General features: G+C 40.9%; 3 protein-coding genes and 1 pseudogene across 27 annotated transcripts; 1 reads left to right on the forward strand and 3 right to left on the reverse strand.

Moving 5' to 3' along the window:
- Positions 1-311: 311 nt before the first annotated feature.
- RBL2 (RB transcriptional corepressor like 2) lies at positions 312-62,975 on the reverse strand. 3 transcript variants are annotated; one of them, XM_081118966.1, is made up of 23 exons: positions 62,621-62,975; positions 60,044-60,174; positions 58,104-58,304; positions 52,045-52,109; positions 48,538-48,666; positions 45,415-45,575; positions 45,267-45,331; positions 44,550-44,736; positions 40,937-41,103; positions 38,844-38,953; positions 38,069-38,172; positions 35,525-35,662; positions 34,563-34,727; positions 33,936-34,047; positions 32,775-33,044; positions 32,303-32,583; positions 32,043-32,219; positions 31,316-31,387; positions 30,601-30,706; positions 29,811-30,016; positions 29,091-29,255; positions 22,132-22,303; positions 312-612 (listed from the first exon to the last, which is right to left on the reverse strand). In XM_081118966.1, exons 1-22 carry the CDS (start codon positions 62,858-62,860, stop codon positions 22,133-22,135), a joined length of 3,423 nt encoding a protein of 1,140 aa, XP_080975092.1. In that variant the 5' UTR covers positions 62,861-62,975; the 3' UTR covers positions 312-612; position 22,132. The 3 variants fall into 3 exon arrangements, with proteins under 3 accessions (XP_080975092.1, XP_080975093.1, XP_080975094.1); XM_081118967.1 differs by lacking the exon at positions 312-612 and adding an exon at positions 20,869-21,987; XM_081118968.1 differs by lacking the exons at positions 312-612; positions 52,045-52,109; positions 58,104-58,304; positions 60,044-60,174; positions 62,621-62,975 and adding an exon at positions 49,836-50,065 and having other exon boundaries at positions 20,869-22,303.
- Positions 10,186-21,123, forward strand: AKTIP (AKT interacting protein). Of its 6 annotated transcripts, none has more exons than XM_081118972.1 (10): positions 10,186-10,365; positions 13,654-13,765; positions 15,101-15,306; positions 17,577-17,641; positions 17,730-17,830; positions 18,290-18,378; positions 18,456-18,554; positions 18,647-18,754; positions 19,803-19,863; positions 20,032-20,816. In XM_081118972.1, the coding sequence occupies exons 2-10, from the start codon at positions 13,724-13,726 to the stop codon at positions 20,140-20,142; spliced, it is 882 nt and encodes a 293-aa protein (XP_080975098.1). In that variant the 5' UTR covers positions 10,186-10,365; positions 13,654-13,723; the 3' UTR covers positions 20,143-20,816. The 6 variants fall into 6 exon arrangements, with proteins under 6 accessions (XP_080975098.1, XP_080975101.1, XP_080975099.1 ...); XM_081118975.1 differs by having other exon boundaries at positions 10,226-10,365; positions 20,035-21,123; XM_081118973.1 differs by lacking the exon at positions 10,186-10,365 and adding an exon at positions 11,003-11,171 and having other exon boundaries at positions 20,035-21,123.
- LOC308547970 (isocitrate dehydrogenase [NADP], mitochondrial pseudogene) lies at positions 46,504-47,998 on the reverse strand (annotated as a pseudogene). The gene has a single exon. The product of its transcript is annotated as an isocitrate dehydrogenase [NADP], mitochondrial pseudogene (transcript).
- Positions 62,976-66,242: 3,267 nt separating the features above from the next.
- Positions 66,243-232,171, reverse strand: CHD9 (chromodomain helicase DNA binding protein 9). 17 transcript variants are annotated; one of them, XM_081118960.1, is made up of 40 exons: positions 192,706-192,847; positions 175,343-176,965; positions 153,736-154,067; positions 141,434-141,545; positions 137,668-137,814; positions 136,319-136,387; positions 136,180-136,235; positions 135,188-135,305; positions 133,085-133,171; positions 132,745-132,882; positions 130,502-130,623; positions 127,191-127,434; positions 122,851-123,027; positions 121,409-121,552; positions 121,047-121,302; positions 119,763-119,973; positions 117,986-118,181; positions 115,738-115,905; positions 114,874-115,053; positions 107,071-107,181; positions 105,738-105,934; positions 105,085-105,284; positions 100,057-100,216; positions 99,311-99,400; positions 95,860-95,963; positions 95,261-95,378; positions 94,684-94,741; positions 89,993-90,035; positions 88,672-88,891; positions 85,947-86,149; positions 83,249-84,151; positions 82,169-82,329; positions 81,138-81,410; positions 80,260-80,428; positions 78,064-78,203; positions 77,530-77,751; positions 74,462-74,590; positions 73,093-73,197; positions 71,522-71,699; positions 66,243-67,728 (listed from the first exon to the last, which is right to left on the reverse strand). In XM_081118960.1, exons 2-40 carry the CDS (start codon positions 176,798-176,800, stop codon positions 67,676-67,678), a joined length of 8,052 nt encoding a protein of 2,683 aa, XP_080975086.1. In that variant the 5' UTR covers positions 176,801-176,965; positions 192,706-192,847; the 3' UTR covers positions 66,243-67,675. The 17 variants fall into 17 exon arrangements, with proteins under 17 accessions (XP_080975086.1, XP_080975071.1, XP_080975085.1 ...); XM_081118945.1 differs by having other exon boundaries at positions 81,186-81,410; positions 82,169-82,332; XM_081118959.1 differs by having other exon boundaries at positions 82,169-82,332.
- Between the last annotated feature and the right edge of the window lie 56,187 nt (positions 232,172-288,358).

Genomic DNA, 288,358 nt, shown 5'->3' on the forward strand with positions numbered 1-288,358 from the left:
CCAACTCTTCAGGGCTCCTGGAGGTGAGAGGTGCCAGGAAACGCATCGGGCACCATGAAAGTGGACATGGTGGAGCCATAGCAGGAGGTCAGCCTACCCATTCTGTCTGCGTGTGGGAGGCGGAGCCCTGTGCCTGGAGCCCCGCCCTGCAGTAGGTGGAGCCACAAAGTTGATTCCAGGCAGAACCGCTGGCGACCCTCGGCCTGGGCAGGTGCCCCCGGGCCCCAGGGCTAAGTCCCTCGGCCTGGGCAGGTGCCCCAGGGCTAAGTCCCTCGGCCTGGGTGCTCTGACCAGAAAACTGAGCAGGGTTTGCAGTGAAGACAGTGATTTTATTAGAATTGGCCAGTCCAGAGACGGGCGAGCTCGTGCTCTGAGACCCGGCTCCTCCATGGCGTGTGGGTTACAGATTCTGCAGGTGAAATCACAAGACAGCCTGGGTTAGGTGCTCGGGGTGTGCTGGGAGCTGATTGGTGAGGGGTGAAATAAGGGTAATAAATCATTTCTTCAGGTCTTGAGGACAACTCCGAGGTCGGTTCCTACGTCCAGGACCAGGGTCCAGCACCAGTTTCAAGGACAGGTGGCCAAGGGCTCGTCCCGCTTGGGGCTCAGGAGCTGAAACATAATTCAGATTGAGATGTTATCTTTAGCCTCCAGGGGCTCAGACCCCGCGACCCTCAGTCAGACCCGGCTACCGGCTGCTGCGCAGGGTCGACGATCCTCAAGGTGGGACACTGGGGTCAGGCTGGGGAAGTGCGCTGAGAGAGGAAGGAAGAGTGATGGTCTTAACGCCCAGGTTTAATCAAGTCAGCACACAGGGACTCTGGGTCCAGACCCAGGGCCTGCGTGATGTCGCCATCTGTTTCAGGGGGCTGCTCCTCCGACACGCGTCCCTGACATTCCCTCCACTGTGGTGTGGGAGGGGACTTCTTGGGTGTGTAGCCTGCAAAGGGGAGGGGCCGAGCGGAGGTTCCTGCTGCCACTGGAGAACCTTCACACGGTCCCCGTGGCTGTCAAACCACGAGGGGGTGACTTTCGCACTGTTGGATGGAAACCCCTCTCATGTGGCCTTTTCACAGCACCAGGCGGGTGTCTCGGGTGTGAGTAGAGACCACCCGGCCAGGGAGACACCCCGAGGCCGCGCCCCGGGCTCGCCCCGCGCCACCCCGCTCTGTTAACTCCCGCCACCAGCGGCCGGAGAGAGGCGGTAACAGGTTGTCCCCCGGGTCAGCCCCTCGCTCTTGAGCCGCTGCCCCTCGGCTTTGTGAGTTGCGCTGTGAATACCTGGCTGGCCCTGGGCTTGCAGAGCCCTCTCCCGAGTAGACGAGGGGCCCCGGGGCCTTGCGGAGCCGCCGGGCAACCGAGGACTGCGGGCGGGGGTGGTTCGTAGTGGAAGAGATGCGCTCCCCGTCCTGGCTCTCACCAGGGCAGGATTCCCACGGCAGGTCCAGGGGCCACGGTGGCCGCCCACCTCTGGCACCTCCCGCCCCTTGACAGCCCAGCCGGGCCATCCAAGGAGGGGCCCAGGCACTGGCCACGTCCTCTTGCGTCTGCCCCTCTCTCGGCCCGGATGGCCGGCTTTCTGAAGCCCAGTGCTGTACGTCCATTCATCCCTCATGTAGAGAGGACTGTTCCCTGCGTGTTTTCTCGGTTCCACCCCCCAAATACACAGCCGGGGAAATTGCCCAGAGTTGCTCATAGGCGGGCAGCCTGTGGGCAGTTCTCCGGGGGCTGCAAACCGGCAGCCTGGGGCCTTTTTGGCCGCTGTTCTTTGGCCTGTGTTGTTGGGAAGCGACATAACCAGGCAGGCGTGCGGCCTGCCCACAGCACACCAGAGTGTTGGGTCTGTTATGGGCTCGTTCATGCTGCCTCCTGGCCCATCTGCCTTGTGCCCCTGGCTCAGAGAACTCTGTCAACACGTGGTGGGCAGAGACAGGGCACAGAATCGATGGAGGCCCGTGCCCCCCACCCCCTAGGCACAGCCCGCGGGTGTGCCAGGGACTCGGCTGCTCGGCTGGGCCGTGAAGAGCTCAGTCTTGCTGAAGGTGGTGTCCAGGGCTGACACCCTCTCAGCTTAGTCACAAGTTTCTTGTTCCCAGGACTTCTGCCAGAAGCCCGAACTCCAGGGCGGAGGCTCTTTAGACTCACGTGTATCCCATGGCAGCCCTTGAACCAAAGGGGGGGTGGGGAGTGGAAAGGAATGGAAGGTTCCGATGGGAAGGCCTGGCTCTCTTGGAACTGGGTTGAGCAGTGGACCCTGGCAGGCATTATGCTAAGTGAAATAAGCCAGAACTGAAGGAGATTTACTCCCTGACACCACTTACCTGAGGAATCTAACACAGTCAAACGCATACTCAGAAGCAGATAGAATGGTGGTTGCCAGGGGCTGGAGGAGGGGAGACGGAGGTGTTGGTCGCAGGGCACAAAGCCTGTACCCAAGGGGAGTACGTCCTAAGATCTGCTGTGCAGCCGGTACCTGTAGCTAACGGTACAATATCATTTTAAGTATAAATTTGTAAACCTAAAATTTGGCTAAAAGGGTAGATCTTCTGTTAAGTGTCCTTGACTGAAAATAGCTCGGGAGGAAGCATTTGGAGGTGACGGACATGCTTGTGGCGTAGGTTGCGGTGAAGGTTTCACGGGTGTGTGCTTATCTCCAAACTCAAGTTGTGTACGTTAAATATGCACAGCTTTTATCTGTCCATCAATAGTGTAAACCATGTAACATAAAAAAAGAAATCACAGAACCACATTTACTACATATGTGTTGATGGAAATCTTACTGGTAACATACCAATTTCTAGTTCCCCAATATAATGAAATCCTACACACACACACACACACACAAATCCAGTTATTTACAATTATGTCTCAGCTAGCTAAGCATTTTATCATCTTAAAATGAAATACAGTATTGCAAAAACCTTTGTGTTTTGGCAACGGTAGTATTTTGGCATTAGCAGAACTCACGTGGGTAGATTTCTTTACAACACTTAAGAACAAAGTAAATAGCCATACTACTTTTCTTGTATCAGCACTGAAAGCCCACAGTGTAGCCAATACTATGTATTGATTGGGGGGAAAAATCGAAGTGGTGAGAGAGTGAACTGGGGGAAAAGCATTCCAGGTAGAGGGAACAGAAAGTGCAAGGGCCCTGAGGCAGGAGGATGACTGGAATGTTCCTGGAACAGCAGAGGCCATGGAGGCTAGAGTGGAGGGAGGAGTGGAGATGTGCCAGGGGATGAAGTCAGAGAGGGAGCTGGGGACAGGGGAGGGGGTGGCAGCAGCTGGATTACTGGGATCTTATTGGCCTTTATTCCGCATGAGATGGGAAACCATGGGAGGGCTCGAGCAGAGTGTGACATGGCCTGATTTGAGGTTAATGTGCTCGATCTACCCGTCATGTTAAGATCAGACTAAACGAAGGCAGGGAAGCCAGAGCCCAGCGCAGAGGCTGGTGCTGTCATTCAGGTGCGAGGTCAGAGGTGGTGGCTTGCACTAGGGTCCTCGAAGTAGAGGCACATGAGCGATTTGGGATTATCTGTTTTGCAACATAATTCCTCTCCCCCCTTCCTTTCCTGTGAGCAACCTCGAGTTACTGCTGCGTGATATTTCTGGTTGGGGGAGCAATAGTGACCCTCCCTCACCGCCAGCCCGAGTTTCCTATTGAGGGGCATCTGGCATAAGTTGCTGAGAGTGACTGTGGCTATTCCAGAAGGGGAGAGCAGGTGAGGACCCGCAGGGACATGGCAGGCAGGGCCTCCCCCAGGCCAGTGCTGTGTGTTGGGCGGCTGGTGGTTTGGGTTGCTGCTCACCTCCCACACCCTCCAGGGGATGGGTTTCCCAGCGGAGCCCCGAGCGCCTCGCCTGCGGAGCTAATCTGCTCCCTGGGAGGAGCTGGCCGGTGCAGACGGGTGCAGCCCTGGCAGCTCTGACTGGCTCTGGGCTTACAGTAAACACGTGTGCTGACAAGCTGCTCACACGGCCCCGGGTGACGGGCTAACTCTGAGGGACCTGTGCGGTACCCCCTGGTGACACCTCTGCCCCTGCATTTCTACCTAACACAAGCTTGGTCAACCTCACCTCTAGTCACACGGGCATATTTGAGGGCCCGATGACTGGGCAGTGCCACAGCCCCCCTACACGACGTGATGGTGGCACCTTGGGGAAGGGGTGCAGCCGTCGCCAGCCCTCAGCCTCTCTGTATCCCTCCCTGTCCCTCCTTCCCCCAGGCCATCTCCTCGACAGGATGGAGCCAGCACTGTGCTCTGGGCCTGCACCGGAAACTCCACCATTAGAGCTTCATCTCTTTAACTGAAGGCTTTGAGCTTAGTGTGTGTGAAGAGTTAAACTGCCACTAGTCATTTCTGTTTTAGGGAATGAAGATTCCAAGTTCTGGTTTTGATGGAGGTGGGAGGGATGTAGCTATAGTAGGTGGGAGACAGACCCCAGTGGGAGGCTTGGAGGTAAAGGCATGACTTTCTTAGGTGGGGCAGCCCTGGGGAATGGTTCTGAGATGACCCTTGCCGGGTATTTGAGTCTCCTTAGGTGAAAGGGTCAATGAAAATATTTCTCTTGAATCCATTCCTCCTCTGTGTACCCGAGCCCTGGTGGGGATGCTCCCCTGCTGGAGTCTGTTAAGCACTTTGTCTAAAGGAAATATGAAATTCTTTTAGGAGACTTTTTTCAGGAATGCAAATGGAGATCGGGATTTGTTTTAAGAGCATGGGCTTGTTTAAAATGTCCATATAATGTTCTCTGAGAAACACTTAAGAAAATTAATTTCGGCTTTGCTGCACGCATTCTTCCCACTGCCCACCAGAGGGCACTCGACCACCCACGAGGAGGCCTCCCTGACGCCCCTTGAGTTTCAATACCCAGCACCTTCCCCGGCTTGGAGCCTCCTGGGCACAGGGGGAAGGAGGGGGTTTGTCTTTTAGGCTCAATTGAAAGAGAAAGGGCCATATAATGGTGTCCGGAGAAACTGCTGCCTGTTACTGGGGAAAACACAAACATTCCCACGAACCCGATGTTAGGGCATGTTTGGTACCTTGTTCCGTCGGGAGAGAGAAGGGAACCTTCTTCACGCTGACTGTCCCTGAGCAGAGCCTGCGCCCGGCCTTGGCTGCGGTGGGCGGAGCAGCTGGAAAGGGCGAAATGCGCGAGCACCGTCCTTGGGCTCCGCCGCTTTCCACACCGACACCTGCGGCACAGCGGCCACAGCTCGCCCCCTGGTGTCCCTGAACCGCGCTCCTCTTTCAACTGGATTCGGCTTCACTCGCCCTTAAGTGCCCAGCAAGCGGCCGCGAGAGCAAGTGGCCTGGTCAGAGTCATTGACAGTAAGTCAGCCTTCAGAGTGGGAAGTAGGAATAGCCAGTTACCCCACTGAAAACTCAGATTACTGATGTTTACAGCAGCAAATATTCAGGTGACTTGTGCCGGCACAGGGCATGTTTCTGGTTTTAACTGCTCACGCACAGTCACCAGGAGCAGCAGTGCAAGGAGTCATAACAAGCTCCTTCCCGGGAAGCTCCCCTGCCAGAAATGCTGAATCCGCTCACACCTTCACTTTACAGGCCTTACAGGTTACAAGAAAGGCAGGGATAGAGAATGGAGCTAAATCCAGAATGTGAAATATCCTGGTCTGTTCAGATAGTCCATGGGGCGGGGGCTGTTCTAGAATAAATGGGTTAGAGACAACCAAACACAGTCAGTGAATCTTGATTGGATCCTGGCTTAGGAAAGGAATAACCATAAAAGCTTTTTATGATATGTGACCACTAGGACAGTTTGAGTACCTGTGGGCCCGCAGTGGGTAGGAATTAGTTTTCTCCAGTGTGGTCATGGCACTGTGGTCCCAGGGGAATGTCCTTGCCCTTAGGAGATGCACGCCGAAGTATTTAGGAGAGAAGGCGATGATGACTGCAGCTTATTTTTAAATGACTCGGGAGGGGAAAACAGGAAAAGGAAATATGGGAAAACCATTACGCATTGTTGACTCCAGGTGGTGAGTATAAGATGGCCATTGTACTTTACTTTCCCAAATGACTGAATTTCATATTGAAAAGTTGGAATGAATGAGTCAGCATGTCATCTGCTTTGCGTGGCAGACTTTCAAAATCGCTGAGACACCTTGTCTTTCACGAACCACTATTTGCCTGTTGTAAGAAGGCGTCTCCGTGTGGACAGTGCCCCGACCACAGCGAACCCCGACTGATTTATCAGTGGGTGAAGGCTGCATTTTCCCTCCCTCTCTCTGGCTCTCTCTTTGGTTTTCTTTCTCTGAATCTGCCACTCTAGCTAAAACTAACCTTAAGCCTTTATCATCTCTTAAAAGCCCTGAAACCTCAGAGTGGGGTGGTTTGGCAAAGATAACACCAATCAAAGAGACGGCTGCTCCTGTGGCTGGCGGTGCGGGTGTTGGCATGCCAAGGCAGTGGGCGGTGGCCTGCAGCGTCCTGCCACGTTCAGAGCGGTTTGATTATAAAAGGAAATCGGTTCTCTCTACGAGCTGCAGCGTTGTACACTGTTTGCTTTTCCTTGTGGCATAAATATTCACGGTTCGTCCACCCGCTACTCTTAGAACTGAAATGCCGCATTCTGTAAAATTCATCCATCATCCAAGTATCCATTCATCCACTTGCCAATTTACTCAGGGTCAGGGGGTCACAGGAACTAGAATGGGGGGAAACGTGGTGCAGCCAAAAAGGGGGAGCACATTGTGATGCTGAGTAAGAACGTGACGGTCAGTGAGGATGGAGACAGAAGCCACACATCCTCCCAACAGTGTTTCTCATCTTCGATCACTGTCAAAAGCTCGCGATTGCTGCCATGTCTGAGGACTACTATCAACTGCAGGATTATTACTTAAGATCCTCCCTTAAATCCATTCACTTAGGACAGCTTACACGCCTACAGTGGTCTCATCCTAAACATTACTGTCCATAAGGTCATGGTTTTGATATGTTATTTTTTCTGACATTAAAATAGATGCATAGCTGTATGATCACCTCACGTATCGAGAATAGGACCACACACGACCTGGGACTCTTCCTTTCACAAAAGGGTTTAGGGGCAAGTGGACTGAGGTGAACATACTGGCCTGTGTGTGCACGTATCTGAAATACATGCACATTCCACCTAACCGTTACTTTGCCCCTTCCTTCTGTGAAGGGCCCCCTATAGCAGTAAATCCGTGATCTGCTCTGTACAACTGATGTTCCAGAAACCGAAAGACAAATGGATTCAGTGACTCTTTTGGTGACTGGAACATGAGCCAGCATCCTGAGTACTCAGAGATCATGTATCTGTTACGTCCCAAAGCAAGAAGAATTAACCTTTAAACACAAATATCACACATATCACACATGCTCTGAAACTTTAGAATAATGAATGTAACATGAAGCGACTGAAAATGTTTTATAGGCAAGGCTTAGGATCAGTTGGCTTGCTTTCTTGGTACTTTATATTTTAGTCAAGGCCGCCTCCTCGCTTCCCTTTGAATTGATCACCCTCATTTTCATAATGAGCTACTTTCTTGGTGCAGAGCTAGGGGCATGCATGTTGATAGATGTTTTAAAAGTATTTTAAATTACTTTTGTCTTTCCTTTGTCAAATATTCATGATATACCTATTACATCCAGGCGTTGGGCCGGATGATGGGGAGCCACCGTGAGCAAAATGGACACGGTTCCTGCCTCATGGAGTGTACAGTGATGTGTGGGAGAAAGACATGGCTCTCTCCCAACTAAACTAAATGGCTCTGGGAAGTGGTGTTTGAGCTGAGGTGGGGAGAATGTTTCAGGCAAAGGAAACATCCAGTGCAAAGACCCCTGTAGTGGTGGGGCAGGATGGGAGAGTGTCATGCCTCCAAGGAATTAAGAGTACGAGTCGCCTGAGCCTGGGACAGGTGGGGCTAGACAGGTGTTCGCCCTGCTGTGCTGGGCCCACAGCCACGGTAAAGAGTTTGATCTTTGATCTAAGAGTGACAGGGAACCATTGAAGGGTTGGACCCCTCAACAACAACAACTACTACTACTCAAGGCTCTATCAGCAATGAAGGAGAGGTAAACGGGTGACCAGGACACAAGCAACAGCACTTACAGAAACACCCCAAACATCACCTATTCAAAACAACTAGTTCCCTTCTCCCACCCTCCCATAACCAGTATGGTTTACTGTTTGTCATCTCAGTGAATGGCATCATTCATCCAGTAACTGAAGCCAAAAATCTAGGTGTCATCCATGACATCTTACATCTAACCCATGGCCAAGTCCTGTCCACTCCACCTCTTCACTGTCTCCAGAAGTCATTCACTTCTCCACCCCCACTGTCAAATTTGTGCAGTCATCTCTTGCTGAACTATTGCAGTGGTTTCCCAAAAGCTCTCCTACTCTCGTAGCCCTACAACCTGTCCTCCATACGAAGTGGCCATTCCCAAATACAAATCTGATCGTGCCACTCCTCTGCTTAAAGTCCAGAGACCCAGGGTAAGTCTTGATTGGCCCGAGTCAATCATGGCAGACTCATTCTGCATGCCCTTGATTGATTGTGGGCAGAGGCCTTGTGACTCACTTCTGGTCACTGAAACATGCCTATTGCTTCTAGAGAGCTGCTGGGAAAGGTCCTCTTGCTCTTTGACAGTGACCATTGCGACGAAAAGGTCTTTTTGTTTTACGAGATGTTGCCAGATCTGGGTGTGCCTGGAATGGCAGGAGCCATCTTGCTACCAGCCTGGAAAAGCAGTTCCAGGGACAGCAAGTAAAGCAGTGCCCAGGGCTAGGTGTCCACCCCTGGGGCCTGTCCTACCAGTGGAGCAATCCCTCTGCCATGTAAGCTAGTCCAAGCCGTATTTTCTGGTGTGTGCAGCTGTAAGGATTCTGATTGTGTCTGAAGCATCTGGGCCAAGTGGGCTGCTGGGTCCGTGCATCTGCAGCTCAGTGGAGAGGTCTGAGGTGCAGATATACTTGTGAGTCCTCAGTGTAGCTTGGGGAAGGGACGAGATTGCCAAGAAGAGAGTAGAGAGTGAAATCAGAGAAAAGTTTGGGAGAGGATGACAAGCCTGCAAACCAGAGAAGTGCCCAGGAAGACCACCTGTGGCTAGAAGGAAGGACTTCCTGCTTGCCTTTTCACACTGAGACTAATATTAAGGGCATTACAACATTCCTAAGTGTATTAAAACTGGACAAAAGGAAGTGGCTTAGGAGTGTTTTCAGCTGAGGGGGAGCAGGGGGAATTGGACTTCAGAACCTACCCTTGGGATTAGCACTAGGGAGAGTTTGGCTGCCTGCCATTTAACAAGGCCATTTTACTAGCATTTCAAAGGCCACCAAAAATTGAACAAAAACCTAGTTAGAGAATATTCCTCCTCTTCTGAATGCAACATATTGAGTTAGATGGAGATTGGACGAGTTTCCTAAGAGAAGGCACCTTGTGAGAAAAGACTCGGAGGAGTGAACAGGCGTGGGAAATGAGACGGGAATGTGGGAATGAGGCCAACATAGGGTGTGCCTTGTAAACCTGGCTCAGTTCAGACTTTATTCAGTCTCAAATGGCTTTCTGTTCAGTGGAAAGCTTCTGAGCAGTGCTAGAGTTGGTAAAGTGTTCCAGATCAAAGTGAAGGCTTGTAGGCAAAAATAAATAAAAATGAATCAGAGGACCATGGGAGAGACTCTCAAACTTCAGTATGCGCCAGAATCACCAGAGGAACTTGTGACAAATGTAAATTCCTGGTAATCGCTGCCCCAGCCCCTTCAGTCCAAATTTTGGGTCCTTTATGTTAGTCAACCTATGGTCATAGGTGCCAGTTGAACGCCAACAGGAATCCCCAATTTGGGATGTGGTGGTGAAACAAACAGCTCCATTGTGATATTCAGCAGGACTGAGGCAACCCCGGGCAGAGGCGCCCCAGGGAACCCGGGGACCCTAATCTGCTCTGTCAAGTTCGGTCTTCTGGCTTCAGTTGGGAAGGAAAGTGGTCGCACCAACCACTTATATAGATAGAAGTTCCCGCCCCTGGTCCCTGATTGGTCTCCCCTCATGCAAATGAAGACTCCAAATCCCTGTAGTTTGATTGGTCCAAAAAGCACTGTCCTGATTGGTCAGAATGAGTGGCTTTGATTAGTGAAGACGCTGAGGCGGATATAGCTGGGCAGCTCTGATTGGGTGGGGAAAATACCCGACCTTCCGGCTGCGATGGGATCCGGGGGTTGCTCTGTGCGGCCGGCCCAGGCGGCGGGGGCGGAGGGCACCGTCCAGCGCGGGCTTCTCCCCGCGGCGGTTTGCTGAGAGGGCCCTGTTTAGTAATGGCTGCTGAGTTCTGCTTTTAAACTTGAGTCGAGTTAGCCACCAGGAGCCCTTCTGAGCAGGTATCTTCTTTCTCAGGGTCCACACAGGCGTTTCTCAAAGCTCCTCCGGCTGGCGGCGGTCCGGCTCCCGGCGCTGTCCACTTGCGCTCCGCTCTGACGCGGACGTCCCCAGCGCTGCGTAAAGCGTTCCGCCAGGCCCTCCCGGCACGACACGCTCGCCTTCCCGGCCGACAGGACAGTCAGGGCCTGGCTGCCCTGCCGGGGCCGTGGGAGTCCCAGGCGGACTCCGGGGTGGGCACGCGGCCGACCGCCCCCACGCCTCTCGTGGAGACTCCATCCCGTACCAGGCCCCGCCCTGGCCCAGGCTGGAACCGCAGGCACAGCCTTTCTGAATGGCTGCAGGGGCTACGCACAAACAGGAGGGCAGGTCTCTATGGTGACTGGCTGACGCCGGGGCCAATTATGTACAGGCGCGTGCCCATCTCCTTGGCCGACACTTCCGGAACATGACAATTCACTCAAGGTGCTGTTATGTAAGGGGAGGGTCAAGTGGTGCCTCACCCAGAGGAGTAGATTTGATTGGCAGGACGGAGTGTGGTCGGCCCAACGCTTCCGGAAGAAGGCTCTTGACAGACAGTTGTGGGAGCCACTCGCTGGCAAGAGGCTGGGCGGAAGCTTTGGGGGGGACCAGGGGCGTGGGGCAGGGGGCGGAGCCTGATGCGGAGAGTAGGGCGGGGCGGAGAGTGGAGCAAGCAGGGGCAGGGCCGGGGCTGGCGCCGCGGCCGGAGATGCTGTGGGGTCGCCACCGGGGCAGCGGGAGCGCTGCGCTGAAGGCTCTGAGGTGAGGCGCGCTGCCAGGCCGACTGGTAGGTATGCGAGGGCCGTGGAGTCCTTAGACTGCGCCGCCCGCGTCCTCGGGCCGGCATTTTTCTGCCCTGCTGGACGCGCTCGACACCGCGAGCACGAGCGACGGCAGCGGGGCTGGGCATGGGGGCAGGGCTGGGCACCTGTCCGCGTTTGCAGGCACCTGCCGCTCCGGCAGCCGGGGGGCAGCTCTGGCCTGCGCTGGGTTCTGTCTGGGAGCTGGGGAGCTGGGCCGGGCTGGCCTGAGAGTAGGCGGCGGGCCGCCCGGCTTGCCCCATCCAGGTCCCGCCCTTCCCGGCCCTGTTCCCACGCCCGCCGTCCTTGCGCCCTCGCTAGGGTGGGGGGTGGAGCGTCCCGGAGCCTCGCAGACCCTCAGCCCCCCGCTGGAGGGGCTCGCGGGCTGGGTATTTCCAGGTAGTTGGGAGGCCGGGACGTGGCCCCTGCGTTGCATCACGGCGAGACAGGTTTGTCCAGATTCTCTGCGTGTGGGGAGATGGTTTCCGCCCCGTGCCTAGGTGCCCGTGCCCGTCCTGGTTGTCCCCAGGGAGCCGGCTGAACCCAGGTTGTTTCCGTCTTTTCTCTGGGCCGTTCCGTCGCCTCTTAACATGGAATTTAAGGCTGTTCGGGGTGGTGTATTAAGGTAGTGCTTGTAGGAGGAAAGAAAGCAGCACATGTTCCTGAGTTTGGGCGCACGCTATGTATGCATATTTCGTGCGGGTCCAGGATCCTGACTTCTTCGCTGTATGATACAAAGGCAGGCAGGCATATTTTGTTTGTATGGCCTAACCAGCAGAAATTCTAAAATTGTTTCCTAATGACTAGGGTGTATCTTCTGGGTTTGTCATTCCTGCTGGAAAGTGCTATAGTGTGTCTGAGACCAGCCAGCCAATAAATGGTGTAGTTATTCCCGAAAAGTGTGCTACAGTTTCTCTAGGTGATGCTGCTGGAAACATGGGCAGTAGACAATGCAGCTCCTGCTGAAACAGGAGGAACTGGGGGCAAGTTTTACTTGATTCTTAAAGGCAAAGTCACAGCCTCATTCTGTGTGAGACTTGGAGGAGACCTTCCAGGTGACTGATCCACCCCAGTAAATTTACATGGTGGTGATCACTGTGTCCCAAGGGGATGGTCCTCTGCTAAATCATGTCTGTCCTAAAGGACAGTAGGATGCTGCACATTCCTCTGGATCTGGAAACCAATGTTGTTTTCATTTGGGCCAAACAGGTACATGACCCCTGCCCCCTACATTTTTGATGTCCCAACCATTTTCATGTGTATAATAATCATCTTTAAAGGCAGATTTGCAGAGAGCTCTCAGCACTAAGTTGCTGTTTATTGGATATAAGTCAACAGGTTTGTGGAAGAACCAGGATCCTCATTCCTTTGACTTAATTACCGGGTGGCATTATATCTTGGAAAGCAAAACAGCAATAATTGGCACTGTTGGAGTATGGGAGATCTGGTACCCTCTGTGGGTGTCTTAGGCTTGCAAAAAACACATTTTTGCTGATTAGGGACATTTGGTACATGATTCTCTAATGATTTGCTTCTTAAGAATTTAGTAACATGTTGCTAAGTTTTCACCCTTTTCGCCTTCAGCCTTCTGATTGGTGCAAATATGAATTCAGAGAAGGAGCTCTGCTCTTCCTGGGGGACATTGCCAGAGCAGAGAGGCTGCTGTTCTTACAGCTCGGCTTGCTGGTTTTCCTTTGCCTCTCACTTTGCATTTTTAGGAAATGACCCACTGACCTTGTGACCTCAGAGATACTCTTTCTTATCCACTGCTTAAAGCTTTGGTGGAAGGTTTGTGTTTGTGAAATCTTTGCACTCCTCTCTTGCATTTCTGTGTATTGGCTGGCAAATCCTTGAATGCCTAATCCTGCAGTTTCCATACTTCAGGTAGTTGAAGGATCTTCCAGACAGGACCCAGTTAGCTCTCTCTGTCTTACATGCTTTCCCTCCCCTCTGCTTTTTTCTTATTTCTTTAGCTACTAGTTTCACTGGAGAGAATAATTTTGTACTTAAGACACACTTAAATTGGCCCTTTTGGATCTTTAATTCCTCATAACCCTGAGAATAGTCTAGACTTTTTTGTGTTATGTGGGTACAGTGCATTCTGAACCTAGTGTTCCCACAGTCAAATGCCTACATATTATGCTAGTAGCAACTGTTATAGTCCGTATCTTCTGCATTTCTGGCACCAAAGCTGAGCTGTGTCACTGAATATTCTGAATCCTGGCCAAGCACTGGGCACTCAGATTCCTGTAGGCATTTAAAGGTGGGAAAGAAATTGGAGTCAAAAGACGGGGGGCGGTGTATTGAAGGAAACTATTTCTGAAAACGTTTTTTCCACTAGGTTTTTATAACTCTGTATTATGGAATGTTATATCACATTTTTATTGAGTGTCAAATTTGGTTCTTAATTATTTCAGAAGTTTTAACTTTTGGTGTTGGTATGTTTTTGTTTTCCCATCTCATTTTAAGGTAAAGTGAATTTTGGGGACGGAAGTTTGATGACGCAGACCACTGAATTTCTTTGTGTGGATTACACGTTATGAACCCTTTCTGGAGCATGTCTGCAAGCTCTGGACGCAAGGTAGGTATAGTTGATAAATTTAGTGAGGAAACATTTGCATAAGAATAGAGGCCAAAATAATTCATACTGAGGTTGCCCTGTAATCTTAACAAGATTATCTGGTTTTTCTAGTTCAGGTTTTACTTTTGAGAAATAATAATTATCATTATTTTAAATATATATTTTTACTGATTTGAGAGAGAGGAAGGGAAGGGGAGAGAGAGAGGTGAAACATCAACGATAAGAGAGAATCATGGATCGGCAGCCTCCTGCATGCCCCCTGCTGGGGGATCGAGCCCACAACCCAGGCATGTGGCCTGACCGGGAATTGAACCATGACCCCCTGGTTCATGGGTTGACTCTCAGCCACTGAGTGATACTGGCTGGGTCAGGGCATGTTTTTTGTTGTTGATTAAAGTTAGTTTCTGAGACTGAGATTGCACCTCAAATAGAAATCATTCTGGAAATCACAATTCTAAGACTTGACAGGTGATACTTACATGTGATGAAATTTGCTACAAATTTCTGTAGTAGTTTTCTACTAAACTGCAAGATTCTATGGTTAGGAAAGCCTTGGGAAAGGCCAGTCCAATGTGCTCAAGTCAGACTTGAGGGCACTGGTTTAATTTTTCTAAAAATGTCCTTTTTTAGTTGCAAAAATAACACAGTTTAGGAAAGCTGAACATATGCAAAGAGAAAATAAATATAACCCATAATTTTACCTCTGAGAGCACCACTATTAATCTTTTTCCTATGCACATGACATACTTTTTAATATAGTTAATTAAACAACCAAGATGGTAGTTGTCTTGACTCACCTAGACCTTTGTCTCTACTGTGGATGACAGTTTATGCTGGGAGAATCCAAATGTGGAAACATATCTTTGAGGGGCAGGGTCAAAATCAGAGCCATTACAAGTGAGAGAATAGCTTCTTTCCTTGTTTCTAACCCAATGCTAATGTCAGATAGGGACTAATTTCGTTCATCTCTCTTGATTTTGAGCCACTTAGCACCTGACCTTCTACCACATTGAACTGCTCAGGAACTTTTCATCTTGTACAGTTGTCTAATTGTTTAGTAACCCCTTGCCCTCTTTTGGGGGCCCCCAGGAGAAACCATTTCTTTGTTTCACTTAAATCTTGTGAACATTGGCTTTTTGTCTCTATAGGATACAGCTAACGAGTTTTCTAGTGCCTTAGTCTTGCTTCATTGCTCTGCTCTTTCTAATGGCCCCTGCACAAAGGCCTTTCAGGTCATCTTGATCATGGTGCTAGACTATCCTTGTAAAAAAGTGATTCCAGACTGAGGTCAAGGAATCATCCTAACAAATGTTCTCACCACTTCATCTTGAATAGCGATCTGATGGTGAAGAGAAGACAATAACAGGGGACGGGAAAACCAGTCCTCCCCGCACTGCTCCAAAGAAACAGCTGCCTTCTATTCCCAAAAATGCTCTGCCTATAACTAAGCCTACATCTCCTGCCCCAGCAGCACAGTCAACAAATGGCACGCATGCTTCTTATGGACCCTTCTACCTGGAATACTCTCTTCTTGCAGAATTGTAAGTTCTTAAACTATTTGGTTACATTTTGAATGACTCTTGAAGGTAAGGAATGAAATTTATTCTGATGGACTGGACTCAGCAAATGGCAGCCATTTTATCTTAAGGCTTAAAGTCATATCCCTCCAATATCAGCCTTGCTGTTTATAGAAATATGGAGGCTATTTGCTGGCAATATAATCTTCCTTAACCAAGGCCAAAGGAATTTTACATAAATATCCTCTTGTAAATGTAATGATTCTTATTCAGAGCTTGGGAAAGTAAGATTTAAAGGCAAACGTGTGCTTTAATTTCCATGTCTGTTTTGGAGAGCAAGAGGAGGGAGAGAGTAAGATTTATTAAGCACCTGTAGGTCAGGAACTTAATTTTGGTCTTCCTTCATATGACAGGAGGAATTTACGTCCTGAAGAGGTGGTACAGGATGGGACAGTGGGAGGGTAGCGCTCTGTTCTTCCCCGGGTCAGGCCCAGCTGGAGGCTCTGTGCTGCATTCTGAGGATCGCCTTCTGTGAGGCATTCTTACACACAGGTCAGAGAGCCAGGCTATAGGAGTCTAACTGAAGGAGCTGGAACTGGACCTGGGGAACACTTCGGAAGTGCGGCATACATTTGAAGGCCTGTCGCTCGGAAGGGGGTTTGATCGATTCTGTGACACACACCCCCCGCCCGAGGCTGATTCGGGCAGTTACAGGGACGTTGTGAAGATGTGGGCTCCGTGTGAGAAGGTGACTAGTCCCAAACGTCAAGATTGGACTGCAGTTGCATGGCGCCTGTGGAGTGAGGTGGTGAGCATTCTGCAGAATGCTGCTGGTGATGACACAGCACCCAGCCCATTATGGGCCCCCATAGTGACTCAGGGCAGGTGACCTTTGATTTAATGATCTGCTACAAGGGCAGAAAGTGTGGAGAATTCTTAATTTCAATTACTTAAAAATAATTGTGTGCTTTGTACACAGCACGTGATACTAATCGAGCTATCTGTAGCCTAGCCTGTGTCAAAGGCTTGTACTGTGTGGTGATGTCTGGAAGAAGTGCAATATTAAAACAAAAGCCATAAGCCATTAGGCCCAGTGTGTAGAGACACACTCTGAGTTATAACTCAGTGGACAACTGGAAAAACGTAAAATTCCCTTGTAACTGCAGTTATTTTAAAGGCACCATTGAGCGGTCTGTCCCTGCACCAATGCAGTAACAATCAGAGGGTCTGGGGCTACAGTCTAAAGGGCTGAGTGTGATATGGCAGCAGCGGTCCCCTGGGCTGTATAAGGGAGGCCTTGTGTTTGAGGCTGGGCAGTGAGTCTTCTGTCTGATCAGAACACAACACTGCCTTTCTGGCAAAGTGTACTATGGTAGCTACATCTGCCAACCACGCTGCTGTTGATGTGCTGAATGTTAGTGACTTAAACGGAATGATTAAAAGTCTGTTGGCAAATATGTAATAAAAACTATCAACTAAGGCCCACTAAGTTACTTCACAATTAAAATTCAGGACTGGTAGATTAATGTGTTTGAAGGTCCTAGGTCAACATTGTTCTTTTCAAGGTCTGTCACAGCCTGGCTTATTTGGGTTCACAGCTCAGCTGCAAGGAGCAGCGCAGCATGGCTATGGGTGGGTGACAAGGTCCCTAAAGAGTCAATGCAGCCTGTGTCCTGCACTTGGCTGCCCTGTCTCAGCACCCATGGTTTCCCACACTGGGGACCAGAGTACAGGTGCTGCACTGCAGGGTAAATTCAGGAACAGAACACTGCAAAGACCTTAAACATGGCCTCCTGCCACATGGACTGGTGGTCGAACTGAAATTGAAACCTAAGAGGGCAATGCATGGAATTTTATTATTAATTACCTAAAGTTGTATTTAAAAATGGCTTTTGAATGTGTGTGGGTGAGCTCTGCTCTCCACTCACAAAAGCAGTGACTTTACCAATACCCTCATTTGACCTCAAATTTAATGTCTAGAACTGAAATCAGGCTGAATTGTTCAGAATGACCTCCAGTTTGGTTTCCGAGATGATGTTTGGGGGAAGTGGATTTCTGGGAGGAAAACTTTGTTTTCACTGTTTGGCTTGAATCTCTTAATCTGGGGCCCTTTATGGTAAAGCCAGTAAAGGGGCAGCAGTCAGGGCCAGGAAAGGGATTGTGATGACTCCGCTTGTTGGGTTAGGGCATCAGCTGCCCCATAACGGACTCTTTCACCTCAGAATATGAATGTGGGATGGGGTGATCTGTGCATCATTGACCTCCATTCAGAGGCATTATTCTGCTTGTTTCAGTACCTTGCTTGTGAAGCAGAAGTTACCAGGTGTCTACGTGCAGCCCTCTTACCACTCTGCATTAAGTAAGGACTCCTTCTCTAACATATTTACAACATATCTGGTGCCTCTGGCATGAACTTAGGCCTTAACTGTGTTTACTTTTCCCTACAGTGTGGTTTGGAGTCATATTCATACGGCATGGACTTTATCAAGATGGTGTATTTAAGTTCACAGTTCACATCCCTGATAACTACCCAGATGGTGACTGTCCAGTAAGTAGGGGCTACATCTGGCTTCATGTGCTGGCCAGTGAGGAGGCTTAAAGGGCTTTAAAGATTTCTTGGTTCTTTTCCTTGACCGACCACTTTTATTATTTGTTTCCTAAAATGTCTGCTCTGCGGTCTTTTGGGGGGGGGGGGGGGGCTTTGTTTTGTCTTTTGCCTCGTCAGCCTCTGCCTGGAGCTTGACTTGGCGCTCTGTGCTAGGCCAGCGTGTGCCGAGGCCGCAGGCTGAACCGCAGCGCTCAGTGTGTAAGGGGATAGCGTGTTGGAGTAGAGACTTCCCCCTTCACTGCAAACTTCATTTCACAGGAAATGTTGAAAGTAGTTAAGTCTTGCTCCTCAGGCAGCTCTCTGACAACATGACTGCCTTGTCCTCTCTTTTCCCACTGTCTCTATGGGCCCAGTACCTCCACTGCTTACATTAAAAGATGTGTGTCTCTCTCCATATAGCGCTTGGAGTTTGATATTCCCGTCTTTCACCCACTAGTTGACCCCTCCTCAGGTGAACTGGATGTGAAGAGAGCATTTGCAAAGTGGAGGTTAGTAAATAAGTGTTTCCTTTAGTGACAGAGTCAGTCAGAGGAAGCCGCAGTCACGGTGCCGTATCTCCCTTTAGGCGGAACCACAATCACATCTGGCAGGTGTTAATGTACGCAAGGAGAGTGTTCTACAAGATCGACACAGCAAGCCCCCTCAACCCAGAGGCTGCAGTCCTGTAGGTTACTGTGCTTTGTTATTTAAGTTAAATTTGAAAATGCAGCCAAGTAGGTTATGTTGGTAACTTTTTGATTTAATCTTTTAACACAGATATGAAAAAGATGTCCAGCTGTTTAAAAGTAAAGTGGTTGACAGTGTTAAGGTGTGTACGGCCCGACTGTTTGATCAGCCTAAAATAAAAGACCCCTATGCCATTAGGTAAGTGGTACACTACCTAGATAAACTGTACTTTGCAGTCCTGTGTTTCGTGTTCCAGGTGGTCTTAAAATGGGGAGTAAGCCCTGGCTGGTGTGGCTCAATGGTTGGAGCATCAGCCTGTGCACCAGAGGGTCTCGGGTTTGATTCCCTGTCAGGGGCACTACCTGGCTTGCAGGTTCAATCCCCACCCCCTCACAGCAGTTGGGGTGTGTGTGGGAGGCAACCAATCATGTTTCTCTGTATCTCTTCCTTCCCCCTCACTTTAACTGCCCCTCCCCCCCTTTTGAGAGCGTGTCAAAGGGAAAGCGTATAATCTGTTAGCCTACAACCCCATTACTTGTCAACAGGATTTCTGATTCCTTAAAAAGCTTTACATCAACTGGCATGTTGTGTCAACAGCAAACTATTTCGTGACTCTGGTTTCCTAAGGATCCTTGTGACGTGCTCTTTCAAGTGTCAGGACTCTCCTTTTCAGGAGGCAGTTTAAGCGAGAGCCCTCTTAACTACCAGAGCCCTATCAACATTCAGATTTGGTGAAAGGAGGGAAGCTGCATAGTGGGAGAGTGACTAGTGGGACAGTGGTTTCCTGGGGCACTGTGATACTTGATGTTGGGGATGAGTGGTGGGAAGAGTACTGAGACCTGAAGGATTGGCATTTTAGCACTCTGCACACTAGTATTGCTGGGGAGGCAGTGTAGTGCAGTGGTAAGGGCTCGGGCTCTGCAGACAGACTGGTTGGCTTTTGCACTTACTGGCTTTGGTGATTCAGCAATTAATTTTACTGGACCTCACTTTCTTCATTTTTAAATAGTATCTCAGAGGTTGTGAAGCTTAAATGAACTAATCCAAGGAAAATGCTCTATAAAGGATAGTTATGTGAGAAAATAATTTAGATAATATCTAAAACTTATATGGTCGCAAATGATTAAAGACTACTCTTTTAAATCCTTGTTAGGTTTTGTTATGGCAACTAGCTTAAGTATAAAAATATGGGTATTACACAAATTTAGTAAGCCAAGCAGTTTTTAAATCTTTTTCTCTTGTTAAGCTTTTCTCCATGGAATCCTTCTATACATGATGAAGCCAGAGAGAAGATGCTGACTCAGAAAGTAAGTAGATAACCATTTTTGAAATAGTGAACTCGCACTTTCCTTTCTGAAATGGTCTTCACTGTACATCTGCTCATGCTGTACACACAACTTTTGGGGAAACAAGTTTGTACAGTGCTGAAATCTCCCCCTAGTCACTTTCTGATGTCTGTTTTTTATTGTGCCTAGAAGAAGCCTGAAGAACAGCACAATAAAAGTGTTCATGTTGCTGGCCTGTCATGGGTAAAGCCTGGCTCAGTACAACCTTTCAGTAAAGAAGAGAAAACAGGAACAACCTAAGAGCTGGGACTGTGGTGACTCTGGTGCACCAGGCACTTTCCTGCGGACTCAGACCTGACCAGCGGCCAGGACTGCTGCAGAGTAAACTGTGTGAACAAGGACTGATGTCAGTGGTGTCCGTGTGTGCTTAGGTTCTGACGGCAAATTCTGGAAACCTCTCTTTAAGTAACGCATTATTACTTCTGTCAGAAGTGTCTTTAGGGTGGTTATCTAGTTCAGTACTCCAAATTATTGGGGACCTTGAGGCTTAAGTATTTTTCTGAATATAATGCTAAAGGTAAGTGGCATTCATTTAAAACTAATACAGTAGACAGAGTTTAGCACTATCTAATGGTTCTTAAATCGGTGGGTTTCAGTTGTACATATGTTAGGATGTGGAGAGGAAAGGGATAGAGAAAGCAGGTTCCATAGCTTATTAGCACTTTTAGCGGAAGACCACGTGCCCCTCAGTCTTCAGCCTACTGTCTGATTTACGAACCGCTATCACTGAGGTGCATGCTAGGAGAGAGGCAGCCAGAACACTGGTTCATAGTTGTTTTTTTAAAACAAATTACTTACTGTATTTTTATGGCAGAAGGGACAAAAAGTGTTAGAACGGTTTCTAATGAAGTCAGATATTTAAGTGATGAATGACTAATGTGTTTTGTAGAGACAAAATAAACCAATAAATGATGGTTCTTTGTCATTTATGCAGGAAACTACCCTCTTAGTATAACTGAACAGATTAATTTATAAATGCTTTATTGAAAAATGCACTTATTTTCATATAAAATTACAGTAGCAGAAGGTGTCTGGAGAGGTTTATAAATACTTTTGCAGAATGCTATTCTAACTGAACAGTGCAAGTTCCATATGAAGTTACCTAGTAACTGTTCATACTGATCCAATTTACAGTTGAATATTCTCCCTAATAAGATTATTCATTCAACTTAAAAAATGCTGGAACAATACTGATTAATAAAGTTATATATAGATAATTCAATAGCTGTTAAATAACCTTTTCTAATTTGTATGAATGGTACTATGTACTCATGAAAACCTAACCTCTCTGACCTAAACTCTCTTTAAACTGCCAGGGACACACCCAAAGATATTTAAAAATGTATCACCTTAGTAGACACATGTGTTTTGGATAACTACCTCCTAAAGGAAGGGGCCATAATTTTTCATATTAATTCACTTAATTCAACTTGATTTAAAATCTTCACTTAGCCAGCTGATCCCTATTAATGGGGGGAAAAAGAAAAACTGGAAAATTTAAAATACATGCCCCAAAGGTGGCTACTGGGGCTTTAACAGTTTTTAAAAAGCACAAAAGCATCAGAGAAGATAACTGAGTGTTTAGCCTAGCAGTTTTGTACTTAATAAAGTTCACATTGTAGAAAGTGCCATCACAATATACAGCAAAACCTGGGTTATGAAGTCATGCTTTTTACAGCCCTAAAGTGCCACTTCTTACACAAGCTCACTCACACTGCACAGCAAACACTCAAGCACTTGCCACACTGCACCACACCTGACAGGGAGGGAAGGACACACACACGGACTGGGACACTCGGGTATCTGAGTTTGGGACCTCTCCCTTGTTATGTTTCAAAAATGCAGAATTCTCAGACTCCTACCAAGTGTTTTAGGATAGGATACCTAGTTTTTGTGTTGCTTTTCGGGAGAGCCAGAGCAGACCACAAACAGGAATGGATTGCAATACAGTCTTCTGCTGGAGCATGTCAGCAGAGACCTCGTACACACATTTCAGCATGCTTTGTTCTCTACAATACCTGTAAAAGCTTTGCCAAAGAGTTAAAAAATCCCAGTTTGAATTCTAAGCAGCCTTGATGGCAAGCACTGAGTGGTAGGAAAAAAGGCAGATGGGATGAGTAAAAATAAGGATATTGGAAAGATTAAAGAAAAAAAAGCCCCATAATCTAGCATGCATTAAATGATGCTGTTAAACAGTTTGTGAAAGGAGTTTCAATACAACAGACTAACCTCAGTGGGAACCTCGGTCATTAGCTACATCTTGGAGACGGCGTAATAAGGCAGAATGATTTTCTGGGCAAATTCTTTTGGCAGGTGATTCACTTCCATCTTCCAAAAGAATCCCTCTCTTTTTGGTTGGAGTTTCTCCTGTCCGTATCATACTGTTAATTTCTCTTAGCCTCTAGAGTGAGGGAAAATAAATATAAAAACGTTAAAATGCTAATACACATAATTCATTAAGGCGAAGAACCTCAAATGAGTTAAGTGGCTTACCTTGAAGAGTTTGAACATCTTAGAGAAAAGAACTACTAAATTATAAAGTCTCCCAGTGTCACCTCTCAGCTCACTGAGACTGATGACTGTGGAGTGCAGGAAGACTATTTTTTAACAAGCTCCAGAGGTGAACTGATGTACACTTTTCCAAAACGTAAGAGTTAAGAAATTTGTAATTTCCTTTTACAATATAGATCATGACATTGCTCTGCCATATTTAATCAATTCCATACAACTCTATTTCTTTTCTTTTATAAAATAGCATGATTTTATATAGTATTGTGCCTTTTTTTTTTCTCTTAGTCTGGCAGCCATTCTCAATTGGAATTTCACAAGAGAAGTAAGCCTTAATTCCCTATAGCATCCCTTGTAAGTAATTTATTAGTATGATCTAGAATGTAATATTTATTGTCCTTGGGAGAATTGAGAAAAGTTGGGCAAATTTTCTGTTAGGAATGCCTATTGGGAAAACACTGTCAGGGTGCCAGAGACTGGATCTGTTTTCAGTGCCTTTAGCGTTAAGTTTCTCCAAAGTGCCAAAAGTCATTTTATCACATTATTTTCTGGTAGGGTAGTTTTTTGGTTATAATTTTTTCCCCATGTGATGCTTCACTGTCCATGTTTTCTACTGGAAAGTATACTGAGCATATTCACATGCACTTATTAGAGGAAACTGTCTTGGATCTTCCCTTATTAGTCTACATGGATCACACATCTCTAACTGCTATACAGTATTCTACAGTATGTCTGTATCATAGTTTAATCCCCTCTTGATATATTACTTAATCCCCTCTTGATATATTACTTCCTCCCAATTATTTAGTACTATAAGCAATGTTACCATAATTTTTTTTAACAAGTTGTACTAACAAGCTGAAACTGCCCTGACAAGTGTCACTAATGATCAGTCATCTTGATATCACTTTGTATAAAAATATATCTTTATTGATTTCAGAGAGGGAGGGAGGGAGGGAGGGAGAGAGAAACATCAATGATGAGAGTCATTGATTGGCTGCCTCCTGCATGTCCTCGACTGGGGATTGAACCCACAACCTGGGCATGTGCCCTGACCAGGAATCAAACTGCCATCTCCTGGATCCTAGGTCGATGCTCAACTGCTGAGCCATACCTGGCTGGGCTGTAATATTATTCTTGATCTCAGCTATCATCTGTTAAGTCATGATGACAAATATTTCTCCAACCAACAGTCCAATACTGCTTACATGTATTAGAGAAACTCCCAATTCTGTGCTACAATTTTTTTCTGAAACCTCCCCAGGTGGTGATCATGTACAAGCAGGATTGAAAGTCACTATACTGGATGCTTAACCTAAAATTCACCCCGGTAAGTGTACAGTTCTACACATTTTGACAAATACATAGTCACGTAATCATCACAATAGAGACATAAAACAGTTCCTTCACTCCAAAAAATTCCCTCATAGTCCTAGCTAACCCACCCGAGGAAAACACTGATGTTCATTGTCCCTACAGTTTTTCCTTTTCCACAGTGTCACAGAAATGGAATCATACAGTAAGTGGCCTAATGAATCGAGTGACGTTCACTTAAGCATTAATGCCTTTGAGATTCATTTTTGTTGCTAAGTGTGTAAGTACTTTGTATTGCAAAGTAATACTCTTTGCTGGGTCTACCACAGATTTGTTTATCCATTAACCAGTTGAAGGACACTTGGGTTGTTTTCTACTTTCTGGCAATTAGGAATAAAGTCATAAACATTCATGAGCATGTTTTTGTATGAACTTAAGTTTTCATTCCACTTGGGTAAATACCTAAGAGTGAGATTACTGGTTATGATAAAGGTATGTTTAACTTTATAAGAAACCGCCAAACTATTTTCCAGGTATAATGGTTACGCTATACCATTTTGCATTCTGACCAGCAGTATAAATTCCAATTGCTCCACATCACTGCCAGCATTTGTTGTCATTTTTTAGATTTTAGCCATTCTCATAGGCATGTAATAGGTGAAGTGCGTTAAAATCTTTTGCCCACTTTTAAATGTGGTTGGTTTTCCTTCTGAGTTTTGATAATCCTTTATATATTGTAGATACAAATCCTTTATCAGCTATGACGTTTGTAAAATTTGTGGCTTGTTTTCTGTTTTTAAAGAGTAGAATTTCTTAATTTTGATAATCCAACGTATCAGTCTTTTATAGACTGTGCTTTTGATGCTGTATCTAAGAACTAACGTTCACAAAGATTTTCTCCTATGGTTTAACTTCTAAGTTTCATAGTTTTAGGTCTATGGTTCCTTTTGAGTTAATTTTTTGTAATACGGTACAGAGTCTGGGTGCAAGTTTACTACTTTTGAATATAGGTATCCAATTGTTTCAGCTATCACCTTTGTTGAAAATCAGTTGGCCACATAGAGTGGGGCAAAAGAAGTTTACAGTTCGTATGGAAAATAATACAATAATAATAACACAAGAATAAACTAGCCCTAGTCAATTTGGCTCAGTGGCTAGAGCACTGGACTGCAGACTGACGGAAGGGTCCTGGGTTCAATTCTGGCCAGGGGCATGTACCTGGGTTGCAGGCTTGATCCCCAGCCCTGGCTGGGGCATGTGCGGGAGGCAACCAATTGATGTCTCTCTCTCAGCCCCCTTCCCCTACTCTCTGAAAAGCAATGGAAAATTTCCTCAGGGTGAGGATTAAAAAAACACCAAAACTGCATACTCACAATTGTAAACCTACTTTTGCCCCACCCTGTATGTGTGGTCTATTTCTGGATTCTGTCCTGTTGATCTTATAAATTGATATTTTCACCAGTACCACTGGAGTTGATTACTGTAGCTTTATAGTAAGTCTTGAAATCAGACAGTGTGAGTGCTTCAAGTTTTTCTAAAATTTTCATTATTCTAGTTTCTTTGCATTTTCATATAAACTTTGGATCCAGTTTGTTAATATGTATAAATAATTCTGCTGAGATTTTGACAGGAATTGGGTTGAATTTATAGATCAAGTGAGAGAAAACGGAGATCTTGATATTGTTTTCCAATTCATGAACATGATATATATATATATCTCCATTTTCTCAATCTTTAATTTCTTTCACCAAGATTCTGTAGTTTTCAGGATACAAATCTTGCACATCTTTCATCAGACTTAACCGTAAGTATTTAATTTTTTAAAGCTGTTTATAGTGTTTAAAAATTCTTTTACTTCTAATTACTCATTGCTAGTATATAGAAATACATCTGATTTTTGGATATTAATTATGGGACTTTCTAATCTTATTGGTTCCAGTTACCTTTTGTAGATTTTGTGATTTTTCTATGTATAAAATTATGTGGTGAATGGAGATAGTTTTCTTTCTTTCTGTATGTCTTCTCTATCTTGCCTTATTGTACGTGCTAGGACCTGCAGTTAGTGTTGAATAGGAATGGTGAGAGCAGATATCCTTGTCTCTTCCTGATCTTGGAGGGCATTCAATCTTTCACCATTAGGTATGATGGTAGCTATAGATTTTTAAAATATATATTCTTTATCAGGTTGAGGAAGTCCCCTGAGAGTTCCATCATGAATGAATGTTGGATTCTTTGACAGTAGGGCTGTTAAGACTACTTCTTTTTGAATGTTTTGGAAGTTAGTCTTTAAAGGAATTGGTCCATTTCATCTGTATTATCACATTTATTGGCACAAAGTTGTTCTTTATCCTTCATTATACTTTTAATGTCTGTAGGGACTGTACTTTTTCATTACTCATATTGGTTAACATCTTTTCTTTTCTGCTTAGTCTATTCAGACATCAATTTTTATCTTTTCAAAAAAAACCTATTAACTTTTAATGGCCCTACCTAATTTCTCTATTTTTCATTGTTATTTCATTGATTCCTGCTCTTTTTCAAGTTGCTGAGGTCACTAATTTCTAATTTGATACCTTTCTACTAATAGAGGTATTTAGAGCTATAATTTTTCCTCTTAGCACTGCTTTTGCTGCATTGCACAAATTTTTATATGTTAGGTTTTCATTTAGTTCAGAATACTTTCCTATATTTTTGTCCTTGACTCACAGAAATACACAATTTAGTTTCCAGATATCTTTGTTAATGATTCCACTGTGGTCACAGAAATAATTCCACATTATTTGAATCCTTTACAATTTATGAGATTTGCTCTGTGGTCCAGAATGTGTCTTACCCTGGTAAATGTTCCATGTGCACTTGCTGCTGTTGGAGTGTTCTATAAACATCAATTTGGTTGATAATAATGTTCATGAACCCTTAATATCCGTTTTCTCTACTAGTTCTATCCATTATGTTGAAATCTCTGGACTATAAATTTTTTTTTCTTCTGTTTAGGATTGTATATCCTCTCCATCATTAGGAAATTACCTTCTTATCACTGATAATTCTTTGCTCTTCAGATATTAATATTGGTGATATTAATGTAACAATCCATACTTTCTTTTGATAGTGTTAGCAGAGTATAACTTTTTCCATCCTTTTACTTTTTTAAAAAACAGCTTTATTGGGATATAATTCACATACCATAAAATTCAACTCTCTGAAGTGTGTTACAGAGCCAGGCTTTTAGTATGTTCCCAGAGCTGTGCAACCATCAACCACATTCATCACTCTTTCATCACCCCAGAAACTGTACCCCTCTACTCCCTCCAACAGTAGCCAGTCTACTTTCTGCTTCTGTAAGTGTGCCCACTCTGGACACTTCATGTAAGTGGAATCATACAATATTTATCCTATGGTGACTGGCTCCTTTCACTTAGCAAGGTCCATCCATGCTGTAGCATATGTCATTACTTTTATATTGGAGTAGTACTCCATTGTATAGATATGCATTTTATTTATTCATCAGTTAATTTTGGGACATTGGGGTTATAATCCTTTAAACTATTTGTCTTTAAGTGTGTTACATATAAGCAATAAATAGTTAGGTCTTGCTTTTTCATCCAGTGTTACAATTTCTGCCTTTTAATTGGTTTTTGTTTTTTTTTAAATGTTTTTATTGATTTCAGAGAGAGAGAGTGCCATTGATTGTCTGCCTCCTGCACACACCCCTCACTGGGGATCGAGCCACAACCTGGGCATATGCTTTGACCAAGAATCGAACTCTGACCTCCTGGTTCATGGGTTAATGCTCAACTACTAAGCCACGCTGGCAGGGCTAATTGGTATTTTTAGACCATTTACATTTAATTGCTATTTTCCCATATGTTCTTCCCCTTTTTTGGCCTTCTTTTGAAATGAGTATTCTGAGGGTTTTTTTTCCCCATTTAATTCTGTAATAACCATACCACATTAATCCACTTGGAATTAGAGGAAACGTCAGAGTCATTTCATCCAACTCCAATTGCTTTTTGGGGCTATTGCCATTTTTGTTCCAAGCCTTCACAATCGTACTGTGAATATTACTGGCATTAGATTAAACCATGTAATGGTTGAAGGAAATATCTTTTTAGTATTTGGTCTTCCTATTCAGAAACATGAGTATATCTTCATTTATTCCAGTTTTTAAAAAATCTCTAATTCAAGTTAAATAATTTTCCTAAAGGGATAAATTTATTCCAAGGTATGTGATACTTTGCTGCTATTATAGAAGTTTTTCCATTATATATTCGAACAGATTTTTTTACTTGTTTTCCCAACTTTGTATTTTAAAAGACTTTCAGCTTACAGAGATGTTGGAAGACTAGTACACGGAGTACCCATTTATCGATCATCAACAGTCACCTCACTTGTTCTCGCTATATTACCTTTTTTTAGTTGAACCATTGGAAAGTAAGTTACTGACACTGGAACAGGGCACCTCTGAATACTTCAAGCATATTCTCCTACATAATCTAGTACCATCATCAATACCAAAGAAATTTAAAGGTAAAAATTAACATTGAAGTCCACATCCCCAAAGTGTTCTTTACAGCTGAGTTTTTCTGTGTGGGACCCACTACAGGTGGTTGGCATGTCTCTTTAGTTTCCTTTAGTCTAGAACAGTCCACTCCCACCACAAAAATGTTCATGACAGTAAAATGTTCATGATAGTAACATTTTTTAAGGGTCCAGACCATTTGTTTTATATGTTTCCTCCTAAGCAATCTTTATAAATACAAATATCACATCAGGCCTTTAAGATCCAGTTGCACTCCTTACCACAGCATGATTCCCAGTGATCTGCTTCCCTAACACCTTCCCTTGCACACCTCAGCAGCTTGCTAACTTTTCACCCACTAAGGCCTGACTCAAGCTTCCCTCCCTGTCACAGGTTAAGGCAGAGGGGGCTCCCACACAAATCTATGCTAATGTGATAATCACACTGCACTGTACAAAATGTCCATTTCTTCCCGAAGACAGAGACTACAGGGGATAGAGACAATGGCTGTCACAGAAACAAACAGGTACTCAGTTTGGAGCTCCAGATTTTCTTTCCCTATCAAAATCTTGGAAATTTAAAATTTTACAAATTGAATAAAAAAATACAAACCCCCAGATTTACAAAAGAATGTTAAAAATGCATAAATAGGAAATGGAAGGAATGAAAATAAATCCAAATTTCTTACTCGATTTCCAACTCTTAAAACTCTCCCCCCCAAACCTCTTGGGTTTTTGCTCCACTGGCACTTAACTGGTCAGTTTTCCCTGGCAGTTCCCATCCATCCTGTTTCTAGACCGCTAAGCGTTTTGGAATTAGTAAAAGCCAAGATATATGTTCGACTCACCTTGGAAGGACTGTTGCTGAAGTAGTAGAAAATCTTTTCTTGAGGAGAAAGCACTATTTCATTTTTATGTGGGGAAATGTAGATAGGATGATTCTGAGACAACTGTATTCGGCGAGGTGAGCCTGTTCTTACAAATGGATAGGGAGACAGTGGAGGAGCATCTGCCTAAAAAAAAAAAAAAAAAATCATTTCTAAGCTGAACAAAATTTCTAACCAGGTATTGTTTGAAAGTGGTTATTCTTACAAGAGTGAAGAGACAATAATCCATTAGCTTTATGAATGGTAAACAGTGACAGCAACAAGTAAACCTAAAGAAAACATAACAAACCTAAGTGCTTGGTTTGTGGACATTATGCCATTTAATCCTCACAACAACCTTATAAGCTAGGGACTACTCTTATTCCCATTTTATAGAGGAGGAAACGAGACAGAGAAAGCTAAATAACTTGCAAGGTCACCCTTCTGCTAAGTTTTAGACAACTGGAACCCATGCATTCTCTCCTATACTGCTATACTCTGTAGGGAATCCAGATACTGTCTTATATTCTTGTTTAACGCTACACAACAATATAAATTGTATTAGTCACATTTTTCTGTCAGGTTTCCTCCCATTTTACTGAAGAGAATTATTTGTAAAACTAGTTTACATATGGAGCAGCTCAAAGTGATGCCTCAACCCTCACAAGTGAAAAAGCATGAAATAATCCCCACCAGACTTACTGTGTTTGCTTGTGAGTACTTGAGGGCAAATGTTTTAATTTGTTTGATATAGATGTTGTTGTAGAATTGAATGAGGTCTCCCCTCTCCTCCTCTTCCATGTCACTGTTGGCACCTGTGAGACGAGTTGGTGTTGGAGGTGCACTGCTAGGCTGTGGAACAGGCAAGGTGCTGCTTGACCTCATGATAGGACTGGAGTCTCTACTGGCTGTGGCAGGTAGAGCAAAGGGTGTTAAACAGAAAGACTTCCCTTATCCTACTGAATTTTCTTTTTAAAACTACCTGCTCTACTTGTATGATGGCAGCAAATGGGCATTTAATTCTTTATGCCAGAGGGCAAAGCACAGGTTAAGACATTAAGTACTAAGGTTACCCCCAGGCCATAAATGCAGGAAGGGCACATTGAGTAGTTTTTACTAATAAGTTACACCAGGTTTTCTAGGACCTGAGCCCTGCATTAAGTGGTGCAAGCAACCAACCAGGGATGGTAGTTCCACAGCATGGTTTCAACTGACATGCCAAACTTTTCTGAACCTTGAGCCAACAAATTCCTGCCTGGTTCCCCTGGAGAAAAATGTTTTGCACAATCTGCCTCAGCTATTGGGATAAAGGACAAACAACTTTGCCACTAAATTTAGAATTGTTTCGTGTTCCAATAAATCCTTTCCCAATAAAATAGTTTCATAGTTTTCTTAGTAGTAATTTCATTTAGTAATCCTGTCTCCCAGGCCTAAAAAAGAAGAGAAGCTACTAATTTTATTTTGTATACCTGTTCATAAAGATCCCACTTACTTCTGTCTTTGTTTAGTTCTGTTGGAGAATTCTGGTGGCTTCTGCTGTCACTGCTGCCAGAATTTCTTCTTTTCCTTTTCCCTTTTATCAAAACACTTCTATACACCTTTAGAGAGACCACGAGAAGGGCACAGAAGTATTTATTGAATACATCCTAGACCATGTGACCTTGACATGTTAGTTAATTCTTGCAACAACCCTATGAAATAGTAGTAATCCTCCTCAGAGGAGGTTAATAAATGCAGCCAGGGTCATATAGCTATTAAATAACAGATCCAAGGTTGACACCAGGGCCTGTCTGGCTCGAAATTCAAGTGCTGCCTACAATACAACAGAGCAGTAATAATACCCAACCATAAAATGAAGTCATTCTAAGCCAAATACAGAGATCTCTTTAAGATAGATGAATAGTATTAAAAATAAAATGAGTTTTAAAATTTCGTTAAATGTTGTCTTGGTTAAATGTACTGTTTCCTAAACCCGACTGAAAGGTGACAAACCAAACAACTTCCTAGTTTATGGCTCCCGGTGATTAGCTGAACCAAGAAGCCTGCGGCTTCCTATCGTTAACCGCGTAGGAAAGGGGACAGACTAGAGACACCTTTGAAGTCAAGCCTCCGCTGTTCAACCTGGAGAGAAGGCCACAGAGCCAGTTCTGGGGGCTCTCTGTATTCATCAGACTCGCTTTTCCAGCCCCGAGAGGAAATGAGGTTACCTGGCTCCGGGCCTGTGGCTGAGTCCTGTAACAACGCATGATATTCTGGAAGGATCTGTCTTCTTTTGTGACCTGGAAAAGAATAAGTATTTTGTGAGAGAGACTGACTTCCAGCAAAATACTGGGTGGAGCACTATAAATTTGCTCCACAGTGAAACTGATGAAAATTATATTAAAAATCAGTCCCTTAAAGTGTCTGGAAATGGTCCTAAGAGCACACAACAAATGAAGATCTATTAAAGAAAATCTAAAATTCAGCAACAACAGAGGTAGCAAGTGTTATCTGAACCAAGACCTGGCATAAAATATACAGTAACAAATGAAAATTTCACTCGATGGACAAAACAGTATTTCGCTTACCAGGGAATCCTAATAAAATAATGGACAACTTCTCATCAGAAACTATGGAGGCAAAGAGGCAGTGGAACAACATATTCAATGTGCTCAAAGTAAAATATGTAAAGAATCCAGTATCCAACAAAGTTATCTTTCAAAAGTTAAAACGAAATGAATATAATCTTAGGTGCCCTGGCTGGTGTGGTCAATGGTTAGAGTGTCGGCCCGTGCACCAGGTCTCTGGTTCAATTCCTGGTCCCAGTCGGGGCAAGTGCTGGAGGCAACCAATGTCTCGCTCAAAAAAAAAAAAAAAAAATCAATGCAGAAAATATCCTCCAGTGAAGATTAAGGAAATAACATCTTTTTTCCTTTTATATTCTAAAGTACTCACTTTTGCCATCACATAAATGGCACACATTAACAACTGGTCCAGATGTCTGTCCATCATAAGATCAGGACACTGAATTATGGAGAATTCAAAGCAGGTCCAGATTTTTTTCCTTAGTTCATCTGAAATATCTAGTTTAGCACAAAGATCCCGAAGACGGACACCTGCTAAGTGGTAGACCTAGTAGATAAACAAAAACATTTCAAAACTTGTTTATCTAACACATTTCCCAAGCTCACAACTTAGAATGCATGAAAAATTACCTTTCTAAAGAAAAGTGATAAAGAGCTGGTCTTCCTGGGTCTAACACTGCTGCTGGTTAAAGGTGGGCCTTGTTTCTGCTGTTGTCCACCTTGGGAAATCTGTTGAATAGCCACTTGACCAGGGACTTGCAAGGTTGTTCCTGTCACCTGTTGAGAGCTCAAATTTCCAGCCAGGGCCTGAGCACTGAGGGGCTGAATGGGGCCTGTCACAGCTTGTGCCTGACCCCCAACATTGACTTGGACTGGGAAGAATGTTATCCCTCCATTTTCATTGGCAATACCTATAGTTTGTTACAAAGAAAAAAGCACAAAGGAAATGATAATACAAGGTTCTCTAGGCAGGGGTTTCCAATTCCTCCCAACTCAACACCCTTCCTAAATGCTTGTCTCGTCATCATTCCAGCCAAATCTCGGTAACTTTCCAATAAATGGCACAGAGAAAGAACTCGATATCCAACTCTGCCTTCCTTACCTTGTACAGGAATGGTCACAGTTTGCCCATTGTTGGCTGTGACAGTGGCTGTTGCCATGGTGACCAAAGTCTGTCCAGGAACTGGTGTGACAGGAACAGGCTCTCCAGATACGTTCTGCACAGGGACAGCATTGACTAGGGGCTGTGGTGGCATGCGCCCTGGTGTTCCTCTGTCGGAGGGGCTATCATTCTCAACAAATAGCCGTCTCCTGGTGGAGCTGGCTGTTGGAGAGCTGTACCTATCGTATAATGTGGTTGGAGACGTTATGCCTAGGGTAAAAAAAAAATCATTTAACTCAAGGAAACTGATATCTGACTTCCATCCAAGCTGTTATTAGTGTTCAAAAACTAATTGTTTTAAAATTATGAAGTATTTCAAACACTAAACAAAAATTACAGAGATCACATCATAGCTACATTCAAGTAATAAAAATTCAACTGAACACTATTATGAGCAAAATTTAAAGAGATTTTTCTGTATTTGTCTCCCAGCGCTCCCTTCGCTCCACCTTCTGGTAAACCAAACTAGACTTCGCCCCCCACTGCTACGAGCCTTGATGAGCAAGGGGCGACTTAGAAAATTACTTCTCCAGGATATGTCTGACCATATTCAGTTCCTACCTAACACTCATGAAAATGTGATTTTACCATGAACACACTACTTGTCAAGAGGACTTGATGGACTTGATATGCCTCCAGTACCATCTGGGAGCATCTCCCCCCTAGTTTTATGAGTCTTCATCTTTGTCCACATTTATATAATTACTAAAATTTAATAATGTCCTTCAGAAAGAATGAACATGCATGTTTTGGATTCAATTAAACTTAGTTTATTTTTTAAAAAACTTTATTGATAATTCTCATACATTACACTGATTTAAAATTATATAATGCAATGGTTTTTGGTATATCAATTTTTTAAAATTGTGGTAAAATACAGGGTGTCCCCCCAAAATGTATACATACTTTGAATAATTATAAAAGCAGTGTTTATTAAAATACATTTCATTTTCAAAATGTAATAGAATCAGCTGTTAAAGTGTGTATATATTGTTTTAGGACACCCTGTATATGCCCTCTAAACTTCACTTGCAGGTTTAGACAGAATTTAAATCCCCAGATATCAGGCCATATATCTTTGCCTTAGTATTTTAAACTTACTTCTTCCAAGTCCTCCAGTATCAGCACGAACTTCACTCACTCTTCTGGGAGTCAAAGGGGAGCCAGCAATACAAATTTCATCTGCTCTTTCCAGGTTCTGAGGTGGCATGACCTATAAAGAATTGTTTACATAGAATGCCATTATTCAAAATGCATTATAATTAAAAATACAATAATAATCTAAGGTAAAATAAAACCATCTTGGCTCATCAGTTATTCCATCTAACAGTTGTCTTTTCTACTTTCATACTAATGTTAAAATAAATTCTGGCAGGCTTAAAAATTTCCAAATCTAGTAAGTAGATATTAAATATAAATCAACAGTCCTTAGTGATTTGGAGAATTAGAGTATCAAGCATTCTAAGGTACAGAAATTTGATTAAGAAATCAAGACACAACACTGAACTCTTACTCTGTCACTAAAAACCTGGGGCAATCACAGATTATTTCTGATTCTTGTTTCCTATTAGATATAGGGATGATTGTACTGTATTAAACCCAGATGCTACCCTCCTACCCTGCATAAGGAAGACACTAAGTTTAACTGCTCCCTGTGAAAGAGGATTATGAAGACACTAGATATCGGTATACTTTTGTATAGAAAGGTGTTGAGATATTTTCACAAACCTCTTCACATGTAGGAACTCTGTTTTCATTCTCTCTGATTCTGTCCCAGAGTGGAGACTCTGGTTTCCAGGCCAAATGATCCAAGATCTGTTCTTCAATGTGATTGAGGTGTTTTACCACCTCTCTACAAAGGCCACCTTCTGCTCTAATGAATACTTCTATCACCTGAAATAAAGAAAAATGCCCTGGTTTAATAATTACTTTTACAAAATTTGTGTAAGTATAAAAATGGGTAAATTTAATTTTTTACATATTTATAGATACAACAAAGACAATTTATTAAAAATTCTAAGTTTCAAGAATAGTACTATTTTGAAACAGCTGTTCTTCCCTTCACTCTCTTTATAAATAATACTTAAACTGCTTGTATGAATCATATTAAATCTTTTTATAGTGCTGTATTTCAAAATGTTTTCAGTGAAAGAATATGTCTTATCTATTGACATTGAAAATATCTATGCCACTATAAAAATGTTTTGACTGCTGTATCTGAATTAAGTAAATTTGTACACTAAATTAATATTAAGAAGGAAACAACTACCAAATCAATGCCCTAACTCTGTGCCTCTATATAGCAAGTGAAAGAATTTGTTTCTGAAAAACAAATCCAATATTATTTAAATTCCATAAAGTAAAAAAAGATTGCTATATAACATTAGCTAGTGATATGTTTGCTATTTTTTAAAAAACCTTAAGCTCATAAAATGACAGTATCCTAAGTTTTCATGAAATAAAAGGAATCAAATGAAACTTTTACTGAGCATAGGTCTTGATTGTATAGTAAAATAATTTATATAGTTCTTAAGATTCTATTTCTTCTCTGCTCACCAAACAAAGTAGAAATTAGTAAGCATGTAATTAAAACAGAAGAAATGTACTTAGATATTAAAATGAACTAGACGGCTAACAATAGGAAGTTGGTCTCATCTATAATTTTATTAGTATCAGATTTTTATAAATACCTTATAAAAGTGATAAAGTGGCACATCAAATATTTCAGCAACAAATGGAAAATTCCCAGGAGGCTTGTAAGAAAAAGTGACAACCTCGAGGCAGCAAGCCAAGAGTGATCTGTGGAATGCATCTTGTTCCAGAATGACCTATAAAACAGTTATTAACATTTAGAAACATTAGTCAACTTTAGCAAGACATTTTATACCCAGTCAAGTCATTCTCTGGGTTAGTGAAAAAGAAGTAAGTGCTTAACAACTTTCAAAAATCTTACATATTATAAAATATAATAAAATTATATCCTGAACTAAAATGTACATATACTCTGATGCTTAGAATAATAATAATATGGAAAGATGTTACAAAACAGTATTTTACAGTAAGAGGCCACTGTTATGAAAAGATGGCTGTAAGGAGGACAGGTGACTTGGCTAGATGGTCATGGACCAAAAGTCAACATATTTATTCAGGGTAACATAATCACAGATGATTGTCACATTTACTTTTTTTTGCTTATTTATTTTCCTAAAGTGTAGATATTTTTTAATTAAAAAGTTATGTAGACACAAAAAGCATAGGCAACAAGAGGAAAAAATAGGTATATTAGACTTCATCAAAATTAAAACCTTTTGTGTATCAAAAACACTATCAATAAGGTGAAAAGACAACCCGCAGAATGGGAGAAAATATTTGTAAATCATATATCTGATACAGGACTAATGTATACCAAAAAGAATTGGAAGCACAGACTCAAAAAAATACTTGCATGCTGATGTTCATAACATGATTCACAACAGCCAAAAGGCGAAAACAAGTCTATCAACAGATGAATGGATACACAAAATGTAATATATACATATATGTGTGTGTGTGTGTATCCTTAAAAAGGAATAAAATTCTGCCCGGCTGGTGTGGCTCAGAGGTTGAGCATCAACCTATGATCCAGGAGGTCTTGGTTCAATTCCTGGTCAGGGCACTTGCCTGGGTTGGGGGCTCGATCCCCAGCAGGGGGAGAGGGTGAGTGTGTTTGCAGTAGGCAGCCGATCAATGACCCTCTCTCATCATTGATGTTTCTCTCTCTCTCTCTCGCCCTCTTCCTTCCTCTCTAAATATTAAAAGGAATAAAATCCTGATATATGCTACATGGATGAACCTTGTAAACATTATGCTAAGTGAAATAGGCCAGACAGAAAAGAACAAACACTGTATGATTATATGAGGTATCTAAAATAGGTAAATTTACAGAGAGAGAAAACAGAACAGAGGTTACCAGGGGCTACAGCAAGGAGTGAATGGGGAGTCACTACAGGTATAATCTATTGGTCTAGAACAGTAAATTCTGAATATGGCTAGTGTTAAGGGCTGCACAATACTGTGAATTAATGGGTAATGCCAGTGAATTGTGCACTTAAAAATGCTTAAGACTGTAAATTTTATATACTTTTTACTACAATAATGTTTAAAAAAAATAAATTTCTTAGGTGAGTATATAGGTATCCACTTACTATCAACCTCTAAACTACAGCTGTGTTTTATAATCCTTCTGTATGTGTTTCAGAATTTGAAAATTTGTCATAAAACAGCCTTTTAAATTCCTATAGCCATATGTATATATTTAAATATATTTTTATAGATTTTAGAGAGGAAGGGAGAGGGAAAGAAAGATAGAAACACTGATCAGCTGTCTCCTGCACACCCCCTACCACGGATCAAGCCCACAACTTGGGCATGTGCCCTCACTGGGAATTGAACCAGTGAACCCCTGAGTGCATGGGTCAATGCTCAGACACTGAGCCACACCAGCCAGGTGCCATATTTTTATATATATAAACAAGGAAATGTAAATAAATATAAAGAATTAGAACAATTATTGGTTAATTTTGTAATTTTCTTTAAAAGATTATTTAAGCCCTGCTGGGCATGGCTCAGCAGTTGAGGATTGACCTAGGATCCAGGAGATCGCAGATTGATTCCCAGTCAGGGTACATGCCCAGGTTGCAGGCTTGATCCCAGGTTGGGGGCAATCAGGAGGCAGCCCATCAATGACCCTCATCGATGTCTCTGTGTCTCTCTCCCCCTCTCCCTTCCTTTCTCTGGAATCAATAAAGATATATTTTTTTAAAAAGTTATTTACATTTCTTGACTAATAAAATCTAGGAAAAATAATTATTTTAGCCAAAGGGAAATGGCTGAATATTTGTTAAAGACCTACAGAGTCAATACTCAATTATTCTTGCTGTAGAAGGCTTAAATAAAAACCTGTTATTTAAAAACTCAGTTAAGATTAAGCCTAAATGTTTTAACCCTTGACTAGAGTTTTACTCCCCACAGAAATTATAAGTAGTAATACATGGCCTGCTGAAGTGAGACACTTAGGTGGGGGACTGGAGGTGAAAGAATTCAGAACACAAGTCTCCTTAGGTACCAATCTTATTTCCTCAAAGCCATAAATCATTTATTTTCTTTAATAATGGCCTATTTTGTTTTCTTGGTGGCTAGCGCCGACAGAAAACTACATTTTACTATGCTGATCAATACATTGGTTATTTACTCACAGATAAATCCATGTCTCCCAGTCTCTTTTGTTCCTGCTCAATAACAGATTCTAACACTTTATAGTAAAGCATCTCTGCAAAACGAAAATGTCTGCTGGCAATTTCTGCATAAATAATAAAAAAAATCACATGCAAAGAAAATAAATATTGTGAAAAATGAGGGTCCATCCCATCCCCTGCCTACAAAATAAAATTTAGAAACCAATACAACACCTCCTACAGTTCTTTTTCAATCATCCCTAAGATTCTTTAATTTTTTTCATGGTAAGACTTAAATGAAATTTTCACATAAAAAAGTGTAATAGCATTCCATTAAGATTGATCTCTTTTTTTTTTTTTCCGCCCCCCTCTTTGGTATGTTTGAACAGAGAAGCTCTATGATAAGAGGTGTACAGTTGGTTTACTTGGATTCCACTCATACTTGGCTTTAAATGATAACATCAAACAACTCCTAGCACAGGTCTGGGCATGAAAACAGCTATGTCTTCTGTTTTGTTCTTAATATTCTGAAGAATCACAATACTTCTATATTTAATATCCAAAGATTTTCCAAACAAAACTACCAGAAACTCAACATAATAAAGATAGTCTAAAATTTCTCTTACTGAGAAGGGCCCAGAAATCATTTGGTTGACAAAAAATTTAGACATCCATATTCTGGCACTCAATCTAAAAGCATAAATCTTTTCTTCACATTTCTGACTCAGTTACCAAGAAAGGATTCCACATAGTTAAACTTCAAGATGAGAACGATATAAACAATATTAAGCTTCACCTTTAGCACAATTACTGGAGTCCTCATCTGGCTGGGAATGCTGAGAATATATTTCAAACATTTCTTTCAATCTGTTGGCAATAGCCTTTGTTGGATCTCTAGAACATGTTCTAAAAAAAAAAAAAATACTGAATTTAAAGGTCTTGCCAAGTTACAAGTAATAAACTGTTTAAAACTCTGTATTTTTGCTAACCTATAAATATAAAATACTTTGAACACAAACTATATACTCCCCATACTGACCCGGAAGATCCTATACTTCCTTAACAAAAGTGTTGGTATTACTACTTTCAGTGAAAAAAATGTCTTCTGTAAAGTCGTACCTTCTACTGCAGTACGTTTAGCAACCTTAACCTGTGCCCATTTGATGTCCATGACTGGGCCCCGCACCCTACATGTCTGCAATCACTGATGAGCAACAAAACTGCCCTCAACTGTTTCCTCAACTGTCAACCAAGTGTACTGGGGGCAATACAACTTAAAACTCCTGGAAAAAAATAGAATGAAAGGGTATGTAATCGACACTATAGACTCATATAAACCATTCCTGGTATTCTACATCTTTTCCTGAAAACTAAGTTTATTTGATTTTTTTTAACTAGAAAGGCAATATATGTTCAATGCAGAAGCACAGATTATCACCATGTGGGCTTTTTTAACAACTATGTTTTTATCTTGATCATAAATATATATATTCGTTGTAAAAATATAGCAAGTTTAGAAAATTATAAAGAAAGTAAAAGCTATAATCCTACTAGAGCTAGCTACTGAATATCATATATAAACAGAATTCTTGAACATATAGACACTAGGAAGCAGTCCTCACCAGACGATGAATTTGTTTACACCTTGATCTTTCTGTTGTTCATAAGTCACCCAAGGTAACTTTTTACAAAAAGTTTTACCTAGTATCTACTGGTATTTAAATACCACGAATGGTATTTAAGATTAAAGAAGCTGCTACATCTGGTTAAAGATTGTACAAAGATTTGGAAAATACAGAGATTAAATCAGGCTTCTAAAATGTACTTATAAAATACTTATGAATTCTAGGTAAACAAGGTCCATTTTAAAAACATGACTTACGAAGAGGTCATACAGACATAGCCTATTGGGTGCTAATCACAATCAAGCTTATGAAAAAACTAGATTTCATGAAAATGTAAAGGAAAATTAGTAGCCTTGGTATTTAATGAGTCCAGCTATGAGTGGGGAATTACTCATATATGTATACTGGGCCTTCCTATATCATATCACCTGAAGTATAATGGGCCCCTAGAGGGACTATGTCATCAAATCATAAACTTTTAGGACAAACATCCTGTTCAGGCTAAGGGTGTTTTATAGAGCTTACAGAAGTTATGTGGTTTTAAATTGGTTATAAATTTAACTGTCTATGTTTTCCAATAGGACCCACCCTACAGAAATGTGCTCAGGTCCAATCCTCTTCATGAAGTCCCATGACAACTACCATCTTTACTGATTCCCCTCCCTGAGATCTTATGACAGAACAGTTGGTAACAGATACTTTGGCGCTTTAGTCTACAGGGTCTAGTGTTGTTAGTTACTCTTGTGCTGAATTAAGGAAATCTGAGTGCTATGGACTGAATGTTTGGTCTCCCCAGTGCCCAAATTCATGTTGAAACCTAATCCCCAATGTGATGCCATTTGGAGCATTTGGGAAGTGATTAGGTCATGAGGCTGGAGCCCTCCTGAATGGAATTAGTATCCTTATAAAAGATCCTAAAGGGATTCCTTGCTTCCTTCAGCCATGTGAGGACCCAGCAAAAAGACATAAGGAAGCAGTCCTCATCAGACAACGAATCTGTTGACACCTTGATCTTCCTGTTGTTCATAAGCCACCTAATGTATGTATTCTATTATAGCAGCCCAAACAGACTAAGATACTGAGGAAAAATGATCATCATCTAATCATACATCTTATATTGCTATGTCTTCTGTAGACTAACAACAGGACTGAGCATACAACTGATATAAAGTTATTAATGAGTAAATTAAGGCACTAATAGTGAGAAATTAAATTAGAAAATAGTCCAGCCAAATCTTAGAAGGCAAGAAGGGCTCATACAAACCTTAGAATCTGCTCCAGTTTCTGACTTGGTGCATTTTTGAGGCCTGTCAGCATGGTGTGAAGACGGCTCAAGCTGTGTGTAGCTGTAGACACTGGAGTCACACAAGGGCTGTTATCCTTAACGTACCTCACACCAGTAAGTGGTGTGGAGATTCTAAGTGCTCTAGACTATAGAGGGAAGAAGAACATTATTTTAGGTTGGAAAGATATTTGATTACTTCACAAATGAGAACTGAAGTCAGTCAGACTTTATCTTTAACAAATTTTAGTGATTCAAACATCACCATTCTTGGAATTTAAACATAACACCACTAAAGCATCAAGATCCATATGAAGATGTATGAAAGGATAATCTGTATTTTAGCTAACTAAGGAGTTTGCTCTTAAAAGTTAAATCTTTAAGATAAAGCATATTTCCCTATGATCCTTCCTTCAAAACTTAAGATTGAAGGCAAAAATAAGCATTAAAAAATTAAGAATATCTTTGAGAAACAGCTAGCATCTACTGCTATTTTTGTAAATACCCAAATATTGACAAAAGAAAGCTGTGAAATAAATCTGGCCCAAATGAAATCCATGACTTAACAAAAGTTCACCTGAATGATCAAATCTGCTTCAGAGAGGATAACACAAACACCGCTGGAGCAGAATGCGGACTGGTGAGAAGAGCCCTCTTGCCCCTCCTTCACCTTTATTTGCTATACCCCATCAGTTTCTCCCCGAAAGTAAACAGAGCTTCACATAAATAAGTGTTAAGTCAACATTCTTGAATACAAACATGAAAAAGAATTTAAGCATGAATGTATATGCTAATAAAACATCTTTTTCTAATTTTTCCAACAAACTCTTAAAGGTTAAGATAGCTTAAGAATGTTTTTTAATATTCAAGATAAAGTGTATTTCCCCATGTATTATATGTTCTTATTTTAGAGACAGTTGTAAAAACACCTAGCAAAAATTTCACCTGGCAACAGAACCACTCAAGCTTGAGACATAGAAAAGCACAGAAATTAACCAGAGAAATAAATCTATATGCTTTTTTTGTGACTTAAACAGTAAAGTCAAGACTTCTACTTTGTTTCAAAGAAATTAATTCTATATATTGTTTAGGCCAATAAGGTGATCTGGGTAGGTTAAATACATTCAGAAGGTTGCTCCCTGCCCCAGACAGCTTTCATTGCAGCCAGCTTCTTCCCTGTATATGAACCAATGCTGTGCTGGGAGGGCATTTACAGGAGAAGCAACAGCAGCCAGCAGCATCTCACCGCCTTGCCTAAAGGTAACAGTGCTTCCACAAAGGAAATGAGGTATGATGACCACAGACTCCTGCCTACAGTCCTCAAGGTCAGCACTGGCTTCCTGGCAGCACTGTTTAAACTCCTAGCTTAAAGCTTCTTGTGCATTCTGAGTAAGAGGAGTCTTTCTCTAACTCACGTATAAATATTAAGCTGATATTTTAAAAATATTAAGATGTTTCTTCTCTAAGTAAAGACTCTTGAATTTTGGAGCTCTGTTTTCAGACGTCTTTTATTGTCTAACAACTCAGATTACCACTAGGTAATCTCTCTTCATCCATGACCCCTAACCTCTGTGGTGAACTTCAGTCTTCCATATCTAAACTGCCCACTCAACTTCTCTACTAAGATGCCTAAAAGACATCTCAAACTTAACATGCTCTTAACCCTAACTCTTGATTTCTTTCCCCAAACTTGCTCTTCCCCCTCAGTAAATGTTAATAGTAAACATTCAAGAAATGCCTATGTGCCAAGCACTGACTACAGTACTGGTCATAGCCCTCAGGAAGCTTATATTCTAACACTGGGAGACAGATAATAAACGATCACCTCCATCTATCTACCTGCCTCTCTCTCTCTTCTCTCTCTTACTGTCAGACAAACAATTCTTTTTTTTCTACTTACCTACCATGAGACAATGATAAATAGTAAGAGGAATCATAATCACAGAGCAAGGGGAAAAAGAAGTCCTGAGGGTTGGGGAGGATGGTGGTGGTTATCACTTTATACAGCAGTATCAGAGACCTGAATGAAGTGAGGAAGTGAACTGCATGAAAACCTGGAAGAAACAGGCTCTAACAGTGGAAACAGCAGGGCAAAGGCTTTGAGTTGGGGTACATTTGGCACACCTGCAGAATGAAAGAGGAGGCTAGCTGTGGCATGAGTGGACTGGATGTGGAGGAAAATGGTAGGAGATGGATTTAGAGAGGGAGCAGGGTTAGATCCCTGAAGACCTTATGGGTATTTCTAAGGACTTAAACTTTTATACTGTTTACCCAACTGAAGTCATCACTGTTTTCTTTCTCTCATACCCTAGATCCAAACGATCAGTAGATCCTTTGGGTGCTTTCTCCAAAATACAGCTCCAATAGAATCATTTCCTTGATCCAAGCCACTGTAATCCACCACCAGAATCACTGCAATAGCTTCCTAATTCCCTGCTTTCACCCTGGCCGTCCTCCTCCCACCTTTAAAAATGCAAATGAGATTACATCAGTCACTGTTTTCCCTGTCACCTTCCAACCGCTTTCCTCTCAATCACAGCAAAAGCAAAAATTTTTACCATGGCTTCCAAAGCCTATATGGTCAGCCTGTCCCTTTTGTCCCTCACCTCCCCTTTCTTAATCACTTTCCTTCACTCACTCCATTCCTACCACACTGGCATTCTCACTGTTCCTCCAAAAAGCCGATCATGCTCCTACCTCATGGCTCTGCACTTGCTGTGCTCTTGGCTTTAAATACATTTCGCAGCTATTCACGTGACTCGCTTCCTCACTTCAGGTAATCTTTCCCAGCCACCCTACCTACCATAGCCCAAGGCCCACCCATTCTCCCTTCTCCCCAGTACTTTATACTATTACTCTATGTTTCCTCATATGTCATCATCTGATATACATATACTTACCCTGTCTACCCCCCCACTGGAATATATGGCAGGACGTTCTGGACCGTTCTGTCTGAGCATCCTGTGTGCAGGATACAATCTGGCACACAGAACACCTTTAGAGTATTGCATGAATAACCAGACCAGCCTTAAGTCTGGCCTTCCAGGTGGGCTATCCCTGGAATCATCCAGGCTGCCTCTGCAGGCACCTGGCAGAAGTGTATTTTCTGTTAAACCACACAACAGGAGGGACACTCTTAGTCTCCATCATTGTAAGCGTCTGCATGACATGACACCACATGACCCCCAAACTCAGTTTAAAATAATTTTCTTAAAGCCTACAGATTCTCAGGTTCCCTAGTCTTACATAAAGGAACCAATGTAGGTCAATCGGTATTTTCTAAATGCCTACTATTTTCAATATTTAAAGGCTGTATATTACTGGCCCATCTTTTTAAAACCAACAATCATCAACATGAAACATTCACTTAAATGTATATGAAATTCTCTTTTTCCCAGATCTAACAAAAAACTCTGAAAATTGATGTTAACAAAAATTAAATAAGTAAACAAAAATTGAGATAATTTTTCCAATTAAAGTAAATATGGTGGGAATTTTTTTCACAATTGAAGTAAAACACACACAAAAGTTACCAAAATATAAGGACCTGCATGCGTGGGCCCCTGTACTTCTACTTTGGCCTGCCTCAGCTTACCTTGTCGAAGTGCTGCTGCAAGATGTTTTTCACCTGCACCCTTTCAGCAGTCTCTGTTCCTGACCCAGTGTTCAGACACCTGGAGATCGTCCCAATTTCCTCTTCAGCATCCTCTCCAAGAAATATCCGTTCATCTAAATTCCCAACAGATAAAACATACTCCTCATAGGCCTTATTGATGGCTTTACTAAAGGAAGGAAAGAAAAAAAGACAAAATGTACACTCATAGAACTGCCATTTCATTTAATGTTTTAGTCCACTTAATTATTTCATTTTTTAATTTACTACAAGTTCTACTAACTCTGTGAAAGTTCAACTTTAGTGGGATCACTGTTAACTATAAAAGCTGAGGAGTATCTGCACTATGCTCACCCATCTACATAGCATACTTCACTGACAGTGTTTCAGGGAGGGTATACTGCACTGATCTGCCTGGTAAGTGCAGCTTCTGGTGAGAAACTTAATTATCTCTCCTCGCTGCTCTAGGCACCTTTACAGACCTCAGTACTCCCACATCATTTTTCACCTGAGTAGTTCCAAAAGAATTTATTTCAAAAATTATGAACCAAAAGCTTAACTACTAAAGCCTTCAAGAAAAGCAATACAATTTTTAATAAATTTTAAAATGTTCTTAAAGTAATAGTTAATCACTAAACTCTGAGGTTTTCTAAGCACAAATTTTAAATATTAAGATTGTTTAATAACAGAAGTACTTACAAATTCTCTCCAAAGTTCCCAGGCTCTAAAAACCCAGTAAGGTTTTCTTCTTTTCCCTTAAGGAGCTATGATGAAAGAAAAGATCCTTAAGTTATCATATAAATCAAATCTTTCCCCAGAAAATATTTTCACACTACTACTTACAAACCTTTTTTTCATAAAGTTTCCTTATGTAGGGTTTCCAGAAATGTTCCTTTATTCCCTTTGCTTCCAAAACTAGGCCGTCATGTAAGGAACAGAGTTTCTCAATGACACAAGGTGGGTCAGAGGAAGGCTTAGAATCCTTAGCATGAAAATCTTCAGATAGGCCTATGATGGATAGAATCACAGAACAGAGATAGCAGGTAGCAGTCAAGAAACCAAGTTGTAACAAACTAAAATATAAAGATGCAGAGTCTAATCAGCATCAGTTACCATATGGATAAATAGGAAATAGTGTATAAGGGCCTAATTTGACTCTAAATATACTGCTAAAATAGCAAATAGAGATCAAGTGTACCACTACTCAAAAGATTTATTCAATCATGTATCTAGAGATGGTTAATAAAAAATAATTTTATTATGCTAAAAGATCTAAAAACACAAATACCTAGCTTTGCAAATAAGCCTTACATTCAAATAAAAAATACCACTTTAAGAGATTACTGTCCAAAGTATATACTATTTACATACTTTCACTAAATTACATGTGTTTGTTTATATTAATTTACAGATAATCTTGGCCTAGTCTCAGTGGGAAAAAAATAAAAGGGGAAAAAATGAAGGGAAACAGCTATATAGAAATATAAAGCAGAGTTAGGAAGGAAAAGGAAAAGACAGAATACAAAGAACATTAAATTTACCAAACCAGGAGCAACTTATAACTCCATTAACTTTAAATATCTACTCTGAGAGTCAGACAAGCTGAAATTCTAATTGTAACCACTCCCAAACTGACAATTACTCAATCCTACCATGGCATTATTCAAATATCAGCATTATTATATACTACTAGTGCTATGAATACTTTCTAATATTTTCTTTGTAGATCATAATTTGGTCTGTTACTATATACATCATTCATAGAAACTACATACCTTAAAGCCTACTAAACACTGGCAAAATAACTATCATTTCCATAAAGCTTTTTGTGTCTGTGAAAGATTTTAGTAGCTAAATATGGCACCATGTGTTCCAAGGGGGATATAAATTACAGTATGTAAAACATACTGACAGGCTGAGGTAAAATACACTGTTCCTACCCCGTGTCACCATGAGGGGAAACATTGATACTTTTAAAAACATCTTGCTGATAAAAAGTGTCCCCTAGAAAAGCCTCCTGACAGGGCTGGGGCTCACCCTCCACCACGTGTTGAAGGATGGGTGTCCCCCACAGCAGCCAGGCAGCGCACCCCACCCCACTACAGCTGGCCTGGGCTTTGTCCAGGTTGCTCCTGATGGCATCCAAGAAGTCTGAGGTGTTCAGGAAGTGCTTGTTCAGCTTCACGTTGCTGAGACCATAAACACAACCTGTCAGGTCCTTGGTCATGGACAGTGGTTTCCACGTCTGAATGCACATCTTCTCCAGGGTCTAGAAAAACCTGATGAGGTCCTGGTTCCCATCCAGCTCCTACCAGCACTCCCAGCTATGGGTCCGGGCAAAGATGCTGGTGATGGGCTTAGTGTTAGTAGGCTGGCCTTTCTGGAGCTCCTGATAGTGGCAGGTGACCATCCCATGAGCAGCCTCAGCCTCAATGGTCTTCCCATCCAGGCAGACCAGCACAGATGTCATCAGGCCAAGGGAACCAAAGCCCTGGGCCAAAATATCCAAATGCACGTCTCTATCATAGTTCTTGCAGGCCCACACAAAACCACCTAAAGACTTGGGAACCAGAGCCACCATCTCATCACTGAGCCACTGCTCGTACCAGCTCATATTCTCACCTAATTCGGTCTTACCAGTGCTTCTCAAAGATCTCCTGGAAGATGTCCTTGAAGCACCCGTCCTAGGCTTTCAGAACGGGGTTCTTCGTAGAGTGGCCACTTCTTCTGAGTAGCATAATGGAAACAGCTGTGCACAAAACCTGAGGTGGACTAGGTGTACGTGCTTGTGCCCATGCCTCCGGCAGAGAAGCTACATACTGCCCACTCCTTAGCCCTGCTGCTGTCCTTCCGGATGACGACCATCTTAAGGTGCCAGACGGTCGGCCACTAAGTCTGTGGCCTTCTACTGGTGGCCATGGGTATGCCTGCCAATGGTGATGAGCTTGGTCCAGCCAGGAACAAGGCAGGAATCTTCTTGCAGATGACGGGCCCCCTCCTGGAAGAGAGTTCCGCCAAGGATGTTCTGAATGGTTCCACTGGGATTCTTCAATCTCTTCTTCGGCTTGAATTCTTCCACATGGGCCTTGTCAGGGGTGATGGTGGCATACTTGACAGCCACACTGTTAATTCTGGGTGGCCAATGCAGTTAGTGGGGACCTGGTCATCAGTCTGTTTGAGGTTTGGGAGCCCCAGGTCGAAATACTGGAGCTTGATGTTCATGTGGGGCAGGACGAGTGTCTCTTTGATGAACTGCCAGATACTACAGGTCTCTCATTGCTGTCAATCTCCAGCACTGGCTTAGCCCCCATGACCTTCTTGTTGGCATAGTGGTGCCATGGCTGGTCCTGCAAGCTGGGGCCTGTCACCCAAGCTGGCCCAGAGCCCAAGGCTCTGCTAAACAAGAGTACGACCTACAGGTAGCCAGCCATCCCAAACAGATGAGGCAAGGGAACGAACCAGGCAGATGAGATCCGAGCGCCAGCCGCAGGTTCAGCTGCTGGCAGTGGGATGCCCAGACCTGGCCATTTCCACATAGCTTTTACTTTAAGAACTGAAAATTTATTTTCCTTATTTTATAACCATAACTACTCCTGTGTAGAAAATATCTAAAATGTACAGTGTGCCCCAGACACAAACTTGCCAATGTAGAAAAATATCATCAGCTTTAATGCCATCTTTGCTACTCTGGATTTCTAAATTCCTTCTTCTTGTTGAGTATATATTTCAGAAACTTCTAGTGATTATCTAAGACTTTAAACTTCATGATATTTGCAATTGCTTTTTCCATAAATGTTGTTACAGAGACCTTGACTCCTAATTACAAGTACTCTGGGAAGCAATGATGATGGAGCTTTTTGAAGCACTATGTTCTCTACTGCTAAGAAACCTGCAATATGTATAAAATTCCCAAGAGTAAACACAATGTAGAAATGTGAGTTGTCCAATCATCTTTGATTTACGAACTTACCTTTAAAATTAGGGTTCACAAGTTCTTTACGATTAGAACATTGAAGGGCATTTCCATAAACTAAGTCCAAAGCACACAGGAGAAGATGATAAGAATTGACCAAATCATCACTGATCATGGGGAAATTACCTATAGGATTATAGAGAGTTAGGAAGTTAAACATGCATCCACTTTACAGTATGTTAAAAATAATTTCTTCCTTTACTTAAAAAGACATTATACAACACTGTACCAAGCAAACTCAAGAGCTACATAAAGTGCTGTGGCAAATTTACACTTTGAAATATTATAGTTTAATTCCTAAGAGTTTAATGAAAACTAAAGCTTTACTTAACATACCATTTGTCTGCTTAGTATTCATTAAGTAAGCACTGTTAGCTGACCAGAATTTTATCATCATTGGTTTTTCCTTTGACAATTCAGAACACAAACAACTTCATAAATTATCTCAAACTGTAAGAAATTGTTTTATATGAAAATATCTTTCTGTCAAGAAAATTAGTAGAAATACTTACATGTAAACAGCTGAAAAATTATTCATGTAATCATTTTTTTATGTATGTACTTTTAAAAGGCTATAACCTATAATTAGACTCCTAACAGTAACATTTTAAATAATTATCTAATATGAACACAAGCTCATACAAATTAATGCAACAGGGTCACAATGAAAGACACTTAAGATTTAGAGCTGGTATTCCACAAATTGCTGATGCTTGATAACAAAGAAAAAACCCTTAAACCTATAGAAACATGTCATTGCTGCAGTGCCGGTTTAAGTCTGACATTGAAAAAAGTTTCTTTTTTTTTTTTTAAAATATATATCTTTATTGATATCAGAGAGAGGAAGGGAGAGGGAGATAGAACATTAATGATAAGAGAGTCATTGATCAAGCCCACAACCGGGCATGTGCTCTGACCGGGAATCGAACCCCGATCGCCTGGATCCTAGGTTGACACTCAACCCCAGAGCCACGCCCGGCCAGGCTTGAAAACAGTTTCTTCAGGCAGTTAAAAAGCTTTATTATTAGTAGAAATTAAGGAATATTTCTAGTTTTATAACTTCAAGTATATCCCTTTTTTCATTAAACACTGCATATATATGCTTCATACTGATTTTATATTCTTATAACATTATATGAATTCAATTTAAATAGCTAGCATACATCTGAAATAATTATTTCTAAACCTCAACATTTTCACACTTAATGCCTACCCAAATGCATGCATACACAAACACACACTGCTTTGTGTCAGGCTTTTTTCTCTCCTTTCCACCAAAAAAACTTACCACTTACCTCAGCATATGAAGATGAGGAATTCTATGTTGTATAGATGGAGACATTCAACAAATCAACTTGAAAAAAATATTTTTCTTTTACCAAAAAGGCAAATGTTTAATAGGTTAACTAATACATTGCTATAAGCACACTAACCTGCTTGGTTCTACTATAAATATGTTTAAAAAACAGACTAAGTTCCTCAAATGTAAAACAGGAAGTGGTAGCGCCTAATGTTTTCAAGCTACAAAGCACATCACACTGACAAGCCTAAACTTGTCACTGGTACGTACTTGCCATAGAAGGAAAAACCCGCAGCCCTGTAACTTCTAACAAGAAGCTGAAATGCCCTTCAGGATTAGAATCTAGGTTAAACTCCAGGACTGTCCCAACATGACATACTCTACATTTCAAATCCCAACTTTAGAAATAAATCTCGCTGTGAGGTATTCCATCTTTCAATCAACAAAAAAAAACCTGTTTAACCTCCAGAGTTAGCTTGTTTATCAGAATGAGAAGATTTGGGTTCTCATACAAAACAGGAGTGGCATCTGTTTGTCTTTCAGGACACAAAGCCCACCATGAGGACAAGCCTAAACTTGTCCCTGGTGTGTACTTGCCACGGGAAGTTAACAAAAACAGGCAAAAGGTTGGCTTATTTATCAAGAATGAGAAAATCTGGGATGCCCCTGTAGTACAGAGAAAGTCATGAGAAAGATGGCTATGAAAGAGTACACCTCCCCCAGTAACTACATCAAGAACTGAATAAAACCGATCGAACTGCTCTATTAGAAAAGGTCCTAGAGAAGCATAGTCCTGGACTGTGAGGGAACAAAGGCTGTTCAGATCAAGCACTTACAGACTGAGTTAAAAATAAGAAAAACACTTAGTTAACTGCAGAGACAAAAAATATGCTACCCCAGTTGATCAAGTGAGATCAAAATTGACATAAGGACAATAAAATTCTTTTAAAATCATTTATATAGTACATTTACTCCCAATTACACATAAGCCATAAAAGAAATAAACAAAAATCCTGGAAGTCAGATATACCTATTCACAAGCAAATGACAAAATTAACATCATACATATAAGGCTGCCACAGCAAGCTAAAAATGGCAGCAAGGGGAGTAGCCACTATGAAAACAGTTTACATGCTCCTAAGCCTTTCTTTATTTCCTGCTGAAATCATATCACTTTTGACTCCACTAAAGAAACATGTCAGTGTGGTGGAAAGCAAAATATCTAACAACTTATTTTTGACAGAAGATTCTTTTCAATGAATCATGCAGCTCAGGGAAAGGAGGAGGATCTTTCAGCTAGTTAGCCAGAAAGGACCAGTTATAAACAGACAAATCAAACATCAAGACCAATGGAGTTACATATCCTTGCTGGAGAGCCTTCACTTGCAGCATGAAACTAAGAGCTAGGATATCTGGGTTCAAATCCTAGCTCTGTTTCTAGCAGCTACTTTTTGGGGATGTTACCTAATCTTTAAAATAAATAAGTTGGGTTAGTTGATCTCATAATGAGAATATCTTTTATTTATGAAACTCCTTGTAGCCTCTATGACTTTTTTTAACTTTGCATTTTAGTGGGCTTATCTTAATGGCAAAGGCATTCTGTACAGTCTCCAGAAAAAAGCTATGTAACTTATGTAACTGTACTCTCTTTTCTTCTTTAGATTAGTAAGAATAATTTCTACAGAGAAATACAGACAGGACAAACATAAAACAAAACAAAACATATTTCACTGAATGCAGACCTTGGGTAGGCTAAGTGACATGAGAAAAAAGGGAGAGAAAATAAATTGTATCTAAAGGCATTGATGAAGTGTAATTATCTGAACAAGATGCAGAAAGTAACCTGAACCACTGAGGATGATCAGTCCCACTCCTTTAGACTTGTCTCATGAAAAATACAGCTCAAGATATAAACAGACACACTAATGTGTTTTCAGTCCATAGTTCACAAGAATAGGTTTGGGTGGAAAAGACATTGTATAAGAAGAAAATTTTAAGCTTTTCCATTTAATAAGATAAGTTTTGGACCTTATAAAGAAATCCTAAAGACTTTTATGAAAAGGCAATACTTACAAAAAAATCTGTGAATAAAACCACTGAGTAATTTTTCAGTGAAAATCTTTTCCTGATACACATTATAGGTTGACAAAAGTAGTACCCATTTAAATAAACTAATATCTAAATAAATATTACTCTTTTCTTACCTTTTGCATATATAAAAAGCACCCAACAAAAATGGAAAACTTCAGACACGGTACAGGGCTGTCGCCTTTGGGGGAGAAAAAAGTCAGGAGATAACAAAAAAATTAGTAAAAGACATCATAGATGACTGTAAATTAGATGAGAAACAAAACCCCGTTAGAGAAAATGGGAGATTTGCTTCACAGGGAAAATACGCAAGAAGTTCTACTCCAACAACATACTGGTAAGGAATTAGCTGGGAGCCAGGGAAAGAGCTCATCTCAGAATGAAGAAAATTCCAAACTCGTTATCTTGAGGTCAAGATAAGGTAGAAAATGAAATAAGTAACAACAGTCCTTTTAGTGAGAGCAGCAAGACTAATGCTACTTTAAGACCCATGTATGCAGTCAGATATTTCCCCAATTTTTTTCCTCTGCCATAGCTGATGAAATGTAAACCCTCTGTCCCTAAAAACATTTCAGTTTATATCAAGATATAAACACAGACACACAAAGGACTTTTTTGTTTTATATTTATTGTTGGAAGTATTAGAAATGTTCCCTCTTTCCCACCACTGAATCCCTCTACCTTGCACCCCCTACCCAGGCCTTCACCACATTATTGTATGTGTCCATGGGTTATGCATATCTGAATATAAGTTCTAAGGTTAATCTCTCCCCACCCTACCCCACCCACCCCTGCCTTCCCTCTCAGATTCATCAGTCTGTTCCATGCTTCTATGTATCTGGATCTATTTTGTTCGCTGGTTTATTTTATTCATTAGATGCCAAATATGAGTAAGATCATGGGATACTTGTCTTTCCCTGACTGGCTTATTTAGTTTAGCTTAGCATAATACTCTCCAGGTCCCACCATGCTGTCTCAAAGGGTAAGGGATCCTTCTTTTTTACAGCTGCATAGTATTCCTTGGTGTAACTGTCTGAGTAGATGCTTGATATCATTTCAATCTTCTTGAACTTGTAGAGATTGTTTTGTGTCCTAACATGTGGTCTATCTTTGAGAATGGTGTGGCCCGGCTGGGCGTGGCTCAGCTGTTGAGCATTGGCCTAGGATCCAGGCGATCGGGGTTAGATTCCCGGTCAGGGCACATGCCCGGGTTGTGGGCTCGATCAATGACTCTCTCATCATTGATGTTTCTATCTCTCTCTCTCCCTCTCTTTTCCTCTCTCTGAAATAAATAAAGGTATGTTTTAAAAAAAAAAAAAAAAAAAGAGGATGTCTGGTGTGCACTTGAGGAGAATGCCTATTCTGCAGCTTTGGTGTGAAATGTTCTGTAAATGTCAATTAAATCCATCTGATCTAGTGTGTCATTTAGAGTCACTGTTTCCTTGTTGATTTTTTGTCTGGAAGAACTATCCAGTGAAGTCAGTGGGGTGTTAAAGACCCCTGCTATGACCATATTGCTGTTGCTCTCTCCCTTAAAGTCCTCCAGAAGTTTTATTTTTTTATTCAGCCTGTGTGTCTATTGTTCTGAGGTGGGTCTCTTGTAGACCACATAACTTTGGGTCTTATTTTCTCATCTATTCAGCTACCCTGTCTTCTGATTGGGGCATTTAATACATTTACATTTAAGGTTATTATTGATAGGTACTTACCTACTGCCATTTTATTTCTTTTTTAATCCTCACCTGAGGATTGCTTTTCAGAGAGGGTGGGAGAGAGAGAGAAACATCGATGTGAGACACACCGATTGGTTGCCTACCTAACTCTTTTAGCCTTATTTTGTCTGGGAAGCTATTTCACCATCTATTTTGAATCATAGCCTTGTTGGATATTCTTGGTTTCAAGTCCTTGTTTTGCATTATCTTGAGTACTTCATGCCACTCCCTTCCAGTCTGTAGAGTTTCTGATGAGAAGTCAGCTGACAGCTGTATGGGAGCTCCTTTGTAGGTAACAGCTTGCTTTTCTCTTGCTGCTTTTAAGATTCTTTGTCTTGAATTTTTGGCATTTTAATTATGATGTGTCTGGGTATGGGCCTCTTTGGGTTCTTGCTTGGGACTCATTGTGCCTCCTGAACTTGTGTGACCTTTTCCTTGACCAGGTTAGGGAAGTTTTCTGCCATTATTTCTTCAAACCAGTTCCTAACCCTTGCTTACTTTCAACCTCTCTGGTACTCCAATGATGGGAATACTGTTACATTTCATGTTGTCCCATAGCTCCCTAAACTGTCCTGTTTTTTGTTTTCTCTTTTTGGTTCTCTGATTAATTTTTCTACCGTCTTCTGATTCACTGATCTGATCCTTCACTTTCTCTAATCTGTTTATTCCTTCCAACGCTTTTTTTACTTCTATGATGTCATTCTTAATTTCCTTCATAGTTTCCATACATTTTCTGTTGAGCATCCTTACCATCACTATTCTGAACTCTTTATCTGACAGATAGCTCACCTCCATTTCATTTAGCTCTTCTTCTGGGGAATTCTTTTGTTCTTTCATTTGAGGTATTTTGTCTCCCCATTTTGGCTGCCTGTTTGGGTTTGTTTCTATGTATTAAATAGATCTGCTAGGACTCCCAGTCTTTTGGATGGTCTCTGGTGCAGGCCAATGTCAGACGCTGTTTGTGACTGGCACTGAGTACCCTTTGAAGCTTTCCTCACTCCACTCCATAGCTTGTGGCTCCCTCTGCTGGGGCTGGGTGCATTTTAGAAGGACCAAGATATGCACCAAGATCTGCTTTTCCAAGCCCTGAGTCCAGAAGCATAACAGGCAGAGACTCAAAGCACTCAGAGGCTGATTGTTATTCAGTCTCTTAATGAGCTTCAGGCTGTAGAAATTCCTCAGGGTGGGGCAACTGCTCCCCCCTCCCCCAGGCAAAAGCTGCTTGGATGGTAAATGTCTGCCTGCTAAAGATATCCTCTGCAGTATAGGAGACTGAGCACAGGAATCCAAGTGGCTACCCTCCGAGTTCTATTCCCCGAACCAGCACTCCTGGATTCTCCTCACGGCTCCAGTCCACACTCCCCTCCCTCCACCAGAGCCCAAAGTGAGTGGCTGCACACAAAATTTTGTGTGTTGGCCCCTTAAAAAGGTACCGGCATTTCCAGCCCTCTCTCCCTGGCAGACAGAAACCCCAGTGCTTTTCACAGCCAGATGTTATGTGGGCACCTTTCTCAGTTCTGGTGCTCTGGGCTGAGAAGCCCATCTTGGGGTTTAGGACCAGAGTTCTCAGTGGGAACCTTCCCTCGCCCCCCAGCTGAGATATCCCTCTAGACCTTCAGCTGCTGCCTGTGGGAACCCAGCCAGCCCTCTCAAACCTCTGCACTTCCTACCCGTCTCTATGCGGTCTCCACTGTAGGTCCTTGGTTATGAGGGTGCTCTCCAGCTTGTCTTCAGTTGATTTCAGGATGGTTTTTGTATATTTTAGTTGTAATTCATTTGGTCCTGGGAGTGTGTCAGAGTAGCTTACACTCAATCCGCTGCCATCTTGGAATCTCCACACTCTCTCACAAAGGGACCTCATAATGTAAATCTTGGCCTTCCTATCATTCCTTATACTTTTATTATTAAGAGTACCTTGTGTATTTTGCCAAATTGTCTGTTAAAGGGAGGTTCAGACATGTTTTAAGCTCGGCTTTTCTGCCAAAACCTCTGCCAGTGTGTAGATAAGACATTTGTTGCCTCCAATCCCAATAGCCTTATTCTAATAAATTGCTTTGAAGAGAAGAATCAGGAGACTGAGGTTTATTTCCCACACTGTCATTCTGGACTTAATTCATCATTCCCTGGCAAGGACTAAATGTAAATGACCTGCTTTAAAAAGCAGCTTCCTGGCCATAGGCACATGATAAATTATCTAGTTTTGATAGCTGCCAAGATAAAAGCCAAACTTTTTAGCTTAACAGTCAAGCCACTCTAAAAACTAGCTCTATAACATGAGAACTCTAGAACAAACTGCATGGAAGGCTTTATCTACATAGTAGTGCCCCCTTATCTGCACAGGATTCTTCCAAGACCTCCAGTGGATACCTGAAACTGCCACAGTATGAAACTTTATATATACTATGTTTTTTCCTATATACACATTCCTTTTCACTTAATGGAAGCATTTTATGGCTTCTCTTTGGCATATCTGAATTGCCTGAACTTCTACTCTTGTCCTTTGGGGCTATTATTACATAAAATAGGGTTAAGGTGATATAGAGACAGTCATCTGGTAACCAGAGATTGCAACTAGTAACTAAGAGTGGGAGCATAAGAAGCATGGATAGCTAGCCAAAGGGATGATTCATTTCCGGATGGGACGAGTATGATTTCATCACGCTACTTTAAATGGCATGCAGTGTAAAACTTATGATTTCTGGAATTTTCTATTTAATATTTTGACACCACAGTTCACCATGGGTAACTGAAGCCAAGGGAAGTGAAACTGTGAAAAGGGGACTACTGTATCTCCAAATTCACCTATCAAAATCCTACCCACCGTTCAAAACCTATTTCTACTTATTCCATGGAAGCTTATCTGACTGGTCCATACACAGTAGTTTATCTGTGCTTCAGAAGTCCTACATTTCTATTACCTTTTGCATTTCTGTATGCCTCCAAAGACAGTGACAGTGGATTTTTTTAAATACTTGTGTCTCACATTACACCTCACAAAGTACTTTACACAGTAAATTCTCAATAAACACTGTGGCAAACTTTCAAAGGTTGGTGTGTGTGATACACATTATAAGGTCACAGTAAAACATGGGTTTTTTGGGCAGACTATGTGACTTGCAATAACAGCTCCACACTTACTATGTGACCTTGGTCAAATTACTTAACCTTTCAAGGGCTTATTTTCCCTTGCCTATAACAACAGTATCAACCTCATAAACGTGTCATAGGGATTAACTGAAATAATATATATTTAAGTCTTAGGAGATTCCCTATTCCATAATAAATACTAACTAAATGGTATACATCATTATTACTACTAGGCAAAAGTACTACTAAAAAATATACAGGGTAATATAGATGTCAAATTTTAAAATAAAGTATCTTACAATTTTCTTAGAATTAGGTATTATATATACCCTAATAAATATCATAGGAAGTACCACCTGAAATCATTTTCTACAACACTCCAAAGAAGAAAATATTCTGTATATTTCTATAAATGATCGCATCAGCATCGCTCAGACTCAGAACAAAGTTCTATCCAAACTTTAGAATATCTGTGAATAGTCAATTCCCTAACAGTACAAGCAAACTAGATGAGCTGCTTCCAAATTATGGGGGTCAATTATATAAAAATGTACAGTTTGTTTTATTATTAAAAACAACTCACTTATTGTAAATATCCTTCACAGCTTCGGGAAATTTTTATATTGAAAGAGAAACAAACACGATTCATTTATTTATATTAATTCCTTTCCCCTGCTTTTCTTGTCAGCATTTTTCTAGTTCTATTTTAAGAACAAATTCCATTTCTACTTTATAAAAATACTTTTGTGATAAAGGTAGAGAATTTGTATCCCATAATTATCCTCATCTATCAGGAGAAAATGAAAAAGATTGGGTCAAAGTTAAGTTTTTAGACTGCAGACATGATCACTGTCCCCTCCTCCCACCCCTAATCCAGCTTCTTGACTCTTGACTGTTGTAAACATGAAAATACACAGAGAAGCCACTTCATGGGGATTATTTAGTACGTAATTTGACATGTCAAATAATAGAAATAGTTGGTATATATTATAACAGAGAAAATTATAGAAATAGTCAATATATTCAATAACAGAAAATCAGTAGTCAAATTCTAGACCCTCAGTAGCTATTTTGGTAAAAACATCTGTGTTCTGACTTTTGTATTTTTGGTAGTTTAAATGAAAAGTGAAAATTTATATGAACAGGGATTCTACACATTTTGCCATCTGAGAGAAGCCAAACTCCTCTTGGCTAACATATAACGAAAAGCAAGAAATTATTATTAAAAGAACGCTATTGGAGAAAAAAGTTACGTACAAAATCACATTCATTTTTTAAGACTAGCAAAATAAACTGTGGGACAAAAACCGAGGGATCAAAACCGTGACACAGTCAGATAAATGTGTATTCCTAACCAACAAAGATAAAAAACATACCGCTGTTTTCTTCCTCTTTGTTGACGAGGCTGCTCCTCTTGAGGGTATTTAAAAATGTCCTGAAAAATGGGTTCATATTTCTTAAAAATTACAGCTGAAACAGTGAAGTTTCTTTCTAATCTCTCAGTACGTTCTCTGAAATGTTGGGGTAGATTTGCCATCTCTTCCCATTTCTTCATCTTGTTAAAAAATTCAATTAAGCTAAAATACAAAATGAGATATTTTCTAAATTAATACAAGTATACAAATATAATTAAAAGTAAATAAAAAATAACTCATTAAATTATATTACTTTTAGAAAGTGATATAAAATAAAAACTCATGCCTCTGACTAGCTTAATTTCCTACAGACTGACTTCTCTGATCTTCCTAATCAACTCTTATTCTCACATTATCTGAGATTTTAATTAAAAAATAAATTTAAAACAAAACAATTAACCAGAGTAACACAAACAACATTCATGTATCCTACTGTCAGATTTAACAAATATTAACATAGTAAATTTTGCCATGTTTGTTTTAGATTCTACGAGAACAACCTAAATTCTCATTTGTACTCCTCCTCAATCTCTTTCCCCACTCTTCCGCCCCGAAGACAAACACTATGCTAAAGTTAGTCTGAATCTTTCCCATCCATGTTTTTATACTTACTACTTACTAGAGTTACTATATGGATACATTTGTATCCAAAAATAGTAAGTAATCTCTTTTGTATGTGTAAAATTTTATATAAATGGGGTCATATTGTAAGTAGCATTTTGCAACTTGCTTTTTCATTCAATAATGTTGCTGAGATTAATGTTGATACATGTAGATCTCATTCATTTTAATTGCTAGAAATATTCCTTCGTATGAACTACCATGATTTTTTGCATTCATTTCCCAACCAACTGAAATTGTGGCTTCTAATTTTTATTATAACCAAAAATGCTGTAAAGAATACATTCTTGTACATATAAGAGTTTATTTACCAGCTACCCTAAGAAGTAGAATTGCTGAGTCAGAGAAACGTGCATTTTCAACTTTCCTAGATACTGCCAAATTTCCCACTGAAGTGGTTTCACCAATTTATTCTCTCAGCAATGCACACCAGTAATAAAAAGAGTTTCTATTTCCCCACATAATGACCAATATTGGTATTATCAGACTTCAAATTTCCCTAATCTAATTGAACTTTAACTCTTTATGCACTGCCTCTTGTTCTGAGGTCTAAACATAACTCAAAATGGAATTCAAAGTAAGCAGACTACAGCTAAAATATTACATTTCTTGATAATTATTTTAATAGTGATTTTTTAAAACCATTAGGTCCATAAATTATGACAAGTGATATTTACCCTCCAAAATGCCAAATATCCCTTTTCCACCATTCTTTAATAAGCCATAGAAAAAATTCACCCAAAAGGCACAAATAAATGTAATCAGTTCAATTATACAACCAATAGAAAAAGCAATTTCTGCCTCTTCTTTAAAGCATTATTTGACCCTTTTTATAACTTATTATAATAGTGTTGCTTATATCCCAAACAGGAAACTTACAAATATTTACACATTCCATACATATTAAGATGCAAGTCTTACACATGTAGTTCTAAATGTAATACCATAAATATTTTATTTACCTTTTCAACCTAGAGTATTTCCTAAAGTTTCTCAATATCCTTATTTAGAATTCTTCAATATTACAGAATGAGTAGACAATCTTTATTAGTAAATGCTTCATATAAGTGCCTGATACATTAAAATTTAAATATTTTTCACTAAGTAAAATATAATGGATAGTACTTAGATGTAGTAAAGGAAAACCATGACCTAGGTTCAAAATTCAGCATTCCATAGGTACAAATGCTCAGAAAATGATAAACAAAGAGAATTCTTCCTACCACTATGACTTACTAGCTTTTATACTCACACTATTTTTCAAACTCTAACATAGTTACCTCTGCTCTGAACATCGCAGGAGTCTAGTTAAAGACACATAGTTTCCTTCAGCTGTTCCTTTGCTTATAGTTGGCACAGATTTTCTGCAAGCCACATATAAGGCACATGCTAACCAATGAAGATCATTTCCCTATAAAAAACAAAAGAAAACGGATATTTAGTTAATGAGCTATGTATATTTCAATATAAAAAATTCTTATGCTTAAACTGACAGTGATATTTATGTTTGTGGGAAATTGAATTTTCAGTGATGACCATATTCCATGTGCTCTTCCTATAACGACATTCTTCCACTGAGAGGCAGGAGTCTGTGTTCCCTCACTTTGAACTGGTTCAACCAGTAGAACCATGGAAGATACTATCTAACTTTCAAGAGCATAAAAAGCAATAGATTCCACCTGGCTCTCTGTCAGGACATAGGACATGTGCCTTGGGAGACCCAACACAGGAGTAGAATACCTCAGGCGAATTACTTAACAGTCACAGAGGCTCAATTTTCTTATCTGAGGGATGTGAGAATTGAATGAGCTACAAGTATGAAGCACAGAAAAATACAAAATATCAAAAGATAAAGCTCTGCAACCAGTATTCTGTATTATTATCACATTCTCTCTTTTTAAAAAAATATTATCTTTATTGACTTCAGAGAGGAAGGGATCAGGAGAGAGAGAAACATCAATGATGAGAGAGTCGTCATTGACCGGCTGCCTCCTGCACGCCCCTGACTGGGGATCGAGCCCACAGCCTGGGCATGTGCCCTGACCAGGAATGGAACAGCGATTTCCTGGATCCTAGGTGGAAGCTCAACCGCTGAGCCACGCCTGGTGGGGCCATTATCACATTCTCTTACAGCATACCTGACTACAAGCGCCACAGGGCAGAGGACTTAAAGTTGTGTTCACCATCTATTCCCAGCATCTACACCACCAGTGTCTGGCAGAAAATATTTGATACATGAATAAACTTTCTTTCACTTATTGGATAAACTGAGCTAAGACTCTGATCACAGTCATAAAAAAAATTAAGTAATCAAACATATTTTCAAAAATAGTTTACTAACCATCTAGTATTTGTCACTTGCTTATATAACACTGGACTTCAGAACTTAACTTCTACGAACTGAAATACCTCAATAATGCTTGTCCTATGTAATTTATAGGATTATCCTGAGGGTAAAACAAGAGCTTATTTGGAGGCACTTATCACCGAAGAGAGTCCTTCTCTTTGCCTGACCCAGGAACCACTGGGAAAGAGACAGGAACTCGGCCTGTTCAGCCAGATCACCTAAGTATATGAAAGAGCTTGGTACCCGCTACAGCACTGTCCGCACGCGTGCTCTAGGTGCTAGGAACCGCATAATACCATCTTATTCAACCTTTAGAACAGCCCTGTGCCTCAGGTACAAATATCTCAACTTTACGTATCACCAACTTGAGTTGTGGAGTGGTTCAGCATATTGTCCAAAGTCACCGAGGTCTGCCAAGTGTTAAAGCCGCTAGGGCACTAGCTTCTCTTTTTCCTTGTACATGTAACAATGGGGAGAAAGAACTGAATTAAAATCCTGTTACTGCAAAACTAACTAAAAAAAATAACCTTAGTGGCACGTAGGCAAAAACATCCTAGGATAATTAAACGCCTCACCGGGCCTTCCCTTCCGGAGCACACTAGCCCAACTCCTTCCGAAACCCGTAAAACTACTTCAGAAAATCACGTGGCTTCCCGTTTAAAAGCGACGCGCACACGCCAGGAAACAGCTGATCGACAACCCAGACTTCCGCGTCACTTCCCATTGGCCCGTAAAGGGGAGGGGCCTACACGACTCGAGCCTCACTGGCTAGAAAAGAGCATTTTTTTCTCATCCGCAGGCCCCGACCGAAGAAAGAGACGCCAGAGGGCCTAAATCACGGCGGCTGGGGGAGAGGCTTGTGCAATGTCTGCGGTGCCCAAAAGGTGTTCAAGGTCGTCGCAGTCCTGCGTTCCCGGGGACAAGGGGGAGGGGGGCGGCGGCGTCCATGTCCAGGTAGGCGGAAAGCCCGCTTCATGGGCACTGGAGGGGGCTCCTCTCGGCCACACGTACGTGAACACAGCCCGACACTGGACGCGTTTATCCAGGCAGGTGCAATGCCTGGACAAAGGCAACCTGATTCCGTAGAAAAGGAGCTGGAGGAGGAGACCAGACACCCTAAAAGCGAGCGAATCGCGGGGCGAACCCAGGCAAGCCCCTCCCCTTCTCCGTGCGGTCTCCACAGCCGCACCTGTTCCCTTTCCCAACCAGGTGGTGGTTAATTCGTAATCGGGACCCGGCACGACCTCAGCCTCGTGGTGCTGCATCAGGGCGACAGGTGTTCCCTATTCGGAACCCCAAAACGAAGAGCAGCAAGGCGGGGTTCTCCTTCAGGGACGCTAAGAGCTTTTCAAAAGCCAGGTTTCGGGGACTACGGTCCGCCGACATTCCCACCCCGGGAGCTGTCAGAGAGTCCCTGCGGGGCGCCCCGCCCGACCCGGGGGAGAAGGGGCCGATCCCCGCGGCGGGCGTGACTAGGCCCGGAAAGACCTGGCCTCCGCCCGGGGCGCACCTCCAGCGTGTAGCTCTCGCTCATGCTCCGGTAGCTGTCCCAGGCCTCGGCCCGCGCCGCCTCGTCCATGTTGAGGCGGCAGCATAGCTCGTCGAACCGCTGCTCGGTCTGAGGGGTCGGCGACCGGGTCGGCTGCGCGGCGTCCTCCGCCTCCCCGTCGTCGTCCTCCTCCTCCTCCGAGCCTGCCGCCGCCGGAGGAGGTGGCGGGGGCGGCGGCGACTGGTCGCCTCCAGATGGCATCGCGCACCCCTGGGCGGCCGGTCCTCAGGTGAGCTGCAGGCCCGGGCCCGTAGCCATTCAAACAGCGAAGCGCCCGCCCGTCCGCCGCTTTTACGGCGACTGCGCCGCGGCTAGTGGCGCGTGACCCTACGTAGGCACCCGTAGTCCCGAGCACCGCCTGCAGGGAAATGTAGTCCGAGCCGGAGGCCCACGAGGGTCAAAAATCATTTAAAAAAAAAAAATCAGCGCTCATAGTCTCACCTGGGCTGAAATAAATGCGGCTTCTCTGCATTTTAAGTACCTCCCCATCGCGAGCTCATTCAGCAGGGCTCTATTGAAAACAAAACATCCAGGAAACACTGATATGCGAAGGTTTACTGTCCAAGTCGTCTCCCGGAAGCTGACTCATCACCTCGGGGTCCTCATGGAAAACAAAATAGCAAGGGCCTGTCTGCCCAAGTTCATTTTCGGCCTCCTAACTTAGTTTTTTCCTAAGTTTAAATTGTATTTGCGTTGGATTTTTAAAAATATATCTTTATTGATTTCAGAGAGAGGAAAGGAGAGGGAGAGCGAGAGCTAGAAACATCAACGATGAGAGAGCCATTGATGGGCTGCAGCCCGCAACGCGGGCATGTGCCCTGACCAAGGATCGAACCCTCATGGCCTGGATCCCAGGTCAGCGCTTAACCGCTGAGCCACGCCCGGCCCCGCGCGTTAGATTTTTTTAAAAGCAGTAATTCCTTCACCGGCCCCCATTGGGCCAATATATGTTCACTGTGACATATTTACACTATCCTCAGTCACCCAATTGACAACTTTATTCCTTACTTTGTTTTCTCTTTTCCCATCTATAGACTAGAATCACTTTATTTCCAATCCTCTTTGGTTTATAAATGAGTTTACTGTACAACAATTTTATGCTCGAGGAGCCGGAAGGCAGTGCAAACTTTGGGAGAGAAATACTGGAACAAAAGCCGGAGTTTCAGGAAACCTGAGCTGGAGCGAGGGACAGAGGCCAGGTCGCCTGCAGGCGGGGAGGGGAACTGGAGAAGATCACAGGAGGGCCAGGAGCAGTTTGAGATAACAAATCACATTCCTAAAACCTGCAGTAAAATGCAGTCATTGGAGCTGGACTTGCTTTCTCAGCGCTGAGATAAGGCAATCAAGGGCAAGTACAGAGGTTGAATACAACTGCTTGTAAGTATTAGTAAGTTTATAAGAAATTCTACCTCTTTCCTTATGTTCAGGCTGGGGATACGAAATTTTAGAATAATGATACTGCTTATTTTGGACACCAGCAACTGTTCACTAGGACAAAAATTTGATTTGTTTAAAGGTAAAATTCTGTTTACCCTTTTTAGTAAAATTTAATGTAATTGAAGTAAAATTTATGGTAATAAACCATCAAGTATGTGTTTATAAAAATAAGCTTTGCTTGTTAATACCAGTATTTTCAAAGCCAGTGGACTCTTAGTAATCTGAAATTATCATCCGTTTTAAAAGTACATTTACAAAACTTCTCTTTATTAGAAAGTGTATAGCATTCCTATTTCTCCTTTACCGCATATTCCCATTCTGCTCTACCAACAAAATTTTATCCTAAAGGTTTGTGCTTGAAAGTCTGTTCTGGATTTTTCATATTTCCTGTCATCAAAAATGTATGTACAAGTTAATTTTTAAGTATCCTTCTGTTTATTCTTTTATATCAGATTCATTGAGGTATAATATGCATGGTGTGAAATTCACTTTTAAGTGTACAGTTCTATGAATTTTGACAAATAGTCATGTCTACCTCAATCAAGATACAGACCATTTCCATCACCCCAAGTTTCCTCCTGCCCCTTTGTCATGACCCCTCCTCACACAACCCCAGGCAACCACTGATGAGTTTTCTGTCCCCATAGTTCCCTATTTTCCAAAATGTCATGCAAATGTAATCATACATTGTGTAGCCTTTGATTGGGCTTCTCTCAGCTTAGCAGAATGGCTTTCAGATTCATCCAGGTCGTTGCTTGTGTCAGTCCTTTGTTCCTTCTTATTGCTAAGTCATACCTATTGAAGGAATGTCCCAACATTTTTTTATCCATTCACCAGTTGAAAACATCCAGATTGTTTCCAGATTTTGGTGATAATAAGAAAAGCTACTACTAACTTGCATGTGTATGTTTTGGGTGACAGAAGTTTTCATAGGATCCAGCAATTCCACTTCTGGGTTATTTAACTGGAGGAAACACAATCATTATCTTGAAAAGATGTCTGCACCTCTATGTTCATGGCACCATTATTTACAGTAACATAGACATGTAAACCTGTGTTCATCAACAGATGGATGGATAAAGAAAAAACACAATGGGATATTATTTAGCCACATAAATGGATATCCTGCCATTTGTGACATGGATGCTTGCTGAGTACATTATCTATATGTTAATTCAAACAGAGAAAGACAAATGCTGTTTGATCTCACATGAGGATCAAAATAAAAAATGGCCTGGACAGTGTGGCTCGGTTGGCTGGGCTTCCTCCGGTGCACCAAAGGGTTGAAGGTTTGATTCCTGGTGGGGGCACAACCTAGAGTTTGCAGGTTCGATCCAGGGACAGGGTGTGTGCAAGAGGCAACCCATCGATGTCTCTCTCTCTCTCCCCCTTCCTCCCTCTAAAAAAAACCAAAAACAACCATAGAAATAAAAAACAACAAACTCATAGCTACAGAGAACTGATTGGTGGTTGCCAGAGGCAGGAGATGGGGGAGTGGGGAGTTGGTGGGGGCAAAAGTCCTGGGGATGTAATGTACAGCATGGTGACTACAGTTAACAATGCTGTGTTGTATATTTTAAAGTTGCTATGAGAGTAGATCTTAAAAATTCTAATCACAAAATAAATTTTCTAACTGTGGTAATGGATGTTAACTAAACTTACGGTAATCATCTCATAGTATATACATACATGAAATCATGGTCATACGCCTAAAATTAATACAATGTCAATTACATCTCGATTAAAAAATCAATATTGGTTATTAAAAGGTTGGCTTATTGGGCTCTGATTTTTCACTCACTCACTCATTCATTCAGCCAGCCAGAGAGTCTGCCATCCATCCATTCAAGTATTCAACAAATGTTTAGTCAGTGCCTACTGTATGTCAAGTATTTTGACAAGCACTGAGGGTACAGTAGTGAATGAGACAAACATGGTCTCTGCCCTCACAGAGCTTGTGATCTCATGGGTAAAACAGGCCTAGAACAAGTAATTGTCAAGTGTAAATGTAATAACGAAATTCAGGGAGCTATGGGAGTACATCACAAGAGGCCTTAAGCCTGTGTGTGGGGGGGAGGGGGAGCTCAATAATTAGGTATTAAATAAAATGTACTGCATCTACATATGAGAATGAGAAAGTCCTTAAAAATGTTTTGGAAGATTCTTTAATGACATGGAAAGATAATCATAATATAGTAAATGAAAAAAAGGTTACAAAATGGTATGTACAGTATAATTCCATTCTTATTAAAATAATATATAATATGTATCTGCAAAGAAAAATGACCTGACAGTTAACAATTATCTGAGTGTACAGCATTATGGGGGGTTTTGTTTACTTTGTGCTTTCCCTACTTCCCTTCCCCTCCCCAGATTTTCTGTAATATGCATGTCTTCCTTTTTACAAAGAAAAAGAATTTAAAAATTCATCAAGATGTTATTTTTGCCTATTAATTTGGCAAATGTTATTTTAAAGGACAATACACAGTATTGGTAAGGATTTGGGGTAAATCAACATTCACAAAATGTACCCTGCTAATGGTAGTATAAATTGCTACTAATGGCATCATTATAAACTTGGCAAATCAAAATCCTTAAAAACACAGGAAGTATTTTCACTTCTAGGGATTAAGAAAATCATTAGGGATAGGTGCAAAAAAAATGCATATATAAACCCAAGTGTCTACTTTTAAGTACATGGTTAAATAAATTACATCAGTATGAGCCAATACTAAATTATTAAGAATATTAAAAATCACATTGCAGGATACTTATTGACATAAGTCAGTATATCAAGGGCAGAAGAGTAAATATTATGCCCATATAATACTGATTTAATATGAAAATGTATTAGTTTCCTAGGGCTACCATGACATATTACCACAAACTGGGTGGCTTAAAACAGAAATTTATTCTCTCACAGTTCTGGAGGCTAGAAGTCCAACAGTCAAGGTGCTGGCAGGGGTCGTTCCTTCTGGAGGCTCTGAAAGAGACTCTGTTCCATGCCTCTCTTCTAGCTTCTGGTGAGTGCTGGCAACCCCTGGTGTTCCTTGGCTTATAGCTGTATCACTCCAATCTCTGCCTGTTGTCTCGTAACCTTCTTCACTGTGTCTGTGTGTCCTCGCCTCTTCTTGTGAGGATACGAGTCATTGGATTTAGGGCCCACCCTAATCTAGTACGATAGCATCTTAACTAATTACATCTCAAGACTGTTTTCAAATAAGGTCACGTTCTGAGGTTCTTCATTGACATAACTTTTTGGAGGACTCTAATCAACCCACTACATGTATATAACATACATATAAAAAAGACGGGGCATTTTTATCTCAGGGTGGGTTTATGAATGATTTAAATGTTCTTGTGTTTTTCTGCACTTAAAAATAAAATAAATAGCTTATGTACTGGAGTTACATTAATGTAGGGATTAAGTTCTAAATTTATTGTATAAGGTGAAGATTACCTGTAGTCAAATATCACTCTTTTCCCTCCTACTGTTCACAATACACAACATAAGTTTATAGTGTATCTTCTCTCAAAAACATCCAACACGGCCAATTCTTCCTCCAGCATCGGAGTTGATTACTGGTCTTCTGGGTGAGCACTAGATGAAGTAGTTGGCTTGTGTTTACATGCTATATTGTATGAAAAAAGAAAAAGAGGTTTTCTAAGCATAAAAGTATACTTGAAAGTGTTCAAGTTAAATGAGTGTATAATGAGACTCCACTGTTTTACTTTAATAATAAAAGAAAAAACAAATTTTTCATGTTTACAAAAAATATTACCAACAATGGCAATGAATTGAGAGTCATAAGACCATGTAAAAAATAATTACTGATTTCCAAATGAACCCCTTTAAAAAGTTAGGTACATCTGAATCCTTCTGGATTATTTTTAAAGGTCCAGGGGAAGAAAACTTAAGGAAATAATAATATTGTGCATATAATTATTGCCAAATTCTGTCTTTTAAAAAATTTCCCCAAGTATTCTTTTCTTTTAAAGATTTAGGACTATGGTTACTTTCATAACTTTGAAGATAAATTAGCTATATAAAATTCAATCATAAAAAGTATTATCATGTACAGAGGCTGACATCATGGGTAGTCAAAGAATATGTTTAATAAAAAATAATTAAACTTCCATTTGCTCTATAGAACATCATAGAAAGTAATTTAATAAATTACAAATGACTTTTTAAGACGTTTGCTCAACTACAGAAAGCAAATTCCGACTACACAAAACACAACTGGTAAATATTGCAAATGTCCAAAAGAAAAATTGGACTAAGACTTGTATCATGAAACCTGAAACAAGGACTATAAATACAAGGCAATAACAGCTATAATTCTTTTAGTAACTACCAACACATACTTGGATATCCTTTCAACTGCAACTTTAGTATTATGTAATTCTACTGATTTTTTTTGCCTTATAACCCTTAACTTTATACAACCATATTTGCACATTGTTGTTGTTTTTTTTTAACCTGATAGCTGGATAACTTTCCCACAATCAATAATAAATAGAAGTATCTTGAAACCCAAGAGGATGTTTAAAGTTAATATCAGCCTTAATATTTTTAAAACTGCAATTGCCTTATTACATAGAAAGGGAATCACTAAGATGTTAACCAAATTCATTTGAGCATTAATTAGGAAAATACTTTATCTCATAAATTTGATATAAATTAGAATTTAGTGACAAGATCTAGGGTTTTTTCCTTTTTTTTTTTTTTAAATTGGGGAAAGAAAGGAATAAAGATCATGTGGGTAGAAGTAGAGTGAAGGAAGGGACATATGAATGGTGCTGGAATACTCCACCGGCAACCTAAGTTTACTGTGTTTGAAAAACTTTGGCTATCTCATAGGTGTATTATGGTTAAACAAAAGTGCAATACTGCAAAGGGAAGAGACTAAATATGTAATATATCATTTTCATCAAGAAAAATTCCTACCCACTTCTCCTGGATGGGCATTATACTGGCTATTGCTAAGACATTGCATAAAGAACTAGCAATTCAAAGTAGTATTTTGGAAAAATACAAAAATCAATACCATCCCAATGGAACTTACATAACTTTTGTAAATACATATAACACTGTCTCTCTAATAAGGGGTTCATTATTTTACATACAGAAACATAACTGACTGGTAAATGTTTTGTAAAATCCAATGTAATTGCTTAATTCATGACAAAACAACAGAGTTCTATCATCAAGACATACTGTTATTTTTTTCTGTGGAAGAGACGTGGAGTACTTGTTTTCCCCTAAATTTATCCCCTTGCAAATTTTATCACAACTTATTCAAGTACTAGAGATGCTAACATTTATCTCTCCTTAGGATATAAATGGTATTTTACATCCAATTCAGTTCTTTGTTTTATATGTATATGCAGATGAACCTGGACGTCTGCCTTGTCAGAATAATAGCAGCTTTAGAAGGAGAAATTGTATCACAAATCAAATATCAGACAAAATTTTATATGGTAAATAAAGGGCTGTAAGAAATTGATCAGAAGCCTTGGGCTTCATTCTGCGGTTTACAGGTATAACTCGTATATATTTTTTGAGATTATTCAAAGTGCATTTTTAAAATGGGCAACTCAGTATATTTAATATAAACTGAACACCCAACACTGATTCTGGGCAACATTTAGTCTGCTTACATCTAGAAGAAATTCAAGACAAATTTAGACTGTTTGCATATTACTTTACCACTGTTATCTGTTCATTAGGAAATATTACCATAATGTAAAACACAAAAAGAAATCTACACAAATAAAGCAAACAAACAAACTTTCTACATGAAGTATGCTGTGCTGAAAGTTCTTTTCAGTGGCATTTCATGAGTTTGCCTTTTCTGAACCCTGGAAAGCAGACATTACTCATCTGAGACATAATTATTTCTAATAGGAGGCCAGACTTTGAAAAGTTAAAACTAAGTATGTCTAGAGTGTGCCAAAGTCACATAACACAGGATTATTTTATCACTCAACTTGACAAATATCAGAGTTAAGTTCAGCAAAAAGCAAGTCATATTTCTTGCCAGATTAACATGATATAGAGGATGTGTTTAAAAAACCCCTGAAAACAAGTATAGAATTAGAAACGAATGTAAACTTCCTAAACTAACTCAGCTGAGGTAACAGGTAGCCAGTTAAATTGGCTGATTGGGAAACTTATTTCTTCTTTCAAACACACTTGTACCTGAATTGGAAACATCAGCAGTGCATCAAAACACTAGAGCATTTTCATGTAATTAAAGCAATGAATGGTGATGTAGATTCTACAGCTTTCATGACATTCATTAGCTGCCCAAATTATTGCTGAGTTTTGATCTGTAAATTATATGTGTCAAGGAGGCTGTAAAACTATATTCAAATTAAATCAGTAATATGCATAAAGTATTCTGTGTTCACTGCAAATATATTAAATATACAACTCTTATTGAGCATAATTTTCATAAAATTAACCCCAACAAAATTATAATGCCTTTTGTTGTAATTTTACACCTTTATGTATTTGATAGTACATACGAGTTCAGAAACTTATGAATCTTAAGAAATATTACATGCAAAATGTCTCTGAAAGCAGTTTGCACTTCTAAACAAATAACTGAAATGTTCGGTCAGTAAGTTATGGATGCACTCCACACTGGGGTATTTACAATTAATAATTAAAGAAAAGAATCCAAAACCAGTTCATAATTTAAGCATAGTCTGGGGATCAGTCTTCATTACTAGAATCTGAATCCTCGGATGTCGATGAGGTACTGTCAGATCCAGAGGAAGCATCGGCTTTCTCTGAACCCTCATCTGTGCTGTTTTCATTGAGAGGACTTGGTGCAGTTCCCCCTTTGTCTTCCTGATCACTAACTCTGGAATCTTCTTCCTTTACTTCCACAGACTTAGATGAGCCTAAGTCACTGCTTTTGTTTTTCTGTACATCAAAAGTATTGGACTGGGACAGAGCTGGAATATGAAGATTAAGGCCTGGAGTGAGAAGCATCCCTGGATAAAGTATATTAGATAGTAACAGTGGGTTAAGAGCTAACGAGTTGGCAGCTGCAGCTGAATTTAATGCAGCAGTAGAGGATGTTGAAGGAGAACTTGACACAGAGTTTTCTCCACCATTCTCTGAATTTTGGCTCTCTGTCCTTTCTTTTTTTCCTTCTAGCTCCTTACAGTCATTTCCCTTTTTTTCTTCTGTTCCAGATTCTGTAGGCTTTGTCAGGAGTCCTCCCATGCCCAACAGATTTGGTAATCCAGTCATTCCTGACAGCAGCATGGGGAACATGGCGGCCACGTTTTTAGCTTCTCCTCCAGAAGAAAGGCCGGCAGGCATTCCCATCAGCCCTGCGGTTACTTGCAGTGACTGCAAGTTTTGTAGGTTTTGTTGTAAGGCCTGAAGAGTTGTGAGATCCATACCTGGAAGTAATCCATTGGCTAACAAAGGATTGCCTGCAACACTGGCGGCAGTGGCAGCCGATGCTGCTGCTGTGGCCTTCGCGATTCCACTTTTAGGCCGTCTCCCTCGCCTGCTTACTTCCTCTCTCACAACAGGACCAGTGAGAATACGTTCATACATACTTTCTGGAAGAAATCCCTGGGGAAAAAATCATTAATAATAGTTATATTAAAATCAGTAGCTATTATCTTGTGATACAAGTAACCTATTAAAAGTAGGTAATTATTGATAAACTTAGTCTATATGATATAATCAACTATGCAAGAGATACCCTAATTTCATATTATTTTATGTAATGGCTTAAAACAGCTCTTCCACCTCTCATTTTATCATAAGAGAGCAGAAAGAGGCTTCTAGTTTTCCTCCCTATTGGAAGGCATTCATTTGTAGAACAGTTCTAGAAAATGCGAAGTGCAAAGGCATTTCTTCATGAGGGTTATTCCTACACCCTTACATGTTCTGGAAGACTAAAGAAGTGCCCCTCTTCTAATCTGGACGAACAGTAAGGAAAGGACAGAGGGAGGAAGGAAGAGATTAAGGTTAAAATGAGACGCTTCCTATGAATCTTTTGACTGTCACTTTGGGAATAAGAGACACAGCCAACCTGAAAAAGATACTCAACAGGGGAAAGTCACTCGGCTCAGAACTCCAGCAGCACCTGCAGACTGGGAAGCCTCAAATCTGGGACACTGGAGAACAGTCTGTCCTCCTCTCTCATCGTTCTCCTGCCATTCTCCCATGATTTTCTCAGGTGCAAAGATCCTAGGAGTTTTAGGAGTATAGTAGCTCTTGACCAGCATTGTCCAATAGAAAGATAATTAAGTCACAGAAGTAATTTTAAGTTTTCTAGTAGCAACATTTAAAGGCTAAACAGAAACAGGTGAGCCCAGTTGGGCGTGGCTCAGTGGTTGAGTGGTTGAGTGTCAGACTAGAATACAGGAGATCGAGGTTTGATTCCCGGTCAGGGCACATGCCAGTGGGGGGTGTGCAGGAGGCAGCCAATCAATGACTTCTCGTCATTGATGTTTCTATCTCTCCCTCTCCCTTCCTCTCTGAAATCAATAAAGATATATTTAAAAACAAAAAAACAGACCAGTATTTATTGATTCTGCATTCTAACTCAACAAGCATCTTAGAAATGTGTTAACATGTTCAGCAAAATAAAAATTGCTAACTAAAAAGCACTGGTACATGTTCCAAGAAAAATTCAATCTGAGATATAATTAAATAGCATCTAATTTTTAAAACGATGTCTGAGTGCTTAGCTGATATGGCTCAGTGGTTGAGCATCTACCTATGATCTAGATCTCAGTTCAATTCCCGGTGAGGGCACATGCCTGGGTCCAGGGCTTAGTCCCTCATAGGGGGCACGCAGGAGGCAGCCGATCAATGACTCTCTCATTATTGATGTTTCTCTCTCTCCCTCTCCTTTCCTCTCTCTGAAATCAATAAAGACATATTAAAAACATTAAAATTAAAAAAATAAAAATAAATAAAATGATGTCTGCGTTAGTGTTTATGAAATACTCACAGATTGCTTGACAACATCTCCCCATTCAGGAGCAACTCCATATTCTGAATTTTCTTTCAGGAATCTACATAAATCTTTCAAAGGAGGGGCAAATGCACCTCCAACCTGTAAACAAAAAGATCGTTAGACACGTAAAACACTATTAAATATGGAGACATGTCGTGCTTTTATTCGGAGTTTATACAGAGTTTATTTCTTTAAACCATGTATTATTTGAACCTTTGATAATCTTCATTATAATAAAAAGGACTACCACAGCTCATAAGGACTATTAAAATACTATTCAGGGGCTGGCAAAAGTAGGTTTACAGCTGTTTGTATGGAAAATAGTAATAATACAAGAATAAACTGTTTTGCACACTCACAACTGTAAACCTACTTTTACCCTGCCCCTCCCCCGTATAAATCTGGAAATGTAAATTTTTAATGTTTTAAGTAGAGTAACTAGAACAGTAAAATAATTAACTACCATTTATTGTGCACTCACTATGTTGGATAAGCAGTATAGTCTAGTTAAGAGTGAATTTAAGCCAATCAATTTCTCTGAGCCTCAGTTTTCATATCTATAAAAGGGATAACAACACTTCTCTCAGAGGGTTTTATGAAGATAAAATGATACAATTCAAGTGCTTTAGCATAGGGTCCCTGACACATAATAACTATATTAACTAATATTCTTACTATTATATGCCAAGCATTGTGTTAAGGATTTCCAGTATATAATTTATTTCGGTTCTCACTACATCTCACTACTTACAGTGATGAAGATATAAATCTATCAGTATATAATTTATTTCGGTTCTCACTACATCTCACTACTTACAGTGATAAAGATATAAATCTATCATGGCTAGGACGAGTGTTGTCCCATTTCATCAGGGTTTCTCAACCTCTGCACTACAGACATTTTGGAATCATGGTGTGGAGGGCTGTCCTCTGTACTGTATGAAGCTTATCAGCATCCTTGGCCTCTACCAACTAAAGGACAATAGCCTCCTTCCCTTGGCCCCCTCCCCACTGCCCCACACCTACATCCTTCCTCTAGTTTCGGCTACCAAACCGTTCCCGACATTACTGAATGCCATGGAGGGCACAACTGCCCGCTGTGGAGGACCCCGCTTTAGATGGAGTGCTCCTGCGCAGTGCCAGTGCTCAGACACAGCTATGAAAAAGGCCTTGCTTAATGCACCCAACAGGTAATCAAAGGTATGAAAATTAGACTTGGTAAAATTACATCCCATGCCTTTTCCCACAAATCTGCTAGGTTTAGCTCATTTCTAGGCCTGTTAGAAAATATAGCATAATGAATAGTGACTTAGCGCTCTCTTAAATACTGAATCCATATAAAGAACAACAAATGTATAAATACCTTTCTGGCATTTCTTCTGTTAATTAGCTGAACACGTTCTTCCCCAGTGAGACTATTAATGTCTAGTTTATTGGGGTTTCTGCAACGATGCCTTTTTTGTTTGGGCCTCCCTTCATGGAGCTGCATTCTCTAAAACAGAGATACAGAAAGAGCCTTAAAATCTTCACTTGTGCAAACAGTATAAATGAGCTGATTAATTTAATTTGGTAATAATGACAAAGATAATTCTGGATGAAAGCAGGCTCCTGACATGAGGAAATTTCTAGTTCCTTCTTTAAATGCCCTCAAAGACCACTGTATTCCTAGAGCGCTACTTAAAGAAGTTACCTAGAATGATGGGGCAGCTTCCTCTAAATTATAGAGTTCTTTACTTCTGATAAATTTTACCTGAAACATCAGATTTCTCTGGGCTCTGACTCAATTTATACATGTGGTTGTTGGACTAGTAGCTTGAATTTCTCTTCATTTCAGACTTTCTTATCTCTTCTCATGTAATACAATACTCAAAGATATTATTCATAGTTTACAAATGATACTCCAGGCTCAGAGAGTTCTCCTCCCTCAATGTCATGCAGCTTGCAAGTGACAATATGTGGAAATAAAAACTCTTTCCATCAAACCATGCTGCTTAGCTCTGTAACTGAGAACAAAGCAACACTTCCAGCCAGTCAGAACACTCCAAGAGACTAATGCTCAAACTCTTTAGCAAGGTACACCGGTCCCACGCCGGTTGGGATCTAATTCAATCTTTTCCATCCAGTTACTATTACCCCACAAATTCCCTCACAAAATGTGGAATACCAGGCCAGTCACTGTTTTATGAATATGCCTTACACTCCTATCCATGTTTAACTCTCTTCATAATGGTTTTATATGTATAAACCTGGTCAAATATCCACTAATTCATTTATGATCCATCAGTCATATGTCAACTTTATTTTCCTTCTATTCTTCCCCAGACATTTTACTCTGACTGCAGAGTAATTATTCTTTTATCTGCTTCCATGGCATTCTATACATACCTGTTACAGTATATGTACCATGTTATAATTATTTATAGATATATCACAATAGCACATGTGATCTAACAAATCATTAATGTAAAGTATCTGAGGGAAATTAAAGTAATTATTTCATTTCTTTACTGTAATAAATGCTGCTTTTAAAAATGTCATTAAAATCTTAGCAAAGTTACAAAAACATTATGATACAATGTTTATTTGCAGTGAAAAATAATAAACAGATATAAGTTTAAACAATTAATAAAGATTCCTTTGCAGCGATAAGAGAAAGGTATGAGAATCCTTTAAAATAGCAACTAGCACACAATAATTATTCAAAAAATTTACTGACTGAATAAATGAATTTTACTTTGTAATCTGTGAAGAAAGTACAGCATTAAACTAGTAATTCTCATCATTTTTTGAACTGCAATGTTCACTTTATGATTGCCCCTCCCCTCAGAACTATAAGAAGTTTATTTGGCCTTTATAATTTTTTTTAAATAAAAAGGAATTAAGTTCAAGAATGTGTATCCTTTGAGAAAACTAGGGATACGACAGGAATTCAAAAATTAAGACCAACGGTCTCATTTCATGGTGACAGCAACAGCAATGTAAATACTGAACTAAATGTGTATCACAGGCACAAATATATTAACATATATATTACAGATACAGTCCCATTCTAGGCAGTGGAGCTTTTGTATTTCTTTCTCATAAAGAAAAAAAAAAAGGTCCCAGCTGGGCGTGGCTCAGCGATTGGGCATTGACCTAGGATCCAGGAGATCTCAGTTTGATTCAGTCAGGGCACATGCCCGGGTTGCAGGCTCGATCCCCAGTCAGGCACCGTGCAGGAGGCAGACAATCAGTGACTCTCTCATCATTCACATTTCTATCTCCCTCTCCCTTCCTCTCTCTGAAATCAATAAAGATATATTTAAAGAAGAAAAAGGTATTTTTTTGCTATTAATAAAATAATCACTCTGTATTTATATAGTACTTTTTAAGACTTCAGAAAATTTTCATTTTTTAATCATTGACTCAATAAATATTTACAGGGAGCCAGATACTATTTTATGTATCAGGAATTATGTACTAAGTGCTTGGGATACAAAGGTGAACAGGACACCGCAGGTAAGCTCACAGGTAGTAGACAGCCTCATTAGGTTATCCATTTAATATCCGTAACAGAGGCAGATGGAATAGGCCTGCTAAGGTCGCTGTGTAGAGGATATGCTTTACTCTTTCACCTTATAAAGTACAGAGGAATGTCAAGGGAGATGGACACAAAATTTGGTACATCAGTATCTGATAGTAAAGTGTTGCAAAACAGATTAATAGATTTCTATGAGTGACAAAAGCCATCTGCTCAGGAGATAGTATTTCAGAGGACAAGGAAAAGGGAAATGGAACGTAACGATCTCATCTGTGATTAGCGTGACTAAATGTAACCACTTATGCACCTGTGATTAGTGTGACTAAATGTAACCACCTGTGCACCTGGAGAGACACAGAGCTGTACTCTTATAATTTGAAGAAGAGCTTAAGACTAGTACTTTAGATACGGAATTGAAGACATTAGCTATGTGGTCTTAGACGATTTACTCAACACTTCTTTATCTATGAAATAGTTATAACAATGCCATTCTGATAAAGTTGTTGTGTCAACTGAGATAATGCAAGTTAAGTGCTACGTATAATGACATATACGTATAAGGCACATAGCTAAGTCTCAATAAATGTTAATATGACCATTATTATTTTAAAATAAGCTCTTTGATGGAAAGGATTGGAAGTTTTATATCTCTTCAGCCTGCACTAGGTCTAACATAATACTCTGTATTATCAAAGGTGATTTTTCTTGTTAAACACTTATTGAATGCAGGATGGAAAAATGACACTGTACTGTATCATGGGGAAGGTCGTAATTATTTTTTTCTGCTAATTTTCCTAAGTCGTGGGCAGAATATATATTTAATATAAGTGGGTGAGAATTTAAACTTCATCATTAGAGGTTTGATAAATCATAGAAATAACATATACCAAGATTTGTAAAGGATCACCTACAGGGATAGAAGCTCCTAAATCTTCCACATAACCTGGGTGCTCCTTAAGCCATTTTTCCAAATCCTTTCTCTTCGGCGCATCATCGCCTGCAAGTCTTGTTCCATCTTTCAGGTGAATAACTGGGACTGGACTTTCTGTGTCAGGAACTCCTTGAGGTTGAGGATAGGACAGTGCTGGGTTTATCCCTGGAGTAATCTGTGTGGTGGTTAAGCCCAAAGTAACCTCGAGAAAAAAACCAAATGCAAATTTTATTTCCACACTTTATCATTCTAATTTCATTCTAATGATAGGAATTCTTTTTGAAGAACAACAACAAAAGTTGTTGTTTAAAAGTCTGCAAAATCTTTCAAATTCAAGATTTTCATGAATCTTGGACAGTGTTTAATTCTACTGAGATACAATCTAAAACTATGAAGTATACTTCTAGTTTCCTAATTATTATTCTACAAAACATTCACAAAACAGTAACATACACATTTGAACTGGCTGGATTTGCACTCAAGGATCCGTAGTCCTAAGTGCTGTTTTACTTACATGATCAGGTGGTTTACTTCTGTTAAAAAAGAGGGTATCAGCACCTTCTACATTCTTCCTCCTTCCTCGCCTTGGTCTGACCGGAGGCTGGTTGTCTAACAGAACGCCATTGGCACCAAGGGCAGATGGAATGGAAGTACCTAACCAAATTTAAAATGAAAAAAAATAAATAAATAAATCTCGTTCTTGAACATATTAAAAGCAATCACTTTTCAAAATATATGGAAGTGTTAATTCTAGTTTATATGTCCTAAATCAAGCAATTAAGACCAAAACACCACTGATTTGTCATTTAAAAACTTGGAGTATTATAATTTAGGCCTCTTTCAACTTTTGATTTATTTACTCAATTTCCCCTCAGATACTCATATATCTTCTTGTCCTTCCCCTTTTAGAGGGAGAAGCACGCCTCTCTCATGTACAACAAAAATCGTTCCCTTTTCTTTGAACCCATTTATTTCGACCTTTTCTAGAAGCTTGTTTAATAATTTTTCTTCGCTTTTTTGTGCCAAAATATCTTGTTCTGCATTAGATTCTTCTCAACTTAAAAACATAGCCTAATTCAAACGAACAAAAAGTGAACTTCTTCCGGCCTTTTTATAACTTTTAAAATGTTTAAAAGGTTCATCTCTATTGTTCTCCTCTTTATCACAATGAACTCATCCCTCAATTTCCCATAGTCCATTCTGCCCTAGCCTACTTAAGAAATTTTCTTTAAAATCATCAAATTTCTTTAGATACCAAATTAAACAGACCTTTCTCATTCCTCATTTCAGTAGGCACTTGAAAAAATAAAAAAAGTCTGAAAGACATATAAATGAAACAGTTCCATGCATTTAATCATCCCAATAACTAAATTTTTTTAAAATGTTTTTATTGATTTCAGAGAGAGGAGGGGAGAGGGAGAGAGAAACAGAAACATCAATGGTGAGAGTCATTGATTGGCTGCCTCCTGCACGTCGCCTACTGGGGATTGAGCCTGCAACCCGGGCATGTGCCCAGACCAGGAATTGAACCGTGAACTCCTGGCTCATAAGTTGACGCTCAACCACTGAGCTACGCCGGCCGGACCCAATAACTAAATATTTATCAAATAGCTACATACAAGGTACTACGATAGTTCAAAGTTGAGTAAGACACAGTTCCTTTCCTTAAAGAGTACTATACAATCTAGAGTCCTCTTATTAAAAGAAAATATTACTAAGGATGAGATTTTTGTTTAGAATGGTTCACAGCGGCAGTGCGAAACTCATTTTCAGTCATCCAAGGATAATTTTTTGAGCAAGTCCAGTGTATCCCTGAAAAAAGAATACTCTTTGGCTGGCTGTGTAACCTTATAGAAGTCACTTACCTTCCAAATCTCTGGTTCAAAAAATTGTCTAAATTCATAGGGTAAGGAATAACTAATTGCAATGATTAAAATCATTTTTGCACATAAAAGCTTTCAGTACGTCCGCACAGAAAATTTTATTATAATCAGATTAATGAATTATTATGATTTGAAAATTCTTTCTATATAGTGCCATTTTTAAAAATATTATTCTGTTTTATAAGAACTTCTCATGGCTCCCTATTCATATATGAATGAGATGTCTTACATCAATCCCCATTCCTGCATGACCAGTAACCCCAATCCAGCCCCAGCTCAGTTTCTGATATTGCCCATAATCTAGATTCAACTTTCCTAAGCAGCCTCTGATCTTACACAAGTATCTCTCCAGTAACAACCCTGTTTCTGCAAGTAATCCATGAGGATGAAAGATTGTCTTTCAGGGGTTAGTCATAAATTATTCCTGTACCTTGTGGCTACCTGAACTATACTGTCTCTAAATTCTTTCTGAAATTTCTCACTTTAACTTCTTCTACCAATCACCATTAATTTGCGATTTAGGTGTTTTTCTTTAAATTCATAAATTTGTTTTCATATTAAAATGCTATTTGAACTTTTACCTGAATAAAGCATCTTGATAAAATTATATTTTCACCCAAATATATAAGCTCCCAAAACTACACTTGAAAATGTCACATTAAAGGTTCCGATATTTACTAATATTGAAGATTATATTGATTATAGACTTAAGAGAGGCTTGAACATCAAAGGATCAATGAATTTTTGTTACAAGAGTAGATAAAAGAGGCTATGGAAATGATAGGAAATACTTCACGCCAAGGCAGCTATTACACCAGCATATTCACCTGACGCTGGAGTAGACTTTGGAACACTGGTGAGGCTGGTCTCGGATGCACCCTGGAGCTCCCGAAGCCGAGGGGGGTGCTGCTGCTGCCCCAGAGAACAGTCTTCATTGTCGGATGGTCTTTTTTGAGCAAATCCTTGCTTTTGAAATGTCAGCTTCAAACCACCTTCCTGGGAAACAATCACCATTATTAAGAAACTATTTTAAAAATCTCATTGCAGGGTATTAAGAGAACTATTTTACTTAGAAAAAAGTGAAGTAATAACCCAGAAATGTTTTCTCTATTGCTCATAAATCAATTGAAAAAATCATTAAATCAATGTCTATCTTAAGTGGGAAAAAAATCCAGGTACTATATACACTTTTATGAGCAAAACAAAGTTTTTCACCTGACCAGCACATTGTAATACTTTCAGCTTTGGATATACATCTCTATGTACATTATTCAAATGACATTTTAGAGAATATTATTACCCTTGTTAAAGACACTGAGTAATAAGTTTTGCTTCAAAAATCATATGGAAAAGTGAAAGGTTACTGAAAACAGGGCATGCTAAATGTTTAAAACAGAAAGTGCACTGACATACCATTGAAAGATTATATAGAAGAACCAAAACATTAGGAATTGTCAGTTTAAGAAAGCATCTTGATCAGCAGAAGGACTATTTTCAGAATTATAGGTAGAGAAACATATTTAATCATGATCCCTCTAGTAGAATATTCAAGTTTAATAACCTGAATATCAAAAGGAATATAATCCAAATACCAGAAAACAAGTATGTGAAGGAAGTAAGAGTAAGAGCAGGCAGCCATTTGCAGGAAAAGCATGCTGCACACCACAATTGCAATCAGGCCCTAGGGCAATAAAAATAAACATACGTCTTTGATTTTCACTGTAAACTCCTTTTCTCGTACATGCTTCTTCACCTTTGACATCTGTGCTGACTGATCATGTTCTTCTTTCACACTGGCACCTGGAGGAGTGGGCACACTGGGCTCGCTAAGCTCTGTGGCTGCGCCAGGGCTGTCCAGCAGCTTTGTGGTATAGAAAGAAGCCACCGTGTTGGCATCATAACTTCTTCTAGCTGAAGGCCACTTCCCTTTAAGAACTGTTTGGCAAATACTGTCCAACCGGTTGATCATCACACGATCCTGGAAAAGCATACCACATCAAAGTATAATTTTTATAATCAGGCCAGACCTTTGGAGGTCAAATGGCTCTTAGCCTTGATGGATCTAACCCTAACAAAACATGTGTATTTGGTTTGCATAGATACTCTCACACACATATTATGATTTTATAAAAAGTTATTCAAGTATAAGTTCCCATTGGTGAAGTTAAAAAATATTATATTACAAAGATACGTTTCTATACTTTTGTTTTTATAATAACAAAAGTAATACAGGTTCCTTATAAAAAATTCAAACAACACAGAAGTACATAAAAGAAGAGAGAGTTCTCTATTCCCCCATTTCCCAAATTCACTCCTAAAGGTAAGTAGTCTTGTACTAGTCTAGTCATATACTGGAAAAATTGTATTAATTCAGTCTGAACTCTTACCACTGAATATACATATCCTTAAATGACACCCCCCCCATGCATCACAACTTGCTATGATTAATTTCTCCAAGGAGACTCAGTTGAAAACATGTATTTCATAAAGAAGCACTTGAATATTAATTTCATTATGAACATATGCATTCAATATCCTTTACTCTAACCATTCTAAGGTTATATTGAGAAACATATACATTTAAGTTGATCTGATTTGATAGTAATAGTTGATATTTTTAATGCTGGCACCAAAATGTTATCCTACCTTTTACAGCGACTTGTTTTTCTATATAATGAAGCAATTTAGAAAAATACTCAAAAAAAGACCTATTTACACAAGAAAATATTCACTTACCTTTGGCCAATAGGAAGCTGCCAGCATATATCCACCGTGTAAGATGTAAGCAGACTCTGGTGTCCCATTGTTCATCTGGAAGCTGTCCTGGGTCTCATCCTGGGTAGTGCTCAATGATGCAACACTTTCTTCATCGTAGGCTTTTATGTGAGGGTTACCTCCTGCTAAGAACAATAATAACTGTTCAAAACAGACTGCATAAACATTTTTAAATATACCTCAAATCTCATCTAACTATTCAGATGTATTTGAAAATGAAAGTTAGAAATATGATTTTTTTTTTTAAAAATTCCCCTAGAATACTCATTATTTTAAAAAATTAGCAAAAAAGCAAAATAAATGGCATTAAGGAGTTTGAGGACAAAGGGTTAACAGAAGATCCTCTTATGCATAAAAATGTGACCCCCAGTTAACTCTCTAGCTCTGTTTCCCTGTAACAGGTGAACTTCAGAACCATAGGCTGCCTCTGGACTCAGAGAATCCTAAATACCTGATGGGAGTACCCTGACTCAAGTAAAGGACTCTATGAAGTGGGCATGTCCCATGGGGCAGCCCTGGAATTCGTGCTGATGGAGGCGTGTGGGGGATCCCGCTCCTGTGCGGTCCGGAGGCTCGAGAGCTCGACTGTGCCCTGTGCCGCCCCAAGAGGACGCCGCCCACCCGTGACAAGCCGGGGTTCCCGCCCTGCGCCTCCCGAGCAGGCGGGCGTCAGCAGGGGCTGGGACACGCTCCCTGGTGTGAGAATCCTGACGGCTGTTAGGAACATTATCTTCCTTTGATCACGACCCACTTGTTCCAGTAACCCTGTAGCACTAAATAAACCTCAGGCAGTCGCAGAGAGTTGCTGTATGAAAGCCCTCAGCTCTGCGCCGCTGCTCACCAGGCGCGTTGGCCGTGGGCGGGGCCGCAGCAGCCTCCTCCCTGGGCGCGTCCCGGGGGGGCCGTGCGTCCCGGGAGGGGGGGCGTGCGTCCCGGGAGGGCCCGGCCGGCGGCCGACCACCCGAGCGCGCCAGTCACGGACGCCAACTCCTCTTCACCTGCAACCTCGTCTCCCACAGCAACGGCGCTGCGCACGCATACCTCGCTTTGGACCTTCTTCTTCGTCACTGTCACTTTCTCCTGACGACGAGGACGACGACGAGGAGGAGGAAGAGGACGACGACGACGAGGAGGCCGAGGAGCAGGAGGAGGAGGAGGAGCTGGAGCCGGAGCGGGAGCAGGACGAGGAGGAGGAGGAGGACGACGACGACGAGGAGGACCGGGAGCAGCAGGACGAGCGCCGGGAGCCCGAGTCCGAGTCCGAGCTGCGCCCCGGCGCCCTCCTGGGGAGCCGCTGCTTGTGAGAGCAGGGGTTGGGCGCCAGGGGCTCCGTCCTGGCCGCGACCATGCGCCGGTCGGCTTCGCCCTTCCCGCCGACTCGCTGGTCTCCCGCGGCCGGCGGCGAAACGCCGCTCTTGGGGCTCGGGGGCGCGGCCTTCGCCAGAGCGCCGGCTTCCTCGGAGGACACGGAGTCCTCCCCTGAAGACCGGGGCCCCTCCTTCAGGCTGCCCCTCCTGGCCTTCGCGTCCTCCAGGGCGGCGCCCTTCGCGTCCAGGGGCCGGGGCAGGGGCGTGAGGGGCGCGGCGGGCAGCGCCGCGGGATGCTGCGGCAGGAGGGGGGCGCAGGTCCTCGCGGGCGCCGCCCTGCTCTGGCTGTAGCCGCGCTGCGCCGCCATGAAGGAGAGCTCGGGGTCGCGGAGGATGTGGTAGTCCGTGCGGCTCACGCCGTGCTTAGCGGCCCCGACGAGCAGGTCGCGGTCGTGAGGGCCACACTCCCACCACACGGGCAGGTCGGGGTTCGGGTGGCACAGCTTCAGGCGCTCGAACAACTGCGGGTGGCGCAGCGCCTGCTCCCGCACTTTGCGCAGAAGCTCGATGCGGTACAGGGTCCGGGAAGCACGCTCTTCCGTGATGGGCTGAATGAAGATACTTGGATCCACCAGTTCTACGTTGAAACAGAGCAAAAACGTTAACCTTACAAACACTTCATTACAGATTTAAAACGAATAACGCAACTTCTAAAATGTCCCTCCATTCAGCATCACTGTACAGTTCCCACAATTTCTTTTTAACAGTTTTAAATGCGGAATGTATAAGCTTTAACAGGAAGCACTATAAGTCATATAACACACATAACATACATAACATTGGATCTACACAAAGTAAGTAATTTTTGGAAGTACTGGGCAGAAATTTAATTTTAAGAAATTCCCCATGAACCATGTTTTACTATTCTGTATCTTCATCAAAGAGCAAAACTTACTTGAACTCACTTTTAATATAAATTCAACCTGTTAAATAATGCCCCATAAACAAACGCGAGTCCACATATCCCTAACTGCACTGAGGGAGCGGCACTGCAATGAACTCACCAAAGGCTGACTTACAATTCAAGGGAAGCACAGGGACACTCAGCGAATACTGCCTGAACTACTTGCCTCAGATAGTTCAGTTTAAACATGCCTCACTTATTCCTTTTGATGAGGTCATATCTTTGTGAGCAGAGATACTGGCAAACCAAGGATATATGGAAGCTCCCTGAATGGTCTTTATAACTTTCCTGAAAGCCTAAAGTAGTTCAAAATAAAAAGTTAAAAAGAAGTCATGGACTATGCAAAAATCAGTATGGAACAGCAAACAAGAGTAGGAGTATCCATTCTACTTCCAAGATTTGGGAAAAAAGTGCTCACGTTTCTAACAAGAAAAAGCTTTTTCAATCATCATTTAGTAGTTAACCCTTCCCCTTTACTTTTAAAAATGGAATCAAAACTTATGAACTTATTTACATAGCTTTATATTGCTGATGGGAATTAAGAAGATAAAAAAAGAAATGAGGACCTCTTGGCAACCATAAATAATAAGAGACACAGTATGCCTTATCCGTCTTTGAAAACCAATTTATGGTTACAACAGACCTTAACAAAGACGAAAATCTACTCTGAATTATCTGGTATTTGGGGAACTGAGTGGCTATTCTATTCAGTGGACTGACAACAAATCTGTTAGGAAACAAAACAAGGAAACAGACATGGTATTTAAGTCCTTTTATAAGACACATTTTTACTATGAAATAGGAATAGGAAGCCAATGGGCTTACCAGGCAGATATATTCAACAAAGAATGAAGATAGCTGCTCATAACAGCATTACTAAGAGGAAATGCTAACAGCTTCAAAGGCCATGAAAATTCACCCAGAACAGTTCCTTAGATGAGTATTAGCACCTGCGATTGCCTTTTTTTTTTTTTTTTTAAGGCACTGGGTGATTTTATCTTGCTAAAACCCTTTAAAATGTCTTTTGCATGAAGGCCTCATTCCCTGAGAAATCATCCATATAAATAAGCCCTCTAGCACAGTTCCTATAAGATGGACTAAAAATGAAAGTTAGTGCTGTTTACCAAAAGCTATCCTTTATCTTCCACCTCCCCCAACCATAAATCTAATAAAACATGGGTTATTTTCTCAAAACTCAATGTGTATCTTTATTCTCTTTAGATCTCATTTTAATAGGAATATGAAATAGGGGATCTTTAAGCATAGTTTATTTACAATTCTGAAAAACTGCTGACATACTGAATTAGTATCGAAAATTTCTGATTTTATTAACTATTATCACCCCAAAAAATTCAATAAAAAAAGAAAAAAAGAAAGACAATTAAAAAAAAAAATTCTGAATTTTAATGATTTTGTTTCTTTGACCAAAACAAGGAAAAAACATTTTTATTTTTATTTTTATACAAACCTTCTTTGGAAGGAAGACGGCAAACCCTCCGACACATAGACATGAATGCATACAAATATTTCTCCAAGCTTTCGTCAGTTTTCTTATGTAGCCTAGCCATAGCTCTAAATTTTGTCCAGTCAAATTGGCCTCTGTCAGGATCAAATACCACTCCAAATGTAGACACCACTCTGTAAAAGTCAGCTTCTTCTCTTCTTGTCCATCTATTTTGAATCAGATTTAAGAGAAAGCCATATTGGTTACTGAAATAACCATTTATTAATGCTAAATATAATGACTATAAGCATTTGAAACACTGCAAATGCCCAACACTTTAAAGGGTTAAGTCCAGGGTTATTGTCTTGTAAATACATTTTATAATGCTAGATGACTCACCCAACCAACCATGCTTCTTTTCTTTCAGACAATTATAGTTTTTTGTACACTTACTATGTAAGAAAATATGCACACGATGCAAGATTATATAAGACACGATGACCCTGCCTTCAGGAAAAAGATAAAACATCTCAAACATGTTTATTGTATAAGGCAGTATTTTAGAGTTTTAGGAGTTATAGAAACAAAGGATTTTAGGAGAGCACAGAAGAAGATCAGTTCAGACTTGAGTGATCAGGTAAGGCATCACAGAGTGGCATTTAAGATGGAACAGACTAAGATTAGGGAGGCCATGTTAGGAAGAGGGCACCGAATAAGCAAAGTAGAAAGAAATCTACATTTTTGGGGGGATGATAAATATTCCAGATTAACAAGAAAATGGCTCATACTGGGGACAGATTATGAAACACTCTTGATGCCTGGCTGAAAATAGTTTCTATTCAATAGTTAAAAGCTAATAAAGATATTTAAGAGGGTAATATTTACAGGACTGCTGTGTAAATTAAAGAAACATGAGAAAGTTCTTTAAAAAACATTAACAGGTGATTTTTAAAAAAATCACAATGATGCATTAAGAAGACTAATGTAATGATAATGTAAAAACTATCAGTCTGAGAAACCCATCAAGCCATACGAACCTTGCACCTGAGTGACAGAAGTAGGAATGGGGAAAAAGGGTGGAAGACTACACAGGTCACACACACAAAAGTCGCAGTGCCTACCTTCAAAGAACTTACAACTTAGGCAGACAAAGAAAGGAAAAAAATAAATGTCATTACAATACCTTATGTTATTGTGACAAATGAGTAGTTTGTTTAAATGAGTGCTATAAGAATGCAGAAAACAAAGAGTACCATAAGCTAAACTGGCTGAGAAAAAAATTCGTAAAGGTTTGAACATGTGTTGAGCTCTGAAAGATGGACTAAGTATGGAGTAAAGAGTAGGGAAATGGGCATTATTCCAAGTGACAGGAACAACATAAGCTAGGGTGTTAAGTCAATAATGAGGAGGACATTCTGGCTGAGAGAACAGGAGTGGATAAAACTAGAAATGCACAATGAGGCCTAAATTGAAGAGACTCTTGAACTGAAGCTCAAGAACTTAGACTTTATACCTATACTAAATAAGGAGTCACTGAGTATCATGATAAAATTAGTATCTCTAGGAGATTAATCCAGATACCACCGGCTGAGGGAAAATGTATGTGGTGGAGTAAAGATGGTCACAAATTCTTTCCCAGTCTTCCCATTGAGAAGTATAATCTATTTCCCTTTCCCTTAAATCTTGGTTGATCCTGTGACTTTCTTTGACCAACAGTAGGTGGCAGAAGTGATACTTTTTAACTGCTGATGCTGGCCGTTAAGAAATCTGCCTTTGCCACTAGGAAGGCTCCTTCTTAGATTTGAGCTCCCAGCTGGCAGCCAGCGCCCAATGCCAGCCAAGGGAGTGAGGCCACTTTGGACCTTCCAGCAAATACCATGGAAAGCAGAACTACCTGGTTAACTAACTTAAAAGTGAGAAATGAAAAACTGATGTTATTTCAAGTCACCATGTTTGGGGTAGGCTGTTATGCAATGATAGAGAAGGGAAATAGTTACAGAGGTATCCACTGACAGAGTTAGTATCTGAAATCACGTCTAGAATAGCTAAAATCTAAAGTTCCAGACTAAGTAAAGTCTGGTTATAATGACGTGCTGCAAATGAAAAACACACATATGCATGCACACGCACACACACGTGCGCGCGCACACACACACACACAGAGCGCTTCATCTCCCAGAGAACATCAAAGGGGGCCAGGTTATTGCTAAACATTCCTATTCTTTTCTGTCATTTTTAAGAAGAGGTTAAAGCTTTTGGGATGGGAAAAGTTTGCGTTTTCTTAACGGGGTCTCTTATATGAAGTTTTACCATTTGTTCCCCTTTGACATACTAGTTCCGAGGGTTTTTCCTGTGTACAAAGCATAAATGGACTTGTCTGTCACAGATTCTAATATTTCATAGAAGTCACAATTTAAAATAAGACAGAATGGAATTTATTTTATGTAACTGAAAAGTTTCATTATTAATTCTTGAGCTTGCTCTGTACCTTTATTTTATTCACATCAAACTCTTCAGAAACATGACAAAAGACTGATTAACTGGGAAGTATGGCTAGTAACCATAAGATGCAATAATCTTTATTAGTTTTACCATATTTGTGTATGTATTTAAAGCACTTTGTTTTGACCAACTTCTCTACCTATATACGCTTTTCATGAACTGATTAATCACACTCTAACAGCCTTCAGAATGAACAATTATATTTAGATACTATATATTGCATATTTAATGCAATTTATTGTCTTACCTTTGCTGTCTTTCTATCTTGGCTGCCATTTTAGGATTAAGAGTGGCTTCTTCATAAAGAGGCTGCATGACACTGGCAGGCACTGAGAAAGTAGGTTGGATTTGTTGGATTTGCCTGTTTTTATTAGTACGCTGATATGCAGTGATGAGACGCCTCAAACGCGTGGTTAAAGCTGATTGAGTAGGCCAATAAACTTTATCACCCTCCATCAGCTGACCATCTATATTTAAAGAAACTCATGTCAATTAAAAGAAACTAAGATACAAAATTAAACATACTGTAATGAAGTTTACTAAAGTGGCAAAATTTCCCTACTTTAAATGTTTTCATTTTTCAATCTGATTACATGAAAAGCCAAATCTCTCACCATAAACAAGTTTTAACTACAGCTCTAAAAACATTACAACAAACTTAAAGAGCAACTCCTAATAAGTAGGTCACAGTGGAATAATGAACCACATGTTACCTGTATACTCTGCTTGCACAGAAAATACAACTCTTGCATCACCAGGTCTAATACATCTTACTGCTGGTGAATACTGAAAGCGTTAACGTAAGTTAAAAGTCAAACTGAAATCCATGAGAAGATGAATACTGTAAACTCTTCTATTTGATCCCTTCTTTATTAAATTTACCTCAGTTTAACTGGAATGAAAACATTTTACAAGTCATTAGGGAGGAACTTACATTTTAAAAAATTCAATAGGACAATGCTGAACTTTTAAGCTTGTATACACCCAATACAGTGCAGGATTTCACTGTATATTTCCCGGGTGTGTTATTAAACTAATATACACCATAATCAAGTGGTAATCTATTCATGCTAAGCTAATCTCCTCTTTAGTTCCTAGTGTAACTACGGAAGAGTGAGGCACATTTCCCCTGGTTCCTAGGAGGTAATGAGTGTACTCTAGTGACAGTGCCTTCCTATCTTGCCGTCACAAAGAAGGCGAAGACCCTGCACAGAAAGGCTTTGCAGAAATTAAATGAGTAAGAATGGTCCCTAATGTGCATATGGAACTAATAACAAGCTGAATGAATTACTGAATTAACACTTTAATGATGAAATCTCACATACAAGTCTAATGATCAAGCAATAAAAAATCAGCTTCCAGTCTATAAAATCTCACTGAGTCACTATATAAAAATTTGCAAGTAAAAATATAGTTAAATTCCCAACTAGTATGTCCAATAACGATTACGACTCTCTGCAACAAAAATTTCACATATATTTGAAATATTACAAAACTTTATTAGTCTTTGATTTCATGGTACCATGAGAATGTGAATTTACAATAATAAATAATTAAATGCAATTTACCTCCATCTGCTATAACAAGATCTCCTGGTGAGGAAACATCATCCTTTTAAAAGAAAACAGAAATTGTCACAGGGCAGCTGGGTTAAAAAACAGATAGGAAGAAAAGCAAATCAAACTTCTTTAAAATAGAACTTTTTGCTATAGAACTTTTAATGATTAATATAGCAAAAATAAAAATTATAATTTGTTCTTGGTCTTCAATTTTTTTTACTTATTTTTTTCTTATTTAAAAATGTATCCTTATTGTTGAAAATATTCTACATATCCCCCTTTTCCCCATTGGCCCCTTGCACCCGGCACCCACTCCCTGCCCCAGGCCTTCACCATACTATTGTCTGCGTCCATGGGTTATGTAATTTGTTGTTCTTAATTCTCACCCCTTCATATTTCTCTGTTGCCTTTGACATTTAGACCAGTCATTACTAAAATTATTTCCCTTCCTATGATTACATTTAAGTCAGTTTCTTTTCCTCCATCCTTCCTCTAACTGTAAAAACAGCCCAGGTTTACAACTGTTTTTCCTATTGTTCTATATACCAGCTCTCACATAATTCATTCATTCTCATATTTGGTTATTAGAAAACCTTCAAATCTTTTCTTTTTAATCTTGAAGAGTTTGCTTGTGTTATATACCTAATTTTTATAAGCTAACAAAGCATCTTTTAGGTATCTCAACATTATTATAAACTTAACATATTTGTAACTGGTGATTTTATTCCAATGACTACTAGTTTGCATTATTTCAGAAAAGCCTAATTTTAGAATTCTCATCCCTTTATAGGCGGGTCTTTTTTCACTGGTTGATTTTAACACCTTCTCTTTGTTTGGTATATCTACAGTTACAGCAGGACATTTCTTAAGAGTGGATTTAATTTTACTTATCCTGACAAGATTCACGTTATTGCTTGAATCTGATGATGCATAAAGTTCAGAAAAATTCTCCACTGATCTCTCTTACAAATGGTTTTCTCCCAAGTTGAAACGGTAATCAAAAAACTCCCAGAACACAAAACCACTGGTCCAGATGGCTTCACAGGGGAGTTGTACCAAACATTCAAAGAAAAACACCAATCCTCCTCAAACTATTCCAAAAAATCCAAGAGGAAGGAACCCTTCCAAGCTCTTTATACGAGGCCAGCATTAGCCTAATTCCAAAACCAGATAAAGACACTACAAAGAAAGAGAATTACTGGCCAATCAATATCCCCAACGAGTATAGATGCTAAAATCCTCAACAAAATATTAGCAAATAGGATCTAGCAATATATTAAAAAGATAGTAAACCATGACCAAGCAGGATTCATTCCAGGGATGCAAGGCTGGTACAGTATTCGCAAATCAATAAACGTGATACATCACATAAACAAATTGAAAGACAAAAGTCACATGATCATATCAATAGATACAGAAAAAGCATTCAATAAAATCCAACACCCACTTTTTATAAAAATTCTCAGCAAAGTGGGAATAGAGGGAACATACTTCAACATAATAAAGGCTTATTGACAAACCTACAACCAGCATCACACTCAATAGGCAAAAACTAAAAGCATTCCCCCTAAGAACAGGAACAAGACAGGGGTGTCCACTTTCACCCTCTTATTCAACATAATACTGGAAGTCCTAGCCACAGCGATCAGACAAGAAGAAAACATAAAAGGTATCAAAATTGGAAAGGAGAAAGTAAAACTGTCATTATTTGCAGATGACATTGCACATAGAAAATCCTAAAGACTCCACCAAAAAACTACTAGATTTAATAAATGAATTCAGCAACACAGTAGCAAGATACAAAATTAAAACCTGAAAATCGAAGGCATTTTTATACACCAACAATGAATTCTCAGAAAGGGAAACTAATTAAAAAATCCGATTTAACACTACAACAAGAAAAATTAAGATACTTAGGAATAAACTTAACCAAGGAGGTAAAAGACCTGTACTCAGAAAACTACAAGACATTGCAAAAAGAGACAGAGGAAGATATAACTAGTGGAAGAATATACCATGTTCATGGATTAGAAGAATTAACATCATTAAAGTGTCCATACTACCGAAAGCAATCTATAAATTCAATGCAATCCCTATTAAAATACCAACAGTGTATTTCAGATCTAGAAAAAACACTTCAAAAATTTATATGGAACCAAAAAAGACCCCGAATAACCATGGCAATCTTGAGAAAGAAAGACACAGTTGGTGGGATCACAATACCAGATATCAAGTTATACTACTAAGCCACTGTAATCAAAACAGCCTGGTACTGGCACAAGGACATGGAGATCAGTGGAACAGGACAGAGAACCCTGAAATCGACCTAAGTCATTACGCTCAATATTTGACAAAGAAGGCAAGAACATACAATGGAGTAAAGACAGTCTCAACAATAAATGGTGATGGGAAAATTGGGAAGGTACATATAAAAAAATGAAACTAGACCACCAACTTACACCATATACAAGAATAAACTCAAAATGGATAAAAGATTTAAATGTAAGGCGTGAAACCATAAAAATCCTAGAAGAAAACGTAGGCTGCAAAATCTCAGACATCTCTCGTAGCAATATGTTTGCCGATACATCTCCTAGGGCAAGAGAAACAAAGGAAAAAATAAACAAATGGGACTACATCAAAATAAAAAGCTTCTGCACAGCAAAAGAAACCATCAATAAAATGAAAAGGGAGCCCACTGTATGGGAGAATATATTTGCCAATGACACATCTGATAAAAGGTTAATATCCAAGTACATAAGGAACTCATACAACTTAACAAAAGGAAGACAAACAATCCAATTAAAAAATGGGCAATGGACCTAAATAGACACTTCTCCAAAGAGAACATACAGATGGCCAAGAGACATGGGAAAATGCTCAACATCGCTAATCATCAGAGAGATGCAAATTAACACCACAATGAGGTATCATTTCACACCTGTAAGAATGGCTGCCATCAACAAATTAAAGAACTACAAGTATTGGTGAGGGTGTGGAGAAAAGGGAACCCTGGTACACTGCTGGTGGGAATGCAGACTGGTGCAGCCACTATAGAAAAGAGTATGGAGGTTCCTCAAAAAATTAAAAATTGACCTGCCATTTGACCCACTACTAGGAATATATCCTAAGGAACCCAAAACACCAATCACAAAGAACTTAAGCACCCCTATGTTCATAGCAGTGCTATTTATAATAGCTAAGATCTGGAAACAGCCCAAGTGCCCATCAGTAGATGAGTGGATAAAAAAGCTGTGGGACATTCACACCATGGAATACTATGCAGCTGTAAAAAAGAAGGATCTCTTACCCTTTGGGACAGCATGGACAGAACTGGAGAGTATTATGCTAAGCAAAATAAGCCAATCAGAGAAAGACAAGAACCACATGATCTCACTTATATGTGGAATAAACAAAATAACCTGATGAACTAAATAGATCCAGAGACACAGAAGTATGGAACAGGCTGAGTGATCTCAGAGGGAAGGCGGGGGTGGAGTGGGTGGAGAGAAATCAATTAAAGAACTTATATGCTTATATGCATAACCTATGGACACAGACATTGATATGGGGAAGACCTGAGGGTGGGATGGATGTGGGGTGCAGGGGATCAATAGGGGGAAAAAGGGGACATCTGTAATACTTTCAACAATAAAGGTTTAAAAAAAAGGGTTTCTTCCTTATGCTCTCTGATGTCTCCTTCTGGAATGCCTATTACACATACTGCAGAAACACTATCATGCTATTCTTTTTGTCTCTAAAACGTTTTTCATGTAATCTACTGTGCTGGTTATTGATTTATTGCCTCAGCTCTAAATATACTGCCTCTCTCGATGCCTTTTGCTAGCCCTAAGAAAACAGATCTGGGCTCTTTAAATAATTTTTCTTAGCCAGTCAGTGTGGTAAGTTCTGTCAGTAGTGGGAGCTTGAGAGACACTGTAGGAGGAAAGAGGTTTGACTTCCAGATTCTGGTGGGTTTCCCCACTGCTCAGCTCCCATGGCACACACAGCTTCCCCAGCACCACTTCCTCTAGTTCAGGCAGCTTCTTTAGCACCTGCTGGCTGGCAGCTCTCTCTAGAAACCTCCTCTTGGAGCCCCAAGGCTACCAAGAGCAGCAAATCCTACCTGACAACTATAACATCACTTAGTCTTTCACCATGGTCTCATACATATAAGGGAAATTCCTCATCTCTTTTAACATCACCTGCCCCACTTCACAGATTATTTTCTGCATTCTCATCCAATTCCTGTCCTTCCTTTGGATCTGATACGAACAGAGCACTTCAAACTACACTTCAGCAGTCCAGAATTTCTCTAGGCCCCACTCCCTATTGCAAACATTTTGTCCGTATAGTTCCTATTTGTTGCTGTGTAATTTTTGTATCTAGTTCTGACTCTGCTTTGGGATTCTGGCCCTGGACACTGTGTTTCTTAGCTCCTATGAGCATAGTTAGTGGCAAAACTCCATTTCACCCACATGTCCAAACCAGCCTCCAACTTGTCGAAAAGGGGAGATCAGGCAAATTCTGAATGATTATTAGTGAAATCTGTCAACCTAAGTTGATAACTAACTAATCTTCTGAGGAACAGAATTATGTGTAATGAAAACATGAAGAAAAAGCACAGAAAAGAAAAAGCAAACAAAAGAAACCACAGAACAACTAATATTGAGGATTTTAAAATATGATCCAAAGCATACCTCTGTATCATCTTTAAAGAAAGCTGGGGCAGGTTTGTATTCTGGATCTTCCACATCCCTGTTAAAACACCAACAAATGCAATAATAATTGTACTGGACTTAAATTTCTCAACAAGACAAACAAGTGGAATCTTGTGGAAAGGACTTTTTAATGTCTTAGAAGTCAGACTGAAGTCTCTGTTCTTTGGCCAGGGGAAATCAAGCCATGGCATAAAGACTGTTATATGGCAAGTCAGAAGAAATTTCATTTTAATTTACTCATACTGCCACTCATACTCACTTTTAAACATGGAACTATTAATCTTAACACAGTCTCTTAGTTTCCTCTTTTGGTAAGATAATAGAAAGACCTTATAACTGGTATAATGAAACTTTTATTTCTGTTCAATTGTAGCTTTCTTCCCTCTTATGCTCCTAAATGTAATGGCCTTAATGGCCATGACTATTAGAAATGGAAAAATAAAAGACTCATCAAAAGAAAGAATGTGGGGCACTCTCTTCCTTGATCCTACTCTGTGACACAGAGCACGATGGCGTTGACAGAGATATGGCGAATTCATGACCGAAGTGCACATACCCATCCATGTAATCATTCGCCCTCTGTTCCGCAGCTACTGCTTTCTCGTCAGGCTTCCCCACTCTTTCCAAGAAGCATAATGCCGGGTCTGCTCGGATAGTGTTATATTTCTCATATCCTGGAAAGATCACCAATGATCAAAGTAAAAGAGATAAAAGAAAGATGTATAAATACAAGCATCCCTCATACTTATGGTGGATGATGTTCCTGGCCTAAAGCGACCATCTATTAAAAGGATACATGTTTTCTAGAAATAAACATAAATATTACATGACCTGGTATTATGTATTTGACAATTTGAATTTATCTGTTCAAATGAAAAAGAGGAAGAATTGATCAAACACACACAACACACTTCACATCAGAACTCTTGCTGACATGTGGAGCTGTGTGAGACATCCAGGGGGGCAGTTCACGAGTGCCACTCTCCATAAGGAAAGGCAGTGACTGACATACAGTTTGGTAGTATATGTTTTATATGATATATATAATAACATGAATGTGGCTGCAATAGAACTGTAAGTGGGAATCAATAAACAGAACTAGCTGAATAACACTACACATAAAAAAAGACTCCACCAACCTTACTTTTCACTTACCATGTTTAAAAACTCCAATAAGGAGTGACTTATCAGCATCAAAATCCCACCATTCAGCAGGAACTTCTGAGTGGTCTGGTTCTGGGACCCAAACATCGATGTCACTTAAAAATAAAGCATAACATGGCATTATGAATTACTACAAACAAGTCAAAGAAGAGGAAAAATTTTACCTATGTTGTAAAGGATTATGAATTTTTTATCAAAAGGGTAAGATTTTTATTTCATTGATTTTTTTTTTAATATTCCATAATTGCCATTTAATTTTGAATTAAAATCACGAAACTATACAATATCAACAGTTACCATAAAATGAATTAATATTCTTAAGCTCAACAGAAGAAATAAGTTTCAACAAGATTTACTTCACTCTTAAGTAATCATATTATTTCCACCGATTTCCCTTAGATATAGACAAAGGGCTCCTTTGGAAAGTAAACTTATGTCAGCAAGTTTACAAAAATCACCTGGTTTAAATATTTCATTTTGTTTGTGATGAAATTGAGGCCCTAAAAGGGCAAATAAATTGCATTAGGCTATAAAACAAGTTATCTCTTCTAGACTGCTCTTGCCAAGTAAAATCACACTGAAAAATTACAAATGCTCACAAGGAAAGGAAAATGGCAAGTGTTTTTTTTTTAATAATTTGATCAAAACACTCAAACTGCTATTTTATGCCATATATATATATATAAAACACTATGCCACAAAATGAAAATGTAATAAGTAATAACTATAAAATATCCATAGTGCTCCGGTAATCTGGCTATTTTCATGAATATGAAATAACTCTGGCACTTATAATTCTGCGTACATAATTTCCTTTTACATTGCTTATCACTTGAAATTATTTTCCCAGAAACCTTCTGCAAGTAACATGTATAAACACCTTTAAAGAGGTGTACAGAAGGACTGAAATACTCACTTCTTAACACAGTGATTCAAGCCAAAGTCTCCTTTAGGCTCATATAAAGCTAATGTCTACAATAAGTATCATTCATTTATATGTACAACATTCTTATACCTTATTCAACAGGCGAAGAAGGGGTAGGAATTAGGTAGGGTAAATTACCCCAGGAAATCAAATATTCTAATTGCTAATTGCCCTCTCTAACATTCACGAATTATCAATTTTCAAAGAATCAGAAATGAAACTATAAAACAATATAAATGATATTATGTAGAATTTCACAAGTTAATTAACAAAGACATATAGATATGAAGAATTGGGGAGTTTCCTACTTATAATTAAGTCATATGGCAAAACTTCATTAGTAAGTTGGTTGATTTTGGGAACTCAAACTTTCATATAGAAATAAACTAATAAATGCTCAGTATGTTCACTAGAAGCCCTTATTTAACCACTAATATAGTTGAAACAAAGAACATTAAAAAAGACAGACTTACATGTTTTATAAATAAATAAAATGTTAAAAAATGGGTAAGAAATTACTTTTATTTTCCACACGTTTTGCTAGCAGAAAATGTTTTAACCCAAGAAATATGGAGAAATGGATGGAGACCTGTCATATGGCAAAGTTGAAAAATATAGTTAAAGAAGGTTAACTGTATCTCTGATTGGTTCCTCACTAGGGATAAACAAAGTATAAGCTCTAAAAGATAAAGAGAGAAAAACACTGGAGATAGGATGCCACAAGGAAGAAAGTGGGTCAGTGAGTTCTCACCAACCATCAGGTGGAACTGCCTGTGGAGAAAAGGATACACACCTATTGTTCAAACATAAGCGCCGTCTGCATGCTGAGTGTCCACTAACCGCTAAGGAATGGAATACAGTAAGGCGCATGTGCTCCACTTATTTTTTATAAAAATGTTGTCACTGATTTCTAGAGAGAGAGCAAGGGTGAGGGATAGAGAGAGAGAAGCATCACTGATCGGCTGCCTCCTGCACACCTTTCTACTGGGCAGGATCAAGTCTGCAACCCGGGCATGTGCCCTGACCAGGAATTGAACCGTGACCTCTCGGTTCCTGGGTCGAAGCTCAACCGCTGAACCACACTGGCCGGACTGTGATCTTCTTACTGATTTCTGTTTTGAAAGATTCGGTTCCTATGCTATGTCTTGCATAAAGCATCCTTTAACTTCCAAAGGCTAGATCATTCATTCAAAATGTAGTTAAGCAGCTCACTATGTGCCAATGATGGCAATAATCAGACAGACATACCCCTGCCCTTGAGAAGATATACCTGCCATACTGTGTGATGAATGTGGTGACAGGGTACTCTGGGCATGTGCCTAACCCAGACTTGAGAGGTAAAGAAAGGGTGAGTTGATGGCAGCTGGGCAATAAGAGGAGGAAACACTGTTCCAGCAAGAATGCAAAGGCCTGGAGGCATTAGCAATCATGGGACATTTGAGAGATGTAGAACTGAAGTTCAGACCAGCAATAGGGGCTGGAGATAAGATTTGGAAGATATCAGTATTTAGAAATGAAAACTGAAGTCATAGAAAAGATGAGAATGCCCAAGAAAGAGTAAGTGACAAGAAGAGAGACGTATGTGAAGGCATAAAAGACAGGTAGAAGAGGCAGGTAAAAACAAGCAAGTGGGAAGGTAAGTGGAGGGGGGAATATGGTTAGAGGAGAGGTGGAAGGGTCTTCTTAAAGAGCAGGAAAGTGGATTTACTAGTGGTTTTTGATTAATCTCATTAGGGATCGATGCTCACAAATTTGAAATGAGTCATTTGAGCAGGCTTTACTTGATTTTCTTCAGTAATGTTCAACTGCTCAGATGTAGACAAGAAGTAAATTAATATTTGGGATTATCCTGAGCTGGGATTGTGCCACGTATGTGCAACAGATGGAAAGGCAAGCAAAGGATTTTAGTTACTGATTAGACTGTGGGATGATAGAATATAGGCTGACTCACATGGAAAGGGTGATGGAGAGTGAGTAAGTGGTAAGATGAAAGACACTGTGCTAAAGTTAGACAATCAGGGTGAAAAGTACCTGAGTTAAGTGATTTGAAACAAAGGAAGTGACTGTCGAAATTTAAGAAGTAATGCTGTTACTGAGGATGGCAAGACTAAGTACACAACTGCAAGTATGTGGCTGTGGTGAAGACAAAAAAGATGACTAGATAAAAATGAAGGAACTGAGAAACTGGGGTGTTGGATGGATCATACGTGAACATAAAAGTCAGTCAACATAAAACCTCTTACACTGCAGTTAGAAGAATGAGTTCAGAAAGGATAAGCTTCAGATCTGGTGGCAGGAAACCACAATACTGCTATCATTGGTACTGTTATTATGTTATAACTTTTAGTGGCAAATGTAAAGATGAGATTAATAGAAGGTCACAAATCGGTAAAAGTTCATTCTCTAAGTTTGGTGGATTTTTCTTCTTGTGAATTTCATTGATTAACTAGCCACTTATACAGGTACAATTTTTTAACCTCATCTAACTGAAAAACATAAACAAGCTATTTCATTTACCTTGCATCAACTCCATCAAATACTTTCTGACACTCATTTCCAATGACTTCTTGCTTCAGGTAGTAGAGCATTCTTACACGAAGCAAAACCCTAAAGGTGAAGAAAAACAGGTAAAAGACACAAAGATATTAATTACTAAAGAAAATCCATCCTTTGGGTTTAAATTAGAAAAAAATTTGTATGTAGAATTTTCGTAATGAAATAATAATAATTAGTTCTGATTAAATAAATCTCATTACTACCATATATATAAAATAGGTTTCTCCAAAATCTTCACAGTCATCATTATTTAATATCCAAGTAAGATACAATGAGATCATTTGGAGGCCAGTTTTATTTCTCTCTCTCTTGATGGAAAGAATGACAGGAGAGGCACTATGATTTGTGGAAGTATACCCTTTAAGATTAAGATTAGGATTGGCCCTAGACCAATCCTCAAAACCAGCATGCTTTGCCCGGCCAGGCGTAGCTCAGCTGTTGAGCATCAACCTAGGATCCAGGAGATGGTGGTTCCATTCCTGGTCAGGGCACATGGCCAGGTTGAGGGCTCGATCCCCAGCGGGGGGTGAGCAGGAGGCAGCTTATCTATGACTTTCATCATTGTTTCTCTCTCTCTCTCTCTCTCCCACCCCCGAAATCAATAAAGATATATTAAAAACAAAACAAAAAAGCATGCTTTAAGGTTGTTAATAAATTCAGAAAAATAAACTTATAATGAGCTATGTTAAAAATACCCCACTACTCACTTATTACAGTGGTGTTTTATATGCTTTTTATAGCCCTCATCTTGAAGTAGTTGCTCAGGATTATATTTTCGAAGCCATTCTGCTTTCTGTATATCAAATGAGCTTGTCTGGGTCTTTACTTTCTTCCCTTTTCGTCCCCTGGGTACAGGGGCTGACAGGCCTGTTGAAATGAGAAGCATTGTGAAATCAGGGATAATTTGTATAAAGATCTGCAATTTGAAAGATAAAAAATATCTTTAAAATATTTGAAAGATAAAAATATCTTTTAATATAATAAACTTCTGGAGAGTCACAGAGACCTGTATAGGCTATACAAAGATCTTTAAAATATTAATGGTAACAATACTGATCCAATCACAAGATGATGGGTCAACATGATTATACACATATTAAGACAACTTCCCCCAATAATTCTTCTTTTTCAAATGTAAAAACTGAAAGATCAAACTTTTCCCTCTGCTTTACTTTTACTTCCTTAGTCATAAAATAGTAAGTTTTGGCCTGGATTATCAAAACTGATTTGTGGGTTCCTGTTTGAGAGCTAAATTCATTTTATTTATTTCTTTGACATTTTTGTTGTGAAATATTTCAAAAATACAATAAATGGTTCCACTCTTAATATTAATATATCCTATATTCGGTCAGTTGTATTGAAGGAAGTAATAATTAGTTGAAGTCTACTTTACTCCTTCCTCTCCAGAGAGAATCACTACTCTGAATTTGTTTTTGCATTACATGCATATTTATACTCATATGTTGGAGAAATTATAGTATTTAAGTTTTCAGACATTATTGATTGACTACTCTTGATAAATATTTTTTGGGATGTATACTTGATGACTCATGAAACTAATTCATCCATTTTAATTGCTGTGTAAGAATCTAGTGTATGACTATACACCTCCTATTAATCTTCAATGACGCTTGAGTTGGTTTCTCTTACAATTTTTCACAATTACTACTCCAGAAGTTTGGACTCCTCCTTTTAATTCTTACCTCATGTATCTTTTCCTTGCTGTTTTCTACAGGCTAGAAGTTCCATCACACTGTGAACAGAAGCACTATGTAGATTTGTCCTTTTATCCTTAAAACTTTGGCAGGTTTTGCCTTGATATTTTGAGGCTATTTTGCTTGATGCATACAAGTTCAAACTTTGTTTTATGGATTGGTGTTTTTTATGATGTAGTGTCCTTTTTTAATACCAATCAATTTTTTATGATGTAGTGTCCTTTTTTAATACCAATCAATTTTTTAATACCAAGCAATTTAATACCACCTTAAATTGTATTTTGCTCTATATTAACATTGTTTTGCATTCTAGTCCTCACCTTTGTTGGTTTGGAAACTAAACAATGCATATTTAAAAGCATATATACTTAAATTTTCCTAATAACACAAGTAGACATTCTATATCCTTAAACTTTTCCCTAACAAAGTTATCTCGAATTCATCATTTAATCCTATTTGCTCTTTCATTTTTGCTAATTACAATGTAACTTATAATTTAAAAGAGGTCTGTTTGTGGTTTGAATGTTTCTAGAACACTTTACTCTTCTTTCAAAATCAAAATATATTTGAAATATCTTTGAAGATATTAATGAATTTTTAAAAAGCTGTCCTCTCCTACTATAATCCTTGTTGACTTCAAGGTCAATTTACAGGTGTCTCTTTACTATCTCTCATATTGGAGACTTTCCTCAGACAACTGAGAGCCTGGGTTGTTAGCTCATATTTAAGAATGAGAGTCCAAAAAATTAATAGGTAATCTGAATGAGTGGAGCTTACTGCTGTGGACTCATTGAAGGGTAATCTCACTGGTTTTTTCCCTGTAATTATCTTTAGGTTTTGGTCTGGTCAGATTCACCAAAGGAAATTCCTTAGTGTTCTTCCTTGAGTATGGTCTTGTCTAACATAGAGATTTTCATTTAACGCCATTTAGTAGCTCCAAACCTTCACCATCAGTGCCTCCAGGAACGCTCTATTTTATCCTTTCCAGAGATAAGCTATCAGGCAGTCTTCATCCTGGCTGCCTGGGCTTGAAGAGGGTATTTAGGGATCTGACCCCATTCTAATCAAAGCCCTAGTCTTTAACATCTGCTTCCATATGTTCCAGATATCACAAACTCCTGATGATCACAAACTTTTGGATTATCTGTGCAGAACATGAGTGTGTTGTTGCCATTCCTACTGCTGACCTAAGATTGGGTCTCTGCAGTTGATTAAATTCACCACTAATCTATTTGTTTCTAGGTTCCAAAAACTTTGTTGCTATTTCTTCTTCCATTCTCTCCACTTCTGAGGGTTTATGCCTAATTATTTTTAATTATGGAGTAAATATATACAAAAATAGTTGGAATAATATGATGGATCACCATGGCCCATCAACTAATTTCACTAATTATCAACTCATGGTCAATATTGTTTCAACCATATCTTGTTAACTCCCTAAGCTCCCAAATTATTCTGAAGTAAATCTAAGACATCAGTCATTATATTAATATGTTTCTTTTAATCATATATAAAAGGCTTTCTCTAGAAAAAAAAACACTACAATACCATTATCAGCCCTAAGAAATGCAATACTGCTTTCCTTAATGTTTAGTATTCAATTTTACAATTATCTAATAAAAATAACTTAAAAATTTCTGCTGGGTTGTTTTAATCAGGACCCAACAATGGACCACACACTAGAACTGACTATAGACCCTTAAATCTCCTTTAGGTCATAGCAGGGGTTTTCCATCTCAGCACCATATATATTTGCTCCTGAACTTACTATGGGGGTTATGTTCTGATAAACCCATTTTAAGTTGAAAATGCAGCTCTGCTGGGCGTGGCTCAGGAGTTGAGCATCGACCTAGGATCCAGGAGATTGTGGTTCGATTCCCGATCAGGGCACATGCCCGGGTTGTGGGACTGATCCCTAGTTGTGGGCGTGCAGGAGGCAGCCAATCAAATGACTCTCTCATCATTGATGTTTCTATCTCTCTCTCCCTCTCCCTTCCTCTATCTGAAATCAATAAAGATATATTAAAAAAAAAAGAGAGAGAAAATGCATGTAACATTCCTAACCTACTGAACATCATAGCTCAGCCTGACCTACCTTAGCTCAGAACACTTACATTAGCTTCCAGTTGGGCAAAATCACCTAACACAATGAATACACTACAGAGTATTGGTTGTTAACCCTCATGATCACGTAGCTGACTGGGAGCTCTGGGCCCTCCCGCTGTCCAGCATTACGAAAGAGTATTGTGCCATATATTGCTAGCCTGGGAAAAGATAAAAATTCAAAATTCCAAGTATGGTTTCTACTGAACGCGTATCACTTTCGCACCATCGTAAAGTCTAAAAATAATAAGTAAAACCATCATTAAGTTGGGACCAGGTGTATTTGTATTTTGAGCTGCATAGCTCTTCATTGTTGGCACTATCTGTGGACTCTTGGCCTCTACCAACTAAAGGCTAATAACATGATCAAAGTGATGACAACTGGGTGGGGATGGGATTCAGGTCCAAAAGCATGTATGGTTGAGAACCACTAGTTTATAGATACCTTATGTATTTCATAACCTACCAATACTTATTTGTTGAAGAAATTAGGACTTTTGCCTGTAGAATTTATCAAGCTTAATGCCTTAAATTGTTTTCTTTATGGACATAAGTAGGGTTTCAAGGAAGAGTGAAATTATATTTGTGTGACTCTTCCATCTTTACTGGAAGTCAGCTCTTCATGTTAATTTCACTGACTCTTATTAAGATAGGCCTCAAAAGAAGACTATTCTAAAATAGTTGCTTTTTGTTATTTTCCAACTAGGCACTTAGTTTATTTACATCACAGTACTTAGCACAATCTGCACTTAATTAGTTAATTTACCTATTTTCTTATTATTTCTATCTACTTAGCCAGAATGTTTCTTCTTATATTCCGAGAACAAGGAGCATGTACAGGGCATTTTAACAGGTTATTTGTTGATGAAATAAAACAAAATTTAACACAAATTTAAGGGCTCAGTAATCTTTATAGAAAATTCAATTATTTTATGCAGAAAAAAATGCTCTGTTAGCAATCCTGTGGAGAAAAAGATACTTGTATACCACACATTGGACTGTAAATTGGTAAAGCCACATTTGACAGCAAATCAAAGTATTTATGGAAGTGTAAAATGTATATCTGTTTCCCAAACTTTAATTAACATACAAATTGCTGAGGAACTTGTTAAAATGTAGACTGAGATTCAATAAGACTGAGGCCTAAGATTCTGCATTTCTAAGCAGCTGAAAGGAGATGCTGATGCTATTAACCATAGACCACATTTTAGGTACTAAGGCTACATATATACTTCAACAATTCTATTTCTTGACATTTACTTTAGTGAAACATTTATTCATGTGCACAAGAGGAATGTACAGGATCTTCATTGAAGCTTATTTTCCACTCATCTAAAATTGAAAATGTAAATGTCCATTAAAGGAGATGCCAAGTAAATTATGGAATATCCACACTTTAGACAACTAAGTAGGAGTTTAAATAATAAGATAGTCTGTATGAATACAAATGGGAAGACTCCTAAGACATACTATTGGGTCAACAGCTTGCAAGCCTATACATGTTTGACAACAACATGTAAAAACCAACAAAACTGATAATATTGGTATTTTCTAAGTTGGAACTTGAATTGAGGGTGAAGGTTAAAGGTTATTTAACATTGTAATACTACAAAACTTTATAGGGTATTACGTTAAGTACTAATTACACGTATAAAAATAAATTTAGCCCTGACTGGTGTGGCTCAGTTGGTTGGGCATTATTCTGTGTACCAAAAGGTTGCTGGTTCAACACCTGGTTGGGGAACATGCCTGGGTTGTGGGCTCGATCCCTGGTGGGGGGCTTGCAGGAGACACATTGATGTTTCTCTCTCTCATCCCTCCTCACTCTCTAAAAATCAATAAAAGTATGGAAGGGAGGGAGGGAGGGAGGGAGGAAGGAAGGAAGGAAGGACGGACAAAATGAAATAATGTTCTTACCTAGATGATTCTGTAGCTCTCGAGTTTGTCCATCTTCAGTTGGAGTAATGAGATCCCATATGAAGCCTTTGATTTTCTCATCTCCTCGGTAGTGAACAAGGCAATATGCTAAGAGGGCTCGGCAAATTATTTCTACATCATGCTCATTTAGCTGTCTTTTAAAACGACCATGAGATAGAATCTCTCTCCATCTGCCCCATCTGATTAAAAAAGGTATATTTACATTATTATTAAGTCAAGTTCTAAAGAAAAGCATATATCATGGACAAAAAACATGAAAACTGCAAAAAACACATTTTCTCATTAATAGGATTTATCTAATCAAGTTTCTCCCCCATGAGTAAAATGCAGAACCATGGTATAGTAAATTCTAGTATATTTTATTCCTTAATGGAGAGTATTATTCTTTCTGTATTCCTAAATATTCAAATCTGAGAACAAAGAGTTTCACTTTAGTGATACATTTATAATTTAAAACTTAAGAAGGTCACCTCATTCTGGTATTAAATATACGTTAAACATATAAATTCAGGATACTTTAAAAATAACTTTTTTTTATTTTAACAAATTAAAAATATACTATAATATAGTGTATGTTTTCTGTAACTTTACATAGCAGACTACTAACAGCAAATGTTAAAAATAATATTTACCCATAAACCAGCAGATTTTTCTCTACTCTAAAGCATTCAGTTCTTCCATAGCCATTGGAACGGTCACAGGGTCTCCGTAGTTTGGGCTTTTCTTCTCCTTCACTTTCAGCTTCAGATAATTCGGCCAATTCATCTTTTGTGGCACTAAAGGGTCTTGTTTGCTTCCTAATTCTCGGAGTGTCAATAACCAAGCTGTTCTGTAAAATTTAACAGCTATTACTTGAAGGTCCTTTTACTATTTGGCTTATAACATTGTCTTACATTTTCACCTTTCGTATAGTATGAAAAAGAAAATAATTAGAGAAAGCGAGAAAAAGAAATTACTAATAATTTTACCAACTTAACAAATCAACTGAAAAAATTTTATATTCCTTTAAAATTCTTATTACCATACATACATAATTTTATGATATTACAGTAATAGGGCAAAAAATAATGGTATCTGGTTTTATAAGTAATATGAAAGTTATTGTATTATACATCTGAAATAACCATAAAATATATTTTAAACTGAATTTATGGATCATGCTTCACCTAATTAACAATTTAATTTAGATTGTTTAAAATTTTTAATATAAATAATGCTAAAGTAAATCTTTGTGATCTAAGTTTATCCTGAAGATAAATTCACAAGAAGGGCAGTATGTAAGAATAAAAATACTGGTCAAAGGACATGAATATTTTCCAGATATAGAAATATGTTTCAGTGCTTTCCAAAAGTTACTCTAATACACAAAAAGCAAAATAATAAGTGTATGAACTCACTATGTTCAATTTAGCTTAATTCATTCAAAATCACCGAAGTTTACATACTTTTCACCTTAATGAGAAATTTCTCTAAGTTAAGCACTATATTATGGGCTGCAGATATAAAGATAAATAAGACAGCTTTGCTCATTAGGAATTGGTAGTCTTGAGAGTCAGACTAATGTGGAAACAAATGCTATTCAGGATGGAATATCTTATGATACAAGATGGGTACAATTGAATGGATCATCATTAACAGAATCTGACACTAAGACAACAAAGATAAATAAAAAGAACACATGATTTAAAGACATTGAAAAAAACTTTAAAGACACACATTGTAATTTTAGGGACATAAATAATACCCCAAATTAAACTTAATTTGCATTATAACTTATCATGACATATATCATGAGTATGAAATTGAAGCAGTGTCTGACTCAAAATGTGATTATTCTAGTAACCTACATCAATTTACTGATGCAGAAAAACTTATTTTGGTAAATACACAGTTCATTACCTTAAACTATAATAATATTACCAAATTATCCCCAAGAGATAATATTTCTAAAAAAGAAATACTTACTCTACCACTGATGGTATCTATATCTATTTCTGCCTTTTTAGCCCATTTTTGCCAGAAATTGGGATCATCTAAGGAAATATCTGTCCGATTTCCAGATGCCACAAAACTCGCCTGAAATACAGAATGGCAGTTTTTCAAAATGTTTTAAAGCTAGAGGAAAAATCTATCAAAGCATATTTAAAACATTCTGTCCTCACATTTACTATGAGTAGGATTTGAAATTTAGCATTCAAGCATTTATTCAAAGAGTGTTTCAAATGTAATGGTCTGAAATGTAGCATGACGTCTGCTTAAGGCAACAAAGATAAGTTCTATGACTAGTATGTTTTGTTTAAATTAACTAGATTTCCGGAGAGAAACAAGATGGCAGTGGAGGTAACAGCTCTACCCGCCGCCTCCCGCAACCACATCAAAATTGCAACTAAATAAAATACAGAACCACCATCACTCAGAGCCTCCTGAGATCTGGCTGAGCAGAAGCACCGCAACCAGGGAACTGAAGAAGCACTGAGACTGGAAGGAGGGGCGGAGACGCAGGCAGGTTGGGGCTGGATGCAGAAGCGGCCATGGGCCCACCCACGATGCCGCGGGTTAAACCCAGGAGGAGATCTCAGGAGGGGAGGTTTACTGGAGGACTGAGGGGTCCCAGCGCCACAGCAGGCCCCCAGCCCAGGACTCCAGGCCCAGGAAAGGAAGTCCCCACAACTTCAGGCTGTGGAAACCAGCGGGGACTGTCACTGAGGAACGCAGAGGCTGTGGGAGCCCCAGCAGCTCCTCTTAAAGGGCCCAAGCACAGACTCACTCCGATGGGCTCCCTCTGAGCCCAGCGCCGGGCAGCAGCTTGAAAGGATCTGGGACACTTGGGGAGGAAATAACCTTCCTGAAATCATGGTGAGAGCTGGAGGGGCAGCTTCCTCCCAGGCAGAAGAACTGGTAGAGGCCACTGGTCCTTGGGTGAGCCCTCCCACCCAGAGCTGGCAGGCAGGTAAAATATTTGAATCGCCAGCACCTGACTCACACCTTTGGCCCCGCCCCTCCCTACCTGCAAGCTCATCCAAGCCATTCCCAGTGGCTTTTCTATGCAAGTGGCCTCTCTAGCCTCATGCTTAGGACTTTCCTAAAATCTCTCAAACAAGCAGCAGCGTGCCCCATATGTCTTGATAAGTGGCACGAGGACTGGCACTAGTGGCAGCCTGCATTGTTTCAAAGGCTGGCCTCTCCTAGACAACTCCAATCCCAGCACAATTAGCAGCCAACTACGGTTTGCTGTGTAGCTCATGCTGGGTGGCCCTGGGCAAGGCACTGGCAGAGGCTGACTTTGCACCTCCCGGGAGGCCCCAGAGACAATGCACCTGGTGGTCAGACACGACCATGCTGGATTACAACCCTACCACATCCACGAGTGACTCACTGAAGGGGAGCACTTGGTGAACACCAAAGCTCCACTGAAGTAAATCCTGCTCCATAGGGATGTCTCCAGCACAGCAGCTCTTTGGCTATAGTTGCACCTGGTCCTCATAGCTGATTGGCGTGGGGGTCAGTTCCTTCCAGTGATGCCAAAAGTAACCAAGGCTCAACTACAACAGGACAGTGCACACAGCCCACACATGGGAACACCTAGAAGGTCCAGCTAAGGTGACTGGGGAGGCTGAGCCACTGGATCCTACAGGACACCTTCTACACAAAGCCACTCTACAAATTCCAGGAGACACAGCAGCTCTACCTAACACAAAGAAATAAAGACCTGGAAGCAGCCAAAATGTGGAGGCAGAGAAACATGTCACAAAGGAAAGAACAGAAGAAATCTCCAGAAAAGGAAAAAAATGAAATAGAGCCAAGCAAGCTACTAGATACTGAGTTCAGAATTATGATTATAAGGATGCTCAAGGATATTACTAAGACTATTACGAAAACAAGTGAGACCATCAATGACCTAGTAAAGTACCTATCAGAAAATAAGGCTACACAAACTGAAATGAAGCATAATTTACAGGGAATCAACAGTAGAGGACGCTAAGAATCAAATTTGGAACACAAGGAAACAAAAACCACCCAACCAGAAGAGCAAAAGGAATAAAGAATCCAGAAATATGAAGATAGTATAAGGAGCCTCTGGGACAACTTCAAGAGGCCCAACATTCATATTATTGGGGTGCCAGGAGAAGAAAGAGAGCAAGAATTTGAAAACCTATTAAAAAAAATAATTTCAGAAAATTCCCCTACCCAGGGAAAGAAATAGACTTACAAGTCCAGGAAGCACAAAGAGTCCCAAACAAGAGGAACCCAAAGAGGCCCACACCAAGACACAACATAAGTAAAATGACAAATGTTAAACAAAAAGAGAATCTTAAAAGCAGCAAGAGAAAAGCAGTTAGTTACCCACAAGGGAGCACCCATACCACTCAGCTTAGTTCTCAACAGAAAACTTGCAGGCCAGAAGGGAGTGGAAAGAAATATTCAAAGTGATGAAAAACAAGAGCCTACAACCAAGATTACTCTACCTGGGAAAGCTATCATTTAAAACTGAAGTTCAGATAAAGAGCTTCTCAGACAAGGAAAAGCTAAAGGAGTTCATCACCACCAGACCAGTACTGCATGAAATGTTGAAGGGTCTTCTTTAAGAAGAAGCTAATGAACAAAAGAATCTGACAAACTAAATGGATCCAGAGACATTGACACATGCAATAGATGATATTTCAGAGGGAAGAGAGGTGGGGTGGAAAGTGGTAAGAGATTAACCAAAGAAGTTATATGCATATATGCATAACCCATGGACACAGACAATACGGGGTGAAGGCCAGGGCAGGGGATGGAAGAGAGGTGGAAGGGGTCAATTGGGGGGGGAGGGGGAATGGGACACCTGTAATACTTTCAACAATAAAGAAAAAAATTTAACTAGATTTCAAACAATTTCAGGAATGGGGGGAAAATACCTGTACATAGTGTGTTGACAACTTGGGTAGAGCCAAGGAATCAAAAGTAAACAAGATTTCTGTGGGAAAAGGCTACAGCCAGGGTATATTTAATGAATCATGACTAGTTTTAGTTCTAAGCCATGTACTTCTGCAGTATCCGTTTTGTTTCCTCAATGCTACTTTCTTCTAATTTATTCTCTATTAACTCCCAAATCTACATCTGTATCCTAGACAACTTTCCTGGACATCTCCACTTAGATGCCCTGTAAATGCCACAAAAAGAACAACTCCAATATTTTATTTTCTACATATGAATTTCCTTCTCTTGCATTCTACCTTATTGAATGACACCAGGACCCTCCTAGTTACTTGACCCAAAAATTTAAGTCATTTTTGTCTCCTCCTTCCTTACGTTTCTAACTGGTCATCAATACTTGTTGATTCAAGTGATTCTTCACTACCCTAATTCATCAATCATCATTTCCTGCATAAACCTCTTACCTGATCTCCCTTCCTCTAGTCTTTCTCCTTTCAAATTCATTCTCTATTATGAATTTAGAGTTAAAATGCTAAATTAGATTGCCTTAAGGCCATTTTCTGATTGAAGGGATTTAAAAGTTTTTTAACAGCCTCCTGATCAAGTACAAATTCTTCCAATGGAATTTTTGTGAAACTTTCACAATTTGGGTACAATGTCTCTAACCCCTTCATTTCATCTCCATTTAATTCATCCTGTGCATCCATACATGTCTATACCATACTCCTTGAAATCTACCTTGTAGTTTAGCAACACCTAATTCATTTATGTGACCTTCTCTCTCTTTTTGAAACACAATGAAATCTACACTTGCTTTAAGAATTAGCTCCAATGTTATTTTCTCAGCAAAGGCTTTCCTCATTCTCTGCTCTCCCTTTTTCACATAGAAATAATCATTTCTTCCTTTACTTTTTTTTTTCTAGGCAACTGGAATCCTTTCATTTTAGTATTTCTGGAAAATAAGTTCCTGAAACAAGATTTCACTAGTTGCTGAACGAATGGCAGAGAAAAATTTTCATATAAAGAATGATATTATTACTTTTGGTGTAAAACCTGCACTACCTGACAAAAACAGTGACCTCTACAAAGATAAAGATTTCACGGTTGAAAACAGAGAGGGGGTGGTGAAGGAAGAAAATGTGGAAAGGAAAACCTACATGAATCAGTTCAGGTGGGACGTAATAAAATTGCAATAAAAACCTCTTCAGATGAATGCAAGATATAAATTTACCATGTCTTTGTTGACAGGGGGAAAAAAGACAAAGGAATATAAAGGCACTTACTAAAGTTTTAAGTTATTTTACCCAAATAGGGTAGGTGTACAGTTATTAACACTTCTTTTCAAAAAACAAATTTTTACCTTCCCAAATTATATTTAAAATAAAATTATAAATACTTTTTCTTTTGTAAATACTTTTTATTTTATTTATCTTTATTGTTGAAAGTATTACACATATCCCCCGTACCCCCCTTTTTTGCCCATTAATCCCCTCCACCCTGCATCCAGCCCCCGCCCAGGACTTCACCACACTTTTGTTTCTATCTGTGGGTTATGCACACATGCATATCAGTTCTTTGATTAATCTCTCCCCATGACTCTCCGGCCTCGCCTTCCCACTGATATTCATCAGTCTGTTCCATGCTTCTATGTCTCTGGATCTTTGTTCCTCAGTCTAGCCACATGAGTGAGATCATGTAAAACTAAATCAGGCAAAATTAGAAAACCTGAATAGGCTAATAACAATTGATGAAAACAAATCAATAATAAGAAAACTCCTTGCAAACCAAAGACCTGGTCCCTATGGCTTCACAGGGGAGCTTTCTAACGCTTTAAATTGTAGGATTAGGGACTTTACTAAAAATTTTTCTTGATTTTTGAGGTAGGTCTGTAGTGCTATGAACTTTCCTCTGAGGGCTGCTTTGCTGTGCCTCAGATTTGGGGTGGTTGTGTGTTCATTTTCATTTGTTTCCAGGAAGTTTTTGATTTCTTTCTTGATCTTATTGGTAACCCATTCATTGTTTAGTAACATGCTGTTTAGCCTGCATGTGTTTGAATGTTTATGAGTTTCTCTACTTTAGTTGATTTCTAATTTCATGCCTTTGTGATCTGAAATGTTTGATATATGACTTAAATTTTCTTGAACTTGTAGTTAACTTGTTTCACATTTAAGGTTATTATTGATAGATACTTATCTATTGCCATTTTAATTCTTTATGCCTATGTTTCTTCCTCTCTATTTCTACTTCTAATTACAGCAGTTCCTTTAACATTTCCTGCAATGCTGGTTTGTTGGTGATAAACTCCTTTAGCCTTTTTTTTTGTCTGGAAAGCTCTTTAGTTCACCACCTATCTTCAATGATAGCCTTGCTGGATAGAGTAGTCTTGGTTTCAGATCCTTGTTTTGCATTACCTTGAATACTTCATATCATTCCCTTCTGTCCTGTAGAGTTTCTGATGAGACATCAGCTGACAACCTTATGGGAGCTCCTTTGTGAGTAACAGAGTGCTTTTCTCTAGCTGCCTTTAATATTCTCTCTTTGTCTTGAATTTATGGCATTTTAACTATGATGTATATGGGCATGGGCCTCTCAGGATTCTTGCTTGGGACTTTCTGTGCCTTCTGAACTTGTATATCCTTCTCCTTGACCAGGTTAGGTAAGTTTTCTGTAATTATTTCTTCAAACAAATTCTCTATCCCTTGCTTATTCTCTTCCCCTTCTGGTGAATACTGTTATGTTTCGTGTTGTCCTACAGCTCCCTTAAACTGTTCTCCTGTTTTATAATTGTTTTTTCTTTTTGGATCTCTAATAGATTTTTTTCCTACCATCTTCTAATTTGCTGATCCAATCCTCAGCTTCCTCTAACCTGCTGTTTATTCCTTCCAATGTATTCTTTATTTCTGCTATGTCATTCTTAATTTCCTTCATAGTTTCCGTATCTTTTTTTCATGCTGTTGAACATCCTTACAATCAGTATTCAGAACTCTATCTCTGCTGGATTACTTACCTCCATTTCATTTAGCTCTTTTTCTGGAGACTTCTCTTGCTCTTTCATTTGGGGCTTGTTTTTTTGTCTCCCCATTTTGGCTGCTTGTTTGGGTTTGTTTCTACGTATTAGGTAGATCTTCAAGGACTCTCACTCTTTTTGGAGGGTTTCTGGTGCAGGCCGATTTCAGACACTGTTTGTGATGGGCTCTCAGTACCCCTGTTTGGAGCTATCAACAACCCTGGGCTTGAGGTCTCCTTTGCTGGGGCTGGGTGTGGTTGGACAGGACGAAGATGCACAACAAAGTCTACTTTTCCAAGGCCCAGGTCTAGAAGCTGATCAGGCAAAGACTCAAAGCACTCTGAGGTCTGCCTCTGCCTTCAGGCTGATTAATCCAATTCTCTTAATGAGCCTCAAGCTGTAGAAACTCCACAGGGTGGGAGAGCTGATTATTAGCAATCTCTTAACCAGCCTTAGGCTGTAGAAACTCCTTAGGGTTGGGCAAGAGGTTTTCCAACAAGGTGGGGGAAGCAATTGCCCCAGGCAAAAGCAGCAAAATGTCTGCCTGAGAAAGATGTCCTCTGCAGTTTGGGGAAATGACTCAGCACAGGAATCGAGGCATCTGACCTCCAAGCCCTATCTCCAGAGCCCCCAACCCTGGATTCTCCTCACACAGCTCCAGTCCACTCTGCCCTCCCTCTGCTGGAGCCCAAGGTGAGTGGCTGCACAGGAAACTTTGTGTATTGGCTCTTGAAGAGGGTGCCTGCATTTCCAGCTGTCTCTCCCTGGCAGACAGAAACCCAGTGCTTTCCACAGCTAGATGTTATGTGGGCAGCTTTCTCAGTTCTGATGCTCTTGGCTGGGAAGCCCAGCCTGGGGGTTAGGCCCCAGAGTTCTCATTGGGAACCCCTCACAGCTGAGATATCCCTCCAGAGCTTCAGCTGCTGCCTATGGGAGGCCAGCCAGTCTTCTTGTGCCTCCACACGTCCTACCAGTCTCTATGCTGTCTCCTCTTTAGGTCCTAGGTTATGAGAATACTCTCCAGCTAGTCTTCAGTTACATTAGATTATTCAGTATTGTTTTTCTATATTTTAGTTGTAATTCCACTTTGGTCCGAGGAGAGTGTCAGTGTAGCTTCCACTCAGTCTGCCACCATCTTTAATCTCCTCTTTTAAATACTTTTAAATTATTACCTCCCCTTATCCACAGGACATATGTTCCATGATGCCCAGTGGATGCCTGAAACTGTGGATGCTACTGAAACCTACATATACTATGGTTTTTCCTACACACACCTATGATAAAGTTTCACTCACAAATTAGACACATTAAGAGATTAACAATAATTAATAAATTAGAACAATGATAACAATATACTGTAATAAGTTCTACCAATGTGGTTTCTCTCTCTCAAAATATCCTTTGAATTATTTATTTCTGGAATATCATATTTTTAGGCTACCGTTGACTGAAATTGGAAAGTGAAGCCACGGATAAATGGGACTATTATTATCACTTAACATAAGATGACTTAATCTCCTATACTATTATTTATATTTTTCTCTGACTTTAGTGTATGTTCCTTTATTTCTAAATTTAATTTCAAATGTTATATTCTGATTAAAAATATTTGTAGTTATTATACTTATTCCATTTCACCAGGATTGGATGAGTATGTGTGAAATGTGATAAAAAAAAAAAATCAGAAAAAAATAAAAAGAATGTATTACTTACTCTTTTGAACTAATTCAGTTTCCTTAAACATTAAGTAGATGCTCTACAAATAATCAATAGAGTACGAGACACTTAAATTTTTTTAGTAGTGAATGTTAATGGCATATGTATAAAACAGCACTCCCTGTTACCTTAGCAAACGTTGACCCACGTCCTTCTGACTCAATTGTAATAGTTTTTGTACGTCGTAGTAAAATCTGATCAATATCTTCTTCACAGAATTTAGAACCTTCATCTTCTTCTTCCATAATGGCACCATAAGCACCTCTTCGAAGCAGATCTTCTATTTCCTTTTTGGAAAGCTGTTGAATCTAAAGATAAAATAATTTTGGTAATAAAATTTTTTTTTAGGTTCATAAAATGAGAAAGTATCCCTAAAGCATGTTGAACACAGAGGTAATATTTAAATTTGTACATAAGGGAGAATTCTCTGAAAGAATATACTGAACTTGACTCTTCTTTACTATCTGTAAAAGGTGATTTGCCATTTGCCTACATATCTCAGGTTAAAATATCTAAAAGTGTATAGGGCAGGTAAACTATCAAGGTTCCTTTTAATACTAGGATTCTAAAGTTGTTAGAAGCACAAGATATAAGAAAAAATCTTGATGGAGGAAATGACAAAAAACATCATTTATTATAAGACAAAATCAATGCTAGTAGTTTGACCCTAAAAACAATTTTGAAAAATTGTGTATAGAAATATGCAGAAAAATTCACAAACTCTTATTTTGTTATACCATGATATAAATGTTCTAAAAACAGAGCAAAAAATTTCTACCTCGAAAACACATTCTTAGAATTCACAAGCACTGGAGCTATACAAACAGACAAGATCAAAAGTATTAACTAAATGTCACAATATTCGGAAATGCCTCCATACATAAAACCAACTATTCAGTGTTCAGTATGGATCAAAATTAAGTAACACCCAACACTTGAGGTTAAAAACAGATGCAAATAAAAACTCGAAGTGAAAAAGAAAATATACATACACCACCAACGTTACTTTCTCTTCCACTCATGCTCTGTAACACAGCCTTATCTAGACCCAGTTTCAGACTGGCTCGGTCAAACATCTCTCTCTCGTATGAGTTACGAGTGACTAGTCGGTAGACTTTAACTGCTTTATTCTGACCAATTCTGTGACAACGAGCTTGGGCCTATAAAAAAAGGAAAAGTCACAGATTCAATTTATATCACAAAATAGCACAAAAGATAACACATAAAAGGCATTTAATAGTAAAATATCTTGACGGAATAAAAAATTACATAAGAATTTTTAGAGCCTTTTGCTACTGAATTAGCTACAACCACTTTCTAATAATGAAGGTAGAGCTTACTAAAAAAGGAAATGATTCCACAATCAGTTACAAGTGAAAGGTTAATCTTATGTTTCAGAGAATGTAAGTCATTCAAGAATTATTGTTTTTTAAAGAGGATGTCATCAATATAATTTTATAAAAGAATGTCAACTCTATGAATAGATTTTTTTATCTGTTGGCTACTCACACTTTAAACCTACATTATCAGCAATCTTTTCAATATATTTTAGTTAAACTGGGTAAATGAGGGGGGACAAAAATGTAAGGTCAATAACTCTGGACACTAAATTTTATTTAAACAAAGAGAACTAATAATCAAATATGTAGAAATATTGGAAGTTTTATCTTGAGTTCCGGCTATACTTAAAATTTACATGATAAATTTTGACTCAAAAGTTTTTATAGCATCAGTGGTCTTTCTCCCATATTATTATTCAAGTTCATATTATCTTCAGATTAAAATATAAATTTGTGGCTTTACAATTTTTAGGTGGCATTAATGCTATACCCATTGTAGAGATCTTTGTTATATTCATACACACACTGTGCCCATTGTAAGTCAGAACTGTGAATGAAAAACTTTGCTCGAGGTCTAGGGGAAGTATAAAAGGCCAAATTTTGCATTAGCGTATAATGGATCCACATTAGCAATATGTAGGGAAAATCAAGGGAGAGGGAGAACATGGGGAATCTGAAAGTTTTTCCAGTTCTCAAATGTGACTTTATTATAGATGAATTTTGAGAACATCACATGCACTGTGGTCAGTTTTAGGTATAAATATACATTCCAAAGGCAAATAATTATGTTTTGGTTTAACCTAGGGACTGGCAAACCATAGTCTGCTACCCAAGTCTGGTCTGCTATTAAGAATAATTTTTACATTTTAAAAGAGATGCTAAGCCCGGCGGGCGTGGCTCAGCGGTTGAGTGTTGACCTAAGATCTAGGCGATCTGGGTTCGATTCCTGGTCGGGGCACATGCCCGGTTTGTGGGCTCCATCCCCAGTTGGGGGCGTGCAGGAGGCAGCTGATCAATGACTCTCTCTCATCACTGATGTTTCTATCTCTCTCTCTCTGAAATGAATAAAGATATATTTTTAAAAATATAAAAAATTTAAAAAATTAAAGTGATGCTAAACACCAAAAAACAGTGTGACAAAGACTTCATGTTGCCTGCAATGCCTAAAATATTTACTAACTGGTTTTCTATAGTTTGTCCCTGGTTTAATGTATTAATTTTGAATAAACCTTTGATATTTAGAACTAGCTTACATACAGTTACACAAACAAGAGGTTAAACCGTATTTTTTATTGAGCCAGGTATAATATTCATAACAACTTACTATATTTGGTGTTTTTATCTATTTAAAGTAATATTATTTGCAATACAATTGAATATCAAGGACAATAAAACATGAATTTCTGTTATAGTTTATCTTGTCATCTTTCCTAGATAGCTTACCTCTGCAAACTTTGACTCTCTTTCATCACTCTAATTAATATTCCTGTTTCTACAAAATCCAAACACAGTCTTAATTTATATGAATGCCTTAATTTTCTACAGGATTTCATAAAAGACATACCCTATTATGTCTTAATTCTGTGCATACTATACTATTTTTATGGAAATAAAATTCTGAAAATTTTATTTATTATAAACAAGGTAGTTTTAAATCTGAGGCCTCTCAAATTTATATAACATACGTTAAACAATGAAATACTATACTAAAGAGGAAAAGCCTTTTAAGAAGATAAATGGTATATTTTATATTTTATTGCCCTTAAATTAAAATTAAAATAATTTACCTATTTTATTTGGCATAGATATTACTTAGGAAAACATACTTGTCCAGATAAAAATATAAGAACAGAAAAGTTTTGAAAGAAATTTAATTCTCTTAGGTGAAGAATTTATTTACCTGAAGGTCATTTTGAGGATTCCAATCAGAATCAAAAATTATACATGTATCAGCGGCAGTTAAGTTGATGCCCAACCCACCAGCTCGGGTACAGAGCAGGAAAACAAATCGATCTGAGTCAGGCTTACTAAATCTATCTATAGCAGCTTGTCGAAGATTTCCTCTGACTCGCCCATCAATTCGCTCATATAAATACCTATCAAACGAAAGGCAATAAATTTAAATAGAGGTATATAATGAAAATGAAGACATATTCTAATCAAATGTAAAGTGTGTTTTCCTGCAACTTAAAAAGTAATTACTACTCTAGTTGGGGTTTTACATATATCAGTATTGGTGCTAAGAATGAAATACAAAGTAATGTAAAAGTACAAAATCTCTGCATTCCTGATGTATAGGTAAAATACCATTATAATGAATATCAGTTTTAGAAGTTGGAAATGCAAAAATAGTCCATAAAAACTACTTTGCTTATCTCATAATAAATGACTTTTTTGTACAAGAAGCAAAGGCCTTCATATCACCTTATATAAGAAGTTGACAGACATTTCTCTCTGTGTCAGTCATGTTAGTCTCTAAACCATAAATCTAACACAAGGGCAAACTACATGCTATTTCCTCGTAGTCAGTACTGTCAAGTAATTATCTTTAACTTCCTTTAACTTTCATTTAACATAAGACTCAAGATATGTTAGACATCAATAAAAATGAAATACATAAAGGTTCTGAAATGAGAGGAACACATGTCACACTTGCTACACCTTTTCTGGTTTAAGAAACTTCTTTCCACAAACTGTTGACTACTCTCAGCAACAGCTCCACCACTGTCTCTAGTACCTGTTAAATGGGGGTGTGACTTCTAATGTTACTTCTGACATTAAAGAAATTTGGGGTTTTCCATGAAATTTATCTTATAAATTCCCTTATCTAAAGAGATCAAGAAAATGTAAGAATGGCTATTTTAAGGAATACTGAAATTTAATCTTTCTTCTACTTATATGGTATAAAACTGAGAATACACATTTTTTAATGAGACTAAAAAAGTGGAACACTGACACTAAAAATGGCACTAAAAATGAAAATTAAAAATGAACTAAAAAATCTCATAATATAAACTAGTATAGACCTTTATTTACCTATTCAAGTCAAAATCCATTAACTAAAACCTACAGCTCAATCTTCAGATTCCCTTTTATATTAATATATTGATACCTGATTAGACTACCAATGCTCTGATAAATATCCTATATAATTAAGTAGTGACTAAACAATATTTAAGACTTTCTAACTGCCGTGTACCAAAACAAAACAAAACAAAACCCCACATTAAACAAATCAGAAAAGATTAAGGCATGAACAAATTTTAGACTCCTATGATAGGAGTCAAAGTGCAGCAAGTTCAGGCTTTAACTGTAACAATGAAATAGATCTGAAAAGGATCTTGAATCATTTTTTTCCATTTTGAAGATGGTTGTAAGTCTGTTTGAAATGTCATTACTGCAAAGTTTCAAATTAAATAAAATGCACACTAATAAACCCATTCCTAGGTCAACAAATACCTGTCAGTTTGTAAAGTTTTCTTAGTCTCCTTAATATTGCAATATAAGTAGGTTAGAAAAACACCTGACACATAATCCTAAGCAATCTGTACTCATAGGAATGGATCATTATCTGGATAAAAAGTAAAGTTGGGTTACAGTACAGTGTTGTAAAACCTTAATGACATATACTTAGCATAATTCATATAAGAATTCAGGGGATGAATTCTATGCCTTACCTTTTATGTATAAGATAGTCCTCCAGGATGTCAAGGCAGCGTACCATCTGAGAGAAGATAAGCACTTTATGACCTCCTGCTTTCATTTTGGGAAGCAATTTATCAATAAGGACCAATTTACCAGCAGACTGGATCATTGCTTGAAGATGAAAATCAGAAGCAGCTGGATTATATGTATCTCTAAATTCTCCAAGTATTTTCTCCTCAGCACCTATCAAAGATATATAAGAGAGCATTAATGCATAAATGAAAGCAACACCCACTTGCTTTCATTGTTTCAAAAATCAGAATTAGTGCTCCTCTGAGTTTCTGTAACACACTAAAATTTTTTGGATGGCACGTAAATTACTTTTATTAGAACTGTTTGTGGCTAAATCCCCAACCAACACCAGGCTGCAACTGCACTGAGGATATGGACAGTGTCTGAACCATCTTTTTATTTCCCCAGACACCTGGCATAATGCCTCATATGAATTTATGCTCACAAAAAATTTAATGTCATTAGGGAAAGAATTAATGCAAATGTGGTCTGACAGAGGTGAAAAAGACATACTTTTAAACACACTTCTAATACTTAAACACCAATATAACAGTGATCAAGTACTGAAAGGTGATCATAATTAATCTGGATGTATCCATGGTTATCCTGCTGGCCATGAAAACAAGGAAACAAGAAAAAGTATAAGTCATTGATGACTTCTTCCTCTAGAGAGTCTAGGTCAGCATTAAAGGCTCTCTGCCTTCCCTCAGCCTGTCTAGTCATGAATCCAGTACCAGGATTACAAGTGAGTTCATTACTAGGCTAAGAAATAACTTGTCTTGGATAAAGTAAGGCAGGGAGTATATACCCAGAAATAAGTGAAAAGTCCCAAACGTTGAACAGACACAACACAAGTAGAGAACGTGACAAGACCTTCAAAAGTAACATGAGAGCACAAAAATTTAGAGATGCTACCTGGACTGGAAAGATACCAGGAAAAAATTGTAAATGTGGAGCCCCAAAGATGGGCTTTGTTGTGTTTGTGCCTAAGCATGATTAAATTGAAGGAGAAATTCCAGTCCATGTGAGACTGAAAACAAGACCTGCTATTACAACCTGATGCGGTAACATGGGACCCAGTTTAGAAGTAGTGGCCCTGACTAAGAACCACTCGTAATCCCTCAGAAGACCAGAGTGAAGTTACAGGATCGGTGCCTTTTCTTGGAAAGAAAAGCATAGTGCGCTGTGCTTTTTTATTCATGAGAATTTCTTCTAAGTGTTTGTGCGCCATCCTTTTTAGCTACCTTTGATAAGATATGGATGGTTACAGCACTTTCTGAGCTCCATCATGGTATTGACCAAGTTAGGTACATTCGTCTGTCCTGCTCCTTTGGATAAAAATGAAAAGTTCTTCTCCAAAATAGCCCGGTAGTATTTCTTCTGAATGTTAGTAAGTTCTACTTCAATAATGGTCTCTTCCTTCGGAGCCAACTTCTTTTCCACATCTTCCTTCAACCGTCTCAACATCATCGGTTTCAGTATAGCCTGAAGTTTCTGCACCTGCATAAAGATACATAACATACGTGTACATTCAATTACACATATACACACATAATGGCAATGATTAAAGATCTGATGTACTTATTCACAAAGACCAAACGTTTACCTGTTCCTCTGTTTTCAGATCCCCAAATTCTTGCATAAATGTTGTTTCAGAAGGAAACCGTAAAGGCTCTAGAAAGTGAAGAAGACTGAATAGCTCTTCAACTGTATTTTGGAGAGGTGTGCCAGTCAAAAGCACCTTGTGTTCCTATAGAAAGCCAGAATAATCCACATCAAATATCACAGTACAAAAATTATATAAAAGTTGACAGAGGTTATCAAATATTCAGTGATAGAAAAACAAATAGTTTTTGACTGAAATCATCAAGAGTCAACTCAAAATACATCTCTACCACAAATCTTTTTTGACTTCTCACTTTTAAAAAACTTTCTTGCAATACTTCACTTCGCACACTGTTTTTAATTATCCATGCTTTTAAAAGTTAAAAATAATTAAGAAACACACTTTAGATTGTCTCAATGACACAGACTTTTTAGGAACAAAGACTATTTGTTTCTTTTGTACTCGATCATTCTTGGTATAGTAATTTGTACACAGAATTGCACATTCTTTGTCATTTGGCTCATCATTTGACTTACTCAAAAGAACCAATTCTCAGATCATCAAGGCTGCATGCCAACAGTGTGAGGGGGTGAAGAGAATAGTAACAGAAGGAAACAAACAATCCTTCTAACGGTAATAGTACAAATTATTTCAAATTCTACCTGACAACACCTCTAAATTCCTTACCTAAATACTTGTATATGTATCTGTACGTCTGCATATATGTATTTGTACATATGTACTATAAACAGCCTAGAAAGATATACACCCAGCTGTGAATCCTAGAGTAACGGGTGGGAGTGGGGGAGGGCATGGAGGAAGGAGTAAAGAGGAACACTTTATTTACCATATGCAGTTCTGCCTGTATTATTTCTTCAAGTGCTTGTGTACTAATTATGTGCTCTTAATTCAATCAAAAATTTAAAAAAGCAAATTTTGAAACTATTGTGTTTCAAAACTTTGAATTGAAAGAAATATACACACTAAGAAGATGACTTTTAAAAATCCTATTATTTATAGCCTACATATACTAAGCATGTAGAATCGTGTAGGAACTTTATCCCTGTAATGATCTGAATAATATTATAACTTTGGTAAAGGGGTTTTTAAAAGGAATTTATGCCTTAAAACTATTACTGTATTTCCTTTTCAATAGTATATTCTACAGGTGTTTTTTTAAAATTCTAGAAGTTAATTACTAAAGCATTTTAAATGAAAAACCTAAAAAAATTTAAGTCTTAGGAAACAGATAAGATTTTTTTCCTTACTAATATAAAGCCAAAACAAAACAAAACAAAACCTCAATCAGCATAGAAATCAGATATTTCTATACTGTAAAATTTAAAAAGGCATAAGTTTATAGCATTAGCTCTCTAATTCTATGTGATCTCTTACTATGTAGCTAAGAAACTAAATTAAGTCATAATAACGATGTTACTTACCAGATTCATGAGTTTCAGGCCTTCTAGAAGTTTACAATTTTTATTTTTTAACCTATGTGCTTCATCAATAATCACACATCGCCATTCAATTGCATTAAGCTCTGCACAACCTCCAAGAATCATTTCAAATGTGGTGATGATGGCTTGGAATCTGTAAGCTCCTCGAATTATACGCCCCTAGAAATTTATTATCAAATACAATAATTTGCTAGACTATCCTGATCATAAAACTTTAGTTCCTGCTAAACAGCATAAACATTATATCTAATAACATCTGCTATAAACTATTTTCCACTGAAATTTTTATATATATTCATATACACTCCCTTAAAATGAGTTTTATTATTAAAACTGTAATAGATACCTGTTTTTAAGAATGTGAAAAATTATGCCAACAAAATTACATAATTTATTATTATACCCAAATAAGTATTCCTTGATAAAATGTTTTATAATTTTTAAGAGATGTAATAACAACTTTAGGACAAGAGAGAAGTGACCAATATACAACCTGGCCAATAAATTTCAGTATTAACGTAGATTACTAACATCCATGAGTCCACACCCAGAATGGCAAATAAGTAGTTAATATCAAAATTAGCCACCCAGGTCATATAGTCTGCAAATATTTATTGAGTATCTATGTTGCAGACCCTGTTCTAGTTGCTGGAGACATAGCAGAAAACAAAAACACACAAAAATAATTATCCCAGTGGAATTTAACATTCCAGTTATCAAATGCAGGACAGTCTTTTAAAAAAAGAAACAACACAAAAATAAAAAAAATAATTTAAAAATACTAAATTAGAATGGGCTGAGGGTCAGAGGTGACCACTGTAATTTTTTAACATAGAGTGGATGAGAGGCCATTCCTGAGAAGCGACATTTGAGCAAAGTCCTGAAGATAAGGGAGGAAGCCATGTTGATACCTAGAGGAAAAAGTGTTTTTGTCAGAAGTAGCAAGTGTGAGGGCTTTGATGCAGGAGTATCTTTGGCAGCATTCAAACAGCAAGGAAGCCAGAGTAGTTGGCGTCCAATGTGTGGAGGGAATAAGCTATGTAGGGACTTGAATTCTGTAGTAAGGACTTGGCTCTTACTCTGAGCAAAGAGCTACTGGAGGATTTTGAGACAAGAAGTTTAATGATTTGATATAATTTTAAAAGACTCTCTTTTGGCTGCTGTGGTAAAAAGAGCAAAATACCCAAGGACAGGATTGTAGAGACCAGTTAAGAGGCTGTCATAGTAATGGAAGCAAGAGATAATCATTGGTGGTCATGAGAAGTGCTGAGTTCTAGATGTATTTTGAAAACAGAGCTACAGGACATGCTAATAGGTGGTTGTGCAATGATATAAAGGATTCAAGTTTGACTCTAAAACGTTCTTAGCTAGAACACTAGGAGCTGGTTTCGCTATTTACTGCAATGAGGAAATACAGGATATCAGTTTTGGACATGTTATGTTTGAGACACCTGGTAGATATCCAAGTGGAATAGTTGAATAGGTATTTGGATATGACTCTGGAATTTAGAAAAGAGGTTAGACACTAGTGACACAGATTTGGACGTCTCCAGTGGTATACATGACACTGAAATTACACGACTGAATGAGATCTGATGGAATGAGGATAGATATAAAGCATGTGAAGATGGGGACGGGGCTACCTCACGGTTAGACAGAGAGGATGAAAAGGAACCAGTGAAGGGGCTTCAGAAGGAACAGGTGGTGCCATAGGAATAGAATCCAAGTGAAGAGAATGTTTAAGTGGAATTGAAAACTATAAACTATTAGGAATTAGAGAGAAATGAAGGCTTAAGAAACACCGTGTGTTTTGACAGGATTTTAATTCCTATTAACTCAGATTCATTCATATTGGTTGTATACACTGGCCATTAAGCTGAACAATAGCTCCTGTACAAATAAATATAAAGTACAAGTTTATAATAATATATGGCTCTAAAAACCTGAAATATGATGTATGCAGTTACACTGCTGTCACATTGCTTAAGTAAGAGAAGGGCTCTTGAGTCTAATTCACCTGGGTATATTATTCCCAGTCTGCTCTGTGACTTTGGGGTAAACTAAGTAACTTCTTTATACCTTAGTTTCCTCATTTGTAAATGAGAATAGTAATATTATTAACTATTTACAAGGTTGGCATTGTAAAGATTAAGTAAAATACGATATGTAAACTGTTTAACATAATGCCTGGCACATGATAAATACTCAATAAATGTTTGTGGTTATTAGTATTACTTTTCTCATGGCAATTCAAAAAACTTGAGCATAATTTTACTACTACTGTGATTTCAAGCTATTGAATAACTTGATAAAAAAAGCAGAAGTTAAATATTCAATTAATTTAGATTAAAATGTATTTAAAAGAGATAACAAAAGTTGTTTCTATACTTAAAGTACAGATCTATTTATCTCATTACACGATAAATCTTTATCTTTCGAAATTTTAAACCCTCCAGGTCATTATTCCAGAATATATAAAATTTACCATAAAAATAAAACATTTAATATATGTTTATAACACATGAAGAATCTTTCAGCTTTTTGGCTATGATATTAATACCAAACTCATGAGAGATATTAAGATTGTAACATTGTTAAAATCTCTTATAGTGAGAATATGTTAATTGTACCTTCTCTAAAAAAATAAGATTGAACCAACTCATTTCCATGATGCCATACAGAACTAAAATCCTACAAATGTATGATAAAGAATGATAAAACATTATGGAAGAAAATCAAACTATAACCTAACTAAAATGTCATAAGCTCCAAAGGTGCAAAGGTGAGTTTTCCATAGAATTGAAGGATAATTAAAGAATTTTGTAGATGCTTAATTTCATAGAAATATAACTGTCTCAAATACAGAAGTAGGAGGGAAAATGAGGTTAAAGGAACACACCAATTAATTCATTCATTTTCAGTCTCAAGAAGGTAGAAAATCAGTTATAATTGGGAGTTGAAAGTATACGCACCATATGACCTGGCGATAAATTATAATGATCCTTATAAAAACAGAAGACTGGCCCTGGCTGGTGTGATCAGTGATTAGAGCATCAGCCCATACACAAAAGTGTCCCAGGTTCGATTCATAGTCAAGGGCAAGTACCAGGGTTGCAGGTTCAATCCGGGGCATGTGCAGGAGGCAACCAATTGATGTGTCTCTCTCATATAGATGTCTCTCTCTCTCCCTCCCTCCTTTCCTCCCTTCGTGTTCTCTCTAAAAAAATCAATAGGAAAAATATCCTCCAGTGAAGATTAACCAAAGAACTTATATGCATAACCCATGGACACAGACAATAGTGTGGTGAAGGCCTGGGGAGGGGGCAGGAGTGGGGAGGAGGGGGTCAATGGGGGAAAAAGGGGAGCATCTGTAATACTTTCAACAACAAAGATAAATTATAAAAATAAAAAATAAAATAAAAAAATAGAAACAGAGGAATGAGTGAAAGAAAAATAAAATATTATGCTGCTGTTGAAGTACAGGTAGAGTGCCAGGCAATAAACCTTTTCCAGTTAAAAAGAATAATTTTGTGTGAAATGTGTTTTTATTCATTTTGCTTCTTATTTGTTAATAAAAGTTTTTAATCTAAAAGGAGTCATAGTATCACTCAAAGCTTCAACTTGGCACTTCATGTTTTCTAATCTTAACTTTCTGCTGCAAAATTGTTTCTTATAATGTCATCTCTTAATTTTATGTGTATGTAGAAGAAAAACAGGAAATCAATTCCTAAAGAGTATACTGTCAAAGTAAAATGGAAAACGTGCCTCTAAGATAGAGGGGGAAGAAAGGCACAAGATCCCCAGAGTGTTAGATAACTAGACCAAAGGGGAAAACTTACAGAGGTATGCTTACATATGCATATAAAACGAACCAAAAGTTTTAAACTGATTTGAGAGAGAGAAAGAGAGAGGGAGGGAGGGGGAAAAGGAGGGAGGCTAACACTGATATGCTGTTCTACCTATTTACGCATCATTAGTTGACTCTTGTATGTGCCCCGACCAGAGACAGAACCCACAACCTTGGCATATTGGGATGACACTCTACTGGACCAGGGCCAACAAATCCAATGTTATACAGATTTATACATTTGTATGGATCAGAATACTTTTTTATAATAAACTAGAGCACAAACATGACCACTTTTGTCACTGTTCTCTTTAGCTAGTAAATTATTGCAAAATACGTATGATGAATAAAGAGACTGAAGTAAGATCAAGTAGACAATTAAAATATATCCTAAATTTGAAAGTAATAAATATGTAATGTTTATTATGTTCCAACCTGAGCACTCAAACAACAAACCAAATGACCAATAACACACCTGTGCATCCCTGAAGTACATCTCGTATCGCTGTATCATCTGTCTGCTAATCAGGCTCCCATGATAAACCACAACATTAATATCAGTCCACGTACGAAATTCTCTCTCCCAGTTTGCAATAGTAGAAAGTGGAGCAATAATCAGGAAAGGTCCTCTTATACCAGTCAGAAGGATTTCGTAGAGGAATGTAATTGATTGAATCGTTTTGCCAAGACCCATTTCATCTGCTAAAATGCAGTTTCGTCTGAAACAAACAAATATATTATCCAAGTAGACATTGGATTTTCCTGTATTCTACAATGGTTTTAAAGATATATTACAAAAATAGTCAATGCTTAAGTTAAAACACTCGTATTTATAAAAATGTAAAAGTTGCTGAAGTGCAGAGTAGGCTAAAGATTACAATTTTATTATAACCCTGCAATGAAAAAAACTATAAATTTTTGTAGCTCCAAAATAAAGATACCACCCAATAGATGTTTTTTTAAAGAGTGAAATGGCAAGCGCAAGGCAGACTAAATATTTTATTCAGGAAGCATTTTTTAAATACCTTCTATATCTCAGGGACAGTATGAGAAGATGGGATACAAAAGAAATAGAACATGTTCTCTGCCTTCCAGGGGCTTGTATCTATTAGAGAAGCAGACATGCAAATAAATAAATAAGTAGTCATGCAATGTGCTATCACAGAAGAACAAATAAAGCACTGGTTTTCAACTCTGGCTGTGCATTAGGAGAGCCTCAAATATTTGAAAGAAACCCAGATACCCAGGGACCTCCCCTATACATTCTGATTCAAGGTATACGCAATAGAATAAAAGCAGATCTAATTTTAAAATTAAGCTCCACAGGTGATTATGATATATGGCCAGTTAAGAATCGTTGGCATTAAGTTTATTATGGAAGTTCAGAGAAGTAAGTGTCCACCTCTGGCTAAAAGAGCTCAGAGATGAGAAGACTGCTTTCAGAGAGGTTGGTGTTTTGCCAGAGAGCACAGCCAAGGAGCACAAAGGAAAGAACGTGATCCATTATGGGACCATATACTATTTAATATGGTTTTGAGAGAAGGGTAAAAGCTAGGGGTATTATTAAGATAAGCAAGAGTCATAAATAAAGGTTAGGCATCATTGTAATAATTTAAAAACAAATTTAAATCTGATGAGATCAGGTTTTTATTTTAAAGCTTGTTCCAATGCCACTGTGGATATTACAAGATGGGGTGACTAGAAGTTGGGACGCTAATTGAGAAAGTACTAAAATAATGCAGGAAAGACTGGGAGGATACTTGGACTAAGGAAGGAGGGACTAAAAGAAGAGAACTGGTTCCAACATTAATTACGAGTTGGAATGATTTGGAACTAGTGACCAACCAAGTATGCAGGGTGTAGAATGACAGTCAGATTTTTTTCAGTTTGGGTGACTACATGAATTATATTATTCTTAACTGAGATGCAAAATATGGAAGAATAAATTTGGTATGGAAGAAACAGGAAATAAGATTAATTTTGAATCTGTTGAGTTTAAAGACTCATTGAGATAGACATTAAGGTAGCAAGAGGCAAAAACAAACATGGGCTTGGGGTTCAGGGCCTCACTGAGGACAAAAGTATGAGAGCACTAGAGTTACTAATACGTGAAGGCATGGAGGGGTGCGGAACATAGCTTCGGGACGACAAACACACAAGGTGAGAAGGCAGCAAAAGGCAGTTTGGGGTAAGAAAAACCAACACTGAAGGGGCAGGCAGATGAAAAGGAACCAGTAAAACTACTGAAAGGAACTGAGAGGTGCCAGAGACCTTGCAGAGTCACACTGTGGAAGCTGCTGGGGGGGGGGGGTTTAAAGAAGTAGCAGCAAAGACAGCCAATTAAGGCCGAGAAGTAAGTATCCTGTGGATTGGAAAATAGAGTTTCAGAGGTGATACGGAATCACAACCCAGACAGCAGTTTAAGGAGGACATGGAAGAGCTTGGGCAGGCTGCTCCTCTAGAAATTCACCTAGGAAGCTACCAAGGGAGCTCAACGTGCCAGGAGGGAGAGGAAGGGAGGTTTTACCCTTTTCTTTAGCATTTCCACAGACGGGTTAGACCCCAACCTGTTCAGGTGAGGGGACGGCGCTGGTGTCGAGATGGCTACAAGACAGGGGAAGGGTGACCACTGAATAAAGGGAGGTTCTGAGAAGCCTGGATGAGACGCATGTCAAGAGCTGAGGTGGCAGCACTAGTTTTGGGCCTGGGGAGGGACCGTGTAACTTCTGATACACGCAGGCAGAGGTAAGATCTGTGGATGGAGATACATTTGTAATCTTTTGTGGCAGTTGAGGATTTGAATGAGTTCACTTACTGGCCGGCCCTAAGTTTCTCTATGAAGCAGTCACATATGGAGAGTAAAGAGGGCAGGGTTGTGAAAAAGGTCTTGAGCAATTTAGGAAATGGCAAAGGGTACTGGTGAAAAACATAGTTTGTTTACCATTTTACCTGGAAGGTTCTCTTGGGGAATATGATGATAAATATGTACAAAATATAAACCAGGAGGAGAAAAACACTTCCTGGGGTAACAAGTCAACCAGACTCCATTGACTGAGTCTATGACTCACCATCACCAAGTGTAACCACTCAGAAGAATAACGTGAGAAGTAAAAGCACAAAAAAATAATTCTAAATAAAAGTCATCAAATTTTTACTGTTACTAATAATAATGCCTTCACCTGCTTCTTTGTATAGACTATACATTTCTCTTAATCATGGTACCATTTTTACTTCTTTGCAATTATCTTTTATATCAACTGATATAATGTTCAATGAAGCATTTTGAACAACTTTAAAAGTAAGTAATTAATAAAAGGAAGTAATGCATTACTAGGTTCTCATATTGTGTACTCTATTCCTTATAATCCTGACAACCCACTTCTGCAAAGACTTAAATAAGAGACCTACTGCCTAATTCTTACAGATGCAACTGCTCACACCTTACTAACTAGATTCAATTATTGGTAGAAGAGTAATACAGGGTGATAAGATGAAAAACATTCTGGAACACTGCAGATATTTTATGTTAAGAAAGGTATTTCAAATTTAATTACTAATCAACATATCAACCTTATTCTGCTCTGGCTGACACACATTTAAAGAAAGCAATTGTAGTCAAAATCCTAAATTATAAATTACGTATCTTCTTGAGGTGTCTTCACTTTCAATAATGAAGACTCCATAACAGTAATAATGTAACATCAGTACCTATTTTACTTAACATATTTTTGCACATATAAAAAAATTAACACACTAAAATTTTTTCTATTAAGATATACTACATACCTATTATACCAATTGAACAAGAGCCAGTTGAGTCCTTCCAGTTGATATTCCCTGAGTTGATTACCATTTTTATAGTCCCTGGATTGATCTATTTTTTTCCAAATATTAGAGGGAGGACGTTCCTTAGTAGAAAATCAAAGAATGAATGATGTATTTCAGATTTTTTCATTTCTGTACATCTCATAAGCAATGCTTTTAAGATAATCATAGAAGCAGAACTTACACGGCATTACGATGAACTTTTACAAACATCTGAAGATCAAAATAGTTCTACACAAATTCTTACAAACAATTGAAGAGGAAGGCATAATTATTCTATGAACAATACTAAATTTAGACAGACATTATAAGAAAACTACATCCCAATATCCCTCATAAACAGAGCTGTAATCATTCATAACAAAATTTTAGCAAATGGAATCTAAGAGTATGTAAGAAGGGTAATATCATGACCAGTGGGGTTTCCCCCAGGAATAGAGAGGTTTTAAATTCAAAAATTAATCAATTTGATCAGCAGACTAAAAAACAAAAATATGATAATCTCAACAGATGCATAAAGGGGATTTGAAAAATCCAACATCTATTCCTAATAAAAACTCTCTTTAAATTTAGAATAGAAGAGAACTTTCTCAACCTGGTAAGGTACATCTATAAAAAAGCCAAAGCTAATGTCATATGTAATGGCTAAAGACTAAATGCTGTTTCCCTGAGATCAGGAAAAGGCAAGGATGGTCCCTGCCACCACTACTTAACACTGTACTCAAGACATAGTCTCCACCCCCAAAACAAAATCTTTCCCTGTTGCAATATCCGTTGATCCACTTCTACCTGAGCTAGTTAACGCTTTTGTTTTCCAGTTCAAGGAAACATAGAAGTCAATAAAAATGGAGATGAGAAGCTATTCACTTGGTAATAACTATGAATATTACTGGGATATAAATTAAGAAGACCAGAATATAAGAATACCAGAAAAAATATTATAAAAATATCATCTCTTCCATGGAATAATTCATTTCCATTTCTTACATCACATCTCCAAATTTTTCATGGCAGCCTTCCAAACTCTGGTGCTATGTTCCTGTCTTTTAATGTATAACCTCCCTCTCAGGTGAAGTGAAAAATTTCTATGACCAAATTATCCTTGAAAAAGGATAAGCCAAAATATTTAATAAAATCATAATGTCTCCTTGATGTGAATTTCTTTTGGCTGGATCTCCAAACTTGAATCACATGACAACAATTCTATGTTTTAAATAAATGAAATTAAGAAATTATATAAATATTAGCAATATAACAACTTGATATAACCTACTAGAGTTCTACAGTTTCTGTACTAGAAATAGCAATACCTACTTAAGGTGTTTTTTTGGGGGGAGGAGGGAAGAGACACATATAGTCAGTAAGTAATCAGTGCACCTGATTTATGTAGGCCTTTAACAATATTCTAAACACAAGTTTATAAATATAAAGCTACTATGAAAGTAGATGAACTATTTAGTTATGGAAAAATGTAGAGAAATAACAACTCCGCTTAAAGCTAAAACTGGTATTCGTAATAAATATATATATATATTTCGTTGTTGTTGTTGTTAATCCTCACCTGCGGATATTTTCCCCATTGCTTTATTAGAGAGAGTGGAAGGGAGGGGGGTAGAGAAAAAGAGAAACACTGATGTGAGAGGGACACATGGACTGGTTGCCTCCTGCACGTGCTGAGAATAGGGGCAGGGAGCAAACCTGCAACCCAGGTACATGCCCTTGACCAGATATCAAATCCGCAACCCTTTGGTGCCTGGGCCGATGCTCTAACCACTGAACCACACTAGCCAGGGAAGTATTCATATATTTTTATAAATGACCCGAGAGAAAGAGTAGTGGGAAGTTTTTAAATTCAAGAGGAAGTTAAAATATTTAAAACTTTTCTAGAGAGAAATGGGGAAGGAAATACTCATCAAAAATTTAGGTGCACATACATTCTGACCAAACTACTACAATTCTGACTTGTCTTATATGAATTTGTACAGGGTTCACTGTTCAACGTAGCATTGTTCATAATAGCAAAAACTGGAATATCAACTAATAGAGGAAAAACTAAATTAACATCCATATATAGCAATATGTAGCATTTTAAAAATATAGTATTAATTGTATAACAAGTATTAAATTAGAAATTCAAAGATTACATTAAGCCATCTGAATAAAGAAGTGCTAAAATTTTATGAAGTTGTATAACATGTTCTTACCAAATGTCTTGTGTCAGGTCTTGAAGCTTGCAATTGCTCAAACTCTACTATTTTTGCAAGATCTACATCTTCTTTTAGTTCCCAGGTACTATCTTCATATGGTAATGAGCACCACTTTACTAAGTAGTAAATAACTGGCTGTAAGAAAAAATTTTTCACTTTACCATTTTGAAAACGAATAGTTAGAAAGAGTTTAAATATATTAACCTACATCAATAAAAACTGATGGAACATTTTTTGTGTAATTTAGGCAATTAACTTTAAAAAAGTAGTAAGTTTTAACATTGACGAGTTTTAGGGTTTTCTTACTTAGTTAAAAAACTTTTTGCCAAATATTTACCTCGCCAGTATCTTTATCTTCACAAAAAGAGACTTCTAACACTCTATCTACTTCAACGTAGTCTGGGTTAAATGGTTCTTCTTCCATCTAAAATTCAAAAGTAACAATATATGACAAAGAAGTGAAAAGATAAAAGTGAAATAAAGACAAATGTACTAGCTTTTACTACAGAATAAACACATAAGTTTGATTTCAATTAAATTTCCAATTATTAGAATACTTCCATTTTAATTTCCAAAGATATTTAGGAAATTTTGTATATTATGAATCACCACATTCTATAAAATAAAACCAACCAAATAGCACTAAAAAATAAGGTACTCCATATAAGTAAATTACTCAAGAAGAAACGCTCTTTAAACATTTCCTAAATGCAGCCTCTGTACTATTTTTTGCCACTTTCCTCAGGTCCGAGAGTTCAAGAACAATCACCATACCTGCAGGCTCACCTCTCATTTGTATTAAACCACCTTTTCTGTGCTCAAGAACTTACCTAACAATGCAAACTCTCTAGTTGAGCTACGTAAACTCAGCTGCATTTACTTACTCTTCAACCTATAGTTCTTCCTGTAGTTTCTAACTGGATTATGATCACAGCACCCCCTCCATTCCCACACTCTCATTTACACAAGCCCGAAATGGAGAAGCCATGTTAGATTTCTTCTCTTTTATCTGCCATTATCTAGTGAGTCATCAGTTGGTGCAGAATCCACTTAACTGTAACTCAGATTGGTTCCTCCTCCTTCACTCTCACTGCCTCATCACTTCTTACTCATAGAATGTACTGATGAAATAGGTATCATGGACACCCTGACATGATGCACCGAGAATATAGCATCATTTCTGTGATGGTCTCTTAAAAACCGCATGACCTAAATCCTAAGGAAACACCATATAACTCCAAATTTATGGACATTCTACAAAATAAACCACCTACACTCCTCAAATTGTCCAAATAATGAGAAACAAAGTAAGACTGAGTAAAGGAGACATGACAACTAAATGCCATCTGTGGTGCTGAACTGGATTCTGGACCAGAGTAAGCAAATACACACTTTTTGCTATAAAAATACTCGTGGAACAATTAATAAAATATAAATAAGATCTGTAGATGAGATAATAGCACTGCATCAATGTTAAATGTACTATTATTATATGTATAAGAGAATGTTTTAGAAAATAAATACTGCCGTTTGCAACTCACTTTCCAATGGTTCAGAAACAACGCATATGCACCTGGAAGAGGCCGGCGAGGGAGAAGAATATGAAGGATGAAGGATGAAGGCAAAAGCGGTAAAATTGCAACACTTAGGTAATCGAGTTAGAATGGATGTGGGGACTCATTGTGTAACTTTTGCATCTTCATTGTTCAAAATAAAAAGTCTAAAAATTTTCAAGTTAAAGTTTTTAAAAATTAGATCAATTTATTTATTTATCTGAGAGAGAGCGAGAGAGACATCGATTTGTTGTTCCACTTATTTATGCATTCATTGGTTGCCTCTGGCATGTGCCCTGACTGGAGACCGAACCTTTGCTTATTGCCACAATACTCTAAACAACTGAGTTACAGGGCCAGGGCCCACAAAGAATTAGGCGAATTTAAAACTGCTCTAAAAAATAGTCTATTAAAAGAAGAAAAAATTTAGAGCAGGAAAGGACATCAGATTATTTAGTAAAGCCTAGAAAGGTCAATGATTTTTTGCAATGATGTTCTGTTCATACATAGAAAGCTGGTATGGAAAATATGAAATATATTTGAAAAATCTTTTTTCCATTTATTTGCTACTTTACCATTTCCATTACTTACCTAACTTTGTTGTTAAATCCTGAGATATTAACACACTCACATTCAACTCTAAGTATTGAAATACATGCTAACCTAACAATACAGGATTTATCTATATTCTGAATTAGTAGTATTCCTGTTTCAGCTAGTTTCCAAGCTAAATTTGGGAAAAGAAAAATACTATATGTAGACAGCATTTATAGCCAATGTCAAAGTTTAAGACCTAAGAAATAATATGAATAATACTTAAAGTTTTGATATAATAATATATTCAGAGTTCAACACATAACAGTCTCATTTATTTATTTTTTTCTTACGTCTGCAAAAAAATGTGCTCTTTGTGCTTGTCTCAATTTGAATCGTTTGATTTTCTGCTGGATCCTTTTATCTTTCAAAAGCTGCTGTTCTGTGGCCCATTCACAGTGAAGATAGGAGCTACAATATTTATAAAAGCAACATATTAGAATAATATAGAAAAACATTTTGTTTTGTTTCAGATTTAATCATAGTATTCAATGCAAAATATTATCGTCCATGTTACAAATAGTTCATCATTTCATTTAATGCCCACAGACATGGTGATCACTATATCCTGAAAAGACTGTAGCCTAGGTTTGCAATCTGCTATTAACAGAATGGTAAACTGAATCGTAAGGTAACATGATGTGCTCTATCGCTTATTTCTTCATTGTAATAGTTTTGTCATGATCAGAAAGCTAACTTGTTTTGAAATTAATATAACTTTATTTAAATCATTTTCTTTCACCAAAGTATAAAAAAGAGGTGAATAAAATTTTAAAAAACTGAAAAATACAAATGTAACAAATAATGTTCTATAACTTATAAAAGTTTTTTTTTTTTTTAAATATATCTTTATTGATTTCAGAGAGAGGAAAGGAGAGGGAGAGAGAGAGAGAGAAACATCAATGATGAGACAGTCATTGATCGGCTGCCTCCTGCACGCCCCCGACTGGGGATCGAGCCCGCAACCTGGGCATGTGCCCTGACCAGGAATCGAACCCCGATCGCCTGGATCCTAGGTCAATGCTTAACCACTGAGCCATGCCCGGCCGGGCTAAAAGCATATTTTATAGATTCCTGCATTTTGATGTTAATAATGTATTCTGAAAAATAATTCAATTTTAACATGAAATGTTGTCTTCTCATTTTTAATTATGTTTAATTTCATGGAATAAAAAATAAAACATTTAAAATGCAGACAAAAATAAAATCAATTTAACTTAATGTAGTTAAATACATTAATGTATACTTAACATCTTTCTATTATTTTTCTAACCGAAATACTTACTAATTCTTGTATTTTACAAAAAATTCTTCTGTATCAATCATCACTCCAGGTGATATCTAAGAAAATAAAATCAATAATTATGACTTTTATTATCAGACCATTGAATATAAAATATAAAATGTAATGTACCATCACTTACTTCCTTTTTCACAATTCTAGTAGATAATATTTTGTCCACAATTGCAGCATCTTCTTCACTTGGATTCTCCTGTAGGAAGGAGGAAAAATATAATGGCATATTCTGAAAATTCCTTTAGGTTTCACCCTTGTATGTTTATGAAAACATAAAAGTTCAACAAACATTGATATAACACATGTGCCAGACACCAAATGTTAGAAATACAGAAACATAAACCACTGATACAGTCCTCAACATCATCTGCATCATCACAGTGAACATATTGTGCTTTTTAATGTAACAGGCCTTATCCTAAGAGCTCTGCATAACTAATGTAATCATTGCAACTATACTATGAGGTAGGTACTATTATCATCTCCGTTTTATAGATTAGGAAACTCAGGCACAGAGAAGGTAAGTAAGCACTTGTCCAAGGTGCCAGGTGAATGAGCTACCAGATGGTGGCTGTTCACAATCCGTTAGAGAAAAGGGAGATTAAAAAATTACACAGGTTGGGCCTGCCAGTGTGGCTCAGTGGTTGAGCACCAACCCATGAACCTGGAGGTCATGGTTTGATTCCCAGTGAGGGCACATGCCTGGGTTGTGGGCTCAATCCCCAAGGGGGGGGGGGCGTGCAGGAGGCAGCCAATTGATGATTCTCTCTTATCACTGATTTTTTCTCTCTCTCCCCCTCTCCGTTCCTCTCTCTGAAATCAATAAAAACATGTTTTTTTAAAAAATTATACAGCCTGGCCACTGTTGCTCAGTGGTTGAGTGTCAACCCATGCACAAAGAGGTCACAGGTTCAATTCCCAGTCAGGGCAAATGCCTGGGTAGTGGACTCCTTCCCCAGGAAGGGGTGTACAGGAGACAGCTGATTGATGGTTTTCTCTCTCATTGATATTTCTAGCTCCTTCTCCCTTCTTCTCTCTCTAAAATCAATTTTAAAAACACTTAAAAAAAATTATACAAAAAGGAAAAATGCCTATGCAATGACAGAGGCATCAAACAAGGCATTAGGGCATTAGCGCCATAAAGCCCATGGACAGATTGCTTCTAAAGAAGTGGCAGAAGATAAGGCCAGAAAATCCATACAAAGCATTTCACATGCTGTGTTAAGAAGGCATAGTTATTTTAGTAAGACTTGAGAAACTATTAGAATCTTCAGTACAAAGTTTGGAGAAGCTTCAAGAATATATATTTGAATCCATAGCTTTCTGATTTGAATAATTAATGGTTCTATTAACTGCAATAAGGAATCCAGGAGGAAAAGTAGAAGCAGGTTTTAGAAGGAAAAATAATGAAAGCATTTTTAAAGAATTTACATTGGTTTAAAGTGTTTTGTAGTCATAATCCCAAATGTGTCTTACCACAAATAACTGCAGAGGCTGTTCCCCAGGTAAAGGAGCTGAATTCTTTTTTATTTTCAGAGAGCCTTTAACCTCTTCTTCAGATTGTTTCCCCTCTCCATCTTCTGCGTATTTTTTCCTTTTAATTTGACGATTTGATCTTCTTTTCTGTAATGAACCATAAGGATCATATTTATGACTTATTTTAAAGGAAAGATTTTAAAATAATTACTCCAGTGTGGCAGTTTTGTACATTAAAATGTAAAAATTGTATGCTACATTCATCTTTCTTCATCTTTCTTTTTACTTAAATGAAGATTATCATTTACCTTTTGCCAAAGGCTGACAATCTCTAGACTTACTTCCTAAAGTTTCAAATAACAAAGATTAGTAATACCTTTACTGCTTTTCTTTAGAAATTGTTAAGAATGAAAAGATTTTGTTTTAGTTAGCTGTCAGAACTTGGGCAAAATATATTTTATTAGTAATTACTTTATTACTTTTCTTTAGACACTTTTATTAAGAGGAGTAAAAATGTATATTTATTTAACTATTTCACATCTGGGGCAACACATTATTTTAAACTATTAATACTTTCACAATTTTTGCCCAAAACCTAAAAAGTACATGAGATGAATACTGGTTAAATAATTAGTCAAGGGCATAAAACTAGAAGAAGAAATTAAATAACATTTGCCATGAAACTAATGAAGTTGTATTTAAAATAGAATAAAATAAAATATAAAATGTTTTAAAAGAAATACACAAAATAAGTAGTAAATCTATGAAATAATTGTGAATGAAGGAGGAATCAGTGTTTTATTACTTTACTGCCTTTCCTTAAAAACAAAGAATATCACTATCATAAAAATAGAAATAAACCTTAAAAAAAGTATGACATGTAGTAACATAATTTTTAAATAACCTAAGTAATTTTAAATTAGGTATCAAATACACATAGCTTTACTTACCTCCCTAAATATCTAACGTCTGATGTTCCCACTATAAAAACGAACTCTCACATTGACATGAAAATCTCAAAGGCCTTAGGTTTGATTTTTTCACCTCCCTAAAATGTTGTAGGTGGAGGCATCTCAGCTAACTGTTTTACTGTTCAATATTTGGTAAATCTATCCCTTCTTCCTTTTTCTATTCCATTTTCTTTTGTATATTTAGTAACTCCCATGACATCCTCCCAAAATGTAACCAGCAAATAACCCATGTGTTCTCCTTCTGAATTCTGACAATGTCTTCAATTTGATAGGTCTTTCATACTCCCATAGCCATGACAAAAATGGCTGAATCATGAGCAGTATGGGGACACACGTATTTGCATCTAGACGGTTGCAGTGGCCTTGAGAGTGCCCCTGCCTCTTTCTCTTGAGACGAGTGCTATATTTAGAGAAAGAGCAACCAGAGTGGTGAGCCAGCTCAGCCAAATGCAGTAGACAATTCCATGCCTCATTTAGGATGAGCCACCATCTCCTGGCCAAGAAGACATTTACATTTCAAAATTCAAGGTACCTCTTTTGTTAATATCAGAGACAAGAAGGTGGCATATAAAAGTTACAATAAAAGGATTTCTAAAAACCCAATTTTCCCACATCCTGTTGTGAAAGTAAATGAAATATTTATCATTCCCTGGGGGGAAAATTCTAAGGATCTCTAATTTAATAATCAGCTGAAGGAATGTTTAGATTTCTATTAAGGGCATCATACAGTTCTTAATGTTCAAGAATAGTTTAATAACCAACAGTGACATTTATTATTCTAACAATAACATGTGTTATCAATGTTATGTCTCATTAGGCACAAATCTCCTAAATAATAAAGTTTGAGAATAATTTGGTATACTTTTAGAAGGTTCTATTAGGTATTTTGAGCATTAGTTTCCTTTCAGTTGCTTATGCACCTATTAGTACTTTGAAATGCCTCACTTAGTCTTTAGTACACAGTAAATGATTGTCATGAAAGAATCCTTTGAACTAAAAAAAGTGCACATTCAGGTAATTCTTCCCAAGACAGAATGAGGGCCACTTATTGTAAACAGCTCTCTAAGCCTATGAAGACTTTGTTAGTCTAAAATATTTTGTGTGAGTTGTAAGATTATAGCTGACTTTACCATAAATTATATTACACTGAGTACATAGTTACATATTAGGCAAATCCAAACAAGGTGTCATTCTCATCAATTATCTTTCTTTGTCATACAACAGCTCTACTACTTTAAAAATATAAAAAACTAATTTGATGTCCACATTTTTTGCTAATGTGATTTTTCTGGCTTTCTTCCTCCATAATGGTTTTCAAACTATGATTTAAAATAATGACAAAATTCTTTCTTCGTATTTCTTTTTTCTATTTTTTTTTCTTCTTATATATTAAGGGCTACAACAGATCACTCTGTAGTATTTCACATAAGAGGTCAGGAACATTATGCTTTTAAATGACTTCATTATGATATCATATTACTTGCTTCTTATAATAATCCTAATGAAATTTGCTCAGGGCTTTAAAACAATTTAAGTCTACATATAGTCAGACCACTGAAATACTCTCTATTGAGATTAAAGGTACAAAATTAAATACCATATTTATATTTTTAGATTTCCATCTGACTCCAAACCTTAAACTTAAATTACTTTTCAAGCCTTCAAATCCCTGTGGTTAAAAGCTACATGAACCTCTTTATCATTTATATAATGATACATTTAAATATATCAATAAAATAGATTTATAAATGTTTATTAGAAAATATTTCCTTCCTTTTCTATTTAACTTTTTTGTGTTAAAGTAACATGTATCAAAGCAAACTAACACTACAGTGAAAGGTGTGGAAGAAATGTGTGTTAACCTATTCTACCATTTCATCACTTGGTGATTACGTAATGGAAAAATGGCCAGCATTATTCTAGGAAAAAGTAAACTAAATTTTCTCATGTTGAATAAGTTAATTATAAGTTTACCTAAGTTAAGGATAACAAATGAAGAAAAAGCCAGGCCATATAATATTAGGAGCTTCAGTCACTGCCCTTACCTCAACTCTTGCAGCAGCCCAGGAGCCTTGAGCCACTATCCCATTGGATAAGAAGCTGCATAAGGAAGAAGAAAGGCCATTCAGGGGCTTTCTGGCCCCATAATTCAACAACAGCCACCACCCCTACGGCCTATAATCATACTTTAATTATTAGAGAGCAGAGGGTGGCCTGAATTATTATGACCTTCACTATATTTTTAACTTCACAAGGTTATTTTAAATATCCACCTATTCCCCCCAAAAGGGGCAAAAAACACAGTATTTTTGTCTACATTGGGGGATTTTTAATATAAATGTTTATCTTTTTCTTTGACAGAAGCAGACCAAAGGAATTATATCTAGGGATGATTCAATCCATTTGCTTTATCATTTGTAGGTGATTTTAAAGTTAATATCTCCATCATTAAGTTCATTCAAAAACATTCTATAACTACAGGATATTACTAGATACTTCTTCATGTTCAAAGACAGCAGGGACTTTGGATTATTACTTAATCTCTCTAGGTTTCACTTTCATTATCTGAAAAATGAGGGGTTTGAGAGGATATATACGTTTCCCCCCGGGGCCTAACATTCTATGGTAATACTGCTAGGAGCACATTGTAGTAATGCTATCACATCTTAAGTTCTGCTATACAATAAAATGTACTTTTACTACTAAACTACAGTACAAATATCCATCAAGCAATATTATGCTATCTAAATAATTCTAGGAGTGCTTCATGTCTCAGAAAAAACTTTAATACTCACTTGAGAGTCTTCCTCTTTGCATGCATGCTGTGGCATCTGCTCTGCATCAGATATTTCATCTGAAGATTCATTTTTTCTTTTTTGTTTCTTACCCAAAGTAATAATGAGTTTGCTGTTTCAACAGGAAAAAGAGTAGACAGTAAGATCTTTTTACATTATTTCATTTTGGATCAAATTACAATGGTCATGATAAGCTTTACATAATTTTACAGCACTTGAATGTTCAACCAAATATGATGATTATTATGAAATCCATAATGACATTTTCAAGACAAAAACTGCATTCTAGCAAAGCAAATACAAATTAATTATTAGTTAATGTACTTCAAAGCATAGAAAGGTGGTCAAGTTCTATCACTTGTTTCTTAGGCTGAAGGTTATTTTTCATGGGAATATATCAGTTCATATAACTATTTAATAATTAAAATAATTCATTTATTTTGCTATCTTGTAGATTTTAAATGAGGGATTTTTCCCTTCTATCTCTTAGTAAATTCAAATTACATTTAATGTCCTCAAATCCCATCTATTCCCCACAGTAATTTTTTCCTTATTTAAAACACTTTATAAATTGTTCTTTCATTTGTGAAAGCTTATCTTAGATATACTATAAATTTCTAAATATATATATACACACACACATATATATGTATATATATGTATATATAAATATCAGTGTGTGTGTATATACACACACACTGATATTTATACATACACATGAAATACGAATGTCTAAAATGAAAATGAGTTTCTCACTTTTTGGTCCTGATCAGAAGTACCAGTAAAGAGTTCCCACATTTCCTAATCTGATTCAACAGATGGGAGGACATAATTCTAAAGTACCATGTTACTCACAAGCCATGCTAATTGCTAATCAGGAGAATTCTATTTTAAATATCTATATTCCAAACATAGAAAACTCAGAATTTTTCAATGATTATTTACTAATGTGGGACAACTTGGAGGTTAAGAACATGAACTTTGAAATCACACAATCAAAGACTTTAAACCTGATTCCACTGTGTACCTATCTGTGATACACTGGGCAAGTTACTGGATTTTGTTTAGCCTTTGTTTCCTTGCCTAGAAAACAGGGATATTATAACAGCTACCTCTAATGCTGAGAATTAAGTGGGATAATGTATGTTACCTCTTAGCAAAATCTTGACACACAGTAATTTCTCAACTAATTATCACTATTTCTATTTACTACATTCCAAGCACTTTCCTAGGTTCTAGGATTTGAAGAGAAAGTAGACAAAGTTCGTAACCTTAAAATATTGTTGGACTATGATCACAGTTAAAATGTTAAAATGGAACTTAGCACTGAATGTAATGTGAACATAGAGGAAGAAGTGCTTCTGTTTACTGAAGAGTAAAGGAGGCTTTAGAGGAAAATTGAAGTCTGAGATTTGAATGATGAAAGGGAGTTCAACAGGTAGTAAAAAAAGAGGTAGGGGATACCACAGAAGAATGAGAACATGCAGTGATAAGGTTGTATCCAGAATCCACAGAGTGCTGCGAGAGGAAGAAACAGAGAGATGGCCACCTAGATAGAGTGAAGATCAAAGAAGGCCTTGTATGACATGCAGGAGTTATCGTTTTGGTTGAAGGCCAGCTTTTAACCTCCACAGGTCAGGAATTTAAAAAGAATCTGTCATCGCCCGGTTGCTGTGGTTCAGTTGGTTGAACACTGTCCCATGCACCAAGAGGTCACCTGTTCGATTCAGGTCAGGGCACTGGGGTTTTGGACTCAATTCCCAGTAGGGAGTGTGCAGGAGGAGGCAGCTGATGGATGTTTCTCTCTCATCGATGTTTCTATTTCTCTCTCCCTCTCCTTTCCTCTCTCTCTAAAATCAATAAAAACATAATAAAAAAAAGAATCTATCAGGTTCACCACTAACAACAAACGGCACCAAGATATCTTCGAATGAATGAAAAAAAAAGCAAATGAAAAATATGAGAATTTAAATGGGGAAGTTCTGGGGATGAAACTATAGTCAACAATACTGTATTGTGTATTTGAAAGCTGCTAAGAGAGTAAATCTTAAAAATTCTCATCACAAGAAAAAAAAGTATGACTATGTGATTGATAAATGTTAATTAAACTTACTATGGTAATAATTTCACAATATGTACATATATCAAATCATGTTGTATACCTTAAACTAATACAATGTTATATGTCAATTATATCTCAATAAAATTGGGGGAGAGGAAAAATTTTAAATAAGAGAGCAATGCAACCAGAGGAAGTGAAATGCAAAGCAGGGAAACCAGTGATAAGGCAAATCATGATTAGAGTGAGTGATGAGGCGTACAAGACAGGGCCATGGTGATGTGCCGAGAAAAAGACACAATTCTTATTTTGGAAGCAGAACTAGTAGGACTTGGTTACTGACTAGATGGGAAGCGAGAAAAAAATTCTAGAATGATTTATTTGCAGGTTATTGTTGTATTGGTGTAATTACCACCTTCAACAGGATCTTAATTCTTGGTATCTCACCTGCACTCTTCTGGTAAATGGGAGTAAAAATATAGTTCATGTTGGAACCAATAAAAGTACAAAAAGATATTATGAAACAACATTAAGGAACCAACCACAGTTATAATTCATTCCCTCTCACCATTTTCATTGGTCTTTTCCTCCATCTTCTGGTCCCTTTTCCTTACTCCGGTTTCCTTCTTAAAATAAAAATCTCCCTTAAGGTCCTACCTATTATTAGATACTGCATGAATTTGTTCTTTCTTCATCTCATCCAGAATTCTCAAAAAAGTTGCCTATAGGTAATGACTACTTCAGTTTCATTTCTCAACCCACTATAATCTGAACTTTACATACATCATCTCACTTGATGTTCCTACAACTGAGAGGCAAATGCTATTATTTTATAAGAGAAAATTGAGGCTTAGAAAAGTTAAATAACTTGTTGAAAGTCACACCGATAGTAAGAATAGAGATAGAAATTAATACCTCACTCCAAAGCCTAAAACTCCTAATCTCTAAGACCACAAATGAACTTTGTAAAGCCAAATCCAATGGAGATTTAAAGTTTTATCTACCAACACATAACATCAGTTTTTCCTTCCCTGCACCCTTGGCTCCATGACCCTATATTCTTCTAGTTCTCACTAAACATCTTTAGCTCCTCTTCCTCCACCTACCCTTAGTATATTGGTTTTCAGCAAGATTCGGTCCTTGACAACACTTAAACTTTGGTATTTCTCAAAGTTCTGTCTTCAGTCTTCCCTCTCTATATACTATCCCTGGGAGATTTAATTTAAACTATTCCTTCTTTTTTTCCTCCCTATGTGGGATGGTTGATCTTGAGCCTGCAAGGAGCAAGCTGGCACCAGACTTTTCCAAGTCTACATTTCTTTGCCTCCAATTCTTACATGTCTAAAGGCTGGGAACCACAGACATGCCTTTGTACGAGGAAAATTTATTCTTAACTACCACTTAAAAGTAGAAGATTCCAAAATCTCTTATCTCTAGTTCAGACCTTTCACCCAAGTTTCAGATTCATATAACCACTTATTAGACATACCCGTATGTATAACTTACAGATATCACAATCTCAAAATGCCCCCAAATGCAATCCCTCACTTTTCCTAAACCTAATAGTCTATTAATACTAAAGTATAATGTAAATTCAGAAAAGTGCATACATTAAAAGAATACTACATACAGCTCACTGAATTTTCTCAAATGAACATAAATGTGTAATCAGCTTCCAGATCAAGAAATGACACATTATTAGTTTCCCAGAATTATCCTCTCAAGCCTTCTCTTCCAGTAACCTTATCCTAAGGATAAACAGTATAACACTTATGATTACTCAGCACACCTCAGGCACTTGTGCAGATGAGTTTCAATGGCTAAATCAGGGATAACTCTAAGTAAAACCAAGTAACAGAAATATATATCTGATGTATTTCCACATTTGCTATCCATCTCCAAACCTAAATGCATGTTTTAGACTAATTTGTAAGATGAGAACAAAATGAGTAAAAGCAAAGTTTAGATACTTAAATAATAATTTCCCATAAATGCAAATCAAAACCTGTTAGTACTATTCAAAACATTGCTTAAAAACATTTTCTCAGTGATGGGTAAGCTAAAGGACTTAGGTAAAATACATATTCTAATACAGTATCTAAGTTGCTGCGTAAAGATGCACATCCCAGTCAATAAAAACTTCAGTGAAATCGGAAAGAGATATTAACATTTTTTGTATTTACAAATGTCTGTGAAGAGGTTATACTGTTCCTTTCTAGTGGTGTGAGGTAATTAAATGAAAATTCTCTGAGGTCAGTGGATTAAGCTGTTTAAACATTATTTTTATAGATAAATATAGCCTAAATCTCTACAAAAGAAACACTAATAAGTGTTGCCAAATCAATCTTAAACACCCACCCATTCAGGTAGAGGGTAGGTTTCCCATATCTTAGATATACCTTCACTGTATCAAGTACTTTAAAAATGTACTTAAAATAAAAAAGACACTTCTGTTTTCCACACACCGTATTTTCTTTCAATAATGTTCTATAGGCCTGAAATAGCATATTCTTTTATAAACTCATTAACCATCCATAAAAAAAATATTTTTCAAATCCTAACTTTATAAGAGATAATTCAGATTATAGTAATTTCCTACTAAATGTTTCAAAGTCCAAAATATTTACATATGCCCTTTCTGTTCAAAAAAGGTACATTTCTATAGAATGTAATAAAAAAGCTGATTCCAAAACTTGAAGTCACTGACTGACATAATTCTGAACCAAATATAGACACATTTTAAGCTTTCAAACTAGGGTTACTTACTTAGAACACTGATTCTTAGAAACAATGAAGTCATATCAGTTTATTGTAAGTTCTAAAATGGTATATAGGTGATACCTCAAAGGGGAATAAGAATTAGGTTGCTATTGATTAGGAATTCATAAATGTGTACGGCAGCCTGCATTAGAAAGCTGTCTGTTAAAAATACAGATTCCTAAGGAGAAAACATCAGAAGGATTTAAAGTGAGAGATATTCTACAAAATAACTGGCCAGTATGCTTCAAAAACTGAAAATGCCATAAAAGATTGAGGAATTACCCCAAATTTGAGTAGTGTAAGGAGACATGACAATAAAACAAAATGTAGGATTCTGAATTGAATAGTGGTCAAAAAACCAACTGACATTTGCATGAAGTCTCTAAATAAGCTAATAGGATTATGTAAGTGTTTATCCCCTGGTTTTGACCATTGTGCCTTGGTTACATAAAATGTTAACATTTGAGGAAGCTGGGTGAAGAGCCTGGGGAAGCTTGGATCTATTTTTGCAAGTCTGAAATGAGTGCAAAATAAAAATTTTAAAAATTACAGAGTTGTGGGACCAAACCCCAGGATACTGATCTACTAGGTGGGACTCAATCAGACTTCTAAAAAATTCCCTAAGGGATTCTGACACTCCACCAGATTTGGGAATTACTTGCTCAGGACAGCTAGTGCCAAGTACTCTAGGAATGAACATTCAAGATGATAAAACTGTATTTATAGAACACTTAAAATATCAAAGTGCTTTTGCCTACACTATCTCATTTGATCCTGAGAAAAACTCTGAACTAGGCAAGGCAGGTATAAGCAGCACTAAACTAGTAGAAATACTTCTCCAAAAGATTAAATAAACTGCCAAAGTCACAAATTCAGTAAAGACAATATGGTCTTTGTATCATTCCTAATCTAGTATTTCCAACATATCTTACTGGTTTTATTTTTAAGTGTATATTATTTATTTTTAAATGAAATTTATTGGGGTGACATTGGTTAATAAGATTATATAGGTTTCAAGTGTACATTTCTATGATACCTGATCTATTTATTGCATTTAAAATCTTACTGATTTTAAAATGACATTATAGCTCAACAACCAGTGGATAGATACTGCTATCAATTAACAGTTTAATGAATAAAGAACAATATGAAACTATATTATCTTTTAGTAAATTTTTATGGTTAAAGTTTATCTGACTTTCGAACACCCAGAAATCTCTATTGCCTGTAGAATGACAAATGATAGCCATCAGGAAATCAGATGATCCAAAAGTAAAAAAAAAACACCAACAAACATATAAGTAAAATACCAAATAAAGAGCATTCCATTCTTCCATCATGGATCACAAAGAGTTTACTATATTAATTCTAATAAAATTTCATAAATACATTCTTCATATAAACTGACAGTTTGCTATTTCTAGAAATATCACCAAAGTAAAGCAAAAAAGTAATACAGACTAAATTAATAATAAAGGCTTCATGCAAGCTTTGTTTTGTTAAAACATTACAGGGATCTGTTAGCAAACTTTAGCAACACATATTCAGGCTAGTATAATAAACATCAAAACACAGCTTGATTCAGAAAGCAAAGGGCAATTCCAAACTAAGTATACATTTGAAATGTTAATTCATTTGATAAGTCTAAGGCACTAGAAAACCTCTCTGTTTATACTTGACATCTATATCTGATTTTCAGATGTAATTTATGCACTCATCTAAATCCTGCCCACATATTAGTAGAGGCTGTGTAATAAGCTGCAGTCTACACAGTGTCAATCTGCAGTTGCCCCCTGTTGATTCTCTGCAAAAATTTGACAAACAATGAATCTTATCCAATTAGTCCATTTGTTGTAATTAATGCATCCAATTCATCATAAATGAAGAAAACAAGCAAAAACACATGCACATTACAATTTCTTTCTTTGCAAGCCAAGTGAAAAACACTGGGGCTATTTTTAAAGTTATCAAATATAAACTTTTTTTTTTAAAAGAAACATTTAATTTGGTGAGATTACTCCTGCCTCAGGTTCAACTCAAGAATCCAGCTTAAACTCATCTGGGACAAACAATCAAGCTTTAAAAGGGTTCTGTATTTTAGTTAACCTTACATTTGTGAGATTAACATTGTATTGTAAATTACTATAAATTAAATTACTTCCTGTTTAAGGTTGGACATCATTTTTTTCAAAAAGGTGAATTTACTTAGGTGTTTCATATAAAGTTGCTAAGGATTAATTACAGTCAATATAATTAATATTTATCAGCACAATTTAATCCTTTTTTTAAATTTCATTTTTCAATTACAGTTGAAATTCAATATTAGCCATTTAATTTTTATTCTTAAAAAGCATTTCTTTAAAAAAAGAAAATGATGTTTATGTTTAAAATTACTGACAAATAGGGACATTAAAATCAAGTATTTTCCTCAGTGCTTCTACAATACACATTTTTCCACATATTAACATCTATAAAACCAAGATTCATCTAATAATCAATAGTATGCCATAGTTTTAGTTGCCAATATTTCTTTCTTCATTAGTAACACAAAATAATTATGCCTTATAATCAATGGCATCTTAGATTCAATGAATAAAGCACATAGCTGGCTAATGATAAATCTTACTAATACAATTTATGTAAAGGTACACTTCTTAAAAATGGAACTGTAAACCTTAATTAAATTCATAATAATATCGTATATATCAATACTTTCTGTAGATGAATGTGTTTCAGATTTTCACTGAGTTTAAGTTTAGATATTAGGAATGAAGTCTAAGAAACATTTTATCTGCTGGGAATTTAAAAATTATAGAACTTATAGAGACTATTAATGGCATATGATTAATAATTAAAAATACATAATAAATTTATACATACATTTTTTTCAAACCACTTTTATAATATGCCAAGAAACAATTTAATAATTACTATATTTTTAGTTTATCCAAACAGATACTAAATTCCTATTATCTTGAGTAACTGCAATCAGGATCTCATTTATCACTTTATTAACATGAACTATAAAATGATAATTCCCAATTTCTGAATTCATCTTATTTTTCCCTCAGATTTTACTTATTTATATTATTTCCTCTTATAGTTTATTTAGAAATAAATGCCCCTCTATAGATATGCATGTGAATATACATGTTAGTTTTGTTTAAGAAATACATATAGCCCGGCTGGGCGTGGATCAGTGGTTGAGCTTCGACCTAGGGTCCAGGGGATCACAGTTCGATTCCCAGTTGGGGCACATGCCTGGGTTGGGGGATCAATCCCCAGTCGGGGGAGTGCAGGAGGCAGCTGATCAATGATGACTCTCTCATCATTGATGTTTTTATCTCTCTCTCTCCCCATCCCTTCCTCTCTCTGAAATCAATAAAGATATATTTAAAAAAAAACACAAAAAAGATATACATACATACAGGCTGTCCCCAAAAAGTATATACACACTTTAACAGCTGACAGCTCAATTTTGAAAATAAAATGTATTTTAATAAACACTGCCTTTGTAATTATTCAAAATGTGTGTATACATTTTAGGGGATACTCTGTGTGTGTGTGTGTGTGTGTGTGTGTGTGTGTGTGTGTGTGTGTGTATGATGGTAGCTAATTAATAAATGTTATTTTCCATCTTCCTTCCTGGGGGTTCAATAAGACTATAGCAAAAAGACACAATATAATTTCAAGATTATGCAATGTTTCATTGTTTTTCTTTACAACATGACATCCTTAACTTCTATTTGAGTTTAATCCTTAATATTTGAAAAATATTTAATTTAGATGTTTCTGCTTTAACTAAAGAGAAATGCTACTTCTAGCACCTGATAACTAGCATTCCTATAACAAATAGAATAATTATCAAAAAATTCAAAAAAGTTTACTCATGGAGAACTGGTTCCATGTAGAGGGCCACAAGATTATGAAGTATCAAAGGCCTTCTACCTATGTCAGCCTGATCATCTATAGCACAAAGTAAATCCTAACCAACAACACGGAAACATAATTTAAACGTCAAAGTTATAAACCATAAATTTAAAAATGTTTCATCATGTAGATATTCTATTACATAATCTAAAACTGAATAGAGCCTTAAGAAAATCCTACTGGAAGTCTTAGAATGAATTTTATTTTAAAATTTAAGTTTCTACTATTCCTAAACCATAGTTACATCCCTGTGGTTTCATGAAGGATTAGCCTGCCATTTCTGTTTTTCATTTAACAAATCAAAATCAACCATTTGTTATCTTTTAATATTTAAACTTTTACTCCTTCATTCATCTCATAAAATTCATTCCATTCCATTCATGGAGTGTCTATTAGGTACCAACTATTACTTAAGAAATTCCTGCTATTCTACTTGTTAGAATCTGAATGCCAAGATATGAAAACATTAAAGTAGAAAAGGGTTGTTTCTGGTCCTGCCTCCTTATTTTACATCTGCCGCTTCTTTTGCAACCCACACCCTTCCACAGAACCAGGCGCAACCCTTTCGAACGCTAGGCGTATGTCAGGCGAAATTTACCTGTTCTAAATGCTACTCTAGCTAACCTGACAAAAAGAGGCACGCTTATATGAAAAAAGCCACTAATAAGTTAACTTATTCTCCCTTTTAACAAGTAGCAACTGTTTTTGTTTCTGTTTGATTTTTTTTTTTTTAAACTGATCTTATTCAGGAAAAGAGCCTTAATGGAAAGAGAACCTAGGCAGATGAGTGAGAATTTAAGCTGGAAGGAAGGGTATGAATCCTGGCCATAGTTTTTTCCTTAAACAGCTAACTGTTATGCATGTTTTCAGAAAAAAAATAACAATAGCTAAAATTTGTTAAATAACTTCCAGGTACTATTCTGTTTGCTTTAAATGTTATTAAATCATTTTATCCTCAAAATAATACTACAAGGCAAGTACTATCATTGTCCCTAATTTTACATGTAAGAAAACTAAAGATTGAGGAGGTTAAGTATTTGTCCAGGATCATGCTATGCTGCTTATAAGTGACAAAACAGGTTTCAATAAATGCAACTGGCTCCAAAGCCAAAGAATTTAACCATATTATTATATTGCAAGCCCAATCTAACTCACAGCACTGCTCTAATGATTAAATGAGACTGTATCAAAGTGCTCTGAAAAGGGCACTCTACCCCTTGTATGATTAAAACATTAATCTGTAAGTGACAGAAATAATAAAAAGGTTTCAAGCACACTAGCAAGCAGAGGCAGTATTTGTTTTCTTCAGATTAGTCTTCCTAGAGTACATCAAATCAAATATGTGGGTTAAATACACACCAATGTTGACTATGTATCAACCATAACTTATTGTTTACAAATTTAGTTACTTTTAAAATTTCACATTATTGATGGTTAAGTTCCAGAATATATTCCCTTCAATTATATCTGTTATCAACCATTTGATAACAGTCCAATTCGTCCAAAACTAAAAGAAAAAACAAAATTTTACAAGAAAATGCTTAATATATCATAAAATGCTATTAATTAAAATGTTTTAACTAAGCTATTTAAATGACGACTTTTCACATAAAAATTTAAAACTTGGCAAGTTCAAAATTACAAAATGTAGTGGCTTATTGGAAAGCACAGAAATGAAATACTTCAATTGACTAATACAGCAACTCTGGCTTGTATATGAATTTCATTTCCAAGTAAACATTTTCCTCTAAAATGATAATAATCTTTGTCTTTGTCAGATAAATAAACTGTTTTACTCTAACGGCTTAATAACAATATATAGGCAAGCTTCAGTTTTACTTACCTGCCTACAAATTATAAATCCCTCTATTAAAACGTCCTATACTCACAACAATACTTTTCAGCAACTACTCATATCTAGCCATATATGTATGTGTGTGTACACACATATACATTTCCACTATAATTACCACCTTATTTTCTCAAGAATACTATCTGTAAAAACAAGTACTAAGTTGACCAATGTTATGCAATATTAAAATAATTTATTTTTAACAATCTATTTCTAACAAAAATATAAACATCACAGAATTAATCGGATACTAGATTGCAATAAATTACTGCTCCCTACCATATCAATTCACATATTTCAAAAATCCACATTTCTCTATCATAATTATTTCTAATTTCCCCTTATGTACAGTTTTTTTCTTGAACCCAATCCACTTCTGGTATCTTCTGCCTCTAGCTACACCCCTGCCCCCCCACCCCCCAACCCTGAATTTAAACTTGCTGTAACTTACCAAGTTTCTCTACAAATTTTCTTGTTTTATGTGTTGTTTCTTAATAACCTTTCAAAAGTACACTACTTTATCTATATCTCTAACTTATATTATGTGAACTTTCAATACATTAAAGGATTAAATATGACATAATATTGGAAAAATACTTTCATACCAAAACCTTTAAATATAAAAGGAGTAGAAAGTTATCTTTCAAATTTCATTTAGCTGTCTGCAAATAAAATACAAAATCAATAATATTAATTATTGCTCTATTATTGCAAGAGAGCCCATGTTATCTAATGGTTTGGACTCAAAGGCATCAGGACCTAACAATATAATTCAGTTTGGTGTTTGCGTTTAAAATGCTGAGAATTAATTTGTTTACAAAACTGTGTTAGTTCTAAATATCTACATAATGTATTAATAACTTCTTAAGCAAATGAAGATTTTCACAATAAGATAATTCTTTACTGGGTAATTTCTTGTGTGGAAAATAAGAAGAGAGTAAATACTTTATCTAATATTTCATATAAAGCCTGCAAAAATGACTGAATATTCCTACAAAAACAAGTCTAAACTTTATTGGCTGTAGGTTAACTTTACCCTTGCATACAAAACAAACATACATATAGAATAAATAATACTTATTACATTTTGTTTTTTGAAAATGTATTAGGTAATTTATCAAATAAAATACCTAGGATTAATGTATCCTCCTAGAGCACTTCTTTGTCCGTAATTCCCTTGGAGCATTAATCCTCACTTGGCCTCTTTATTACATGAATTAAATCAGAAAGACTGTAAGAGCCGAGGGCTGCTTATTGTTGGTTAAAATAGTCTTAGTTTTCCTGCCATTCCATGTAGTCAAATGTTATGAGAAAATATTGTATTTCATGTTTCCACAGTATAAGGTGCCCAATGGAGTAAAATTAAGAGGTTAAAAGATCTTATAAAGAATTTTAATGCATGTTCTATACAGAAAGTGAATTTGAAAGTAGAACAGCAATATGGGTTTTGGTTTTTTTGTTTTTCTTTTCCTATTTTATATATAAAATAGTTCCCTTTTAAATTCCTTTTACTAATATTAATGTTAAAAAAAAGTTATGTTCATAAGGTGGTAAAATTTAGTAGATCCTGGAATATTACACTACCTAATTCGGTCAAAAAGAAACAAAGTATACACAGTATCTAACAACTGGAAACTCCAAAGTGGGAGTAAACACAACACACAAATCAAAGGAATTAAATTCGATTCTTAACCAACTTACCCAATTTTTGACTTCTCTTTAAACTTAGAACAAGTTCGTGTCTTCCTGCTCTCTTTGTCCTTTGGCTTGGCTTTCACCCTCCTCCCTCTCTTTTCCTCTCTTCCTTCAGCTGAAGCACTAGGGAAGTTTTCTGGGCTCATGACTCGCGGAATATTGCGCTCCCCACGCTCCTTTGCTTTGGCTATGGCCTCCGATATTATGCGATTGGCCTTTTCTTGCTTGCTTTCTGATTCTGCCTTTCTCCTCTGCTTCTTCTCGGACAGGATCCTCACCTGGGTATTCTGCAACTTAGAGTATGTCCCAGAGCCATCGTTCTTCTTGGAAGATGGAGGCTAGAGAAACCAAAATATCATTTATACAGCATACCAGAGTACATAAAAAAACAACTAACATAAATATTTGAAATTTTTAAATTAGGCTTAAAGAAGTAAAACACATGAGCAAATATGCGAGTGTTACTAACTGAAAATTAAAATATTTTGCTAGTCTAGAAATTAGTGTTGGTATAAAAAAGGCTCAACGACTGCTTTTAAAAACGAAGGTTAAAGAAGGGTAATACAGGTTCGCTGACATTTCCATAGCATTCTTGATTAGGCAGCTGATTCAATTTTTCTCCTGTACATACAGCTGACTCAAATTTTATCCTGTAAATATTCTGTACATTTGGAATTAAAAAAGGTCTTTTCTTTCTTCTTCACTCCAGAACTCTGAAAATTAATACATTTAAAATAGCAATATAGAATGACTACTCCTTATAGTTTATTGTAATTTTTAGAAAAATAAAGCCTCTGCTTTACAAGAAACTAGAACCTGAAATCATTGAAATAATTTTAATGTGCACTCTATGCAGCAACATAGTTAGTAAACAGACATTCCCATACTTAAAATTAGAGAAAGTTTTAGTTTTTCCGTGAAAGAGTTAAATGTTTTTTTCTCTTTTTATATCATAATTATTTTGCTCAAGCAATTCTGAAGAAAAAAAAAAACCCACAAGTTTTATAGTTTTACGTTAAAATTATTAATATTTTAGCAATTATCACAGGAAGCAGATCAACAGCATTTTAAAAAGAATATCCTCTTCAAACACGCATTCACCCACATATACTTAGATCACAGTTTTGTTATGGTCTTACCCGTAAACATGCCTCTGACTATAGCAAAGAAAAAAACCACCAGGAATTTCCAAACACATTTTCATGCTGATTCCAGTGTGCTTCACTGGATATCTTTTCTATACCTGCCTCATCAAAGGTTTCATAGCAGTGCTGCAACACTGGGAAAGGAAGGAGGGTTTAGAATCGCTCACTAAAATGCCACCTTAAGGCCTACAGGCTATAACAAATAACCAAGACTCGAGAAAACAGCAACAAGCTCAAGATGGCGATGCAGTACGACTCCCGCAGCAGCAGCCAGTAATAAGGAAGGTTATTCAATCCCATTAGCCTTTTAGCCCAAAGAACCCCTCCTCCTCCCACTCATTCAGGCTTTCACTTACCCTTCCTCTTGGCCTCTTCACTGAAGACATTTTTGGCGTCAGACAAAGGCTTGCCCTCTGCTTTTTCACCACCCCAGGCAGTGCTCAAGAAAAAAGCATTGAAAGAAGATTCCTAAATGGCCTATTTAGCAAGCTGCAACCAAGAGATGCACAACCCTCCACAAATACACATTGTGATTGATCAACACATTTCTGCCTTGGCAAGTTTATCTCCACTGTTCATCCTATTTAGATATGAAAAAGGCTGTAAACTCCTCCTAAAAGGCTGGGTTCCCTCAATAGCTATAAGCAGATAGCCAGATTCCAACAAAGCACAGAAAGAAATGAATGCACAAAGCATCAAAATGCATCAGCATGAATATTAGAGATGTCGTTAAAAATACTGACTCCTTCTGCGGAAGTAGGCCAGCAGATGGTGCTACCAGTTATTATTCCATTAGACTCTGCAACTTAACCCCCAATGGACTGTTCTTCCCTCCAAGTAACACATTAACTCTCACTCTGCCATTTCCTGCAGCCAAGTTTTTAAAAATAGGAACTAAAAACCTGACTTTTAAAAATCACCTGAAAACTAAAATGATGGTGAAATAGCTTTATGTAGCTATCACTTTAAAAAACAAAAATCCAATGCAATTTTTACTGGAGAAATACACTTTTCCCCCGATACCCTAAAATATTTAAAACATAAAAATAGCTGAAGGTAAGCAAAGGGTTAAAGAGCAGGTCATGCAAATGAACACATAGCAAGTGGCTTCTCTTTAAGAAATTAGATAAGGTCTCTTATGATTCTTCTAACAATAAGCTAACAATGTTACTTTCAAAATAGAGAAATTAAGCTATTTTCATTTAAATTCTAAAAAGAATTTTTAAATGAACACATGAGAGCTATCTACAAAGAATTACTAACCACCCGTAAATTTTTCCTTAAACCTGAATGCATTAATTAATTTTCCTAAAATAAAAAATCTCATAAAATCTTCCTGACATTTATTCCTCACATCCCATTTTAATTGAACTGCTGAGGTTTTTTCAGATAAAATTTAGTTTTAGTTCCTTGCTAAAAATAAGTAAGTTGCAAGTCCACCTGAATTTGGTTGTCAGTACAACTTTCCCTTCCATGAAATATTTGAGACTGTTTTAGTAAGCAGTGTCCTTAAATAGCTTAACCATAATTTTTACTGCTTCAAAATTTAAGTTTACCTTTTTTGTTAACACTACTTTTTCATCTGGTCTTGGCAAGTCATCTGATACCTATATCAAAAGGAATCCTTTTCCTTTTTTCCCTTAGGCACTGAAGGTCTCAAAACAGAGTAACGTTACAGGAACAGTGCCCTAGAAAGACCAACCCGCACAGCAGGAGAGAACATTAAAGGAGAGGAATAACTACTACGACAAGGACGGGTCCGAATGACCTGAGAGGCCATCTATGCAAAAATCACAATAACCAACAAGGACTAATGCTTACCAAGGGCTTACTTTATTGAGTGCCAGGCACTATTCTAAGCATTTTACACGTAAAACTAATTTAATCCTGAATGGTAAGAGGGTTATAGTGATAATGGAGTAAGTAGCAAATGGGAGACATACTCTCAGAGCAGAATTACAAAGCGATAGAACAAACCTAAGAGCAAAGAGCAAAGAATTTTTAAAAATTATAATAACAATAGTAAGAGTTAACACTTGCTTAGTCCTTACTATGTGCCAGGCACTATTACTAGTATTACATATATAGTAGCTCAATTATTCTTCAAAACAATCCTGTGTGAGATGGACTACTGTTACCCTCATTGTACACCTCAGGATACTGAGGCACAGAGAAGTGACCTGCCCAAGGTCACACAGCTACTGCGCGACGGAGCAGGGGTTAAAAGGCAGAGAGCCTCATTATGGAAATCATGCTCTTAACCACTATGTCATATTTGGTTCAAATACCATAATTTACAGGGATTAATTTGAACACAAAAGAAAGTGACTTTCTCAAAACTGCAGAGAAACCAGCACTAAAGCTAGAATGAAATTCAGGTCTTCCCACTGCCCTTTCCAAGGTGTAGAAATTTGACTAGATAAGGAGGGGTATGGCTGAAGAGCAGAAAGAGCCAATATTTGGTTTCCAGAATAAGTAACTGGGATAGAAGGCAAAAGAAATAGAAAATCTTGTTGACAAAGGGTGTGTACATGTGTGTGACAGGTTTAATTCTTTTCACACTGAGTTTGAAATGGAGAGCTCTAGTAACGGGAAATTTGGGACTGGGATGATCCTCACAGAGGTCAGGGCTGGAATATAAGATGTGGATTTTCCTGCTGTTTACTTTCAATACTCTTAATTCCCTGACACTATCCACAGAACACAGGATGATGTCCAAAATATTTCACTTCTGTAAACCTTTCCAATAGATTCTATTATCTGACTCAAAATCCAGATTACTTAACATTAAATCTTAACAGACAATAAAGGATCCATGATCAAATATTGCTTCTGTTAGAATACAGTATTTTAAAACTATATTCCCACAGATCAACATTGAGGTGTTAAGTAACTAAACATTTTAAATGTAGATCATTTCGCAAAGAACCTATATGCTAAATAAGAAAGAAATATAAAAGGTAAAGGCACATATATTAATACCATGTCCAAATTTTTAAGAAAAAGAAATTATAGCAAAATGTAAAGATATATTAATTACTTTGATAGCGACCGGGAGGAATATATGAAAGAGCTGGACATAGTTCGACACTGTTTGGGAAACTCAAGGATTTATGGTATGAGTGTTTTTCAAACCACAGGTCATGACCTACATAAAAGCAAGACACGATATAAATTTAGTGCATCCAGACTGGCATTAAAAAATGAAACAGAACAGAATGAGAGAGGATGGCGTCCAACCTTAATGAATGTTAACTCTTACAAAATTAGAGAGTCTGCGTGTACCACCGCTTGCTTTTCTCTTTCCATTCATGGGACAGCGAAGCAGAAAGATTTGGGCAAGAAATCAGAAGTATTAAGATCTGAGCGGGGACTCAAGTCTCTTCTCTCTTGGTGGAATAATTTTCCCACATACCCTCCCACACACACTGGGGAATTCTTCTAAATATTTTAGTTGTTTACAAATGCTAAAAACTACTGTATCACCAGTGGAAATTGCAAACTTCCAGAAAGAAGGGGAGATAATCCCATGGCTGCTGTATATCTACTGCAGAGCACAGGTTCCTCTCTTGTGGAAAAATAAATGGAAAAATGAAAGTTCTACTTCACAGATTTAAAAGACAACATGAAGGAATAAAGGTCTCAAATAATAAAACAGATGTAATTCCTCAGTAAGAGTAAAGCGGAAAGCAAGTAGTTTTCAACAACACGGATAAAACTGCATCGCAGCGGAAATCTTCCAGCCTTGCTCAGGGGCAGGCCTGCAGGGCCTGGGGGCTGGAGACTCCATTAGAAGAGGGCATGAACGACAGGCACAGCAAGCCTTGAGCACATCAGAGAAGGTAATGAAGAAAACCACCAGTGAAACCCCAAAACACCACGTTTAAGGAGCCAGTAGAAGAGGAGCTGATGAGGGGACAGAGAAACAAACAAGCACAGTAAGAAGAGTGCTAGGAGAGAGAGGTGGGGGAAAGGGTCAGACACTCTGCAGTCAAAAGCAAAGTAAACCTCACAGTAATTTGACCTTAAAAAGCTAGCTTACAAGGCATTTAGTTCCCTTAAACTGTTTATAGTAGGCGAGTGTGCTAGTTTTAAATCTCAAGAAGAATCACAATTACCCAATTAAAAATTCACATTAAACCAACCTTCCCAAAACAATACATTTGTAGTTAATTTCAATAACGTGTTAAATGTTAGCATGGTGACTTCTTTTGGGTTTCATTTATCGCACATAACAATTTTCCCCCCACAAGCTACCAATGAAGATTTGTTTTTAAAGAGAAATGGGGCAAAAACAGATCCAAGAGCATATTATAATCGGTCAGTCTTCTGGGTTTTACTTTTAGATTTGTTTTCAGGGTTTTTGATGGAAATGAAGCGATTACTTTACTTCACTTCCTTCACACCTGTAAACTGCCATGTTCACAATAAAAGGCTTATTATCATCGCCTTGTGACTTGTGTGATGGTACCCAGGTTCCTACTTCTAGTTAACCATGACATTAATTTTTTTTTAGTGTCATATATCTTAAATTTTACATTAAAAAAGTAATACTATGAGAAGCATTACCTTTATCTTAGTCATCCACAGGGCAGGGCAGGCAAATATTAGATATTCATAAAAGTTTTGTATTTTAAAAAATAAAACTGCATTCTATGACTTACAGGAAACCCAGAGAGAAAGGAACATGTTAGAGGATATCATAGGGTGTAATCCACAACCTCCAGAGTGTGGGAAACTCTACAAATGACTCTGGTTCTTCAGCAAAGAAATTGCAGGAAACAAAACAAAGAAGGGGAACTATGGGTTGAAAGAGACTTAAGACTAAATGTAATGCCGAAATAAAAACGGAAAAAAAGGGACACTTAAAATATGTATCGACCAGCTGTAATAGGTGGCCATTTCTTTCTTTTTTAATAGTCAGAAGGTAGTTTTATTATTTAGGCTATTTGCTTATCTAGACTGAATCAAGGAGTCTTTTGCCCTAGAATAGTCTTGTTCAAAATTACAAAACAAATAAAAGCTTTAAAAATATATGTGGCCCTTCTTTTGCTATTAACCTGAACAAGTTAACTGTAAAAATACATTTATTATAATAGTAGGGAAATTTCAACTTTGATTGGATATTTGATTATGAAGGGAATTATAGTTATTTTTTAGTGTGAAACTGATTTTGCAGTTGTTTTAAATACAAAAATTTTGTGTATTAGATATATAAATTGAAATATTTACAGATGAAGTGATGATTAGCATGACAAGAAAACTGGATACATGTTGGAAGAATGATAAGCAATGAAGACTGAAAGACAATGGCTTAGGTTATCAAGTGTCACAAATCATGCTAAACTACCTGGGCTTTATGCTGAAGGAATTAGGGAATCAATAAATAATCACATATAGAGAAGTAACTGATTCACATTTTTAGATTAAAGGTTGCTAAGTGATTTAAATAAACATGCCTGAATACTTGAAGATAACTTTTATTTATGAAAAGGCCATTCATGATATAAAACCATATAACATGTGATCTTCTACTTATATCAGTTTGTGTTGCTTTTTCAATGCTGTATTGTTTGAAAGTCCATCTTCTGCATCCAAACAAAAGTGTATTTTTTTAAATATATCTTTACTGATTTCAGAGAGAGGAAGGGAGAGGGAGAGAGAGATAGAAACATCAATGATGAGAGAGTCATTGATCAGCCGCCTCCTGCATGTCCCTGACTGGGGATCCAGACCACAACCCGGGCATGTGCCCTGACCGGGAATCGAACTGCGTTATTCTAGATGCTAGGTCGATGCTCAACCGCTGAGCCACGCCTGGCTGGGCCAAAAGTATATTTTTAAAACCACAAAACCTCACCCAAGCTCACTACTGACAGCACTAAATATATTGAATTCATCAGTCCCTAAATTACCCGTGACACTAAAAGCTATTCGTAACATAATTTTGTGATTAAGGGAAATGGGCTTTTGAATCAGCCTGCCCTGAGGTTCTAATACCAGTTTTATTATTTACTTGGGCCTCAGCTTCCTCATCTGTAAAACGGAGAAAATAACAATATCTACTTACTAGGGCTTACTAAGTTTCCCTATTGGATAACATTTGCACCAGTTGTACCATACGTCCCAGTATGTTCATCAGACTAGCCCATGTGAGTGAGTACTCTGTGCCTTTCAGACGTATCTGTTTAGGTGCAATACTTTTAAGATGATTCCATCTAGTAAAAGGCCATCATTATTCTTGATGGTCTGATAATCTAAGTGTTTTTAAACTGTGAGCTGAAATCTCATTATGAACCATTAATTCAGTGGATAGCCATTAAGGTTACATGGGTGGTAAGTAGCAGAAAGGAGTTTTAAACCCAAGGCTGCCTAATCGAAGTTACAGTTTTGTTTTATTATTAATGTTTAATTATACAATATTTTAAAAAAAGAAAATAACACCCATGAAACAAGATTAAATATATATATTATTTGCCTTTTACTTCAAATCTATCATTTAAATAAGCAGATAATTATTCCTCTCCTCCCCATTACATCACCTTCCCCCTTCCTTCCCCAGATGTTAAGAAACACATATGAAAATATATGACAAAGTCAGAATAGTGGTTTGCTCTGGAAAAGGGCTAAGAAGGGACTGGAGATTTCAATGGTTACCCATTATGTTTTATTTTTTTTAATTAAAAAATATTTAAAACAAATATTACATTTGTTAAATCTATGTGGTGGGTTTATGGCGATTTATACAATACTGCTATATTTTTATGATTTTGAATGGAAACATACTTTTAAAAGTAGCAAAATATAAACTAATGTCTATTCAAAGCTTAGTCTAGAAATTGATATTTTAAATAGCTACATAATTTCAATTCTAATAGTTTAAAAAGGGTATTATGTAGTAGGTGGGCGGCTGCTGAGTATAATTGTTGAAAGGACCTGTGTTAATAAAACACAGCTAATATGTATAGCTAATATATATAGTCTCACATATATACATATACTAGTTAAGTTTGGGAGACTCAAAAGTTACACAGAGATTTTCGATTGCATCAGCATCCCGTAACCCCCAATGGTACAAGGGTCAATTGTAAATTCACACATTCATACTTATATTAATTTAAAATACTTAATCTTTTGGGGGGTTTATAATTCCACATAATAAACTGTAATAAAAGTAGTCTTTTAATACATTTAATGCTTTATTAATAGAATTATGTATAGGCTTTCATTTAAAATAATTATAAAAATTCATTTTTTCATTAATCAAGCTAGATTTTTTTCTTTATAGCTCAAGTTGCTATGCACACTTAAAGTATTGAAATTTGATTAATGAAGGGAATTTTTCTAAAAAATTCATAAATGCAAAAAAAATTACCTCACCTAGAACATAAGGAACTTTAACTCAAATATATTGTGGAAATGACAACACAAATTGCATTAAATCCAAATGAACAATCCCGTCAATACTGTTTTCCCAGACAATGTCAGTTTCCATGGAAGTATCTCCAAAAGATTATTCTCTGAAGTTACAATAAATCAGACTAACCAAGAATAAAATCTTTAAGTAAAAACAAAGTAAAGCCTTATAAATCCATCAAATTTTTCATAGGGAAAACAAGCATCTTGCTATAACTAAATTAAACTAGCAAACTGTAATGACAGTGTACATGCTTATCATAAATAAATAAAAATTTGCTTTACTATTTTTTATTAGAGACACCAGTTTCTCAACACCTTTTTAGAATTATCATCAATTAAAGAAATCAAATAGTGCTACCTGATATTAACTCATCCACTATCACACCAAGACATTAAGCTTTTTTTACGTAAAGGAAAAAAATTTAAAGAACCACTTGTCTTGCTTACATTAAGGCCAATTTAATATCTGAAAGTACATATGAGCTACTGTAAAAATTTAGTTTATAGCCCTGGCCAGTGTGGCTCAGTTGGTTGAGTGTTGTCCCATGCACCAGGAGGTCACAGGTTTGAATCCGTCAGGGCACATGCCTGGGTTTCAAGATCGATCCCCAGTAGGGGGTGTGCAGGAGGCAGCCCATCAATGTTTCTCTCTCCTTTTCTCCCTTCCTCTCTTTAAAATCAATAAAAAGATATTTTTAAAAAATTTAGTTTACACAGTAACTGAGCAAAAAATATATATTCTTTTAGATTTAATCTTTTCTAATATTTATACTGGTCTCCTCATTCCCATAAATAAGTTTCATATAATCATTCCAATTTTTTCTTAACTATATTAATTTACTACCTGACAATAATTATTGTTCTAAAATTTTTCTTTACATGACAAGTGCAATTTATTACTCTTCAGCCAAAAGCTAAAATTCTAAAACAAGAAACTTGAGAAATTATGTCTCCTCCTCATTAGAGAAGCCTATTTCAATAACCCTATCATTAATAAACATCAGAATGATGCTGATGTGCCCTTAAGATATCCAGTGTTGAATGTGAAATGTGTCCCTCCTCTACATTTCAGTAAGTCTAAATTGTTTCTCCCCACCTCAGAGACTGTTATCCATGTCCTATGTATCTCCCCTTAATATATTACTAAAACAGCTTTCAAATATTTATAATCTCTCTGTCTTCTTTCCCTTCAAGATAAAAGAAACCTAAAAGATCCTTAGCAACTCACTTGTCTTTCTCAAATTATGCAAATCCCTTTAACTTACCCCAGTCTTAGCCAACATTTTCCTGAAGGAAAAAAAGTATTTACAAAGCACATTAAAACAAAAGGTAACAGATTTCAAGAATGTCAAAGGGGGAACTCATCACTGTTACAGATAGATCACTGCTCTTCAAAGGATATCTTGGCAATGAGAAAATACACAAAAAATTGTATGCCAGGCTTAATTACTAATTTTTTTTAAATGACAAAACAGTAAGACTTGGTACATTTTTAATTCACGCCATGATCAAAACTAGAGGGTTAAAACATTTCATTGGGATGATATTTTAAGTGAAAATGATAAAAATAAAGTAACTTTTCCTAATTGGGAAAAGTTGAATACTGTTACAGGTTCTCTTCAGTATATCCAAATTGCCAGCATCACCATTCTTGTGCTTTGGGGCCATTATTAAGTAAAATAAGGGTTACTTGAACACAAGCACTGCGATGCCAAAACAGTCAACTTGATAACTGAGATGGCTACTAAGTGACAAACAGGAGGGGAGCATATCCACCATAGGTGGCGTAGGTTTGCTAGACAAAGGGCCATGCACCTCCGAGGTGGGATAGAGAGGGACTGCAAGAGATTTGATCACACTCAGAATGCTGTGTAATTGAACACTTATGAACTATTTATCTCTGGAGTTTTCTATTTAATATTTTTAGACCAAGGTTGATCATAGGTAAACTGAAACTGTAGAAACTGAAATTGCGGATAAAGGGGAACTACCATATGAATTAGATTTTAGATGATATGTGGAATTATTAACTATCTTGGGTGTGATAGTGGCTGTAGTATAGAAGAATCTCCTCATTCTCAGGCAATAGACGATGAAGTACTTAGAGGTAAATTCTCATGATGACTGCAATTTACTTTCAAATCACACAAAACCCATGCACTCATCTAAAAATAAAGCAAATGTGGCAAAATGTTAACAACTATTAAAGTGAAAGAACATCTATTTATTATTCTATTTACTTCACTTTATTTACTTTTCTAAATACTGAATATTTTTCATTAAAAAGACTGGGGAAAAACAGCTTGTCCTGATCAACTGCCATAACAACTACTCATTGACAGCAACATACAATAAGCATTTCAAAGGACAATTTCACTTTAAAGTCTGGAATCCTGAGAACATAAGACAGCTTTGTTTTTAAAAACATTTTAAACTATACAGTCATCCATAAACTCTTGAAGTATTTCATAAATCAACAATATTTGAAATGGTAGAAACAGAGCCTAATGCATAGATAATGATTTCTATGGAGAGAAAAACCACTCTCCTGGTCATAGACGGGCTTCCCACATCCCTCACTAAATTACCTGCTCTCACCAACTAACTTCACAAATCTGTGCTGCTGCTTATGAAGAAAACAGCTTCCTTTAGATCAGGCAAGAGGGACCCCTTCCTTGGGCAGCATAATTTAGAGTCTGGTTCCTTTGTCACACCCTTCCCCAGTGCTAATACCCCCTCTGCTCTTCTAGAACATGCTCCAGGTGCACAGGAATTCTCTGCCTAAAACAGTCTCATACCCACTTGCAAGAGGTTGCCTGGGTCTATCTATTTGCTAGGTTTGTTCTCAAGAAATTCCTTGCTTGGCAAGGAATACATATTGCCAGTGCATGCTTAGGCCAGAGAAATAGTGAGAAAAAGGTGGAGCTTGGCTGTGTAGGCTGAGAGGTCCACATGTATTCACAAGAACCCTGGAGGTGCAGGACGGAACCTGGGTGGAAATGGAATGTACAATGGCCCACTTCTGCCACGCTCTGGATGAGGAACTCCAGAGAGGCCAAGAATTCTAAATCTAAACCAGTACTTCTGTTTGTCAAAGAAGAAAGATAAAACATATTTAAGAGTTTACTGGCTTTATATACAACATTTAAATATTCTGACATACATTATGAGCTTCCATGTTTACACTTTTCCTGGGACTCACAAATGTTAGGGCAAGCCTGCATAAAATGAGTTAAGAAACAGTTATGTAAGAAAAAGAATAATAAAAAGGATAATAAAGGGAATCTCTTTCAGACTATGTAACTGAAAAGCTATGTAGACTTTATATCTGGGCCTCTACAACTGCAAACTATTTAAAATTTGATTAATGCTTAAAGTTCCTTCTAGTTCTAAAAGCAAAAAAAAAATTAAAAAACCCTTAGAGCAAGAAATCATTATTAAACAAGCAGCTGACTTTATAATTTGTAAAGCACTTTTAAATTCAGTGTTCATTATCACATTTATTAATCAGAAATGCCAGCAATATAGATATATACATATTACAGATGAGAAAACTGCAGAGAAGGCAACTTGCCTAAGACTACTATGATAGTACATGACAGGGTCAGGACTTGAACTCCAAATTCAGTCTTTTCCCACTTTATCAAAGAGACATATCTGAAAGCCCACTTCCAAAAGGTTTATTGTCCAGCACTGGAACTGAGAAACAAATGCCTATGCCAAAAACAAAGGTGAAAACTACTTAATTCCTCTCCTTCATAAACAGCTCATTTGATGACAAAAACTCATGCATTCAACTTCTGAGTCACTATGGCTCAACTCAGCAATACAACCACACAAGTAGCATTAAGAAAGTGCTGAAAGCACATGATATAATGCAAGAGTCGATCGCATTTTTTACAAAATAAAATATAGTTAACAGTTTGGAAATCAGATTATCTGATAAAAACAAACAAACCAGTACTGATTCCTGCAATACTCCAATATTTAAGATTACTATGGATTTAACTTGAAATTATATAAAATTATTTTATACTCAATATTATATAATTATTAAAACAATTAAGAAAAAATATTGGCCTGGCCGGGCGTGGCTCAGCAGTTGAGCGTCGACCTAGGATCCAGGCGATTGGGGTTCGATTCCAGGTCAGGGCGCATGCCCAGGTTGCGGGTTGATCAATGACTCTCTCATCATTGATGTTTCTATCTCTCTCTCTCCCTCTCCTTTCCTCTCTCTGAAATCAATAAAGATATATTTTTTTAAAAAAAGAAAGGAAAAGAAAAAAAAGAAAAAATATTGGATCATGTACTACAAAACCATGACCTCTTTACCTTTTCTCAATACCTACTTTTCTCAAATCTGTGTTCAAGTCTTAGGTATGTGATTTATATGCTATTGTACCTTGACTCTGGTTTCTTCATTTATAATCAAGATGCCCTAGTAACACCATAAGATTATTGCAAGGATAAAATGTGATGACATATAACAAGTACCTGGGACAATGCCTGGCACAGGACTGGGGCTTAATAAATAATTGTTGAATAAATGAAAAATTTGTGGGTTTTTACAAAAATTGTGGGATTTATTTAAATCACGTAAGTATACATTATTGAGAAATCTGAAACCATAAATTTCAAGTAGCCCAACTCTAATAATTTCACTCTAGACCACTACATAATTCCCAGCATGAGAAGCAGAGAGTAGAGACTGAGCAGAAATTATTTTTCTGCTGAAAGATATTCAAACATTTTTTTTATAATGTGAGGTTATATGTTAATGAATTATTTAGTTAAATATCTTCTAACTGGCCTCATGGTTTGTAGTAGGCAGAATAATGGCCCCCAAAGATACCAATCTTCTAATCCCCCAAATCTGTGAATGTTAAATTACATAGCAAAGGGGAATTCAAACTGCAGATAGAATTCAAGTTGTTAATCAGCTGACCTTAAAATAGAGGGACATTGTCCATGGGTGCACTGTATTCTCAAGGGTTCTTTCTTATAGGTGGAAGAAAGAAGCAGAAAAAAGTCATGGAATGAGAGAATGACTCTATCAGCCATTGCTGGAGTTGAAAGTGGAAGGGGGCCACAAGCCACAGAATGTGGGGAAGCCTCCATGAATTGGCAAAAGCAAAAAAATGAATTCTCTCCTAGAGCTTCTAGAAAGGAATGCAGCCCTGCCAACACCTTGATGTTAGCCCAGTGAGATCCATTTCAGACTTCTGACTTCCAGGACTATAGATAAATCTGTGTTCTTCGAAGAAACCAATTTGTAATAATTTGTTACAACAGCAATAAGTAACTGCTACATGGCTATAGGTCATGTTCAGCTTCAATATTCCCACACTCTAAGGCAGGGGTGGGGAACGTCCAGCCCGCGAAATCATTTGGTCTGGCCCTGCCAAGGCCTCACTAACGAGAAGCAGTTCCACAGCCATCACATTAGGGGTGAGTTAATTATTTGACCAAATATAGCAGGCTAACTTTTAAGTTGATAATTTTGTATGGCCCATGAATGATGTTATAAATATCCAAATGGCCCTTGGCAGAAAGCAGCTTCCCCATCCCTGCTCTAAGGCAACAGAGGATAGTGTGGGATCCAGAGTCCTATTGCTTATATCTGATCCTTGGTACGCCATTTACAAGCTATTTAACCATCCTATCCTTCAAGTCCTTATCTATAAAATCAGTAGATGACAATATCTACCTCAGAGTTGTTCTGAAGGTTAAGTGAGAAAATATATGAAAAGACATAAACATGAATATAACTGCTGAATATTTATGGGTTATTTGTACTTTTATTATTATTCATAATTGTACACATCTTCAAAGGAAGTTTGTACATTTACCTTGATTTTCTAAGAATCTGTCTAAACATGGGAATCATGGGTATATACTTTATCTGGAAAGACGTTCATCATAGTACACCCCAAAAATAAACTGGTTAAATAAGTTATGGTATTCTGCATTATAAATTATTATGCAGTCATTAATATGGTATTATAAGTCTTCCAATTAAGGTTAAGATGGATTAATAGAAACTGGATTTACCCTCATTCTTGAAACAACTGAAAAGTCAGGCAAAACATAGAAAACAATAGTTTTTAGACATTGGACATCAGGCAACCCATGAGAGTGATCCCTAGGAGAATGCAAACAAATGAGCAGGACTGACAAGGGGAGTGTTTCTCAGCTGCAGGACAGGTAAAGCAGGCATCCAGGTGGAAATCTCACAGCTGCCCTGAGTTGAAGAGACAGAGCTGGAAGTCCAGGGAAGCCCAGGAGGCTAGTTTGCAGGGAGAAGGTCTGGAGAGGAGAAAGCTTCACAGGAAAGACCTCCAGAGATCTTCAGAAGGTCCCCTCTGGAGGCTTTAGATAAGTAACCAATCAGCACTACCAGTGTAAATGAACTACCCAAGGCCCAGGAAAAAACCACCTGAAAGGAGCCGAGATCTCACTTGGGCCGGGAATAGTTTATCAGCCATAGTGGAAAATCTTGTATTTCACAAGTCACTGGATAGAGAACTCACATGGCTATTGGGTCAGTAGTGAGGAGAAATTAGCCCTAGACTATAGACTGCTCTAGTCCAGCCTAACAGAGTTTAACAACAGATCTCATCAAGATAAACCAATTTCCAAGTAACTTAACTGCATTTCAAAACAAAACTCAAGAATATTTATAGGAATGTAAAACTTTCCATCACTCAACAAGGTAAAAGCCACAATGTCCGCCATCCATTCAAAAATTTTCCAGCATGCGCCCGGCCGGGAGTGGCTCAGCAGCTGAGTGTCGACCTAGGATCCAGGCAATCGGGGTTTGATTCCCGATCAGGGCACATGCCCGGGTTGCGGGCTCAATCAATGACTCTCTCATCATTGATGTTTCTCTCTCTCTCCCTCTCCTTTCCTCTCTCTGAAATCAATAAAGATATATTTAAAATAATAATAATACAAAAATTTTCCAGCACGCAAAAAAGCAGGAATATACCAAACTACACTGAGGGGGGAAAATCAATCAATAGAATCAGACTTGGAAACGACACAGATGATAGATTTAGTTTGTAATAAATTTAAGTAGATTAGCAGCTCAAAAGAAAAGGTCCTGCCTTCTTGGCTCTGCCATTTACAAAAGCAACTGAACCTTGGACAGTTGAATAGTATATGTACACAATATAATACATATATAAGTCATCAAACAGTTACAGACTGCCAAAACATTATGAAACAAAAAGCTAATCCAGAAATTTAGAAGAACACTTTAAGTAGATGGGTGAAGGAAATTAATTTTTGTTTGTAAACCACTCATTCCAAATCACTAAGCTGGAGGGCTAAGTGAAAGTGCTAGAAACCACTGTCAAGTGAAACTGAATCAGAAATGAAGAGAGAACAGCTCTGAAACCCTAATACAGACCAATAGGGCAGTAGGACAATTTCTATTTGAGCTCTGCAAAGGCTAAGTACCATCTAATTCTTTTTTTTTTTTCATTTTTGAACCTCAGTGCCCAACATAATCTCTTACACTTGGCAGACATCTAGTAAATACTGAACAAATAAATAAAAGCACTGAAAATGCAGCATTTCCAAAACACAGATATATAAAATTCAGACATTCACATATATACACTTCAAAGCTACACTTGACAAATACAACAGTGTATTTTTTAACACTAAAGATATAGTTAAGCCCGGCTGGTGTGGCTCAGTGGCTGAGAGTCGACCCATGAACCAAGAGGTCACCAGTTCGATCCCCAGTCAGGGCACATGCCCAGGTTGCAGGCTTGATCCCCAGTAGAGGCCTGCACGGGACAGCCAATCCATGTTTCTATCTCTCCATCCCTCTCCCTTACTCTCTCTCCAAAGTCAATAAAAACATTAAAAAAAAAGATACAGTTAAAGCCTTAAGACATTGAAATTGACATATGAAGGAAAAAAAACACCAAAAAACTTCTGAAGAAGTATTTCTCAGTTTGGAGAGAACCAGTTAACTATATTTTACGACAGAGCACACTAAATGTGTATGACCATAGTGTGGTGCCACCCTCACTTCTGATCACCCTTAAACACTATAGAGTTTAAACTACAAAAGGAACCTGCTAACTAGTTGTTTGACAGCAAGTAAGCCATGACCTCTCTAAGACTGTTGCTGCTTTTTGTATTTGAGGATAGAGTAAAATTTTGTCCAGCTCTAAAATTATATGATTACATTAAATGGTCAATGTAAACTTGCAGTTTTCAGATATACAAGTATATATTCATTTAGGAAAAACCTTGCTTAAAAGAGTGGCTCTGTTGGTTGGGCATCGTCCCATGCACCAAAAGGCTGCCAGTTTGATTCCGGGTCATGGTGCATGCCCTGGTTGCTGGCTCAATCCCCAGTAGGGGGCATGTAGGAGGCAGTCAATCCATGGTTCTCTCTCTCTCTTAAAAAAAAGTATTCTCCTTGCATAATTTGTAAGGTGTTACTTGCATAATAAATGTGTAAGGTATTATTTGTGTAGTTAACTACAGCAAATAACCAAATTTTATTAAAATGAAAACTGCAGTCCAAACCTGTTCCTAACTATGTGCTTATTACTACATTTGTACATATATTACCTACACCATACTGTATTAAAATATTTCCTTAATTTGAAATCATTTCAATCCAATTACCCAAAGAAACATGATCATCCATGTAAGTATTCCAAAGCAACTTTATATTCATGGTATCATTATAGGAATAAAGTTTGATGGCTTAGTAGCCCCTAACACATTATTTTCCATTTCAGACATCAGAATAAGTAAATGACTGAGTAGTCCTAAGGGATCTGGGAATACACCTCATCAATCAAGTTAAATACAACAAAATTTTGTTAGAACTACTTTGAAGTTTGGCGGGAATGTCATGCTCTTCACATACTATACTAATTCACAAATTTCTCAACAACTGAATTCCTCTTTCCAGCCCTTGGAACTTACTTTGTGCCCACCTCTCACCCTTAAGCAGGCGTGATACAGGTCAACAGCCTTCAAGATACTGTTAACAACTAGTTTTTGTTACCTCATTCCAGCAGGCAGTGCAGAGCTCAACTCCTGTGCAGTACAGTAGTACAGAGTTTCATAAAGATTATGAGAACTTGTTAATATTCCACAAATTTCCAAACAGCATATAAACTATATGATCCCAACTTTGTTTCTTAACAATGAAAAAATATGTACGTACAGGAGAGAAGAGAAACAGACAACAGATCTCACTGCAAAAGAACACACCAAAATGTCAACAGTGGTATCTTTTGGTTACAAGTAACCTATTTTTCATGTTTGTTTTTTTGTATGGTCCAATTTTTTAAAATAATAGACATGTATTCAACTTTTTATCAAAAAAACCCCCAATATTATAAAATGTGCATCAAGTAAATAAAATAGTAAACTCAGAGAACAAAAGCCAACAAGGAATTATAAATAATTATGTACATCCCAAAATTCTATTTCCTGTTTTGATTGGCATTTCAGCTATCCCACACAGTATTTTCACTGCTACAGAATTTGTACATTAAATTTAATTTACAAACATTGAGATCACAGTGATCCATACTTCCACTTCACAAGCAAGAAAAAAGAAAGTTTGCATTACGAAACAGAAGAAAGTATTTTAATAAGCAAACAATGAAAAGTTTATAGTATTAGTCTTAAAATTCTTTTGCTCTAAAAATCAGAGATAAAAATAAGCTAATGTTTTCTCTATTATGTTTTCTAAGTATTTAGAAATACATATTGTAGCATCTCATCTTTTTTACTTTCTTTTTTTAAAAATTTATCTTTATTGTTGAAAGTATTACAGATGTCCCTTTTTTCCCCCCATTGATCCCTTCCACCTGGCACCCTATTTTCTCTTTTTTAAGTGATAAAATTCTACAGTCAATTATATAAGAAATATTCTCAGCAATACCCACTATTATGATTGACTTCAGGATACTCTAAGACATATGAAATTATATCCACAACTTCCCCACCTCAGTTGGGGAATAAGAAAAAGCAAGGCTTAGAAATATTCTTTACATATCCAAAATTCTCACTGAAGTTTTCCAGAATTCTAACTAGAGTACTTCCCATGAATTTTCAAACAGTGGGCTAAAGAATACATGTGGGGCAAAAGGAGGTTTACAGTTGTGAATACACAAAACACAGAGTTTATTTTTGTATTATTATTTATTAATCATTGTATTATTTTCCATATGAGCAACTGTAAACCTTTGCCATCCTCTATATATTGTTTTTGCTATAACAAATATATATCATTTTTTAATTTTGATGAACCCAAAATCCCCCACTTTATTATTTTTAATCTCTTACCTTCTATACATAATTAATAATGTTAATTTAGTCTGAAATGAAATTACTGCAATTAAGAGAGAATTTTTTTAAAAAACATTAAAAAAAAGTTTTTTTCCCATAGAACCTACGGAAACACCATAATAAATAAGAACTCCTTATTAATATAACATTTGGGCTATGTAGTAACCATTACCATCCAGAACATAGGAAAAAAACTTATATGCTCTCCCAAAATTTGTCATATATTACACACATTAAACCATTTGGGCTTCACATATGTAGGATATGTGACCTACAATTCAGTACATATTAAACCTATATGCAATCCATAATCATCATAATTACAATAATCCCCTATCTTCTCTACAAATCCATCTCTCTCCTCTTCACTCCCACAATCAGCAACTCCCAAATATCTCTTTTTAAAAAAATTTTTGATTTTTTATAGAGATAAAGGTGGGGGCAGGGAGAGAGAGAGAGAAACATCGATTGGCTGCCTCCCACCAGAGATCAAACTGAAGCCTGGGTATGTACCCTGATCTGGGATCAAACCTGCCATCTTTTGGTGTACTGGACTGCGCTCCAACCGAACCACACCACCCAGGGCCCAATTATCACTCTTAATACAAATAACAGGAAGCTTGAAAACAGACTTTCAGTAACCCAAAAAGTATTCCAAACTGACTGCCCTTTATCAGTATTTGATAAACAAACTGAAACAAAAAGATGCGTAAGATCTGAATAAAGCCTTCTCAATTTACCAGTGCGGAATAAGATAATTTACAAAAGGTGGCTTATGACGGTTCTGAGAAGAATTTCTCTCAGAGAGTGCTATCAATATGCTAGTATTATGGACAACTTTAGTTATTTATAATTATCTTCCATTTATTCCAATTCTATTAAAGGGAATTTACTTCTTTTTAAAGCTAGAACATGTTTAGAAAAACATGAATTCAAAAAAAATTTAAATGATGACAAGGCCTTAGGAAACTAAAATTAAGAAATTAATAAATTTCAGGCTTCTTAACTTCAATTATATGCTATACAAACTGATTAGTCAAACTAGTCAGAAATCTGCATACATAGTGAACAAATGGCCTAGGCTCAAGTCAGCAGAGGTTTTCCCAGGGTCCAACTGCGATGCTTGACCCTCTCCCCCAGTAGAGGGAGCAAAATCGTAACATTCTCCTCAGGCCACAGAAAGAAGGGCATGGGAAGTGTTTATAAGGGCCTTTTAAGTATCTTAAAACTGTATTTAGACATTTTAAAAATGTAATGAAAATACCATTTGAAACAGAACTAAAATCAATCCAAAGGAAAAGATAAAGATCTTATCTTTTTCAAATATTTCAAGGCTTTGAAATGAGAAAATGGTCCCTAAATATTTAATTTCAAGAACTATGGCATATTTCACTGTTCACCAAATCTCACAGGTATCCAAAGAACTGAAGTACCATGAATCCTTATTTTTAAAAGATTACAGAAAAGTGGTAAGATATTACATTAAATACATTTTATAGTATATATAGTCACATGACAACAACTATAGAAAACAAAGAAGTGTATTTCACTACCTTGAAACAATCTATTTCCTTCCAATATTTTTTCACATTCATATTTTCATACTGTTATGAAAACATTTAGTAAGTGCTTACTATATACTAAGTTCTAAGCACTGTTATATCTCTTATAATCCCTACCAAAGCCCAATTAGATCCTATTATTATTCCACATTTAAAGATGAAGCAAGTGAGACACATAGAAATTATATAAATGGCTAAAAGTCACAGCTACTGAGCAACAGGAGCCAAGATTCTAACCCAAGTAGTCTGGTACCAGAGCCTACACTCTTAACCACTTCACTGTGAGTTGAATTTTGAATTATGCTTTCCCCCTATTATTAACATATTCTCAGTGTTAGTCTCCAAAGTCTTTTTAATGCCTAATTAAAATCTAATCTGGATATGATAATAAACTATGTTGTTATCAGTTGTCCCTTATGGTAAGATAAATATCTTTGTGTATACATTACTTTTGCTATGTTTGGGTTATGTAATAAAGTATTTTTATACTCAAATATACCACCCAATTGCTTTCCAAAATATTTGTATCAATTGACAAAGCTATATAAGTTTCAATTTCACCATAAATTTGCCAGCATACAGCATTAACATTAAAAGCATTAACATTTGCCAGGATTAACATTCTAATAGGTGAAAACCAAACCATGCTGTAAAATGAATTATTAAAGGTGCATATTATTCTGAATGTTTACTAATTCAATTTCTTCTTTTGTGAATTTCAGCTTATATGCTTTATCTAGTTATCAGCTTAAAAGTTTGATCTTAAAAGTTTGCTTATCAATTTATATATGAGCTTTTTATAAGAATATTAATCCTATGTCCATCATGTACGGAATAAAATGTTCCCAGTCTATGGTTTTCCTTTTAGTTACGGTTTTCATTTTTTTAATAAAATATCTTTCTGTTAAAGGCAATCATAATTGAAAGTTACAAAAGAGGTCTTAAGATTTTTCTAAATATAAGTTAGTCCGTTGCTTTGAATACTAAATGAATCGCTTTCAAATATAAGACTGTTAAAACAACAGAAACGTCAAAATATGCATAGTCATTTGATAGAATTACTGAGTTTGACCAGTTTTGATAGTCTCATATAAAATTAACGCAGTGAATAAAAGCCCACCCTACCCCAAATCACCAAAATAAGTTACATACTTGTCGCTGTAAACATAGGCGATTTCTGTCATGTAAATGCTGATGATTAGAAAGTGATGAATGCCAGCTCCGAGCCTGAGTATGAAATTGAGTCTGAGCCATATCAGAAGGCCGTGTAATAAGATGTGAAGTAAAGTGCCGATCAAGGTCATGATCTAAAACATGACTTGAATTATCTTGCCCAAACGTTGACTCATCAAACTGGGGAAGGAGACTCTCCTGAAGGAGGTCTTCTGGATCAAGTCCTGTGAATGGCTCAGTTTGAGACTCCACTTGATGAAGTAAATTCTCTTCTAACGATGAAAAGCCATTAGTTTCCACATGATCATTGAAATGGCCCATTTGCGTTCCCGAGTCAACAGGATCCTGGAAGTTCATGTGCACAGGAGATAATTTTGAATTGCTGTAATTACCCTGAGGATGTGATGAATGCAACATCTGGAAATTACTTGAATTCAGTGATGTATTGGGATTTAGCATATGCTGAGTAGATTCTTGCTTGATTCCCCTATGAGGTGAAAAAGAATTACTTCCAGTAAAATCAGACAAAGTCTGATTTGTGTGAGTGGGTGCAAGAACTGCAGAGGACTGAAGAAGACTATTCGATGATACGTGATTAGTGGAAAAGGAGTAATGTGAAGAAAACTGCTGTGAGTTACTGACAGAACAAGAAGTCATATTTGGAGAAGGCCCATTAAAATTTCCTTCTTGCCGACTGCTACACTTGAGAAAGTGTACTGAAGGATTAGATGTTTGAGAAAATTGTTGCATCAAAAGAGACTGCTGTGAAGCAGATGCATTGGTAATATGTGGTGGGTGGTTGACACTGGCTCTGTGTGGACCAGAAACATTAACATCCATAAAATTTTTAGACTGGCTGAGAGAATTTTGCCCTGGGTTAAGATTATTTCTGTTTTGTTGCGAGCGCAGGGAAGTGCACTGTGTGTGTTGCTCATTGGCCTGAAATAAGGCAAAGTCATGGTGTGCCACAAAGCTTTTATTTTGATGCATAGAGTGAGAATGTCCTTGTTGGTGAAAAGGAGACCCATTTTGATTTGAAATGCTAGTAGTTGTCTGATGGCCCCACATTGGACTGCCATCTGCTACATCTGGAAATAAACCATTGGGTTGGTTTTGGGGATGGATCGGAGAACAATTAAACTGAGAGTGTGGTGATAACACATGTTCAGCTGGGCTACCAAAAGACTGATTAACTTGATGAAATTTCATTGAATCAAACTGATTTAACTGTTCATAATCAGTCATCTTCTGATGTGTTGGAGTACCTTGAACATGGTTCAATGAGTCTATGTGCAAAGGTTCAAATTCTGCACCCAAGTTCAATTCATCAACTAATGAAACAGGTCCTGGTTGTACAAATGCATCATCTGACAAACCTTCTAAGGTCTCACTAAAAAGATTGGCTTCATCAAAAAAGTCCATCATTGGATCTGTCATCTTGAAATATTCAGTAACAATCTAGGCTGTTCACTCCAAATGAAGTATATTCAGCTTCTCTGTAGTAGATATTATTGGATCATTCCCAAAGGTCATCAACTAATCCAAAACAGGTCAGTGTTCATTACTGCTCTAGGTAATGACATGTCATGAAGTGTCAGAATCCTAGAAAAATAAGAACAAAAACAATTAAAGTTTGATAATGAGTACTCATTAATGTTCTGTAAAGTTTACACATGATTTAAAAAACATAAAATCTCAGTGTACAGTATTGTCTGGTAGAATAATTTATTTCAGCCCGGCCGGGAGTGGCTCAGCGGTTGAGCCTCGACCTAAGATCCAGGCGACTGGGGTTCGATTCCCGGTCAGGGCACATGCCCGGGTTGCGGGCTCGCAGCCGATCAATGACTCTCTCATCATTGATGTTTCTATCTCTCTCTCCCTCTCCTTTCCTCTCTCTGAAATCAATATGTATTTAAAAAAAAAAAAAAGAATAATTTATTTCAAATAGCTCATTAATATTCCCTACAAGGAAAAAAAAACAAAGCAACACTGGTGCAAGGGACATGACTATATGCATTTAAAAGTAGTAATTCATACTACTTCATTTTGAAGTTCATATAACAGAATGTAAAGTAAACTTGAGAATTGTATGTCAGATTCTCTCCTACACCATGAAATGTCCATCATTCCCCACCCCAACAGCTCTAGTATGTATAAAATATATACGTATTATACTTCAGTTATGTCTCTTTAAGAAAGCTGACATGAGATCCTCTCAGATTAGTGTGTCATGATCTTTTGCTCTAGACCTCTTGAGCAGATAAGTCTATTAAATTCATAGGGTATATGTGAAAATGCTTCAGGAAGAGCAATTATATGAGGTCATGACAAGCTGGCCCAAAATGAGATAAAAGTTAACCATCTAGTCAACTGACAAACAAGACAGACACATGGTATATGGGGATGTCCCTACTTATTGCTACTACATTCCTCTTGCTCACCTACCATGGAAGATCAGTCTTCCTGACAGCCAACTAATTTAGATATCCATGTAACAAAACCAAGCACCTTCCTGTTAATAGTTATACTCATCAATCTGCCCCTAAGTCCCCCCCAATTAAGTCATTTGGAATGTACATGTTCTTTATTATAGTTACTAAACTATGCAAATAAATGTGTAATGACAATCAAGTGAGGCAAAAACAAAGAGAAGCTTGGGTTAAGTAATAAACTAGTCTTATGACAGTCTTAAGAAAAAGAATTTATATGCACACACATATACACTATTTATGTGTGGGAAGGTTACTTGCTAATACAAAATGACTAGCCAATTTTGTTCCAGGTTTCTATTATTCCAAACATTTTTAACAAAGGTATTTATGGTTTTGTCCCCACTGTCTTTCACAGGAAGCTACAAATGAAGGTTACATATTAGTTTATTCAACATATTAGTTTACATATCAGTTTATTCAAAAAACCAGCAAAGGCCTAAGAAACTTTTTCATAACTCCTATTTTTGAGGTACATATTAGGAAATACAAATTTCCTAAGCAAAATGTCTGCTCACTATTTAAATGTAGAAATACTTTTGAAAAATTCTGAAAGTCAAAATTATCAAAATCTATATTAATTTTACCTAGAAATAGAGTTATTATCAATCATGGTATCTAAAAGCTTTAACACATGATTTTAGAAAAAGTAAAATACAGAAAAAAAGAAAAAAAAATCCAGATTTTATAATTGTGAGACTGAGCAGATAGAGGGCTGTGTAGTCTGAACTAAGCAAAGAATTCGCAAAAAAAAAAAAGTAAGGTAAGTTAAATCACTTCTCTCCAATATGTTTTTTATTCAGTTTCAGACTCCAGACTAGGGAATATCGATGTATACGTAAGCCATTAATTAGGAAAGCAATGTCTTATGTTTTTATATAAATACGATTATCAAAAGAAATATAAAAAGAAATACAACTGAAGTTACCAAATCCAATATGCCAAATATAAGGTACATCATTAGTTGATATAACATGAAGGAAAAAAATGCTGCCAATTAAACTACGACACTATACCACTTCAAATTTTTATTTTATAGTTGATGAAATAAGTTTTTAAATGTTTTTGAGTTAGATTTATTCCAAAGAATTTACCAAAACTCACTGAAAAAAAGAATCCAAATATACCTATAACAGGTAAGAAGACTAAATTTGTAATTAAAAACCTCCCAAAGAAAGGCCTAGAACCAGATAGCTTCAATGGTGAATTCTATCAAATATTTAAAGAATTTACACCAATCCTTCTCAAACTCTTTCACAAAAGTGAAAAGGTGGCAACATTTTCTAGCTCATTCTGAGGCCAACATTACCCTGATACTGAAGCCAAAGACATTACAGAAAAAACAAAAACCCTAAAGATTCATATTTTTTATGAATACAAATTAAAAAATCATCAACAAAATACTATCAAACCAATTCCAGCAGCACAGTACACACACACACACACACACACACACACACACACACACACACCACATACAAATGGGATTTACCCTAGGCATGTAAAGTAAATTCCACATAGAAATCAACATAATACATCATATTAATAGAATGAAGGAAAAACCACATCTTCATCAACAGATGCAGAAAAAACATGACAAAAATCTAACACCTTTCCTGTAGAAACACTCAATAAAAGAGGAATAGAAAGGAACTTCCTCAGCGTGATAAAGGCCATATGTACACAACTTACAGCTAACATAAAACTCAATAGTAAAAGAATGAAAGCTTCTGCCCCAAGATCAGGAACAAGACACTTTCACTACTTCTATTCAATACAATACTGGAAGATCTAGCCAGAAAAAATAGGCAAAAAGGAAAAATAAAAGGCATCTAAATTTTAAAGACAGAAGTACAACTATCTCTATTCAAAGATAAAATAACCTTATAAAAAACTATAAATACACACACAAACTATTAGAGCTAATAAATGAATGCAGCAAAACTGCAAGATACAAATCTATGCAGAAAAATTAGCTGTATTTCTGTAAGAAAGCAATCACCATCCCAAAAAGGAAATTAAGAAAACAATTCATTTACTATAGTATTAAAAGAATAAAATACTTAGGAATAAATTTAATGAAGGACAAGAAAGATATGGACAGTGACAGCCACAAAACCTTGCTGAAAGGAATTACAGTACATCTAAATAAATGAAAGATATTACATTCTGTGTACATGGATCAGAAGACTTAATACTGTTAAGATGTCAATACTATCCAAAGCAATCTACAGAGTCAGTGCAATGATGTTTTTGTAGAAATGAAAAAGCTCATCGTAAAATACATATGCAATTTTAAGGGTCCCAGAACCCAACCCTTATAAAACTCGTAGAAGAAAACAGGGACAAATCTTTCTGACTTTGGATTTGGCAATGGTTTCTTAAATATAACACCAAAAGCACAAATGACAAGAGAAAAAGCAGATAAATTAAGGCTGTACAAAAATTAAAAACTTGTGCATCAAAGGACACTATCAAGTGTGAAAAGACGACGTAAAATGGGAGAAAAATCATTGCAAATTGCATCTGATAAAGATTTAATATCCAGAATTTATAAAGAACTACCACAATTCAGCACTATAAAGACAACCCAATTTTAAAATGGACACAGGACATTTAATAGACATTTCTCCAAAGAAAATACAGAAATGGTCAAAAAACACATGGAAACTCAGTATCCATCATTAGGGGAATGCAAACTGAAATCACAAGGAGCTATCACTTCACAGCTACTAGGGAGGCTATGAAAAATGAAAAGGAACAAGTGTTGGGGAGGATCTGTAGAAACTGGAGCCCTCACACACTGCTGGTAGAAATATAAAATGGTACCGCTACTGTGGAAAAGAATGGTGGTTCCTCACAAAGTTAAAACACAGAACTGCCCTATAACCCAGCAATTCTATGTCTAGGTATACAGTATACACCCAAAAGAATCAGAAACAGATATTTATACACAAATGTTCATAGTAGCATTATTCATTATAGCCAGAAGTTGAAAATAAACCAAGTGTCCATCAACAGATGAATGAACAAAAGCTGGTATATACATGAATTCATTATCTAACCATACAAAGGGGGTGCAGCTCTGATACATGCTACAATGTGGGGGAAACCTTGAAAACATCATGCTCAGTACAAGAAGCAGCCACAAAAGAGAAAACATTGCACAATTAATTCCTCTGACATGGAGGCAGAAAGATGGGAGGTCACCAGGGCTGGGAAGAGGAGAGAGCAGGGAGTTATCTAATAAAGTTTCCGTTAGGGGATGAAAAGTTTAGAAAACTTGAAAATAGACAGTGGTGAAGGTTGCATAATACTGTGAATAAAAATGCCATTGAATTGTACAGTAATGGTTAAAAAAACTGTACATGTAATGGTTAAAAAGGCAAATTGTATGTTATAGCTTACCCCCCCCCCACACACACACACACAGAGCCAGGCATGCTCCTTCCTCAAGGACTTTGCACTTGCTGAGTCCACTCTTCTTCATTTCGTTCATTTCTTTTCTCAAAAAGTAACTTTCTCAGTGAGGCCTTTACTGAATTCAACAAACTTCCTCCCATCTTCATTAATAAAGTACAGGAAGTTCTCTATGCCTACAACATAATCACTCCCCAGCACCCACCTTCCTCCCCTTGAGGTCTTTGAAATTACACTCAAGCTCTACCATCTAGGAAGCCTGCATCCCCCCATGCTGTTACGCACTCAGTTCTGCATTCCACACCCTGCACACCGTATTATCATTCCTGGTCTACTTGCATGTCTTCCCTGCTAAATATGATGAGTGCGGCAATTCCTTCTCATTCATCATTGTACCCCTAATGCCTACTAGTGTAACTGCTGGCACACAGTACTCAAGTGCTTTCAAGAATTAAAAAATATCTGCCCTGCCCTAGCCGGTTTGGCCCAGTGGTTAGAGCTTCGGCCTGCGGACTGAAAGGTCTTGGGTTCAATTCCAGTAAAGGGCATGTACCTCCGTTGCAGGCTCCATCCCTGGCCCTGGTCAGGGTGCGCGTGGGAGGCAACTAATCAATGTCTCTCTCACATGGAAGTTTCTCTCTCTCTTTCTCTGTCTCTCTCCCTCCCTTCTACTCTCTTTAGAAAATCAGTGCGGAAAAAAAATCTTCGGGTACGGATTAACAGCAACAACAAAAATGCTTAAAAAAAAAATCTGCCCTGGCTGGATAGCTCAGTAGGTTAGAGCATCGCCCGGATATGCCAAGGTTGCAGATCTGATCCCCAGTCAGCACACTTACAGGATCAACCAAGTAGTGCATAAATAAGTGTAACAGCAAATCAGTGTTTCTCTTTCTCTCTGCCTCTCTCTCTCAAATCAATTTTTTAAAAAGTTATAATGTAAAACAAAACAAAACCTCTCATTCTTAATAGTTACTCTACAAGTTGAGATTCAAAAGCATTCTTTTAAGCAATATTTCATTTTTATTACTTTAAGAATGCCCCCAATGAACTGTATACTTTAAAACGTTAATAGTAAATTTTATGTTATATATATTTTCATACACACACACACACGAGTAGCTCAGTAATAAAATTTAAAGTTTAATTCCATTATCCCTCGGTCAAAGAATCCTACTTTCATTGATAAGTCATTCTACAAGGGGCCTCCTACAAGCATAGTAGTTAAAAGTACAGGCTCTGCAAATATTCTGGTTAGGTTGGAATCCTGGCTTTATCACTTGTTAACTATGTAATCTTACACAAATCAATCATTTTGAAGTCCTGTTTCTTCACCTGTGAAATGGAGATTATAACAGTACTGATCTTATAGAACTACTGTAAATAACCTATATCAAGTATATGTAAACACTGTTTTCAAATTGTGTTTCTTAGATTGCTGGAAGGGAGGGCTTTAGACTTCCCCTATCTCCATTTCCTCCCCAATAAAAGATTCTACCTGAATATTCTTATTTATTTTACAAATTGACCTTTCAAATAGGATTTTTAAAAAACAAAGGATTCCTTGGTTAAAAGAATTGAAAACTACCATCTAATAGAAAAGAACCATCTAATGCTCATTATATTAACATCACCCTATGCAGATAGCCATTTACTAAATTCAATTACTTACATATTTTTGGTATTCACATTGAATTTAGTTTTACTCTGAATCTCACAGAAAGGAAAATCTTTAAAACACAATGCCATCTCTATTCTTGTTAAAAAGTGTTTGGGGACAATTAATTTAGGGCTGATACTGAAAACAGATTACAAGTTTCCTAGCTGCTACTGAGTCAAGTTGTTTAACTGAAATAGTCCTGAACATCATTGGTACACATCACCAAATTAAGTATAAATATATATTCTAAAGCAAAATAAATTTCAATTAATAAGCAGGAAATTGATTTAAATGCGAATTTTCCAGTTTGAAATACACTAAAAACTGAGACCCAGTTAATGATCACCACTTAACTTGCAGGGTTCTTGCAGGGTTTAGAAATACATTCTAAGTTCCTAAACTATAGTTAGGTGCTTAATAAAGGTAGCTTTCCCTCTCAGACTTATCTCTTTTCTGACTTCCCAAGAGCCTGCTGTCATTCATTCAAACCCTCTATCACTGCGTGGTTTCTCTAGACTCCTCAGGTTCTTTGGCTAATAATGTCCAACGCTTCCCCCTTCGTCTCCTTCAATACCTTCACGGCCCTTTTCTCTCAGCCCACTATACTGTATCCACATCACCACTGAATTTTACCTCCAAGGCCCTAGTCCAATTCAATGAACATTTTCTGAATATTTGCAATATTTACTATATGACTGGCACCTTAGTACAAGGTTAGTGTTAGCCTTTAACTTCAATGTGCTCCTTGCTTTTGTTGAGAAATGGTTAAGTGCATTTCCCCATGTTTCTAGGCTATCTCTTTGCAGTTATTTTATGTTTTCTCTCATAAAGCCTTCAATCCTAACTTCCCCATTCTCACCCAAGAACCATTTTGCCTGTCTTTTGAGGTTTTCCAGTTGAAATTCACCAATCATCTTTTCAGAACCAGGTATCTGTCTTTGTATCTATCCCTAGCTAGTTTCAGAAGAGGAAGCATGACTCTTCTCCAAAGATAAATCTTTCACTTAATACCATTCCACCTAGCCTTTGAAAGGACTTATACCCACACACATTCCCTCTCTGCCAAGGATCTTTAATCATCCCCCTTGCAATTGCCTGCTTCCCCTCTAAGTAAGACATCAGCAGATCTCCCCTACCTTAACAGAAATGTACAAACAAAATCATCTTATTTCTATCCTTTCAATCAATGACAAATATTGAAAATAAGTGATCCACTGCCTCCATTTTCCAAATACCTATTTGCCTCTCATAACTTAGTTTCTGACCCCATAAAATCACTGCAACTATACTTTTGGATATGACTAATAGCCTAGACAAATCTAAATGTTCTCTCAATCCCTGTGTTTGACCACTAAGAAACACTTGCCATCACTAAGCAAAGCAGAAGCTAAACTCAAATGCTATCTGTTGTATGAAGCCTCCCATCGTCTATGTACCCCATCTCATATACTATTTAGGTTTGGAGTGCTTAAAAGAACAAGGCCTATGACTTACTCACCTCAAGTACCACCTACTACCCTGCTTGGTCCATACTAAAGCCCTTTAAATGTTTTCTGAACTCAGTTCAATTAACCGTTCTGCCTCCTGGATATTCTCTTAGCTGCTATGACACTACACTGTCTTGGGTGAGCTTTCCTACGGCTTTCCTATCTAATCCACTTACTTAGCACTTCAAATTCAGTCAAATGTTGACACATCTTCCTCAGCATATTCTCTAAAATGCGATTTCACATTCAAATCCTTGAGAACCCAATTCCATTTTTCTTGGAATACTATTAATCACTCCTTTATTTTTTTCTTACCACTGGTGTAAAATAAAGATATAAAACCCAATTTTCCCACTGCTTTAAGGAGACCATATAGCATCTCATTGCCCTCCTTGAAGTCTCTGATCAAAAGCATCCATCTCCTGCCCTGGCCGGTGTGGCCCAGTGGTTAGTGTCGGCCCACAATCCGAGGGGGTCTCAGGTTCGAATCCTAGTCAAGGGCACGTACCTGGGTTGCAGGTTCGATGCCTGACGTGTGAGGCAACCAATAGATGTTTCTCTCTCACATCATTGTTTGTCTCCATCTCCCTGCCTCCCTTCCACTCTCTAAAAATTAATGGGGAAAAAAATTCTCGGGTGCAGATCAACACAAAAAGGGCATCCGTCTTTTTCAAGATGTCTTCGATGAAGTTATAGACATGCATTTTTTCATTCTTCCCAAATCATATCCCCTAAAATAGTGTACTATTCACTCTATTTTTAAAACCAAACGTTTTTAAGGATCAAGAAAATATCCCCAGCCAGCAGTAGAGCATCGAGCTAGGATCCAGGAGATGGTGGTTCGATTCCCCTACAGGATGCATGCCGGGTTGTGGGCTTGATCCCCAGCAAGAGGCGTGCAGGAGGCAGCCAATCAATGACTCTCTCATCACTGATGTTTCTCTCTCTCCCTCTCCCTTCCTCTCTCTGAAATCAATAGACATAAAAAAGAAAGAAAAGAAAATACAGTGTCTCTTATTTGACTTTAACTTTGAGAATATAAAACTATGTTTTATTCTAATCTGCTATAATATAACTAGCACAAAAAACATGGGTTCTCATTTTTGGACTAAAAATACTTGTATTTGCTATTTCATATTCCTTTCTATTATGTCTCATCCATGCAGAAATATCTTATCCATCACCAAATATTCAATTTTTGAAATTAAAAATAAGAGCACAAGATTTTTCAAATATAGTGGTATTTTAATCAAACCATGTAACTGAATATGGGAGAAACTGGCTAAACACTCAAACATTGCTAAAAGGAGTGTATACTGAAACAAATTTGGAAAATTATATGGCACTATTGCTAAAGTTGAACATATGCAAACCTATGGCCAGCTTTTCCACTTGTAGCAATATATACTCCACAAGAATGTGTGCGCACGTGCACCAAAACACAAGTATAGGAATGTCCATATTAGTATTCATAACAGCCCCAAACTGAAACCATGTCCATCATAACTTACAGTTAACAGCAATGAGAATGAATTACTCCTGAATGGTAAAACACATATTCGTGTCAGATATAATCTAAAGCAAAAGAGCATATACATGATGCATTTACATAAAGTTCAAAACAGGAAAACTACTCCCTGGTTTTAAAAGTCAGCATAATGCTTACCTCTGGGAAGGCTGAAAGGGTGTGATAACTGGAAAGGAGTAGGAGGGGGTCTCCTGGGGTGCCAATAACAATAACATTCTGCTCCTTGGTCTGGGTGGTGGTTTCAGAGGTGTGTTTACTTTGCAATAAATCAGACAGCTATATTCTTATGATTTATACACATTTCTGAATGTCCATTATAACTTAAATTCAAAAACAAGAACCTAACTGGAACAAGATGCAGCATATATTTATAAACCACCATTTAAAGTACATGTCACTCATAAAAACACTGGTAAACAAATAAAGAATGGTCTCTGAAAGTACATAAGTAAACTCTGTATACTACTGGTTTCAACATGTTTACTCAAGCAAAAGTAGTAAGAGTAATCTCACATTTGGATATGCAGTGAATTCACTACTATTCTCTGAAATAAAATATTCCCTAACACTAGAAACCTTAGGAAACTCAGGTTCTCTGTACATCATTTTCTCCATCTGTAAAACGTACTAAAATAAGTGCACCAAATCTACAATCTTAAATTCCTAGATTTGTTTTAAGTAAAACTGCCCAGTTTCAGGAATTTAAAAAAAAATTTTAATGAACAGATATTTAATCGCCTTTTTAAAGACAAACACTGCAAAGATAACATAACTTAAAACTATAGAAATAGACTGAATTCCAGTCCGTTAATTCAGTGGAGGGGGGGGTGATTTTTAATTTACTCAAACTGTGATAAAGCACAAAATTTTAAAATAAACTTTATGCAAGGTATATGACACCTAATCATTATCCCAACCATTACTTCCTTCATCTTACAAAAGGAACTAACAAGATATATTAGCAGTTATCTTTGAGATGTATCGCCATTGATTTCCAATAGAATAAAATTTAATATACTTTATCCTGCTGCTGCTTAGTCAGGTAAACTAAACGGAAATGACCGCTGGACGAGAAAAATAATCTTTTCTTTTTTCAGATTTCAAGCCATCTCCCTTTGTTACAATAAAAAGTTTAAAACTACTGGTTTAAAAAAGTCTTTAAGTATAACAAAAAAACCTTTAATATTCAGCTAGTTAACCAGCTAATAGTGCCAAATTATAACAAACATCAGTATCTGTAACTAAGTGATAAATAATAGCTACTAATGAAGTGAGCTATAATTTTCACTCATAAGCATCAGAAGTCTCATTAAAAATGATAAATTTATTATCAGTCTGCCTATAAGCAAATGACTTTAAAGGGTGTTACTTTCCTGAGAACATCAAGACTATCAGACTTTTGTATTCAGCATTATTACCCAAATAATATGTAAATCCATCTAATACTACATTCAAGTTAATTTTTTTTAAAAATGTCTTTATTGATTTCAGAGAGGAGGGAGAGGGAGAGAGAGATAGAAACATCAATGATTGAGTCATTGATCAGCTGTCTCCTGTATGTCCCGTACTGGGGATCAAGCCGGCAACTCGGGCACATGCCAACACCAGGAATCAAACCTCGATCTCCTGGATCATAAGTTGATGCTCAACTGCTTAGCTATGCCAGCTGGGTTCAAGTTTATTTTCTTCTCAAACCTTCATGTCTAATATAATCTATCTTAATATTCACAAACTTTCAAAAACTGAAATGCATTGTTAAAAGGTAACATCATACCCTGGCCAGTTTGGGTCAGTGGTTAGTGTTGGCCGGCAGACTGAAGGGTCTCAGGTTCGATTCCGGTCCAGGGCACGTACTTCAGTCGCAGGCTCAATCCCCGGCTCTGGCGCCCCAGCTCTGGCGCCCCAGTTCAGGCGCGTGCAGGAGGCAACCAATCCATGTATCTCTCTCACATGGATGTTTCTGTTTCTCTCTTGTTTGTTTTCTCCCTCTCTCTCCCCCTTCCACTCCCTCTGAAAAGCAATGGAAAAAATATCCATCCTCAGGTGAGGAGGAAAGAACACACAAAAACGCTAACATTTCAGTTACCAATCGTTCTAACAAATATGAAGCTGCTTCTTCCTCTCAAACACACACGCTATGGCCCTGGCAGGTGTGGCTCAGTTGGTTGGGCATCTTCCCCAGGCACCAAAAAGGCTGCCGGTTCGATTTCCAGTCAGGGCACCTGCCCAGGTTTCCGGCTCAGTCCCTGGTAGGGGGCGCGCAGGAGGCAACTGATGGATACTCCACTCTCCCACGGATGTTTCTCTCTCCCTTTCCCTTCCTGTCTCTCCAAAAAATCAATCAATAGCCCTGGCTGGTTTGGTTCAGTGGTTAGCGCGTTGGCCCGTGGACTGAAGAGTCCAGGGTTTGATTCCAGCCAAGGGCACATACCTAGGCTCGGCCTGGCCTGTTCAGGGTGCACGTGGGAGGCAACCGATTGGTGTCTCTTTCACATCGATGTTTCTCTCTCTCCCCCTTCCACTCTCTCTGAAAAGCAATGGAAAAAATATCCTCGGGTGAGGGTTAAAAATAAATGAATGAGTAAATGTATAAATAAATAAAGTCCTGACCATTTCTCTCACAGCACCCTGTTCTCTCCCATTATGAGTTCATCACAAGTTTTAACCTACATTTGTTGATTTCCTTGTTCACTATCAATTTCCACCATTAGACTGCAGATCCTACACAGGCAGGGTTCACCTAAAATGTTACATTACATATGATAAAAACTTGATTAATGATGGGATCACTTAATACATCTTTTTAATGAATGAATGGATGTGAGTGACTTGGAGTCCAGATAACAAATTATAGCTGAAAGTAGCTTCCCCTTCTCCAGGTCTCCTATTTGTCACTTGATCGGCTTTTTAAGGGACAGCAAACTTTAAAAGCCAAAGATTGGAATTCGAAGAGATTTATGGACAGTGGGGAGATAGAACGATTTTATTGTAATGTTTTACAGCAATACAACAGAAGGAATGTTAGAAAGCTGTACATGTCAAATAAGTGAGACAAATAGTGATGCTATGATCTCATGGGAAGGAGAAATCCTTAAGGGTTACAAGAACAAGATGATGATTTTATTCACAAGGTAGAATTTGACCTGAGAATTCCCAGGATGATAAAATTCAGAGAGGTGAAATGTAGGAGAGTGAAGTCCAAATAAGAAAGTAAAAAGAGATACAAAGTGTTAGACAATAGCTACAAAACTGGAATGTGGCAACCTGTATTTACGAAGTAATTAAGTAAAAAAGCAAAATCTACCAATTAAGAAATCTATATTGTGTTAAGACATGTTAATCATGTTAAGAACACGACAGCTACAAAACATTTAAAAGGTTACAGTAAAATCATTCTGTCTCAGCAGTATCCATATATCTCTTTGGATTCCAATCTTTGGCTTTAAAGTTTTTCAAACATTTATGACAACATGCCCTAATAAATTAGTTTTCATAATTCATGCTAACTTGGGCCATCTGTCAAGTTTCCATATTCTTACCTGTTCTTTATTCTCTATATTAATAATCTGATGAAATATCCCCAGTAGATCTATTAATTTCAGTCATATTTACTTTTCCTTTATAGACTCTAACCTCTCCAGGATTTCATCTTTTCTTCTCTGTCAAAGTACTTGGTTGACTTTTTCTTCTATTACATCAGTGATTAACACATCTAACCCTTCAGAAAATCTAATGTCCGCATGTACCAAGTTTTTATTTCACAACTGATAGAAGCTTTAACACATTCTTATAAACCTGTAATGCTACTTCAGTGTATATATTAAGCCCCCCCCATTCAGTTCTGTTTCCATAGGTGAAGTGCCAAGGTCTAGCTCAAGCCTTATAGAAGGCATTCAATTACATGAGATAAGGGGTTTGGATTTATAAGTTTCTAAAGATACTTATGACTTCATTAATCTCATCTTGGTATGGGCTTTTTCCATTGACAACACTGTTTTCTATCTTTATTCATACCTGCTAACTTGAGTGTATTTTTTTTTTAATGTTCTTTTCAGTTAAGGCCAACTATATATAGCACTATTTGTTCCAAAACCTCTGCCTTTTCTTACACTTCAATTCAAATATCATTTTTGGATTTCAGAGGACTGATTTCATGGAATACTTAGAATCACAGAATTACAAAACTGGAGAAAACTAAGGTTCACAGAGGTTAAGAAACTTGACTATAGCTACACAGTGTGGGGGTCGGGAGAGTCTCCCCAGGATGTGCCACCTGGCATGCACATTATTTAGAGCTGAAAACAAACCTAACAAATTCAGGTAGATTTTTTACCTCCCCCTTTGCCTTTTTTAAGAGATTCAGACAGACAAACCTTTAGGAAGAGAACCTTAGCATAAACCCCTTAGCATATTCACTCTGGCACATATGCATTAAGTATCGGTAGACAGGAAAGATCCATGCAAAAATCTGTTCACTAGATTCCCCTCTATCCCATTGTTTGAGTTGCCTAGAAAGAATGTGTTTGCCACTTTCTGGGCCACCTGTGAATTGCCCATTTCCCCTCTGAAATCCCAGCCACTTCCCTCTTTTCTCCTGGCTCCAAAATGACAAATCTACCTTATTTACCTCACTGTCTTTGGAAATTTTCATGCTTATGTGACTTTCCCACGCACCCATATTAAAATTTGATTTTCTTATGCTAATCTGCTGTATGTTGTCTGATTCACTTCACCAGCCACAAGAACTCTTTAAACTAGTGAGGGAACGTTTCCCCAGTCACAACAAAAGTTAATTAAGTGACAAAGTCCTGACTCTCCAATAAGCACCCCTTCCAAACCAAGAAGCCTTTACTGGTTACACCAGCACAATGTTTTTCCCCCTAATGCTGTTTCCTATGTCCTTAGGACATCATCTTTTTCTAGTTAATCAATCACAAGGTTTTTGTTTTTTAACTCTACAATCGCCACTCTTCTAAAACTTTTCAAGGGTGACCAAGATACCAGAACCAAACCTGGGAGGTGACTTCCCCCCTAAAGCATTACATGCCCGTATTACATGATCTGTGACTTATAGGAAAGTTCCCAAGGACTAACACTTAGCAATACTTTGTTGGACACTATAGCAATTTAACGTGAAGTGTCCAAGCAATTGGAGCAGAAATGGAAAGTGTCTCAGAAGAGAGAAACACTGGCTCAACTTGCTTGGAGCATAGATATTTTTCATTCAACAAATACTTATCAGTTATCTATCATACAGAAGGCTCCTGCTGCCTGCTGTTAGCAAAAAGTCACATTTAAATTCAAGTTCTGTAAATCCAACAGAAATGAAACAGTATGTTCAGCCTCCTGCATTGAAAACCCACACACACAGGCGTGCACACCACAGCCCTTGCTCTGCAATGTGGAATCCTCCTTAAGATCACCTTCCATACCTTCATGTGTTTGTAGACCTAGTGGTTCTTTTAAAAAGTACTTGTGCAATTGTGCACAGAGTCGAGTAACATTACACAAGACAAGCCCTCTTTTCTGTTAAAGATCAAAGCTGCTTAAGTAGAACTGGAGATCTGAGGTCAGAGGAAAAGTAGCATGCAAAACTGAGAAACTAAGTTGCGATAGTGATTTTATTAATGAAGATACACTTTATTTAATACGGGGGAATAAAAGTCGTATTAGTGTCAAATCCCAGACTGCCAAGAAAGAAACTGTGTAACACTGTTAATACCACAATTTAAAAAAAAGTTCTTGTCTACTTTGTTCTGGAAAGTTTTATTTTTCTTAAAAGAAAAAGAAAAAAAAAGGCAAAACAAAACCAAAAAAGGAACAAACAGAAACCACTGCGCTGGCGACGGCGACAGGCCAGTAAGACACCCGGGCTTTCCGGGTCGCGCTCGGCTCTGGGATGATGTCCGAGGAGGGCCCGGGAACCACCCATCGCGCCCCACACCCGGAGCCGAGCGCGGCAGGGCGCGGGTCCGGCCCGCTGCGGACGTGGAGGAGCCCTCGGGGGGGAGGATCCCAGGGAGACAGTGAGGTCGCCACCCGGGAGGCCGGGCCTGGGACAGCGCCGGGGGTGCCCGGCTCGGGGCACCCAGCGCTCGCGCGGGACGCCCTGTCATGAGTCACGGAGGCGAGAAGGCGGGCGGGGGCAGAGGCTGCAGGATGGAGGGAAGCCCGGCTCCCGGGAGGGACGCGAGCAGGCGGGGAGGCCCCGACCTCACGCGGGGCGGGGAAGGGGAGCCCTGCCCACCCTGCCCTCGCCTCTTCCCGACGCAACAGGCCGGCGGCCGGGTCCCGACCCCAGGGGCTGAGGGCTGCGGGGCGGGGGCAGCAGCCCGCAGCCATGACAGGCGCGGGGCGGGCGGCGGGCTGGCTGGGCCGCACGTGCGGGCAGCGCCCCCTCCCCGGCCTCCCGGCGCGCCCGCCGTCCCCGGGCGCGGGCCCCTCAGCTCCGGCGGCGCGGCCCCGCCAGCCCCGACCCTCCACCCCCCGCCCCGGCCGAGCGGCGGCGGCACGTACTCACCGCCGCCCGCGGGCTCTCGGGCTTCGCCATGACTGAGGCGCCCCCGCCGCCCCCCGCCTCGACCGAGACTGACACGCACGGCTGGCCGGGCGGGGGCGGCCTCCGGCGACCACCCAGCTGACAGAACCCGCCCCCGCCTCTCCCCACCAGTTGAGCCGCGGCTGCTGCCCCGCGGCGCCCCCGGGCTTCCTCTCCTCGCCTGGGGCGGCGGGTGGCAGCGACGGGCGGCGGCGGCACTTACCGGCGGCGCGGCCAGGCCCCCCTGTCAGCGCGGGGCCGGGAGCGAGAGGAGGGAGGAGTGAAGGGGCACCGCCTCCCCCGCGCCGCCACGCACCCGCCTGATTGGCCCAGTGCTCTCCCCCGGCGCGACCCCACCAGCCCCTGCGAGCGGCTCTCCGGCAGCACCGGCACCTCATTTGCATATTTGTGCCCGCGCCGCTGATTGGCCCACGCTCCGAGGGGCGGCCGTGACCGCTGCAGCTCCCGCCCGCGCTCCTGCCGCGTCGGGCGACCCGGGAGGGAGGATCCCCTCCGCCGCTCCCCTCCCCTCGCCGCCCGGCCCGACCTGGGGCGGAGGGCGGCGGGAGGCGGGGTCGCCGCCCCGCTCCAACATGGCCCCGCCGCGCCGCCGACCCAATCGCCGGGGCGGTTACTCCCGGAGCCCCGGCGGCCTCGGGGCGGGGAAGTGTGGGGGCCGGGCGCCCTCTGGCCGGAGCGCGGAGCAATGCAGCGGCCCGGGCTCCCCTCGCCGCCCCGCCGCGGCCGCCACGTCAGGCCGCGCCCTCGCGGGGGCCTCTCCCCTGCCCGCGGCCCCGCCGCCACGTCAGGCCCGGCGGGCACGCCCCGGCCCGAGCCGACCGGCGGCGGGGTCGGCGCCGAGGTCACTCGGACACGCCGGGCGTCTCCGCGCCAGCCCGTGTCCGCCGAGCAAGCCACGAGGGAGCCTCCAGAGCCTCCCTTTCAAACGGCCGTGGATTCGGCCCCACGCCGGCCTTTCGCTCGGGAGCCCCCGTGACACGCCCGTGCTGTGGAATCGGGAGCGAGGGCAGTGCGGCCGCGACGCTGCGGCGGTCAGCCCAGGTGCCAGCACCTGCCGCGCGCGGGCGCCGCGCCCGGCGAGACCGGCCCCAGGTGCCGAGCTGGGAACCGCGCGGCGCGCGCTGGGCCGCGGGGCCCAATCCCCGTCCTGCGGACACTCGGGCGCACGTGCCCACGTCGCGAGCGGCCCGGCTCCGAAGGCGCAGGAAGAACAAATGGAGAGGGAGCGGGGGGCGCGCGGGGGCGCCGCCGCCCGGGCCGACGTGGGGACACCGGGGTTTCCTCTCCCGCCCGCACGAACGAACCAGCCGAGTGACCTACATGGAATCATAACGCGTCCCAGGGCCTCGGCTTTCCCGGCTGTAAAAGGAAGAGGCAGGGCGGTTTTCCTAAAAGCCTTCAGCTCTAAAAGGCTTCGGGCTTGCCTGTCAGACCCTGAGCTGGCTTTAATACCGAATTAAAACTTGAAATTCCTTATTCGCATGAGAGAGAGAGAGACAAAATAATGGTATGTCAGAACGTCGGCCGGCCGACCTGAAGTTTGTTTGAAACCGTTTACCGTTCAAGTCCAGCCTGGGCGACGTGTGACACTCGCCTCCCAGCTGACAGGCATCTCCTGAATGTCGGTCCCCGCAAAGCCGCCCACCGCAGGCTCACTGCGGGTCTGCGCCCGGCCCGAGGCCACGGCTGCGGGGCAGTGCCGGCTGCCCAGCCGGTTCATTCTCTGTTCCCCACGAAGGCCCTCCAGGAGGGGACCCTACTCCCCTGAGACAGAGACAGGGCCCGGAGGAAACCCTGCTGAGAGAGAAGTTACAATTACAGCTTTGATTTCCCCTCAAGGATACTTAGTAACAACCGCGTAGCAAGCTCAGAACGCACAGAAGCAGCTCCCTACACGGCTGACTTAAACACTGCTTTAGTTTGCAGGTTTAACCTGTTGAGTCAAATCGAAGGTCAGAAACCCCTCATTTACCTGGCACCCGAAGACAAGCAGCGACCCCCTGGGCACGAGATCTTCAGCTCCTTCACAGAACTTTTCTCCCCAAGAAAACGAATGTTTTCTCGAATAGGGCCCTCTGAAAGTTACTTAAACTTGGTGTTGAAGGGTCATCATTATCACTGTCAACACTGTGGCGTTCTATTATAACCGATGAACGCCCTCGAAACTATGGAGATCTGTTTGTGCCCCATAGTCAGTGGCCCCTAGAATGCCGTTTTATCATTTTAAACTTGCGTCTGGTGTTTCATTTTGTCCTTGTGTGTCTCTCTTTCATCACTACTGGGCTGATACTTCTCCATTTTTCTACCTAACAGCCTTCTTTCCTATTTTTTTTTAATGTTTCTGTTCTAATAAGAACTCAGATACAGATTAAACTTTTATTATTTAGTCTCAGATTTCGAGTAAAGATTTTCTGTGGGGCTCTCCTGTGGGTTAAGTGCATGAGTTTTTGTCACATCTGTTTTGACTGGTTTTTACCTATTTCTTAAATCTTGGTGGTAATCTGGGTAACTGAGGTTTCTGGATTTGGGCCCTCTTGAGAAGCTATTGCAAAGAATTTACAGGCTAGATAAATACTACCCATTTGAAATTTAAATTGACGAGAAACAGTATCATCGACATCAAAAGCACTGACCTGATTTTCCATCAGGCGGTGGAACGCCCACAGCCGGGGGTAGCACTGCTCGCCAGGGCCCCGGGAAGCCTGCGCTGCGGCGGGGAAGGGCTCTCCACAGCCTGAATGAGGCATTTACAAGTATATCCAATAGTCCCAGGCACTGTGCTAAGGGCTTACACTTGGCGTTTCACTGTACCTTCACAACCAGCCTTTGAGAAAGGGATTTGTTTCTCTCTCTCCATTTTATAGATTGAAGAGGGTCCCGAATTGTGCCCTGGTCACACAATCTTTCAACGGCAGAGGTGGGATTCAAACTTGGAACTGCTTGGCCCTAAAGCCTGCAACTCTTAACCACTATACTATTTCCCTCCCTTCAACCTTAGTTTCCAATTCCATGTTTATCGAGCAACCTTTTAGTGATTAATGTGGCACCTTGTGAGGGGAAACTCCCTGTATAGGCATTTTTTTAAAAATATATATGTTTTTAAATTGATTTTTAGAGAGAGGGGAGGGGAGAGGCAGAGGGAAACATCGATCGGCTGCCTCCTGCACGAACCCCAACCAGGGATCAGACCTATAACCTAGGCACGTGCCCTGGCGTGCCTTTTGGTGCGCGGGACGAAGCTCACCCAACCAGGCCACACTGGCCAAGGCTGTACAGGCATTTTTAAAAATATATATATATCTTTATTGATTTCAGAGAGAGGAAAGGAGAGGGAGAGAGAGAGACGGAAACATCAATGATGAGAGAGTCATTGATTGAGCCCACAACCTGGGCATGTGCCCTGACCGGGAATCGAACCCCGATCGCCTGGATCCTAGGTCGACACTCAACTGCTGAGCCACAGCCAGGGTCGCTGTATAGGCATTTTGATTCAGGTCACCAAAAAAGGACTATCCCAAAGCATATACCTCAAACTTGGCAATTTGTAAGTTTGAGGACTATGAACCAATGCTCCAATACTTGTTTCCTTTGGGGAGAAACTGGTACCACCGAGATCCTAAAACTGGAAAACGAAGGATTAGACCCTACCTCAGTGAGACCTGCAGAAGTGATGCCCGCGTGGCGGTCAAAATAACCTTAAAAAAGAAGGTTGGCGGACTCACACTTCCTGATTTCAAAACTTACCACAACACTACAGTTGTTGAGATGGCGTGGCACTGGCATAAGGCTAGGCATATAGATCACTGGAATAAAACTGAGAGTCCAGAAATAAACCTTTAATTTACGGTCAGTTGATTTTCAACGCGTGTGCCAAGACATTTAAATCAAGAAAGAAAACTGGACATACCAATGCTAGAGAATGAAGCTGGACTTCTACCTCACACCACACACAATAAGTGGGAAGGGATCACAGACCTACACGTAAGAGGTAAAAGCACACAACTAAGAAGGAAACATCGTGAATCTCCAGGATCTTGGGTTAGCAACACCATATAAGAAAATGTAAATAGCCCGGCCGGGCGTGACTCAGCAGTTGAGCAACGACCTAGGATCCAGGCGATCAGGGTTCGATTCCCGGTCAGGGCACATGCCCGGGTTGCGGGCTGCAGCCGATCAGTGACTCTCTCATCATTGATGTTTCTATCTCTCTCTCTCCCTCTCCCTTCCTCTCTCTGAAATCAATAAAGATATATTTAAAAAAAAAAAAATGTAAATAAACCAGACTTGGTTAAAATGAACAAGTTTTACGCAAGCAACCCAAGAGAAAACAGATAAATTGAACATCAAAACAGAAAACCTTTTGTGCTTCAGAGGACACCGCTAAGAAAGTGCAAAGAAAGACCCCCAGAGAATGACAGGCAATACTGGCCAATCGCTTATCTGATAAGGGTCTGGGAACTCAGTGAACGGCATGGGCTCCTTTTAGAGCAGGAGGGGAAGATATCACTAGAAAGCCCTTCAGCCTTCCTCTTTGGGCTCCTGTTCAAGCACCGAGTAAAGCGGGCCGGGGAGGCCTTTCATCTGCAGCTTAAAGCACCTCCAAGAGCCTTTAAAAGCATGTTCAGCACTGTTTTCAAATCGGGAGGCCGCCGGTGATAACAACAGCCGAAGGGATGTGTTCAGCCAGGCAGCCGCAAGACTCTCACTCTTAGGCCCGTTTAATCAGCGACAGATCTCAGAGTCTCTGAGTTTTATCTAGTTTATCCCCTGCTTTTAGCCAGGAATGTACTTCAAAGCATGATCCTACTTGACAGTTCCAATCTTCCACGGATCTGCGTTTATAAACAGTTGCCTGTCCTACTCTTAAAAGGTCTTCGGGAAACAGAGGTTTCTGCTGTTTACCTTGATAAGACACCCCCGTGCATCCCACCCCCGCCTCCCCGCCTCTGCTTCTCTGCGGGTGCAAGCGTCCCCGAGAAGCCCCGTCCAAGGCGAGTTTGGGGGGATCAGGTGCCTGACATGACATGCAGGTGCTGTTTAAAGACTAAATTCATTCACAAGCGCTCGAATGGCCTGACGTGAGGTAAAGCGATAGGTTCTGGAAGTGCAGCGATGAGCGACACAGACACGGTCCTTTGGCCTCCTGGCAAATTATTTTGTGAAGTAAATACCCACTAATTAATTACCTTTATTAATTTTGGTAATAACCTTAATTTGCAGGTAGTGTAATTGTGCTTTAAAAAACCATCTTTACGGCCCAGCCGGGCGTGGCTCAGCGGTTGAGTGTTGACCTAGGATCCAGGCGATCGGGGTTCGATCCCTGGTCAGGGCACATGCCCGGGTTGCGGGCTCGATCCCCAGTCGGGGGCGTGCAGGAGGCAGCCGATCAATGACTCTCTCATCATTGATGTTTCTCTCTCTCCCCCTCTCCTTTCCTCTCTCTGAGATCAATAGATATATTTTTAAAAAACAACAAAAAACATCTTTATGGCCCTGACCTGGTTGGAAAGTCATCCCGTACGCCAAGTGGTTGCGGGTTCGATTCCTGGTCAGGGCGGGAACAGGAGGTAAGTGATTGATGTTTCTCTCACATCGAAGCTTCTCTCTCTGAAATCAATAAACATATCCTTGGGTGAGAATTAAATAAGTTAATTTTTTAAAAAAATCTACCCCATATAGCCTGCAAACTGATGGAAACTATAGACACGTATTTTTCTAATCAACTGGTTTGTTTTACAGGCATCATAAGCCTCTTATTTCAAGAAGAAACCCATCCTGGTGCAATTTAAATCCATCTTGTCTCGTTTAAGCTTCAAAAAAGAGAAAATTGCACCAGGTTTCCTCTGAATATTTCTCGACTTCTTTTTTCTTCATTAGTTATAGGCACGGCTATAATTTGGTCACCATCTTTCCAGGACCCCACGGTCCATGTTTCACACTCCAACTTATGTCTTGGGAAGACCTTATAAAACTCATATATTAATTTGTTAGGAACAAAACAAATCCTTTAGCAGCTACCATAATCTTGTTTTGTTTTGTTTTTTCTTTAATAACTGGGTGAGTATTTTTTCTTTCCTGATATGGACTGTTTAAGAAGGACTATTTCTCTTTCTTTCTTTCTTTCTTTCTAACATATTTTATTGATTTTAGAGAGAGGGGAAGGGAGAGAGAGGGGAACATCAATGAGAGAAACATCGATCGGCTGCCTCCTGCAAGCCCCCTACAAGGGATCGAACCCGCAACCCGGGCATGTGCCCTGACTGGGAATCGAACCTGTGACCTCTTGGTGCCTGGGAGCCACACTGGTCAGGGCAGAGCTATCTTTCTTATGAAGATCATCTTTTAAAGCACTCCCATTTTATCAGGGCAGATCACCTCTTATTTAAAAGCATTTGGCGAATATTGGAATGCTTGGCCATTTGGGTTGAGAAACCATGCTAATTATAGTTTTTTCCTTGCACTGAACCCCCTGGTTTGTTTTATAGAGGCTGAGTAACAATGTGTCAAACCAGGGAAATTAATTCCAGGCTATAGGATTGAAAAAAAAATATATTCAATTTAAGAGCAGAGGGACCTTAGGAAGTTTTGCTGAAAATAAATCAGTGTATTTTGCTGAAAACAAATCAGTTTCTCCTCTGGTTACCATTCGATGTTAAGCAGTTAGTGGCTTTGCACAATTTAAGTAGAAGTCTAATATGAAAACAGGGAAAGGAAGAAGCTGGGTCTGTGTTTCTGAAAACAAGAAAATCATAGAAATATCTAGGTCTCCAAGAGATAAGTTTTGATTTCCCCAACATTATAGATATTTCACGAACATCTTGTGGAAAGTTTGATTAGGTAGAGACCTCAAAAAGAGTGTCAGAGACCCGAATGTCTTCCACAGTGAGCCAGCTCAGCCCCACCTACAGGCTGTGCTCAAGGGATGGTTAGTAACAAGATAAAAGACTCAGAGGATCAGGCCAAGTCCTCTGCACACCAAATATGTCACTGATTTTTTCCCTTTTCATGGTTTATCCCCGTGTCACGCAGACCCCCCCAACTTTTTCTCACAGTCAGCAACTCTGGCTGCGCTCACTGGCCAGCACGCTGGTGGCTACTTCTCTGTTTTCTCTTTTCGGAGTGTACACTGTTGGCAAGAACACCCTGAGTAATTTGTGTAAACTAGACAAGCTATCAGGGCGTTTGCTCACCCTCTGCCCCTCCTATTTCTAGATAAACGAAAGTGACTGCAGCCTTTTCTGTTCCTCAAACACACCACCGACCGTCCTGTCTGCAGACCTGCTCACCTTCGATTCCTTTTTGCCTGATCGTTGGCTCCTGTGGATCTTGCAAAAATGGCTGCTCAGAGAGCCCGTAATTACTGTTTATTTCCTTCTTAACACTTATCACAGCCCTGTTTGTGTGTTATTATTTGTCCCCACCCACTAGAAAGAAAGCCTCTGGAGGCATGGGCAGGCTCAGTCTTGATCCTGGAAGTATCCCCAGCACCTAGCACACAGGTGCTCAATAAACGTGTGTCTTACACCAAATGCACTGTTCACGCACCACACCTGCAATGTGCCCACAGAAAGAACTGCTGTCATTGGGGGTTATCACGCCTGGTTTTGTACAGGACACTGGAAGCCTCTATCAGAGAATCTCAAACCTTACAGCACGTTAGAATCACCTGGGAAACTTAAAAATCACCTTTGCTTAGACCCTGCCCTGACCTCAGGGCAATGGGTCTCAGGCCTCAGGATGTTTAGAAGATCTCTCTGTAATTGCCCATGCAGCCAAGGTAGGAAAGTACTGCTCTAAGCAACACAGAACTGAATAATTACCCTGACTGCCAAGTTGTTATCCTCTAGGTGAGTCCTTCCCGTCACCCGAAGTTCTTTCATTTCCCACTGAAGATGTCCAGGTCACGAAAGGGACTCCTTTAATTCAGAGACCCTCTGTCAGTTAAGATTAGGGCAACAAACTTGAATAACTGTGAGTCAACACATTTCCATTCAATAGATAAGAGGATCTGGAAAGGTGAAAGTTGAAAGCAGTTTTGCAGTTGATGGTAGGACGACTGCAAACAGGAGATTCCTGCCTCCTAACTTCTCAGGGCTGGAAGCAACCTCAGAGGTTGTCTGGTTGAGAACAAGCTGGGGCAGGGTGAGAATCCCCTGTGGTCCAGGCAGCCTTACTTCCCTTATTTATTAGTAAAATAAAGACAAAAATATCTCTTTTGCAGTGTTAATAATCCGAAGCTTAAATATGATAAACATAAAGTCAGCACATATCAGGTTATCAATAAATTATAACTAGATTTTTAAAAAGTCAGTTGAGCAATTTTCAGACCCGTTCGAATGGGAAGTTGCAGATCACGATGACATGTTAATATAATTTCTCAAATCATAGGAACCAGGAAAGGTTTTTAAGTAGCAAATATGACTACAGTGTATTGTACTGAGCACTCTAATATCACAAAGAAAACACATCTGCTCACCAAAACAAAGTCCCCCAAACAAGCTACTGCACTGGTTCATGTGTCAGAATCTTCCCATAGTACTTGCTGGCGACTTGTTGACTTGATTTATGCCTGAGGTTGGAACTAGCTGCCATTCTAACCGGACAAGCATCAGTAGGCAAAGGCAGAAAAGACTGTTACTCCGATTAGCTTCAGGTTTCCTGGAGTTTGCAAATACTTTGCAATAACCCTAGAGGTGATAAACTAATTCTATGATTATGAAACTTTTGAAAGTGGGCTCTCTCTCTCTCTCTCTCTCTCTCTATATATATATATATATATATATATATATATATTTATTTATTTATTTATTTATTTATGCAGAAGTTCAAGATCTAAAAGAGAAAAGCAGACGCCCCAAAGAAAAAACAGAACAAAAGGCTGCACTGCCTTTCTCTAAGCCCCAGGATCCTGCTCTGTCGCACCCCTCGAAACTATCTCGGAAGACTTCTTGAGCTTGAAGGGGGAACATTTTGAAACCCCTGAAGTCCAGCTCCTCATTCGGCAGACGAGGAAATTAAATCCTGAGGGGGTTGGGAGATGTGTGTGAGGTTGCACAGTGAGTGTGTGAACCAGCCAGGCCTGTGACTTCTCCATTCAGCATTTTCTCCCACTCCACCAGGATTACACAGATATTGCCAGTTTTCCCAGAATAACCCTTTGGTGAAACACAGGAGGGAGAACCTTGGCAAAGGGGTCAACTTGGCAGAGGCCAACTCCCTAAAATATTTACCTTCTCAAACTGTCAAGTTGATCAGATGTCCCTCCTTTGCCTACCTCTCCTATCATGTTCCATAAGGAACCAAATTACCTGTTCATATCAGAAATCATAAACTGGCCTACACAGCATATCCAACTGTCTTTTAGTGGCCAACATTTAAAAGTCTGAAGATTCTGGCCTAAAAATTTGGATTTCCAGCTTTGATTGGAAAGTGAGAAATTCTAGCAACACTGAGCTCTCATACCCAACAGGTACCAATCTCCATAAGCTGGCACAATCCAGTTTATCAGTCCCCACCGGCTCTCACCTGCTCGTGTCCATTACTGCCTGTTCCCTGTAAGCATCTGAGTTTGTGACCCACGGTCTGCAGTTTATGTCTCCAGAAGCATTCTCAAGAATTGAACTTACAGGAACAAAGGTAAACCTAGGATTCAGACACAGGGGCCTGTCGAATTTCAGAAGATGAGGCGAACATCCTAAATCACGCTGCTTTCCTGCATTGATTAAGGAGGAAGCTCTCAGAGTGTCCTGGCTGGTTTATTTTTCTGAGGGCTGTTAAATTAACCATAGACTAACAGAGCCAAGAGCCCCAGAATTGCTTTCCTGTGTCCCCATTGATACCATTGTCCCCAGCACTACTCCAGAACACTCAGAGGCCCTCAGGAGACGCATTACAAACCACAGGGCAGCCTGCTTCCTGCCTCCCAGGGCACCTCGCTCAGCACCACCGTTAAGAGGAACCAGCTGAGAGCCCCAGGATCATGCCCAGGACTGGACACGCCGGGCACAGTGGGAGAAGCGAAAGCGGCGCTTAGGCGCAGGGAGCAGTCCAGTCCTGCTCCCCAGCTGGGGCCACCCGGTCTCCCGCCTCATGCTCCCTCCCCACACTTCCCAAGATCTGTTAGCTCCACATACCTCTCCTTACTCCCCTCTCTCGTCCAAACTTACAAAGATACCAGATAAACACACTCGCGCAAAGGCTATAATAGCTGATAACTGTATATTTTCATTTTAGCATTTTAACCTAAAAGTGTGTGTTACTGGTAATAGAATTTTAGGGCTCCTGATTAGTTGGAGATAAAAAGGTCTTACCCTCAACTGTATGAGGGGAGGTTTATTTCCTTTGCCTGAAGAGTCCCCATTAAATCACCTCCCGCCCGGCCGGGCATGGCTCAGCGGTCCAGGTGATCCGGGTTTGATTCCCGGTCAGGGCACATGCCCAGGTTGTGGGCTCGATCAATGACTCTCTCATCATTGATGTTTCTCTCTCTCTCCCTCTCCTTTCCTCTCTCTGAAATCAATAAAGATATATTTTAAAAAATAAATAAATAAATAAATAAATCACCTCCCTTCCTCCAGTTCTCAGTGAGGCTTGCCCTAACCACCTCAAATTAAAACTGTGGCCCTCCTCCCGCCACCCCTCACTCCGGATTGCATTGCCTGCTTTATTTTTCTTGATATTACTTAGTATCGTGATATACTATGCTTTATTTATTTATTTTCCCTTGCCTTTACTAGAACATAAGCTATAAGCTCCATGGGCCAAGGACTTCTGTCTGTCCACCGCATCTTCAGGGCTGTGGCAGGGCCTGGTCCATAGCGGACACTCAATGAAGGTTTGTTAAATAAATGAACTTGTGCCCAAGTCCCAGGGTGACAATTACTTCAGTGATTCACAGACGCAAATTAGAAGTTCTTGAGGGTAAGGATGGCTACCTATTTTACAGCTGGGGGGAGCGCAGAAGGTTTGATGTTGTCTTTCCTTTATGTGTATGTATCTTTTGGAATGAATGTTCTTCCCCCCCCCCCCAAATACATGGCAAAAGTAGGTTTACAGTTATGAGCATGGGAAACACAGCATTTATTCTCCTATTATTACTTATTATTATTAACCTACTTTTGCCCACCCCTGTATGATACATTCTTCTTTTAAATCTAGAATAGCTGTAGGGTAGCCCATCTGGGGAGCAGGATGCTGACGAAGATGACTTTTTTTCTTTTTTTTCAAAATATTACGGTATGACCACACCATATGGAAGTTGTGTGGTGAGGCCTTGTGTGCAGTGAGGCAGCTGTATCTTTAACTAGATTACGCACCTTTCTTTTCCTCTGAGCTAACAATGAGTTCGGATAATTATCCGAAGTGTGTGTGTGTGGCTGTTGCATCTTTAGATTGAAAACCCTGCCGGCTCCCCTGAGCTATCTATCGGTGATGGAGGTTAGGTCTGTATCTGAAGCGTGTCCTCGTGAGTACCTGCCGCAGACCTAATCGGAAGGAGCAGAGCCTGTGCCTGGCTGCTTACCGCTGCAGCTCTGCCTTCCAGCTGTCTGTCCTGTGAGAAGAGCTGTTCACCTTGCTTTGTTGCTGATGGTAGCATTGATACTTTTTTTTTTTACTACGGTTCTTTGAATTTGGGGAACTCTGATTTATTTCCCAAATGCAAACATCCTGAAGCCTGAACCCGTGGTTCAAGTGTTCTAACCTGGGACCAAGGTTGGGATGCATATTGATAATGGGCCCCAACCCATTGATTTCCGGTGCCAACATGTACTTGCTATCTGTATTGAACTAACTGGCCAGCCTGCTGAGCAGAGGTGGGCACAGAACACCGAGAGACAGACCGTTTCAGCACCAGAAAATAACCTATTCAGAAAAGCTCTCATCACCATTGTGACCAGAAACATCACCAGTGAAAAATTTAAGGCACCAGAGCACGGTAGATTAGGTTACTGACCCCAAGATCAGAGGACTATATAACAGAGACAAGAAATGGCCCACCTTCTTAGTACCTGAACTGATGAAATTCCCTGGACATAATCTCCGAGTAGAATCTCAATTCTGGTCTCTATTAAAAGCTGCAAACTCTCCTACCAAATAACATACGTACAAGATTATTCACTGCAGTGCTGTCAGTAATGACAAAAGTTTGGAAAACAACCTGAGTGGCTATCTTGGAGGCCCAGTTAATGAAATTATGGAGTATTGATACAATGCAATACAATAAAGTCATTTTTTAGATCCAAATTAGAATTATGTCAAATGGAAAAAAACCAAGGTGTGGAACAACAGAGCACACTACCATGAGGGGAAAAGGAACACAAGCATACACACGTGCCGCTAACAATAGGGAACAAGGTTTGGGGGAGACTCATCACTGTATATCCTTTGGAATTTTGAACTAAACAAATGCAATTCCTACTCAAATAAATAAAATTAATATTTTAAAGAGAAACAAAACTAAACAAGATGTTAAAAATTAAGCCCTTCCCAATCTAGGGGGTCTTGAAAAGAGAGTTCACTGTAACATTCTTGCACCATTTCTGTAGTTTTGAAACTGTTTTCTTCAAAATAAGATCAACTAAAAAAGAAAGAACCTTCTGTTTGGGGCCAAGGAGTTGGGTGCCTTCAGCAGAGGCTGTGCAGGAAGGGAACATGCCAAAGCTCCTCGGCTAGCTTCAGGTGAGGTCTAATTTAAGTGACCTGCGTGGGAGCTGCCATCACAAAGTGGGCTTCAGGCGCTGGCAATGCCATTTCTGACTATGCCATCAGAGTCAGACGCAACCTTCTCCAACAGAAAATGGCCAGCTCTCCCTTGCGCTGGTTAAATACATGGGGAGGAAAGAAAATGTCACAGTTAACCCTTTCCTCCAGGCTTTGGCAACAGAGCAGATAAAATGCTTAAATGCAGGCAAGGTTTAGCTTTTGGAAAAATTCTCTTGACCAACCCCTGAGAAGAGGGGCAGCCCCTTGAGGACTCAGGACCAAGTGTTTCCTTTACGTGGGCTTAGCAGGAGTCTAAGCGCAGTGCGGTGGTTTATAAGGATGGACGCTTTCATGAGCAGAGGGAAAGCCAGCCTGTGTGTTTCAGTCCTGATTCTCCGTCAACACTTGTCTTATGACCTTAATTTTTTTAAGCCTGAGTAGCCTCCTCTATAAAAAGGAATTGTAATTGCTGCCTCACTTACCTTCCTGGGCTGTAGTGAGGCCCAAAAGATAAAAATGGATATAAAACATTTTTAAAACTACAAGGTACAAGAGACAAATGTTAGGTTAACAATTACAAGACAAATTACATGCACCAAGCAGTTAACCTCCTAAGTTTATATTCTGATTTGAAAATTGGACTTGAAGGTGGAGGGGGTCAATTGGGGGGGGGGAAATGGGACACTTGTAGTTCTTTCAACAATAAAGATAAATTTAAAAAATAAAAAGTAAAAAAAGAAAAGAAAATTGGACTTGATTCCAATCTGCAGATTTTTTATCCAAATTATGATAAATGCATAGCTTTTCTTTTTTTCTTCTTTTGTTTTGTTAATCCTAACCCAAGGATATTTATTCCATTGATTCTTAGAGAGAGTAGGAGGGAGGGAGGGAGGGAGGGAGAAACATCAAGGTAGACACATCAGTTGGTTGCCTCCCACATGAGTACTGACCAGGGCAGGGGGTCAAACCTGAAACCCAGGTACGTGCCCTTGACCAAGAATCGAACCTGCAACCCTTTGGTCTGCAGGCTGACACTCTAACCACTGAACACACCAGCCAGGGCTGCATAGATTTTTGTGATGTAAAGAAATAAAAGGGTGTGACGTAACCTGTGGGCGGCAGATATGTAAACGTGCTGTGTGGGGCTGCTTCTTAGACTCCGTGGACCAGAATGTAGCCAGAGGGTATGGTTTTCTCTTTACATTTATACACACCCCCAGAGGCAGGCTTCTTCTCTGTTTGGGGCATTCAACAAATAAAATAATCCTCTCATATGGGAGGGAGGAGGGGTTTAACGATCTACAGAAAAGAATATCCTATAGTCATGTATAATTATACATAATTAATATAATACTTCTACACGCACCACCTGACCTAACTAATGCTCAGACCGTCTGAGGTACGGTGGTTTTATTAAAATCCCTGTAAGACAGATCGGGGACTGAGGCTTACAGTGACTTGCCAAGGACACAGCTACTAACTGGTAAAGCCAGGCTTTGAAGACTGCCGCCTGGTTCAGAGCCCTGCCTAATGCAACAGAAGGGTGATCTTCATTCAGTTAATATCACGGTTTCCAGGCTTGAAGCCCAAGGACGAGGCTGGAAACCGGACTCGGAACACCTCCCTTTTCATTCTCTCTCCCGCAGCACAGCCAGAGGACACAGACTGCGCAGGCAGCCTAAGCATGCCGGGGGTGCTTTGGGGGTCAGGGCTTGTTCCTCGGGGTGGGGGTGGGGTGATCCTGGGTTAGGATGATCTAGCTTTATCCCATGACTTTTGCACGGTTTCTGCCTCTCCCCTCCCGAGGGCAGCAATATCACCCAGGCTGGAGCCAGGACTGCATCTGCCCTTCACCGCTGTCCCCAGCAGCCTGCTCTGTCAGGGCCTGGCACCGAGCCCCGAGCCCGGAGCGGGAGGGGGGAAACGCGTGTCTCCCAGTGGCTGTCAGCTTTCCCAGCTGACTCAACTCGCCACCCCTTCCTCCCCCACCCCGCACACAGCCTCCAGCCTCCTAACTTTCCATTTCCAGGCCTGTCTGGGGTTGTTCTCGGAAAGGGAGCACCCCCCACCCCACTGCCTGGGGTGCCAGGTCTGCAGCCTGGGGCTGCCAGCAGTGCCATTTGGGCACCATGCCCGCTGGCCTGGAGGGCCCTCTCTCAGGACAATTCAAATGGGCTGTAATGGAGAGTTGGGAATATAGGTCAAGGTGCTCTCAGATGGGCCCAGGGGAGGATCACCTGACCCGGAGGTGGGTGACTCAGCGGGAAGGGAAGGGGTGGGAGCCGGAATCTCCCGGCCCACAGGGCCTGCTGGAGGAGGTCAAGTTGTCTCTGTCTGGCTGGCTGTCAAGGGAAGAAGCTGCTGGAGACTGGGGAGGGATACAGTGACCTCGAGTGACCTATCTTAGGTGGAATACAAGCGCACTCCAGAGAGCTGTCACCCTGGTATAGCTGAAGCCACGCCCAGGTCAAACTGTCTCCTGGGCTGGAAAGACCTAATTAGCCGCCTCCCTGGCCACAGGGGGAAATCAAATGAACAGATCGCTCATCACTCCATCGACCCAGGCCCCCCAAAAGAAACCAAAGCCCCTGGGGTTATCACACAAACACAGCCATCCCTAGTCGAGACAATTCGGCGTCCCCCTCCCCAATTAATTTTGAATACGAAAATGACTAACCCATTTTATTCTACGTCTCCGAACGGCAGGGGCCTCCTTTCAAGGGTGCGGCAGTGGCTGCAAGTTGCTAGAACAGCAGCTGCTCGGTCTGAGCCTCACTTCCTCTGGCTCCAGCTGCAGGTTCCTCCAGGCCAAGCAGGGAGTTTCCTGAACCTCCCGGCTTTGGCTCTTGCTTGCAGGCCACCCTCGCCCCCCACCACCCAGCTGCTCACCACCCTCTGTGGGTAGCGCTTCTGGGACTCCCTGGTTCCATGAGTCAGAGCCAGGCTGGAGGCAGACAGCAGGCTTCCTTTATTAAACCAGCCTCCTGCCCTGTACACCACAGAGGGAAGCTATAATTACTCGTTTGGCCCGGCTCTGAGAAGGGAGCCAGACGCTTGACTGGAGGCATGGTTCCTGATTCCTGCCTTTATCTAGTGCACCCCAATTTGCCCATAAGAATAACAGCCAGGGGTTCGGCCTGTTACGTGTCAGCTGTTTTGCATATGTCATGGGGCATTGGACCTGATGTAGATTCTAGAAAAATTGCTATATCAAAGCTGCCAGGAGTATTCTGTTTTGTTTTGAAATGCCTCCTGCCTCGTTGCCAGTCTTATCGGAGGCAGGCTGCTCATTGTTGATGTTGGTTTTTAAGAAATAGAGGAAAAGGCAACAAAACATTGTTTTGGATCTTTGGGGCTGTTTCATGCTTTGGGGTATACAGACACAAAACCTTGGGAGCGCAGAAATGTCTGAAATCCGAAACTTGAAAAAAACAGTTGGCTTCCGAATGAAAAATAAAACCACAAAATTAAAATAATACAGTCAGTCTTCATTAACCATTCAATTTAGTATTCACTGGTTCATTTCCCCCTCCTTCCCTCCCTCCCTCCCTTCGAGGAAGCATACATTTATTCCATTCAGTCAACAAAGATTTGCTGAGCCGCTTCTTTGCGCCAGGCACAACTTTAGGCACTAGAAATACACAAGTGCTAAACCAATTAAAGATACAGACAGGACCAAGCAGACAAATATCCCTGCCCTTCTGAGTCAATAATGCACACAATTATAAGTAAATTATATGGTATGTTAGAAATAAGTGTGATAAGAAAAAAAATAGAGCAGGGCTAAGGGAATTGTTGGCAGGAAGGAATTCCTAACATCTCTAGACGCTGAAGAACAATTTGCGGGTTAGATTTCTCTCACAATGAGAGTTCTCAAGTCTGTACAATGATTACTAGCAAATGATAAGCAATCGTAAATGAAATGAGTTACATTTGACTAGAGTAAAATTATAAAAACCCTCTAAGCTTTGTTTACAACCAAAATGTAGGTGCATTTTAAGCATATGTGATAAACCATGAAAAGTGAAAGAGCCATGGCATTTGACCTTATCCCTGGCTAGGGGCAGGTAAAGGCACTCCCTACAAGGATTTATCAGATGCCTAAAATAGAGTGGTTAAGGGCTTGTGTGTCAGATGCCAGGGTTCAGATCCTGGGCCCCTCATTTACTACGTGTGTGATTCTGGGAAAGATACTTAATGTCAGTTCCCCATCTTTTCTATGGGGGGAATACAGAGCTGCCTTATAGGATTTCATCAAATGAGTTAATAAAAGTAAAGGTGTTAGCAAAGCACCTGGGACTTAGTAAGCACTCAATAAATGTTATCTATTGTTACTGTTGTTATGATAACGACAGTGATGCCAATGACGCGGTACCAAGCGCTGTGTTGGGTACTGGGGACCCGGAGCTAAATAAGACAATGACAGGGTCCCAACTGGGAGAGGCTCGGCAATCACGTACTTCATTAAATCCTCACGGTCCCTTGCAGGGTGACCCCCACTGCCCCAGTGACCATTGTAAACCATACCTATTGGCTACCATACATAGACAGCCAATAAAATGGAACGGACCAGCCCTGGCTGGGCAGCTCAGTTGGTCAGAGCGTCAGTCAATGTCTCTCTCTCTCTCTCAAATCAATTATAAAAAAGGAGCAGACCACAATGAGGCACTATTTCATAACCTTTCAGTTGGAAAAAATTAAGAAGCCTGATAATGCCAGTGTCGGCGAGAACGTGGCCTGCCTACGGTGGTTGGTGGCGGGATCCTAAATTGCAGCGTCCACGCTGCTTTCCAGGAGACACGTGCAAGAATGTTCAGCTCAGCACATTCAAAATGACGGAAAGCTGGCCACGACTCCAACGTTCACCGACGGGAGAATAAATAAATACCGTGGGCCATGACAGAGAGAACTAGAAGATTCAGGGGAAACAATGGGCCGCAGCTCTACGCTGCCGTGTGGGTGAATGTTACCCACACAAGGTAGGAGGAGAAAAAGTACATTCTAGAAGGCTACAGACAACAGGATGTCCTCTTAAGTAAGGTAAAAGCAACAAAATCTAAACACTATGCCTTTCAGAAAAACATACTAAATACTTTTTTTTTTTTTAGAAAAGAAAAGAAATGGTAAACTCGAGATTCAAGATGGAGTGAGGGAGGCAAATTGATGGGAAAGGCCGGACCATGTGAGAAGTGAGTGGGGGGTTCGCAGGTGTTTACTGTTTTATAAATAAATGAGTAAACTATTAAATAGAAACCATCCAGATGCATGTTGTGCAAGAGGAAAGAATGTCAAGAATCAAAGATTATGGATAATCCTGTGTGCTTGGATGCAATAAAAAAGAAAACTGTCCTCTTGGGACTGGTAGGAAACACACCTCGGAAGGGTATGGGCAGGTCAAGAGAGAGGGTGGAGAAAAGGTCCTGAAGAGGTCAAGGGTGTGTGTGTTTCCAAGAGGATTAGGCAGAGTTCACCCTGGAAGTGGAGACCCTTCATCGGTCACGTGCTATTGTGCAGGCTCAGAACCTGGGATCAGAGGGTAGTGGTGAGTTGTCACTGACTGGGGTCAGGGTAATGCCCGTGGGCGTGCCCTGTTCAGATCGTGGGTCTCTCTGTGCGGTGGCTCGCCCTCAGCGCCCTCTCCCTGGGGTTTTTGCCAGGTCTGCTCCTGCCACTTCCCCCACGACCGACCTCCAGTTCCTGTGTGTGGTGTTCTCAGACAGGACCAGCCCTGCCCTGCCGGGCCCCGACCAGGGTGATGCCGGGTGTGTGCAGATAATCCTGCTTTAGCTGGGAGTTCTGGGCGCCACCCAGAGAAGTGCGGTCACTGAGCCCCTAGTCCAAGCCATCCTCTCTCCTGCTCATTCTGGAGTCCAGGGGGAGCGCTCTCAGGCAGCTGAGCTGCTGGCTGTCATGGCCAGGGTCCATGGGCCACAGACTGGGGCCCCTGAGGCTGGCACCAGGCAGAGGAACACTTGGTTAGGCCCACTTGATTGACTGACATCACGGACGGAACTAACTGGGCCTCTCAAAGGCACTTGAAGGTCGGTCCCAACTCTCTGTGGTCAGAGCTTTCAGAGCTCTGGGAGCTGCTGACATGCACGCCACCCCCACACCCGGAATAATCACTGGTGCCTCCAGAAACTGGAGCCAGAAAGACCCCAGATCAGGTTGTAGCTGGGCGGTTTCTAGCTTGATCCTCTAAACCTCAGCTTTCTATCTGTATAGTTGGGACAATCGCATTGCCTTTGCCTGACTTGCGGGCATTAGTGGGGACCACATGACATAATAGGGAACAAAATGCTTCTCAGACAGAAAGGGGCAATACACTCATACCAGAATATAAGCCCCTAGAGGGCAGGAGCCACGTGTGATGCTTCTACTGCTGTACTCCCACAACCAAGGGCAGCGCCTGGCACACAGTAGGTGCTCAATAAAAACACGTCTTGAATGAAGGGAGCAATACAGATTAGAGTAAAAATAATGATGATGATGATTATGAACATTAATTGCATCTTCACTGTGTGCCAGGCATAGTGCCAAAGGCTTTACATAGATAATTCCATTTAAGCTTCATTCGCAGGAACCAGGGAAGGAGGTGCTAGTTTTATCTCCATTCTGCAGGTGAGTTAATATGACTTCCCCAAGGCCACACAGCTAGGGGAGTCAGTTTCCCATATGATCTGATTGGCGGGTTCAGGGAGGCTCACCCCCCCCCATGTGGAGCACAGGTGGCCTTCGTGCCTCGGATGCCCCAGGAGAATCGCTGGATTTCAACAGCCTTTCACCCTTCAAACTCCAATATTAATATGCGGGTGCCTCCGGAAAACAGTGAACCCAAAATTTCTAATCAGGGAAAGATCTGGTTTATCTGTTCGCTTCCTAAGTGTGGACAGTAGGGGCTCTTTTATTAGGGACGAGGTAAAGGGGGGGGGTGCCTAGGTGAGTGAGGGTTACACATGGCAGATGGGGGGATGCTAGGAAGGGGGCCGAGAAAGGGTCCAAGATGCATGTTGACTGTTTTGTTGAGCGCTGGCCTAGGGCTTCAGAAGGGCAAAGGGTTGTTTGGGTCCTCAAATTGCCTGGGGTGGGGGAAGGGGCAGCTATTTCGGAGCAACCAAAGCCCCTGGAAGGTCAAGAGCTATCTGACAAGACAGGTAGGGGGTGCCGTCCTGAGGAGTTATCAAAGGGGGCTTGCTTTATGTTTGAAATTTTATGAAAAATGTCTCAGATGTGACTCGTGTAGTTAAAAGAATATTTCACTCAATGAAAGACTGCATGAAGCAGGGTTGGGGGAAGGTTGCAGAAAGGTCATGGGTTGGCCTCTCCAAAGCAACACGGCTTCCAACCCTGCACAGCCTGCGCCAGGCTGCAGCTCTCCAGGGCTTGGCTGATTTACTGGAGACGAAGGGGGCCCCCAGCCTTCCCAGGGCTGGCCGGCCAATGAGCCTGAGCCACAGCTGGGGGGAGTATTTGCCTCTGCAGTTGGCAGCATCTCTGGCCCGGGAGCCGAGCTGGGGAGAGGCTCATTATGCAGCTTGGTCACATGCCCTATGCATTTTAATGAATGAGTCAGGGGACAGACTCAATTTGAAAGAGGAATTGCAGCTCTCAGGCTGGGTGAAGGGCTCTCAAGGGATGCTCTGGCAGCTCGGAGAGCACAGGGAAGGAAAGAAGGGCGCTGTTTCCATTTAGAAAAAAGAAGGGAATGTCTGAGAAGGAAGGTCAAAGGAAGGAGCGAGGGAGGGAGGTAAGGAGGGAGGGAGGGAGACAGAGGAAGGCAGGGAGGGAGGGAGGGAGACAGAGGAAGGCAGGGAGGGAGGGAGACAGAGGAAGGAAGGAAGGAAGGAAGGAAGGAAGGAAGGAAGGAAGGAAGGAAGGAAGGAAGGAAGGAAGGAAGGAAGGAAGGAAGGAAGGGAGGGAAAGGAGGCAGTAAGAACAGCTTAGAGTTTAGAAAGTTCTGGAACAGACACTCCCTTGCTCCTTGGCTCCTTGATTTACTCTAAACACTGAGCGCTTCCGAGTGCCAGGCACCACACAGCACGGCAGTTACGAGACAAATGAGACCGAGTCCCTGTGTCCTTGCCCAAAAGGCGTCTGCGTATAACCCAATCAGCGTGCCACATTAGAGTAACTGCAACACAGGGGTCAAACGTGGGGGTGGGGGGTGGGGCAGGGGAGGCGGTGCTCATTCCCCCGCAGCGAGCACACCCACAGGAAGGTGGGATCCCCGCAGACGGTCAGGGTCTGCCGTCTCCCAAGCACCCCTCAAGTGCAGACATGGGGCGAGTGTTCCACAGGTAGCGTCTGGTCAGATCCTGGCCACAGTCCCATGGGTCAGATCCTGTGACTGTCACATTTTTCACAGATGAGGACAGTGAAGCAGAGAAAGCAGCTTGCCCAAGGTCACCCAGGGATTTGAACTCAGGGCTGCCTGACTCCACAGCTCTTGGCAGCTGGGCCGAATGCTGTCAGCCAACCACTGGATGGGGAACGCTGGGGAAGGCCTTTCCCTTCCCAGGCTTCCTTCCAAGAACACTCTGAACCCCCCGGAGGAAGAGGCTGGTGTGAATCCAGATGTAGTCAGCGCCAGCCAGCCTGGGAGCGGATCTGAAACCTCACTGAGGGAGCCGGGTGTGAGCGACAGCCCAAGGGCAGGGGGGAGAGGAGGGGAGAGGAGAGCAGAGGAGAGGAGCGGAGAGGAAGGAAGCTCAGCCTCACCGCGGTCAGTTGGGGCGGCGTGCCTGTTCCCAGCCTCCACACCACAAAACACAGGGCAGCAGATGCTCAGCAAACGGGTGTGTGGGAGTGAGACTTACCCTTAGATGGCAGGCGGGCAGGCTGTGTCACCAAATTACTCAACAAAGCCACCTCGGCTTTGAACTTTGAGCTGGGCTCTGCTGGAACAGGTCATGGGGGTGGGGTGGCGCTCACCATGGCCAGGAGGATGTCTCCCATCCCCCTGCCCCGAGTGGGAGAGCACAACCGGGGAAGAAGCCAAGACCTAAAAAGCCACGGCACCCCCACATCCGCATGAGTTTTTACAGCCGGAGAGAAAGAGCGACACACACACAAGCCCAGCACGACCCGGGGGCCTGGGCTTCGTGCGGGAGAGGAAAGCAGGGCCGCCTGCCACGGGCTCGGACTGTGCGCGCAGGCGGCCAGCTTTTACTGAGCGGTTACTACATGCCAGAGCTGTCACACACGCTATCCCCCGGAATCCCCCTGCCTTCTTGTGAGGGAGCTGCTGTTATTCTGCCCGTTTTACCCAAGAGCCTGCTGCCCGGAGAGATGAGTAACTTGCCAAGGTCACATGTTTTCCCAGCTTCTGGTTTCTACAAGGAGGGACTTTCCCTAAACGCGCTTTTTGTCTTTACTCTCACTGCCCATGGCAGCAGAATGACTTATCTGATTGGAAAGCGTGGGAAGGCTGTCTGCGGGGACCTGCTCCGCTCCGCCCTCCAGGCGGGCTCAGTGAGGCGGCCAGCTCTGCTCCACGCCAGCTTCAGGGATAACTCAGGTGGTGCTTTGGCTCCGTGCCATTCCTTTGTCTTTTTATCAACGTGTTCAGAGCCTGGATGGGGGGGGGGGGTGCTTTTTTTTCTTTTTCTTTTTCTTTTTTAAAGCTCTTTGGAGATCCCAGTATTCCCAACTGGGAGGATCCTGAGCGCTCTAGCCAAACCGCCCCCATCTGACCCAGGGTTCTGCTCTCCCGCTCCGTCTTGGCAGAGGACACTCTTGGCTCCCGGACCAATCTCCCTCGGGAGAAGTCAGCCCTGCAACGAACACTCCTCCTCCCTTCCCCCTTCTTTTTTTGGGGGCTGGCATTTTTTTTCTGGGATGAGAAAAACCAAGTCATGTTCCCAGCTTCTCAGTAGGAAGGGAACCATCAGTCATGAGGGTGTTCTCGGGGTGGCTGTGTCTTGGCCCATGTACCAGCTCTTTTCCTTGCCACCTGCCAGGGCATCAGCAATGAGTACTTGACCCACCCAGCCTGCTGCCAGGCTAGACAGCTTACCCCAGAACAAACCCGAGCAGCTGATCCAAAGCCCACGTCAGGCCCTGAACCCATACCCCGTATGCATATTGCAGTTTCCAGTTCCAGCCTATCTGCCAGGGAATTCAGAACCAGCCTGTCTCGGAGGGATTAGGGGCCAAATCCACATTCCTCTGCTGTGTGACTATGGGCAAACAATTCACCTGCTCTGTGCTTTGATTTCTTCATCTGTAAAATGGGAACACAACACCTGTCCTCTGTCTCACAGGTCTGTTATGAGATTAAATATGTAAAACTTATTTGAAAAGGAATAAAAAATCCTCCACAAGACAAAAGGGATTGATCATTTTACGAGTCTCAATAATGTACCAAGACGTACGAAGCATTAGAGGGAGCATCTTCAGTTTTGCCACCAGCACAGGTGCACCTTCATTTTGGTGACCATGTCCAACCCCCTCTGCAGTTTCCCTCTAAGGAAGCAGCCCTCCCCCAAGTCAGCCCCTCGTCCAGGTAGATGCAGTGACACCGGCGGAGGCACGCAAGCGCCTCTCATTCTTCTTGACCACAATGATGGCTTTGGGGGTGGTCATGTGACCCAGTCAGGGTCCATGCGACTTCTGCTTGGCCTTCTGAGAATGACATTCTAGCTGGAGATTCTGAAAGGTTACAGGAGCTAAAACCAACACTGTCATCTTATTACCACATGAACCCAAAAGTTGAAGCCAAAAAAATGGAGAGAAAACCAAGTCCTGATTTTGATATTTGAACCCTGAACCCAGCTATGTCCACCTGTGATATTGTGATTTATAATAAGAAATATACATTTGGGGGTTTACCCACAGTTCCTAGTGTAAGCTCCCAAAACCCTCATTATGTTAATAAGGTGACTTCTGGAAAGCACCTAAGGATGGGGCTGGTTGCCAGGAGAACTAATCATGTCATTAAAGGGTTGGAACTTTCAGTCCCACCCCCGACCTCCAGAGAGGGGAGGGGGACTGGAGATTAAGTTCAACCACCAATGGCCAATGATTTAATCAATCATGCTATGTAATGGAGCCTCCATAAAAGCCCAAAACAAAGGGCTTCAGAGAGCTCTGGGTTGGTGAACACATGGAGATTTGGGAAGGCATGGGAACTCTTCTACCTTTCCTCACATTTTGCCCTAGGCATCTCTTCCATCTGGCTGTTCCAGAGTTATTTCCTTTTATAGTAAAACAGTAATCTAGTAAGTGAAACCTTTCTGAGTTCTGTGAGCCACTCTAGCAAATTAATCAAACCCAAGGCGGGGGTCGTGGGACCCTCTTGATTTATAGCTGATGGGTCAGATGCACAAGTGACAACCTGGACTTCAAGTGACATCTGAACTGGGGGGGGGGCAGGGGGCAGTCTTGTAGGACTGAGCCCGTAACCTCTGAGATCTGACATTTTCTCAGGGTAGACAGTGTCAGGATTGAACTGAATTGTAGGTCACCCAGCTGGTGTCTCAGAGAATTCCTTGGTGATGTGGAATCCCTCCCCTCCGCACCCACATTGGAAATTGGGTACAGAACCCTCTTACCAGCCATCTCAGCGCTTTTCAGCTTATGGTGAGACCCCAAGTTCCCCCCCTTTTAAAAGTACCCCTTAAAGGGAGACCCTTTTTTAAAAAAGATGTTTTAAATTGATTTTTTAGAGAGAAAGGAAGGGAGAAAGAAACATTGACATGAGAGTGAACATCAATCTGCTGCCTCCTGCATGCCCCCTACTGGGGATCGAGCCTGCAAGCTGGGCGTGTGCCCTGACTAGAAATCGAACAGGCACCCTTTCGGTGCACAGGACACCCAACCAACTGAGCCACACCAGCCAGCCAGGGCCCAAATTCCCTTTTTAATTAAAGACATCTTAGGTTAGACTTTCTGTCCTTTGCTGCTAAGGAAACTGTAATGGACACAGCATTGTGTCATTTAATCTTTCCAACAACTATGAGGAAAGAATTGTAACCCCCGCTTTACAGATGAAGAAGAGAAACAGAGGCACAGAGAAACTGTGTGACGTCAGTGGTGGAGGTGGAACTTGAATCTACTCCAGAAGGGTTTGGGAATGAACTCGAGCCTCACACTCACAGGTCCACCGCATACTTCAGTCGGCAGAAGGGTATCTGCCGGGAGGGAAGAGCCCTGATTCCCCTGCAGCCAGGGTTGAGGGAGGACCTCCTTCCCTGGCGCTCTCTCCCCATGGGCCCTCCTCCTGGAAGAAAAACAGCAATCGGAGGGGGAGCTTCGTCACCTCTCCCAGGGCTTAGGCTTGATGTCAGGGCCTGGGGGGGTTCAAACTGGTCCAATACCCTCTCCCTCCAGGGGCCGATGTTTCAGTGTCAGCCTGTTAAGTTCCACTCTTTTCTCTGAAAATACTGGGCTCTAGTAAAGATGCAGATGCCTTTCAGGCCTCCCAGGGCTTAGAACCTGAGCCACTATCAGTCATGACATTTTCACAGGCCTAATGGTTTAAGGCAGCAGGTGCGTGGTGGGGATGGCGGGTGTGGCACTCTGGAAAGGAACAGGGACACCTGAGGACTGGGGGGGTTTCTGTTGGTTGAGTGAGCAAGTCAGCCATAAAAGTTTGAAAATGGGATAAAATAATACAATTATCTGGGATTTGCTTCAAGATAACACGGCGGGGGGGAGGCGGGGGTGGAGGTACAGATGAAATAAGATTGGCCATGGGTGGATCTTTGTCGAAACCAGGTTATGAGCGTATAGGGTTTACGCCACTTGAGTTTATGTTTGAAATTTCTTATAGTCATTTTTAAAAGTATGATGAATAATTTAAAAAACACGTTTTCGATTTTATTCATTGTAAAGCCCTTTACATGCATCTTGTATGCACCTCACAAATGTTTTCCCCCGTTTTAAAACGGAGGCTCAGAGAGGCTGAGTGCTTTATGCCGGGGGAAATGGAGAGTGGAACCTGGGTCTTCCAGCTCCTGCATTCCAAGGTTAGTCTGGGGCGGGGCAGCCCCTGCTTGGCAGGGGGCTGACAGGCAGGGATGGGAGCCTGGTGAGTCGGTCCTGTCTACTTCCAAGTCTCGCCTGGAGGCAGCTGAGCCTGACTGGTGTGGCACAGACCTTAGCAGGGCCTCAGGGAGTCATGAATGCACAGTGGAGAGCTCCCAGCCACCGACTCCACGTGCTCCTTGGTAGTTAAGAAAACACTGAGTCTAGCTCAGCGGGCTCTGGGCCCTTTCATGGGCATCTTGAGAACAGTTGCCTGAACATGTGGGTCTGATAAAGAGAGACCCACGTGGGCTTCCCTGCCCCCTTTCCCATAACTATTTCCTCCCGTACCCTTGAAGCTCTGTGCGTGTGGCTGTTCTTTTCTTTTCTTTCCTCCCCAACATATGGATTCCCAGCTCCTATTTCAAACTCAATTGCTCCTCTGCTATAAACTCCCCAAAGCTCTCAATTTCCTTTTTCCATTGCTCATTCTTTCCTAAAGTGCATGAAAAAGCCTCTCCTAGCTCTGTTCCAATCTCCTTGTTTACGAAAGAAGGGCAAGGAGAACCGTGATTTCAATGATCAAGGTTAAGAGAGGCCCGATTCCTTCCCTAGGAGAACACACCTCAGGAACCTGGAGATCAAAGCTTACCAGGTACGAGAACAAATCGCAGGAAAGCCCCTGTTCCCCCAAATGCTCATCCTGCAGGAGGCCTGATACAGTGCCTTCTGCTCCCTTCAGCTGGCTGAAGTGTCCTTTTTGAAAGTCACTAATGGGCTGGAAAGAAAGGAAAGTCACAGGCAGGAATCCCAGAAGGCTACTGCGGAAGTGGGAGTGTGTTATCTGGGAAGCAACAGTCTGTGCCTGCTCCTGAGCCCATGGCCTCCTATTTCTCCATGACCATGCCAACTTTACCCCTTCAGGGCAGAGGAGCCCAGCCCTCAGCCCTGAAACACTGGACACATCAGCATCACCTGGGGGCAGGAGGAAAGGTGTTTTAACACATCATCAGGGACCTGGGGGACAGAGGGTCCTCGCCCAGGTAGAGGCCACAGACCTGCAGGTGCCTCCAGGGGCCCAGCAGGTGACATAAATGGCCTGAGGGGCGGGTAGGATGACATAAAACCAGCTAACACTGTTTCAGCCTGCGGAGCCAAGGTTGGTAGGTGGTGGGGACTGGAGACAGCAAGTCCTGTCCGAAAGGGGCAGCAGCCACGCACCGCTCTTGGTTGCTGTTGTGGAAGAACCGCACCCCTGGGCGGCCAGATCGTCCATTCGGCCACAGAAGCGGAGATCTGGAATTGAAGGGAACCCTCCCAATTCGGGAACAGATTTCAGTGAAAACTACCGCAAAGGCCGACATTTTGAGCTAAATCAAACCTGCCTGGCAGTCCGGGTTCACCTGAGCACCCCTGTTTGCAACCCCGACCGAGGAAGCGGGCCCTGTGCATCTTTAGCGCGGCGGGCAGTGCTGGGGCAGGAGGCCGGAGGAGGTCAGAGGGAGCCCGGCGGAGCGGCCTTCAAGGAGGTAGGGCGCCTTGCTGCTCCCAGGCTCATAAAACACTTCCAGGCTTCTGTCACTTAATCATGCGGTGTCTGCTGCCAGCTGGGTCCTCACCAACAACCCTCCCATCCCCTTCAGAAACTCCCCTCTTCTCCAAGGCCAGCTAACGTGGCCAGTGGAGAACTTTTTCTCTGGATAAGGCCAATGTCACTTCAGCCTCAGGCCACCTTCCAAACAACTTCAACTTCACCTGCCCATCAAAGAACTGAGTGGCCCCTTCTTTCCTCTCATACTCAACGGAATCATGACCAGTAACTCTGTGTACTTAAGGAGCTCTTTTTTTGCTTCCCCCCAAAAAACACATTATGCTTCAAGGGCAGCTTCTGACCCTCATCTCTGTGAGAGAGATAAGAGGGAAACTAAGGCATAGAGTTGGGGGTGATTTGCCAAAAGACACACTCATTTGGCAGGACTCTGACGAGCTGGCAGAACCCAGCACTAGGCTATTTTTAAAAGCCCGGGTGCCTTCCTGAATTGTACATAGGAAAGATAAGTAGAATTTCCTTACAGCGGTGAAGCAGAGTACAGAGAGAGATGAGGGAAGGCTCTAGGCAACTTGACTCTTCCAGTTAGATTATTTTCTTCTTGCAATTCCCTATATACAGGGACCGAGAAAGGGGGTGGGGGGGGTGCCGGGAGGAGACACTGCAGAGAAAGGGCAGGCGCATTGCACAAGCCGATTGCCTGCAGGAGGGTGTGTGCGTGGACCTTTGGGTGTGTGTTATTTGTATGCCTAGTTTGGTGCAAGTCATTCTCATAGAAGGAGAAGTATTGTTTCTGTAATTCAGTAAAGACAACATGTTCCTGGGAGAACCTTTATGACTCTGGTCTTTCTCTCTAATCTCCCCAACACATGGTCGCTCTCCACTTGATCAAAGTCTATTTACTGAGCCCCTGCTCAGTATCTGGCACTGCGATATGCACCGAGATTACATCAGTGACCAAGAAGGACCCCGTCCTGGTCCTCAGGGGGCCCACAGTTTAAGAGGGAGGCAGACAAGTGAATGGGAAACTGCAATTCCGTGGCGTAAGCACGCAGATAGGGGAAGCGGACAGGGAGAGGGCAAGGAGGGGGCCTGACCTGAAGGGCAGAAGGGAGGAGTGGGGGGATGTACTGCGGAAGAAATGAGGTCTCAGGTCCGGAGGACGAGTGGGAATTGGACAAGGAAATGGAAAGGTGAGTGTTTCAGGCAGAGGAAAGCGCACTGACAAAGGTCTGGAGGTCGGATTCCCTCTAGCACTTGGTGAAAATCTGCTGTTTGAGCCAATTAAGGCAAGTGCCGTCCTGGCGGGGGACTTCAGGGAGCCTCTGGAGCCAAGTATGGAACTGTTAAAAAAGAAACAACTGGCGCAAAATGGAGTCACTTGGGCTAAGGCCCCCACCAGCAAACCAGGCCTCAACTGCAGTTTCAGCCTATCTCAGGAATGCGACCTTCCCCCAGTCAGCCTGGAATTACCTGGTCAGCACTGGTGAGGTCATCTGCATGACAGACCCCAGCCCTTCCCCCAAGGGAAGGTGACCTTGCCTCACAAGAGCAGTTCTTTGTTAGAAATCTCCTTTTTGCTCCCCCATCTGCCTGTAAAAGCCTTCCATTTTCTACAGCTCCTGGGAGCTCCTTTTTGCTTCCTAGATGGGACGCTGCCCAATTCATGCACTGTCAAATAAAGCCAATTAGATCTTCGAATTCACTGAGTTGGGTTTTGTTTTTTAACAAGACCAACGTGGCAGTCGCCAGGAGCCAAGGTTGAGAACCTTCAACATCACTGTTGTCAGATTTAAACTGCTCCGTTATAAAAGTACTGAAAGTGCTCTTCAGAATGTGGGATGGAAAACCAAGTGTTTAGGGGACACTGAGGAACACAGTCCTTCCTTCTGATAAAGGACATAAACACTAGGGTGATGCACAGAACCTGCGACGAACTGGCTTTTAAATGACAACTTACAGAGGAAAAAGAACATCCCTACTTGTGTTCTCTCTCTCTCTCTCTTTCTCACACACACTGGCCCAGTGAACTAGGCAGAGTGTTAGATTTTTTATTTACATATTTTTTTACAGGGGAAGAAACTGAGGCTCAAAGAGGAAAAGCACCAAGACTATCAGCTCGTTCGTTCATTCATTCATTCATTCACTGGCTCCAGAAACAGGAACAGAGCCCCTGCTGTTGGCGCTGCGGGCATAGTGATGAATAACACGGGCGGTGTTCTCCCTACGCACAGGGCCAGGGTTCAGGGTTCGAAGCCACTGCCTCCGAGCCCAGCCCCAGCAGCCCTTCCGATGCGCCGACCTGCAGGCGGGATATGCTGTCTCCCGGGCTGGGCTCCATGGGCCGCTGTTTACTGCCCCACGGTCTTGCCGGCAACCTCCCCCTCAAACATACCATGAAAGAAAAAACCTCATAGCTGCTATGCAATGTGTCCTCAAGACAAGATGCTGACCCCGATTATCGCTGGAAGTCCCTCCCATTTAAAACTGGGACAACCCACCAAAGGCTGTCCAGGGCCTGGTCTCTTTGAGTCACTGGGAGACTTCCATTCCACCTCCATCCCCTGTACTAGCCCAAAGCGGATGCTGTGAAACCCTCACCTTTTGCAACTCTTCCCTCTAAACACTGTTCTAGGAAGGCAGGGATGGGATCAAAGTTCTTTCAAAGCAAAAGGGGGATGACCGAAGGGGGGGGGGGGGAGGCAGGGAGTGAGCAAGGGAAGACAGCGGACACTGGCTTTGCCCTCTGCACAATTCTGTCCTGTGCCAAGTCGGCCCACGGTCTGCGAGGACAGCAAACCCACCCAGACAGACATCCTTCAAAGATGCTTGGGAGAGGCTGGTGGCCTCGCTTCCCCAGAGCCCGGGCAATGTTATTTCCTGGGGCAGAGCAAGTCACAAAGGATGAAAGCTGATGACTGAATGTCTGGGGCAGGGTGGGAGGCCTTGCCAGGAGGTGGGGGTGGAGCGGTGGAAAGGGAGGAGGGGTGGAGACTTGGCTGGTTTTGCACAGACAAATCCCTTCATTTTTCCAGACTGGAAAAAGCTGTTTGGGCTGTGCACATTTGCACAGAGTCACGGTATTTACTACGCTTCCTGGCTCAACAGATTTCTTTTTGTCATTCAGTCAAACGCAGCTTGTATTTTTCGTAGTCAGAGCTGAACAGACCGTAGGGGCTCTTCCCCCACCTTGTGTTCAAAAACACATCATGAGGAACTCAGAAAGCCCAGCTCACATGGACAGCAGGTGTGGGTGGGTGGGGGAGCATGTTGTAGATAAAAAACCCTTGTTCAGACAAACAGTGCCTCCTCCTTGGAGGTGTTTAATAACACGCCCTATTTTCCTAGCACACGTTTCTTGAGTAGCCCTAAGAACCAACTACTATACTAGAAACTGACTCCTGCATTTTGCATGTGATGCTCAGTTATCTCTATTTATTGGTGGTGGTGTGGGTGGGGTTCAGGGGAGTGGGATGATTTTTTAAAGTGCTTAATAATAATTTTTAAAACTCTCTTCTTGCCAAAATGTGCCTATCCAGAGTTCAGTTCCAGAAGTGCTTCTGGCCAGATGTCAGAATAGAAAGTTTTGTGCTGAAGATATTAATTCAACCCAACAAGCATTAACTGAACACTTACTATGTGCAAGGCACAGTGCTGGGGGTGGAAGCATGCAAGCTGACCCAACTTAGCATGTACTTTCCATCTTTTAAAAAAATATGTTTTTATTGATTTCAGAGAGAGGAAGGGAGAGAGAGAAAGAGAGATAGAAACATCAATGATGAGAGAGTCATTGATCGGCTGTCTCCTGCACGCCGCCCACTGGGGATCGAGCCCACAACCTAGGCATGTACCCCGAGTAGGAATTAAACCGAGATCTCCTGGATCCTAGGTCGATGCTCAACTGCTGAGCCACGCCAGCCAGGCATACTTTTCATCTTTAATAGAAAGTGGTTGGGTAGCGGGCACACAGAGCAATATACAGATCTAGTAACATAGAAGCCCACACCTGAAACCTATATGTTTATATTAACCATTGTCACCCCAATAAATTTAATAAAGTATTATTTAAATTTTTAAAAAGTGGCTTGTGGCCCGGCTGGGCGTGGCTCAGCGGTTGAGCGTCGACCTAGGATCCAGGCGATCGGGGTTCGATTCACGGTCAGGGCACATGTCCGGGTTGCGGGCTCGATCAATGACTCTCTCGTCATTGATGTTTCTATCTCTCTCTCTCCCTCCCCTTTCCTCTCTCTGAAATCAATAAAGACATATTTAAAAAGTGGCTTGTGAGCCCAACTGGCATCTCGGCCCATGGTGGAATTTAGACATCAGGGATGGGCCAGGTCAGTAAGAAAAGTCTTTTGGGATGGGAGAGGGGAGAGCTTTCCTAGGCTCCTTCATGTCATACACCTTGGCTGCCACGTGTGTGTAATGCCGGCCAAACCACCACATTGAACTGCCATCATCAAATCTTGCTGAAACAACCTCGGAGTCCGAGGGGGAGCCTCATCTTCAGAGATGACATAATGACATAGTCAGGCAACCTCTGACCTCTCTGGGTAGGAGGAAAGTAAATAAACAGACACCCCTGCTGACGCAGGTTAGCATCACCTGATGCAATGGACTACAGCCTCTAACCTCCTCCTCTTCTGGGTTGGCAAAGCACAAAGTCATCTTGCATTAATTTAAAGAGAGAAAGGACCCACACAAACCTGCTTCTGGGCCAGGAGCCATTGGGGAGTTGAAGGAATGCAGGTGGGCAGAGGGAAGTAAGGGGGTATTCAGGGGCCCAGGGGAGCCGGGAGAGCTAGGAATTCTCTGCAGTCCAAGTTGACTGCGCCAGATGTAGCTCAATTTTTTTTCTTTTAAAAGACTATTATGGGTTTCCTTTCCAAAGTGGAAATGCAGGGATGGAAAAATGAGTTTCAGTTGCTATGGAAATAGGAGTTGGCTGGAGCCTGCAGGAGCAGCAGCTGGAGTGGAACAGTGGCCCTGTGACAGAGGGGGCTTCCGGCGGGGGATCAGACAGCAACAGGCTTTGGGGGGGGGGAAGAAGAGAGAAAGGAGGCAGACTGTGTCTCCAGGCACTGCAGCCTATGAGTGATACAGAATGGGGTGGGTGTGCGTGCGTGTGTGTGTGTGTGTGTGTGTGTGTGTGGCATGTGCATCCCCAACAGGCCAAAAAATTGAAAAGCAAAATAAACTCAATGCCTTCAAAAGAAAGGAGTTTCACCCGTAGGTCAAGAAAGCCCTAAGTCAGTTGAAGGACAGAAGGAGAGAGGCCTGCCATTTAGAAGCCATGCAGGGGGCTGGGGGCCATGCCCGAGCAGGGGCTGGGACCTCACGCTCTGTGCTCTCACCTTCTGTCCTAACACAACTCCTCCAACTGACACTGACGTGGGCCAGAAACACAGTCAACACAACCCCCACGGGTTGGCAAGGCCGGGGGACAGTCAGCTTGCTGCTCCATTCCATCTGCACCTCTGGGTGACTGTTTCTGTTCAAGGCGGAAAGTCTCCATGACCCCGGGGTTCTGAGGTCTTCTAACCTGAGGCTTCAAAGGGGTCTTATGTTCTCAGCATCACATTCTGGGGAGATGCTTTGATTAGGCCTTTGCTGGATCCCTGGGCAGGGCCCACCGGAGGGAATATTATGCTAGTCCCACTCCTACCCCAGTAAGAGAAAGCACCAGGCCCTTTCCTCCCATCATAATGGCGGTAAGGGGACAGGAGGACCTCACATTCATGAGGGACTAAAAGTTAGGCTTCTGACACCATGTGATCCTATTAATGTCTGCATATGCTGTCCCCAAGAAACACTGAGAGGGTCATAGAGTTTCAGTTGGCCAACATTCTGGTATCTCGTTTTGTATTTCTTTTGTCTTGTTATATATATATAGTTATATATATTTCAATATATTAGAAGTCTCAAAAAGACAAAGTGAGATCAAAGAAGAATAAAATATTTAGAAACAAATTTAAACAAGAAGATGCAAGACTTGGACACCGAAAACTGCAAAACATTGCTGAAAAAGTTTTTAAAAGATACAAATAAATGGAAAGACATCCCGTGTTTGTGGACTAGAAGACTTAATATTAAGATGTCAATACTATTCAAAGCAATCTAGGGATTCAGTGCGCTCTCTATCCCAATATTTTTTTTTCCAGAAATAGAAAATTTTATACTAAAACTAATACGGAATTTATGGAAGTGACCCCGGTTGATGGACTGGACAGAATTGGCACATGCAGCTATATCTCCTGGGAGGAAAATAGTTCACACCAAAGACACTGTATGCCTCTCCTCCATCGGACTCCCTGAGGGAGGAGCCTGTGCCTTGCTGATTAGACTAGCAGGTCTCCTGGCATGAGAACTGGGTCTCCCCCGTCGGACAGGGCCGCCCCGAGCACAGGGCCCACTTCTCCTCTTGAGAAGCTCAAGGGGGCCTCCCTCAGTGGCCCAGGTGCCACAGGTTCTTTATGTGCACTTGGTGTTCCTTTTAGGTAAGTCAAGGTTCTTCATATGGGTGGGAAGAGAGGCCATGTACAAAAGGTACATTTTTTTAAGGCTGCCAAAACGTCCACTCCAAAATAACAAGACTCCTAGCTCTTCAGTTAAGCATAACCCTGGGCATAAGAGCAGACTCAGTGCTTTTTGGGTTTAGTGTCTTAAGCTTCCTCTACTGTCCCAGCACTCTCCAGCACCCCTTGTCCCCCAGCACCCCTTGTCCCCCATACCTGAGTGATAACATCGTAACAGTTTAAAATTGGGACGCGGCCACTTCTATAAAGGAACGAAACCCGACATCCCAGCAAACCGCTTCTTGGTTGGAAGACGTTGTTACTGGGAGGGGCACAGCAAGTCACCCCAAAATGTGGGAAGGACACGTGGGTGGGATGCACACGCAACGTCTATGATGATTGATCTGCAAAAGTTCTTAAGGACAGGACAGGATGTGCCTCTGGACAAAGCAGGAAGAGGAAGACCTGGAAATCAAATCACGGCTTGACAATGAGTGAAAGAGAAAACCTGGCCAACTGTATTAACATAAGCTGAAGGGATGTTAGGTAAGAAAGACAGTGATGTCTGAGGAGCTCAGAAAACGGCAGTATGAAAGAGCAAGTCTCTGAGAGTCTGTCTTGTGTCCCACACTGTCCCCAGTACTGGGAGCTCTGGAAACCTGAGCGGTTCAGGCAGCCAGGGGGCTGGCCAGAGCTTCCCAGAATAACCCCCCCTCTTTTTCAAATGATGGCAAGTGTGATAGAGGGGTATTAGTTTATCTTTTTTTTTTTTAATATGTTTTTACTGATTTCAGAGAGAGGAAGGGAGCGGGAGAGAGAGAAACATCAATGATGAGAGAGTCATTGATCGGCCGCCTCCTGCACGCCCCCTGCTAGGGAGCGAGCCCGCAACCCAGGCCTGTGCCCTGACCGGGAATCGAACCGCGACCTCTTGGATCCTAGGTCAATGCTCAACCGCGAGCCACGCGGGCCAGGCTTATCTTAAATATGTTTTATTGATTTTTTTAAATATGTTTTTTTAAATATGTTTTTATTGATTTTGAGAAAGAGAGAAACATTGATTGGTTGCCTCCTGTACGCCCCCTACTGGGGATTGAGCCCGAAACCGGGGCATGTGCCCTGACCTGCAATCAAGCCAGGTGCATGGGAAGGTGCTCAACTGAGCCACACCGGCAAGGCCTGGAATACTCCCTGGATAAGGATTTCAAGGTTGGTCCAAGGAGCAGCAGGAAGGCAAAGGCACAGTGACTGACTAGTCACGTCTACCATGAGCGCAGGGGTGGGGAATCAGACAAGCCGGACTGAGGCCTTTCTGGACCCTTGGGTCGCTGAAGGACACGAAAACCTTCGCCTGCCTTTGCTATTAAAATCGCTCCTCCTGCTCACCTTGCTTTGACTCCATGACTACCAACCTTCTAACTAGAACCTGGCTTTCCACGCGGGCTTCCCTGAGGGGGAAAGAATGTGCTGACGAGCGGACATGGTTTCCAGGCCGCTTTGCAGTGCTTGTCCTCTCCTGAGTTAATATATTTGTGGTCTGGCTTCCTCGCCGGGCTCCTGCGAGCTTGGTTGGTCTGCCCCTTTCAACCAGATTAGCAACACGTGCCCGGACGGCGCCCCCTCTCCGCCTGCCCCGAAGGCGCAGAGAAGGCGCCGGGGCAGCCTCAGCCCCGCACGCTGCCTGCGAAGGGTGCTCGGTGTGACCGGCCTCCCTCCGGACACCACCATCTAGCTGAGCTTTGCCACGTCAGTCACTCCAACCACAGCCATTTACCCTGAGCCCAGAATGAGCTGTGAAAAGCCTCCAAGAAAAAAAAAAAAAAAAAGCTACAGTGACAAAAATAACTTTATAAGTTCTGTTGAATACAAAGGAATAAAAAAGAAAGAAAACCCTGTGCTTGGGGGAAGAGGCCAAGAACACAGGATGGAGAAAAGCAGAGGGAACCGGCAGCGCTCAGCCCAGAGCAGGGAGGGCCCGCGAGGGCCAGAGCCTGTCGTCAGGTGGCTGAGCACTGCGGCGATGGGGAGGCGGCTTGTCTCCGGGGTCCCAGAAGAAAGCCTGAAAACCAAGGGGCAGGGGACCCAAGGAGGCGGACTTTGGCTAGATATAAAAGAGGGAGCTTTCCTCTAATTCAAACATCATCCTCACTTTTTTTTCCTTTCTTTTTCAAATGTATGAGAAACAGTGTCATCCTGCGATTAAGAGCACACGCTCTGGAGAGGGGTTCCCTTTCGGGTCTGCCGATCACCAGCTACATAAGCATGGACAAGTTACTTACCTTCCCTATGCCTGTTTTCTCAGCTAATAATAGTACCTACCTCAAACAGTACTTAGCCCATGTGGTTGTGCTGAGGAGTCATGAAATTATACACGTAAAGTGCTTAGAACAGCACCCAGCACCTAGTAAGTGCTCAGGAAGGGTGGCGACTATTATTTTTTATTATACTCTCCTACCACCTTTACTATTATTGAATAATTTTCTGTAAGTAGGCACATTTAAAACATTTTATTTCTCAATTACAGTTTACATTCAATGTTATTCTGTATTAGTTTCAGGTGCACAGCGTAGTGGTTAGATAATCATGTGCTTTACAAAGTGGTCCCCCCAACATTTCCAGTACCCACCTGGCACCATACATGGTTATTACAATATTATTGACTATATTCCCTGTGCTGTGCTTCACATCCCTATAACTATTCTGTAACTACCACTCTGTACTTCTCAATCCCTTCGCCTTTTTCACCCAGCCCCCCACAACCACCGATGTGCTCTCTGTGTCTGAGTCTGTGTCTGTTTTTGTTTGTTCCTTTAGCTTGCTCGTTAGGTTCCACATATAAGTGAAATCAGATGGTATTTTAAGTAGACACATTATTTACATAAATTTATCTTTTTTAAACTTTATATCATTATTGTAAGTGCAAAGCTAGTAACCCTTGCCACGTATAGGTGGAAACTGTAAAACTAAACATAACGCACAACAACGTTACTAAATTTTAGCTGCTGTTGCCTGTTCCACGCCCTGAATTTGAAGACTGCGGTCCTTTCCATAAAGAGGAAGGCAAGAGGCAAGCAAGCGTTACGGGAACATTCTAGTGTTTCACCGAGACTTCTGTCGTTGACTGTAGTCAGAGACGGTCACGTTCAAGGAAGTGAAAGGCCAGTGTGGCTGGAGCCCCTGCAACCGGGGAGAGAGCAGCCGAGGGCTGGCGAGAGCATCGAAGAGACGGTTCACAGAAGGATACCTATCCTGGGCTGACTTCCTGGGCTTACGTGCCATGACTCTGAGCCTCAGCAAATCATCTCAGAAAGCCCCCAGCGAGACAGGCCGCACACCAGACAACAGTCAGAAACACTGTAGCCCACCTGGACTCATCAGCGACCCCCCGGAGGTCACCTACAGTTTCCAGATGCGATGCTGCTTCTCACGGCTTTCCGCCTGAAGGCATTTTCTGGCCCCAGGACGGTTACTGCAGACAGTGCGCAGAACAGACCAGAAGTGCGTGTCTGTAGCAACCCTCCCTCAGCGAGGGAAGTACCCCAGCTTCCTTGCCTCTTTGGGGGACACGATCTCTCCAAGGGTCCTCAGAGGGACTGATCCCAGTTGCCCTGGTGGAAACTTACTCATCAACGCATCCTTTATTTGGCTTTCCTCCCTTCTTGGGCCCACTTTACTCTCACTGGGCTTTCCGGCAACCCTCCCAAATAGGTGCCTGGTACCTAAATCCTTGTCTTATGATCTGCTTTTGGGGAAACCCCAGCTATGGCACAATTTAAACTTCCGACGACGGAATGAGCTGCCCAGTGAGGAAGTGCCATTTTCTCGGGGCATTGAACAAGTGGCTGAGAATGCCCACTAGAGAGTCAAGGCTCCCGTATTCAACTAGATAGACATTTCGTATTTTTTCTGACCATTAGGTCCCATGATTCTAGATCAAGTCAGCAAACTACAGCCTATGAGCTAAGAATGGTTTTTATATTTTTAAATGGTTAAAAAAAATTGAAGAAAGAATAACATCTTGTGACCCAGGAACATATGAAATCCGAATTTCGGTGTCCCTAAATAAAGTTTTATTGGAACACAGCTACACTCACACACTCATTTGTCTCCATATGACGATGGCTGCTTCCACGATGCAATGGCAGCTCTGAGTGGTTGCAGCTGAAGCCATATGGTCCACAAAGCTCAAAATAGTTCCTATCGGGCCCCCTGCAGAAAATGTTTGCTGGCTCCTGTTCAGATCATTGCCCTGCAGGGATAAGAGCCGATGGAGACCTGGTTGCTCCGTGGGTGGGGAGGCCCAGGGTCACGCCTCGTATTTAGGGGGTGTTTTTCTCGTTTGCTGGAGTGTGAGTTCACTGAGGGCTGGTTTACCTTTGTCTTGTTTTGTTTTATTTCATTTTTACCATTTTATCTCTAGCATCTGGCAGACTGCCCGGCACATAGTAGGCTCTCAATGACCAATACATTTTGAATGAACAAATGAGTCAATGCAGGGAAAGTGTTTTGCTGGCAGCGAGGAGAGCTGGTGTTAAAGGGAAACACACCATGGACAAGCCTGCCCCGCGCTCGGCGCTCTCCGCGGTCCCTCAGTCCCCAGGGAAACAGCAGATTATGGTATTTTGTCCATGACTCTGGAGTCCGGCAGCCCGGGTTCCAGTAGGGGATCTGCCGCTTATTCTTACGCAACCCTGAGCAAGTTCCTTGGCTTCTCTGAGCCCCAGTGCAGGAATTACAGTCCTGCCTTGTAGGTTAGGGTAGGAGTCAAGGTGAGGACACACAGGAAGCATTTAGCACAGTGCCTGGCACAGGTGCCCTCGGTGAACGTTACCCTTTATTGTTAATGCTTCCCACGCCAACTCTGAGAGGTTGGTGCCACCATGCCCATTTTGCAGATGAGGAAACTGAGGCTAGGGTGGTTCAATGAGTTCTAGAGGGTCATATAAAAAAGACTGGAAACCCACGCTGGTCACCACTTTGCTGTAATATAAATATAAGGGGTCCCTTTTACTACTAATAAAGGCCCTGACCCTGGCTGCTCAGTTACATTTACCAAAACGACAAGGGCAGCTCCAGCCGGACGCATGAACTTCTGTGGGACCAGGGCAAGGCCCCCCCACCCCCACCCCCACCCCCACCCCCACCCCCACCCCCACCCCCACCCCCAGGAGTCTTCTCTCAAACCCCACCTCAGGGTCTGTCCGCGCTCTGCCCACTTTCAAGTCCAGCCCTTCCGAAACCAGCCCCGTTGGGAGGGCGGGGGCCGGTTTGTTATCTCGGGTTTGACAGCTCCAAGGCGGCGGCGATATTCCTGCTCCAAAGGCTCGCAGGGCGGACGGCGCGCGGCGGGGCCGGGGACCCGGCTGCCCCGCGTCCTGGGCTCTGCCCGGCCCCTCGCGCCCGGGCCCTCGCGCTCGGCGGCCTCGTGGGATCGCCTGGAAGCTTGTAAACACCCAGATGCCCAGGCCTGGACCCAGACCACTTACATCGGAGTCCCCGGGGGCCGCAGACTTCAAACAAACAAACCAACCCCAAGCGATGCCAATGCGCAGCCAAGTTTGAGAAACGGGGCCCCGGGCCTCCGTGCGCGCTCAGCCCAGGTCGCCCCGGGCACCGGGAACTCTCTCCCGCCGCGCACGGCGTCCGGCCGCGGGCGCCTTCCCGAGGATGCGCGGTGCGGGCGCCCCGGCCCCGCGCGCTCCCAGGCCCGGCCCGGCCCCGCTCCGCACCCGCACGTGCGGCCGCCGCGGCGCCCAGGGCGCTCCTCCCGCCGCGCGCGGGGCTCGGCCGCCACGCCGCCCGCCCCCCGGCTCAGGGGCAACGCCCGGCGCGCGGGGTCCTACCTTGGCCGCCGGCGCTGCCCTCCAGTCCCCGGAACCCATCCGTCTGTCGCCGGGCTCGGCCGCCCTCTGTCCTCGCGCCCAGAGGCGCCCGCTGGGGCGCAGCGCCACCTCGTGGGCACGGGGCGGCCGCGCGGGGCCGGGCCGGCGCGGGGAGGGGAGCCCCGCGTCCCGGGCGGAAATGATGCCGCCGCTTCCCACGTGGGTGGCTTCCCGACGAGCTGGGAGCCCGGCGCGCAGGTCCCCGCTGGCGGGGGACGCCTTCCCTCTCTGCAGAGCCCTGGGGCCGGACCGAGAGGCCGCCAGGCCCTGGCCCCGCCCCCCCCGGCCTGGGACCCGTCCTGGGGTGTTTCCCGGCTGGACTCGGGGACCTTCTCTTTCGTCGCGAAGTTTCCAGCGCGCCCCGAGTTGGCATAGCCTTTCTCTGAAATAGGCAGGGAACGCCAGAAGCAGCAAGGAGCCGGGGTCCTCTCGAGCCAGGGAGGCCTTTCCTCGACTGGCAGCCTTTCCCGTCGCCACTCCCTGCCCCCCCCCCCGCTGGCCCTCCTACCCGGTGCCCTCCAACCTCCAGCTGAGCTTGATTAAACACCCCGTCAGACCCTGTGCAGAGCGGGAGGCACAGCCAGGCCCTAGGATCTGGCACCCAGGTGATGCTTCTCACCTGGGCAGCGCTGACACGTCTTCGGCTGGCACTGCACGACCCTTGGCATCCCTGGCACTCCCGCCCGTAGCCACCCCTGAGCCGCTGGGAGGGGTGTCAGAGCCTGGGCCCAGAAGCTGAGAACCATTAGCTGGTAGAGATTCGGGTGCCAGTGAAGTGCAATGTCCAGGGGAGTCCCATTGTCATGCTGTTCCAGAGCCTGGGAACCCCCAGCCCCTTCCCTTTCCCGAGGCTCGGTTTTGTTGTTGTTTTTATGAGGACATTCCGAAGCAGGATTGCAAAAATGGTGGACCCTTTAAAGTATTTGCATTACATTTATTTCTTTGTTTAACAAATGTTAACTGAGTAGCTACTAAGGCCCAGACGCTTTTCTACAAACAAAGGATACAGTGAAGAACAAAACACCTCCAAATGTCTGCTTTTGTTATATTCACATTTTAATGTAACAAATTAACACACAGACACGCATGCAAATGTGATGCAATGGAATGGAACGCTTCACAGGATAAATACAGGATTTATACCTAAAAAAAATCAATTTACAGGACACCGAAGGTGGAGTGGTCAGGTGGCGGGGTACAAGTTTTGCAAAAATACCTGGGGAATGTCTTCTTTTAGTCCCGACTGTTTATCCCTGTGGTAACACTGGAGACAGCATGGCCAATGGAACTACTAGAGACACTTTGTGAAAACGAGGCCTGTGCCAGGCCTCCGCCTGCCACCCAAACGTGGGACTACTTAATTTTTGGTCTCTCAGTATTTGTGTAATCTCGTCAGAGTGACCATCAAGGGCAGAGGAGGAGGGAGAGGAGGGATCGCCTGTGGGCAGCACCTGGAAGGGCAAAGGACAGTGTGTGTGAGTGAGTGTGTGTGAGTGTGTGTGAGTGTGTGAATGTGTGTGTGTGAGCGTTGTGTGAGTGTGTGTGAGAGTGTGTGTGTGAGTGAGTGTGTAAATGTGTGTGAGAGTGTGTGAATGTGTGTGTGTGTGTGAGAGTGTGAGTGTGATGGGCCAGTACCAGTCTGCTCATGGCTGGACAGTGTCCTGGTGAAGGTGAATCCAGATAAATGCTGAGAGCCCAAGACGGGCACCAGCAGACAGGTACCCTCCCATTCTGTCCCCTGAAAGTCTCTGAGTCACTGGCCCCAGCCCGGCCCCAGCCAGAGCTCCCAAAGCACAGGGGCAACGTCCTGGATTACAGCCTCGGGGATTCTGAAGCCAGGCGGTGCCTGGTGAGGTTAAAGGCTCCCTAATGACTTTCTCCTCTGAGCTCTCCTGGCATTTTCCTCACTCCACGAATCACAGTGCTTGGGAAACAGTGGTAATCAGCAGGTCCGTTTCTCCATAAGTTCTCCGTAGGTGACCTCCTTGAGGGACGGCATTGGGTTTGACAGGCCAAAGTAGTGTCATCAATTGTTATATTATTATTATTATTATTATTTGGAATGTATTAGGCACTAAGAATTTTAGACTATCCATTTTTTTTAAATTGATTTCAGAGAGAGGAAGGGAGAGGGAGAGAGAGAGATAGAAACATCAATGATGAGAGAATCACTGATCGGCTGCCTCCTGCACGCCCCCCACTGGGGACTGAACCCGAAACCCAGGTGCGTGCCCTGAGCCGGAACAGAACTGTGATCTCCCGTAACATAGGCCGATGCTCGGCCACTGAGCTATGCCAGCCAGGTAAACCGGGACCATTCAGTTTAATCCTCACAGTCATCCTATGAATCAGGCCCTGGTATCTTTCCCATTTTATTGATGAAGAAACTGAGGCTCATCCTGCTCACGTGCTTTGCCCTAGGGGAAAAAGTGAGGCAGTGGTGTGGCCACGGACTTGAATCTGGGTGGCCCGACTGTGTAAAATCTGCCCTTGAGCACTTCCCTACTGCTTGTTGAGCACCTACTATGTGCGGGACACTGTTTTGGATATGGGACAGGAGGAGCAGGTACTCATTTTTATCTCTCTCCTTCTCTCCATCCTTTCCTTCAAAGGGAGAATTGTGTTTCATTTTGTTTTTTTAATAAGTTCAGATTTATGTTATTAGGTGCACCTATTTTTGGTAGGAAAGGGCTTATTTATCTTCTAGAGTGATGCTCCATTAAGAAGCATGAAAATACTCTATCCAAAGTGGATGGAGCTAGAAACGGGGGATCCGCGGCCCGGTGGGTCAGGACCCTCTCTTTCTGTAGGGTCTCTTGGGCCGGCCACCCCCCTGCCCTCCAATCATAGCTTTAAGGTGGCCCCCTGCACACAGCCCTCTCTGCCTCCGTGTCCAGGACGCCTTCATTGCGATGCGGGAAGGTTCTGGAAACCTCACGACACCCCAAATGGAACTTTGTACCATGTGGCTCAATAAACAGCTGTTGAGCTAAATGAGGGGCAGGTGTGCTTGTTTGTTTTCTTGAGTGAGAAGCAGGAGAGAAAGGATTTTAAATGATCTTAAAAACTAGGACCAGATGGCAAATAAGCCCCTAGGCGCCTGAGAAACGGTTTTTATTTATATTGTTGTTTGAATGATCTTTACAATTAAAATTTTTTTCTTAAATTAGCATATGGTAAATTTGAATTTTTAAAATGTTGGTGTCCAGTTCTATGAATTTCAGCACGAGTATAGATTTGTGGAACCACCACCACGATTAGGATGCGGGACAGCAAAACCCCCTTTAAGCTATCATCTGGTTCTCCGCCCTCATGGCTTTGACTTTCTGAGAATGCCACACGCATGACATAAACAGTAGGTGACCTTTCGAGACTGGCTTCTTTCACGCCAACATAATGTCTTTGAAAGTCGTCGCACTTGTTATGTGTATCAACAGTTTGTTCCTTTTTATCGGCGAGTAGTTTTCCGCCGTGTGAATGGACCCCCGTTTATTTCTCCACTCACATTTGGGTTGTTTCCAGGTTTTGATTATCAACAGGGCTGCTCTAAACATTCATCCACAGGTTTTTGTGCAAACATAGGTTTTCATTTCCCTTGGGTAAAGTTGCGGAGTGAATGTGTCTCCCCCAAAATTGATATGTTGAAGCCCCAATCCCAATGTGACTGCAGCTGGAGACAGGGCTTTCAGGGAGGTAATTACGGTAAAATGAGGTCAGAAAGCTGGGGCCCTAATCTTATTGAACCGGTGTCCTTAGGAGAAGAGGAAGGGGTGCCCAACTCTCTTTCTTTGGGAGCACAGAGGAAAGGCATGGAGGAGGCGAGAGGGCGGTCATCTGCACACTGGGGAGAGAGTGCTCAGCAGGAACCGAATTCTCCAGCACCCTCATCATGGACTTCTAGCCTCCAGAATTGTGAGAAAACAAGTGCCTATTGTTTACGCTGCCCAGTCTGTGGTATTTTGTTGTGGCAGCCTGAGCTGACCAATACAGGCAAATATTCTTTGGTAAGGGTATGTTTAACTTTATAAGAAAGTGCCCAACTATTTTCCCAAGAGGCTGCACCATTCTGCATTCCCACCAGGAGCATATGGGAGTTCCAGTTGCTCTGCAACCTTGCCAACATATGGTATTGTCAGTAGTGTTTATTTGTGTGGTTTTATGTTCGTATGTTTTTGTGTGATGTTTTGTAGGTAGTAAGAGCTAAGGATGCAGTTTCAAGCTGCACATATTTTGGGGTGCCATCATTTTGGGGTTGTCCATCCCCCATGTCTCTCTTTTTTAAAAAAGTTTTTTTATATATGTTTTTATTGATTTCAGAGAGAGGAAGGGAGAGGGAGAGAGAGATAGAAACATCAATGATGAGAAAGAGTCATTGATCGGCTGCCTCCTGCATGCCACCTCCTGGGGATCGCGCCCACAACCCGGGCATGTGCCCTGACCAGTGGCCTGCTGGTTCACAGGTCGACGCTCAACCCCTGAGCCCCACTGGCCAGGCCCCATTTCTCTCTTCTTGTCTTTCTTCTGGTACCATTCTCCTCCTAGGGCAGTGCCTCCTGGGCTGAGGCAGCTCATGACCTCACAAATAAGAGCCCTCATCAGAAGCAGATCTACTTCTGAGAGAGTCGAGGAAGAGGTTTGGTGTGGGCAGGGCCCGCTTCATGCGCCCTGTAATTCATTTAATAGTCTGATGTCATCCTCTTGAGATTCTTAGTAATATTGGAAGAAGGAGCTCAGGTTTTAATCTTGCCCTGGGCCCCACAAATTCTGTAACGGGTCCCAGGCAGGGCCAGGCTTCTCACCAGGTTCACTTAACAGAGGGCCTGCGTCTGTTCCCATCGATGGACCGCGCCTCTAAACTGACCCAGGCCCAACCCCAGGGCCCCACCTGGCTCCTGCCGCCTGTCTCGTGTGCTGACTTGGGTTAAACATGATTAAGTTGGAAGCTTCACAAAAGGATTGTTGCCCTAGGATCCCAATAGACAAATGAGGATTTGCTTCAATTAGGGCCTCTTAATTGGAAGGCACCCTGACACCCCCAAATTGTACTTTGGTGTTTATATGGTGTTAAAGTTTTTTTTATATATGTTTTTATTGATTTCAGAGAGAGGAAGGGAGAGAGAGAGCTAAGTTAACAGCATTGTAACATCTAATTGTTGCTTTGCCAGCCCTGTTGGCAAGAAGTACATTCTGAGAAAGGTGATTTACAGGGGAGTTGTACCACCTTCCTGCAGACCACTGAGTGCCCTGGTCCAGGAGGAGGAGCCGCATTAACCAGAGGCAGTGTGGGGTGGGGTGGGGTGGGGTGGGGTGGGGTGGGGTGGGGTGGGGTGGGAGGGGCAGCAGAGAGGCCACGGGCTTTGGAGGCAGCATCCTGAGCTGAATGCTTACCAAGCACATGATCTCATGCAACTGACTTGACCACTGTGGACTCAGTGACTTCAGCTTTACAGTGGAATTAATGATACTCCTCGTAGGGCTGATTGTGAGGAGGAAACCAGAGAGGACTTGTGCAAAGTGCCAGAGGCTGGCAGGCACCACCCTGCAGAAGTGGAGAGGAGCTGATGTCACCTCTGACTGCTGTGCACAGCCTGCAGGCTTCACTCAGGAAGCATTTGTATCAGACAAGCTGATACCATCTGGGATGGTGTGTGAAGGTGGCCTGAAGGGGTCTTCAAGGGCGATAAGGTTAGGGTGGTCATAGAGAGCATGGAAGCCACATGACTTGGGTTCAAATCCAGACTCTGCTATTTCTTGGCTGTTAGCAACTACCTTGTTAAGGTGAGGAATTTTCTTTCTTTTTTTTTTTTAAATATATCTTTATTGATTTCAGAGAGAGGAAAGGAGAGGGAGAGAGAGATAGAAACATCAGTGATGAGAGAGTCATTGATCGGCTGCCTCCTGCACAACCCCAACTGGGGATCGAGCCCAACCCAGGCATGTGCCCTGACTGGGAATCGAACTCTGATCGCCTGGATCCTAGGTCAACGCTCAACCGCTGAGTCACGCCCTGCCGGGCAAGGTAAGAAACTTTCAAACCTGTGAATAATTTTTTTGTGAGTTTATTTGAGCCAAGCTGTTGACATATGCCAGGGAGCCACAATCTCAACAGATTGAAAAAATGCCCCGGAGAATGGCAGTTTTGCACCCTGCTTTACAGATTAAATCAAAGGAGGAAATGCTAGTGGGTTACATGAAATCCACTGGTGATAGACTATGGAGGTGGGAGAAAGCCAAGTGGGGGGGACCTCTGGAGTTGGATAAAAAGAAAAATGGTAGACACACCCTTCTTTCACTTAGGTGGGTGCAGGGTAGTCAACAGTTAACGAGATAACAATAACAATGAGAGGATACCTGGTCTCTGTCCTGGGGCTTTGAGGGCCCAGAAAAAGGGGAAATTACTTTGTTTTGCAAAGGTATGTTTTAATCAGGTATGTTATCTCAGATGCAAAAGACAACCGACAAGCTTAGTTGAGGTGAAAATTAACCTTTGTTAGGGAAAAATACTGCTTTAGGGTGTGACTACCAACCACAAACTGCTTACGTGTAAAAAGTTTTCATTTCAGACCCTCCTTTGTGGTTATTTTGGGGCTATGAGCTTGCAAGGCCGTCACGCAGGCCTCCCTGAGCTTGTCAGGTTTAGTATGTGGCCCCTTTTCTCCCACAACCTTAAATAAATTACTCAACCTCTGTGCCTCAGTGTCTCCATCTGCTAAGTGAGGGTTCGACAGGGTTGTTGTGAGAATTAAACAAGATGATGAATATAAACTGTGCTTGGCACAGGATGGCTCGCAACACCTGCTGGTTCTTTTGATTACCTACGTGTTTGGGTTTCCCTTGGCGTCCGTGGTTCCAGGACTCCCCGGGTGGAGTTGACAGTCTAGGGTAGGGGATGGCGGCCACCCTGGGGGCCTGTGAGTCCCGGGACTGAATGTGACCCCAGACTGGGAAGGCAGCCACAACTGGTTGCGTAGTAACAGGACTTTCTTTATGTGCGAAGAAAAGGGCTGGTGTTTACAGGTAGCTAGGTGGGGGGATTGTCATCGGTAAAGAAGTTAAAGGTTACATAAAAGGGAATTCTTTCTGTGGAATGAGCAGAGCTTGGTTCTTAGAACTAGCGGGGTTAACCCGGAAGGGCAGCCCTCCAGGCCCTGCCCGCCCGCGTGTGTGCGTGTGTGTGTGTGTGTCTGCAATTGGACTTGGCGTCTCCCTGTGACCATAGAAACCGAGCCAGCTCTCTTTCAACAGTGCTCTGAGGAGGTTATATAACTCTGCTTCCCGATGATCAGCCACACAGACCCTCCTCCTCAGCGAGCGCCCGGGGCCCTCTGCCTCCTGCTGAGATGGGATGCCACTCCAGCAAGGCCACCAAGGTGGTGGTGGAGCCCCAGACACCCGGAGAACAGCCCTCCGGAGAAGAGCCCAACCTGGAGGCCGGGGCCGCGGCGGCGGATGGCAAAGGCACCCCCGTGAAGGATGGTGCCCCCGAGCCTCAGAGCTGAGAGGCTTTTCTCTGGAGCCCACCCTCACCTCTTCCTGGAACTGCCTTTGGACACCAAAACCTGAGACAAGCCCCATCCTGAGAAGCTCGGAAGAGAGGGAGGAGAGAGAAACCCCCGTCTTGTGGACTGAGGCTTCTGAAGTCGCCGTCGATCAGCGGGCTTTGTTCTCTGGGCTTGTGAGGGAGGACGGGCCGTGAGGAGTCCTAGGGCCCCAGCTCTCTGAGCAAGAGGATCCCTGCACATCATGGGATTTCCCACAGCCTCTGGACGTGGGCGAGCCCCAGAGAAGACTGTTCTAGGTCCAGGGGCTATTTGCTGCTGAGCTGTGACTGTCCAGGGACCTCACCTGCCTCCCTGTCTGAACCGTGAAAACTCTGTGGCCATAGCGTCGATTGGGGTGTGGGGCTTTGCTCTCTCTTTCTCAAAAGCTGGCTGAATAGCCAATGTCCCTAACAGGAAGGTTCTGCGTTTACCTCGCTCCACACTGTTTGTATGAATAATTTAATATTTAACTTTGAGAATTGTTAATGAACTATGGGGACAGTTAAGATCAGCTGTTACCATGTAGGTGGATCATGCAGGGAGTGGAGTGCTGAGGGCTGGCGGGGAGGAAGGAGAGACTCAGGTTCCTGGATTTTTTAATCCCCAGAAAAATGTCCCTCTGCTAATATTCATGCATCTCCTCATATCAAAAATCTGTCAATTTGAATCTAGCATCTGAGCTCTGTAACCAGCCTTCAAAAATATTTCTCTGTTTACTAACATGACTGTCAGCCTTTCTCCCCCAGCCCCCTGCGTGTGTTTTGTTTTGAATTCGACTCAGAAGTGTTTTAATTTGAAATCCAATAGACATGTTTGCAAATAAATGATGCCACAACACATTGGAAGAGGCCTGGGGATCTGAGCGTAGAGGGTGGGCAGGGAAGGGGACGGGGTTCCGTAGAACAGAAGTGAGAAAAGGGGCTGCGATGCCTCTCCTTCGCGCCAGGCCTCATGCTGGGAACCACCACCCCATCCCCATTGTACAGATGAGGAAGTTGAGGTACGAGAGGTTAAGGGTCCTGCGCGAGTACAGTCAGCCAGGCCCGGGTCTCTTCCCGGCAGATTTGACCCCCAGACGTGTGGCTCCTGGGAGCATGCCGTTCTCCGCTGCTGGGTCCTGCATCAAGTGTCGGTGGGGTTGGGGGGGGTCTTTCCCACGAATAAAGGGAAATCCAACTCCCAGTACAGCCTGTGCATAGTGGGGACTAAGGCGAGGCTAAAAATATTAATACTTTTCCTCCCCACCTTCTAATTTATTCTAGGCTGGGCTAACAACCAAGTCAACAGGAGGAGGTCAAAGTTTAATACACGCGCATGGGGAATTCACATAGGCACGATCATCCTGTGGAAACTGGGCAACGTTGAAGCATTGAGGCAACGCTGAGACGTTGGGCATATAAGACACTTTTGGACAAAAGAGAATGTGTGTGTGTGGGGGGGGAACAGGGTGTTAGATTTCAGAAGTGAGAATGGGCAATTCACAGGTAGTTGACGGAGAGGGAAACATGCACAGCAGGAAAATTCTTTTCAGCCAACTCGGAAGCCATGGGGCACAGGGGTATCTAGCTAACAGGCCCCTGTCCGAAGCCCTCTGCTTACCATACTTAATTCAAATTAGGCTAAGGCTGCATCCTAAGATCTCTTTCCAGAACTAGGTTTCTCTGTCAGAATCTCATGGGCAGGAAAGGGCCTGGGGGTCAAAAGTCCCTTCTGAGTCTTGTTTCTTAATAAAGTGCTTAAAAATCAGTATCTCAAAAAGGCAGCTTCAGGATGGCAAAGCTGTGGTCCCTTCGTGAGGAGCCTTTCTCTTTGCTCATTTGAACCTACCTACCTGCAGAGAAGTAGGCAACTGGTCAGCTCGAGTCACCCACTGCAGGCTGGGTTAGGGTGCAGTGGAGGCCTTTTATCGTCACTCTGGTGGTGGGTGGGGGAGGAGGGAGGTGGAGAAGGGGGGGGAGGGGGAGAGAGGCAGCCAGCTACTGGAAATGACCCTCCTTTTTAGCCATAACCCCCCAGAAAGTGAAAAGGATTGTTTTGAGATGACAACTGGGGTAAAGAGGAAAGATGGGAGGACCAGCGGTGAGCGATTCAGCCTGAGCACGGGCCACAAAAGGTTCCCCTGGCTGCGCAGAGCCGCCGCCTTCCCCGGCGGGAGCGGGAGCCCGGGGCCTGCTCGGCTGGCCCGCTGCCCGGCTCTTCCTGGGGGCGGCGCACTTCCAGCGGCCGGGAAACGGGCCTGGGCTTGCAGCTGGGCGTCAGGAAGTTGGGGGCCTCTTTCTACAGCTTACTGGGGCTAGGCCAAGCTCTGGTAACTGCTTTCGATTTTTTTTTTTTTTTTTTTAAAAAGATAATTCTGATTTTCTCCCTCCTCCCTCCTAATGGAAATCCACCCTGCAAAACAGGGCTGTGTCTGGTGAGAAGCTGCTCCCGCTGTCCCAACTCAGGACTTCTGGGAAAATGATCTGAGCTGGCGGCAAGGCTTTGAGGCGGGGTGGCGCTTAATTCACTAGCCCCGAGGGCCAGAACTCACTCAGCTTCTTAGCAAATCAAGTGGAGGAGGCTCCGGGTCCTTAGAAGTTCAGGAACGGGGTGGTTTTCTTTTTGCTTTCCTTCCTTCTGGAATGATGCAAAATGCGTATTTAATTAAATTCAAGATCTCCCAGGGCTTTTAAAACAGGATTCTTCATCTACCCCCAGCTGCGGCAGGCAGGCTGGCATTTGCTAGGAAGTTAATCTGCAGTGGGAAAGAGCACCCCTTTCTCTCTAAGGACATCCCAGTTGTTCCATGTGCCCTGTGTCACTCATCTGTCTCCCTCAGGCTCAGGTGCCTGGTGAAAGTGGTCAGAATTATGTCCACTCAAATATAGCGTTAACCTCTCGGAAGACAGGTGTGTACAGACTCTGCCCATAACTTGAAAGTCATTGCTTAGCCCACTTCCCAAAGTACTGGAAGGGGAGCCTGGTTTATTAGTGAACTTATCTATCGATTCACCTAGACGTCCCACCTGTAGGTCCATCTCCCTCCCTCCCCCCTCCTTCCTCTTTCCTCCATGAATTCAGCAGTTACTGGGTGACCTCTCTCTGCCGAACCCCTTAGTGCTAATAAAATGCTGAACTGTGTCTTTGTGGGAGCAGTGCCTGGAACAAGGTGGTCTGGAGAGATCAGCCAGGGAAAGAAGATGGGTGTCTCGGGAGAAGGGGAATGTAGGACCCAAGATTGAAAGCTGCATGGGGCATATGCATGCCGGATGAAAAAAGGCCACATACCAAACCTGACAAGCTCAGGGGAGGCCTGCGTGGCAGGCCTTATAAACGCAGAGACCTAAAGTAACCACATGGGATCCTTTCATGGAGTCACTAGAAAAGCATTTTCCAGGACCCATGCGTGGGAGGTTGAGGTGTTGTGGTAAGATTTACTGGGGTTGGAATGGAAGGCTGCCCTCGGGTCCCGACGTCCATTCATCCCACTGTGGAAAAAGTCCAGCCTTGTCTTCATCAGGCCCAGGACAAAGGGCGGTGTCCAGAAATTCTTCGCTATGCTGAAGCTTCATCCAGTTTAGCCTCTGTACTTGTTCGGCTAGCACAGTCTGTTCCCAGCTGCACTTTGGCTGGCGCTGTGTCCAGGCCTGAGCTTGGAGCCTGGCGTGGAGTCAGACCCTAGGAACCGCTAGGGCCTCATGGCTGCCACGGGGAGAGGACAAGAGTCTACAGGGCGAGTGCATGCTACCTGGCGAGAGAGCCAGAGCTTTGTTAGGCTTAGGTTATATTGGGAAGGACCAGGCTTTCCTTCAAACTAACCAGTCAACGTTCCAACCCTTATGGTCATCATTTCGGTTCCTACGGGCATCCCTCAAAGTGGAGGGACCTCCCTCTGTGGCATCTCGGTTTCTACTGGGCAGGCTTGCACCCAGCAGAGGAATTTCTCCCACCGCTTTATCTTTTCCTTGGTAATCCTGGATAATGACCGGTAGGGACCCTTTTTGCCAACTTTGGGGACTAGAGCCTGAGGGCAGAGAATGCAGCGGCCGCCTGGGGAGTGTGTGAAGCTGGCTATTGCCCCATTCACCTTCCCAGGCTATTAGGCCTGATGCCTGACTCCCTGTGCTCCCTTCCCTTATCAATATTTAGCTACTTATGCTAACAATAGGATGGCCTTTTTGACATTGTGACCTTCCCTCATGTTTCAGTCCATTCTCACTTCCCCGGGGAAGCCTTTCCTGACCCCCTGCCACATCGTTTCTCCACGATCCTGCCCTTTGCAGCCCTGTCACAGCTGTCACTTTATATTCACCATGAGACCTGTTGTTAGTGTCCCCAGCTACGTCTTCATGAGGGCAAGGATTGTGTTTTCTGTGTAAAAGAAGCCTAACCTCTGGTGGCAATAAATATTTGATAGATGAATGCATGGATGGTGTTTTAAAACACTTTAAATGGAGGTTAATATACATATGGAAAAGGGGACGTATCGTATGTGTTCGATGAACTTCCAGGAATTGAAGGATAGACTTGTAAGAAGTTTCTTCCCGGGTTTTGGATTCTTAAACTTAGCAGCTAGAGAGAAGCGGCGGCTAAAGCCAGTTACAGGAGATGAGCACGAGAGGGCAGTAGAGGCAAAGGAATAAGGAGCCGCTCCGCCAGCGCGGGCCTGACGGGGACGCCCAGCAGGTTCTCGGAGATGCAAAGGATGCTGGGAAGCTCCGTGGCCAAAGCAGCCTCCCTCCAGGTGCTCAGCAAGCCGGGCGGTGCCTGGCGACTGCCATTTCCTAGCTGTGCTGGCCAGCGCTTTGGGGTGCAAGGGAGACAGCCCAGAGATGTAAAGGAGAGAGACCCTGTCCCAGCAGCCGCACAGACGGTCTCAGAGGCCTGCAATGGCTTCAGGCCGCAGCGGCAGCCAGAAGGACCCGGCTGTCTTGTCCCTTTAAAGTGGGCATCGGCCCCTCTCTAACCTTGTGACGCTGCTGTACTTGTGACTTTTCTGTCTCTGCTTCTTTGTTAGTGGCTGTCCTTCTACAGTTGACCTCCAGGGACGGCCCGTCCCCTTCGGCTGCCTCTCTCCAGCCCTCCTCCCCAAGCACCTTACACCAAAGCCTGTGCTGAAATGCTGATCGCTAGTGATCCGGGAGGATCAAGTAATCGTCCACGACTCGTCTGGTTGTGAGTGGCCTTGTTTCCGGCCTGCTACAATCAGTGGTGTGGACAGGGCGGGAAGGCCACACGGCACTAGCCACAGCAACTCTAGGGAAGCAGCTCCCTGCGGCCCCCTTCCTTAGAAGAATGACAAGGAGTGGATTATTCTCCAAATACTTGAAAATGAGTTAAAAACACTACCATGCCATTACCAACCCAGCTAAGCAGTCTCAGGCTACCTTGTTTTCAATCACCTTTTTTATTGGTTACCGAGTATACCATTCTCTATTCATTCTGGACTAAAGGACTTTGAGGCTGAAACCTTTGTTTGAGTCTAAATTCGGCCACTTGCAAATTGTGTATCCTTGGGCAAGTGAGTCCACCCCTCTGAGCCTCAGTTTCTATATCTGTACAATGGGGGTGATCATTACTTTTCTTGGCTGACCCTGTAGGATTAAGGTGGGGGCTCTTTGCAGGCTGTAGGCCACTGGATCAGTGACTCTCGACCTCAGCTGGACATCGGAACCACTGTGGTGCTTCACAAACACGCAGATGCCCAGCTCTTCCCTCTGGAAATGTTGACTTACTAGGTCTGATCTGAAACTCGGGTGACATGTCTAAAATACTTCACAAATGATTCCATTGCATGTGTGAGTCAAGAAACTCTGCACTTCACCAAAGATAGATGGTATTTTTATTACCCAGAATGACCAAAGAGCTGAGGCCATGACTCCTCCCCACTCAGTTATCCCCTGGTCACCATTCTTGGCAGAAATTAGCTTGTATTAAAGTGTTCACTTGTGTCAGGGCCCCTGCTCTGGAGCATACACCAAAGATAGACTCCCTGAGGCCGATGACCCTGGTCGGGACGAAAGCCACAGGCAGGGCATGTATATAAAGTGGTGTGCACACCTGAGAACGGGCTTCTATATCTCAGGGGAGCTGAGGTCCAAGTTCAGGGCACCCCTGTGAAGAGAACACTAACTCTAGGGGAAGTCAAGCGAGAATGAAGGTGAGTTCTGGCTCTTCTCGTCTTGGAGACGAAGAGTTCCAACATCCCTAAGTCCCCACCAACATGTCCTTTCTAACGAGCTGGCTCAGAAAAACCTGATTCTGCCCATGAAAGCACAGATTAAACAAAAATCAATTCCAATTTTAATGCCTTCCAACCTTTTTCATATTATAGTTGTAGAGCTAATTGCTCCATATTGCCACACTCTATAGGGCAGAAAGGCATCGTTACTGTACTGGAAATTCTTCCCGTGAAATGGATTTGCGCCAGAGAGAGAAGGCTACTGATGAATTCGTCTTAAGTGGGGTGTTTGGAGGTGGAGTTTTTGGAAAAAAAACTTTGAAATTTGCAAGAGGAGACACTTTCACGAAGCTGTGTAAGTTCTGAGCAAACAGTGATCACAGTAGTCGGTGCTTTGGAGGTTTCATTGATCTATCCGCCCATCAATCTTTTATTAATTCCTTTTTTTATTTAATGAATATTCTGTGCTTACCATATGCCAAGCTTTGTGGCAGCAGTGGAGATCCAGTGGTGAGTAAAATCAGGTATAGTTTCATTCTTCATGTAGCTTATAGCCTTGCCAGACACTAAATAAATAAATTAATTAATAAATGTGAAACCCCAACTGTGACAGATGCATTGGAACCAATAATGGGGAAGTTGACTGCAGGATGTCAGGGAAGCTTGTTCTGAGAAAACCACTGGGTGTGCCGGGATCTCAAGATCTCAAGGTGTTAACTATGCTGAGAGGTCAGCATGTGCAAAGGCCCTGTGATGCAAGGACATTTGACTATCCAGAGGTCAGTGTTTTCAGAGCTCAGAGAGACAGGCAATGGATGAGAAGAGGCTGCAAAGAGAGTGAGAGGCCACACTGCGGGACATTTTAGGCCACAGTTATGCTCTTGGCTTTTATTTTGAGAGCAATAAGGACCCTCTGATGTGGCTTTGATCAGCATGGGGTGCGATCGGTGGACGGGCATGTGAGTGCTCTGACCGCAGTGAGGCAAGACCACTTGCGAGGTCATTGCTGTCCAGGGGCAGGAGGTGGGAGCTCAGGGGAAGCTGGAGAAACAGGGGCCGGTTCCCCCCGCAGCACAGGCCGGCGCTTCTCCCAAGGCCGGGCACCCGGGCGTTAGTTCCTCCTGGGGCTGGGGCCACACGCTGAACAGTGTCCCCTCCTCCCTGAGCCTCCACAGCATCTGAGGGAGCGCACAGGAATCCTCGCCAGCCCCCGCCTTCTCCAGGAGGAGTGAGAAGAGGCCGTGCTTTTCGCAGATGCATTTGCTTTTGTGGTTTGAGAATTTCTGACGTTCCTGCAGGTGTCCTGGCGACGTGTGCCGAGCATTTGGACAGCAGTCGGAGCTCCTGCGATGAGCCCCACACGGCGAAGTCTTCTTTTCCCAAATGTGCGTGCTGCTCACTTATTAAAAATCATCTGCGGGGTGAGTATTGAAAAAAATTTAAAAAAAAATCCTCTGCTAAAAGATAGTAGATGAACAGTTAGGAGGATCATGTGAGTCGCTGTACTTTAACCTGCATAAGTTTCCTTTGTTTATATCATTGGAAAAATAACTTTACTGAACTATGTAATAAATATACCATGAAGTTCACTCTTTTAAAGTGTTCAGTGGTTTTGAGTATATTCATAGAGTTGTGCATCCATCCATTAAAAAGATAGTGCCATTTATCCTTTCCTGTTTTCATTTTGTTTATTTATTTGCAAACTTTCTGTTACAGAAGGTTTCAGACTTATACATGAGTTGAGAGACTAGCAAGTGAAGCCCCCAGTCCTCAGCGCCCAGCTCCAGCAGTCAGGGCGTGGGCCAGTCTCCTCCCCAGCGGGCGACTGGGCGGCCTCAGGCTTCATGTCATTGCAACTGCTACTCGCACAATAAGACTCTTTTGTTTAAGAAAATCAGCAGAATCTTACTATCAACCAAAAAGGATTAACAGTCATTTCTTAACATCATCAGACATCCAGCGAAATTTCCCTGATTGAATCTTCTTTCTTTCTTTTCACTCCCTCCTCCCTTCCTGCCCCGGCCTCCCTCCCTCCTTCATTTCTATTTTTTTCTAACTAAGTCATTTGTTTGAATCAGAACCCAAGCAAAACCCATCTTGTGTTTGGTTGACATATCTCTTAAGCATCTTTAATGACAGGTTCCTCCTCTCTCTTTGTTCCTTTGCAATTTTTGTTGTTGAACAAATTGTTGTTTGCCCCATAGAATGTCCCCAAAGTGTTTATTTTTAATAGCAGCCCCCAAAGGAGGGAGAGTGGAGCTCAGAGCAGGGTCTTTGGAGAGTCATGTGTGTCTGCGTTCAACTCCTGGCTCTGGCTCTGTCCCTTACTTGCCCTGTGATCCTGGGAAAACAACTCATCTCCCTCCATGGACACAGAGCGGCATTATGTTGAAGACTGTGTGAGACGGTGCGTGGAAAGTGCGCAGCATGCAGTAGCTGCTCAATAAACGCTCCTCCTCTTCTGTTTATTTATTTACATAATTTATAATATTTATTTAATTTATATATAATATAATACATTATATAGTGATATTATTTTAATATAATCACATAACATTATATAATTATGTGTATATAACATGATTTACATATAATTATAAAATGCATTTTATAATTACAATATTTTATTTTTATGATTATTTTAATTTTTATCATTGTTTTTATTTTCAACTAGAGACAGAAGTCACCAGTCCACAGCCTTGGCTGATCTTGATTGTCAAGGATCTGAGAAACTGGTGGATCATTATTTTTTGAGAGTTTAAGGGAGGGCTGGAGACCTGGGAATATTGTCCCTGTAGTGTAACTGAAAGAGGGTCCTTCGTAGAGCTGAGAGGATTTCTTCATCACGACCCATCCTGCACCACTTTTTCTAGCCGTGTACCATGTTCCTGGCCCTGCTGACATGCCCATTGTCACTGAGTAGTCCACAGTTTCTGGATCCATGAGCTAAAGATAAGCTAATCCATGCTGTTCTATTAGCCATCCAAATCTTGTCCCTTCAAGGAAAGTTTTAAAAGAGAATTTAGAAGAGGGTAATAGTTAATCCAGACAAAAACACCTGGGACTAATGGGGGATATTCAGGCACTGGGAGACTTGGGAAATATTTTGTGTAGGGGGCACTCATATCCTATCACAGAGGTGACCTTTGTATGAGAGGTGCAAAGATAATTGCCTTTCCATGAATTCATCCATCCATCCATCCACCCATCCACCCACCCATCCATCCACCCATCCATCCACCCATCCATCCATCCATCCATCCATCCATCCATCCATCCATCCACCCACCCACTCATCAGCCAACATCCATCTCCTCTGTAGATAAACAGACAAAGCCCAAGGTATCTGTTTTATTTTATTTTATTTTTTTTTCAAGGTATCTGTTTTAAATTAGGTCTCATGCCCATGTGGTCTCTTGCTTCCACTCCACACCTGTTTGTGAAGAATCTCCAGCCTAAATATGAATTCAGGTGCCTTTGGGTGATAGAGAAGTGACTTTGACCCTGATTCCTCAACAGAGTCCAGCCCTGGATGCTGTGATTTTCCATCACATGTTCAGAATATATCTTCGTTCCATGGCTGCTTAATTATTATGGCTTGGAAGACATAATCCTAAATTAAAGTGAAGTGTAGCTGCTCTGCCAGTTTTCACAGCTGCCAGGATTCAGCCGGTAACAGCAGGATTCCACGAGCGTCTCCAAGCCAGGACTTGCTGTCGGTGACGGGGGGAGAAAGAACAACCCCTTCTCTCCAAGTTTGCCCTGCAGCCAGGCTGACACCACAGAATTGGAAAACAGTTGCACAGGCATAAAATTCTGTGACAAAAGAAAACTTGTGGAATAGAAAAATGGATTTCTTGGGGGAAAACATAACTTCCTTTGACAACACTGTATTTGGGGAGAGGATTCTGTAGTCAAAGGATATTAAGGTCATTAAAAGTAGCAGGGTTTTTTTGTGGGGGGGGATGGAGTCTCTTAATAACCTACTCCCTCCCCCTCAACATTGCCCTTCAAATCTATATTAAAGTTAATCATCAATTGAAAGCCAGAAATGATATTGGAAAATCATTCTTTTACAAACGGAAACTATTATAATTTAAAAGGGTGCAAATGAAACCATACATTTTCAGAGGGAGATCAATGAAAAGCACTTTATTAGAAATATAAATCACTTTTTAATTTCAGATGCAACAAGACTCATTTTTTCGGTTTCATTGAAATTGATTGGTACACCTGCAGAGAAAAGCAGCTTTATCATCTCGTTATCAGCCAATTAATATGCAGGTCTAAATGTGAACACTATTCCAGTTAACTAGAAACGGATGGTTTTATTGAAGTCTTAATAGACTAGGCAAAGCTGCCTTCCACCCTGCTAAATGAGGTCAGTTGAAGAAAAAAAAAAAATCAGAAGAACAAAACTTGGGCCGGGTGGAATCTGAAACAATTTCTCTAACTCTTCGGGTCGCAGAGAAATGGAAGCAAAGTGACAGGTCTGAAAGCAGAGGGGGCTGTTATACGGAAGAAAAATCAGAACGTGGAGTTTTCTTTTCATCGGAAAAGTTAACTATTTGGGTTTGATTCTGAAGCCTGACACCTCCACAGTTCAAATCCTGACTGTCCTCGGTTCTCAGCCTCACCTCCACTTTAATCTCAGGGTAATTAGAGCTGCAGAATAGGTGAATCTATGTACTGATCTCCCGTGTTTTTCCCTTCTGTGCTCATTTTCTGCCTGGAGATGTTCTCTCGGACACACCAAAAACCTCGTATCCTCAAGTTCTCTGTACCCTTTTCCCTACTAAACAGCTAAGTACCCTTGGGATAAACAAATTCACACTGACTGATAGGCTCAAAGTATTCTATTGCTCTTTATTTATTTATTTAGCTGCAAAAGCTTTATTGTTTCCCTTTGGTCCAGTGCACGGGAGAGGGATCCAGGGTGGTTAAAAGGGTGCCTAGTGGTTGCAGGGAGAGGCTCAGGCAGACGCCACACACTAGGGGGATGCAGAGGGGCCCCTCAAAGGCCTCTGAGCTCCACAGGCTCCTGGTGGTGCTTGAGGAAGAGCTTTTCGAAGAGACACCAGCTCAGCCCAGCCCGGGGGCCGGCCAGCCCCAGGAGGTGAGTCGGGGGTCGCCCATCTTCTTGATGAGTTTCCCCTGCTCCCCTGGGACGGGGCTCTCCAGGGAGTCACGGAGATGGGGGTCTGTGTGGGCAGAATCAGGGCCTGCAGGGCCACAAGGGCCTGGGTCAGGTTCTTCTCCTGGACCACGGAGGCTTCCCCGGCGTCCTGAGTGTCACCCCACTCATCTTGGGGAGGCTTCTTCAGGTCCTGGAGGAGGGCACAGCCACCACACTGGTTTTACATCCTCAAGAACCACTGGGCACCCTGGAACTTCTCCTTGGCCAATTCAAGGAAGTGGCCCACGCCTTCCAGAGCCACATTGTCAGGGTGGAAACAGAAGCCCAGAGAGACATAGGTGTGCCACAGACGCAGGTTGGCCAGGCGGTTGATGGGACCTCCACCTTGGTGGAATAATTCTGAGAAATTTGGAAGCTCATAGCTGCTCAGCAATAAGGAGTTAAGCTAAAAAACTAGTGTTGGCTGGTCTCAGAGGCCACGAATGACAGAAATGGTTCTGAAGGTGGCAACTGAAAAAGAGATTGGAGCATGGTTGGAGGCTAGAATAAGGGACATCCCTGGGATTAGGGACATTAAAACTAAGAACTAAAGGCTCTCAGTTTCCTCATCTTTAAAGCAAGACACTTTGGCTGGATGGTTTTCAAGGTCCTGCCCCATTCTGACATGGTATGACTATGGTTTATTGTTGCTGTGGATCAGAAAGCATGTTTTGAAATGGATTAGTTTAATCTTGTGTAGAGAGCTCTTGTGGATTTGGCTTGCAGCTTTTTAGGAGGAGCATCCTTTGATACCCAAGGGGGAAGCTTCAGGATGGTTTCTGAAAGGCCTTGATCATAATGGATCCAGCCCTGCTGTTGGTTGCTTACAAAAAATGCTTTACACCAGAGAGGGACTGCTGAGCAATCTAATGGCATGGGCATCATCAGTGGTGTTTAGATGTTAGCCACACTCAGAGGGCCTGTCTTCATCATGCTGGGGCTACAAGTCATGATCCTGACCACTGGTCTGAGTACTTAGATGCTGCATGTAGACTGATAGATCTTTAGGTCTCATCTCTGGCTGGAAGGTGTGCCCTGGTGGTCCCTTCTCCATCCCTAATGAATCAAATTATTGACACATTGCTTGAACAAAAGAATTATTTTGGCTTTGTGGAGATGCAACCTTGATTTCATAAGACTCACCAATTACTGTAGCTATGTATGTTTGGACAAGTCATTTATTTTCCTGGCACTCAATTTACCACTGTTCCTAATGAAAAGGTTCAATTAATCATCACAGTGTCTCCTTATACCATTAAAGTTCTTCAGTTCTAGAAATGGCCCCAAATAGTCATACACATTTCTCATTTTATTTTATTTATTTTTAAAATTTATTGATTGATTGATTTTGAGAGAGAAAGAGAGAGAAGGATCTATTTGTTGTTCCACTTGTTTATGCATTCACTGGTTGACTCTTGCATGTGCCCCGACTGGGGATGGAACTCGCAACCTTGGAGTACCTGGAAGATGCTCTAACCAAATGAGCTACCTGGCCAGGGCCCCATTTCCCATTTTAAAAGCATGTTAGCAAATAGACTAGGAGTCCAGAATGTCTTATTTTCAGGACTGGATGGGTATTAGGTTTTATTTTTAAATTAGTTTTTTAAAAGTTATTTATTTTTAATTTATCTTTATTGTTGAAAGTATTACAGATGTCCCCCTTTTTCCCCCATTGATCCCCTCTACCCCATATCCACCCCACTCCCAGGCCTTTCCCATAACAATGTTTGTGTCCATGGGTTATGCTTATAGACATATAAATTCTTTGATTAATCTTTCCCCACCCACTCTCCCACCCTCACCTTCCCTCTGAGATCCCTCAGTCTTTTCCATGCTTCTATGTCTCTGGATCTATTCTGTTCATCAGTTTATTTTGTTTATTACATTCGACCTATGAGTGAAATCATGTGGTAGTTGTCTTTCTCTGACTGGCTTATTTCGCTTAGCATAATACTCTCCAGTTCCATCCATGTTGTCCCAAAGGGTAAGAGATCCTTCTTTTTTACAGCTGCATAGTATTCCATGGTGTAAATGTACCACAGCCTTTTTATCCACTCATCTACTGATGTGCACTTGAGAAGAATGTATATTCTGCAGCTTTGGGGTGGAATGTTCTGTAAATGTCAATTAAATCCATCTGATCTAGGGTGTCATTTAGGGTAACTGTTTCCTTGTTGATTTTTTGTCTGAAAGACCTATCCAGTGAAATCAGTGGGGTGTTAAAATCCTCTAGTATGACTGTCTTGCTGTCGATCTCTCCCTTAAAGTCTTCTAGAAGTTTTTTTACATATTTAGGTCCTCCTATATTGGGTGCATATATGTTTATCAGGGTTATATATCCTCTTGCTGGATCAATCCCTTTAGTATTATGTAGTGACCTTTCTTGTCTCTTGTTATGGTCTTCATTTTGAAGTCTATTTTGTCTGGTAAGAGTATTGCTACCTTAGCTTTATTTTTTTTCATTTCCATTTGCATGGAAAAGTTTTTTCCATCTCTTCACTCTCATCCTGTGTGAGTCTTTTGTTTTGAGGCTGGTCTCTTATTTTTTAATTTTTATTTTTTAAATATATCTTTATTGATTGAGGCCGGTCTGTTATAGACAGCATATATTTGGGTCATGTTTTCTTATCCATTCAGCCACTGTATGTCTTTTATTGGAGCATTTAATCCATTTACATTTAAGGTTATTATTGATAGATACTTATCTACTGCTATTTTAATTCTTTATGCTTATGTTTCTCTTTGTCTTTATTTCTACTTCTAATTACAGCAGTTCCTTTAACATTTCCTGCAATGCTGGTTTGTTGGTGATAAACTCCTTTAGCCTTTTTTTGTCTGGAAAGCTCTTTAGTTCACCACCTATCTTCAATGATAGCCTTGCTGGATAGAGTAGTCTTGGTTTCAGATCCTTGTTTTGCATTACCTTGAATACTTCATGCCATTCCCTTCTGGCCTGTAGAGTTTCTGATGAGACATCAGCTGACAGCCTTATGGGAGCTCCTTTGTAGGTAACAGATTGCTTTTCTCTTGCTGCCTTTAAGATTCTTTGTCTTGAATTTTTGGCAGTTTAATTATGATGTGTCTGGACGTGGGCCTCTTTGGCTTCTTCTTGCTTGGGACTCTCTGTGCTTCCTTAACTTGTGTGACTTTTTCTTTGGCCAGGTTAGGTAAGTTTTCTGCCATTATTTCTTCAAACAGGTTCTCTAACGTTTGCTTAAATTTGACCTCTTCTGGAACTCCCATAATGTGAATATTGTTATGTTTCATGTTGTCCCACAGCTCCTTTAAACTGACCTCCTATTTTTAAATTTTTTTTTCTTTTTGGATCTCTGATTGATTTTTTTTACCCTATCTTCTCATTCACTGATCTGATCCTCAGTTTCCTCTAATCTTCTGTTTATTCCTTTCAATGTATTCTTTATTTCTTCTATGTCATTCTTAATTTCCTTCATAGTTCCCATACCTTTTTCATGCTGTTGAGCATCCTTACAATCAGTATTCTGAACTATATATCTGATAAATTGCTTATCTCCATTTCATTTAGCTCTTTTTCTGGAGTCTTCTCTTGTTCTTTCATTTGGGGCTTGTTTTTTGTCTCCCCATTTTGGCTGCCTGTTTGAGTTTGCTTCTACATATTAGGTAGATCTGCTAGGACTCTCAGTCTTTTTAGAGGGTCTCTGGTGCAGGCCAATATCGGGCACTGTTTGTGACTGGCCCTGAGTGCCCCGTTTGGAGCTATCAATAACCCTCAGCTTGAGGTCTCTGCTGGGGCTGGGTGCAGTTGGACAAGACCAACATGCACACCAAAGTCTGCTTTTCTAAGGCTCCTGTCCAGAAGCAGATCAGGCAAAGACTCAAAGCACCCTGAGGTCTGCCTCTGCCTGCAGGCTGATTAATCTGATTCTCTTAGTGAGCTCCAGGCTGTTAAAACTCCTCTGGGTAGGGTGAGAGGTTTTCCCAAAGGGTGGGGCAATTGCTTCCTTCCCCGGGCGAAAGCAGCAAATTGGTTGCCTGAGAAAGATGTCCTCTGCAGTATGGGGAAATGGCTTGGCACAGGAATCCAGAGGGGTGCCTTTTGATCTCAATCTCCAGAGCCCACAACCCTAGATTCTCCTCACACAGCTCCAGTCTACTCTTCTCTCTCTCTGCTGGAGCCCAAGGTGAGTGGCTACACAAGAAACTTTGTGCATTGGCCCTTTAAGAGGGCACCTGCATTTCCATCTGTATCTCCCTGGTAGACAGAAATCCAGTTGCTTTTTACAGCCAGGTGGGCACCTTTCTCAGTTCTGGTGCTCTGGGCTGGGGAGCTCAGCCTGGGGTTTAGGCCCCAGAGTCCTCAGTGGGAACCCCCCACAGCTGAGATTTCCTTCTGGACCCTCAGCGGCTGCCTGTGGGAGCCCAGCCAGCCCTCTTGCGCCTCTGCACTTCCTACCAGTCTCTATGGGTTCTCCACTTTTCCTCCTTGGTTATGAGAGTGCTCTCCAGCTTGTCTTCAGTTGCAGTTGATTATTCAGGATGTTTTTCCTATATTTTAGTTGTAATTCCAGTTTGGCACCCAGAAGAGTGTCAGTGTAGCTTCCACTCAGTCCACTGTCTTTAATCTCCTTTAAAAAGTTATTTTTAAAGTAAATTTGAAAAATGCAGAAAATTTGAAAACAAAGAACATAAATACTCAAAAGTATTTATATATGTACATATATATATATATATATATATATATATATATTCAGATCATTGTGTCACTGCCCCACCCAGAGATAACCACTACACTATAGATGAATCTGTGTTTACTGATAAATAATACTTTGATAGGAATAAACAACATAGAGATTGAAAAACTGAAATTATGCCCTACATGCTTTATAACCTCCTTTCACTTGGTAATATATTATAAATATTCCCAGTATTTATTCCTCTACTGGTTTTTGTAGAAGACTGCAGGTGTTCCATCGGCTGTCTATGGATGATGGCCGTATTCCAGATCCAACGCTCCCCCTCATCCGGAAACACCTGGTGCCCGCACAGTCCCGCGGGCTGTGCTGACGTCCCAGCTCCTGCTCTCTCTCCCCTCCCTGCCCTTCCTCCCCTTCCCCTTGTCTCTTCTTTTTCTTCCCCACCCTTCTTCTCCTTCCTCTTTCTCTTCTTTCCCCCTTCTCTATTTCCTCATCTTCTTTTGATGTTTTAACTGGGCTGGTCATCTGTAGAGATGTCAGCCAGTAGTATTTCTCTTCCCTCCCTCCCTCCCTCCCTCCCTGGATTTTGGTAGCTTCACTCCTGGCCTTGAGTCTGCTGAGGCACTAAACGCACATCTTGGAGATAATCTGAGTCAATCAGTCCTCAGGGAGTCATGACCTCATTGGAGGGAGAGTTATGAATCTAATATAAGGAAAGTTCTTTTTCTTCTTTAGGTTACAGATGTACAGCATTGAATTGAGTCATCTTGAGTCGTTAGTTCCCTGTTACTGGTTGCATTCAGTAGGGGCTAATTGACCACTTCTTATGGCATTGTCACGTTCCCAGACCCCCTGTCCCCCCTCCAAAACAGTGTCCAGGCTAAAAATATTAGTCTTGTGCCAGATTTGCCCTGAAGCTTCCCCAGACATTTCAGTCTGGCTATCCCTCTAGGTTAGATTCAGTGATCTCTAACTCTTTGCAATACTTCCAGGTGTAGAGTCTCTGGTTTTAATTTGAATTCTCTGACATGGCCCTTTATCTAAGGTTCTAGTATTTAATTTCCTGAAATTGATGCTGGTGAAGAACTTGGATGGGAATGGAGGTTTAACTAAATGCAAATAATGAGATTTCAGTTTATCTGGGAATTGCAATTGTTCAGACTCTCCCTATCTACCCTTCATGTCTGTGGATACATGGTGGCCTGTCTTAATGACAAAAGCATTAAATGGCACATGTGGAGGCATGTAAGGAAAATAATACACACATGTTCTAGAAGGACAAATGCTAGTTTCTACCTTCATGAACAAGTGACTAGGTCCTGTATGGAATGTCATACTAAAGACCCTTTAAATGCCTTGACTGAGCAATTTGGATGTACCCCATTTTCTCATTTCAACATGTTTCAGTTTCCTTTTGCTCCGTGAAATGCATGAAAGCTGCTTCTGACCACAGAGACTAATGTGCTGTCCCTTTTATCTTCAAAATGGGCTCCCAATTGGTTCCAGGGAAAGTGATTTCCCCAAACCTGGCTGCCAGCTGTAATTGGCTTATATGTGACCCATCCATTTCCACACGCTTGTTAGGGCCGGGGCCGGGGTCTCTTCCGTCCTTCCCAGGCAGCTGGACCGGGGCGATATATGCTGGCAGGCATGCTGGGAGATCCCTGGAGCTGAGTGGTCCACTTCAGGTGCCCATGACCTGTTGTGAGGAGTAAGCCTGGCGTGGAGACTGCCTTTGAAACCAGGCAGATGCTGGGAAAGCCTGGGGGACGAGAGACCTCATCTTTCCTTTCCTCTTATCTCCGTCTTCCTTCCATTCCTCCCTCTGTCTGCACTCTGCGGGCAGCAGTAAGCGGTTGTATAAACTAGAGCCAAATTGCTTGGCTTTGAACCTGGCTCTGCCCCTTAATAGCTGAGCAAGCTTTCCAAAATCTCATGGCCTCAGTCTCCTCATCTGTAAAATGGGGCCAGTAATAGTATCATCCTTATAATGTTACGAGGACTAACCCAGTTAATATAAAGGAAACACTTCAGTTTGCTGGGAAAAAATATGCGTTGAACAAGTGCAAGCTAATGGACCAATCAATCACCCTGCCCCAAATGGCCTTCGGATGGCTTCTCGCAGAGCCTCACTCTTCCTCAGAGCAGAGATCAAGTGGCGGAGTTCTAGGTGAGCCTGCTCATTTCAGCCAGAGCAGTCGCTCTCATGCTGGTTTTATGCATTGCAGATTCTCCTAGGATTTTACTTAAAAGGATTCTATGGTTAAAAAATACTGAAAACCGCTGGAGTAGGTGATCTCCAGGGCCTCAGTCAGTTCTAAGGTGCATAATTTTTGTACTTTTCAGAACATTTAGCAGCTGTGTGAAGGAGCCGCTTATTTTCTATCATCTGACTTTCTATTTAACCAGAATCCCCTGTTAATAAAAGTATCTATACAATATATCCACAGCACGATGATCTTTACTCTTAGCAATGCTCTAGATGACCTGGGGAAGCATAAAATTTTGTCTGGATCTCTTTTTTAATGATGTGTCCTTAGACCTAGAATTATTTCATCATGGGGATGAACATTTAAAAGAGTAGAATACACACACACTTTATATAAAGTATTCCATCATGCTTAAGTGTTCATATATATATATAAATATCTATAAAATAATAAAATGCATGGCTATGGGAGAGAATTTGGAAAATACAGAGAAATATAAGAAGAAAATAGAGATGAGAGTACCAATAATTCCAGATTGATCACTGTTAATCTTTTGGAGGTATTTTTTTCTAATATTTAAAAATTATGTGTACAATGTCTACGCAGATATTAATAAAAAGGGATCATGCAATGTTTGTTGTTTTATGTGTTGACTTTTTTCATAAAATATTATTTCATGAGCATTTTTCTCATGTTTTATATATTTTTACAAACGTGACTTTAATGACTACATAATACTTTATAATGCAGATATGCTATCATCTCTTTTTTTTAAGTTTTTTTTAAAAAAAAAAATGTTTTTATTGATTTTAGAGAGAGGAAGAGAGAGAAACATTGATCGGCTGCCTCCTGCATGCCCCCTACAGGGTATCGAACTCACAACCTGGGCATGTGCCCTGACCGGGAACAGAACGACATCCTTTTGGTGCACGGGGCGACCCTCACCCAACTGAGCCACACCGGCCAGGGCCATTTGAAATGTTTTTAATTTGTCATGATCATTAGTTAGATTGTGAGAAACATGTCCACTGACAAATCTTCATTTACCTCTCTCAGTGTTTCTGAAGCTGGATTCAAATGTGTGAATTTATTGAATGAAAGGATATCAACTTTCTTCCCCCCTGAGGCTCTTGATACGAATTTCCAAAGTATCTTCCAAAACCTTTATGCCATTTTACACTTCCATCAAGTTTATACCATTCACACTTCTGCTCTGTTAGCATATTGGTCTCACCAAATCTTAATTAAAAGTTTATTAATTGTTGGGTAAAATGTTAACCAGAGTTTTAGTGTCACATGTAATTTATTAGACTCTCATACTTTAAAACATGACGGCCTACACCTTTGAAATTAATGGACTACTCCAGCAACTCCAACAGAAAAATTCCCCCTGAAACGTAAAGGATGCAGAAATAAGAACAGGGCTAAAAATAAGCTAGGGTGTTGATATATAAAAATGGAAAAAGAAAAAAAAGTCTCCTGGTCTTGACGCGAGCCCCGGCCCAGCTCCTTCTTGCTCCGCCTTTAACACGGTGGCTGCGGGGCAACGCAGTGTCCCCCCGGATGAATCAGTACCTGGGCTGCTGGTCGGCATCTGTCCCCAAGGCACCAATGTTTGGGGTCCAGCCCCGAGACTGTTCTTTCGTTAACGCTGGGGGTTAGGTTCAGGTCCTAAGTCCATTAGGAAAGGGCCTGGGACGCCGCTGCGTGAGTCTAGTGCACTCCCCAGGCCCCATGACAGGACAGAGAGGTGTCATGTCTGCCCGGTGCAAACAGGCCTCGTGTCCCTTCCCAAACTTGCATTAGCTTTTGGATTCCTCAGGAGGCTACCAGGACATTTTTTTCTCTACTTTTACAACCCGGTGACCTCAGATTCCAGGGATGGGGTTGATCTTAGGGTTTCTGCTTTCTGCCTGTTTTGCTCTAAGGCCATAACAATAGGCAACCTTCCTCCCAGCATGTTACAATGTCTGTAAAATTTCCTTTAAAATATGTAGCATAATTAATGGGATGGTCGGCATGAACCAGTGCACATGCCTAGTGGTCGGGAAACATGCTATCAGCGTGCACGCCTGGGGTGGAGGCTCCCATTCTGTCACAGGGAGCCAGGCTCGAGAGGTGGCCGCTCCAGGTCCTTCGTCCATCTTTTCTAGATCGCCAGCAACAGATTTGCTAATTAGCACGCTGGTATCAAAAATGGATTTTTATTGGCAAACCTAGCGACTGTTAATTAGTTTGATGAATGTTTGAAATGAGCTTCAGCTATGGAGCGGCGCTGGAATAGGTACTTCTGAGACCTCCCCTTTCCTTGCGTGAACCAGGGAGGCTTGCATCCTGTGCCTTTAGGGATGTCACCTGAGCCGACCCTGCCTCAGTCCTGCGCCAGCCACTGGCCTAGGAGGCTTGCTGACGACATGCTGGCCGGGGGCCGCGGAAGCCTGCTCTCATCCATGCTTTCAGTAAACTTTCATGCGGGGAACTTTCGAGCACCTGAAAGGCCAGAAACCTGGGATTTCCTGAAGCCCCAGAACTGATCATGTGGCCTGCCTGGGGCCTGCTTTCTCACGAATGTTTATTCAGTTATTCCACACGCGGGGAAGTGCGGCTGCTGGCGCCCAGGCCAAGGAGAAAGGGCTCCCGCCTTCTCCTGCTGCGTGAGAGGCCGCGGGCGCAGGGCTGGCTCGCATCGGCTGTCGGCTGTCGGCTGTCCCTTTCCCCCAACACGATGGCCGCCAGCTGTCAGTCTGCCTCTGATTTGACTTAGGGAAGCTCATCTGAGTTCTAACAGCGATTCTGGTTCTTTAAACTTAAAAAAAGAAAAAAAAAAGAGAGGAAGGAGAGGCTTGACTACTTTTTAGGCTTCGGTGTGTAATTTAAATGTTGATGGATCCCTTCAACGGTGGACATCCATAATGGATGTGATATGCAGGACAGACAAAGAGAACCTGTTCTGGAGCGCAGGGCGCCGGGCCCCTGGTGTGGCCATGTCACATTACAAAGAGGCCGCGCGGAGGTGACACTGAGCTCCTCTTTTGCGTGTCTGAGTGACCCGAGGGCTTGTCTGATGTGTGAACAAGGAAGGTGGCTTTCTGAATGACATACCAACGACCTTTTCCTGTCACCTCCTCCTGAGAAGATGTAAGGAAAAGTTTTCTAACTTGGCTGGTATGAAAGGCCAGATTAGAGTAATAAGCCAGAAAAATTTTACAATATTTCTCCTGTTGCACATTTAAATTCAGAGTCTGATGAGAGCGAATACTAATAAATGTTTGTTAAATGAGTGAACACAATTCATTTTTGAGCTTAAGGGATCAAAACTATCTTTTTGTCTTAATTTAAAATACTTGTTTTCTTAAAGTCTAGAAAACATATTTTACAATGTCCTGTATTACTATACAACTAATGTTACTAATGAATAACTATGGCAGTGGATAACATATATTGCGTATTTCCTGTATGCCAGGCACTGGTCTTTCTGTACCCTATATAATTCAACCCTGAAGCAGTCTAAGTCTATTATTACCCTCAAGTTTAGAGGAGGAAACCAAGATTTCAAGAGGTTAAGTGTCTTGGCAGTCTGCGTCCAGACCCCTGCTCTTAATTCCCAGGCCATATTGCCTCTCTCTTTTTCGTATTATCTTGCATTATTTTTATTAAGGTGTGTTCATGATACACTTTTATTGTATGATGTCTTCTTAAAATAAGAATCTATTTTTGTAGTATTTTTTTTTTTTGGCAACACCGTCACTCAGAATTCCTTGTCATTATGGTTTATTTATTTATATTTTAAAAATATATCTTTATTGATTTCAGAGAGGAAGGAAGAGATAGAAACATCATGATGAGAAAGTCGTCCTTGATCGGCTGCCTCCTGCACGCCCTGGCCTGGGGATCGAGCCCAAAGCCCAGGCGTGTGCCCCGACCGGGAATTGAACCGTGACCTCCTGGTTCATGGATTGATGCTCAACTGCGGAGCCATGCCAGCGGGCATGGGCTTTATCGTTAGTATTTAGATTGAAAAAGTTAGTCTGTGTCTTAACCTTAGTATCCCTGAAGATTAAATCTGTGGATGTCTGATTGTGCTAACGAGAATAATAACTGCCATATATTGAGTGAATATTATATTCCAGATACTTTATTGCTAATCTTCCAAAACAACTCTGAAAAATGGTTACTTCCTTGTACCCTTCTACAGATGAAGAAGTTATATGAATTGCTTTGGGTCGCATAGCCTACACCTAGCAAAACTGGGATTTGAACCCAGGCCTGTGAGATGCCCATGTCTCTTCTGTTGTAGAAGATGCTCAGGCCCATTCTTGGTAAAAATACAGCCCTGACATGGGCTTCCCTGTAGGTTTCCTCTGGGAGACATCTCTTTTGCAAGGCTTTCTTGGAGCACCCAGTTGAATCTGATAAGTGTCCTGTCTGGTTGGAAGCAGGTCACACATTTGCCATCAACCTGCCTGGGCTGCTTCTTTGAACTTTAATTGGCTGCATGTGTATTGATACCCACCGTTAGGGAAAGAATGGCCCAGTTTAGCCGCCAGGTAGGGCTGGGAGCCCCTAGCTATGTTCATCCTCACTTGGCTTAGTACTCTTACCAGTAATAAAAAATTAATTTCAGCACTTAAGCTAATTGGGATAAAAAAAAGTGACACCCAAGCCAGAAATAAGCCTAATGAAGCCCATTAAATAATTTAATGATTACATAATTATGTTCATTTAAAATGCAGGAATTGATTACTCTCAAATTAATTTTACCATCTCTGTACTTTTTCGAGTGCATTTATTCTGAACAAAATGAAGGATTAGTTTCATTTCTGATGGGCACTCTGCCATTAATAGTCATGTCTCATTATAATGAGAAAATGTTGTGTTTTGAATAAGTTCATGTGAACATATATTTCCAGATAACGGACAGGCTTGTTCAGTGGAGAGATTTAAGCTATTGAGAGGGTCGTACTAATTTGAATCATAAAATGAGTTAGTGGAGGATTGATGTGCTGCTCAGTGAGCAGAAATGTGGATGGGAAGTCTGGAGCAATCCAGCTAATCAGGGCCTGGAGCAGGGGGCTCTGGGAGCTCCAAGCCAGTTGCCATATTAAGTATTAGGGGATAACGGGCTGAAAGGCTACACAGTAGATATACATTGAATGCTTCTCTAGCATCGTTTCCTTTCCCCTTTCCTACAACTCTTCATTTCTACTTGGGAAGCCCTTTCCTTTGGAGTTCAGACTGTTTCTCAGGCTCCAAGAGTAGAACATGTGCTCTACTGGCCAGTCACTGCCTTCATCCTTCCGGCCACAGCGGTTACTGTGAGGAGGCCGTGGGCATGTGACCTGAGGCCGTCCAATCAGGCGAGTCTCAGGGCCATTTCAGGGGATCTAGGACAAGATTATTTTTCTTTTGGCTATGGACAAGCTGCGGACTGGAAGCTGTTTGGGGGCCTTGTAGGGAAGTCAGTCTTAAGAGGAAGTTGAACCAGAGAAGGCAGAACCTAGAGGCAGGAGGAAAGCAGATCTGGGTGACACTGTGGAGCGCTACTGCAATGAATATCTCACACACCTGTCATTTCACATGCATGCGAAGACCGTAGGATAATTTCCCAGGAGTAGAATTTCTGGGCCATGAGGCAAAGGCATTGTAAAATTTGAGATGATATTGCCAAATTGTCCTCTACAGGGGTTGTATGAATTCATGCTTCTACCATCAAGATGTACACGTTATTCAATTCTTAAAAAAACGGTGTGAAGTATATATTATTATACCCATTTTTCAGGTAAAGAAACCGAGGGCTCAGTCAGGTTAATATAGTAATGTAAATGTGTAGGGGCAAAGCCCAAGATTTAACCCCAATTCACACACACACACACACACACACACTAAACTTACGAAAAATTGGGATATACAATTTAAATACTATTTTTTTCTGAACCATTTGATAGTAAGCTGTGAAATTGACCCCACTTCCACATAGGTGGTCCCCGCAAAGCTCAGGACGAATTTCACTGATTGACTATGAAACAGCAATAACAAAAATAAGCACAGTATTGTAAGTTTTTCAAAAGATAAAATTTATTTAATATAAAGGCTGGTACTTATAGCCTCCCAACTTCTGGAGTGTTCATATGTCTTTTTTCTTATAGAATTATGGGTATGTTAGATCTGGTTAATTTTTACACCTTTTATTATGAAAATTGGCAGCGTGTACAAAAGCAGACCAGGGTAATGAACCCAACTAGCACCCAATCTTGTTTTTCAAATCCCCTATTGCTCCCCCATATCCTGTTGGATTAGTTTAAAACAAAGTAGACATTACATAACTTTATCCACAAAGGCTCCGGTGTGTTTCTGTATGAGAAACATATTTTTTAAAAAAATGACCACAATAAATCTTGGTGTTTTAAACACTCATTTATATGGCTTTCTCTTTTCTTCTTTTTTTAATTTTTTTATCTTCACCCGATATGTTCAGTGATTTTTAGAGCGAGAGGAAGGGGCGAGGAGAGAGAGAAACGCCCACCCGTGGCCTCAGTGCGTGCCCTGCCCGAAGCCTTCCTGGTGCACGGGACGGTGCTCCAGCCAACCGGGCCAACCGGCCAGGGCTACCTGCCTTTTTATTTTCAAAGCAAACAATCAAATATTGGTCTCAACATATTTTAGATCTATTACTGTTCCATGAAGTGCCCAAGTCTGGGCATCACTCCTGACCTTTGCTGCTGGAACGACCTTCCCAAACCTTCACCATGCCTCAGGGACGCCCAGCTTCTCGCCCAAATGCAGCCGGCCCCGTTTTTCTGAGACCAGAAGCTGATGCGATTTGGGGGCCCCCAGTAAGATAAATAATACAAAATTAGGAATACAAAATAACATTTGAAAGTGAATATGTTTTTAGGGTGAGAATAGAACCACGAATTACAAGTCAAAAAAAGCTGACCCATGCCCCAAACATGACAAAATAGGAAAAATAACATGAGGCTTTTGTTAAGGAGCAGACTGAACCGCCTCTGTCACATCCCCCCCGAAGTTCTCTGTCCGCTTGTCCTCTGATAGCCTCTCCACATGACAAGGATGAGAGGACAGAAAGATAATTCAGTTTTTCCTCCAGGATGACTTTGAAATTTGTTGTTTATTATTGATGGTGGGGCCGTTACACACACAGACTGACCGTTTGCAGTACCGCTGGGGGTTTGTGCCCTTGTCTGATGAACTGTGTCTCGAGACCCCATCAGCAAAGGACATTTATCACCGTAGCTCTTCGCTCTTGACTGTGCTCCTGACGGGAGAACACGTCCACCGCGCTTCGGGCCAGTGGGAACCGAGGCTTCTGCTCCTGAGCTTGCACGCCGGACGCTGGGAGAGTTTCTCAAGACCAGCTTCTGCTTCTGCTGGGTTAACACCGCGCAGAGTTCCGGACCGGGCTCATATTTATATGCCAGTGGGACTGCGGGCCCTGCATTGCAGGGTCACCATGCCGGGTGATTCCTGGAAGCCACTCCTACTCAGGGACAGCTAGTCATGGAGGTGACTGTGGGCACAGAAATACATTTCACTAACCGCAGGCTAGCTATGTCCCCGAGATAATTTCCTCCTAGCCAGGTCCCCCCAATACTGGTAGTCTCTCTCAAGACCCAGTTTGAAGGTAAAACCGATGGAGAATCAGAGTTGAAAGAGCAGTCTTAATTGATTATGGTTAAAATATCTCACTTTTTCATATTATACCAAAACTTATGGCTTTCTGAAGACGTTGTTAGAGCTTCATTAACTTCATGGTAAATCTGGCTCGGCCCTTAACTGCCTCTATGATCTCCCACAGCTTTCCCATCATTCATTCTGTTCCAGACACACCGACCTATTGTTTTTCAAATATGCCAGGTACTCGCTGCCACAGGGCCTTTGCACTTGCTGTTCCTTCTGCCTTGAATGCTTTTCCCAGACACCCCTTCACTTCCTTCAGCTTTCTGCTGAAATGCCAGCTTCTCACCAACCTATATAAAAAGAGCACCTTGAAATTCCAGCATTCCTACCCTCTGTACCCCATTTTATTTTTTCCAAGTAATACCACCTCTGACATAGATATATTTACTCATTTATTCACTGTGTTATCTCCTTTTCATTAGAATGTCAGGTCATGAGAGCAGGGACTCTGTTTCGTTCACTGCTGTGTCCCAGCACCTAGGATAGTGCTGGACCAGAGTAATTGCTCAATAAATATTTGTTGAATGAGTGAAGTGTAAGTGAAAACCACTGAAGAATTTTAAGCAGAAGAGACATGAGGCTTTCCTGGGTCTGCCAAAAGAAATTAATTTCTCACTTAGCTTTTTCCCAAAACATCTTCCCACAATATTCCTTGAATTAAACACCTCTCAGTCTGGTTTTCTTTAGTTGGTTGCACAAGACCGGGAGTATGTCTAATTCATCCACAGACCCCTACCACATGCATTTCAGAATCAGTGCTGGCAGAATTAAAAGGAATTTACTGTTTCTTTGCACAAGAATTCTTGAACTGGCTGTGTTTGGTTTTCTCAACTAACTAGATTATAAGCTGTCTCTGAGCTCTGAGTAGGGGACATTTCCCTGGCCATTTATAGCCTCTCAGCATCTCTTAGCAACCAGTATATTGTGCTTCTTAAATAGGGTTCGACCTCTATGTGTTTCTGTCTATATAATTTCTGTACTTAGCATCTCCCAGTTCTCCATTATAATGGATTCACAAGCAAAATTCCTGAATCTGTTAGGATACTCTCAGTTTCTAGTAATCAAAACCCAATTAAAAGCAGCTTAAGTAAGTAGGGGTTTATTATCTCAGATGGCAAAAGGGCTGGAGGTAGCGAGGCTTCAGGAATGTTTGATTCTGCGCCTTAACAACATCTTTCAGCTCTGCTCTTCCAGTTTGTCTCCTCATGGTCACAGGATGGCTGCGGTGGTTCCCAGTGACACGTTCTCACACAGTGACAGCTGGAGGCAGGAGAAGGTCTCCTTCCTTCTCAGCCATCCCTCGAATAAGAGGCAAACCTCTCCCTGGAACTCTGCAGTGTGTTTCCCTTCATTTCTCACTGTCTACCTCCAGCGGATGCCCTCGCCTAAGCCAGTGTGACGAGGGCAATGCCATTGCTCTCACTAGCTTACGTTAATCACGATTTGCCCCTTGGGGCAGTGGAGGGGCCTTGTCATCAGTGCAGAGCCACACGGAAGGTTGGCACTCTGGCAGCCGAGAGGAAGGGGGACAGGAGTGGATTTGGGTTGGCAGCAGTGGTGCCTGCTACCTCTTCTGCAAGCTAGCCCCCCACCTGAAAAATTGGGGGTCCACAGATACCTCTTGTCATCCAAAAGTTAGGGCCATACTATTTTTCTGAATCAATCTCCTAAAAAAAAAAAAAAATCCCCAACAACAACAACAAAACTAAACTAAATACCAAGCAAACAACTTACTTAGTTTTAAGAAGAAACAAAATCGGGTCAATTATCAATGAATCTGAATGAAAACTGAGCGCTGGGCAGGTCGCTTAGTCTCTCCGTGCCTCAGTTTCCTCGCCTATAAATGAGCGAGGTCAGGTGCTCGACGGGTGCTCCCAGGCCAGGCCGTGCAGACGCAGCTCCGCTTCCTCGCTCGGCCCCCGCCCGGGCACCCGCGTGCCCTTCGCCGTCTGTGCCGTGCCACCCTTTGGGGTGCTTGTTCTCCGTGTTGGTGGCTTTGCTGTTTGAAATGCCCGTCGGGGTGGGTGCTGCCCGGAGCCCCGGGCGCAGGCTGGGTGGTGCTTTCCGAGAGCCTGCGGGCCAGGGAAGCTGCGCTCGGGCGGGAGTCGGGGCGCCGTCGGCGCGGGTTCAAGGGGAAGGTTCTACAGTCCTGCTAAACCAGGCGTCTGTAAACACAGACACACGTCAAACAAGGCTCGGTATTGATTGCCGGACAATGTGACCAGGGGCTCTCAGGAACCGAACCCCGTGCTTCCCCTAAGGGCAGTGGCTCAGTGTCCTAATGACTTCACAGGACCACAAATAACGAGAATGGGCCACATTTAAAATGACTAGGAGAGCTTCTGTCACGTAGTAAGAACTGCATGATTGTTAGTTTTAATGTCACCCAATATAATAACAGTATTCCCTACACTAGAATCATGTTAGAACCTTAGACTGTTCTCCAAGCTGAACATGATCGGAGTCTCTATTTCATTCCACTTAATTTACGTCCCTGTCAAAGTACATAAATAAACACAAAACATCCACACACACACAGCTGCCTTCACAGCCAGAGAGCCAGGAGCCCAAGGATTTAACTCCACTCAAAGCCCTCAAGGGCGACAACTGCAAAGCCACAAGGGACGCGAGGGAGCCGAGGCAATAAACTTCAGCGGCTGGGGCATTCTGGTTCTGCAACACGACCACCCGCGTAGGAGCAGGAGCGCCGCCTCCACGGCCAGGCCCCCTTGGCTCAGGCCTCTGGGGTCAGCGTGCCCGGTCCCAGCCAAGCGCAGAACGCTCAGTCCCCAGCATCTGCCAAAGGACGGTGGCCGGGCTCGCTCCAGCCTCAGCCCAGAGCAGCGTCTCCAGGCGCTTATAACACCCTTACGATCTCTCTGGGGGGAAAGGAGTGGACAGTTCCATTGCCTGCACTCTGAGCTTTCAACTTCGCTCTGACACAAGTTTCACGTCTGGGCCTAGGGCGGCCTGTTCGGAGCCATTTAGAATACAGCAAACAATGCCAGAATAGTTTCAGAGCAAGCCTTTGATCTCCTCATTATAATGCCATTACCATACCATTATTAGCTGAGATTACAATGACAAATCAATTTTAATTGAAGTCTTTGGAGATACCATTTATAATGCTATTATCATGTGAATTTGCAATGGAAAAGTTACTTAGGCAAGCTTGTTGAAAGAGAGCTATAATGGAAAATTTTGATGGTGAAATTATTCCAAGTCCCTGGGGACTGGTGATTATCATATAAAACCACAAACCATGAAAGTGATGCCCACCCACCCCCAGTAATAAATCATGCTATGGATAGTATCTATTGATCAAAGGCTATCGTTCTCTTAGAATGAGTTCACAAAAATCGTAGAAGCAGATAAAAGGCTCTCATTTTACAGATGAGAAACCAGACACAGAGGGAGGGGAGATGACTTGCCCAAGGCCACGCAGCGAGCTCCAGAGCCAAGACTCAACCCCAGGTCTCTGACTCAGGTCTTAGACCCCTCGGCAAGACATCGGTGCCCATGCCTCTCCAGTGCCTCTCGAGAACAGGGCTCCAGGAACACAGACAGATGGCAAGGTCAGCGTGAGGCCAGAACCACAGGACGATTTCCAGATCACGGTGGCGGTGCGGCATTCTCATTTTGTACTAGAGGACGCCAGTAGAATTTTCAATATTTGGTGATTCCTAGACTCTCAGTGTCGGGAAGCTGGCCACACAGAAGTTGGGACTATATTTTGCTTCCAAGGCTTCTTATGAGAGAATATTCCTTTCCTGGAAAGGAAATCTCAACTCTCCCAGCTCTGAGGAGCTGTAACAGAAAGGAAGGGAGAAATGGTCACACTGCACCAAGGAACTGCTGAATGCAGGCAACCAAGGACTTGGTAAATAAAAAATCAGTTAGACTAGTTGTTTGGCTGAAGAGAGGGTTTAATTCAATCACCCTGGGAAGCCCCTGCCTCAAGCCAGCTCCTTATTAGAATTGTCTTTCACCCCCAGAGCAAGTCTTGTGTTGGTTGCTCCTTTATCTTAATTTGTCCCAAACACAGCCAGCCTCCTCTCCCTTGAAAAAACTTCCTTCTGGCCCCTTTGGTCTGAACTTGTTTGGTCGTTAGTGTGAGTAGCTGATGTTTTGGAGGGTTTGCTATGTGTCAGGTACAATGCTAATGACTTTATTTAGCAAATCCAGCAGTAATTATTAAAATGTGACCTTGTTGACCTAGGATCCAGGGGATCAGGGTTCAATTCCCTGTCAGGGCACATGCCCGGATTGTGGGCTGCAGCCGATCAATGACTCTCTCATCATTGATGTTTCTATCTCTCTCTCTCCCTCTCTTTTCCTCTCTCTGAAATCAATAAATATATATTTAAAAAAAACACAACAACAATAAAACGTGACCTTGGAGCCTAGTGGGGTCATTTATCCAAGATCACCATGCAGCTGGTATATGGACCCTGGCTTATTGGATCCCAGAGCCTAAGCTCTTAGCCACTTGGTGTTACGGGGCAGTTTGGTTTAGCATAGTGGCTGAGCAAAGAGTTTCTGGAAACACACAACCACAGTCACATTTTGGCTCTGCCACTTACTAGCTGTGTTACGTTGAGCAAACTTCTTGACCTGTGCACATGAGGCTACTAATAATCACTTAGTTCAGTGTGTTATTGTAAAGCTATTATGTGCAAAACACGTAGAATAGTGCCTGATGCACAGACTCATTCCGTAAGGGACAGCTTTTTGCTGTTTCCCATTTCAGCAGCATGACCGGGTTTGCTGGATTCTGTCATTTGGGTAAGGATGAGAGGGGAAGTGCAGTGAATTGGTCATTTTACACAAACGCACTCTCCCACGCCAGGTGTGGGTGTAGACATTTGACTTGGGTGCATAATTTAAGAAGAGGAGCTGGACCTCGGTGGTGGCCACTAGCTGCCTTTGACATGCAGATGTCAGCCTGGAAGGGGCGGGCTTTGGGGGCAATGGAAACAGTGACCAGCCTGGAGTGGGGTGAAAATCAGTTCCACAGAGTCAAGGCCAAGATGCTAGCGCGCGTTACTAGCTGTGGGAAAAGCAGTGCAACTAATTACCCTTGGAGGGGTGGCAGTCAGCTCAGCTTGGGGCAGCCTCAGTGACATTCCTCAGGGGCCCGGGCTGAACAATGGCCCAGGAATGTCAGAACTCTGAGCTCTCAGCCCAGCTCCACTGCTGACCTGCTCGCCATCGGATCCCACTCCCTTAATCCCCCCCCCCCCCCCCCCGTGCCTCTACTTCCCTCCTGCCAAATGTCAGTGGTCTCCCTGGGTGATGTTGAGGGCTAACCAATAAAAGGGATTAGGGACAAGAATCACCATCCAAATTGCTAATAAAAGTGGCATTTTGTACTCAATTATTTGCATCAAAGCCCTTTATATTTTCTCTTTGGCATCCCCCCCCTCCGTCTTTTTCATCCTTGGACTTCCCTCCGCACCCCCATGAGAAACACATGCGATATATATGGTACAGTATCTTGCAGTGAAACGACAAGGTGGGCGAAGGCGAATCTCCATGCTGTGACATTTCCAACAGTTGTCCAAGGGAAAGAAATTCACCTAAGGGATGGCCCCAGCCCAGCAAACAAAGAAGCAATAGAGAAAATGCTGGAGCAGCTCTGGTCTATGTGAACATATAAAAGCGGAGGGACTTGGGTGTCTCTGTCTGTGTTAGGTTGGCTAGTGGCCGAACAAAGGTTACATGGAGATTCTGAATGCTGAGAAAAATAATAAAATTGCCAGTGTGTTGGAAATTAAAGTAACTCCATGAGAGAATAAATAATGAACACAACATTGATGGAAATAAATGATGTACTTTGCTTTAGAAATGTTATTTGAATAACTGATATTGTACTTTGTCAGGGTGATGGTTTCAAATGCATTCGATTATACATTTTAATGTTTCTCCCCAAACAGTCTTTCAAATCAGTATAAATTGCTGTTATGTAGCAGGCATGTCTTGATCTTTAGCTGCCATGACAACAGGATACAGAGAAATGCATTTTCATAACAATTGCTACAGTGTTTAGCATCACTGTTACTTTGTGTCAGGGAATGGCTGGCTTTGGGAAGAAAACATCATTGTTTTCTTTAACTTGAAAGCTTTCGTTGTAATAATTGAAAAAATAGGTAGAAAAATTGTTCTTTAGGGGGAAAGTATGTAGATGGAAGAGGGCCAGGAGAGAGAGAGGGGGAGAGAGAGAACCCTGCTAGGAGAGAAGGTTGTGCCAGTGGGTGCCTAGTGTAAAGCTAACTAGAAAGTAATTGGGTAATCAGATCAGCAAATTGAGTCAAATGGTGTGATTCTAAGTGATATAATCAGTTTTCACAAACTAGGAGAAATATATATATATGCAATCCCAGCCCCTGCCCATTTGTTTTAACCCAGATCTTCTAAAATAGCTGGGAGGGGCAAATCTGAGGGATTCTGGAAAATAACACATACTGTGGGGACACTATACGTGAAAAAGTCTTCCAGGCAAACATGCGAAAAGGCAGCGGAGGTGTCTCTTTCTCCTAGCTCTCTGAAATCCACGAAGCCTCCCATCTGGTGGCACCACAGTAGAAGGGAGGCTGTGCAGCCTGGTGGTTAGGGGAGTAAATGTAGCCCCGTGGCAGCTGATCCCCGTGGATGCTTCTTGCTGCTCCTTTGCTCAACTGTGATGTTAAAGGGACAAGTGTGGCAACCCGGGCCTGAGAAGGGCGTGGTGCCCAGGGGTTCAGACCCCTCGGCCATGAGGGTCTGTATCCTGCCCCAGGTGGGCCACAGAGCAGCACAGGTGGCACTTGAGGGGGCGGGTAACCTGGAATCTAGAACAGTGGGGGAGGGAGGTGACGGCTATCAGCTGTGTGACTGGGCAAGTTAATTTTCTATTCAGTTTCCTCATTTGTGGAATGGGCAAATAAAACCTTTTTTAAGGAATTAGAGGGTACATGCAGCCTCTACAGTATCTGTCAATAAATCATAATTCAAAAAAATTATTTATTTTGGCATGTTCCTTCCATTTTTATATGTTCAGCCTATCATTTTGGATTGTTCATTAAGATTTTAGGGATTTAATGTGTTCATTCTTCCCAGGGGAAGTGCATTTTTAAAAAAGAGGAGCTGTGGCGTCTGAATAAAGAAATGATACCTTGATGGTAGGCATTTGGGGCGACTGGGACCCCTAGATGAAATCCTGTAAAGGAGAGCCTTCTTCATGTCTGGGTAAGGTCGACTCACCCAGCTTTCAATGAAGAGGAAAGATAAAACTTTCCGCTTAAGGCCGCGTGCCCCCCCCCCACTATCCATGTGGGGAGGAGTTTGCCTACATCTTGCTTTTACAAGTGGGACAACTGAAATATCTTCTAGCTATTTGTTCCAGTAGTTCAATATATATTCTTGGTTATATCAAATATTTGATATTTTAGGAAATCAGCCTTGTTAAATTAAAGTGGATAAGATGGCATTTTAAGGTCACCTTGGTGTGATCAAACATGATGCTGACATTTACAATCCATTTCCATCGCCTCTCACATGTTTCCTTGTCAGTTAAATCCAGACTCTCCAGATTTAAAGCAGTTGCAAATCTAATAATGCAATTATAAATATTGTACCCAAATCACTAACTGCTCACTGATTTTCATGCAAGTTACAATATCTTCATACGTTTTTTTCCCTTCATTTAATTTTTTTTCAAATTTAAAATGGCTTTATTATAATGTTGCCCACATAAGCATAAACAAGTATAAATATGATATGTTTTATAGACTCCTTAAGTTTGTAACTTCTGTTCATATAAAAACCAAAATAAATTTGCACATTAATTAAAAAGAAAACTACGAATTAAAAGATGTATAATTAACAACATTAATTTCAGGTGACAGAAAACACAGTTTTGCAGACACCACGTCATCACACACAGAATGAATCTGGGCCACGCAGCGATGGCAGGACTGTTTTCAGGTTGGGGCCCTTTCATTCTCGTGGGCTGAGTGATGACTCAGTTCTCACAGATCATGTCTCCATTCTAACCACCGTGGAGCTTTCACCCTGCAGTCTGCCATGTCGCCATTTGCCTGCATGTTGAAAGCATCTTTTTTAAAATCCTCACCTGAGGATATGTTTTTTAAAAATATATTTTTAATTGATTTTAGAGAGAGGAAATTGAACCCGCCACCTTTTAGTGCAGGCGAATGATGCTCCAACCAACTAAGCCACACAGGCCAGGGCGCACCTTTGAAGAATGGAGTCTATCTCTACTCTTCCTCGATAGATCACTCTTAGCGTAAGGCCCAAATGTCAATTTAGGACTAGAAATTGTGCGGGCATAGTTAGGTCAAGTGCAGCTATCCAGGTGACCACAAAATGTCAAATGCTTGGTACAAATGCTTATAAAACACAAGTTAAAATGTCATTGAGATAGTTAAAGGCTGAGTATATATCCACAGCCCTCTTTGTCTTTTTTTAAAATATTTTTTTTAATATATTTTTTTATATCTTTATTGATTTCAGAGAGAGGAAGAGAGAGAGAGACAGAAACATCAATGATGAGACAGTCATTGATCGAGCCCACAACCCAGGCATGTGCCCTGACCTGGAATCGAACCGTGATCGCCTGGATCCTAGGTCGATACTCAACCTCTAAGCCACGCCCAGCCGGGCCCACAGCCCTCTTTGGAATCCATAGACCCCCGTTTAAGGAAAACTCATCTATAGAATGTAAATGAAACAACATGTAGTAACGTAACTCTCAACAGGATACGTGGTGAGAAATGCATGGGAATGGTCACTATGGTTAGGAAAGTAAAAATCTTCTGGGTGAAATGTGGGGAATGTTTTAAGAAGAATTTAATCACTAAATATATATTTTTTATTGTGGTAAAATACATAACATAAAATTATCATTTGAACTATTGTAAGTGTCCGGTTCGGTGGCATTCAGCACATTCATATTGTTGGGCAACCATTGCCACCATCCATCTCCAGAACCCTTTCATCTCCCCAAATGAAACTCTGTCCCCCTTAAACACTAACTCCCCATCTCACCCCAACCCCTGCCCCCGCCCCCCGAGCCCGTGCCAACCTCTGTTCTACTTTCTGTCTCCGCGAAATTGACCACTCTAGGAACCTCATATAAGAGGGATCGAAATATCTGTCCTTTGTAATTAGCTTATTTTACGATGTCTTCAAGCTTCGTCCACGTAGCATGTACCAGAGTTTCTTTTTAAGGCTGAATAATAAATAGCCCATTGTGGGTATATACCACTGAGAAACGCACTTTGTCCGTTTCAAAATCTAAAGGGGGTCTTTCACAGATACCACATAGCGGGGCCTGTTTGTGTTTCAGTTTTGCTTTCTCTCCACTCTGCCCATGTGTGTCCCTGGGTTGGGAGTTTAATCTGTGTGGTTTAAAGGAATTACTTAAGGGAATGAGTTAACTTGTGCCATTCTGTTATTTGTTTTCCGTATTCTTAGAGCTCTTTTGTCTATTTTATTCCATTAGTACTTTCTTTTCTATTTATTAATTTTTGTAGGGACATATTTTGACTCCTCAGTTCCTTTGTATATATTCTATGGTTATTTTCTCTGTGGTCACCACAGGGGTTACATGTAACATTCTAACATTATCATAATCTGTCTTAAATTGATACCAATTTAACTTTAAGCACATACAAAACAATACCCTTTACAGCGCCACTCCTCTTTCATGTTATTGATGTCACAAATTGTATCTTTATATATTGTGTACTCATTAGCAAAGATTTATAGGCATTTTTGTACATTTGTCTTTTAAATCCTGTAGAAAAGAAAAAAATGAAATTATAAGCCAAAAATTACAATCATACTATTTTTTTGGAAATGTTTCGCTATGTACTAACCTTTTCTGGAGAACTTTATATTTTTGTATAATTTTGAGTTACTGTCTAGCATTCTTCAACTTAAACTTGAAGGACTTCCTTTAGTGTTTCTTATAGGGAAGGTCTAGTGGTAATGAACATCCTCAGTTTTTGTTTCTTTGGAAATGTTTTAAATTGTCCCTCAATTTAAAAAAAAAAAAAAAAATATTTTTATTGATTTCAGAGAGAGAGGAAGGGAGAGGGAGAGAGATAGAAACATCAATGATGAGAGAGTCATTGATCGGCTGCCTCCTGCACGCCCCCTACTGGGGATCAAGCCTGCAACCCAGGCATGTGCCCTGACCGGGAATCGAACCTCGATCCCCTGGATCCTTGGTCGATGCTCAACTGCTGAGCCACACCCGGCCAGGCTGTCCTTCAATTTTGAAGGACAGTTTTACTGAATATAAAATTCTCAGTTGACATTATTTTTCTTTCAGTCCTTTAAATGTGCAATCCCACTGCCTCCTGGCTTGTAAAGTTTCTACTGAGAAATCCACTTAATAGCCTTGTTGAGGATCCATTGTATATCACAAGTTGCTTTTTTTTTTTTTTTTAATTTATCTTTATTGTTGAACGTATTACAGGTGTCCCATTTCCCCCCCCCACTGACCCCCTCCACCTTGCTCCCAACCCTTCCCCAGGTCTTCACCCCATTATTGTCTCTGTCTCTGTCCGTGGGTTATGCATATACGCATATAACTTCTTTGGTTAATCTCTTCTCACTCCCCTTCCCTCTTCCCTCTGAGATACAACAGTCTGTTGCATGCTTCAGTGTCTCTGGTCTATTTTATTTGTCAGTTTCTTTTGTTCATTAGCTTCTTTTTTAAAATTTTATTTATTATTATTTATTTATTTATTATTTATTTATTTTACTGTCCGGGTGGGAGGGGGGCCCAGTGGGGGTCATGCCTCCTAGAGCTGCCCTGGGACCTGAGTCCTGGAGGAGGCGCGGGTGAGTAGTAGGGTGCCTGGCTGGGGAAGCTCCAATCGCACTGCCTTGGCCCCTGCCTTAGACTCATGGCCCTCCTGGCCTGGGCTGTGGCCTGAGCCTCCATCATTGGCCTCCCCGCCTGCCGTCTCTTCTTTCTGTGTATTAGCTTCTTCTTAAAGAAGAGCCTTCAACGTTTCATGTAATACTGGTTTATTGGTAATGAACTCCTTTAGCTTTTTCTTATCTGTGAAGCTCTTTATCTGACCTTCAGTTCTAAATGATAGCTTTGCTGGGTAGAGTAACCTTGGTTGTAGGTCCTTGCTTTTCATCACTTTGAATATTTCTTGCCACTCCCTTCTGGCCTGCAAAGTTTCTGTTGAGAAGTCAGCTGACAGTCCTATGGGTGCCCCCTTGTAGGTAACAAACTGCTTTTCTCTTGCTGCTTTTAAGATTCTCTCTTTGTCTTTAACCTTTGGCATTTTAATTATGATGTATCTTGCTGTGGGCCACTTTGGGTTCCTCTTGTTTGGGACTCTGTGCTTCCTGGACTTGTAAGTCTATTTCTTTCACCAGGTAGGGGAGGTTTTCTGTCATTATTTTTTCAAATAGGTTTCCAAATTCTTTCTCTCTTTCTTCTCCTTCTGTCACCTCCATAATGCAAATGTTGGGCCACTTGAAGTTGTCCCAGAGACTTCTGACATTATCTTCATATTTCTGGATTCTATTTGCTCTTCTGGTTGGATGTTTTTTGTTTCCTCATGTTCCAAATTGCTGATTTGATTCTCAGCATCCTCTACTCTACTGTTGATTCCCTGTAAATTGTTCTTCATTTCAGTTTGTGTAGCCTTCATTTCTGATTGGTACTTTATTATGTCAGTGATGATCTCACTAGTTTTCTTAATAGTCTTACTAAGATCCTTGAGCATCCTTATAACCATTATTCTGAACTCTGCATCTGTTAGCTTGCTTGGACCTATTTCATTTAGTTCCTTTTCTGGAGATTCTTCTGTTCTTTCCTTTGTGACATGTTTCTTTGCCTCCACATTTTGGCTGTTTCCAGATGTTTGTTTCTGTGTATTAGGTAGAGCAGCTATGTCTCCTGGAATTTGTAGAGTGGCTTTGTGTAGTAGGTGTCCTATAGGGCCCAGTGGCTCAGCCTCCCCAGTCAGCTGAGCTGGGCCTACTAGGTGCTCCCTTGTGTGGGCTGTGTGCACTGTCCTGCTGTAGTTGAGCCTTGGTTGCTGTTGGCATCACTGGGAAGAATTGACCTCCAGGCCAGTTGGCTGTGAGGACCAGCTGCAGCTACAGCAAAAGAGCTGCTGTGCTGGAGACACCCCTATGGAGCAGGATTTACTTCAGTGGAGCTTTGGTGTTCACCAAATGCACCCCTTGAGTGTGTCACTCGTGGATGTGGTAGGGTTGCAATCCAGCGTGGTCAAGTCTGACCACCAGGTGCACTGTCTCTGGGGCCTCCCAGGAGGTGTCAAGTCAGCCTCTGCCTGTGCCCTGCCCAGGGCCACCCAGCATGAGCTACACAGCAATCCGTAGTTGGCTGCTACTTGTGCTGGGCTTGGAGGTGTTCAGGAGAGGCCAAGCTATGAACCAATGCAGACTGCTGCTAGTGCTAGGACTGGGGCCACTTATCAAGATGTATGGGGCATGCTGCTGCTTGTTTTAGAGATTTTAGGAAAGTCCCAAGCATGAAGCTCAAGAGGCCACTTGCATAGAAAAGCCACTGGAAATGGCTTAGATGAGCTTGCAAATAGGGAGGAGGGGTCTCCAGGAACCACAAGGGCAGGGCAAAAGGTGTGAGTCAGGTGCAGGAGATTCAGATTTGGCACCTGCCTGCTGGCTCTGTGGGGGAAGGGCTTGTCAAAGGAACAATGGCTGCTGCCAGCTCTTCTGTTTGGGAGAAAGCTGCCCCTCTAGCTCTCTCCATGATTCCAGGCAAGTTAGTTCCTTCCCAAATGTCCCAGGTTCCTTTCAAGCTGTTGCCCAGCGCTGGGGCTCAGAGAGAGTAATTCTGAGTAAGTCCGTGTTCTGGCCCTTTAAGAGGAACTGCCTGGGACTCCTGCAGCCTGTTCACTCAGTGACCATCCTTACTGTTTTTCACAGCCCGAGGTTGTGGGGACTTCTCTTTCCAGCACTGGAATCCTGGGCTGGGGGGCCTGATGTGGGGCTGGGACCCCTCACTCCTCTGGGAAACCTCCACCAACTGAAATATCCCTCCTGGGGTACCTGGATGTGGGACCACACCGAGTTTCAGCCTAGATTCCACCCCGCGTCTCTACCCCTCCCACCAGTCTCGATGTGTTTCTTCAGTTCCCTCGTTGTAGGACTTCTGTTCAGCTAGATTTCAGGATGTTTTGAATGATAATTGTTCTGTATTTTAGTTGTAATTTTGAAGTGGTTGTAGGAGGTGGTGGGTACCAGGATTACATATACCACCATCTTGTATTTCCTCACAAGTTGCTTTTCTTTTGCTGCTTTCAAGATTCTCTCTTTGTCTTTTGACAGTTCGATTACAATGTGTCTTGGTGTAGGTCTCTTTGGCTATAGACTATGTGGAAGTCATTAAGCTTCTTGTATTCGTATGTGTATTTCCTCAAATGGGGATGTTTTCAGCCATTATTATTTCTTCATTAATCTCTTCTTTCTCTCTCTCTTCTCTCTCTGGAAATCCCACAAAGAGTATATTGGTCTATTTAATGGTGTTTCTAAGTCCATTAAGTTCTATTTACTCTTCTTTAATTTTTTGTTTCTTTTAGCTCCTCAGACTTAATAACGTCAAATCACCTGTCTCTAAGTTCACTGATTCTGTCGTCTGCCCATTTGAGTCTACTTGAACTCCTTTAGTAAACTTTTACATTCAGTTATTGTATTTTTCAGCTCCAGAATTTGGTCTGTTTTTTATAATTTCTATTTCATTGTTGATATTTTCATTTGTTTATATATTGTTTTTCTGAATTTATGTAGTTCTTTGTCCATGCTTTTCTTTAGCTCTTTGATCATATTTAATACAGTTGTTTTAAAGTCTTTATCTACTAAGTCTCATGTGTGTGTTTCTTCAGAGACTGTGTCTGGAGATTAATTTTGTTCCTTTAAGTGGGCCATGTTCCCTGCTTCTTTGTATGCATTGTGATCTTTTGTTGAAAATTGGACATTTGAAAAAAATTCCATTTCTTCCAGTCTTTGAAGACTGGCCTGGAAGACCTATTAGACAGTTGGTCCCTGAGCCTTGATATCACCCCAGGGTAAAGGCTTAAAACCTTCTCAGATCTTTTCTAAGCATGCATACTGTTTGGGGCTGTGTGTCCCCTCCCCCTCCAATTCCTCTTGGCTGCTTTCAAGTGCCTTAATTTCTCTGAGTCTCACCCTAGCTTCTGCTCAGGGCCTTAGATAGTCCAATGTATTTCTCTTCTCATAATCTCTTGCCTCCAGATGTCTGAGTCTGCCATCCCCATGCCATTTTCATGCACTGCAGTAACCGCCACTGCCTTCTGCAGCTTCCAGCCTGAGATCCAAACTATGCTGCCACTCCTGTATGAGCTCCAAGTCAGGAGAGACAGATACCAGTCCCTAGGGCAGCCTACAGGCAGACCAGAACATTGCAGACATTTTCCAGTCTGCTCTTTCTATTTCATCTGTCCATTTCATCTAAATGTTCAAGTGCATTGGCCTGATGTTTATTGTATACTCTTATTAATGTTTAGTTATTGCCTTATCTGTATTTATGGCTCCCTTTTCATTTCTAATATCACTTTTGAGGGTATTGGATGCTTAGCTCATTAAATTATAGATTTCTTTTTATATAACCACACTTAAATCACATTCCCCCAGGCCTGGTTGATAGTGCTTTTAATTGTTACTGAGTTTTAAATGTTTTCCAATTTCCATTGTAATTTTTTACTTGAGACCCTCAAATTCATTAGGTTTATAAATTAAACATTTCCCACATATAAGGTTTCTATAGTTTTTTTAGTTATTGAATTTTAATTGTATTGTGTTGTCATCAGAGACTGTGCTCTGTTATAATATCATTCTGTTTCAATATCCATAATACATTTAATTATTTCCTATAATCCCTCCCTGGAATGTAATCCCCACGAAGAAAGGAATGTACTTTGTTTAGTTCACTACCATGTCCCCACTGTCTAAAATGGTCTTTGGCTTGTAGCAATAACTCAGCACTTGTTGAATAAGAGAATGATTGATGCTGTTAACAACGCTAAACGATCAGAGCCTGTTTCTTCTAGGTGGTCTTTCTCGGCCATTTAGAAGGAGATGCAAATTCCCACAGGTTGCAGTCTATACCCATAGATTTGACTCCATGACTCATGTACATATGTTCCTAAAAAATGTGTACAAAACCAAAGTTCCTGAGCATCAAAGTCCTGGAGAGCTAATTATACAGCATGGTGACTCTAGTTAATAATACTGTATTACATACTGGAAATTTGCTAAGAGAGTAGATCCCAAGCGTTCTGACCACACACAAATAAATGGTAACCATGGAGGTGATGGATATGTTCATTAGCTTGATTGTTGTAATCATTTCACAATATACACATATATCAAAACATCACATCATATAATTTAAAGATGGACAATTTACATTGGTCAAAAAAAGTAGACCAAGGGGGACTGTGTCCTTTACAGAATTAATTTGATTTTTACCTGCCTACTCTCAGCACCCAGGCATCGGTGTGACCCCAGATAAAAGAGGTTGACCATAGCAGAATTGGCAATCCCCATAAAATGGTTTTGTGTCCCATATTTAATGTTCTCCACAAAACCATATTAATGCATTCTGTCAAGCAGTTACAGAGTAGAGACAGCTGGCCATTACTCAGCTTGGTGTATCAAATAGATATTTTTGAAAATATACAAGCTTTGAAGATTTTTATTCTTCAGACAACTTTGGCTTTGAAAACTCTGTATATCTTAAAAGCAGTTTCATAATGTCAGTAGTTTCCTGTGATTGATAGTCACAGCACACAGAGCTCACAGAGACATTAAAAATGTGGCATAGGGAAAAGGGAAAAAAAGCACTTTACAATATTGGATTCTGTAGCAGTAAGTAATCTGCTCTTGGCTTTCCTTCCCTTTACTGAGGGTTTTTTTTTCTCCTCTGCTGAAAGGTCTGTGTTTTATTACATTCCAGTTTTGGACATACTAATAAAAAAATATTTTTTTCTATGCTTGCCAGAATCCTATTTCTCAACATAGACAGGATTATTGGATAAGTGCTGTAATTCTGTTTCTCTTTGGAATGCTGAAACCTCAAATTAAAAAAAAGGAACACATAAAAAATTGGCAATATGTAGGGATACCAGATAGAACACTGACATTGGCAGGTCTCTTCTGGGGGCAATGGGGATGCTTGAGTATTGTATTCACACTCACAGAGGGGGAGGTACTTTGATTGCTGAGCGTGTTCACTGAATGTAAGGGCTGAGTGATACAGAGAAGCAATGAGACGGTATGTGGATCATTTTGGGAAACCCAGAGTGGTTATTCTTCCCAAATGTGTAAATAAGTTATTATTTTTCCTAACTAGACTGTCCTGTGAATAAGTTACAGAAGGATAGCTGCTATTACAAATGACCTGAGAATGTAATACTTGTCACAGAAATTCATGTCTTGCTTGGTAACTCTCTGGGATGGGCATTCATGTTGCCAGGGTGGCTCTCTTGAACTGATTCACTCAGGAACCCAGGCTCCTTCCATCTTGTGGCTCTAGAGCAGGGATTAGCAATTATTTTGGTAAAGAACCAGATAGTAAATATTTGAGGCTTTCCATGCTCTATGGTCTCTGTCCCAATTGCTTAACACTACCATTAAACCATGCAAGCAGCCATAGGCAACAAATACATGAATGGGTGTGACTGTGTTCCAATAAGACATTATTTACAAAAAGAGGTAGCAGACTGGATTTGGCTCTTAAGGCAGAGTTTGCAGACACCTGCCCCAAAGCCTGGTCATTCTCTTCTGTTTCAGCAGAGAAAGGGAAGGAACATGGAGAAACAAGTGTGGAGGTTTCCACAGGAAAGGCCTGGAAGTAACATATAATTTTCCCATGTGTCCCATTGGCTAGAAGTCAGGTTTATGATGACACCCAATTGCCAAGGAGGTTGGGAAATGTTGTTGAGCTGTGTGCCAGGAAGAAGAGGAAACACACTGGTGAACAGATGGCAGGCAATCTTTACCATGTCCAGTATAACAGAAAATCCAACACTGGAATTCAAGGTCCATCCTCAAACTGTCCTACCACGTTCTCAAACATAGGGCTCAAAAGGCATGGTTTTGTAATCAGACATACGTGGGTTTGAATCATAACTAGGCCACTTTCTTGCTATGTACCCCTGGGGAATTTCTTTAGCCAGTCTGTGTCTCAGTCATCACCTGGAAAATGAGAGTAATTATGGCTCATAGGGCCATTGTGAATGTTAAGTAAAAATGGTGACTATCACTTCATAAATGTATAATAAATAGTAACTATTATCCTTATAATCTGAACAATGACTTGCCCTACTTTCTGGTAGAGTATGATTTAACCCTTTGCTGCTGGGCTTTAAGTTCCTGATCCAGTGCTTACTGTGTAATGTTAGAGAAATTATTTAACCTTTCCGTGCCTCAGTTTCTTCACTTATAAAATTATGACAATAATAGCACCTACTTAGTGTTGCTGTGATGACTAAATGATTTAACATGTGTGAAATCATAGGTGCCTGGACTTAATACTCAATAATGGTATCTCTAATTATTATTTTGATACACTGATTCCTGGCATCCAAAGGGCATGCTAATAATAAAAATCATTATATATTAATATCCATTAATTCATTCATTTAGCATATATTGAACACTTAAGGGCCAAATTCTGTGCCAGGCTCTGATATATTGAACACTTAAATTCTGTGCCAGGCTCTGAGGATATAAATGGTGAATCAGCCTGACATGATTCCTGTCTTCATTGAGCTTACAGTGAGTTTGCTAATAGATCGTCACATATTATTTTGCGATTGAGCAGTCCCTGCAGTGAGCCCTTTTAACATGTTATCTACTTTTATCCTTTGCGATAACTCTATAAAATTAGATATTATTATCTTTATTTTAAGACAAGGTAAGAGATTTAGAGACCAAGTAATTTGAGCAAGGTCACAAAGCTAGTAAATGGAAGAGATGGTATTTGAAATTATATCCCTCAAACTCAAATGCCAGTGGTCTTAACAATCATGCTGGGCTGTCAGATCTGGCCACATAAAAAGATTTGCCTGGCAAAGTGTACACTGTTTAACGAGAATGAGGGTTGGAGGTGGGGGGCAAGGAGAGGGCTGTGATGGTGAGGGTGGCCTCTTGGCTTCTTTGGGAATTTAGTTTCATCTCTGAGCCATTTATGACAGCAAATGCCTTCTCTACTTGGATGACTTCAAACATCCCCCAGGATTAGAAACATGTACTCTTATCAACCAGTCTTGGTTCCCATCTGTAGGAGAGCTGGACTTTTCAATTTAACCACTGGCTTAAAAAATGTGGGGGAAAAAAATAACACAAAGAAATCTACTGTCTCTACCCTTCTTTAAAATGATGAATGCTGTTTTAAGGCAAATCCATCATTGGTCACTTGAGGGAGGAAATGTCAAGAAAAGTTATGGTTTGTTAGCTTTTACTTCTTGACATTATACAAGAAAGTAATTGAAGTACAACAAACGCCGTGTTGTTTTACCTCATCTATTTATATAGTGATCTGACAAGATGAATATATATGTTACTGTGGATTTGGAAAAAAAGTGACACAGGCCCTATGATTCATTCTATTGTCTTATCAGTGCTGATCAAATGTGCTTTCCCTCAAGAAAACACATGGCAGAGGAACTGGGATTCTTTCATGTAGATCCCTGGTTATTAAACAATCGAACTCATTCAACCCTTCTCCCCATTAACCTCTTATCTCAAGTTCTTAGAGCTTTAACATGGATGTATAATAAAAACATGCACAAATCCAATTCAATACAACACATGTTTATTTAGCACTCACTGCGCCCCAGATACTATGCCAAACACAGATGCCATTAATTCACAATCTGTGGTGATTCAAATGGAGCCTGGGCTAAGTGTTACAATTATACCATTTATGACAAAAAAGAAGAAAAAAGGGGTCTGCTAAGCAAATCAGCAAGGTAAATCTTACTATATATTATGTTATGCTCCTGAAAACCCATAGGTAAATCCGATTTTAAATGCACAAGGAGATCTTGCTGTTCAGAGAATTTTATAATAATGTTCCTGGAGCATATATAATCACTGACAAATAAGGATTTTCAAGTTAGATGTTTAAAAAGTAAAAACGACCACTTTATTGAGGGATATTATGTGACGACTACTATGAAAAATCTCAAGGCTTGTTTCTATGACAGCCATGATCTCTCGGGTTGGGCAGTCTGGTTGTCAAGCAACTTAAAGAGAAGAGACACATTAAATTGTTATTATTTTTTCTTCTGAAAGGTGTCAGCCACAAAACAAAGGTACAGAGCTCCTTATTCTGTGGTAAAGATCTGTTCTTCCCAGAGACTGCTGGAGAAAAAAAGAGATACTAAAGCTATATTTAATAGGAAGAGGCAGGATGAGCTTTCGGTGTGTCTTAACCTTTTTATTTTGCTGAAATTGCTTTAGAAAGTAGGCTGGGATCTGAAGTGAGTTATCCAGGGGGTATAACATTAAGAATTATGAGACAATATCTCCTGTGGAAAGAATATAGTAAGATGATGTTACTTTGCATTCGGTTACTCTGTGTTTTATAGTCCCTTTACTGAAACCAGTCTCCTTGCATGTGTTTCTGTCTGTATATAAATGGGCTGACAGATCTGACTCCAGAGAGTTTGAATTAGGGCCATCGTTTATATGTCAGTACTGTGTAGTAAGGAATTTGACTTTGCCCAAAGAGAGGTCTGGCTCTTCCCTCAGCTTCTGGGAGGTAATATTTGTCATAGAACGATTGGAGTGTTTTTGCCTAGGGTGGAGACTGGCCATGCCAGAAAGACCAACCATGTGATTTATGGTGGGGGTTTGGGTCACATGCTATCCCTTGACTTGGAGACTGAGTTTAACAGCTTGGGAAATTATGATTATGTTGAAAAAACTTTGAAAATGTAAGCTTGGGTGAGCTTCCCTGGTTGGCACTACTTTGTACATATTGTCATATATTAATACTGGGAGGGTTATGTGCCCTGATCCCAAGGGAGACTTCACATTTGTAACCCTCTCAAACTCTGCCCTAATCGTCTATTTTGGCTGATTTTAATGCTTTCCTTGTAATAAATCATAACTGTGAGTATTATAGCTCTCAATGCATTCTGTAAGTTCTCCTAGAGAATTATTAAAACTGAGAGTGGTTTTGGAAACCCTCCCAGACTTGTAATTGGTGTCATAAGTGAAGGGAGTCTTGGGAACTCTTCCCTCTTACATTGCAGTTTGACTAACTATGGTTAAGTACCAACCGAAAGAGGTCTATTGACATGCAAATGTGTCCAGTTACACATAGCAACGATACCAGGCCTCAAAAACCCCCTCAAGCAAGAAAATTCACTTGGAGGTACTAGTAAAATAATCTAAATTTGGTAAGTTTAGGAAAACGGCATAAACAGACCTCTTTTATGCCACCATTTAAAATTGGAACAATCTTAACGGTTTCAGAAGATGCAAACTTAAATACCGTAAAGGCCCAGGCAGGTAACCTAAGTAAGTGAAGCCCTAGGTGAGATTTGTGAACTGAGGAACATATACCTCGTCTAAAGGCACTCAGAGTTAACAAAAAATTTAAAACAGTATAAGGACTGCAAACAATGTCGGCAGCAGAAGCTTCCAAGGGGCTATCAGTTTGCCTCTTCTCTGTAATCTGAAGGCTCCCGTTTTGAATTAGTCACTTGTAAATGAATATTATAAGACTAATCAAATATTCTATTTCCAGTTCATTTTAAGTCAGTTTTGCTGGATTTTAGCCATTCAACTAAATTTATTTCAAACTTATTGACATAGAGTTGTCCATAACATCTTCTTATGATCTTTTAAATATTTATAGAATCTGTAGTAATGCCTCATTTTATACTTATGACTTTGATTATTTGTGTCCACTATCTATTTTTCTTAGAGTCTTATTGTGGGTTTATCAACTTGGGTAGTTTCTCCAAGAATCAGTTTTTGGCTTTGTTGGTTTTCTTTATTGATGTCTGTTTACTATTTTGTTAATTTATCTTCCTATATATCTTTATATCTCTTTTGTTTTTCTTTTTCTATCTTATTGACATATATGCTTAACTCTTGATTGTCCATCTTTATCTTTTTCTAATAAAGCTATAATTTTTATTTTTTTTAAATGTTTTTATTGATTTGAGAGAGAGAGGAAAGGAGAGAGAGAGGGAGAGGGGGAGAGAGATAAACATAGATGTGAGAGAGAAACATTGATTGGCTGCCTCCTGCATGCACCCCATTTGGGGATCAGACCCTCAACCTGGGTACATGCCCCAACTGGGAATCTAACTGGTGACCTTTTGGTGCACAGGATGATGCCCAACCAACTGAGCTGCACCGGCCAGGGCTAAAGCTATTATTATTATTATTTTTTAAAGCATGGGCTTATCTGCAGCTCATAAGTATTGATGTCTACACATAAATAGTTTATTCTCTATTAGTTTTGTTATCATTCAGTTAAAATATATTCTCATTGTCATTTTTTGAACTATAGATTATTTAGAAGTGTGTTTTTAAACTTTCAAACTTATGGATTTCTCTAGCTTATGTTTTGTAATTGATATCTAACTTCATTGTAATAAAGTCAAAAAATATACTATGGCCTGGCCAGCGTGGCTCAGCAGTTGAGCATTGGCCTATGAACCAGGAGTTCAAGGTTTGATTCCCAACCAGGGCACATGGCCGGGTTGTGGGCTCCATCCCCAGCAGGGGGCGTGCAGGAGGCAGCTGATCAATGACTCTCCCATCATTGATGTTTCTATCTCTCTCTCCCTCTCCCTTCCTGTCTCTGAAATCAATACAGGCACATTTAAAAACAACAAACAACAAAAAACATACTATGATGATTTCAATCCTTAGAAATTTGGGGGGACTTGCTTTATGGACCAGCAATATTTATAAACATTCCATATGTTCTTGGAATCTGTGTTTTCTATAGTTATTGGTTGAAGTGTCTAGAGCTGTCACATTAAGTCAACTTGGTAATTGTTTTTTTCAATCTTCGGGATCTTTACTGATTTTTGTTTGTTCTGTAACCTTTCACTGAAATATCCCACTGTCGTCGTGTTTTTTCTCATTTTTATTTTGTCAGTTTTTGCTTTTTATATTATGAAGATATGTTATTAGGTACATACAAATTTCTTGTTACTATATCTTCAGGATAAATTAAAAATTTTATCATTAGGATAAAGCATTTTGCATTAAATTGTACTTGGTCTGATATTAACATAGCTTTAAAAAACTTCATGCTTACGATGGACCTGGAGAGCATTATGCTAAGTGAAATAAGCCAGTCAGAGAAAGACAAGTACCATATGATTTCACTCATATGTGGAATCTAACAAACAAAATGAACTAACAAGCAAAATAGTGACAGACTTATAGAGAGCACGCTGACAGCTGCACAGTGGGGTGGGGGAGGCTGGGGGTAGAGGGACTGAGCAAAAAAGAAAAAAGAGAGAGAAAAAACTCATGAACGTGGACAACAGTGTGGTGATTGCCAGTGGGGAGGGGTGATGGAGGGAGGTAGAGGAAGGTGTGAGAGGGATACACCCATTGGCACGTCTACAACAGATGATGTAGAGTTGTGCACCCAAAACCTTATAATCTTGTTAACCAGTATCACCCCAATAAATTCAATAAAAAGAAAAAAATATAATGCTTATATAGTATATTTTCTGCCCTCTTTTGGTAACTT

The sequence above is a fragment of the Miniopterus schreibersii genome (genome assembly GCF_964146895.1).
Source record: "Miniopterus schreibersii genome assembly, chromosome: 18".
Classification (NCBI taxonomy): Eukaryota; Metazoa; Chordata; class Mammalia; order Chiroptera; family Miniopteridae; genus Miniopterus; species Miniopterus schreibersii.

Excerpts from the sequence above, each read along its gene's own strand:
- AKTIP (XM_081118972.1), top strand. The coding sequence starts at position 13,724 with ATGAACCCTTTCTGGAGCATGTCTGCAAGCTCTGGACGCAAG. Across the intron at positions 17,831-18,289 it reads ACCCAGATGGTGACTGTCCA|CGCTTGGAGTTTGATATTCC; the intron begins GTAAGTAGGGGC and ends CTCTCCATATAG. Across the intron at positions 18,755-19,802 it reads AAAGACCCCTATGCCATTAG|CTTTTCTCCATGGAATCCTT; the intron begins GTAAGTGGTACA and ends TCTCTTGTTAAG.
- RBL2 (XM_081118966.1), bottom strand. The coding sequence starts at position 62,860 with ATGCCATCTGGAGGCGACCAGTCGCCGCCGCCCCCGCCACCTCCTCCG. Across the intron at positions 34,728-35,524 it reads CACTTTATCACTTTTATAAG|GTGATAGAAGTATTCATTAG; the intron begins GTATTTATAAAA and ends TCTTTATTTCAG. Across the intron at positions 29,256-29,810 it reads AGTACTCACAAGCAAACACA|GCAGATGCTCCTCCACTGTC; the intron begins GTAAGTCTGGTG and ends TTTTTTTTTTAG.
- CHD9 (XM_081118954.1), bottom strand. The coding sequence starts at position 176,800 with ATGACAGATCCAATGATGGACTTTTTTGATGAAGCCAATCTTTTTAGT. Across the intron at positions 141,546-153,735 it reads AAAGAGAAGTCAAAAATTGG|CAAACTCATTATTACTTTGG; the intron begins GTAAGTTGGTTA and ends CTGTTGAAACAG. Across the intron at positions 118,182-119,762 it reads GACTATCTTATACATAAAAG|GTATTTATATGAGCGAATTG; the intron begins GTAAGGCATAGA and ends TTCGTTTGATAG.